Source organism: Cottoperca gobio, chromosome 19 (genome assembly GCF_900634415.1).
Source record: "Cottoperca gobio chromosome 19, fCotGob3.1, whole genome shotgun sequence".
NCBI classification, from domain to species: Eukaryota; Metazoa; Chordata; class Actinopteri; order Perciformes; family Bovichtidae; genus Cottoperca; species Cottoperca gobio.
In genome coordinates, this window is record NC_041373.1 from 17,596,578 (window position 1) to 17,883,522 (window position 286,945).

General features: G+C 42.6%; 17 protein-coding genes, 4 non-coding genes and 1 pseudogene across 28 annotated transcripts in view; 9 read left to right on the forward strand and 13 right to left on the reverse strand.

Annotated features, from left to right (window-relative positions):
• The window catches only part of LOC115024546 (delphilin-like), a 31,254-nt gene extending 12,892 nt beyond the window's left edge, over positions 1-18,362 (reverse strand). Inside the window, 12 exon segments of the mRNA XM_029456239.1 lie at positions 83-168; positions 1,137-1,280; positions 1,678-1,829; positions 2,493-2,648; positions 2,885-3,037; positions 5,167-5,236; positions 6,734-6,819; positions 8,470-8,748; positions 16,400-16,554; positions 16,721-17,050; positions 17,273-17,526; positions 18,239-18,362. Coding sequence (XP_029312099.1) covers positions 83-168; positions 1,137-1,280; positions 1,678-1,829; positions 2,493-2,648; positions 2,885-3,037; positions 5,167-5,236; positions 6,734-6,819; positions 8,470-8,748; positions 16,400-16,554; positions 16,721-17,050; positions 17,273-17,526; positions 18,239-18,314 — 1,941 coding nt within the window. The 5' untranslated portion in view covers positions 18,315-18,362.
• Positions 18,363-20,905: 2,543 nt separating this feature from the next.
• zdhhc4 (zDHHC palmitoyltransferase 4) lies at positions 20,906-24,089 on the forward strand. Its single transcript, XM_029455919.1, has 7 exons — positions 20,906-21,088; positions 21,358-21,492; positions 21,609-21,682; positions 21,873-22,051; positions 22,500-22,625; positions 22,736-22,980; positions 23,078-24,089. The coding sequence occupies exons 2-7, from the start codon at positions 21,370-21,372 to the stop codon at positions 23,375-23,377; spliced, it is 1,047 nt and encodes a 348-aa protein (XP_029311779.1). The 5' UTR covers positions 20,906-21,088; positions 21,358-21,369; the 3' UTR covers positions 23,378-24,089.
• A 503-nt stretch (positions 24,090-24,592) lies between these two features.
• Positions 24,593-26,853, forward strand: pgp (phosphoglycolate phosphatase). Its single transcript, XM_029455920.1, has 2 exons — positions 24,593-25,441; positions 25,983-26,853. Exons 1-2 carry the CDS (start codon positions 24,847-24,849, stop codon positions 26,306-26,308), a joined length of 921 nt encoding a protein of 306 aa, XP_029311780.1. The 5' UTR covers positions 24,593-24,846; the 3' UTR covers positions 26,309-26,853.
• A 148-nt stretch (positions 26,854-27,001) lies between these two features.
• bricd5 (BRICHOS domain containing 5) lies at positions 27,002-32,664 on the forward strand. Of its 3 annotated transcripts, none has more exons than XM_029455925.1 (6): positions 27,002-27,526; positions 28,279-28,413; positions 28,496-28,645; positions 29,246-29,353; positions 30,804-30,957; positions 32,211-32,439. In XM_029455925.1, exons 1-6 carry the CDS (start codon positions 27,473-27,475, stop codon positions 32,303-32,305), a joined length of 696 nt encoding a protein of 231 aa, XP_029311785.1. In that variant the 5' UTR covers positions 27,002-27,472; the 3' UTR covers positions 32,306-32,439. The 3 variants fall into 3 exon arrangements, with proteins under 3 accessions (XP_029311785.1, XP_029311786.1, XP_029311783.1); XM_029455926.1 differs by having other exon boundaries at positions 30,807-30,957; XM_029455923.1 differs by lacking the exon at positions 30,804-30,957 and having other exon boundaries at positions 32,211-32,664.
• A 12-nt stretch (positions 32,665-32,676) lies between these two features.
• mlst8 (MTOR associated protein, LST8 homolog (S. cerevisiae)) lies at positions 32,677-36,852 on the reverse strand. Of its 2 annotated transcripts, none has more exons than XM_029455921.1 (9): positions 36,753-36,852; positions 36,298-36,472; positions 35,336-35,388; positions 35,091-35,253; positions 34,932-35,007; positions 34,705-34,857; positions 33,930-34,054; positions 33,671-33,834; positions 32,677-33,368 (listed from the first exon to the last, which is right to left on the reverse strand). In XM_029455921.1, the coding sequence occupies exons 4-9, from the start codon at positions 35,234-35,236 to the stop codon at positions 33,250-33,252; spliced, it is 783 nt and encodes a 260-aa protein (XP_029311781.1). In that variant the 5' UTR covers positions 35,237-35,253; positions 35,336-35,388; positions 36,298-36,472; positions 36,753-36,852; the 3' UTR covers positions 32,677-33,249. The 2 variants fall into 2 exon arrangements, with proteins under 2 accessions (XP_029311781.1, XP_029311782.1); XM_029455922.1 differs by having other exon boundaries at positions 35,091-35,275; positions 35,332-35,388.
• Positions 36,853-37,330: 478 nt separating this feature from the next.
• On the reverse strand, positions 37,331-42,293 carry meiob (meiosis specific with OB-fold). Of its 3 annotated transcripts, none has more exons than XM_029456512.1 (14): positions 42,183-42,293; positions 41,755-41,857; positions 41,562-41,619; positions 41,261-41,392; positions 40,907-40,958; positions 40,532-40,727; positions 39,758-39,858; positions 39,483-39,535; positions 39,200-39,295; positions 38,976-39,068; positions 38,282-38,426; positions 38,009-38,195; positions 37,788-37,874; positions 37,331-37,702 (listed from the first exon to the last, which is right to left on the reverse strand). In XM_029456512.1, exons 2-14 carry the CDS (start codon positions 41,809-41,811, stop codon positions 37,589-37,591), a joined length of 1,371 nt encoding a protein of 456 aa, XP_029312372.1. In that variant the 5' UTR covers positions 41,812-41,857; positions 42,183-42,293; the 3' UTR covers positions 37,331-37,588. The 3 variants fall into 3 exon arrangements, with proteins under 3 accessions (XP_029312372.1, XP_029312370.1, XP_029312371.1); XM_029456510.1 differs by having other exon boundaries at positions 40,907-40,979; XM_029456511.1 differs by having other exon boundaries at positions 40,907-40,979; positions 42,201-42,280.
• An 18,427-nt stretch (positions 42,294-60,720) lies between these two features.
• LOC115024620 (heparan sulfate glucosamine 3-O-sulfotransferase 6) lies at positions 60,721-78,943 on the reverse strand. The gene is made up of 2 exons (XM_029456381.1): positions 78,071-78,943; positions 60,721-62,314 (listed from the first exon to the last, which is right to left on the reverse strand). The coding sequence occupies exons 1-2, from the start codon at positions 78,583-78,585 to the stop codon at positions 61,696-61,698; spliced, it is 1,134 nt and encodes a 377-aa protein (XP_029312241.1). The 5' UTR covers positions 78,586-78,943; the 3' UTR covers positions 60,721-61,695.
• Positions 78,944-91,396: 12,453 nt separating this feature from the next.
• Positions 91,397-93,136, reverse strand: LOC115024705 (methionine-R-sulfoxide reductase B1-A). Its single transcript, XM_075074158.1, has 4 exons — positions 92,941-93,136; positions 92,356-92,498; positions 92,121-92,238; positions 91,397-92,026 (listed from the first exon to the last, which is right to left on the reverse strand). Exons 1-4 carry the CDS (start codon positions 92,993-92,995, stop codon positions 92,010-92,012), a joined length of 333 nt encoding a protein of 110 aa, XP_074930259.1. The 5' UTR covers positions 92,996-93,136; the 3' UTR covers positions 91,397-92,009.
• A 721-nt stretch (positions 93,137-93,857) lies between these two features.
• On the reverse strand, positions 93,858-95,523 carry neurl2 (neuralized E3 ubiquitin protein ligase 2). Its single transcript, XM_029456634.1, has 2 exons — positions 94,599-95,523; positions 93,858-94,158 (listed from the first exon to the last, which is right to left on the reverse strand). Exons 1-2 carry the CDS (start codon positions 95,371-95,373, stop codon positions 94,043-94,045), a joined length of 891 nt encoding a protein of 296 aa, XP_029312494.1. The 5' UTR covers positions 95,374-95,523; the 3' UTR covers positions 93,858-94,042.
• Positions 95,524-100,578: 5,055 nt separating this feature from the next.
• Positions 100,579-110,717, forward strand: tex2l (testis expressed 2, like). Its single transcript, XM_029456495.1, has 11 exons — positions 100,579-101,964; positions 103,188-103,388; positions 103,926-104,259; positions 105,026-105,282; positions 105,512-105,661; positions 106,103-106,202; positions 106,898-107,030; positions 108,048-108,185; positions 108,549-108,758; positions 109,898-110,018; positions 110,099-110,717. Exons 1-11 carry the CDS (start codon positions 100,579-100,581, stop codon positions 110,264-110,266), a joined length of 3,198 nt encoding a protein of 1,065 aa, XP_029312355.1. The 3' UTR covers positions 110,267-110,717.
• Positions 110,718-117,470: 6,753 nt separating this feature from the next.
• Positions 117,471-117,564, forward strand: trnai-uau (transfer RNA isoleucine (anticodon UAU)). Its single transcript has 2 exons — positions 117,471-117,508; positions 117,529-117,564. It is a non-coding gene; the product is annotated as a tRNA-Ile (tRNA).
• A 1,145-nt stretch (positions 117,565-118,709) lies between these two features.
• On the reverse strand, positions 118,710-121,650 carry LOC115024665 (NADPH oxidase organizer 1-like). Its single transcript, XM_029456447.1, has 8 exons — positions 121,392-121,650; positions 121,220-121,300; positions 121,049-121,121; positions 120,620-120,800; positions 120,329-120,537; positions 120,106-120,213; positions 119,362-119,479; positions 118,710-119,133 (listed from the first exon to the last, which is right to left on the reverse strand). Exons 1-8 carry the CDS (start codon positions 121,464-121,466, stop codon positions 118,734-118,736), a joined length of 1,245 nt encoding a protein of 414 aa, XP_029312307.1. The 5' UTR covers positions 121,467-121,650; the 3' UTR covers positions 118,710-118,733.
• Positions 121,651-127,110: 5,460 nt separating this feature from the next.
• Positions 127,111-127,204, forward strand: trnai-uau (transfer RNA isoleucine (anticodon UAU)). The gene is made up of 2 exons: positions 127,111-127,148; positions 127,169-127,204. It is a non-coding gene; the product is annotated as a tRNA-Ile (tRNA).
• Positions 127,205-127,512: 308 nt separating this feature from the next.
• Positions 127,513-131,284, reverse strand: LOC115024649 (NADPH oxidase organizer 1-like). The gene is made up of 8 exons (XM_029456417.1): positions 131,024-131,284; positions 130,852-130,932; positions 130,681-130,753; positions 130,252-130,432; positions 129,961-130,169; positions 129,738-129,845; positions 128,994-129,111; positions 127,513-128,766 (listed from the first exon to the last, which is right to left on the reverse strand). Exons 1-8 carry the CDS (start codon positions 131,096-131,098, stop codon positions 128,100-128,102), a joined length of 1,512 nt encoding a protein of 503 aa, XP_029312277.1. The 5' UTR covers positions 131,099-131,284; the 3' UTR covers positions 127,513-128,099.
• A 5,528-nt stretch (positions 131,285-136,812) lies between these two features.
• trnai-uau (transfer RNA isoleucine (anticodon UAU)) lies at positions 136,813-136,906 on the forward strand. Its single transcript has 2 exons — positions 136,813-136,850; positions 136,871-136,906. It is a non-coding gene; the product is annotated as a tRNA-Ile (tRNA).
• A 308-nt stretch (positions 136,907-137,214) lies between these two features.
• Positions 137,215-140,992, reverse strand: LOC115024652 (NADPH oxidase organizer 1-like; annotated as a pseudogene).
• Positions 140,993-148,750: 7,758 nt separating this feature from the next.
• On the reverse strand, positions 148,751-153,316 carry LOC115025106 (glucose-induced degradation protein 4 homolog). Its single transcript, XM_029457165.1, has 6 exons — positions 152,885-153,316; positions 152,434-152,493; positions 151,993-152,100; positions 151,608-151,709; positions 151,380-151,510; positions 148,751-150,177 (listed from the first exon to the last, which is right to left on the reverse strand). The coding sequence occupies exons 1-6, from the start codon at positions 153,074-153,076 to the stop codon at positions 150,114-150,116; spliced, it is 657 nt and encodes a 218-aa protein (XP_029313025.1). The 5' UTR covers positions 153,077-153,316; the 3' UTR covers positions 148,751-150,113.
• Positions 153,317-153,436: 120 nt separating this feature from the next.
• Positions 153,437-157,213, forward strand: atpaf2 (ATP synthase mitochondrial F1 complex assembly factor 2). The gene is made up of 8 exons (XM_029457164.1): positions 153,437-153,831; positions 153,941-153,985; positions 154,224-154,372; positions 154,548-154,645; positions 154,820-154,900; positions 155,013-155,125; positions 155,780-155,895; positions 156,312-157,213. The coding sequence occupies exons 1-8, from the start codon at positions 153,717-153,719 to the stop codon at positions 156,447-156,449; spliced, it is 855 nt and encodes a 284-aa protein (XP_029313024.1). The 5' UTR covers positions 153,437-153,716; the 3' UTR covers positions 156,450-157,213.
• A 205-nt stretch (positions 157,214-157,418) lies between these two features.
• Positions 157,419-167,998, forward strand: tom1l2b (target of myb1 like 2 membrane trafficking protein b). 3 transcript variants are annotated; one of them, XM_029457167.1, is made up of 15 exons: positions 157,419-157,523; positions 157,945-158,029; positions 158,764-158,842; positions 159,028-159,177; positions 160,171-160,305; positions 160,391-160,594; positions 160,772-160,888; positions 161,087-161,220; positions 161,327-161,378; positions 163,497-163,665; positions 164,177-164,303; positions 164,415-164,496; positions 165,058-165,117; positions 165,523-165,559; positions 165,642-167,998. In XM_029457167.1, exons 1-15 carry the CDS (start codon positions 157,472-157,474, stop codon positions 166,163-166,165), a joined length of 2,007 nt encoding a protein of 668 aa, XP_029313027.1. In that variant the 5' UTR covers positions 157,419-157,471; the 3' UTR covers positions 166,166-167,998. The 3 variants fall into 3 exon arrangements, with proteins under 3 accessions (XP_029313027.1, XP_029313028.1, XP_029313029.1); XM_029457168.1 differs by lacking the exon at positions 165,058-165,117 and having other exon boundaries at positions 163,494-163,665; XM_029457169.1 differs by lacking the exon at positions 157,419-157,523 and having other exon boundaries at positions 157,931-158,029; positions 163,494-163,665.
• A 6,437-nt stretch (positions 167,999-174,435) lies between these two features.
• Positions 174,436-176,144, reverse strand: foxl3 (forkhead box L3). The gene is made up of 3 exons (XM_029457170.1): positions 176,038-176,144; positions 175,077-175,275; positions 174,436-174,912 (listed from the first exon to the last, which is right to left on the reverse strand). The coding sequence occupies exons 1-3, from the start codon at positions 176,142-176,144 to the stop codon at positions 174,436-174,438; spliced, it is 783 nt and encodes a 260-aa protein (XP_029313030.1).
• A 5,602-nt stretch (positions 176,145-181,746) lies between these two features.
• fam20cb (FAM20C golgi associated secretory pathway kinase b) lies at positions 181,747-228,199 on the reverse strand. Its single transcript, XM_029456677.1, has 11 exons — positions 226,932-228,199; positions 226,299-226,474; positions 223,055-223,133; positions 192,764-192,856; positions 189,087-189,202; positions 187,815-187,995; positions 187,371-187,480; positions 187,028-187,109; positions 186,635-186,694; positions 185,907-186,057; positions 181,747-183,442 (listed from the first exon to the last, which is right to left on the reverse strand). Exons 1-11 carry the CDS (start codon positions 227,441-227,443, stop codon positions 183,326-183,328), a joined length of 1,677 nt encoding a protein of 558 aa, XP_029312537.1. The 5' UTR covers positions 227,444-228,199; the 3' UTR covers positions 181,747-183,325.
• Positions 189,577-189,649, reverse strand: trnar-ccu (transfer RNA arginine (anticodon CCU)). The gene has a single exon. It is a non-coding gene; the product is annotated as a tRNA-Arg (tRNA).
• Positions 228,200-286,945: the final 58,746 nt, after the last annotated feature.

A 286,945-nucleotide genomic window follows, 5' to 3' on the forward strand; every position in this document is an offset into this window, starting at 1 on the left:
CAGAAAGCACAGATAACATAACCAGCATTTATTATGCCAGTCGCTGAGGAGCTCTGCGCTGCAAAGCTGCCGTTATACCTACATGATTGAGGTCAGGGGACTCGGGGAAGGAGGTTCCATCTCCTGACTGCCTCTCCTCCGGGCTCCCAGATTCATCCACATGAATTCCTAAAGCACAATAAGGCATGAACAGTGACACATGGACTTGCATCCGCCCCCCCCCACCCCAGGGGAGAGAGGATGAAGCAGGGAGGAACAGTGTGGTGGAGGAGCGAAAGACAGAAAGCTTGGCTCCTGGAGCGGGACTTAGCGATGGCGATGGGAAACCATGAATGAAATCTGCAGTACGTGCTTCCAAACTGAGAGCTTGAACATTATTAAAAAGCAAAGCTGAGATGTGGAGTTGTTGTAGGTCTCCGTCTTATGTAGCCTTCAAAGACGCTCGGAGGATTTACCGAGCACACAATCTTTTATGTGCAACTACACACGTTCCCAGCTGGGAGCCGACCAGTGCAGCCTTATTACAGAGCAGTTCAACTAGAGCGGCTGGGGGTCAGATGCCTCGCCGGAGGGAATATGAACAGTGCAGTAACCTGCTGAAGCTCCTTTACCGTCTCTACGCAGGTTTGCTTTGTGTGTCCAGGGAGGCCCATCCAAGAAAGATGCAATAACACTGAATTAATGATGAGATTTCATAACAAAACAAAAACACCTCACTCACTGTGCAGTCGTTGGAGTCACAACGCTGACACATCACCTTTTAGTTTAATATCATTTATCATTTTTAAAGCTAGTCAGCGAGTTTTTAAAGGCGTTTTTCATGCACTGGTGCATTTTGAGAGTTTGCTTCCATAACAACTTTCAGACCAGAGGAAAGATTTCTCCTAACGTTTGCATTAGATAATGCCTCATGTGCATATTTAAACTTATTACAGACGCTTCAGGAAGCAGAACAAAGTGTTGTCTTGTAATCAACAGCGGGCTTCATGGTAAATCTATTAGACCCTCTTCACCTGTCGCGTCTCCTCTGAAGAGAAACATAGTTATGATGATGTTCAGTCTTTAACTCCCGGCTGGGTGAAAGCTATTGAATCAAACCCTGTGGAGGTTTCAGACGCCGCAGGGAGTTAGCGTACCCATTCCCAGGTGAGTCCCGATGATGCAGTCGTCAGAGCTCCTCTCTCGGACGTTGCTGCGGAACGACGTCCCCGTCACACGCATGGAGCTGCTCCTTCGGTGGTGCTGCTGCTGCTCCGGGCCTACGTCAGGCTCCGCCGCCGCTGCAGAACACACACACACACACACACACACACAGACACACACACACACACACACACACACACACACACACAGACACACACACACAGACACACACACACACACACACACACACACACACACACACACACACACACACACACAGACACAGACACACACACACACCATCGAGCTTTTGTTATTCACAAGATAATTACGTACGGCCGCTCCTTTGTGCCGGAGTTAATTATAAATAACAACCTCCCAGTACGTCTCACACCAGGTGGTTGAGAGTAAAAGCTTCATTTTTAATTATATTCTTCGCTACATGATAGGAATCAAATCCAACCAGCAGCGCGTTGACTGTCTTGCTGATACTGTACGTGTTAAACAAGCTCCACTTTGTGTTTTCTGGCTCACCGCTGCTCTTGAAACCCAGGAAGCGGGACAGCTTGCCCTGGCAGCGCTCCTGCTCGTCGTACGTCAGGAGCTGGTAGATGAACTGCCAGATCAGCTGTTTGGCCGGAGTGTCCAACACCGGAAACACGTCTACAATCAGAGTGTCCACATTCCTGCAAACACACCCACGCAACGCATCTTTATGTAACCAAACCCCCATGTTTGCAGCTGGGTAAGTGAGTGACACACGATGTAAAGATCTTGCTTTGCATCTGTACCGACACGTACAGCGGAGAAAGGATGTGAACAGATTATGAGAAGGTGGGAGGACAAGAGGGGCGTCAGTGAAGCCTTCGGGGGTTGTACTGTACGCACAGTGTAGAATTCAATTGATGTTTGGCTTATAATCCTGCAGCATCACATGTTTGCATCATCTGCAGAGCTCCATGCCTCTCGTGCGCTCAGACCTTCATCCTTGAGGAAATGAAATCTGTGTCTAATGGGAAGCATAAACTTCCTGCTTAGCTATGTGCTTTATTTTATTTATTAAGAGCTCTCAGCAGCCTGTTATATATCCAATACGGTAAAAAATAAACATAGTTTCCCAGGCAACAGCTTAGTTTCTGTCAAACTGGTTAATAGAGTATAACAGATGCTGAAGAACTTTAAGCAACATTATTTCATGCAGTCTCTTGCTACCATTAGGAGCTGCCGACCTAATGTTCTGATGTTCCCAGTGAAGCTGTGTCTCTAACTGCATCTCCCCTCGCTCCATCCCTCCTCATACATCCTGTGCTCCGTCTACTACTCCTATTTATAGACTCCATCTTACTGACCTGTGCTGGAAGAAGGTCTCCAGGGACTTGCAGACTGTGTACCTCTCCTGGATGGTCAGCAGGTGCTCCAGCTGCTGGCTGAAGGTCCGACCGTGGACTTTGATGCTCGGCGGAAGAATCTCTGCAACCCACTGCAGAGAGCTGAGGGCTGGAGACCTGCAAGGATATCATTCATCTTTAATTAGTACAGGATAACTATTATTATTATATACACCACAGTATATATATATATATATAGTATAATTATCCACCCTATACATTCCACCCCAGAGTGTTTGGAAAGCGCACACGCAGGCACAAAGAGTGGTCTGAGGTTAGCGTGTTCGTCCCTGCAGACCCTGAGCTGCTGGGGAATGCCAAACCAAAATGTCGTTGTTGTTGTGTGTACCGACCTGGAGCGCGGTATTGAGGCGGGGGCCAGGCTCGGAGATTCCTCCGGGTCGGTATGGTCTGAGGAGTACTCAGACGGACCCTCCTCCACCACCAGAGTGGGCATCGCCCCGCTGCCCTGCAGCATGGACACCACCTTCTCATGGGAACAGTTCCTACAGAGAGAGAGAGAGACAGACAGACAGACAGACAGACAGACAGACAGACAGACAGACAGACAGACAGACAGACAGACAGACAGACAGACAGACAGACAGAGAGAGAGAGAGAGAGAGAGAGAGAGAGAGAGAGGTTATTTGTGCAGCTAAATTGTTATTTAATGCAGATAAATAGGTTTAAAAAAAAGAAGAAATTAACATTTCTTAAATCAATTCATATCAAGCCACTAATAAACAAATATATTAAATAGTTTCACTGTGAAATGCATTGATGTTTGGCACTGAATCTGCCCGGCAACGACAGTTACTCCTCTACAAATATCTTTATTAATGCCGTTATCTCAAGATCATAAGTTACTTATTTGGCTCTCTCGACAAAATGACCTTTGTGATCTTGAGATCATAAACTTGTGATCATAAACTTGTGATCTTGAGATAATAAACTTGTGATCTTGAGATAATAAACTTGTGATCTTGAGATCAAAAACTTGAGATCATAAACTTGTGATCTTGAGATCATAAACTTGAGATCATAAACTTGAGATCATAAACTTGAGATCATAAACTTGTGATCATAAACTTGTGATCTTGAGATCAAAAACTTGAGATCATAAACTTGAGATCATAAACTTGAGATCATAAACTTGAGATCATAAACTTGTGATCTTGAGATCATAAACTTGTGATCATAAACTTGTGATCTTGAGATCAAAAACTTGTGATCTTGAGATCATAAACTTGAGATCATAAACTTGAGATCATAAACTTGAGATCATAAACTTGAGATCATAAACTTGAGATCATAAACTTGAGATCATAAACTTGTGATCTTGAGATCATAAACTTGAGATCATAAACTTGAGATCATAAACTTGAGATCATAAACTTGAGATCATAAACTTGTGATCTTGAGATAACGGTGTTAAAGTTTAAACACACTTCAGACGAGGACTGAACAAATACATTTGAAGACTTCGTAGGTAGCGTGCAACATATGCTCACTTTGTAAACACGACACTGGAGAAGCTCCAACATGTCTTGTTCTTTATTTTCTCCCTCTGGTGAACAACTCCCACTGTTTGTGCTGCTCACCTCCTACTGCTGCTGCTGCTGCTGCACCGTGTTATCACAGAGAGCAGCAGAATTATACAGCGCCAATCACATCCGTACATCAGGCAGCCATGGGAACAGCTCTGCTATTCTTCTCACATGGCAGCCATCGGGGGGGCAGAATGAGTAACACTGTTTTGTCGCACATTGGCTGATATATACGGCTCGACGTACAGAATGTGTTGAGGGTACGATTCAACTCCATCCACGCTGGAGTTCTGCTCTGCACTCCCACACTCCCAAAGTCAAGAGGCAGAAGGTGAAGAAGTTGTAAAGTCCACGCGAGAACGAGGACGACTCCCACGAGAGTTTACATAAAGGCTGCGTTCACGTGCGGCGAGGTTAAAAGGGTTTGGGATCTTCTCATCACACTCCTGACAAGAAAGTGAATCGAGGATATTTTGCAAAATGTTGAATTATTGTGTCCAGGTGATCCGTCCGCGTGCTCGCAAAAGTATTATGATGTAAGTGCGTGTTTATAATGCACTATAAACACACTAATAACACGTTATGTTTATTGCACGGCATAATAATGCTTTATAACAATAGTTATAACAATTAAATACACAGCTGCAGGTAAAGTATTATCTATATTTTGATTGTTATAAAGAAATATGAATATGTACGAGTGCTTATAACTACTTTATGCAGATTATAACGTGTTATAAGTGTGTTTATGATGCATTATAGTCGCAGAAAGCGCTTCTTTCTACGATGAAACTTTGATCCCTCGCGATCAAAACATCATTCAGATGTGATACAAGCTACATATTTCCTGAGACAACACGAAGCACACGCTGCTTCTACACTACGTCGAAGAAACGTAGTGAAATGAGGATTAAAAGGAAGCTAAATAAAAGCGTGTGTGCTCTGTGATGGATTCTCTGGCAGCGTGGAAGAGGTTCTTTACACCAGCAGCAGATGGATGGAGACAAATATACCGTCTGAGTTCAAAATACTACAACTGCTAATAATAATAATAATAATAATAATAACGTGATCCAGTAAAGACAAACCTCATGTCCAGTCCATTGAGGAAGAGGATGCGGTCGCCTGTCTTCAGTCCACATTCCTCAGCAGGACTGTCTGAGACGGAGACAAAAGATGGCAGAGAGTCAAACATCAATCAAAACGGGATCCTGGCACAACTTCTGCGGCTAACGAGGTGTCTCAGAACAGACGGGCCGAGCAGGGGAGAGGGTGACTCATGTGCTGCTGTCAATCTGACATCCGACAGCCCGTCAACAAAGCCCGACGATCTTCACGCTAAACTGTCGTTACGTAAAGGAAGCGGCCGTCAGAACAATACAATCTGCTGGGACTGCTCTGTCCCCATCCTCCGCCGCCTCCTCATCCGTCAACTCACCCGCTCCATTATCCTCACATTCAATCATCTTTGTTTTGTTTTTTTAAACCAAAAGTCTGGACGCAACAAACTCTTCATGTGACAATGCTGCGTGTGCACGTTGTGTTCCTGGTTCATGAGTGAAGCGTGTTCAGATCACGATGCGAGACGTGTTGTCCACGCCCACTGACTCCATCCCAGCCTCCATAAGGCCCACTGAGTCAGGCCGCTTCAGCACATGATGGTGGGAGATGATGGTGGGCGGGAACAGTGCAGTCATCATCAAACACACACACACACACACACACCTCCCTCATCACCACCGAGGAACGTGGCTTCACAGCCTCGCTGGTCTGGTGCTTCTGTTTGGGAGATAACACTCAGTTCAATAACCTTTCACTTCTGGAAATGGAAGTAATTAACATGCTAACGAAAAGCTCTTTCCCTCGGTTTCATTCTCGTGCCAATAATCTCAGCCGGTGGTGTTTTATCCCAAAACTCATTTAGCAGATTGTGCAGATCTCCTCCAGGTGCGTCTCCCTCGCTCCTCTCACAAACAATCTCACTCCGGGCTCCCTTACGGTCGAGATGGCGGTGATGTATTCACCTCGCTTCCTGCTTAACTTTAGCGGATCTGCAGATGCTCCGACATGCAGCAGACGAGGCGAGGCTCGTTTCAGCCTCGCTACTGAAGCAGCTGTTGATCTCTTGCAGACTGTACCGGCTGGTTAACAGTCAGCAGTCAATGACGCTATGAAACAGTTTTTTCAAACATTGTGAATCACCGCAGCCAGGAGAGGTCGTTGAGCACGCAGTCACATGTGCACTAAAGATATTAGACTCAAGAGTCGGGGAGTACGAGAGATCGGCTGAGGACACGCACACACGTGATACAAACGTCTGCTGATCTGAGGTCGGGATGTCAATCGAGACAGAAAAGATAACGAAGCTGTTCTGACTCTGTGAAGTTAAGTTATCAAATAATACACGTGTGATGAAAGTGTGTGACTTCTTTAAGTGTGTGTTACTGCACAGAGCAGCTTGTTCCGAGTGTTTTCCTCTTTCATCGGTGAGTCACAATAATCCACACACACAAACATCCTGAGCACCTTTCACCACAACCGGCTCACCCACATAAAACACATCCGCCCCCCCCCCCCCTCCGCCGGCTGACACAGAACAATGTTTGGGTCAAACCACCACACACACACACACACACAGAGAGGAGGCATCCATACCTGGGATGACGGCGTCCAGGCAGACGGGGGCGTGACCTCGCAGCGTGAAGCCGAAGTTCTTCTTCCCCCGGTAGACACGGACGATCCTGGAGAAAGGCAGGACGAGAGATGGACCATTAAACAGATTCATGTATATAATACATTTAAGGGCAACAAAAACATTTTTATTTAGTCTATATATATATATATATATATATATATATATATATATATATATATATATATATATATATATATTACATTCCGTTAGAAAAGAGTGAAAAATGTCTCCAAAACCCTAAATATATAAATTCTCCAACTATAGAAAACTAAGAAAAGTCTCACGCTTCAAGAAGCCCGAGACCGTTTGGTTTTATTGATTAAACGATAAATCAGTCGTATGTAATCGTTTACGAGCCGGAAGACAAAACATTAGTGGGGACGCACTCGACATGGGGGAGCGCTCTGACGACGCTGGTGGAGGTGCGTTGCTGTTATTCAGCCCAGTGGAGGAGACACCAAGTTGCCATGGAGACGACTAAAGGCAACACTGCTTCAATATGTAAACAGGGGGGGGGGGGCAAAAAAAGACAAGCAGGGGGGGAGACAGACAGATCTGTCCTTTGGACGCGGGTACTGGCTGTTATCTGTTATGTAAGATGAGCTAAATGCAGATGGGTGTGTGTGTGTGTGTGTGTGTGTGTGTGTGTCATCAGCATTGAGCACACTTGACAAACGGAGCGTCAGTCAGGCTGCTCAAGGCCTCCTGTCCTGATTCAGTCGACACCAGCTGCGCTTCACATTTCACGCGCAGCACAAACCAATCAATCAGTCGCTAACGGTAACCAGATGACACAGCTGAGACTGACGATCTATATTGATTGATTTTTTATAATCTAGATCATTTCTATCTTGTATTCTTAAAATATAAATGTTTGTATTTGTCAGTTTCACTCCTTCTGTGTGTTACAGACACATAACTCCTGTATGTTCACCTGGAATACAGTACGCTCCAGGTAAAACTCAACAAACAACAAACTCTCCGCAGCACTGCTGATATGAATAACAGGAAGCAACTTATTGTTTAGTCTTGTGGCAAGTGTCTCCATCGTGTTACTGTGGAGAGACAGCAGTGTTGCACAACACTCTTGCGGGGTGTTATTTCAGTTCAGAGAAGGCAGCAGCACGCAGCACAACTTCTCAGTGTGACTGTGACACTTACACACAATCGGCTCCTGCTGTCGTGTGACCTGCCCGTATGAGAACGCTCAGATCTAGTTAGTCTGTGTGGGCGTGCACCGACACCCCGGCTGTAATCCTACACTAAGTCCACTGTGGGGTTATTAATTGCACGTGCGTGTAATGGTTGGTTCGTGGGTGGAGGATAACAGGAGAGGTTGGACGGTCAGGAGCTGCAGGATTAACATGTGGAGGAGATGAAGAGATGCACACGAGTGGATTCAGTTTATTAGGCTGAAGGAACATCACTTATATCACAGGGAGGGAGAGCATCTTATATACACATGATTGTTATCCTTTAATGAGAGGAACGCCTGCTTTAAAGGAAGTGTCCTGTAAGAACGACTCACACAATGTTAACGTATTTATTCATCATGAACGTTAACTTAAATAAGAAAGTCTCCCGTCTTAACAGAATTAAGTGATTCCAATATGTTTTAGTGCCATTTTAAGATCTTTATATTCTGAAGACATCGTCAAACACACACACACACAACGTCTCACACACGTGTGCTAACCTCTGATTGGGTCCGATGGGGGGATGCGGGGGTATCCCGGAGTTGGACTTCCTTAAGCCCCTCTCTCTCTCCGCCTCCCCCCTCCCCCCGGGTTCTCCGTCTCTTGGCACAGAGCTGGCCCGTTTGGACCCGTGGTGGCGGTCGGAGTGATCCTCGCTCCGACTGCGCCGGATCCTGCCGTGCGGCTCGCTGATGCTCTTGCTGCGACAGAGCCGGTTGATCACGTTCTGCGACACGGCCTCGTCGAAGCGCTGCCGGTGCTTCTTGGGAATGAAGATTCTGGCGAACATGGTGGCATGTGAGGGGGGGGGAATAACAGAGGGCGAGTGTTAGTTCTGTTGAGTTGCTTTCAGAAGAGTAGGAAAGAGGATGGATCTACATCACTGATCCACCTCCACCCGCTTTGAAAACACGTCCACACGCGAACAAACTTGGATTTCCAGGGAAATGACAGTCAAAGATCCGACTGGAGCGCCGCTGAGATAACCTCAAGTCTGCACCAATTCAGATCAACAGGCTCCCTTTTGATGGACAGGTGAGGGGTCTGTCCTCCTGGACGTGACCGCCGTCCCCGGAGACGAGAGAAGAGGAGAAGTTGAAGGTGAAGCCGGAGAGAAAAGATCTTTCTCTGAGGAGACGGGGAGGAAATACCTCGCTGCTTGCCGGAGTCTCACTGCAGCAGCGTGCGGCACCAGAGCCAGAATACAGCAAGAGGAAAAAGGTGTGGGAGTGGGCGAGCATGGGATCTCTCTCTCCCTCCCTCTCTCCCTCTCTCCCTCTCTCTCTCTCTCTCTCTCTCCCACACTTCCGTCCACGCTTCACCTCTGTGTCTCTGTCAGTGTGAGCGCAGCGCAGGAAGCCGTCATCATCTCACTGACCTCAGACCTCACCACTTGGACAAAGACACTCGACGTGCAGCGTTATCTCGTTTCCTTTTGCTTCACGAGATAAAAGACGAACACAATGACGCCAATAACAAGCAGCACTCGGTCGGTGGAGATCGCTTAACATGATTACTCATTCTCAGCTGCAGCTGATCAGCTGATCACATGTTCACCACATACTAACAACAACACGGACGTCACAAACACGGGAAGCTCCAATGTTTGATATGTTCTGAAAGGGGAGACGCATCAATCTTAAGACGTCTTTGCCTTTCTTGATTTTCACCCATCAGTCAAGTCTTGAGTTACTCTTTAAAACAGACGCAGCCTCGATATTCTGACTTTCAGTGGGACAGTAAACCCTGGACCCTACACACTAGCTGTTTCTGTCTGTATGCTAAGCTAACTTGCAGCTGCATATTTCCAGGACAGACTCTCCCCCCTTTAACCCTTTACTCAACAATCAGATCATATCTACGGCGATTACGGCTCCTGACAACAAAACTTTAAAGTAATTAAGATTACAGTTGGAGAGTGTGACTATCCTCGCAGGTATAATTATAAAGTGTGTGTGTGTGTGTGTGTGTGTGTGTGTGTGTGTGTGTGGGTGGGTGGTTGCCTTGTCTCTCTGCAGCAGCTCTGATCACTTGAATGAAATGTTTCCCGTTGTCCTAGTGCGAGGGGGACAACTCGTTTTGTTCTGTTGTTTGGTAAACAGCCAGCACTCACTATGAAACAGCTAGTCTGCTCTTCGCCTCTCCCCCCCCCCGTCTCCGCACATTTTTTTCTACTATTATTTTTTGGGCTTTTTGGCCACAAGGCAGATTCACAGGACTCATTAGTACATGGAGCGCTCGCTCGACCAGATGAGCTACTGAGCCCCGAATAATACAACATTTAAACAATAACCTCGTCCTTCTGTGTAAAATAAAATACCAGAACGTGTCTGGAAACATATGCAAACCCATGTTTGTCCAACAGTTCGCTAACACCGACAGATCTTTGTTAAAAAGAATGGTTTGACATTTTGGGAAATATGCTTATTTCCTCTCTTGCTTCGATCTTCTCCTCTAACTCTTGGCAAGAAAGGATATCGATCCATGTCCATGCCAGTGCTTCAGAGCCGACGAACGAGCCCCTGAAAGAAGTGAAAACGGACTAAAACCACCTCATTCTGGAGGATTTACTTCAAACCAGAATGAAATGCAAATGTTGACTCCACTGGTTAATGTGAATCAAAATCCCAAGCGAGTCAGAAGTTAATTATTTGTCACAGTCACATTAAGATCCAGCTGAGAGCGGAGCCCCAACACATATTTTCTGTCTGTTGTGTTACAATCGCTGATTCACTGCTGATCAGATGAATCAGCCGTGAGCAACACGGGTGCAGCGCAGCAACTAGAGTCAAGAGAGAGACAACAGCTACCACTGCATCTGCACGAGGAGACAAAACCACTGTGACAGCATAAATAAAGCAATTAGGACACAGAGAGAGAAAGCTCACTCCACCATTGTTCACTTCATTATCCAGAGTTTTATTATAAAGGTGTTCAGGTAAATAGAAATCCCCTCCAGCCGTGTGGCGTCGTCGTTAGAGCCTGAACAAGTCTGTTATCATTAGGTTTTAAATAACGATGTGCGGGATGAAGTTATGATGAGGATCCTTACAGCGTTTCTACTTTGAATGATAGTGTACTTAGAAACTAATCCCTCCATGAGATGTACGGAGATAGGAAACATCGTATAATAAGGAAAATACATGAAAACATCGTCGCATTATACGACGCTGCTGGCAGGTTAAGTGACCGGATGTAACTTGTATGTATGTGAGAGAGACAGAGGGGGGGGGAGAGAGAGAGAGAGAGAGAGAGAGAGCGAGAGAGAGGGGGAGAGAGAGAGAGCAGGGTCTAGGCGCGATCGAGATAGCTACGGGGGATAAGGATGTATGAGAGCGGAGAGGGAGCGGAGTTGTGTAGCTCCCCCTCTCTCTCTCTCGCTCTCTCTCTACCTCTCTCGCGCTCTCTATCTACTCTCGGAGGGAGAGAGAGAGAGACAGAGAGCGAGCAAGCGGAGAAGAGCGGAGCGGAGAGAGAGAGAGAGAGAGCGAGAGAGTGTGTGTGTGTGTGTGTGTGTGTGTGTGTGTGTGTGTGTGTGTATATAATACACTGCGGCTGTGCTCAAGTCAGCTGTTCTAACACTCTGAATGTGGTCAGACACAGGAGACACAGTAACGTGCAGAATGCTACAAATCTGCTGAGTAAAAACATTCATATCTCAGAGCAGAGGATAAACACAGTCAGCGTCCGGCCCCCCCCCCCCCCCCTGGTGGTTGTGTCACAGAATGCACACTGCTTCTCTTTACAGGCGCTCTCCCTTCAGCACCACAAGACGAAAGAGCAGCATTGCAGCAGCCCATCAGTTTCCTCTCCTGCTGCCTTTTCTAGTGAAGTGCAATATGATTAAATGAGCTGTACAAAAAGGGCCACTTCACCAATTCTACACATTTTCCTAATCTGCAGAAACTTTATGCAATTTAAAATCACTGGATCGCCTCATTAAAGAACTTAACACCAGCTGAAAGTAGTGTTGCATCTCTCATCACAGCCAGCAGTGATGTCATGGAGCACTGCAGTACACCATGACATCACTGAGGGACACTCATCGGACACTCAAACCAAGGTGAAGATTGTAACTTCAGTGTGCGCCGTCACTGATGACGCGGCCAAACAATCTCCCTCACAGGACGTCTTCCATTCTTACACAAACATGTTGCTCTTCCAGTATATTGAGGAACAGAGGCGTCAGAATGCGCTACAGAAGGTCAGAGCTACGTTATCCAACACTCCCACGACACGGACCACGCCGCCAACGCCAACGCCGGTGTGTGTGTGTGTGTGTGTGTGGTTAAAAAATGGTGGCTATTTTACTAATGCTCCCTCACACATAGTACAGCTTCCCTCTTTTTGCAAATTGCATTTCCAAGCGTCTTTTCTTCAACTAATATTCCAAGTTTTGTTGAGGAAAAGACTTTCTTTTACAATCAGAACAATTTCAAAGATGTCAAATGTTCACATAGAGGCTTTAAGTTCTCAGCGATCCCTTTAAAAACATGCAGTATTTATATAAATGTGACGCTAACACTCATTTTACAGTAGCTGAATGTTGGGTTTCACATTTCTTGGAGCAAATCTGTTGAGTTAAAGATATAGGCCACATATTCTTAGCCTGCTGTCATGGTTTCTGCAGATCTTGATCATGTTTTGATTCATTTATCTGACTGCAGCCTGAGACAGTGTTGCCTGAGCGCAGACTGCAGGCTACAATAAGCAGACTCCTGAGATATTAATACATGTTCTGTAGTGATGGAGGTTGTAGCAGCCCACACAGTCCCTCTCTGTTTAGCTTTCCCTGCTATGTGCCATCTACTCGTATCGCAGTACTGCTGTGTCTCTCACACAGATGTGTCACCTGTCAGAGAAAGAGTAGCCGCTGCTATCAGCGTTTATAAATGCAGATATTCATCCGCCATCAGTTGAAACAGCCGCCTCATCACAAAAAAGTTTTCCGCGTCAACTCTGGGAAACTAAATGAGCGCTCTGATTTGACCTCATTTATAAAGAATAGAGATCTATAATTATCTGAAGCAGGGTTGTGGAGGAGGAAGCAAGCGGGGAGGAAGGGACGAATGACGAGCAGAAAAGCACAAAGAGGAGACCTCATTTCATTTCTGGTGTCCAGATGTAAGAACAAGAGACTGATGACATCTTAGAGAGTGTGCTCAGACATGACGGAGAATGTGTTGGATCTACAGCCCAGTGGTGGGTCACGCATTTAAGCATAAAGCCAGTGGAATTAAAAGATATTTATATGATTTCAAATCCGCGATGAGCCTCGCTGGGTGCCTGGTCGGTGTCCAGGGACTTGTCAAAAGTAAGTAGATAAAAGAAAAGGTGAGCCGTATCTGATCCACTAGATAAACATGAACACACTAATGAGGCTTACAATGTATGTGATCAAAGTATGAGTAAAAGATAAATAAGAGAATGATATTTAGCACAAAACACAATTTAAACCAATAAAAACATGCAATCTTTCAAATATCCATCAGGGGGCGACTCCACTGCCTGGTTGTATAGAAGTCTATGAGAAAATGACTCCACTTCTCACTTGATTTATTACCTCATTAAACATTTTCCTGACGAGTTTATGATCTCAATCGCTAGAAACAAGTCTTCTTCAACACAGCATGATGTTCTTTTTGTAACTTATGGTCCCGTTTTGAGTCAAATAGATGATTAAGCAGAGCACGCTTTACCTTGTGATCACTAACAAGCCTGTTTTCCACGAGCCGAAACTCGATCTTGTCGCCCAAATATGGTTTCTTCTGGCTCCAAAGAAAACCAAGATGGCGACACATTCCAGGCTTCAAAACGGTCGTTCTCATAAACAATATTTGGATCAAACAAAGTGAGCAGGATTCATCCTCCGGGACCATGAATATCTGTAAATATAAACGGCGATCCATCCAGTCGCAGGCATCCCGAGAGCCGCTCGCTTGGATCAAAAGCAGTCTGGTTTTTATTCTTCCATCAGCCTGAAGCTGGTCACATAAAGCAGCGAGCGCCTTATTCCATCAACAACTATTAAAAAACAACTTGTTCCACTCTAATGTATGAATGTACTGGCGTTAGTGCCGTTTGTGCTCATAATGGAAAGTGTTTGGGAGGCACTCGTGAGCCTCTAATGTCTCTCATCTTGTGCAGCGCTCCGCTGCCTCCTGCACTTCAGAGTAAACACCATCATTATCAGCACTGTTGATAGAGAAAGCTTTGTGCACTGCAGGGTCAAGACAGAAGAGCTGATAAATGCAGATATGTGGACCCACCATCATCCTCCTCTAAATCACTCGTATTCCTTTATACGGCCAAGATGTCAGTTGATATCTACATAACTAATAAAGTAAACCAAATCCAAACGACAATAAAGACTCAGTAGAATACAGGCAGATGCAGCTTTAAAGGAATATCTTTGTAATCTGTTAAATCAACATTCAGCTCAAAAGCGCACACACACACACACACACACACACACACACACACACACACACACACACACACACACACACACACACACACACACACACACACACACACACACACACACACACACACACACACACACACACACACACACACACACACACACACACACACAGAGATTACATCCTAAAAGCAGAGCATCACTCAACCGAATGACACAACAGGAAGCCTTTGTGGCACTAACTGTGTTACAGGCAGCAGTGTCCATCCTTGTGTTGGTCACAATCACATCACACTACATGAACACACTGTTGACGGTTCGCTTGAATTAATAAATATGGATTTAAAAGCTTGAAATTGCCTTAAAGAAAGCTACTAGGGAATAGAGGATATCAAACATCAGCAGCAGCCTGATGCATCACAATGCATTAAATGTTCACTCACTTCACACTTCACATATATAATTACACTGATCGCAGAAACAGTGCAGGTGCAGACCCCGAAGAAGCTGATAAAAACGCACAAATTCTCCCAAAAATCAACATAAAACCATAGAAATAAAAGGAATATACTCACCCCAGACAATTCATGGTTTCAGCTTTCACCCATCGCAGAAAAACAAACTAATCACTAAGTTGCACCATGTAGCAGTGAGCGGACACGCCTACCGCTTCAGTGCTGCCTCTCTGAGGGGGACACAATATACAGCAGGACCTTGGTGCATGCAGGCTGTCGTTAGAGAGTGTCAGGGGAGACGGCCACCACAGAGAGAGAGCAGGTAGCAGCCCGAGCTCTGAGCAGAATAATGAGAATAAAACCCATCAGAGAGAAAAGAACCTCCGAAAGAGGGCGAGGGAGAGGAGCTAAGAGAGTTGTGAGATAGGGTGGGGGATGGAAAAGAGATGGCATTAATATTAGTATTGGCGCTCGTGCAAATAGGAGTGTCCTTCGTTATAAAAACACCAATGAGGAGTTCTCATTGTTTGTAATATTCTAATTTAAAGCTAAACACAAATCCTGGCGCCGAACGTCATTTCAGGTGACGAGACTACTCACTGACCTCGTCCTGCTGGAATCCCTTTACACAGTATATTAATACCACTAGCAATAGTTCAGAGTGCTGTAGTGGTGGACGGGAGCCAGTGTAGTAAGAGAACAAAAAGGTTTGATTGGCTTTACTTGTGGAAGAAGTGCAATCTGTGGACGAACTGTCGGGGGACTTTGAGAGGAGGTCTGGTGATTTGGGCACAGAACTGTGGCTCCCTGAGTGCTTTTTTTTTTTACGTTTAGTTATTTGGCTGAAGCTCCAGGTTTTATTTTAAGGGACTGCAGATACAGAGCTCCATGGCCACCGGTATTAAATGATGTTTCCACGAAGCGAGTACTAAATCTGCCCGTGGCTCTTCATCACAGACACCTCCATGCTGGGAATTCAGCTCACTTTGCCAATCCTCATTTACCTACTAGAAACTCTTCGCTCGCCTCCGCGTCAGTGTAGTCTCTCAGTTTCACTAACACTAATGACACTTTAAGCGACTTTGAGGGGGCGGGGGGTCACTGTGGATTTACCCCGTGTGGCAGATGGGCCCCACCTAAACCTAAAGCGTAGCTCTGACATGACTGGCAGCGGTCGAGACCCCCTCTAATCCATCCTGCAGAGTGAGCAAGCCTGTTTACGCGCTCATTACGAGTTAAATCCCTGCAGATTATTCGACTTTCCACTGGGATTTGACAAGTGAGGATGTGTTTGGGAAACAATACCAAGAATTGGAGTAACACTTGAACAACACTGGGAGCTTTGCAGAAGCACAAACTGTCCTTGGCAGCGGAGAATGACAGAAACCATGGGGAGATACAAAAGAGGGATAACGAAGCACGAGCAATATTCAGACAGGGGAGGTCTTGTGTCTCTTTTTAAAAGGTCTGTTTGGCCACATGGTTTCAGAGATCTTCCAGATATTCTACCAGCAGTTTATTCTTTCACAATCCAGGAGCTGAGCACCTCACCTGATGCTGGAGATGAGCTGTCGATGCTCATCAGTGGTGAGTATGTCGGGCAGGACCGAGGCCAACCACTCCACTCTCTTCTCGGCTGCGTACTGCTTCAGCACCGTGAACAGTTTCTCCTTCACTTCGGGTTCCTCGCCTAAAATCTGGTCAACCTGGTGGAGAAGGGACAATGATGTTAGAGGCCGTCACCTCCAGGTTGTTAACATCTGCTGTTGTATTTGTACATTTTACATTTGCTCACAGTGAGATTGATCGAGAACACAAACTGGAGCAGAAATACGAGTGAGCCTGGACTGAGCTGTGTGTATTCAAACGCACCCTCCTGTTGAACTCCAGAGCTTTATGTTTGCGGTCCAGTCTCGCTCCCTCTCCTCCCAGCTGACTGTCCTCTATGCTGATGCTGTGTTTCTGCCTCGGCCCGAGACACAGCACCCCCAGGCGGAGCGTCCTCCCCTGGGAGGCCTTGATCAGCGCCGCGGCCGTCTCGTGCTGCCTGACGGGGATGCCGTTGACCTCCATGACGTAATCCCCGGCCCTCAGGCCTGCGCGGCCGGCTGGAGAGCACGGCGAGCAGTCCTCCACCAGCAGGGGGCAGTCTCCCACGATGGTGAACCCAAAACGACCGTCCGGACCTGGTATGATGTCCATCTGTAGAGTAGGAGGAAATAGGAATTGTATTGAATTGAATTTAAAGGAATACTTCACCCCATAAACGACCGTTTGTATATCAATTACTCCCTCAGTGTTACGTAGAAAACATTTCCTGCATGCACGAGGTGAGTGATCTACTAAAGGTCATTATGTGGGGGGAGTTTTCCTTTAAGAACTTACCCCTGATCAGTCTGGATGTACAGTGGCTGCACTACATACCTGCTGTATGCGGGACACCACTCCGATACTGGGAGGGATGTTCTTCTGAGTCTGTGCGATGGCGACGAGAGCTTGGGGACCCAGAGTTGACACATTGTGGCCCTCGATCTCCAGGACCTGGTCCCCCGCCTGCAACCCGGCCAGGTGGGCGCTGCTGCCCTCCTCCACAGAGAGGATGTAGCTGGGTCCATTGCCGCCCAGCTGGAAGCCGAACTCCTCAGGCCAGCCCTGGTTGGACGACGGCATGCTGAGGACTGAAGGGACGAGAGGACGGGATTAAATAAGTGAAGTGGGAGAAAGAAAAGAGTCTCATCAAAGTTGCTGCAGACAAAATGCTACAAAAAGGGAAACACTTACCAACTGTGGCCAATATATTCAAGTCTATCGACATTGCAGAAACCTCTTTGGATCAAATATTCCTTTGAATGTATTAAAAGAGCTCCAATTCTAAGCCTCCGTGCCCCGTCTCCTCTCCCTGCTGCTGTCTTCCGAGTCTCAAGTCGTACTATTGAGTCTCTGTAACCCTCTACCCTGAACCGTGACACACTCAGCGGTCCCTGACCTGGTTCACAAACTCCAAAGCAGCCAATCAAATTAAGGCATCGCAGAGATTGTGACCTTAATTAGCTTCAGAGACAAAAGTTCCTCCAGCAAATCTTTTTTTTTTTTTTTTTACTCAGTGCACATGCGAGAGTGTCCTGTTGAATGGTAATTATGCAATCGAGCACACAGCTGACTGCATGGACTTCTAAGCAGGTGAGGGATACAAAGCGGCATCAAATAAACATATAGAGACACTTAATATGAAGAAGTAACAGATCCACATGGACAGTTCTCTAAAACATTTCCAATATGACAAATACAGAGAAATGGACATAATCAGCTTTAAACCTTGTGGCTCAGCTGGAAGCTAATAACGTGCAGCAGCAGGATGCACTCAGTGGACGACGCCGATAAAAGACTTACAGAAATCTTTAGATGGATACCGAGAGCCCCGTCGGAAAGAGTATCTGCCTTTTTTGTTTTGCAAAAACTTCTTCATCTTGAATGTTTAAATAGCAGGCGGCCTTGCTGGCAGCCTGATATCCAACCGGTCCTCTCAAATGTAATGTTTGAGAAAAGCCCAAGGACCAACCCAAAGTCAAACAGAAAGGGTGACAAACTCAAAACATTGCCCCATTCCTCCGCCCTGAAACCACAGCAGTGTCCTCATGAGCAAAGGGTGAGCGTGCACGAGGAGCAAGTGCAGTCTCCCTGCGAGTGTGTCAAGGAGTTAGTCCCGCGTCTCATCCCCGATTCATCCTCGGGCCGGCCTGCTCGCACAGTGTTAATCAGAAAACTGGGACGCATGCACCCAAGCACCTTGGTTCCTTAATAATTCTCTCTCCAAAAAGGGTATTGTGTGAGGCCTCATTTTTCTATAAATACACCAATGTGACTTTTTTCCTCCTCCTTCTCTCTTGGCTAGGTGGCTCTCCGAGGGACCGCTCCTGACCCAGAATCACTCTGAGTCGACGCAAGAAAGCCCGATGAGGACTAATTGGAGCGTCTGCGTGCCTGGGATTCTGTGCGTGCGTGTGTGTGTGAGCACACTGAAAAGTTGGGTCCATTGAGAAGGAGCAGGGGCAATTTAAGACTAGCCTGTGGGATTAGTTGGATTATGAGCTGAATCTTCAGCCCTCCTCCACCCACTGTCATTAATACTGGAGGAGCACATGCTCCGCTCTCTTAATGAATCACACACTGTAGTGGAAGCACATGTGTGCACAGCGTGTGACATGGATCACCGAGCGACAGAACACACACAGAGAGGAGATCTCAGTGCAAGATGGAGACAAAACATTCAGAATAAATAAATAATATATATAAAGACTGAGGATCAGAGGGTTAAAGACACAGTGTGTTACGTTGTTAGGTGATAATAGCATGTTTGAAATCCTTTGAAGGGATAGTTTGGATGGTTTGTAGTGGGGTTGTATGAGGTACTGATGTTCTGCAGTGGACATCAGCAAAATGTCATTTAACACGACTAAATTACACTTAAATTGCAAAAATGTGTGCAGATTTAATAGTTTAATAGCTGCTCACTTACAATGACAGGATGTAAATGTAATTAGTTATTATATGAGAGATTATGTAGCAGGAAGAAATCAAAAACAGATTATTGTATTATTTTATATTATAAAACAAACTGTCATTAGTGGCAAAGCAGGCAATGAGGAACAGACCGGTACCAGCTGAATAATTCAACACAAATGATCCAATCGAACTCTCCTCTTACACGACAGCCAAGACTTCACTCGTGTGGGACGAGACAGAACATATTCTTAAGAATATAAAGTTCTTTGCTCTTTGAAAGGGCGCACATGCAAATAATATCGTATAGAAAAGTTATTTCTGGGACAATATGTCGTTCAACAAAAAGGAGTTACTTGATGTAACCCATCGTTAGAGACACATTTCTCAACCTCAAACTGTAACTGCAAAAACACTCAATGCATTGGGACCGACCACGTAGAACATAAGGAAAAACCTAAAATGGTCGACAGCACATCCACACATCCCGTACCTTTTCAAACAGCATCCACAGATGTCCATGCAGAGCTGGAGAGTGACGCTCCCCTCTCCGGCACTGCGAGCTGTAATATGAGTGTTCGGCCATGACGGCAACCAGAGCCAACAGGTGTCTTGTGATGCCTTGTTGCATTGTGTGGAGCACTGGAAGGCAGTGACAGAGAGAAAACAATCATAAGTAACTGTGAGTTATTAATGTAGGCACTGAAAGGTTAGCCCTTAACTTGTGCCTCACTCGGGATATTTTTTGCCTTTTTAATTGTGCATACGGCCTAACATTTTTCAAATTTCAGAATTTCCTATAATAAGTCTATTATAATTTGTGTGCCCAAAATACAGACATTCAGGCCCTTAAGGAGACACATGTGCCCATCCAAACCACATATTGATATTGACACCATGACCATTACAGTATAAAATCTTGCATTCCTTGCACTGGCTTCAAAATTGTAGCTTTTTCTATTTTCCACCAGATTTAACTCTTTTTTCTCATGTTTTTTCTCTATGCATGCAGTTTCCTGCACAAAAGTAAAAATGCATAAAAATTAAAGTTGTTGCTCATCATTGACTTAACCCAGACTGTGAACAAAATGCCCCCCTAGCGTTTAGTATACAGAAAATAATTTGCATTATGTAAACAAACTAGAATTTAAAGGATTAAAATTCTGAAAATGTATTAATACTTGGTGATTATGATCAGGACTGAGGTTGGTTAAAAGACGCAACTCAGTGAAAGCGAAAGAAATATTAATATATAATATTTTTATGGAAGTATTTTGACATTTTTGTCACATCACGACTTCAAAAAACAAGATGCATTTCTAATAAACACATAGGAGAATGAAATGTGGCTGTTATGGTGAATATGTGATGAAGAATAAAGTGGTCTTCTGGAAAAAGGCATTCAAAACACTCTAAAATGGGTGAAAACATTACAGTCTAATCATAATAAAACCGTATTAGGATTATGTATAAAGAAAACTTTATTATCTCTAATAGTTGGACAAACTCCACATGTATATCGGCATGCAGCTCGATCCTTGCACCCTCCCCCCTGCAGGCTGCACCACCGTCAGCACAGCCCCTCAGCTGTTAGCTTGGACTTTAGCTACATCGATGCTAAGGAAGTAGCATTGTTTACAGCCCCACAAGTGATGGTGGTGGCCATAGCGCTAACAATACCAGCTATGTTGACGTGAGATAAAACACTTAAAGGCGACTATGTGTGACCTCGACTAGAAGGTAGGGGGGGGGGGGATTTCAGTAAATGGCTTAAAGAAGTAAAGAAAGCGGGAATAGATATGCTAGTTAGCTAACGTTGGCTACTAACTTAGGTTAGCATGCTAACGTAAAGTTGTTCATCTGAGTCGTTTTAGAAGACACACCCTACATTATCTCGTTTAAAAGTCTTCGTTGTGTTAAAACAAATAGAAAATAATGACACAGCTATAGCTTTTTGGTGAGTTTGCTACCTGTTCGTGGTAAACACCTGTTGTTTGGTCTCTCTGAAGCCGCCAGGTGAGATGGATTTCCTCACCCTGTTCGCTGTCTACGTCGTTGTGGTGCTGACATGCATAGTGCTCGTCTGCAAATACTCAGGCCAGCAGCAAACCCCCTTTAGTATCCTCTTCAACTCTGTAGGAAAGGTAAGAAAACTACACTTTGACTGCACTCCCACACACCGACACTGTGTGGCGCTGTTAGATGAATGTATTACAACATCATATCGACTGCAATGAAAGCTGCCAGCTTGTTTTCACAGGTAGTTGCACCATTTACGCCAAAATGGCTCCAAAAGTTGTCACAGTGGACTATGCACAGGCTGTTTCATCAAAGGTTTGTAGTTGGTGTTCCCAGAAATAAAGAATATTTCATTTAATATATATGTCCCCGGTGTGTGGGATCAATAAAGTTAAAAAAAAATCTTAAATCTGTATTTTTCTATAGTCTAATATTGTGTTTTTCATTCTACTACAATCCTGTATATTATTTGCCTTCAGTCTTTGTCATTTGCTTCTAATTTCAGGAACAACATGTTCATCTATCTGCACATCCTGCTAGAGGGAGCTGTGTATGTCGAGTTCACCTACGAGGTGTTTGGCTTCTGCAGGGAGATGGACACCACTCTGACCAGCCTGTCTGTGCCTTATATCCTGCTCACCATCAAGACCTTCTTCTTCTACCTCTGCATCAAGAGAGATCCAGGTTAATATTATATTAGCGGAAGTATATTATGCAAACTGATTTGTTGTTGGCTGCAATGTTAGGACATATTGTGTGAGGCAGGCAGGGGAAGTGAGGCGTGTTGAGGTGTGAGATATAATTAGATATAACTACATCGTACAGTAAAACAGGCGTCACGTGAGTCCATGTCTTGGGAATGCCCGATGCTAGCGACTGTGCTGATTGTTTGTTTTGTTCATGGCACCAAACTCAATCTTCTGATATTAGAAATGTTCTGTTGTTTGCATACATACTCCTGTTAAATATGCTTCTAATGTCCCTTCAAGGATCATTTAATTTAGTCTTGAAGTGTGTCTGGTCTACCTTAATACTGATCTCAAGGCCCTTGTAGGTTGTGGGCGTGCGTATTTCCGCAGAGTGTTTGGTGTTATAACACTGCAGTCATGTTTTCTCTCCTCTCGACTGGCAGGCACAGTGATGAAGAAGAAAATCGCTGGCCAGCTGCACATCTATCCGTATGACAGGAGGCTGTTTCACCCGGGAGTCTCCTGTGAAACCTGCAAGCTCGTCAAACCGGCTCGCTCCAAACACTGCAGTGAGTAAAGAAATGTTTTAATAGTAACAAATAGGCACCGTAGTAAATATCGTTATGTATTATTTGTGTAACAGAATCCTACTCGCTGTTAAACACTGTCTGTGTTGCAGGTGTCTGCAACAGATGTGTCCAACGTTTTGACCACCACTGTGTCTGGGTGAACAACTGCATTGGTGCTAAGAACACGCGTTACTTCTTGCTTTACCTCTTCAGCGTGTGCGCCATGGCGGGTGCCATTGCTGTACTAACAGGAGACATGCTGTTTCATGCTGTACTGCGGTCAGGGCTTCTTAGAGCCAGTTATTTAGACGAGTCTGGCCAGCAGCAGTCAGCAGGGCCTCTGTTTGTTGCACAGGTGAGACTCCATACTGCTCACATGCTGCATGTTGTATACATATCCTGCAGCCGCAGTAATACCTACAATTGTTTTATTTTTCTCTCCGTCGCTCCAGCATCTGTTCCTGACCTTCCCACGAATCGTCTTCATGCTGGGATTTCTGATCTTCGTCTTCTTCCTCCTGGCGGGTTATGCCCTTTTCCATTCCTTCCTGGCTCTCGTCAACCAGACTTCCAATGAGTGGTACAAAAGTCGAGGTTACGTGTGTCAGCACTGCCACCCAGCCGCAACAGCAGACCGCCTCTGCAGCCCAGCGCCAGACCACTCTAAAAGATACTACTACAGCAGAGGGCTACTCCGAAACCTGGGAGAGATTTTCTTCCCGCCACTACCTGTTCACAAAAAAGACAAATGAAAGAAAGTTCCTGCCGTCTGTGGTGCTATGCTGCATTTACGGTTCATCCCAAGAACTACTGCTCACTGAAGAAATTAAGTTTACATTAGCAATTTCTTTATGAGCTCTGGTGTCGACCTCCCACAAGGTGTCACATATTGGAAAGTAATCCTTGTTGGATTGTTAATTAAATGTTCTAATTGCAAGCATAGGACATATTTATAACCATTTTATATCCTTTGCCTGCCATAAACTAAAGCGTGAACGCTTCAGTTTGTTGGAGCATCCTACCATTGTCATTTTTATAATACATGATCATGGCGTTAGGTCTCAGGTTTCACATATGTTGTACTTTATGTATTTTTATCAGCCATGGGTCAGGTACTGTGGGGATTTAAAATAAAGAAATAATTGAATGAAGTGGAAGCGGTACACTGACATTCATTACAGTAGTGTTATCAAACACACCTATGCTAGTTGGACAGCACAGAAGCAAAAGTAAAATGTGCATTCACATGTTATGGCGTCGGTAGGATGGCCCTGAGATGCAAAACACAACATTAAACAAAACACATTAACAAAGGGAAACAGTATTTTACAAAGCACAGCAGCGTCGAAGAAAACACATCGACATGTTGAGGTGTTGTCTGATTTTTAATTTTATATTGAACACACATTAAAAACATACGAGAGAAAAGTGTTGTCTTATTGCTAATAATGTGTTTTCTATATTTATTCTGCATCAAACATAGCTCCCATTAGGTTTTGAATACTTTCCCTCAACACTCATCAATAAATCAATCAAACTTTATTTATATAGCACTTTTCGAACAAATCAAATGGATTTCAAAATGTCTTAAAAGCTATTGACAAAAATTATGAGTTAAAAGTAGTCAAATGTGAAAACAAATACTAAACAAAATACAGTGACATAAATAATAAAGATTATTGTAAAATAAGTATGAATAATAAAACCATAGAATTATAAAACTACAAAAAAGCCAGCATAAAACTACAACTCATGGGAGTTGTAGTTTTATGCTGAGAAGATATAGGATGTTTGACTTGTAGTAGCTGTGTAGTTCAGAATACGCCGCTATTATGTCTCAGATATATATATATAATATATATTTTGGAAAAGCCAAATACATGAGCAGGACAGACGATTGACCGGAAGTGGACTGGACTTCTTCGTGTGTTCCTGTCCCTTTAAGCCGGTGCGGAAGTAACCACGGATTTGCTGCAACACTCAAGCAAGTAAAAGGTCAGGTTATTTTATCTCCGGTGAATTTTTTAGCTTTACACTTATTAAACCAAATAACTGGCACACACACACACACACACACACACACACACACAGCTGGGTGTGTCTACATACAGTAGTACTGAAGTTTACGACAGCGCGAGCGTTTGTGCGGTTGGGAACTGTAACGGTTACTTAACGTTGACGTCAGGACAGTTGGTGTTTGAGTGACAGCGTCTCTTCCCTGATGTCGGGGTCAAAGTGTACACGCCTCAACGGGGCGCTGGTGAAACAAGTGCTGGACTCGGTGGACAGCGTCCTGTTTGACTGCGACGGGGTCATCTGGCGGGGGGACCAGGCCATCCCGGGCGCCTCTCAAGTCATAAACCTGCTCAAGCAAAAGGGCAAGAAGGTGTTTTTCGTCACCAACAACAGCACCAAGACGAGGAAGATGTACGTCGACAAAATGTCTACGTTGGGGTTCAACGCGAAAGAGGACGAGGTGTTCGGGACGGCGTACTGCTCCGCCGTGTACCTGAAGACTGTCTGCAAGCTGGAGGGCAAAGTGTACCTGGTAGGAAGCAATGCGATGCGAGAGGAGCTGGAGGCGGTGGGGATCCAGCAGACCGGGGTGGGACCCGACCACATCTCCGGGAAGCAGACCGACTGGGCCAACGTGCCCCTGGAGTCCGAGGTGAAGGCGGTGGTGGTCGGCTTCGATGAGCATTTCAGTTACATGAAGTTAAACAGAGCCTTGCAGTACCTGACCCAGCCGGGCTGTCTGTTTGTGGGAACCAACAGGGACACCAGGCTGCCCCTGGAGGGGGGCAAGGCCGTCCCAGGTAGGGATACTCACTGGATACACACTCACACTCACACACACGTCAGATGCAGGAATGATTAAGTCTACTTCCTGGAAAGCCTTTCTCCAACACACACAGGCATATACTTTTAAAAGTGTGTCGACATTTTGGCACCTATCAGAAATCCTCTATTTGAAAAGAGAGTAAAGTGTCTGGTACACAGTTAAATAGAATAAAATACAGTAACCGTAATATAAGTACAGTCATTGGAAAGAAGTGTGTAGGAGTGAATACTGCACACAGTGTTGGAATAGACTTTTCTCGGTGTGGTGGTCTACCAGGGGCCGTGGTGACGTCTGAACACACAAGCTCCACCCGTCCCAAATGCTCAAAGTTACTTCATTATAATTGTAATATTTGAGGGTCTATGGGTATTTTTTATTTTACGCTTGGAGCTTTTATAGTTGAGGTGAATGAAATAATGTTTGCACCACAAGCTGAATTAGCTTTTATCAGAAAGTTGAATTTAAATGTAATTCTGCATTAAGAAAGACTTAAATCCTCCTCCTCCCCCCCCCAGGTACAGGCTGCCTGCTGCAGGCCGTGGAGACCGCCGCCCAGCGCCAAGCCCAGACGGTGGGCAAACCCAACCACTTCATGTTCGACTGCGTGGCCTCCCAGTTCGGCGTGGACCCCAGCCGCTGCCTGATGGTGGGCGACCGCCTCGACACAGACATCATGCTGGGATCCAACTGCGGCCTGAAGACCCTCCTCACCCTCACAGGGGTCAGCACCGTGGCGGACGCCGAGGCCCATCAGAAGAGCGGCTGTGCGGAGAGGCAGGGGATGGTGCCCGATTATTACGTGGAGAGCATCGCCGACCTTCTGCCGGCTCTGCAGGGATGAAGTGTAGCTCCGTGAGAGCGAGAGGACTCCAGACTCCATTGCTTACTAAAAGGGAATATTTTTCATTAAGATTTATATGATTAAAATCACATCTATTACAAAGTCACGACCGAGCAGCGAGCAGATGTGCGACAGAGGAGACAAAGACTTCATTATTTAAATAAAAAGATTTAGTTTTTGAAAGTTAAAAACCTGCTAATTTAAAACGATTGTTTCATAACATAAGAACAATGACTTACAGTATTGTGTCAATGTGTTGTATCTTGCTGTTTGGAGAAAGGAGAAGGGAGAGTGTTCTTCAGTGATGCAATACAAGTCACACTCGAGGGGAATGAGCACATGATGTGTTAACAGCTTGCTAATATGTGTGTGTTCAGGTTAACAGCTGTTTTAACGTCTATAAATCACACAGTGGAGCTGAACGCCACTGACCTGGCCTCGCTTAACCCTTTATTCCCCACTGTTCTGCTGAACTGTGGAAATAATTAATTACATTAATTGGAGTCGGTTCATGAGTGAAACATTAAAAGATAGCGTATACGTTTGAAAGGTAATCCAGTCTTCCTTCTCACCTCGTGTGTTCCCTGACTTGTCCTTGACTCCCCGAATACCTGAAAGCAAATCGGTAATAAAACTCAGACTTTACTAAATCCACGTCTGCTCTCTGTGGCGAACACAGAAAACGTCCCTCGGAGTCCTGTGCTTAAAGTCACCTTGGGCTGTCATCGGCTGGATGCTGCGCGTATCTCCTCTCGCCCGATGAGAGAGGCTTTCCAAGCTGCACCTGCCTCACCCCTTTGTCCATTGTCTGGGCCGGGGAGGGCGGCCAACTCCTCTCGTGTAAGTGTGTGTCTGAGTGAGGGGGGACGGGATGGATGATGTTAGAGAGGCATATTAAGTCATATTAGATATTTAAAAAAAAAAGGAAATTGCAGGAAGACTCAAAATTGAATTTGTGTAATTCAGAGTTGTGTGTGTGTGAAGTGGGTGACTGTTTTTCGGAGGGAGACAGTGAAGGAGGAGGAGGAGGAGGAAGAAGGGGGGAGGTCTGCAGGGACAAAGAGAAGCTGGCCAGGTGTCTTGAGTCCCAGTCATGACCACAGCTCCATGCCGGTAGCTACGAGAAGGGAGCAGACGGAGTGAGGAGCCGTCAAGGGACACAGGATGGTGAGGTGTTGGAAACATTCAGAAGACTGTTTGGAGGAAGCACAGTGCACGGTAAGCAGAGGGCTTTTAAGTTAAAGGGCAACTACTGACTGGACTTCCAGATATTTCTTTTAAAGGGGCAGTTACCCCTAAAGTCAAAAATACTAAATCCCTCTTACCTGTCGTGTTGATTATGAGTCGAGATTGTTTTGGTGAGATATCGGCCGTAGAGACGTTTACCTTCTCTAGAATATAATGGCACTAGATAATCAGGGTGGGTGTAGTTCGGTAGAAAGAAAGTAGTCCCTACATGAAACTGCTCACAACAAGGTCTGTGGATTCTCTTCATTAACTGGGTCATGGTTTCTGGAGAGAGACGTTGCTGTTGGGTTTTTCAAATGTATTTCTTTGGCGATTTGAGCAACAAAAGCCGAGCGCCATCTAGTTCCTTTATATTAGAGAAAAGGCCGATGCCTCCAAAACGAAGGAAATCACACCAAGACCATCTACATTGATTAATATCCTTACAGGGAAGAGATGAGCAGTTTTGATTTTTGGGCGATTTCTAAGCAGAAATCTCAGCAGCAGTGTCAAATCAATCAAACTGTATTTTTATTTCCAATATCACTAAATACAAATGTATGTCAGGAGGCTTTACAATGTGTGCGTAGATGTCGTGTGTACAGAATAAACAACATAATAAACGACCACATAGACGATCCGTAAGATGATAATATATGAAAAAGATAAATCCAAGAGGAAGTAAATAAGCTGAGACGTCAAGTTGTGTGTGAAGATCTTTCTCTTTGTGTACACGTGTGCAGGATGGCTCTGCTGCGTCCTCCCAGTCCCACTTCCCACACAAGGCCTTCTGGGTCAGCCTCTCGGCCGGCCTGCTCCTGGTCATCGTTGCCCTCGGCTTGACGGGGCACCTGGGGCTGTCGCAGCCTCGCTCTGAGGTAGTCTGTCACCACACCCTCCAGCGCCCACATCATTTCTTTATCTTCATTGCTCACATTAATCAGAATCTGCTCCTGTAAGTCGATACAGATCGTCCGAATCACGGTTCCCGATCAAACCGGAGTTCTGATCGACCAGTCGGCCGTCGTGGACCAGCAGAATGACCTGGTGACCTTCTCTGTGACCTCACCCGCCAATCAGACGTCCACTGTGCTCTTTGACATCAAACATGTACGTCCAGGTGATATGCACAAGATGTTATTTGATGTTATGATACAGTGTGACTCTTCTGTGTGTGTGTGTGTTGTTGTGTTGCAGGGTTTGATATGTTATGATACAGTGTGACTCTTCTGACTGTGTGTGTGTTGTGTTGCAGGGTTTGATATGTTATGATACAGTGTGACTCTTCTGACTGTGTGTGTGTGTTGTTGTGTTGCAGGGTTTGATATGTTATGATACAGTGTGACTCTTCTGACTGTGTGTGTGTGTTGTTGTGTTGCAGGGTTTGATAAGTTATGATACAGTGTGACTCTTCTGACTGTGTGTGTGTGTGTGTGTGTGTTGTTGTGTTGCAGGGTTTGATATGTTATGATACAGTGTGACTCTTCTGACTGTGTGTGTGTGTGTTGTTGTGTTGCAGGGTTTGATATGTTATGATACAGTGTGACTCTTCTGACTGTGTGTGTGTGTTGTTGTGTTGCAGGGTTTGATATGTTATGATACAGTGTGACTCTTCTGACTGTGTGTGTGTGTGTTGTTGTGTTGCAGGGTTTGATAAGTTATGATACAGTGTGACTCTTCTGACTGTGTGTGTGTGTTGTTGTGTTGCAGGGTTTGATATGCTACAAACCTGTTGACCAGGAGAGCTGCTTCCTGCGAAAGATGGAGAAGTCCGACTATGACAACGTGCACTCCCTCCTGCACGAGTCCTCACAGAAGGTAGCGACATTTCAGCACATGAGAACTGAGCGCTCGTGTCATATAATAGCGTTTCTCCCTCCGTTGCCTTCAGGATATGTGAGACCACGAAGCTTAAGATGAGAAATGCACCTCGGCACACGAAGAAAAAAGAAGTTTTGCCCTTTCGGCTCTGCCAGGTGTTTGTAAAGTCACCGCCTCACTAATGTGTGAACTGGCATTTCTGACCGTGACTCATAGTTGTATCCCACTAAGCCAGGACCTGCTGGGTTTCGTAGTTCCTCGCCGCTGCGTACAAAGAGAGGGGTGAAGCACACAGTCTCCCTCTCTCACCTCCACGGCTGAATTCCTCAGCACATCTGATCCCTCCAGGCCCCCTCGGCGTGCCCAGGATCTTCTTACAGGCTACGGCAGCGAGCCGGAGCCCAGGAAAGGGCACAATGGCCGCTCTGTGTGAGGGCCTTTTAGCTTTTAGGACTCCTCTTGGATTAAAGTACAGATGTATGGTTAGTGAGGGAAGGGCCAGTGTGGCAAAGACCTGGATCTCTAATATTGATCGGGGGGGACACATTACGAGGGTACACATGTGAACTAATAGATATCTTCCTGAAACTTCTCAAGTTAATTACTTACATTAAGATAATTATTGTGTTGCATGTTTTCTGAAATGTTATGTTTAAATATGCAAATGAGGCGTTATGTAATGCTAACTTTTGGTGAAATTAGGAGGAATCTACAGACACAAATTGACAAAGTAGTAAAAAAACAAACACCTAAATGTGTGTTTTGGTTGTTTGCTTTCTAGTCTGAAAGAAAACATGTTATGGAAGTAAAATAGCCCAAAATCTCAAAATGCACCTGTGCATGAAAGACTTCTTTCACCTGGGTTTTCCCACCTTAAGCCTCTCAGATATGATTTGTGTGCGACTATTGGATTCTTTATTGTGGTTTGACCTTGCAGGTAATCTGAGATGAGACTTCTGTGTCTCCATCTTATCATCTTTTCTGCTGAATAGCACCATTTCCACCTTTTTAGTTGAGTCTTTTTTGTGCTCCCGTCTCGTGGTGTCACATATCTCATCCAGCTCCTCAGTGTTGATTGTGGTCATTTAATCTAGGACGGGAGGGAAAGGGCCCACTATGGATCAAGAGTGAATGTGTTCTGTTCCTCTTTTCTGCAGCACAATGGTCTTCTTGGTCTTTTTCAGCAGAGGAAAACTGGTTGTTACGTGACCCACTCGAGCGTAACATCACTTTAAGTGGTTCACTATCGGAGCCAATCACAAGTGTAAGTGTTGCAGTTACACACAGCCTTTGTGACGGATGAGAGCTTCGACCTCATCAGCGAAGATATCGAGCTAATAGCAGCTCCAGTTTCAATCTTGGGTTTTGTTCTTCATATCTCCCTCGATTTGACTCCCAATTTATTCATCTGACTTTGTCACTGTCTCTGTTGTGACACTGTCCTCAGCAGAATCACTTCCAGCTGTCGGGGAATGAGACACAGAGGCAGAGGGAGTTCCTGGGGGTGCTGGGGGCCAGTCAGGTGGACGTGTCCACGCTGGAGGAGCCTCTGCAGAATCTGTGTCAGGACAGCTCCATCCACTGGACCAAGAGGGTCGAGGGTGAGAACAGCTGTAAACAACACGTAAACACCGCGTATGTGTATTAATCCGCCACTGAAAATAGTCCCCAGTAATAGCAGCCCTATTTCCTCCTGTTGAACTGAGGTTTACTCTTGATGTCTTTAGAAACAAACAGGCTTCATGCTGACTGATGGAGACATGGTGGAGAAGGCAGAAAATATTTAGAGTAGGTTAAAAAAAAGTTAGAAATGTTGGTTTTCATGGCATTAGCTGACAATAAGAACAATATACTTTATACAATATACAAAACTTTACATTTTTCAATTCTTTAGGCTGTGTTAATGCACATGACTTCTGCTCCTATAATAAACTGTGTAGCCAAAATACAGACACTCTGCCACAACAGTGGCATTATGTACATAAACTGGCATTGAAAGGGTTAAACTTCCTAACATTATTGAATATTAGTCCGTGACGATCAGGACTGAAGCTGGTTTAAAGATTTAACTCAAAGAAAGTGAAAAATTATTCTAATATTTAATATTTTATGGCAGTTTTTTGCTAAATATTAGTAAAGTACGTAAAGTCATATCACACAGCAGAAGTTCTGGATTCATGTGTCAGTACCACAGACGCTGCATGAAGGGAGCTTTTAAAATGAGCCAGCTGGCAACTCCATAACGAAGTGAAACCAAAGACTAATCTACGACGGCCGGTGACCTTTCCACTGTGGCAGCGAGTGAAAGGCTGAAAGAGAAGATAAAACTTACTCACTCAACAGATTCTCCACAAACATTCATATCATTAATATCCTGCTTTATTCAGGCGCATTTTAAAACGTAAATTGTGAATATAAAATTGTAATTGTTGTTGATTAATGTGAGGATTAATTTATATAAGCTTTACTGCCAACTATTTTTAACTTTTATTTCTTATTAGGGTCATATTTATATTTTATTATATTATTTGTAAATATTAATAAAGCTACATTTAATTCCACCCAATCTTTTGAGCTTCTTAAATTTGAAAGAGAAAGAAAAAGAAAAGTAATCTATTTTTCAATATTATTGTTAGAAACGTATGTAGCCATTTCTTTTCTTAAAATTAAAAAAAATAAGCTTTATTGACACAGACACTTGTTTTTGAATAATTATTCATTTGTCACGAGGGTACGCTCGTGTTTTCACCAGTTACACAGTAAAAGGTGTAAAGTTTGCAGAATTAGAGGATAATATTCTGAAGTCAGCGAGGCGGGCTGTTCTCCTCACTGATGATCTGCGTCTTGTTTTCAGGCCCGGGGAAACAGAGGCTCGTCTACTTCTGCATCGACATCTGCTTCCCCAGCAACATCTGCGTGTCCGTGTGCTTCTACTACCTGCCGGAGTGACCGTGTATCCTCTTCCTCTCCTCCCAGCGACAGATCAGGGAAACAAAGTTGTCTTTTTAGTTCCCTCTGCAAGAAACCCCCCCCCCCACCTCCACCCCCACCCCCGAGAACAAAAGCCAGCTTTGACTGTTTCCTTTGTGCCACACAGACACCAGTGAAGCAGTGACGCAGCTCAATGGAGCGTTTCCATCCTTCCGAGAGAGAAGAGATGGAGACAGGCTGTCATGGTTATCTCCAAAGCCCCGTCGTCACTCTCTTCATGTGTAATACTCTCTGGTGGGACACTTCCTGTAACCCACTGCTGCAGTATAATCATGTGGAAGCGTTCCAGTCTCAATGTTGTGATCTGTCCAATAAAAGACTGCTGTGTATTTGTGGCCACTTTTTCTTTATTAGACTGAAAAAATAAAATAATAAGACTTGTAAGGACTTCTCTGAACGACGAGTCATTTCCTGTACATCATCTTCTCTCGACACTTAACTTTGAAGAGGATCAAATGAATTAAACATATCACACATGAGGAATAAATCAATTACAAGTTGACGTGAGGCGTGTGGTCCTTTTTAAAACAATAAATATGGTGCACCATGAAAAGAGGAAGAAGGATTTCCTCTTGTGCAGAGTGATGAAGTTAAAAGCAAAGAGTCGCTGATTAGCGCTAACACACTGAGTATGTGGATCAGACTCACACTAATATCTACACTGTTGGTACAGAAGAGGTACGACATGTTGAACGTGGTGCAAAATGGCCTCGATGCTGAATCCAGAGAGAAAGCACCGCAGATAACTTGGAACACAGCTGAGATTCATCGTAAAGTTCAAACACAAGCCTCCACTTTCTCAAGATGATCATTTCTTCCCAAATGAGGCACATCTTCTCAAGAGTTCATTGCTTTTCTGTCCTTGTTCCACCGACTGTCTGCCCTCTCCCTTCTCCTCTTCCTCAGCCCATCACACTGTCGTTAAAGGCCAGACACACCACGGCCTTCTGGTGGCCGCTGTATTCCCTCTTGATCTCCCCGGTCTCCACGCACCACAGACGAGCCAGGTTGTCTGAGGAGGCTGTGGATGGAAACAAGAGTCAGAACATAACAAATACTTGCACTGAAGTTGTCGCACGTTTACCTTCTTCTCTATAAAAGTCACTTAGTCGGTCCCTAAATATACAGCAGACATTTCACGAGGCTCATGTTCTTTCTAAAGTGGCTCGATTTACGAGGTGCGTCAACCGTTACACAACCAAACCAGGAAGAGGAGAGCGCTTATGTCTTCCCTTCGCTTAATCAGCTTGATAATGTCGGCTACGCTCCAGCACTACAGTTTAGACTTCCCTCCCCCGGCTGACCAGGGGCTCATGTACTGACCAGTGACAATATATTGGGAGTCTCCAGAGAACGCACAGTCCCACATCCAGCCTCTGGACGTCTCCCCGGGATTGTTGCTCTTGATGCTCAGCTCCGTCATCAGTGAGAAATTGGACGTCCTCCAGATCTTACAGGTCTGGTCTGCTGAGCAGGTGGCCAACAGACTGGAAGTGATGAAGAACACAAACTAAATTCAGTTCGCCCAGCAGCAACTATCAGAGGAAGAGTTATAGAGTAGGAGGAGGAGGAGAGCACTCACGTGGAATCAGGGCTGAACTTGCATCGGAGGGAGTAGCGCTTGTGTGCAGGGATCTTGGTCTTGGGGATGAGCTGAGTCACCTCATCGCCGATGCCTCCAGCGAGGTTCCACACGTAGCAGTTTCCCTGATAACACCCAAAAGAGGAAGTTTTAATAATTTAGTAAAACTTAAATGTTGAAGGTTCATAGTCAGTAGATGGCGGATGGCCAGACTCCTTTGACAAAAACAGTCATTTTACTTTGCAGAACACGGGAGTTGCTGCATCGATGTGTCAGTTAGTTTGTGTTATTCTGTGACTTTGTGTTTTAAAGAGTTAGTTCTGAATCACCAAAGTCACACAATAACACAAACGAACTGACAGATCGATGCAGTCGTAGAGCAGCAACTCCTGTGTTCTGCAAAGTAAAATGACTGTTTTTGTCGATGGAGTCTGGTGGCTTTGAAGACGGCGTAGATAACGGCTTTAGTCCCAGTTTGAAAGGGTGGTGAAAATATTCTAAATATATCGTACAAGTAAACCGATACTGATTTGTTTAGCTGGTCCCTTTTTGGCTAAAATATGTTTTGCTGCGGCCCGCCGTCCACAGCAGTACAGTGCTCAGTCTGCCAAACTGTCCAAACTGTGTGCGTGCAGACCGTCATCTACTGCAGGTAGTAACACGGACCGTGGATAAGTACCTCATACAACCCCACTTCAAAAACAACCCGGACTATCCCTTTAACCCACCAAAGCATCAACACACAGCATTCTTTCCAGACTCTTTGCGAACTGACCGAGCTGTTGACCGCCGCCATGTAACTGGCGTCTGGGTCGATGTGAACGGAGTTGATCGAGACCTCCGGCTCAGGAATCAGCTGCTCGTTGTGGTCCGTCTTCAAATCCCAGATATGAATCACTCCACTCTGGTCTCCGACGATCAGCTCTGCCTGAATCACACATTTTTGGGCTGTGAGCACAAACTCTGACGGAGTAACTGAAACGTGTTTGTTATATTTCTCACCTGGTTGGGATGCAGGCAGACACAGTTGATTGGAGCGTTGACCTGGAATATCCTCTGACACTGTAGATTCCTTGACCTGGGGAGGAGCAGTCGGGATCAAAGTTAAGTTTGTTGAACAGACTGAACGTGTTTTAGCACATTGACCTCCCTTTGCAGTACCTAAGGTCCCATATCCGAGCCATGCAGTCCTCTCCTCCCGTGTACATCCAGCGTCCGTCTTCGTGGAAGCCCACAGATGTGATGTTCTTGCTGACACCGTCGTAGTTGATCACCGGGTTGGGGTTGTTAGAGTTCAGGTCGTACATGCGGATGTGCTGATAACCTATCAAAGCGGAGTGGAATGACTGTGAAATATAGCATTTAAGAAATGAATTATACAATCCAGAATAGAAAGCTTAACCGACCTGCAGCATGCAATCATACTCCTGTCAGGTGTGACCTCAAGGGAATTTACTTGCTGGGAGCAAATGTTAAGGAAGTGGATTGTTTTGGTTATTTCTAGAAGACACTGTAGTGATGACGCAATCTACAAACAAACAACAGCTCCTTTGACAAGAACCTCCCAGTTCATGTCATGGAATTTCTTTCAAAAATAATAATAAGAAAACTTCTATTAAATTCATGGGACCATGCACAACACTATAGCTCTACTCCTAATACTGTTTTTAGAAGTTTGTTTATTCTAAGCTTCACCAATTACTTATTGTTTTACTGGTTTCCATTGGACTTTGTACTAAACATCAAAGAAACCCCACAGATCTTTGGCAAAATGCATTCATGTAAATACTTGTTGCTGAATATTATACAGTAATCAAATTAATATATTTTTACCCAAACAAAGAATCTTTTAATATAGTATGTTATATCTCTACTAGTTTTTACATTTTTATTCTGTGTAGTATTTATATCGTTCTATCACACCTATTTGTTTCTGCTTTAAACAAAGACAGTTAGACTCTATATCTTTCCAAGGATTATTTTCTCTTCCTTGCAACCTTTTTAAAATGAGAAAGTATTAATATTTATTGCAAAAATATTAAAAAAAGATGTTTTATTTCTTCATCCACTGGATAATTGGTTTATTGGGTGTCCAGTAAACCAAATCCAGTGAAAAATAAGGCTTAGAATACACAAACTTCCAACTACAAAGTATTTGGAGTAGAGCTTTATGATTTTGCAAGGTCATATGAATTAAATATACTTTTCATATAATTTCCTTCCAAGAAAATTCATGACATGAACTTGCAGATCAGGAATGACCCACATGCGTTTGTAGAAAATGCATACTGTCAACAATCCTTTAGATATTGCAGTATACACTCATTGCATTAGTCAGAACACACTGTTAGAGTTAGAGCAAGGATACAGAGTCCTGGTGCTGGACTGTCCTGGTGCAGATCCCGCTGTGGGCCTGCCAGAACCGGACAGTGTGGTCGTATCCAGCCGTGGCCAGAATGACCGGGTCGCTGCCCACCGTCCCCTGGTTCACATTCATGCTCGACTGCTGCTGGCTGTCGCTGCTCAGAGAGGCATGGAGGACACTGCGGGGACACATAGCAGTCAGCTGCTGCACTTTCCCGCCCAATAAATGTACATTTTAACCAGGAAAGAGGTTTAACTTAGTATCAGACTGTGGAAATTAAAGATTAAACTTATAACGTGCAGGCTAACGTTAGCTTTAGGGCCATGCAATTCAGGCAGTTAGCTAACGTTTATATTTAAACATCTAACACATCCTGACTTTAACGATATTTCACTGCAGGACATTATTTATGACAATTTCCACTGCAAAAAATAATAAATCTGACAAGTTTGGGTTACCTTCAGTTGTTGGTGGTGTTGACGACTAAACGGTACGTCTCCGTAATGTGTCCCGCAGCAACATGCGAGGTTTCTATCGTTCCGTTTGATAAACGCCGCTTTGCCGCCATCTGCTGATTTATTGTGTTATTGATACCTGTCGCGTTTAAATGACCCAATATAATACTATTCAGAATAATTAGGTAGTTGTGCTTTTGTAAATGACATTGTTAGATTCTCCTATTGATAAAATAAATACCAGTAAAAAAGAACTTAACTGGCTTAATTTAGAATGGGTGAATTTACTGGTTAACAATATTAATTCAACAAATGTTGGAAAGTATGCAAGTAAAAGCTTTTGATTTAAATGCAGTTTATCAATACTGACATAGCACCGACAAAGTGTGTGCTCTAATATGGATATTATTTCGAATTTTCAAAAAGAAACATGGTTGAAGTAATGATTGACTCAAAATATAGATGAGTAAATGTAACATTAACTAGTTAGATGTGTTATTGTCATATCATGTGTGTGTGTTATTGTCATGTCATGTGTGTGTTGTGTGGCTTCACGGAACAATACAGCTTGATACATTTGACACATCACATATTCTTTTAATAAATGTATACGTTTGTTTATTTAAAAGTTTTAAGCAGTCAAGACAACAGTATATTCTTTAATATATATTTAAATAAATAAGTTAAATAAGTTAAATAAATAATGCAGAGAATCTATTCACAAAATCTTATATGTAAAAATCCATTTTGGCCTCGTAAACAGCAGAACAGTGCCACATGGCAGGTAAAGCAGCCAACTTCAACATGTGTGCTTTCCTGTTCGTCAGTGTGTGTTCTGCTCACGGCCGCTGCAGCAGAGCAGACATGTGCTGCTTCACCTCTCCTGGGTCAGCCACGGAGCAGTCCAGGACCACCCCCTTGATCCCAGTCCTCGCTTTAATGCAAGGGAGTATCTAAACCATATTATAGGAATGTTTAAACATATGATTTCCCTCTTATAGCTAACACACAAGGCATAGAATAAAACAGCTACAGTACCTTCACATATATTTTGCATCTCTCCAAAAGAAATTTCCACTTCATCGCAGTCCGCTCGTCATCAGTCAAACCGGTGAACTCCTCTGTCTGCAACAGATGACATGACAACGCCGTTTATTCCACCTGAAGCATAGATACTAGATACTTTCCTGCTTTATTGTGAACATAAACATAATACAGCAGTGTAGTGTTTGTTGGGTACTAGGTGTAGTGGTACTGACCGTGCAGCCAAGTGCCTTTTCTGCCACTGGGCTCCTGAGGGTGGCGGCATGCAGGGTGCCGGTGTGGTCTGTGAAGTCCACCAGCAGGTCGAAGCCTGTGGTGCTTGAAAAGAACTGATCCCTCCCTGGACACAACAGGTTGGTGCAGCTCTGTCCGTCCTCAGATACCAGAAACTTACACCTGGAGCTGAGGCAGGAGAGAAAGCAGACTGATCAACAGCATGTTCATTTATACAGCAACTTCTTAATAATGCATGCACTTTATGACCTTACCACCGCGTCCTGATGACTTTTGAAACGGAAGAGTCGAGGTCGAGCTTGGAGATGAAGCTGTATGTGAGGCCAAAGAAGGCTTCAGGATTCTCCTGGGCCTTCTGCTTCAGCTGGCTCACTGTGTACACGTCAGTGATGGAGTCCACTGCAGAGACAAAAGCAGCACCACATATACATGTCCGCAGTCTTTTTCTTTGGAAAACAGGCAATGACCCAGGCTGCACTTGTGACTTTGACATATGATCATTCATTGTGTTATATGAGGAAAGAATTGAGTGACAGGTTGGTGACAAATCCTTTGAATGGGTCAAAACAAATATGTAGTTTAATTTTAAGGTAGTTTTTTTAGTTTTAAAAGGGTTATTAATATCCTAAGACTGATGGGCACTTGTAAGTAGGATTGATTCGTTGTTTGTTTTGGTCTTTTTATGGGGATTTGATGACAGTAACAAAGATGTATAATATCAAAAAATCTACTTTTTAAAGCACACAAATATGATTTTAGTTATCATGGAGTGCATTTACAGTACATAGTGCACCGTATATGAACATCATGACGTATGAGGACATTTAAAATAGAGAAAGAAAAGTCAAACATAAGAGAAATGAAATACAAAGAACGTTTTACATCAAGATACAGCTCATACTAACACCAACAATATCAGAATGAGGAGAATTCTTCACTACAACCCACCAGGCACATCCTCTGGCTTCTCGTCTTGATCCAAAGCTCCAGACTCAGATGCTTCTTTAGCGTAGCTGAACAGCAGACTGGCCTCTCTGGTGTCTGAGAGCAGATTACAGTTGATTTAAACACCCGGAAGATGAAAATGGCTGAAAACCTTGTTTTTGATGAATTGCACAATATAAAGTTATATCAGATGTCATAGTTATGTAAATGTCGCTGTGATATCTTACCAGGATTGACAGTGATAATAGTTTTCGAGTTAACCGTTGCTGTCATGCCGTTGCGAAAGCTGTCAAAGCTAATCTTCGCATCAGCTATGAAGAGCACTTTGAATGAAGAACAAAAGTTAAAACAACAGTAAGCTCTCTTTAACATAAACACGCAGTTACTTCTCAGATATCCGCTTCCATGTTTCTCTTCAGTACAGTATGTTGATGGGACGTGACAGGCGGGAATAACAGTTCAATAAAGATTCATTTTGTGGCTGAGAATGAGCAGCAGCTGTTAACCTACCCGTCTCCTTGGGTATCAAAGTTTGCACGAGCTGAATGGCTTCTCTGTCCCAGCTGTGAGCGAAACAGAGGTCAGGGAGTTACTCAATGAAAATCAAACACACATGGAGTTCAGCAGGTTAATCTAAAGCTTCATCTCACCAAAGTAAATGTGTGGTAACCCTAAAGATACACAGCAGTGATCCAAGGGGCCAATAAGATGGAATATGGCAGAAAAGCAACAAAAGTCATTCATCTTTATTCATTTTTCCAAATGAATGAAGGGGCATGACGCACCAGACGAGAGGGAAGGAAGAGACGGAGTCATCAAAGAGCTTCACTTCCAGCCTCTGCCCTTTGCGTCTGTCTGAAGTGGTGAACTGCTTCAGTTCTCCAATCTGAAAATGTAAACAGAATCATCTGACGTTCCCATCACAATATCTTCCCTTACAGTATAAAAGAATGCAGTGCCTCTCTCTGAACTCTGAGGCAAGTCTTTAGGGCCATTGAGTTCCAGGAAAACATACCACAATGTAACCACACAGACAAAAGAGACACGATGTAGTCTATTAGGCAATTATAAGATATGAATTCAGTAAATTTAGAAAACCAAATAAATATTTGCTTAACATCCATTGTCAAAAACATCCCACGACTCCAAGGTTATCAGTCTTCCCATTCAGGCCTCAGAGACAGGTTCCATGACTTTTCAATGACTTTCATAATGAACCACTTTTAACAACCATTATTAATGTTGTGTTAAGCTCAGTAAACTTTTACAGCTTATTTTGCATCATATCTGAGCTTATTGTGGAGAAAAAGACTCAAAAACCTCAATCTAATCTAACCAGTGTTTAAAAATACATTTTGGTTTCTCAATTATCTTTTTATTTCCTGTATGAAAAACACCAAAAAATTAAATGATATCTCACCATGACTGATTCAACAAGCAACACTTCTTTGACTGCAAATCATGACACAGAGGAAAGCATTCTGGGAAATGTAGATGCAGCAGATTGATCTTTGGTCTTCTTTAAAATAATTTAATACTGTGACATAAAGCTGCCCTACCGATTTCACTGCAGCCAGTATATTTATCACTGTGCCGTCCAACTTCTGCCCGTTGGCCACAATGTCTCCGAGAGAGTAGAAATCTCCTGAGTCCTTCACTGGCAGGTGGATCAGTGGCAGCAGCCTGTCGATGGCGCCCGTGTCAGCACACAGACACACCTGGGAATGAGCCTCCGTCACCAGCAGCCTGTAGAGGCTGAAACAGCAGACCCAGGCCTTTGAACCAGCAAGTCCTTTGACACCGTAATCACACATACATCATATTTTACACAGCATTACACTCGGTTAACCTCACTACCCTTCAGCGTTTTTAAAGCACCAGAGGGAACGCATGATTAATTCTTCTACAATAACTGTATTAAAAAGTATTATTACCTTGGGGTTGTGGGACAGAATTTGTCACCTTTCTCTGGGTCTTTTCTGGAAACTAAAGGGTTTTCAACGATGACTGGAAAAAATGACAAGATATATTTTTGTGCATACACTTTTTGTTTTAGATTTAAAGTCTTCAATTCTTTTTACATTATACTACATTGTTTTTTTCTATTAATATGTTGTGTGTAGCTTGATTTTCATTCTACTATTAAAGAAATATATCACAAGCTGGCATGATAAAAAAAAAAATGTAAACGCTTCTGTGGCATTCCATAAAATAAATAATAATATAAATATCTCTTGACCAAAAATCCACTAATTAGACTTGTGGGCCTTTGAGAGTGAGTTCCTCACCACAGTCTCCAGTGCTGAAGCAGTTGGAGAGCTCGTTGACATACACATCGTTTCCCCAGGCTGTCACATTAATGAAGAAGTCAGGCGAGTCCTTAATGGTGAAGCCAAATGTGAATCTGTCTACACCAATATCTGAAATTCAGATGTATAGGTTCGGTTAGTTTTGCAGTTCAACGGAAAAATAAAGAGGAGAAAATAATAATGGATATAAATGTATTTATTCTCCAGAAGAGGGGGCTGGTGCACAAGACACTGAGGTAGAAGAATGTGTCAAGGTGCACTCATATGAAAAGATAATTACGTTTTCTGTCAGGAAAGCTTTTGACATCAGTTTTCCCAATGATGATGCCTGCCACTTTCTGAAAAACATTACAAAGGCAATGTAATACAGTTCACAAAATAACCTCGAAATAATTCCTAGCTATTACACACTCATTTTGTTTTAAGAGCTACTGTAGGAACACAATTAAATTAAATTGCAGTAATTTACTCACCGGATGAGAGAAGTTGGGATGCAGCTCAGAAATGGCAATAAAGGTCTGAGCAGCCATTTTGTTAATTCATAACTTATATTATTATCCAGTCTTTACATTTACTCTGTAATATGAGGCAAAACAAGTAAAAACAATTAACAGTTGTTGTTTAATTCCATCTGGACAATAGGTATTAAAGCATTTCCCATTTTCTAACTAATACTCAAGAGTTACTTGTTAGCTAATGTTAAGTAGCGATAGTTAGCTAGCTAAACGAGGCTAATGTTAACTTTAGCTAGCTGACTTGTTCAGTTATCACATTTAAATTAGCTAACAACCGGAAGTATGTGGAGGGATTTAATTTATAAATTTAGAATTAATTTAAAAATCTTAATTTCAGCTTTATCCAAGACGTTTTAATGTTTTTTTGTTGTAGTTTTTTAATTTACCTGCTCTGCTTCCCTCACCGTTTACTCGAGTCAATCGCGGCAAAACTGCTGCACGCGACCACAGTCTGTGCACGAGACAGAATCTGTGGAGGTCAGATGCTGCCTTCAAATGCAGTCGGAAAAGAATCATGCTAATCTGATAAGAAAAAGGTCAAAGAGATTAGAAAAAATACAAATGTCTGACAATATAGAGACTGATTGATATGTTTTATATTATGCTGTATAAATCAAAATGTGGTATCCTAATTGTCCTATCCTTAACAAATAAATAAGCTTAAATTCATTTAAAAGCATGATGCATTGTTATCATCATTCAGCATTCAGCTATAACCTACCATTTCTTCATTTATAAAATCAAACAGATATGGCAAATATGGATAGCTATATAATATTTTAGTCTTTTTTTAGGAAAACATGGATGAACACCATATGAAGTAATTTCCATCTCAACTTTCTTTGTACAAGTAAAATAAAACAACACCCACCAATTACCATTGTTTGCTGCTTATTTACTAACTGCACACCACCCATTTTAATATTAATTTGCCCATGCTAATTTAGACATTAGAATGTGACCCTACTATAATTAAACATCCACTTCATCGATTTTTTATTTAGTATTTAGATGAGTTACCGCCTCCAAATATGAACTCTATAAAATCTCCTTTGTGCTGAAAAGAGACCTGCATTCATCCAATATTTTGATAGACCTTTTGTGATGTTGCCCAGGACAAAATCTACAATTTCAACACACATTCAGAACAATAAACATATGTACAGCTGCGCAAACATGCAGGAAATGGGACTGAACAATAAAACTGCTATCACTGATGGACCCATTGACTGTTAGCTGTCAGTTAAACACACATTCACCTCACACAGACACACACTACATGTGAGTCATCTTTTTAAAAGTCCCTTCTGTGAAAAGTATCCATGCACCTCAGATGTTGATATCACCTGGATAATCCACCTCAGTCATCATCCACAGCATGGGATTTGTTGTCTGACGGCTTTGCTGGGATGAATGTGACAGTTTCCTGGTTTGTTTTGATGGCACAAAGCTCTATTTGATGTGTGATACTGTCTCATACACCTAAGCAGGAATCAAAAGGTGTAACAGTAAACCTTTATTCAGCTTCACACAGCCTTGTTCCTCTTCCACGGTGACTAATCCTCACGGTCGGGTGTTTGGATCGGATCCCTGTGACTAATGTTGATGTTCAGGCAGTAATACGTCTGTTGATGTGATTCTACGGTCAACGTGTTCGTAATCGCTGAGAGGAAAAAGTGCAGTAGCAGCCGTGAAGGCATTTTCAACACAACAACACAACAGATGATTCCTCAGCAGACAGCGTGTGTAATGTTCCATCAATGTATTGGTGGACTTTGTATAATGTTGTATAATGTGAACTGATTAAATCCATTGTAGCCACGCAGAGGAATCGATGTGCTATTTGCACCGGTGCAACATTCAAATGAAACCAAATTTCAAATTCTAATTTCATTAGGTTTTTCTGACTACAGTTTGTGAGTCCATTAATCACAGCAGCACTGTAAAGCATTATCAGATAAATCAAGTGAAAGTTACTTTTGCTTTAGCGATTCCTCCATAATGAATTCATGGCCTCAGTTAATCTGTCATCAATCATACTTTCTTCCGATATTCGGTTGGCTCTTTTGAAGTGATTTGAATAAACTATTTGAATTTCCTCGTGATAACCGGCCACATAAGGTCTTGCTTGTCGCCTCTGATGACTTTATTCAGAGCCGATGCAGGAAGTACCTGCAAGGGCTGCAAACACACTCACTGCAGGAATGTGTTGTGATTGGGTGGCCTCTCTCTGCCGCAGGTCGGCTCCCTGGAGGGCCTGCAGCCGTCTGACCACTGCTCAGCTATTAATCCATCATCTCACGGTGTGTGTGTGTGTGTGTGTGTGTGTGTGTGTGTGTGTGTGTGTGTGTGTGTGTGTGTTCTTTCCGTATGCTAGTCAGTGCATGCAGTAGATGTGTGCAGACCTACCATGCTCATCGTCACACAGGGCTGATGTTAGTCTCCATAGTAAATGAGAATAACTGTAAACGGTAAAACACTAGGCCTGAAAGTGTACATGCAGCTTGTCCGTCTACACTAAACTAAGCACATTTCTGTGCCTTTCTTCATTTCTTCTGCCCTTGATACATCAATCAACGTCTTGTAACACATTTGAAAACTGCAAGTTGGCACTACACACTTGGAATAAGAAGACAAACTTCTTCTGGAAACACGGGCGTCGTACCAAACATTCAAACCCCAGATTCTAAATATATTGTATTAAGAATGTGACTGCTTTAAGATCTCTGTTTTACACTTGCTCTATGTGACTGTGTTTCTTTTGACAGCAGCTTTGTACAACATGAGCATAAAGAATATGATATATATTAAACAACCGTATAGTTTATGTACAGTTTAATTAGATCTTCCTAGCTGCTTAAATGATCACGCATCAGTAGTAAAAACACCATCCAATAATCCAAGAATATAAATATTACATTATACAGGAGCCATCCTAAGTTTTAATGGAAGAATTTGACTTGTAATGGAGTATTTTTAGCATTGCTAGTAAAAGCTCTGAATACTTCTTCCACCACTGTTCATATTTAGCAACTGTCTACTGGACCTCCGCGACGGCACCAGACAGGAGATTTGTGGTTCAGCTGCACTTCCCTGTGTAAAACCCGAGAAGAGAGGAGGCTGCGCGCTCACAGACAACACACACACAAGTCCTTTTACAGCTGAAATGACAGGAAGTGACACCTACATATTCCCTCTACTTACTTAGTGTTCTGTGTCTATTCTTCGTCTGACAACAGACTCGTGGTTTGATCTAAATGACCATTTGTAATCCGGAAGACTAAGAACTGGTGTTTACACTCTCTCCACATGTGATGTGGAACCCTCCACAGGAAGTGGGCAGACAAGTTGTAGGTTGGCTGTTGGTGAACCAAAGAGCTTTAGTTTGCAACCACACATAGACAATAGAGCTGTTGTTTGTCTTCTGTAAAGATCTAAAGGAACTAATAATCATTATTTGATTGAGTCCAATCATTAAAACATATCGTTGTGAAAGGTGAGCAATATCTTGGCATGGCCCGCACGTCTACATCCAAGTAAAGCTTTGGCAGCAGGCGGTGCAGTCTTTATTGGCTTCCACAAGTGGAACACGTCCAAGTATGTAGTACGTAATTTCGCTGCCACCTGTGTGACTAACTGTGTAACTGCTGCGTCTGCTCACAGCCATTGAATCCAGCTGGGCTCTGGTCGAACAATGCAGTCTCCTCATCCCCGTGTCCAGTGAGAGGAGGGGGGGGGGGGGGGGGGGGGGGGCGTACGACTGCGGAGAAAACCTTAAATGATGTTAATAACATGCTGTTGAAAAGCAGCACGGAGACAGAAATCAGTGGCATGCATGATGTCAGCTCCCATTAATACTGGACGCCACCATATCGAGGTAATGGGAACGCTGTGGCGTTGGACGTGTTATTGCTCTGAGCCTTGTGAGACGTAAGTGAGACAGGAAACATCACATTACATGAAAACTAAATGAGAGCGACATTCACGACAGTGACTGAAGTGAAACAACTCGCTTGTGGTGTGTGTGTGTGTGTGTGTGCGTGTGCGTGTGTGTGTGTGCGTGTGTGTGCGTGTGTGTGTGTGTGCTTTATTACCACCGTCTACACAAAACAGGTACCACCACCTCCACGCCCGACTCAGGCATGCTTCATATCTTCCTGTTGTCTGGCTTGCACAGTTATACAAATGTGCGGCGGGGGGGGGGGGGAACTCAGTCTGTGGCATTGCTTCATGGCGAGTGCCATCATGGAATTAGCTGCGCGGAGATAATGGAACAAAAACAGTCATTAAAAATGACTATTGAACATGAAATGTTTACATTTAATTAACTTTAAGACATTAACGTTTGAGCATGTAGTGTGGTAGCTTCTCAGGTGTCGATGGATACTAGTATCCCACAATGCAATGCACGGAGGAAATGGAGCACATGCTCACAGCCGGGATGAATACATTTTGTAGGTGCAGGAGAAAAAGTTAAGGACTCACCAAATTCATCCCATTGGGGAACATGAATGTGATGAGGATCCTGAAGCACACACGTCACCTCATCGTGGCGCTGTAGAGGGAAAGTCAGGAGGTCACTAAAGTCATTAGGATTCATATTCCGGGGCTACATCTTTCAGACAGCAGCGGGGTGTTTGTTTCATTCATCCTGACTCAGAGGTTCAGCGTGTAAGTGTGTCCACATTATGTGTTTGAATGTGCACAACTCAATTCAAACTTTCTTTCCACTCCACTCCTGATATACTGCCACTGTCGATGTAATGTTACCCAGAGAGGCTTCCAGCCGTTCGCCACCGCTTCATCACAAACATCCTCCCAACATCCACTGTTTCGCTTCTTCCCCTCTGACAGAAATTAATTTTTCAAAACATAAATAAACACATCTTTGAAGTGTTTTTCTCAAATAAGGGGAGAAACACATTTCTTCAATTATTACCGAGTGATATATGAAACAGAAGCTTTAATTTCTTCGTGTTGCTCTGAACAATGAAATCATTATATTCTGGAGCATCGGCTGAAATGTGGTGCAAAGCAGGAAACAGTTTCACGCTGTCATGACATTTATGAGCTGATTGTTGCTTTGTGTAGGAGCTGATTTTATGGTATGTGGGACGGCGTTTCTATTATTTATAAAGGAGGAGTATTGTGTTTGGAGAGTTTCATTGCAGTGTTTGTAATAACTGTGACTTCTCTCTACTATAAAACGTATTATGATGTTTTATTTACAAAGAGTGTCTGAAAGAAAGCGATTACTTGTATTTCCCAAAATGTTGAACTATTCCTTTAATATCTATTTAAATTGGAGATTTCCACCACAAAGAATAACAGAGGAACATTTTTTTTTATATTCCCAAGAGACTAATTGTTGTAACAACCTCTGTAGAAGTGAGTTTTCTGAGAGACGCTGCTGCTCTGTGTTACCTTTGCTAATATAGAAGTGCACATTGCATATGATTATAGGACAGATGCAGGAGAAATGCAGACTTCTACGATGCCACTGCACGGCCATGATGAGTCATGCATCGCTGTGCTGCAGGGAGCCTGTAAGACGGAGCCCTGCTGCTCTGAACCCATATCCTGCTGGATGCGACTGAGGCCTTCTTCAAACCGCACTCTGCCATTACAGGGAAAAGACTCCGTCTCATCTGTCTCTCCTCAGCATGGTAGCCTACTAACATCACATATGGAAGACATCATGCTGTTACAGCTCTCCTCACCAAGCACTAATAACAGTGTGGCTATGGGTTTAATAAAAAGGAATGGAACGAATTATGGCCTCATCCCAGCCATCATGTACTGCAGCGCATTAGCGTGGCCTCAGCAGCCAGTCCAGACCAGCGGAGACTGGGAGGGATGACAGAGAGAGAGGGGGGGTGGGGGGAGAATGGGACTGGGAAGGGCCAAGCATCCCAGCAATAACCAGTCAGGCTCTCGGGTTTGATGCTGTGGTGAAGCGGGGGAACACACAGAGAGATATATAGAGAGAGTAAGCCTGTGGGCAGCACGGAGACAGGCTCTGCCAGGGGTAATGGGACGTCAACAGCAGTTTGACAAAGGACCTTAAGCCGAGTCTTGATTAAAATGGAAGTAGGAGTATGTCATGCTCAGCTAAATAAGTGAATAAATGGGAACGCAGGGAGTCTCCGGGGATTCACCAGTGAAGAGGAAGATGTAGAGCAGCAGGAATGTAAAACTGGAGACATGAGAAATTAAACTGAGTGATTGATCAAGTTACTGACTGAGAATAATAGTCAAGAAGAAGAAGAAGAGGCTCTACGTGTTGCTTTATGTTGCCTAAAGAAGTCCTTTTGAGCAGTGGTTCCCAAGTTGAGGGTTGGGACCCCCAAGGAGGACGCAAAATACATAAAAAGGGGTCCCAAGATGAGGATGGGAAAGAAGCAAAAACATGTTTTGCTATTTGTTCAAACAAAATTTTGCCGTTTTACAATTTGAAAAGGGAAAATCACTTGTTTATGTTCACATTCAGAGTTACTCACCTTCATACGTTTTGTGTGTTGAGTTCATTTCCCTTCGTATAAAACATTTGTACATTTTAAAATACCTTCAATCCTGCTTTGTTTACGTCCATATTGGATTTTATTGCATTTCTTTTTGACTAAATCAAAAGCAGCAGTCCACTTACACACACTAATGGATCAGGAACACACACATTCACATGTTCACAGTAATATTAAATAATACAATTTAAAAGGACAAACACTCACAAACTTTCTTCTAGAAGTGATACTTTTATTAAATCACTCGCAGTCGCACTCGCAGTGTGTGTTTCTGATTTATTAAAAAAGAAGGTTTGTGCTTATTTGTACATTATTAATAATATTTAATGACATCTGAATATCATTTCTGTAATTTTGTATTTTATTTGAGTGTCTTTGCCACTTTGACATTTAACCTCTCGTGCTCTCAGGCACCAGTGAAAGTGGGTGCCGGTGCTTCCTGGGTGGGCAGGCCTGGCCTTAACCCTCAGTCTGCAGTGACACGTCCGTGCTTAGATCAGCTGCCAGCGCCAGAGATGACAGGTTAGTTCAGACCTACAGCAATGCAGTTAATCCTAATGGCTCCATCAGGACAAGTGCAATGTCTGTTACGCTGTATTTCCTCTGCATTTCGAGCCGTATGTCACGATTCAACCTCTGCTTGAGATTAAGTCTGTGAAGGCAGCAGGCTTATATTTGGCCGCTCACTGTCTGGACTATTCTGGAGCTTAAATTCAACATTTTTGCTACCGCCTCCTTCATCCTTTTTACTGTGTTTGGTCACTTGATACGGACCTCCATGCCAGCTCACCGTCTCTTTCTGTCTTTAAAACGGGTCTGTTTCATTGAACCTACACAGACGTCTGTTATATTTGGATTAGAAGACATCAGCTCGCCTGATTCGCTCTCCCACTCTCTTTTTGGGACATTTACTTTGACCTCTAAGTCGTTTTCCCCTTCACTGTCAGTGACGTTATACCCGGGACCACCAGAGTTGGACTTCTGGTATTTCACTCTGGCTTTGGGACCACATACCTACAGTGTACTGTATGTAGGAATAATTACAACTTGAACGCTTCAAAGCTGCTCAGTCCAGTGACTGCACACTGTCACTCCCCTTCACACGCTGACGCTGTACGTGGCCGTAATTATTAAGGAGGAAGTCAGGTGACTCAGAATTAAGTGACAAAGTTCAAACCTTACCAAGTTGTTTCCTGCGAACTCAAGGTTTATTTTGAAAATACAGTGCAGGCCTGTGCATGTAGCAAGCGGACAAGTGACACGTGGAAAAGTGACGCTATAGGGCTGCATGCACAGAGCCACTGACCAAGCTGCCACATGTGACGACATGTTGAAATGCAGACATGCAGAAAATGTACGGGAATAGTCGCATGAAACTGAATATTAGTGACTAATTCATTCTTAAAAGATAATTTGGGAGAATCTCCCTGCTTGTTAATATCAATAACAACTTATATTTGTGTAAATGGGGACTCGTTGTTGAGTAAGTGCCAATGCGGTTCTGATATTAACAACATGGTCGCTGTGTAATTGATCTCCTTTAGGCCACGACTCCTCCAGTGTCAGCCTGATCAACCCCAGCGAGCTGCAGCCTGCAGACCGGCTGTTCTGAATGTTCAAATCAGCCAAAGATACATTTGTGTAGTAAAAAGACGTGTATTAACTCAGACACACATGCATGCGTCGACGGCTGCAGAGATGCCACATACACACGGGCATAAAATCACATACATCTGCTCACCGGCCTTGTAATTGCGCCTCCATCAATATTATATTACCTGTTCCTTTAGCTGCTTATTGATCACGCCTGCAGCGTGCGCTGGTTACGATGTGCTCTATTACCTGTTTGTTAGTGTCAGCCTCTCAGATCGGGGTGCTGGGATTGACTATGCATCATGGGAGGGCTCGGGGGGGGGGGTAGGGGGATTATGGTTTGTCTAGGCTGCACATTCATCTCAAGTCTTTGGTGCAGATGGACGACATATGGAGCATGTTATGGTGGCCTGCATAGGATGTATGGATTAGCTTTTGACTGGTATGGATTTCTAAAGGTTCATAGTAAAAGTGATGGTTTTGCGTTGAATGCGTCTTCAATTCTAATAATTCTAACATTTTAAATTGACCATTACGATACCGAAAACAATGCAGATGACAGCAGCGTCCACAAACTCACTATTCAAACCATCGTAAACTCTCAATACAGTTTAAGATATAGCAGTAAAATAAGGGTTTAGACACATCATTGTACAAGTGCTATGCTCTAACATGAATTCATGTGTTTATATTTACGTTCATGGTATGAACAATGAAGGGATAACCAAATATTGCAACTCATCCAGAGATGAACGTCAATCTGTCCAACAGTTGGGACTGTTTACTCCCTCAGGGTGGTGCTAAAGGAAAAGTCAGAGTCGTTAGGATTCATCCTCTTGGGACCCTGAATGTCTGCACGAAACGGACTGACGTTACCGTTCCTCGAGCTGAGCTGCGAGTGTGACACATTTCACTATATATATATATGAACCTTAATATTCCAACACTTAAATAAGTACTAGAGAGCGAGCGAGTGACGTGTGAAACCAAACTCTTCCTGACTTAATAAAATCACGATCGTTATCACATCAGCGAGGAAAGACAGTGATTTGCCGATATCAGGTTTGTATTAAAAGGTCTAAATATTATCCTTGTAAAGCCTATTTGTGTCTGTTTCCAGGCCAGACTTTAGATTTAGATTTATAGGTTTTATTATTATTATTATTATTATTATTATTATTATTATTATACAGTTGTAGTGCTTAGTGACCAACATCAGAGCAGTCATCTCATGTAATTAAACAATAATGATGAAAAGATGTTTGTCTTTCCGATCTCGTCGTCTGCTCTTTACTTAAAGTCATTGGGATTAATGGCAGAAATTATGGCTGTGTAATTTCTCTCTTTGTTAATTGATGGTTTGTTTTATCCCTAAAACCAAAAGACGTCTGAGCATCTGCCTCAGAGTGACACGAGTAACTGCAGTCCACGACCTTTACGGCTGCAAAGTCTTTTAATCTCTGGAGTAAATGAAGAGTAATTATGACTCCATTCATTTTATATCTTTGTATTAATTCAAATGGTGAATGATAACCACATCTGTTTGTAGTTATTGGTGATCTTCTCAGTGTGTGTGCGGAAAAGAAAGATGGAAAGTGTGCGTGGCCAACGATTTCTATTTTCCTTGGAACCTCTCGTCTCATTTCTCCCCCCGGTGATGAAGGTCTGACCTGGACACTGGACTCATTCCCTCTTTCTCCGTTCGAGTCTAATCGCCCACTCTTTTTGCTCTCCCTCTCTTCCTCAGTCACCCTCCACCGGTACAAACCTCTTCCTCTCTTTCTCTAAATCGTAGGCTGGTGTTTGCTCGTGTGTGTGTGTGACTTCTTATTGAACACTGACCATAAATCTCTGACCTCCTTGCAGCCTCTGAGTAAAGCGCTCTGATATTAAATAATGAGACTCAGGGAGGTGATCTGGTCCCCTGTCAGCGCCCCGAGGGATGAGCTGTGATATTGTTCCCATCTCTGGCTCCAAAATTGGAATTAACTGAAGCCGGGATCCCAGCAGTCCACGGGAAGAGGACACTGCTTCTGTGTGCTCGGGGAATCACTGCAGATAATAAAGCTTGATGATGTTCTCTCACACCGACTGGTAATATGTGCTCAGTCTGAGCTACTGACATTCAGCACACAGTGACTCAGCACAAGTAGGCACTACACTTTCACCAATATGGGATATATATATCGAAAAGCTAATTAAATACAAAGACAATCAAAGACAATACAATATAAATATAAATAATGAATAAATGAAAAGATGCTAATAAAAGTAATAAAGGTTTTCCTACTTATTATTACTATTATTACTATTATTATTATTACTATTATTATTACTATTATTACTATTATTATTATTATTATTACTATTATCATTATTATTACTGTTATTATTATGATTATTACTATTATTATTACTATTATTACTGTTACTGTTACTATTATTATTATTATTACTATTATTATTACTATTATTATTACTGTTACTGTTACTGTTACTATTATTATTATTATTATTATTATTATTATTACTATTATTATTATTACTATTATTATTATTATTATTATTATTATTATTATTGTTGTTATTATTACTGTTACTGTTACTGTTACTATTATTATTATTATTATTATTACTATTATTATTACTATTATTACTATTATTATTTATGTTGCTGTTACTGTTACTGCTACTATTATTATTATTATTATTATTATTACTATTATTATTATTATTATTATTATTGTTGTTATTATTACTGTTACTGTTACTGTTACTATTATTATTATTATTATTATTATTATTATTATTATTACTATTATTATTACTATTATTACTATTATTATTTATGTTGCTGTTACTGTTACTGCTACTATTATTATTATTATTATTATTATTACTATTATTATTATTATTATTATTATTATTGTTGTTATTATTACTGTTACTGTTACTGTTACTATTATTATTATTATTATTATTATTACTATTATTATTATTATTATTATTATTATTGTTGTTATTATTACTGTTACTGTTACTATTATTATTATTATTACTATTATTATTATTATTACTATTATTATTATTATTATTATTATTGTTGTTATTATTACTGTTACTGTTACTGTTACTGTTACTATTATTATTATTATTATTATTATTATTACTATTATTATTACTATTATTACTATTATTATTTCTGTTGCTGTTACTGTTACTGCTACTATTATTATTATTATTATTATTATTATTATTACTATTATTATTATTATTATTATTATTATTATATATATATGTTTTTTTATTATCAGCATACTAACATACAGAAGGGCATACACGTTGATGGATTACTCAGCTTCAAAACATGCAGAAAAAGTTACAAATCATGAATCACTCATCTAATAAACTGAAAAGAAATTAACAGTAATAACAGCAGCAGCACATTTTCCATACGAGCAGAAGCTTTTACTTCCCCTCTCTGAAGTGTCCCCCAAGCTGCTGAAAGACGAGCGGGTCCTTCAGGACGTTCTCCCTATCCTCAGCGGGAGCGAAGGGGAACTCCATCTGAACTGAGAGAGCCTTCAGAGAGCGGCTCCGGCGTACGAGAGGAGACCTGACTCCCCAGACATCTGTTGTGTAATTTACCTTTTGGTGCAGAGAGGAAAACAAAGGACAGGAGGGAGGTGGAAGAATAGGGCTGGGGATGGGAAATCGTGGTGTGTGTGTGTGTGTGTGTGTGTGTGTGTGTGTGTGTGTGTGTGTGTGTGTGTGTGTGTGTGTTAGAGTCCATCTTTGCTACTGTTATGCCTGTGACATTTTCCATATAAACGTATGCTCCATTTAACCTGAGCAAACCAAGGCAAGTGTATTTATACAGTACATTTCAACAACAAGGCAATTCAAAGTGTTTTACAAAAACATTAAAATCATTAAGACATTATAAAAATGACATTTAAATACATTAAAAACGGTCATTAAAAAGTATAGATATAAAAACAATCTAAAATAGAATAAGACAGGTATACAACACAAGAGCATAAGTTACAGTGCTGTGAAAGATAATAATAATAATAATAATAATAATAATAATAATAATAATAATAATAATAATAATAATAATAATAATAATAATAATAATAAAAGGCAAAGAGAAAAGGGTTCAGCCTTGATTTAAAAGAAGCCAGAGTTGTAACCTACAGAGGAAATAATTAAATGTATAATACCTGTTTGACCAGAATTAGTATATATATATATGTATATATATATATATATATATATATATATATATATATATATATGTATATATATATATATATATATATATATATATATATATATAACTTCACAGAAATAATAAAAACTTTGGCAACAGACCGTCCAATGCAGAGCACATCAGCCCTCACGCTGTCCAGACACACAACGCCAACAAACACTTGGCATCAAGGATAAAAGCAGTGTGTGTGTGTGCGTGTGTGTGCGTGTGTGTGTGTGTGTGTGTGTGTGTGTGTGTGTGCGCGCAGGCTGCAGAAACAGCTGTGTAACAGCACTCACATGGAGTTTCACAATCGACACAGCAGGCTAGTGAACACGGAGCTAACTGAAGGGAAGAGGAGAGAAGAGGCCGGGCGAGGTGGGGGGTCCTTCAGGGTCCTTCAGGGTCCTTCAGGGTCCTTCTGCAAAAGTCTCACATTGCAAAAAAATAAATCATCTGTTAAGAGCATTTTGATGACATGTTTCAAATTCGATTAAATGATTTGGTCTTAGATGTCTTAATGCTTTTAATGTTCTTGTAAAACACTTTGAATTACCTCGTGAAATACATCTTTCTCAATTAATTATAACAATTAAGTCAATTAATGATCAATTATGTCATGAACAAAGCGTTTATAAAGCTTTAGTATGTCTAATACATCTTTATTTTGAGCTGCTTTTTTCAAATGTCTAGCTTCCCTCCTTGGCTGAACATGAAGAAGCTTTTATTTTTTAACGTCAGAGAGAATAACCTCGTCATGTTTTCCAATGCTCCACTTAAATTCTGGCTTTGGCCGAAGAACAGGATATTTTAAATCGTGTTCAACTATGCATTTCCACACAATGATCAATGAGTCATTAATAATGAATAGCAGTAGTTCATTATCAAAATATAGCCTGCACATTCCCAGCAGGACAACTAGCCTTTCTTTATAAATGTGACTGTTGTTAAGGGTCAAAGGTCATCCATAGATACCCACTGTGGGGTCAGCTTCATTAGGTGTTAATGACCCTCCCTGAGGGCAAGTTGTCAGCTGTGCTTTCATACCTTTATCTTATTACCTCAGCTTCTCTTTTATAATTAAAGACAACCTGTTCCCTGAGATCGGTTCATCGGGCTGTTCGTCCACTTTCTCCGTCTCCTTAGTTTCCCCGAGACGTTAAATGACCGAACCGCCAAACGTCTCGGATCCAAGACAACACGAAACCTCATTGAACTGGCTCTGCTGAGCATATGGTGGAATCAATGAGAGACGGCTCATTCATCAGGCAAACTGTCACCAGCAGGACGATCAAATGGAAAGTAGCATATAGGAGCATGTAACACAGGAACTTGGATGTATTCCCGGTGATTTGTAATTAATGTATGTTTCATGTCTTTGTTCCTCCCTCGATCTGCTAATTAGAGAGGAAACACGGGTGCAAATCCTCTCCGCTCCGCTGGAGGAATGCGTCTCTTGCAGCCAGAACCAAGTGTTTTCTCCTAATTTGAAGGTTGCTTGTCAAAGTAGAGAAGGCCTCATATTAAACCAATCACAGGCTGTATGATTTGGCGTCCTTTCAGGAAGTTATGATAAACAGACAACAGCAGGACGGAGGGTTTGAAGGACACCTTTTTGATGTTCAAGGCTTTGATTCTAGTTCCCTTTTGAGCTGAACTAAGTTCTTGTTAGCGAGATTCAACAGACCTCCTTCTCAGAAGAACTGGCCTCTGGTTCAAACGCTGCCAGTGCCGTCCCTGTTGGGAAGGTTTTCAAATGTTTTGAGTAAATGTTAAGATTCAAGTGAAAATCTCAAGTTTCTTTATTCAGTGAAATAAAGGAATGCCAACATAGACATGGACACTTTATGAGACAATGGGCTCCAGTTTATCGATACATGGTACCACCGACATAGGAGCGAGACGTCCAGACCAGAAGAGACACAAAATGATCATTTTGTGTCTCATTGTAGTCGTTTTCCGACTCTTTGTAGCATTTGTAGTTGCTTTGTGTGTCTTTGCAGTCAAGTTGCAGTATGTGGTTGTGTCTCTTTGTTGCCATTTTCTGTCTCTGTGGTCGTTTGACGTCTCATTGGAGTCATTTTGTGCCTCTTTGTGGTTGTTTGATTGACTTTTAACTGGAAATGTAGCTACACTTGACTTCATACAGAGGTTCTGGTCCAGGCCCATTTACTGTAAAGTAATCCATCCATTATACTAACAAGCCAACTGCCTATCACCTCCTGACTTTCTACAACGGAGATGCATATTTAGATGTTAGCCAAGAGTCCCTCTTGAGACAGAGACGTAATAATTATCTGAGAATTGTTTCAGGCTGTGGCCAGTCAGAACATTCAGTGTCCGGTGGTAAATCCTGAGAAACATCCTTTGGTTTCTGGCAACTACACTAAATAGAGGAACTGCATATTTGGCGTTTTAGATAAAAGTGTCAGATAAAATGTGGTACATGTTAATAAAGGATCTTTGTGTTGATAGCATTAGACTGTCAGTCTCAGGTATGTCTGGCTGACGGCAGACTTTCCCTCTTCCTCACACTTCTATACTTTGAGGTCAAAGGGCAACAGATCGAATGACCACCAGGACAAACCCCACCCACCAAGACGTCCCTCTGGTAGGCAGCTGTTTCATTAAAAATATGCTTATTTTATGTTATGTTACATTAAGGGATCTATATTTCAGATTGATTGTTTTTATTGTAGCCGATTGAAATCCCACCACAGTCACACTCAGCCGCAATCTGGTGAAACATAAGGGATCATACATATTAATGTCAAAGAAATGGTTTCTCCCTCAGCAATTTCCTCAATAATGACCAATTTAGCTCTATTATTCACAGTAATTGAGTCCATTACAGTAACAGATTGTAATCACTTTCCCCTCATCTGTCTGAGAATAACCCTCTGCATATGAGGGTCAAATGACCATAGATGACCCTGGTGGTGGAATGCACTTTGAACTCTGACCTCTGGGCAGGTCAGAGGGCTGATCCTGACCTCCACAGAGAAAAGCAAGGCGTGCAGCAGAGCGGTGACCAGTTGCTCAAGTCACTTCAGGAGTGAGAAGAGATGTTGTTTGGGTCATTAGAGTGCAGTGTGGACAGAAGATGGACTGTGTGGAGAATGTGGGAACAAAACAGGCGAGTTTTCTGTTTGGTTACTTAAAACAGTAGGATGATTGCGGTTGCGGTTGTCAGAGGACAGCAGTGGCAGGATTTGGTGAATTAAAGAGTTTAAACTCTGACCCCTTTTCCACCAGATTATCTCTGGTTCTTGAACCTGGTTACTTTAAGGATTCTTGGGACCATGGTGCTATCTAGAACTGGCCTGCGGATCCACCGGTTTTGAGCAGAGCCATTGTAATCGGATGTTTCATCAATGGAGGGCGTTGCACTATGCACAAGGGAGGAGCAAGAGGGCATTGATTACCTGCGAGCTATTGTTCTGTTTTTACAGATATTTGTTTTTATCCCAAAAACCAACACGGACCAACTATTAATGAGGCCACGGCACACTCTGTTTCATTTGACTTCTCCATCGTTGCCGTCTCCATCCTCTCTTTCCAACTTGTAGAACAGAGGTCTTCAACAGGAGATCTGCGACTGCTTTTCCTCCAGCTGTTCCACGCCTGGCTGAATCCATGCACTGCCCTGTAAGCAGGCTGGCAAACTGGCGAGAAGTCCAAAAGCAACCGTTCGTCTCCCGCCCGAGTAAGGACACTTGACCTCTTCCACAAGGGTCACCAGCCACTTTCATTAGGGGTGTAAAGATCTGAAGGGGTGACATTCGCCCATCCATCCCAATATCCGGGTTTGGTCTAATCCATGGGTGTTTGGATGCTATGCACCCTCAGTGGAGCCAGACGCCCACATGGACCATTGACAGGGAAACTCATTGTGTGAGCAACAGAGAAATGTATCAGGAATGGAGCCAGGGACTTCTGGATAAAGGCCTGTTCGGCAGACCTGCAGCTGAACCATCCTGTTTGCATATCAATACCTTCAGGCCTGAATAACTTCAGTCAGCTGATGAATGAGAGATTTGCTGCTATCTCAAGTCTCAGGGCTCTTTGGTGCAGGGAGAGACATAAAGGAAACTTTTCACTAACGGGAAACTCAACGACATAGCTGGCTGGTTCCCTTTACGCACTCCTCACCCATGAATGGGGTTGTGTGACTCGAAGATATTCTATAACTGGAGAGTATGCAGGGTGGAGAATGAACACCACCCACCTGTCAAACGTTAACACATTTTAGTAGAAATTCACAGAGACAACTGATCGTCATCTAAAGTATATTCAGAAAAAGTAGTTAGCTGTGTAAGTGGCTGCTGAGTTTTGATATAAAAAAGTAACTTTTATGACCTAAAGCTATTTGATATTGTAGGTTTGGGGCAACAAACAATCATAGATACAGAGCATCGTTAGCTTTCATTAGGAGCCGTGTACCTGGACACCTGGTGCCAATTACTCCAGTTTACTTATTTTAATTCACATCTGTAACTTAAATAACTTAACTTAGCCTATTTTAAGCCAGACCATGATCTTTTTTCTAAACATAACCAAGTAGTTTTGTTTGTACAGTGGGTTCATCCGAGCCTTTTCTATATATTTTTGGTAAAAAGAAAAAAAAACAGCTGCCTGCCGCAGCCAAAAACAGTGAGAGCGATAAATCAAAGTTTTGAACTGGAAAAACTAACAAGCTGAAAGTTGCTATAAAGTTCTGTAGTGCTGAGGCCAACGGCAGAGCTGGTTGATGATTATAATAAATGATGTTAATAATTAGAAAAAAAACTATAACTAATACTACCGCTGATTTGTAATTAAATGAAATAACAACCGCATGAATAAGAAAGTAGAGGTATGGAAGCGAAACCCGTGGAAGATTAAGGTCATGTGTGCTCCCTTGTGTATGTTTTAGGTCCTGCATCGATTACAAATGTATGGAAGATATATCAGGTGTTAAATAATATTTTATAAATGCATGATAGTGTCCCTAGCTCGACCCCTGAGTTAAATCAAAGTGACAGTGGGACATGGTACGTATAAGCACATATCCCCGCCGACTATAAACTAAACAGGCAGTTATTGATCCGGACCATCTCCCTTCAGTGGAGGTCCCAGAGGTTGGGAATGCAATATTAATGGATCGGGGGGAGTTGTTGTACACCCGTGTGTGTTTATTTGTGTGTGAGTGTGTGCATGTGTGTGAGAGCATGCATCCACGCTCATAGCTCATGCAGGGCGACTCCATTAACCAGCACGGTGGTGGCGGACAGCAGTTTATGGCGGCCAGGCTCACAGGTCAAGGGGGAGCAAAGGGGTCAAAGATTGTCCATTCCCAAAAGGTCTCCAATCACCCCAGTGAATTGATTGCTTACACACCAGAAAAGCCACTCTCCTGCGTTAACTTCAAATTTAGCCCCTGCAGCCTTATGACCCCTCCTACCCCCCCACCCAATCACCCACTCCCACCTGTTAGCTTAGCTTAGTTTAGCATAACGACTGGAAACAGGGAAAAGCTAGCTTAACTCAGTTTAGATCAAAATGTAAATTAAACAAAACAAAACCGATTTAACTTGTTAATTAGTGAGTTTTAGAGATGATTTTATTACATTTGGACAAAGCTGAACTAGCTAGCTCACCCTGTTTACATTCTAAGCAAAGCTAACCGGCTGCTAGCTAGTCTTTCATCTAACTCGTAGCAAAAAGGTGAACAAGTGTAGGCCTATATCCAAAGATTTAAGACTATTACTTTGACCATGACTGCATGTTCTGCTGTTATTTTCCAAACATGGCTCTCTGTCAGGCTTTTAAAACAGCTTTGTAAACTGTGGCAGTCCTTCTTGCTGTTTTAATTGTGTTGTACTGCAGAATTAATTTGCTGCTTGGAGCTCATTGTGTAGGATTTCCAGGGGATTTATTGGCCGAAATCTTAATATTTATTATATTATAATATTCATGACTATGTTTTCATTAGTGTATAGTCACCTGAAACTAAGGATTGTTGTGTTAGCTTAGAATGAGCCCTTCATATTTACATAGGATTTAAATATGACTCATTTCATGACATTTAGATGCTGGATGGCATATTTTATTACCCTCGGAAAGAGCCGGACAAACTGTTTCCCCCGTTTCCAGTCTTTATGCTAAGCTAAGCTAGCTGGTTGCTGGCTCTAGCTCCAACTGTTGATGTAAATAATATTCTTACATTTTGAAACGTTGTTTATTCATGCTGTTTGTAAGTATATTAACTTCATAAATAAGCAAAGGCTAAAAATTCAAGTAAGCATCCAGAGCATTTTCATACACTGTAAATAAATGTTAGCTTTCCTACAAGTTATCCCTTAATAAATCACACAACAGTGATTATTTTCATTTTCTTTTCTAATCATCCTCTAGTGTCTGGTAGGTCTCTTCAAGGAAAAGAAAATCATCTGCTAAACAGATGTATTTTAGATTCCCGGCAGCAGCAACATTGGCTTGTTTGGAATAAATACAAAGAGGATGAACTGAGTGCTTCTCAGAAATGCGGTGCAAAAATGAGCCCAAAAACACATGTTTTAGAATAAAGGTTTTAGTCAGAATTTCCAGCAGAATTTCAAATACAAAAGTCTCAGAGAAAACATCTCAACAATAGTTTGTCATCTTATAAATTAAGCTTTTAGAAATATACAGCTGCATGTTTGTGGAGGTGAGTGTTGATTACAAGTAGAAAACAATCACAGATACAGGTGTTTTCTGTCGAGAACATTTTATACAAGCATTGTATTGGCGACATAAATATCAGCAAATTTACAGCAAATAGTGGACTTACATTTTAGACGTGTGGTACCTTTTTCACCATGCTAGATCTTTCATTTGTATTAAAGACAGTCTAGAAATGGAGCTTGCATTGAAGGAACTAAAGAAACAAAGAACTATCTATAACTGCATACACTGTATAAACCTGACAGAGGCAAACTGAACAATGCTGATGGGATTCTGAATGATTAAGTTATTTATTTTGATTCAAAACCCTTTGCTTCTTTCCTCGCAGACTGAGTATGTAATTTGTTTTTTAGCAGAGCTCCCGTGTCCCTCTATGTCGTTTGGTTTATCGTAGCTTTGCCAGACTGTCATGGCTCGTTACTCGTTCATCATTTGGTTTAACTTTAGGCACATCTCTTTGCAGTGTTGGCATCTTTCTGAAGTTATTTTCAATATAGAGGCTGCGCCGTTAAGTGTTTTGGACAGCAATAAGAGTTAAGCATACTACTGCCTCTCGGGGTGCCAAGTGCAAGTATGCTTCAATCTGGCTTCTGCTCGTCACATTGCAGCAGCAACCAGCATGTCTCACAAGCTTTTCTTTAGCATTGCTGTTGTGAATCTGCAGGAAGGAAGAAGTCTTAATAGCTTAAGAAATAAAGGAAAGGCATATTTTGCACGGTAAAACCTTTGGTAACACACAGTCTTCAAGATATCCCTGTCTGGTTTTGGTAGTTGGCTGAACAAGAATGCTACTAACAGTTTGTAAGAGCTTTGGTGAGCAGCTGTTCAGTTCCAACCAAAATTGTGGCCGGTCATTTGGTAAAACTTGAGATTGAAGGGTCTGTAGAAGTCTCTGAGCCTATGCAGGACCTCAGAGGGGATCTGGGGATGGGGCCTGCCCTTCGACTTCCCCAGGCAGCGCGGCCTGCTGCTCCCCTCGGGCTTCTTGAGGCAGGGGAAACCTTTGGTCTGGTTGAAGTAGAAGTGCTTGTCCGTCACCACCCGTTTGAGTCCCAGGAAGTCCTGGACACGGCCCATTTCGCCTGCCGGGTCCGTCACGAGGCGTTCTCCGCTGACAAAGAGGAGGCGTGAGAGCGGGAAGAAGCGCAGCCAGTTCTCTAGGTGCTTGGCGTAGATGCCGATGCGCACGGCACTCCAAGATGTGTCGATTAGGCCCGTGGTGGCATTGCGGAAGGCCAGGTTCTGAAAGGACGGAAGCCCGGGAGATTTGGACAGAGTCTGGGTGTAATCAGAAACAGCCCGGGTCACGGGGTCACGCACCACCACGATGAGCTTGGTGTGGCGGCTCATGGAGAAGACGCGCCGAGGAGCTTCTTTGGTTATAAAGTAACTGGGGGTCTTCTCCATGGTTATCTGACCCTCCAGAGTACGAGGCATCAGGTTCCTGCATGACAGAGAAAAAGAAAGACCGCCATTAATAAAACTGTACTCTATATATTCCCAATCCCAACACACAGTTCTGTAATAAAACATCTTTATATTAAAATACATTCCCTTGAGTTTCTCATAATTCGCATAGCATTCCTTTGATGATGCCTCACTTGCCTTGAAGGCTTTTTGATTTTGCTTTGTTAATAGTGGACTAAATCTGCGATTAGAGGGAGATAAACGTGACATTAGCTGCTGGCTTTGATGGAGTAACCAGTAACCGTACTGGGAGGGAGGCTGTGAGCTGCTACTAGGAAAACCTCAAGGCTATATTAACCTCAGGAAAGTAATTTCCTCTTATCCGCCGCCTCCTCCTAAACAGGCGGGGGTCTCTCTCCGCTCTCGGTTCTTGAGGCTGTGAGACCGTCCCGCAGGACTGAAATAATGGCCACATTACCGTTAAACCACTGGTACAGCAAAAGGAATTAAACTTAGCGACATTATTTGTTACGTCTCAGGTGCCAAAATATTAAACGACTCCAAATCCACACTCAACACATATTCTGTTTTTAATCGGTGAAGAAACAGCAAAGCATTTTGGTTTAGACGTATTTAATGAACATCAACAGATAGCTTAACGTTAGCACCAACGACCGCAGCTAAGCTCCGAGGTACACGTCCGACTTTGAACAAAAACAGATGATTTGTGAACGGAGGCTTAACATTAGCTACAGCAGCGAGTCGGCTAAGAACACACGATGGGAAAATAAGAAACCTTTTGACAGGTGTTACTAACTGTTGTAAGGATGTATGTGAGGGTTTCTCTGTTCTATTCAAGTGAAATACCAGGACTCGAAAACCAAAATCATTATTATTTACATCTTGGAAGTGAAACGTCAATCAATCAGACATGGTTCAAACAAATCTGAGCCAAGAAAAACACTTTTCCTTCTGAATAAAGTCATCATTTGTCTAATTTACAACCTGTCTGATAATCTGACCGACTCGTTTTGACCCGTCGTATTTTGTTACAGCAATATTTCCATGCTCCCAGATCGCATTAATAATTTGCTGTGTACAATGTTATCATTACCGATAGAAATGAGGATCAAAGTTATGAAAATAAGTTGTAATAGACTGGAATTATCCTTTATATTTATTGAATATTTTGGCTGCAGAAGAAAAAGGGCGAAAGTCCAAATGTATCCTGTAACAAACAGGTTAGTGAAGTATTGTCTTATGGTAGCCATGTGTTTGCATTTAATCCTGGTTATTGCCTTTGGCCCTCAGATTGTTATTATCATCAGTGGTAGAGGTATTCTGAGCACACTTTGGCTCCTAGAGGACTGTGCTTCCCTTCTTCTTCTTGATCTTTACTCCTCCTGAGATGACTCAGAGACTGAGAAGACGTAGTAGTTCCTCAAAAAATCCAACCAACCCTGACCAAAGCCTGCGTTTGACTGAGAGTCCGTTTAACGTGCCAGAGCAGATTGTATATAGAACGAAGGAAATGGGAGGGAAAGGAAAACCTATTCGTCTCGTGTCCTTTATTTAATCCAAATGCTACCGTAACGCTAAAATGGAGTTTAATAACCTCCGTGGTGAAAAAACTGCCAATTTTCCAACAAAAAAAGACCTTTTGTTGAGTTTAAAGAGGAGATTCAAATCACTTTGTGTTATAGAAATCTAAGCAATGAGGAATTCTAGTGTAGCAACTGTGAAAGATCCCTCAGCTAATTTCCATGCTTCCCCCCTCCGTCCTCAGCAGGCATGTGGTGACGGTTGGGTCGTAGTCTTCGTGGTTGGTCTGTAAGTGAAGGGCTTACGGGGCTCTGCGCTCCATTCCTCTCTCTCTCTCTGTGATCCAACACACACAGTCAGATCCAAGTCCGGCGTGTCCCCTGGCATGAAGCTACGAGGGTAACACCAAGTACACAACTTATGGTATTCATAAGAAGCCCCTGAGATGTATTACAGGGCCGGGGCTAAACAAGAATAGAGAGAAATACAACAAACACCAAAGGGAGAAAAGTTTGGAAAAAACAATACTGTTTCTATGGCTCTTCTCAACTTTGGCATTTCAGGCCAAAGCGCATAAGCTGCAACCTCTCGCTCTGAAGCCAAGGTTTCTGAGGCTGGTCACCACATGACGTGACTGGCAATATAGTTTTTATGAATCTAAAGCTACATTTCTCATTTGGATCCAAGAGCAGTTAAACAACTCTGGCTTTGAGAGGAAATTTGGATACCGTCACATGTCATCTGCGAGGGTATTTTGTGGTGAAAACCGGATTAATTCATCTACTTAACCTTCCTCGTTTACCTGCGCTCCCTCCATGTCACAAACTCCCAACAACCCCCGAGAGAACATGCCTGAGCAATTAAGTTTTTTCCAGGACAGAAGAAGGGAGCACTGCATCCTTTAATCAACATATTTTTGGCTACATGCACTCCCTCAATATAACTGTCAGTGGAGGCTTCTTTTATGATGAATTTCTCCCAGTATAGCTCGTGAGCATTAGTGCAAAACAGTGGCTGCAGAAACAACCGCTCAGCTCTTAAGGGACTGGAACTAAAACTTAACGGTTAATGTTTCAGAGAGTGGAACAATTGCCTCCTATATCGAACAGAGTTTTTATCCACAGTCGGCCCAAATAAGCAAGATGCAACATATGTTCAGTGTTTTTTCTTTTTCTGTGGTTGCAGGCAGTGACATCCAAAGCCCACAACCAGATCTGAGGTGCCGGTTTGTTGGCGATGTTTGGTGTTTCACGAGCGTGTCTATGGCACTGAATGGATGTTTGATTTCATCCAATCAGTCTAATGGAAGCCATGGTGTTCAATTCGAGGCGGAGTGGGGCTCCTATTGACATCATGTTTACATTTTGAACCACTAGGCTGTAATCACAGAACCTACAACAGAAAACCCAGGAGGCCACACAGCGGTGGAGTTCAGGGAGGAGGATGGGGGGGGGGGGGGCGTCTAATCTCTTCTTCTCTCATGAAGATGAAAACATAGTGTTTGTTCTTTTTTATTTTTTGTTATCTTATACCAGCCTCTGTATTTATGGAAAGCTAGGACCCTGATGTTTGTTGTCATCACACCTTTACTGTTAGCATCTGGAGCAAGAATGCTGTCGGCTTTGAACGTGTGCAGATGTGCGTTTATCTGCGCACACAAGTGTATCCAGACCCTCCGACTCTGTGTGGGTGGGCTGAGCTTTATTAGGGCCTGTTTAAAACACTGCAGGCTAATAGGCTACTGTTTATGACAAGAATATGAGAAGTGAGCTGTGTATACTGACTCTCAACACAAGCAACAGGAGACGAGCAGGGGCTGGTTCATGTGTGGATTGTTTGAATAGCATTTTCCATTTCTGAGTGTTGAGATAACTGCAGATTGGGTCAAAAATGAGTCAATACCAGAATCTATTGACATTTTTACTACATAAAGAAAGTTAATGTGTCAAAGAAATGTAAAGTTTCCATGAAAACACTGCAGAATTTGCAGTTAAATACATGCCAGACCACACTGTGCACTCTGGCTTGGTGAACTGCACTCTCTGCTGTATCAAGTTAAAGCTATAGCGAGTGGAGAGATGGCCGCAGCGAGCCGCAGCTAACGGTATATTTAGTTTCTTTGCTATCTGTAAATATCAACTTAAATGAACTGACACGTAAATGATGCAGTCAATAAATCCAATCATGGGTGAGAGCAAAACAGCTTAAAGGCACATGGAGGAGGATTTACCTAACAAAACAATGTATAGACTATATAATCCCTCTCGAGCATCACTTGTGACCCAGAAGTGCTGGTAACACACATGCAGAGACTCTGTTTTTATGTCTTTTATGCCAAATATTTGAGGTTAAATGATCTAAAAGGCCATAAAACAAAAGCATTACAACCTATCTATGTGTTTTGCAGCCTGAAACCCCCATTTTTCTATCAACTTCACTGTTTCTCTTTGACTTGGTACGGCATGAAAGGGTTCACCCACTAAAGTGCTTTTTTAAATGTGTGTGTGTTTATTTCAAAGTAAAAAGGGCACCTGCAGGTACTGTAAACACGGTGGCTATTATTGCTTTTCTAGTGGGAAGCAAACAGTCCGGCCGTTTCTGTTTGTACACCACACACACATCTCTCTCTCTGTTTTTGCGCTTTCTACTATAACACACACAACACACACACACACACACACACACATACATACATACTCAGCAATCATCTGAACATGCCTTCCACAGGATGGATCCACATCTGGGAGTAATAAGGCCCTCCGTGTGTATGTGTGTGTGTATGGCGGAGATGAGGGAAGTGTTTCTTGGTTTCGAAGTTTCCCTCTGGAGCCGGGGTTCGGAGCTCGCAAAGCTGTGATCAATACCGGCTCTTCTGGGCCCGAGGCCAGACCCCGGGACCCCCGGACCCCCTTAATCCCTGCCAGCCTGCACTGCGTGGAAATGGACTCTTTCACCCTGAAGGTCAGAGGCAGATGGTTGTGAGACCACCGTGGATCACGAGGGATCATGTAATGCAACATGTCATCATGTGCAGATTTCTCCCTCGTACATGCGATGTCACCCCCCCCCCCCCCATCCCAACTTCAAAGCCTCCACTTGGCCTCTACTGTATCCTTCAACGTGAGATTGTTATGAATACATTTGGCACGTGTGAAGGGATTTAAAACACATAGACATCCTCCACCACTACAGAGGGACATTTGAAGACTGATACAGTCTGCCTGTGTGTGTTCAAAGATCTGTGAAAGCTGCTGCGTGGAGGGAGAGGTTTGTCATTACTGACGGCAAATACAGGGCTGAGGAGCTTCTGTGGGCTGATTAGAAGTCAGCGGGGATTGTGAGCAACTCCATAAAACGAGGAAGTAAAGCAGTACTTCTCTTTGTGTCTGTTGGAGTTCAGCCATTACGTTAGTTGGATGATGTTTCAGGACAAACTTGAGCTTTTTGATAAATGTATTCATAGAAAATAGAGGTCTTTCTTGGACATTTTCCTTATTTCTTCAAGTTGTGAAGCTGCCAAAATGAGATTTTAAGGCTAAAGTAATTAATTATAAGTGATTGCATTGAGTTTTTGTGTCTAAATGCCGTTTCAGAGGCTTTTCTTGTAAAGAAGAAAGAGTCAGGTGGAAACGGTCGTTATTTTCAAGCTTACAGGGTTTCTGCAGCGTTAATACGATTCCATTCAGGACTTTTCATCAGAATCAGAATCAGAAATCCTTTATTAGTCCCACGACGGGGAAATGTATCTGGCTAAATATGATTGAGAATGAATTATCGTGATGCTGCAGAGATATCCTGGCGTTCTGCAGACGTGAAAATATGTTTTACTTGTTACAGATCCCCGCACAAAATCACACCATGATCATTTAAATTATTTTTTAATGAAAATGAGAATATCGTGAAACATTGTAATTGTAAATATCAGTCAAATTAATCGCAAATTAGATATTTATTTCCAAATCGTTCAGGACAATACGACAATAAGGCTTACAATAATGTATTAAAGGTATTGACATACATTAAATAAATATATTTTTATATTAATTCTAAAAATTAAATATTATATTTAATACATATATTTTTATATTATTAATTATAAAAATTAAATATTATATTTAATAAATATATTTTTATATTATTATTCATTCTAAAAATTAAATATTATATTTAATAATATTATTTATTAGTACCTCCCAGTTCTAAATAATAATAATTCCTAGTAATATAATTAATCAATTCACATGACCTGGACCCTGTTCTGCACGATATCATCCATCAGCCCCTTCCATGATATCTGTATTACACAACCCCCATGTTGCCCACACGTCATGTTACTGTGTCTCGCCTCAGAGTGTGTGTGGCGGACCATCACACACTCCGAAGGTTACCCTCTGGCTGACGCACCAGGGTGGTGAGAAGTATTTTTATTCAGGAGGTTTGCATCACTGGGGTAGGTCGGTAGGAAAGAGCTGAAAAATGTTTCTATCTGAGGGGAAGAATGGAGGCGTAACAGTTAATAAAGACATCACAGGGCCAGAGAGCGGTGAGTGAGTGAGAAGTGGTCAGTCAGTTTCCTCTGAGGAGCCAGCGCAGCCCTAATAACAGAGGAAGATCTGTGTGTGTGTGTGTGTGTGTGTGTGTGTGTGTGTGTGTGTGTGTGTGTGTGTGTGTGTGTGTGTGTGTGTGTGTGTGTGTGTGTGTGTGAATTTCAGTTACTAAATCTACACCAACTCTTTGAATTATCTCTTAATTGCTGACTAATGTAAAACAATAATGGTTTACACACTCATGAAATATGTATGTAGCTGCGAGCTAGCAGCCGGTTAGCTTAGCGTAGCATAGAGACAGGAAATGGGGAAACAGTAAGCCTGGCTCTGTCCAAAGGTGAAACGTTATATCTCCGGTACATACAAAAAACTGCGTTAAACAAGATATAAAGTGTTACCATAATTAGTGAGCCTTATTATATATTCACTTTAATGTAAGTCACATAGCATCGCGCCGGAAAAAGGGGCAGAAATTAGCGTGTACACCCGGGCGTCATGTTTCCATCACGGAAGATCGGAGCTACTGCAGGGTCATTCGTCCTGGGAATAAATGTTGATTGTAACCTTTCCCACTTAAGACGCCAGATGTTAGTAGGTATTAGGGTTTTTAGGGGCTTAAGAGGAGCTGGTGGGCAGTTTTTTTCACCCAGAGCCAGGCTAGCTGTTTCCAGTCTTTGTGCTAAGCTAAGCTAACAGGCTGTAGCTTCATATTTACCATGCAGACATGACTTTGGTATCAATCTTCTCATCTAACTGAGCTTATTCCTCAACCAAGTATAAAGTATGGTTAAGTGACAACCTATCTCAGGTAAGTAAAGTAATAATAATACAAACAAACATATCTCTAAAGTACTTAATACAGTAAGACAAACGGTGTGGAAAGGAAGAAGTGATCGCGTAACAACCTGTAATGACGGAACATGGAAATAAGCCTGTTATGTGTGTTTAAGTGTTAATGTATGAGTGTACTGTATGAGTCCATATGAGTGTGTGCATGTGTGTGTGTGTGTGTGTGCACTGATTGCTCCCATCCCTCCTGACTTATCAAATGGGAAAATCTGCAGTCGTGTTCCTGCGCGGCCCACAGGGGCCTACTTGTGTGGCTTTATCTCCAAGCTGCCGCGGGCCCTGGGGCTCCACCCTGCCTTCATCCGATCCCCTGAACACAGGATGGACGGGTAGATCGGGTAGATCGGGTAGATCCTGACCCCAGAGATGTCATGACGTCCTGGCCACAGTTAAGTAATGTGGCTGTTAGTAAGAATATGTGTATGTGGCCATTAAGTCTTAGAAAATAAAATAAATATTAAAACTTTACATGAAATCGGCAGATTAAAGGTGAGTCTGTTCTCAACTAGTTGATTGACATATCATTTAGTGGGAACTATTTTGATAATCGACGTGTTTAAGTAATTTTAGGCAAAAAGGCCAAAACTGATTAAAATGTGAATATTTTCTGATTTCTGGGAACATGTTACGGCCATTTTATTCACCAAATAATGAATTAATTATTTGAGTGTAGTTGCAGCCTTAGAGCACATGTTCATATTAACATCTCAAACATATTAGATATCAGCTATTATGTATATTACATATTTGTTTCCTATATTTAGATACATATATAAATAAAAAGAATGATATGCACGTAAATTAAAAGTGGGAGTATTCTGTAATATATTGCATTATTCCATGTTTTCCAAAATATATTGCAAATATATTGTATTGAATTTTATATATATATATATATATATATATATATATATATATATATATATATATATATATACAAACTGACATATAGTCACTTTTCTACATTATATAATTTTACGACAGACAGATATATTGTGTCTGGTCTTCTGGTCAGCCAGTACAGTTAAAGATTAAACATAAGTCAACATGAACATACTTTAATGTTTACCCTCCCCTCTGAGTCTGTGCAGGCGACACAGAACAACCACGTTTTCACTAATTAAATGAGTACACACACACACACACACACACACACACACACACATACACATACACACACACACACACACACACCTCTGACACCCTTTAATCGACTCAGTATGTACTTTTGCTTGTCTGGCAACTCCCCAGGTCCCGACCAATAAGAACACTCGATACTGTCCGATGCTACAAACCCACTTCCGAGCGGTTGCTGCTGCCACTCCTTGTGGTTTCTCAGCTCATTGTTAGCAGTGTCTTTAGCTGAAAAGAGGAAATGGCTGCTGGCAGAAGCTGCGCGTTTACAAGTGGAAACAGTCCATTGAGCGGTCTGATATTAGTGCCATCTATGAGGCTCATCAGAGTGGACTAAGCCGGCCTTGGCTGCGTCCACACACATCAAACATACAGGACGCAGTCGCGTTGGGATGGACATGAAGCGGGAGCTGGTGTTGCTTTCCAGATTTCCTCCCTTCACAGCAGTCTTGTTTGATTTTTAGCTTGTCCTCAAACTCAGCTCCAGCTCTCCGCGCCAGACTTTCAGGGATAATTAATCTCATTTCCTCTGGAAGGCAGCGCAGACATCAGCGACAATTAACCAGTAACTACGGGAGTTTTCTAGGAAGGTTTTATAGCAGACAAAGAAAGGTGTGTTTCTCTGTGGGATTCTCAGGGTGGCTGCAGGTTCTCACGACCCCCCACCCTGCCCAGGCAGTCAGACATTAAACAGAGAGAGAGACACCAGTGAGAGGTGCACGCACACACACACACACACACACACACACACACACACACACACACACACACATTCACACATATCTACCGCGGTTTGGTTTGATGGGCAGAACAGATTCAGACCCAGTTAAGCAGCACAGGTCTGTCTGGAGAGGCAGGTAATTATTGACTCTAACTGTCAGTATGTTTCTCTTTCCAGGACAAAAACAACAAAATAATTGACATGGGGGGGGGGGGGGGGAATGGAGAAAGTGATATAGTATCGACATCCTTACTTGAATGTAAAACCGTGGGACACATGGAGCCAGGAGATGATCATTTCTTTGTATTGTAGATGCTGAAACAATTAATTGATAATTGATAATCGGGACAAATCCCACAGTGTAGCTCATTTTCAATGCACAAATATCGTTTCCACCACCACACGCAGTTTACACAACCCGATGACTAAAACTGTCGCGTCAACAAGTTTCTGTTCCTCTTTAACTTCCTTATTTCTCATGACTACGTACTCTGACTGATGACAAGGAAGTAGGAAGATGATTATTTAGTTGTGCTTCATTAAACACCATCCTGAACTGTTAAACAAGGAACAGGAAGACTTTGGTGTGTGGCTGAAGCAAAGCTCACAGCGTGTGTTGAGCAGTTTACTTACAATGCACACAACTTGTCTTGTTCCTGTGATTGAAGAGTCAGCTCACAGTTTTCTGCATCTGATTCCGTTATTTCTGATTGGATGAAACACGGCATGCTGGGAGTCGAAAGGTCGAAGAATGATGAGCTGTCAAAATATTGATGACTGCGTTGGATCGGACCTTTATTTCTTCTTCCACCGAGTCAAAATCCATACCTGTCCCGCTTCAATTCATCAAGTCCTGTTTGATTACATCCTTATACTTTTTCCAGCTTCATTTACATATTAATTCTGACAAAACTTCCGATACATGTAAGTAGCAGCGTGTGCCATGTTATGTTTATTAGCTCTGACGGACCTGCAGGATCGTGTGTCTCATGCATATATTCCTACACTGATGCGGCTTCAAATACTCGCAGAGCATTCAGCCCTGTCTTCTGCACAAAGCCTTCTTTCTTCCAGCGAGATCTATACATTTCCTATTTTTTCCATATATGTTTCTTGCCTCAAAGCTTCGTCGGTCTGAAAAAGAAATGCAACATACAGCAGAGAGGAATTCAACCGGAGATTGGCAGAAAAGTCTTGACAGGAAATAAAATCTGGACATTCCTGTCGAGCTAACTGGATTATACAACATGCTTCCTCAGAGAGAGGAGACTGCGAGACAAAGAGATGAGTCGATAAGCGCAGAGATTTAGAGACAGAGAGAGAACACATCGATTGTACGGAGCCACTCGAACAGGAGGACTCGTCTTGCTTTACGCAGTTGGAGTGACCTGAACAAGCCAATAAACCCACCGCAGCGACACTCAACACTGTGAGGGTGTAAATGTCACCAGGAGCAGCTCCTTGTCAACAGCATTGCATATTCAGAAGTTAATTCATTTGTGAGATAAAGGCAGAAAGAGAGAGATCAATAGAAAGAACCTATTTTAGGTGATTGATATCGGGAAATGTTTATATCTCCTGGATATTTATAGTGTCGAGAAAAGGCGGGGAGGCACCGAGGAGGACGAAGGGGAGTGGACGCACTTTCAGGTAGAGCCCGGAGCAGCGCGGATGAATCCGAGCTCACACACGCACACATGCTCACACTCACTCACTTTGCACACCATGGCTGCCCAAACCCTCGTCCTCCACCACCAAACCACACAATCGTTTCCAGTAGATGGCAAAGCCAAGGCTTTTCCACATGTGAGCATTTTTTCTAAAACAATTTGCCAAATGCTTCCTTTAAGGATGTCCATGTGTTTTACTTGGTTGCAGGCTGAAGACAGCGGCCAAGGCTCTCTCTCTCTCTCCTCTCGCTCTTCTCTCTCTCTCTCTCTCTCTCTTCTCTCTCTTTCTATCTCTCTCGTCTTCTAAATAGAGTGTCTATCTCTCTCTCTTTCTCCTTCTCTCTGCTTCTCTGTCTCTCTAGTCTCTCGTCTCTGTCTCTCTCTCTCTCTCTCTTTCTGTCTCTCTCTCTCTCTCTCTCTCTCTGTCTCTCTCTCTCTACTGTTCTCTTCCTGTCTGTCTCTCGTCTCTCTCTCTTCTCTCTCTCTCTGTCTTTGTCACTCTCTCTCTCTCTCTCTCTCTCTCTCTCTCTTCTCTCTCTCTCTCTCTCTCTCTCTCTCTGTCTCTCTTCTCTCTCTCTCTCTCTGTCTCTCTGTCTCTCTCTCTCTCTCTCTGTCTCTCTGTCTCTCTCTCTGTCTCTCTCTCTCTCTGTCTCTCTGTCTCTCTCTCTCTCTCTCTCTCTCTCTCTCTCTCTGTCTCTCTCTCTCTGTCTCTCCTCTCTCTCTCTCTCTCTCTCTCTCTCTGTCTCTCTCTTCTCTCTCTCTCTCTCTCTCTCTCTCTCTCTCTCTCTCTCTCTCAGAGACTTTGAAATGAAGAGCTCTGTCAGAGAAGGAGAAGTATAAGTGATACTTTCCAGCCCAGTTTCACATGATATCGTTGGCCGCACATACAACGGTTCTGTTTCGAATTGATATATGTGAATCACGGGAAACTTAACATGTAATTACACTAAATGAGCAATATTTTTATAACTACATATGATATCTGGAAGTATGGCAGAAAGGGAAGGAGGAAAAGACAGCAGGAAGTCTGACTGATTATTCATTATCCATATGGGGTCAGTGTTGACATATGTCAATCAATAAGCAACAGATTGTTACTAATATTTCTAGAAATATGTGTGAAGTGACAAATGAAAGGCCGGAAAAGAACAATTTGTCCATTACCTTTCAGCTAAACGTTTGAACTATATCCATTACTGTTTGTAACTGTCCTGCAGAACGACACGTAAGCTTTTCTGACCCGACGTCTCAGGACATCTTTTGTTCCAAAGAACACTTACTGTTGGAAAACATGTTAAGCTAGCAGGTTTGCGTCACAGCACGAAGGAAAAGCAAGTATATCTCCGGCCTTATGGGAACAACGTGGGGATAGAATGACCTCTTTGTTAAGGTTAATGGTTTCAGCACCGTGTGGTTAAGGTCCTGGTCTTAAGTTAAAAGGATCCAAAGTTTGACTGTTGAAGGAAACGGGAGAACGAACAGAAGTCTGCCATGGTGAGGTTTTTGTGCAGCCATCGACCCGACTTCATCCCTCTGTGGACTTCATCCTGACAGACTAAACGGACGTCCAATATATAAAATCCAATAATAATTTCAGTTTTTGAGCTACTCCACAATCTTTCCATGTACTCCGCAGCTGCAGAAGAACCTCCTGGACTATAGATCAGTTTTACGTGCTTCGAACATTTACATCTGTCTCATACATATAAAATAAAAAAAGGTCCCAGTAAGTCTTATTGCTTGTCTGTAAGCCAGTGAACTACAGAGCCCCTGGGTACAATAAGCTTCCTCTACAGCACCAAAAGGTTGAGGTGTAGGAATACTGAAGCGTTCATCATGGGCCAGTGTTACGAGGTGAGGGGGGTGGCGGGGCGGGGGTGTTGACTAATGCTTTATAAGGCCCTGTTTAACTGCGACTAGGGGCCTAATCCCTCCCAGCCGCTCCGCACGTCCCTGAACTGTCCATGTTAATGCCTGACTTGTCATTACAGCGGTCCAATTCACACAGTGTTGACACGAGCTGTCAGTAGAGGACGGAGCAGACACACGTTTCATTACGCCTTCAGAAGAAAAGGTGAACGTGTCTGTGTCAGGAGAGTACGAGGTGAGCTCAGTTTACCAGCAGCAGATGCAGTAGAAACAGCGAGTAAAGGTCTTCTCACCTTTGACCCTTTCTAGAGTTCTGCGTTACAGCGTGTTGCTGGCTTCAGATGAAAATGTCAGCAAACGATAAATAAGAAGAGAAACCTAAAATAGCATTTTTTATGCCCAAAAGATGAAATGTTCTTCAGTTTGAAGATCGAGTTTGTAACGTGGTCAGCTGCTCTGACGTCCGCCGTGCTCATTCTCTGGCAGGTTAATGTGGCCAAAGTTTAACTTGAATTGATCTTTGACCCACGCTGACCTCAAACGGGATTATGGCACTGATAGGATGCTGAGGTTATGACGGGAATCATTTTACTGAAGACTGTGGACAGTGGACAATCTTACAATCTGAAATATGCGTCACATCCTACTACGTCACCCTGCAGGTGGCTAATGTTGAGTTTTCTTGATATGTGGCGAGAAACAACATAAAACGTGATGTTGAAAGACTCTTGTTGAAAAGTAAGACGATCGAGAAAGAGCTGCGGAAAGCTGAGCAGAGCAAATACACTTTCAAGAAGTCTTTAAACTCAACTACTGCTGCTAGATTTGTGATCATGTCTACAAGCATGAACTACATAAAACCCAGATATCACAGATGACAGCCTGCAGTCCCATCTCACAGCCCTGATGTGGAGAAGCTCTGCACTGATGTTCAGCAACAGAAATCACATTTAACAGGTGAAAAAACTGTCAAATAATATTTATTTTAGACTCTGAGCTGATGTAGTTGTGTTTTATGTTCAGTTGATGTTCAGGACTCGAATAGTTCTGTAAGCCTGCACATGTTTTCCTTAGTTGTAACTATAATAATTACATAAATGTAACAAGCTATAGTTATTGTTTAGATAGTATAACTATATATAAAACTTTAAAAGCTGTGTTAGCAAATATGTTTCGCGGAAAATGGGGTTGCCGACTCAAGATACTGACATTTCCAACTCTTATGTTTCCCCTGAACACACCTTTCCATCTGCTAAGAATGGGACAGTAATGTAAAAAGTATGAATTCTCCTTAAATATTCACGTCCAAGAAGCAGCTCGGTATCGCTTCACATTAACATGAAATGTTGGAACTGGAATCATTTGATACATATTTCCCTAAAGTTTCCAACAGGTTATATAGATTTGCAACGGTTGACCAATATTTGATTAGTTGATGAATCATTTCATTTATTTTCTCAGCAGAAATACCAAATATCCTCAGATATGTGAGGATTTGCAGCTTGTTTGATATAAACCGGATATGTTTCGGCGATGGGCTCATGGAAAATGAATTTGAAGATGTCATCTTGCATTCTGGGAAATGATCACAGGCAGTTTTTAAACAATTTCCTTACATGTTTTTGTTTCTTCAATGCTTCATCCTGTATTTTTTGACCGAAAACGAATCGCAAACAGCTGTTTTACAGATGTCAAAACTACTAGAATTAAACGTACGCGTCTGTCTTGAACTCATTCCAGGAGATTCAGTTTTAGAAATTCATAAACTCAAAAATGAAACCTCATCAAGCCGCTGCGTCGGACATGTTGATGTGGCTTGCGTGAAGAAGGAAAACCCCGGCCTCCTCTTCTCCCTGAAAACCATACTGAGTAATACGAACCAACACTTGTGCACACACACACACACACACACACACACACACACACACACACACACACACACACACACACACTTTGATCTCTGGTGTCACTTAGTGCTGTTCCACCTGAGCCTCACAGTGAACCGATCATTACCCGGCTGTATTGATCTCTCCCTGCGTCTCTCTGTCTTCACTCAGGACACATTTCTCTGCCACACCTCCGTGTTCTCTCTCGTCTACTCGTCTCTTTATCAAACCGTCATTTACTCCCAACATCATTCTTCCTCTGTAATGGTTTCCCCCTGTCCCTCCCTCTCTGTCTCTCTCGTCTCTGTGCTATCAGATATCAGGCATGCCCACCCAAAACTAGGGTTATTGTCTCCCTGCATCCTGCTATCCTGAAAACAATTTCACGTGTCTGTGTTTCGTGGAAGAATTCAAACGGAGGCTATTTTGCACAGAGAAATATCGCTGCCAATCTTCAAAAGCCCATTTCGGATGATCCTCAAGCAAACACCTGACTGAGGGGTCATCCACACTACCACCATCCACAACAACCCCACCCTCCCTGTGTGATCAGGCTGGTAGCGAGGCCCTCGGGGGACCAACACGGACACTTAGGGAAGCGGCGTGTCAGCTCAATAAACAGCAATTTATTGGCAGGGGACTGAATACGCTGCGATCCTTGAAAGCTATCAGCAGAGCCTCTTATTGGTGCCGAGGGATATTAATGAAGAGAGGAGAGGGACTGATCGCAGCATGCACGAGACGATATGTTCGCCTGCACAAGAACATGCCTCACCTGGACTAATAAGGGCAGAGGGGTTTTGAAATAGCTCTGTGTTTGTTACATCATGATCAGCCACTAACACGTCATTATTTTAGAAGAGGAAATACATGAAAATGCCACGTAAAGCACTTTTTCTTCCCACTGTGGTCCAGGAAAATGTCAGATACACATGGCACTTCTCAAGTTGAAATCCTCATACTGTATCATTTATTAACATGCATTTCTAAATATGAATTTTGAATATTAAACAGATTCCAAAGACATCCCATCAGAGGAGTTGGGCTGCATCGTCTCAGTGGATTAAACGGTGGTTATGGTTTTAATCGGTTGTTTCTTTAGTTGATTAGTCATTTTTTTATGCTTTTATCACACTGAATGACTCATAACCAAGAGACTTATGAGGACATCTGTGGTAAACACAAAGATTGCGGTGCTTTCGCATGATTATGTATTATATAATGCACATTTTGAATTTCAGTGCGACATCAAAACTAATCTGGAGAAGAACAGGGGACTTTTTATTGGCACTTCTTTTTACTTTTTGTACCCTTCAAGGAACCATCTTAATAAACAGATAAAAGGCTTCTGCACATGTATACATGTGTTCTTTAGGGAATAAAAAGAAAGTCTCTATTTTAACCTTGTGACAGTAAGAAGATCCAACTTCTAATCAGGCTTCCATGACTTCTGCCCTGAACTTTGACCCTTACAGTGCATTACTGTTCCGGTCATTATGAAAACTGCAGCTCGTGATTTAAAGTTAATATTTAATTGAATGTAGTATCATTAAGTTAAAAAAAAAAACTGCTTACCTGTACCAGTCCAATCCCTTATCGTAGAAGCGGTCAAAGAAGTGCGGCTCGGAGCCGACGGCTCTCACGTCCGGGTGGATGCGCAGGAACTCCAGCAGAGCCCTCGTGCCACCTTTCTTCACCCCGATGATGATGGCCTGAGGGAACTTTTTGCTGCCGAAAGTATTAGCTATAGATATATTGTTAGAGGGAGCATCGCTGTTCAACAAGTCCGACAGCTGTTCCCGGACAACCTGAGACGCGTTCTGCGCGCCGAGCTGCTGCGCTGACGCTCCATCTTTTAGGTTGATTTTGTTTTGAAAATTACTTTGCTGGTCATACACGGGCCTTGGCAAGGAGTCACAGTATCCGTTGAGGCAGTAAAAGAGGTACGTGCAGAGGATGATCATGGTAAAGAAGACGGACAGCTTGGACTGCACCCTCAGGTGTCCGAAGTTGAGCGCGGCTCTCCATTTACTACATCCCATGAGTCGCAATACTGAGCATGAGGACACAATGCAGGAAACATGCCACATCAAAGGAAGTCATACTTTAAAAGTCACTCAAACTGAGAAAGGCTTTTTAAAAAGTCACCGCGCTCGTGCCACAACAGCAAGTGGCGCAAAACGTGCCCCCCGCGCGTCAAAAAGCTCCACATATCCCTCGGCTTATCTCACTCGCCCTTTGACTTTGTCTCGCGCCGGCTCGTCATCGAAGACAACTTGTAAGGTTTTTTTTTTCTAAAGAACTTAAGCAAAGTCCCAGCGACGCTCAGCTGAAAGGTGTCTGTGAATGAATGTCCCGCAGCGCTCCGTGCCTCCTCCTGTGCGCTCCGTGCCTCCTGTGCGCTCCCGTGCCTCCTGTGCGCTCCCGTGCCTCCTGTGCGCTCCAGTGGCTCCTTGGCAGCGGCTCTATAGGAAACCCTCAACACCCCCTTTCTTGTCAGTCTGCCAAATCCACGCCCTGTTTATCAAACGCACGCCCCCTTCATCCTCAACACGGGCGACACTAACATAACAGCGAGAAATAATTAGCACCCTCATCAAGCTGACAGACAGAAACTCGTATATCAAATTATTATTTTTTCACAGAAGTATAGTCTTTAGTTTAATGCTTTGGAAGAGGAGGGACATATCTGGAACATTACATGATGAAGAGGGGATATTAGTTTTTGATTGAGGATGCAATTTCCCCTCATTTCCCCTTTAAATCTCCGCGCAGTGAGACTTCTGCTTTATTGAGCTCGAGGCGGTTTTCTTGCCCAAATTGTTCGCTGTAGATGTAATGTGGCTAGTGGCCACCTGCTGTCTGCTAGCCCTCCTGACCACACACACCCATGGAGTCAGCTATAACACACACATTTAACCTTTACACTGCTGCACAACAGGGACAGACAGGTGTCGTCAGCTTTCTCTAATTCCTGCCTCCCTGTGTGTGTGTGTGTGTGTGTGTGTGCGCGTGTGTGTGTGTGAGACCAATTAACTGTGGGTATAAACATGTAGTAATCCGGACCAGCGTCAGTAAAACAAAAATCCTTTAAAAAAAACATTCATAACAGTTTAGTTAAGAACTATATCACACTGTCATACGAGACATTTGCTGATATACAGGTTTTTCGTAACAAAACCTTTTATTTGTCCTTGAAATCCACCCATTTGTTCCTGAATCTCGCCAGGACAGCCTAAGGACACAGATTATATTTTCAGCAATGCGATGACAGAGGCAGATAAAATGTCCGGATCCTTCCCTCCATATGATCCTGGCGCTGTGGAGGTGCAACCTTAACCTTAAAGCCTTAAACCGGAGATAAACTTAGCATGTGTTTGCGTACGCATTATGGCTGCCTTGTGTATCCTGCATACATGTGAAGCGTCGGTTGTGCACGTCCTCAGAAAAGGACGCTACACATGCGCAAGATGCAGGAACAGCAGGGGGCAGTGAAGAGCCATTTTGGTGATGTGACAGGGTCAGGGGTCAGGAGGCAGCAAAAACAATGGCGGACCGTTTTAGAGACAAGCTAGTCCACTATTAGCCACATCTGTACAATGTGTCATTGCCGCACAAACATGCTTTTCAAAATAAAACTGTTTCCTACTGGACGAGCAGCCAAAGAGGGCAAACGGGGACTGTTGCTCGGGGAACTTCAGCCCGTCCTTGCGTACGTCCATGACGCATATTTAAGTACGGAGACGACATTGCGTTCGATGAACTGTGGAATTTCAGGTAAGATTCATTGTACCGTGGTGGAGTTATCCAATAATGAGCCTTCAGTGTCAGACCGCTCTGAAATGGATGCTTCTGGATACTAAACCCATTTTCCCAAAATAGTTTTTGACAATATGTGTGTTACAGTATAAATCACAATTTATTGGCACTTTCACCCCATATGTTGAAATAAAAGAGAGATGCAACATGGCAGCACATCCATATGGATGATAAATCTGAAGGGGATGACAATATCTATCGACCCAGGCCTCCTCCAACCTGGCAGTATGTCAATTTCCCCAAGTCTCCTAACAGAGAAGGCATCATTTACCCTTCTGTACTCTCTGAGCACTCCTCCGTATTGATCCGCAGTGATGTTGGAAAACAATTGGAGACATGCCACTCTGTAGTCAAAGTGATCAATAATGTGGGCTTGCTTTGTTTTTGTTTATTGTGTGTCACGCAGAGCTGTGTTCTCTTTGCTTTAAATTGCAAGGTTCAAACGATTTGGCTTTCTGAAGGCAGTTTTACAACCAACGTGGCACTTATGTGTTGTTTGTCTGCAAGATTTCTGTTTTTAAGAGCACTCTGAGAGAGGCAATAATTCAAATCTACAATCAAAGTGTCAGCTTTATTCTCCATTTTCATCACTTTTATTTTGATTACTTAATCGCACATTTATTTATTATTTATAACATTTAAATATGAGCTAGTAATAGATGTGACTTGCACCAAATTGCATAAATTACACTTGAGTCAAAAGCTGGATGGCAGGTACTGAGGTTAGCATTAGCATTAGCATTAGCTGGGCATTTCTGTCCATTATAGCTAATGCAACATTTAGTTATGTGAAATAACTAACTGGTTTTACCAAGATATCATTTCATCAAAATGTATATCACCTGTATATGTTTTAATTACAGATTAAAATAGGGAAGAATCAATAAGTAAGTAGTAGCTTTAGCTTTAGCTTTAAGGCTAGAAGTGGCTATCTCCTAAGCTAGCTAACACTTGATATAGCGTAGCGATCTTATTTTAGCCGTCTCTTGTTTGTTTTTAGAAAGTACAGTAAATACGGTTTCTAGTCCATCGATCACAGAGAGCAGTTACTTTGTTCTGGTTTGGTTTTTAGCTTTTAAAAAGCTTTTAATTATAATAATAATAATAATAGTAATAATAATAATAATAATAATAATAATAATAATAATATAATAATAATAATAATAATAATAATACATTAGACTTGTAGGCTATAGCGCTTTTCTAGTAACTCAAAGACGCTTGACAGAGTGAGTGCCACAAAAATAAATATATAAACACATTTTTCACATAATTATACATTTAAATGACATTGAATATTGAAAAATGAATACTGGTCATTTAATTTCACAAATTATTTATGTTTATTTGCTTCTTTTCTTTTGTACAAGGTCAGTTTTAAAACTGTAATAATGCTATAACGAGACACTTGAGTCACAACATAACAAATGCTTTTATATTGATGCTGCGGACAAAAATAAACCATCATAGCTGCAATGTGTGTTCAGCCATCATGTACAGTCTAATCCTGATTACAGTCTAATGTATGGGAACTCTGCTCCCTTTGACAGTTTACCGGGGAACACCTGAAGTACGGCATTCTCACACACACACACACACACACACACACACACACACACACACACACACACACACACACACACACACACACACACACCTCTGTCTGTAAGTGACATCCTTGGTGTTGAATTCCTCCCCACCTGTGTAAGGTCTGAGGCTGTGGGAAGGCAGACAGCTGTACAAAGCTCAGCAGGCTCTGTAATCCTTGGAAAAGTCTGTGTGACTTCAAAGACAGGATGCTTCTCCCAACGCAGAGCAGCCCGAGTTCGGACTTGCTAAGTTCAACTCAGGAGTCCAAGCAAATGAACCTGACTATAGTGTGACCAAATAGTCTCAATGCATTTTAAACAAACGTACACAGATTTTCTGCTTTGTGTCTCTTTTAAAAAGCTTCCTGTGTTTGTGTTTTTCACAATAGCTAATACCCTCACTGTTTCAGGTCAAAGTAAATAAAGCAGACTTCTCAAATTGTCTGTAAGGGCGTTGCAGACTTCGTCTTTGACTCTGCAGAGAGTACACAGCATTGTCCCAGTATTGTGCTGGATCACTGAGGATATAATACATGCGGCAAACTACTGAAGAGCTGCTCTTCAAATGGCCTGTTAACTCACCTGGATGGAATGTGTCTCACACACACACACGTACACACCCACACACACACACACACACACACACACACACAAAGACTTGTCACCAAACTCCCCCAGACATCATCATCATTAAAGGCCAGCCCGGATTAAAGGATGAGTTACATGCAGGGGTTATTCAGTCCAAGTGATTAAATCCAAAATTCAAGAAAAGCTGTTACACTTTCCTGGCTGTAATCCGGATTACAGATTGCAGAAAGTGATTTTACTTCTCCGTTCTCACTTTCAAGGCGTCAAATTCGGCAGCTTGGACCCTACGCTTCAAACTCTAACACAGGACTTTTACCCAGGAGACCGCAGTGAAACCGAAAGTCAACATTGAGTTATTGTTACCTGCGTATGCAAATTAAATGATTAGAAAGGTACTTATTTGAATGCAAACCTCAATCTTTTCCTAAACCAAACCAAGTAGCAGGACAGTCGTTATATATATATATTCTTCAAACATTTGTATTTATTCAAGTTCTCGCGAAAAACTACATTTATGAAGATTACATTTGAACACATCATGATACTCATTTGAACTAAATAGAGCTTGAACGCATCATAATGTAACTCAATGCAACCTTCGTTAGCGTTAGCTAGCGTGTGCTGCTAACAGCTAACGTTTGCTAGCTCTCCTCTTGAGGATTTTCAACAGGGATTTGTTGTTTACAATGTTGCATCATCTCCATAGAGGGTATTGGCCCGGGGTCATGTGTACCCTTTGACCCCCCATTAAATAGAACATCAAATGTTTAAAATGTCATATATATATTTTGTTTCGGGATTCATTAGCAAACAACCTACTCTCATTTAGTTATGAGGACGTGTTGGATAAATGACAATGTTTGTCTTCTGGTTGTATCCAGCTGTCCTAACACATCTGAGATCCCTGTGATGCTACAGTGTGATGCTTGGCCACACCTGGGACATAAACTCACTTTGTTCCTCAACAAAACAAGCTACTACGACACCGACTCTTTGATTGACAGCTCTCATTCAGCACTGAAAACACGCAGGAATTTGTGCTAAACACCAAAGATCTCAACAAGAAAACAAAGCCTCGCAGATTATTATTTCAAAACTTCACACAGAGTCCATACAGTCCGAGCATCTGTGTTGTGTGAAAGCCAGTGGCAAGGCCATACTCTCCTTAACTGCAGGGCAGAGCTCTGCGGCGAGCTGGGTAAGTATAGGGCACGGCAGCACTGTACATTATCACATGGGTGTGGCTACGAGCTCGCTGCTCGAAAAATGTTTTCAATTGAGGAGTAAAGAAGGCACGTGAAGTGCCAGGCATGCCTGCACAGGATCATCACTTCATTATGTGACACGGGGAAAGGTGAGGGTAATAATAAGAAGTGTTTACCAGTTTAAAGCTGAGTCATTCCAGGAGGAAAAGGTGAGACTAGCTGCTTCCATGAAAACCAACCTGATGCCTTCCTGTCTTATCATACTGGGACTTTTACTGCAGGTCATTGTGGTTAAACAGTTGCCATTGCCTCTAATAAAACCTCACATCTGCAGCTTTTTACTCGTGTTGATATCTTGCCTCAAGACTTTTTTTTTATGATTACATAACTGTTTATCTTAGAGAGGAACACAGCAGGCAAACAAATGAACTTCAGATGGTCCCTGCTTCGTGGAAACATTCTGGTTTTGCACTAAAACAATTATAAATGTAATCCCTGAGTAATAGGTTTGGGGGGGGGATCCTTAATGGTCTGTTGATCTGTGTTGACAGCATGCTGATCAATCACATGCTTCCAACTTTTTGGGCCGATTAAAAAAACCTTGCGTAGCAAAAAAGCGCAGCAGGAGATAAGGCCTTAGGTGTGTCATGCAGCGTAGAGATGCAGACAAAACAACATGGAGAGAAAGCAGCTTATCTCCGGACATCTGACATCTCTGTCGCTAACATCGAGAAGAAGTGGCTGAAACTAAATGTTACAGTCGGTGAGATGAGGATTGAGTTTCTCCAGAAACCGTACTGTACAAATGTATTTGGCTGAAACTTCTCAGGAACAGGAAGGGAACAGCTGTCTCCAGGCGTGCATTGTTGAGGCTGTTGGGTTTGAAAAGGTTTCATGAACCCAAAGCTTTTAGGAATGTCCTGTCTCTATAGAAAGCACACAGTCCTTTAACAGAAAACAAACACACACATATCACCAAACGGGAGATGCAAGAACTTTATCAGACTGGAAAACGGGACATTACCAGGAGATGATACCCATCTGTTGGAGCAGGCGTTACATTCTTCAACTAGTGTTTCAAATCTCACTTTCCAGTTAAGCTAAGCGAACTATCTCCTGGCTGTAGCTTCATCTGTACACAGATGTGAGACGGGTATTCCTCCCAGTGTTGACAGATGTGAACTATTTTCACCAGAGGCTTAAAATGATCTTTGAGGAAAATGATCTTTTCAGAGCAAGGGGACATAGCTATGATGCAACGTCATAGCCTACAGCAAGCACGATTGGCTGGAAAGAGGTTACGTGAGAAAAGAAGCGTAAACACAAAAGGTAGGATCCATTTCTTGCTATCTGGAAAAAAAGAAAAATGAGACTGAAACCAACCAATTGTTAGACATAATGGTTAAATCTGTAATCGCACAAAGACGATCATTATCGTGCATCTGGCAGCGCTGATCGATCCTCTCATCTACTCAGCAAGAAACCGAGTAAATGTATTTCAGACATCTAAACACAGTAAGGAGCTACAGCTGAGGTGACGTCAGGCTCTTTTAATGGCAGCAGAGCTATCAGCTGATCTGTGCTGCACGTCACAGCAGTAAGCAATCAGCTTCTTCGATAAGTTATCTGACGACAGGTGTAACTCAAGGTAACAAGGCCACCCTGTAAAATGTGCTGAGTAGCTTTCTACTCACAGGTTATGCGAGTACATGTATATATATGTGTGTGTGTGTGTGTGTGTGTGTGTGTGTGTGTGTGTGTGTGTGTGTGTGTGTGTGTGTGTGTGTGTGTGTCCTCGCGTGCAGCAATCCCCTTGTTGACCTTCCATTTTCCTCCTGCATCACATCCAAACATCAAGCCAAGAGTCTTGGACTGCACGCTACAGCTACCGTGCGATTTACTGCGCCGCGTACAGAGGATTTCCAAAACCATACGGTTCCATGATCTACGGTCATGATGTCACTCGTGCAACAAAAGCTGGCCTATAATCATTCCGCTCACTTCTCTGCTATGAAATTCCACGCAGGAGGATGATATATCAGAAGCTGGACGGGGCTGTAAATATAGAAACACTCCTGCGCTGGTGGACCATCTGAGAGGTGCTCACAGAGCCCAAGGACAAAATAAAAAATGACAAATGGCAGCATCTGCCTCTTCGACATGGTGTTTGTGTGGACGCCCAGCTTTTTAAAGTTATAAGTTCATTGACATGCCAGAGAATCCTCCGTTTGATTCTTTGACAACTTCGAAAACTAGTGAGATCTTCAGCAGTCTCGCCACAGAATTATACCTCTGTGCGCCCGACCCACTGAGAGAGACAGGCAGCCGAAACAAACACGACCCCCTTAACCACCACCACCACCACCACACACACCCCAGCGTCTGCTTCCAGAGCGTATCACAGTTCCAGCTCTGCAGCAGAGGCCAAGAGAAAAGCTCCTGATTAAATAGTTTCGGAGCGTGCAACGCTACGGCTCGGGGAGATCTGCAGCTTTGAAGCCAGTCGCTGCGTCGGCGTTATCTGCTCTCGGGACTGAAGATAACGCAGTGAGACAGCGCGCGGAGACCATGTTTACTAACAAGTCAGCGGTGCTGTCAGGTTGATGCCGATACGTAGCTCAGCAGACGGTGATGATTGGTGTAATCGTCTCATAGATTTTCATTTGACACCTGTTAAAGGGTTCAAGAAACATATTTTCTGACCCTAACGCAGATGCAAGAAACCAACAGACGGCGGAGGATGTGGTGGGGGGGAAAGGAGATCCGGAGATAAGAGCTGGCAGGCGGAGACGAGTCGATGGAACTGGCAGGTTTTCCTGGAGAGTTGAGAGAAGTAGGAAGTAAGCAGACAACACACTGGCAGAAACACCAGGGCGGGGTTTAAGGAGTTGGTTGGTGGCCAGGTGAGTAGTGAGAAGCACAAGTCGCTCATACAGATGTGCAAACACAGCCTCGGTGCAGGAGAATAGAACTCCAACCTTGTGCAAATAACAATAAAACTGTATGTAAGTTACCACGTGAGCTTTTCCACAAGCAGCGTACACTTCTCTAGATTTAGTGTCTTGAACGTATTTTAGTTTTAAAGTGTTGTAAAAGTGACACAGCAGCAGCAGGACGGTGAGGGATCGTTCCTGCAGATATTAATGTACGTGTTAGAAGCTGCAGTTTATTTCCCCTCCCACTCTTCTGTAAAGCACCCCTGACCTCAGGCTCTGCCCTTTAGTTCTCTGCACAGTCCTCAGTAGTCCTTTTGCACAAATACATTACATGTGCACCCAAAACACCAATCACTTGACACATGTATAACATAACCAACCACATCTGGGAAGAAATGCAATAAGTCAGTGAAGCCCCTCGTTGCTTTCTAACTCAAATCCCACGTGAAGCTGAAAGGTGTCGATACGTCGCTGTCTGTGCCGCCTGTTCACTGACTTATTGAGCAGCAGCTCGATGCTGTGGATCTGCGAGTATGATGCATGGCGATATACGTGTGTGGGGTCCGCGGGGACCTGAGAGATGCCGCTGTCACTGGGGATACTCGGTGAGCCGGGCGCTGCTCTCTACAGGCACCACATGTCCGGACATCAAGACGGATGGTGGAGATCCAGAGGATGGAGCATGCATTTAGTTTTGGGGCCTTCACTCATACTTATAGGATATCTGGACCTCTGTTGCATTGAATTTGACCAGTTCTTTCACAATTAAAGGTTTTATTGATGACATTTGTAATGTAGACGAGTAGAAGAAGAAGCTTTTAGAAAGGCGCTTTATCTCTGTGTCAGATATCTGACGTGTGGTCGCCGCCAGCGCCGTTTCTAACCAGGCCTGTGAGCCAGTTGTAGAACAACGTCGCCGTTTAGTTAATGTGTGAAAAGCATCTGAATATCAATAACTATCATCGACACACTCCGCTGTTAACATCTAGTCGGCTGCCAACAGCAGTTAAGCAGAATATAATAGCTTTTGTGCAAAATGACATCACACACCTTTGAGTAAAAGCAAGTTCTGGGGAATGCAGGACATAACAGGTTCAGGGACATAATGGACGGGAAATGTCAATTACAGCATACTTGTGAAATCTAGCAGCAAAAGACTGTCTTCCTCTAATACAAGACATTCAAAGGCACCGAGGGATGGGTGGCCCTTTCACAACAACACTTCCCCTTCAGCCAAATGTTAATAATATTTGTGAAAAGGGAGATTAGACTGTTTCCATGTCGGACAGGATGCCCGTAACGCGCCCTGATGCTGGTGTGTAGCAGCTGCCCGTATGAGGAGAGGCATTAACGTTAGATTTTAATGGTTAAATCTAACTCTTAATCTAGAGAACCACTGTCCCATAACAAAACCATTGTCTGTGTGTGTGTGTGTGTGAGTGTGTGTGTGTGTGTGTGTGTGTGTGTGTGTTTTGGCACGACATCCTGCTCTTAAATGCCTAATTAACTATGATGTCATCCACCTGTTTTTTGGGCTCTGGGGCAGCGATGACTGATGGGACAATTTGGAATAATCATTTTATCTGATCTGGAGATCGTGAGCTGAAGTCGTCTATTCTAAAAAAACAAAAACAAAAATACCCTGAGGGTTTATCCACTTATAATCCACTCCAGCTTCTCTAAAATAATGTTGATCAAGTCTGAAAAAGTGTTTGTTTTGTAGACCAAAGCATTTACTTTCAGAGAATACACTCATTTGCTCGTGTTTGGTCTTTCAATCATTGTGTGTGTTGGGGGATTTCTACCTGACGATTCACCTCTGAAGCCCAGAAAGGAAAAAGGTTCTTGAATGCAGCATTGAGCTTTTTAGAAGATGCAGCAGCTCTTTCGTGTCTACGCAAACAAAGCTCCCAATGAATCCAACATTAACCCCGTGTTTAAAGCGTCTCAGGGCAGCCGGGTTAATGCAGCGGCTGCGTGACCCGACAGCGTCCTGTCTGCCCGCTGACGTTCACCATTAACCTCAAGAAGAAAAAAGGGTTTCCTGAACTCGCACTGCACCGAGAAATGTCTTCTCTTCCATTTCATGCACAGAAAACACAACGTGGAACCCAAAAGTGCTGCATGGGTCTGATGATGTGTGAGTCACACAGTTCGTCAGTAACGTCAGCGATGAGAAGATAAATTATTTCTGATGTGTTTCTCTCGCAGTCGAGAAGAAAATGCCCGGAGGCATCATCAGCCGCATCTCTGTTCAAACCAGTTTGCTAGAACGCAGTTGTTGTCCAGACACATGCAACTTTGTTATTGCCAAAACACTCCTTTTGAATTCTGGATTTGTGGGAACGAGAAAGCTCTGATGGGACGGTTACTATCATTTACTTACATCGACCTGCAAGGACAAACCTTTAAGCTCAGTCTCATGGGGTACTTTCTTTTCCCCGAGGATAACAATACGTCATTATTAAATACAGACGAGTCTGACACACACACACACACACACACACACACACACACACACACACACACACACACACACACACACGTGGTGTTTGCGGCAAATCTGCAAACATTTGTGAAGCGTGCCTGCTCACACTTAGTTCAGCATTACACCTTCTGAGCATGTTGTTATTGTGAACAGCTCTAAACACCACTTCTCAGGGAGCTAAGTTCCCCAGATTCCTGTAGCACATAAAGGGAACCTGACGAAGGACTGTACGTTCCCAGGGTTCCTGTGTTCCCCGGCTGTGTAGCACATAAAGGGAACCTGACAGAGATGTTCCCCGGCGCTGTATTTGCTTAATGCGACATGAACTCACTTTTTTTCTGTACACTTGAGGAACTTGTTAAATGCTTGGAGTCACAGGAACCCTAAAGGTCATAGATTAATGTTTCCTTGAGATGATTTTTTATTGATTTAGATTTTGCTGTTGAAAGTTTCATCAAAGTAAATCATCTGAAACAGAGTCGGCTGAAAGCGGAGCCACAGAGAACATTTGGTTTTTAGTTGTATGACATGCAGCAATAAAACATTCTGGGGAGTTTTAGTGGATCAAACCCAAAACCAGACAACAGTTTGAGTAACATTTTCTCCACAGAACCACCCAGACTTTAATATTCTCTGCCGGGTCAGATTTACCACAGATATAACTGTTTTTTTTAAAGACCTTCAAAATAAAATAATAACCGTTGTTGTGTTTTTATAGCGGTTTTGAAGCCTTATTCCAATAATAATAATAAAACATGAAATATTTTAACTTGAATCAGGTCAAATGTGTGATTTAGGACGTTGGGAACATGGATCCACTCAAGCACAGCCTCACAGAGCTGCTAACAAGTACTTTTTAAACAATCAGGATGCATTTCTGAAGGAAGAAAAAGCACAGTGCAGTAAATACATCGAAAAGCTAAATGACAGCCGGAATGCACCAGACTGATGGAATAACAGCGCAGGACCATCGAAGGCTTGTTGTTTCTTTTGCTGTAATTACAGTTCACCTCCCTTATCTGACGTAGCGATCACATTCTCATCTCCCTGTATTTGCTTTATGCTTATCAGACGCAGCCGCTCCTGCAGAGTACCACGGCACTGCCAAGGCTGTGGGTTTGATTACCAGCCGGGACCACCTCTGCTAAACATGCACAGCAGCCGGAGTAAAAACATCCACCGAACGGACGCTATGTTAAAAGAATACACTTTGCCTGCCAAGACAACACCGGAGGAAATGTACTCGGCCATAACGACCTCAATGCAAGGTCGGGCTTCTCCGCCACGCTGAGGGCTGAAACTCATTTCAAGACCTCTTGGCGGCGTGTAGACGTGCAGTTGGATGCACGTGGAGCGGTGCTCAACAATAATTCAAATTGTTGAATTCAAATCTACGAATGTTATGATGACCTCTCGTAATTGCACACTACAGGAAGTGATGTTTTGAAAGAAAATACACTTCAAACTTGACTTGTCTGTGGCAAGACCGATAGAATGGAGGACTTGTGTGTGTTGTGGCGTGCAACTGCAGTGTGTGAGAGATGTGACGTCCCTAGAGGAGCATGGTAGTGTGTTGATTGGCACACATGTTTTTCTGGGATTGTGTGTGCGTGTGTGTGCTTCCCTTGTAATGATAGCCCTCAGTCCCTCACCAGGCGGCCAGGCTACTCCTCTCAACCTCACGGTCTCTGCCAACCCCCGGAGCCCAGAGAGGATGGCCTGCAGCTGGGCCGCAGAGAGCCGGAGCTGAAACAAGCAATATTCATCATTAATGCATCAAACACGTACAGTTAGTGTTCATATCAAACAAGCTTCTACACGTGCAGCTAGTACACAAAAACCAATAGTATCACATATGGTTTACGTCAGACGAGCTGCAGAGGGACCGAGACCTCGCGGGATGATGGCGCCATCTAGTGGCCAGTGTGGGAAACATCAGTTTTTCTACTTCCTCAGAAAAACCTTTTTATTTTATTTTAAGTTAGTTTACAAAGTATGTTTGCTAAGTTTAGTTAGTTTTTAAATAATAATTTCATTTGTTTTTTAATATGGGAAGTTTCAGTTGAGTTGTTCTGAAAGGATATCATTTATTTAATTTTACTAACATTATCTTTCACTATTCATTTTCATTTCAGTTTTTTATTTGACCCTGATCTGTGTTTCAAACGTAAAATCCTAATTTGTAAAGTTACTTTATTTGTCAGACGTATCATATTACAGTACAGTGCAGTACTTCGGTTCCACCGCTGCAAATAAATCACAAAGGACAAGACAAATCTATCAAACTACAATTTATTTGTTTCTTCATTTGAGAATTACTGTAATATCCTGTAACAATGGAGGACAAAGCAAAGTGTTGGGCATTATTCCCATAAACTCTAAGGAGGGTTTTTCAAAGTAAAATGCAACTGTACAATCTTTTGCATCTTAGTGTCTGTTCAAGTACAGCAGCTTACAGTACATGTTTGAAAAGGTAAAGATAAATACAGTTAGTTTACAGATTCTTTGCTACAAAACAGATATTAAAAGAGCAGACTGACGATATGTGGACTTCTTCAGTGCATAGATAATATGGTTACATTTACTTCCCTACTATATAAAGCAGATGATGTAGCAGGAAAACCTCATTTCAACTGAGAAAATCATATTCATGGAGTTCAAATCCTATTAAGTATGGGTTATTCAGGGAATGTAAAATTGTTTTTGTGAAAGGGATATTTGCAGAGGTGCCAGTCCTGTCACTGTGTCACAGGCTGGTCAAAGATCCTTCAGTGGACAGGACGTCCCTCTCGGGCCTTTCCCCCCGTCCACGTCATCCACTGACCCGACCTGCTCGCTGATCCTGGACGGAGCAGCAGATTCAGCAGCTGGAAACTCAGACCTCGCTCTTTACTGCTTGTCCTTACCTGGGACGGAGACAAAAGAGAAACACGCGTACTTGTTGAATCGCAATACATCTGGCCTGCACACCTGTCTCTGCCTCACTCCTGTTCATCTTACCTTTGTTGGGGACAAACTTCAGCGAGTGACTGAATATTCAAAAGCGTGAGGCTGCTTCCTCCGGGCCGTCATTCACAAACTCATGGCCCAGCCCGTTGCCACACTTACCACACAGAACCTGCGGACATAAAACACAAACACATCAACCCGCTGGGTCACATCCTGAGGGAACATCTGGACATTAAAACACGTGAATGATGCAGGTAAACATGCAGAGGGCGGAGAGGACTCCGACCTTGAAGGCGGTGAGACTCTCCATCATCTTGGTGACGCTGTCCTCTCTGATGGTGTCGGTGAAAGCCGGCCAGGGAGACGAATGGGCGAACTTGGACCGACTGGAGAACAGCGGGTGGTTACACTTGGAGCACACGTACATACCTGCAGGGGACAGTTATTGCATTGTTTTTTACTTCCTATGTGAGAAACATACTTATTTAACCGTTGTGCCTCACTGGAACATTTTTAGCTTTTTAATTTCTTTGATAATTTTGGCAGTGTTCAAACTTGGCTTCTAAAATTTATTAGCAGCTTTATTATTATTATTATTATTATTATTATTATTATTATTATTATTATTATTTATTTTAGATAATACATGGAATAAAAAAATAAAATAATATGCACTAATTGTGTCACATCACGCGCCCTTCCTCTTTACTTATCACTGTGATATTACACAATAATGTAATAATAATCTTCCTTTAAAAACGGTTTATTTGCAGCCAAACATGAACATGCAATGTTAGTTTTATCCTGTATAATCCAGACTAAAGGTTACATCACATCACTGTTTACTGACGAGCAGCCAGCGCGTGCTCACCTGGTTTGAAATGATCCTTGTAGACCTCACTCCCAAAGAACCGACAGAAGGACATGCTGTGGAGTCTGCACGGATCAGCTGGAGGAGAAATCACTTCAGTATTCAGTATTTTCTGCAAACGGGAAGTGACAGGTGACCGGACGCTCTCCTGTTCTTCTCGCGGGAGATTAACCGGAAGCTCCGCCCACTGCTGTTCCCCGCGTCACCACCGGATGTCAGTGTCTACTGGAGCTGCAGGTGCACGTGCGGTGCTCCATGGAGGCATTTTACTGGCTTTAAGTGAAGTCAAACAAAGTTCACCCTGAAACAGGGTTACTATCATCACCACAGTCCGTCACACAGTCTGTTATATTGAAGCTCATCTCTCTAAATTATAGTTTCTACTTAATTGCACAAATTCTTTATACGTTATACAGTAAACTTCTGCATATTCCCTGGAAAACATTTTGCACATTTCTCTTAATCTGTATATTTATATATTTATATTTTAACATTTTTGTGTGTTTTTTTGCCCTTTTTGTTCCCTTTTGTTGGTAAAAGACAAACATGTTTATTTGCATTTAAGTAATCTGTACAACTGAAAACCAATAAACACCATTTTAATCAAACTGTGCAGCTCTTCAGTTTTAAAACAGATTTCTATAATATCTTTTTCATCTTTTTATTGTCAAATTTTCAATTTTATTTATGTTTTTTACTTGTTTTTATCTTTAGTTTTCTATATTGTTATGTATATTAATAAACCTGATTGTGTTTAGGCTGAAAAATGTAAACTATCAAAAGATCTCAAAGAAATAAAAATAAAACAAGCGAAACTCAGGAGTACCTAGTAATACTGATATAGAATAATACACACAGCTCTTATCCCAACACTTGAGGAGAAAGTAGAAGCAGACAGCCTAACAAAAAATGTGAATTTATTTTTAGTTAGCACGTGTCATCTCAGTCATGTCAGCGTCAGCAGTGTCTGGCAGGTATCAACATAACACTTTTAACTTTATTTTTATAGATAAATCCCAGACTTCCATCATACAAATAAATATAATTGTCTTGGATAGAGAGCTCAGAAATTATATTTCTGTCCATTGCAGGTCTGAATCCTTTATTCATACTTGCAGTAGTGCTTCATCGCCTCGGGCAGCTCCAGCCAGTCGATGGCCATCCTGTGGACAATGTGCTTCTGGATGGCCATCCTGCACAACGTCTGCAAGGACGAGACTGAAGCGGAAGAGAAAGAGGACAAAAAACACAAAAAGACTAGATTAGTAGAATAAAAGTGAAGAGAAATGAAGAAGAAATGATGAAGAAATAAAGCATGGATGGATTTCTGAATGGGTCCCTCGGCCAGAGCCTGTATACGTATGTAGTGACAGTTAATATTTCTTCTTGGAAAGTTGATCAAATGACAAGTAAGAGATGCAAAATGACCACAAAGAGACTCAAAACTACCACAAAGCCATGAAAAACAACTACAACAACTGCAAAACTCCTACAAAGAGACAATTAGCGACCACAAAGAGATTCAGAATGACCACAACGACTACAAACAACCCCCTTGAGTTGTTTTTGTCTTTCTGAGAGTTACACAGTGTCTGTGCTCAGGGGCCCTTTGTTTTATAATTGATGTCCATGATTAAAGGTACCACTGTGACACTCACATCCATACTCCACCTGGACAATCCGGACACACTTAGTAGCAGCGAAGACGTCCACCACAGCATGGAGAGGCTGGATGGAGGGGATCCCCTTTGCAGAAGCCCCCATGTCCTCACCATTGATGACAATGTGCATATCAGCCAGGTCTCGCCCTCTGGGCACATACAGTACTCCTATCCGGCTGCGTCTGGCTGTGGGAGGCAGGGAGTTGGTCTTATACAAGTCGTCCAAAATGTGGCTGTAGCGTCCGGGCCTGCTCCGCCCGACCAGCTTGTCTTTGGGGATCCGAAAATTCTCAATGTACAAGTGAGAGTCAGTGAAAAAGGTTTCTGGTTTGATGTTGATATATCCTCCTGCATCTCCAGCTCCATCCTCAGCCTCCCCTCGTCCGAGCCTCCGACCCCCAGCCGGTCCTTCGTCTCCGGCCTCTTGACCCCCTGCTGCAGGGTCCTCTATGACCTTGTTGTGGTTGCGAGTGATGGCAAATACCCAACTGTCCCCTGAGTCTGTCAGGTCTGGAATGGAGTATTCAGGTACCACATCTAAGTTGCCGGGGTCCCTGGCAGTCAGGCCGACCCGGAGGTGGCCGCACCAGCCCAGCTCCTTATCCTCGATCTCTATTAGAAAAATCTCCCCGGGCTTCAGAGGCTGTTTGCTGAAACACACTCCATTTGCAAAGCTCTCCACACGGGTGGCCTGTGTTCCTGAGTCGTCCAGTCTGACGTTGATACCGTGGATCGGGTGGAATTCCATGAACTGGTCGGGAACGGACTCCATTTTCAGTTGGATAAACTTTCAGAAAAGAACCCCAACAAACCCAATCCAACTATCTTGCAGTGGTTTCAGACTAACGCCGGCCAACACGTGGTCATTGTAGACACACAACAACTTGCACACACACCAGACACGATCCCTGCTCTGCTTATCTGTGGGCGCTCAGGGTAGCTTCTGGTCGAGGGCTATTTTTGAACAGCTGCATATGTCAACAGATGGCAAGTTATGTGTGTGTGTGTGTGTGTGTGTGTGTGTGTGTGTGTGTGTGTGTTGAGGGGGGTGGCCAACATGCACATGTCCACAGTCACTCACTCACACCAGTCATGCACAAAGATGGAACTGGGGTTAGTGGGAGCAACAAAGCCCCCCAGGCCCCCGGCCGCTCATTCAATTCTACAAACTACCATGTACTAAAGTAATAGCAGCGCAATTATCATAATACCATATGCCAGGGAGATATGACTGCACTCTAAATATAGTCATGCCACGCAAATACAGTCTGGATTTCATTCTTATGTAAAGCAGCAATTAGATAACGTCCCAGGATAGAGAGGGCTGTGGAGATTTATTATGATAATGGATTTACGGCATAAGAATATGAAGAGGAATTATATTTTAAAAGGAGAACCCTGAGCATTCTTCATATATGACTGAGAGTAAAGGTCATACAGTATGTTAACCTGCTCTACCTTTCATTATTTACATAATAAATCTAATTTGAAGTAATTTGGTGTGTGTATTTTGTTATTAATCCTTTCATATTGTACTTTATATGAACTAAAAACTGCTTCTTTGTTGAGTTTGCAGTTGTAGTTGAATGAACACATTAATGCATCATTAAGTTAAGTACTTTTTATTTTGCAAATTTAGTCAAAAACTACTTTTCCCTGAAGGCTTTTCGAAGTTCTCCCGGTGAACTTGTTTCCCCTTCTTAGACACAAGTGTTCTGCACATGACCTGCATATATTCCTGTGATATTGTCAGTCGTGCATCCAGCCAGGCTCTTCAGGAGCATCCCCTGCAGCCACTGATAGACGGAGGTTATTGTCTCTCACCCTCGCCGCAGCCAGCACTCCACTCAGCCGTTCTTCATATTGTCATTTCTAGGGCTTTCAGTGTTTTATGTAGGCCAAGATGGAGGGAGAAAAGGAGAGCGATGGGGGGCAAATTGATTATTTTATTATCTTCTTTATTTATTTATTGCCATGAAACTACTTCTATTGCCATTTGACACATTCATAAAGGCAGTAGGAACAAGTAGAGTGTTGCATGTGTGCGCACCAGATTAGAAAATAACACTATTTAACCTTCAGGCTGAACTTTAGCTGTCATCGTGTTTTGTACAATTAGACAGCATTTACACTCTGGATGCTGAGTTGTGTGGGTGAGTTCTATGTGAGTGTGTGTGTGTGTGTGTGTGTGTGTGTGTGTGTGTGTGTGTGTGTGTGTGTGTGTGTCTGTTGGGGCTGCATGACTCTTAATCTGGATTATCATACAGCACGGCCATGCTTTTCATAATCAGTTTGGTGAGCTGTGATTCTCGGCAGCGCATGACACATCTGGATGGAGGCAGTGGGTGAAGGGGAGGTGTGTGTCTGTGTGTGTCACAGACAGAGAGAGAGAGAGAGAGAGAGAGAGAGAGAGAGAGAGAGAGAGAGAGAGAGAGAGAGAGAGAGAGAGAGAGAGAGAGAGATCCTCACTCCGCGGTCCTCGCGCACACAAATGGAGGGAACCAGCAGAAGACATCCCTGGCCGGCGAGTTTAGTCACATTTCCATGCACATATTTATTTTTCGTGTAAGTATAATCCTTATCTCCATATATGTTGCCATTCTGCACAGCATTTGCTATTTAACTCTATTAAGTCTCGCACCTGACAGCACGCGCACTGAGTCCCTTTAACTTCTGCTGTCATGTCTGCATGTCACACGTCTCGTGTCCTTGTGAGTGTACAGAAAGAGAAAGAGCGCAGCTGTGGAGGTGAGATTACACTGAATGTTGTGACCTGAATTTAAGTTATTTATACTGTAAATATCTACTGCACAAGTTGCGGGGCCACGTGCAGTTTTGTGTACGTTGTATATTATGACCCTATTTGTAATTTCTACTGCCCTATTTGTGAGAGCAGAAATAGTTTCAGTAGCTAAGGATCTCTAATGGTGTAACTAGGGTTGCAACTAACACTTATTTATTTAATCAGTCGATTATTTTGTCAATTAATCTCATTTATTTGTCTATAAAATATCAGAAAGTAGAGAAACATGCTCATTATAACTTCCCGGAGCCCATGTGTCATTTAAAATGCAATTGGCAACTATATTTTGTAGGTGATTTTCCGATTTAGCAGCTAAATCTAGTGTGTGCTTTGATTTGCATTTAGTGGGGGACATAAGTATAAATGATACTGTAAATGATTTAAAAATGATTCTGTACAAATTAAATATTTAAAGGGTACAGACAGGGGACCAGCAGGCTTATCTTATATGTCCTTTAATATAAGAGTAGTACTTTCACTTACATACAATATGATATATTTACTGTGCACACTATAATACTTGTCGTTGTCCTTTAATAGTAATAAAACAATACAAATGACATATTTAGTTTTATGTTTAATAGCATTTATTATTAAATTACTGAGAAAAAGGGTTGCATCTGCATCTGATCTTAAGTGTATGAATAAGAGCACTGATAGCAAAGGGGCTCTGAAGCTTCGTGACGTTACGAATAACTACAATCAACACGGGGTCGCAGGGATGAGCTTGCTTGGAAACACACACCCCGTGAAATGTGGGGTGGGTTTAGCCCATAATCCGGCTGTGTGATTTGTCAGATTTCACAGTAAAACCCTGCATTAATGTTAATCTGAGATTGTTACTGTCCGTGCCTGATCAGAGGGTGGCACACACACACACACACACACACACACACACACACACACACACACACACACACACACACACAGATACGCTGATGCTTTCACTCATTGAGAATGTGAGGGATTGATCAAACACGCACTCAGAGCAGATGTGCGATGTGTGTCCTGCTACAGTCACATGACTGACGTGTCTTTCACATGCAGCCCATGGAGCATCTAACAGCTCTTGTGTTAGAGTTAATCATTAAGCATCACATGCTTGCTAGGGACCTGAAATCACACCCTGCAAATAGAAACTCATGTGAAACAGGTGACAGGCCCTTGGAGTCGTAAAATCTAACAGGCATTGATTAAAAGAATGTTTGCATGTTGTATATTTTCACCCCGCTCTATTTTCTGTTCCTACCTTTCTTTCTTTGTCCTTGTCTAAGCTTTACTCCGCTTTCTGTGGCCTCTGGGGTTGTCACAGCTGAATACTTTCAACAACTATTAGTGTTCCTGCAATTTTCATCAAGCTGCATCATGTAGTTGAAAGTTTGTCCACTACTTTGGCTTATTAGCTGAAACTAATGACCTTCTGATCAGCCTCAGTTTTTAGTGCTAGCAAATGTTTGCCTGCCAGCTTACTAACTAAGCTGTTGAACATGGCAAACAATATATTTGCTAAACATCAGCATGTTTACATTGTCTTTTTGAGCATGCTAGCATGTTAGCATTTAGCTCAAAGCTAATGCCTCACAGAGATACGAGCATGGCTTAGTTTAAAGCTCTCTCCATGTCCTTATTGTAACACTCAAGACCAAAAGATCTTAACTTGTTGATTTGGCCCTTCCACTGTGAGAAAAGATTCATTTCATATCCAGTTACAATGAGGTTAGGCAAGAAAGATGACTTGTAGCTGCAGTGATTTGATATATGAACATTTAGATTAGTGAAAAGAAATACAGCAGCTTCTGGAGTCCTTGTACAGCAGCTTCCAACCAGCTTGACAATATAGCAACACTGGCCTGTCCTCTTAGTGTTCCACAATTAGCTTGACAAAACATTGTTAGCTTAAAAGTGGTTTAGCCTGCCTGATGCGCGTGTGAGTGCATGTGTGTGTTTTTGGCAAATTGCAGGTCCTGGTCCCTTGTCCCACCCTGTGAAAAACTGTGAGGAAGGTCTAATGCCGCCTGGCTGCATGTGTGTGTCTCTGAGGTTTATCTCTCCCACAGTCCATTTTGGGTGGGAGCAGATTAGTCAGAATCCAACAGCTGCTGTGGAATTGGTTGAAATTGTGCCACACAGCGCTGTAATACAGTTACATAAATGCAACCAGTCAGAGGTAAGGTTTAACTTGCATAAAGAGCAGGGCACTTGACCCAGAGAGACAGCGGATGAAAAGGGTCCCCACTGGGCCTTAGAGCCGATTCCCAGCTTGTGTCCAGTGATGCAGTGCTTCTATTTTCTCCCACAAAATACCAGCTGACGACACATTGCCTCTCGGTTGTGGGTTGGGTTTTGCCAGCATCATTTTTGACAAGTCCGTAGGTGGTGTCTGGATAATGTGTTAAGGCTGCTGACACGTGGGGGAATGACAGAAGGCATATTTTAACTCCCCTCACTATCCATTTTAAGGTTACATAAGTAACTCTTTAAAGAGCTTGAGAAGACACCAGAGGGGGGGTTGTGACGGGGCTGACAGCTCTGTAAGGAGTGAGACTGGAAGACACTGTCTTTGGGGAGATGGCGTGCTGAACTTCAGAGAGTCTTGTAATGCCTTCATGATAACAATTTTGTCAAAGCTAAAAATATACTCTCTTTGTTTGATACTGAAAGGCCGCATCTTTACTCAAACTATGCTTTTTGATTTCATGTTCATTTGCACAGAAAGCACAGAAATTGAATGAATTTTACATCCAATCAGTCCCAAAAGACATTAAATCCAAGCCAGAGCTGCCCTAGTTTGTGCAACATTTGGGGGAGACAGACTGTCTTGTCTATTTTTGCATGCCTCTAAAAGCCATTCAATATGTGGAGCGACAGCTATGGGAGAGGTGCTTACTCCTGATTCACCCACTAGTCTTCAGATTAATGGAGATTTCCACAACTCTTCGGCGCTAAACAACATGACATTCACTCATTAATGCGGAGTTGGTGCTGGTAAGCAGTTTCTGTGAAAATGACGCACACACATAGAGAAGATGCCCTTCCTCTCTCTCCATGGCTCAATCCCTCACTGCTTTTACTTGATCTGCCAAACGAGGCTTAGTAATGTAGCTGAGCGTGTTCTTTATTTATTCCCTTTCACTGACTCTTAGGTGCCTTGGTTGTGCGATGTGAAGGCAAGAAATGGCAGAGAGTGGAATGAATGGGGAGAGAAGAAGCGAGGATAAAGGAGGAGGAGGAGGCGGAGGTGGATCTCCTCAGTCGCCCCACAGCCCGGCTCTTGGACTCTCCCCAGTCGGTGGGACCAAGAGGCATCTCCCTCGAGGGATTGTGATTCAGCTCACTGGGACAGAGGGAGAATGGGACAGTCTAGACGACAGTGAGCTCATCTTCTCCCTTGACCACGATGACGACTACCCCTCTATATCTCTCTCAAAGGAGAGGCAGCTTTCTGTTGAGGATGACAGAAAGTTGCAGTCCCAAGCTTTCCACGTCCCTCTTTCCCCCTCGTCCCCTGGCTCTCTGGGCAACTGCTCGGCCATTGGCCCCGGCTTCCTCTCCCCTGGCCTTTCGTCTCCCACCCACCGACCCTTCGCAAGCCTTGTCAAGTCTCTCTCCACAGAGCTGGAGCTCAAAGAAGGCTCCACCCTCAGACCTAGGCCCCTTCTCAGCCTCGTAAAGTCGATCTCCACGGAGCTCTCCCGCTCAGAGCCAGAGGTATCACAGTCGAAGTCAGACTCCCGCCTCAACATCCATCTGTGGAAGCAGTTCACCCAACCAAAAATGCGCAGCAATGGGGACTCTCGCACCGCACCCCCTTCTCCTTGCTCGCACTCTCCAGTTGGAGAGGGTCTGCGAGGGGGCTTCTTCAAAATGGAGTTAGAGGACACCAAGAGGAAGCTCTCGGAGGCTGTGCACGAGCCTTTGAGCAGCATGTTCAGTAAGATCATGAGAGAGGAGAGCACGGGAGGCCCCAAATACCAGTGTAAGAGCCAGGGGGCTCATCCGGTCAGCTCCAGAGGTTTGGGGCGTGAAGGTAACACGGACACGGTTCTCTCTGAGTCTCCTGTGAGGAACACTAGAAAAACAGATGCTGATGTTTCACCTGTGTTTGACTGGCCTTCTGTTAGACCTCCTGGGAGAAGTCAGCGTAGCCCCTGCCCTGTGCATCACCACAGGCAACATCACCGGGATGAGGAGCTGGAAATATGTACAGACGGAGACATAATGCAAGTATTAGCCATGGAGACTCACGGACAGGCGAGGAGATCTCCTACCCTTGCAGCACCCCTGGTTAGGACTTCTCCCCGTTCTCAGCCACCTCACCCTCTTCCACGCATGACTTTATTCGGTGTGGCATTGCTGTCCTATGGCTATTTCATTCTACCTCTCAGTCCTTACCTCTCTGGCCTGGCTCTGGGATTAGCATTGGGCTTCTTGCTAGGACTGTTGCTCATTAGGATGGGTTCCCCCAGGTCCCGCTGCTCAGCTCCTTCATACAGACCAGTACAGACTCTGTTGGGAGAGGGGATTCTGACAGGTGTCCGTACTGAACCTGACACCCTCAAGGTAACTGTGTAAAAGAGTGTCACATTTCTGTTCTCACCTTTTTTTCCGCCTCTGTCTCAATCTAATACTGACACATTTCTCAACATGTCTTCATTAAATGACATTTTTGAATCTTGTTTACGGCTTAGCATTTATGCGTCCGGCCTTCTTCTTCTTCTTGCATTACCACCACCTGCTGGACGGTCCCTGGTCCCATCTATTCCGTCATTAGGGTTAGGGTTACGGAAATGTTCTTGAACGCAGTGTATGTGTGAACAGTGCCACCAGCAGTGCCTCCACTAATTTACGTGGAACTACGTGTGAAAGAAGCTCTAGTGAAAGGGACTAGAAAATACAGTAACAAGAGTACTTGTAATTTGTTTTCACTTGAGCTAATTTCTTCTAAGAGAACAGAGAACTTCAGATCCTCTGCTGACTGCCAACAATGCACGTATACACTTTAATGATAAAAACCGCCGGAGCCACATTGGTAATTACTGTTTGCCTCCTGGCTGAGCTTGACACGGGGAAACTGAAGAGGACAGTTACCAACCCAGACACTGTCAACTCCAGAGGCAATTAGTGGGAGATTCAGGCAGGAGGAAGCTGTAATTTGTCAGGGCACAAGGTTAGTGGGGGGTGGAAAGTCGTGTTGATGGTTTGAAATGGGGAGTTAACTGTCTCAGTGTTGAGGTAATTCCCTTGTTTGGTCATTAGCAGGTTCAGTCTGCTGGTTGTTGACATGTGAAAGTCAAAGCCGCAAGGTTTGTGAGGTGTCTGGTAATCAGACGACAGCCTGAGAACAGTCAAGGTGTCAAGGACGGAGGCTGACAACGCTATTAATAAAGTACAACATTTGTTAGTATGAGTAATACATTCTTTATTTGGGGACACCAAGCTCTTAAAAAGATGCATCCATCTCAATGAACACTTCTGCATATTTCAGTCTGAGCAAAGTTTTTATCCTAAAGCTTCTTTTTTATTAATGAATCATGTTAAAACTAACAGATTTACAAAGTTGGTTTTAAAGCATCTTAAATTACGTTAGCATTTACGAGATCAATGCATCTCTCGTGTTCGTACACTACTTATGTATCTACAGCCAGAAGATGGTTAGCTTAGCTTAGCATGAGTCTTGTCTTTGCCTTTGTCTTACCATGTTCAATCGTTTAATTGTGCATTTATTACTAATTTTAATGTGCATAGTGTTGATTGAAATTAACTCTTATATTCTGCTATTTCAGGGCTGGATGAATGAGATACATGACTACGACCCAGAAACCTACCATCCAGCTCTGACTCACTCCGTGTTTGCCGCCCTGGAGGGCTCCTGTCTCCGTCTGGACTCCCCGCGTAACAACATCAGCCGCAGGGCCACGTATGATGAGAGAGTCCACGAGGCCGCCTTCGTCAAGTCACGCTCCTTTCAGCTTGCAAAAAGCAAAGTATGATGACTAAGCAACCGTGTTTGTTTGTTTTTTTATGTGAAGGCCTAACATATTTTAATATTCTGGTGATGTTCTGATATCTAGGGCAGAGCTACACTACACTTAGTCTAACTTTATGTAAGATTCACTATCCAATTAATGAATGCATTGGATGTTGGAGTGACATTAAGTTCATTGCATGACATTGCTAGTAATGCCTGAGAGAAAGAAGAAAACAAAGATGGAGGAACCAATCTACCAAGGCCAATAAGTGAAGAATAATGCGTGTATCTTTGTATCCCCTCCAAAATAAAATGGGTTCTTCCATAGCCCATGCTAAACCCTTCCAACAAGTTTCATGACAATCAGACCAGTAGTTTTGTCCATAATCCTGCTGACCAAAACCAAAAACGTAACCTCTTTGGCGGAGGTAATCAACTTCTAAAACTGGTTCAACTCTTAAGAATGTATTAATAATTCATATCTGACTGCATTGCCCATTTAACAGTTGTATTTAGCTTTCACCCAACAAAACTCTGCCACTGATCCCCAAAGGTATCCCTGCTGCCATCTGTGCTGGCTCGAAAGAGGTTGTGGAACCCGAAGTATCCCATCTGCATCCAACTGGCCGGGGGAGCGAACTCTCAAGAGGCTGAGGGAGGAAGGTCGGAGGAGAGTCGGGGGGTGGAGGAGCCGGGAGCTGAACCTGCAAGTCCACAACAAAGCTCCTCCAAACACGTCCACGACCTTCCCATGACTCTTTACCTCTTTGGCCGCACAGGAAGAGAGAAGGAAGAGTGGTTTCGTCACTTCCTGCTCGTATCTACGGACACGGAGAGGGGAAAGGATAGGGAAAGACAGAAGCCTGGCAGATGTGAATCCAGATCGGGTATGAGAAATGTATATAATGCATTAGAGAAGAGAGGACTTCCACATAAGGCATCTATACATATGTGTGGATTATGGATTACACGCTCCAATTCTTTGCATTTCAAAGACAATCCCTTTCGAGGGAACGCAGTTGTTTGGTGACATGACAGGGCGGAGGAATCAGAAAAGAAAAGCTTAATTTTTATTGTATTTTGAAGAATATTACTACGGGAGAATATATAATACCCAGTTGCGTTTTATTTTCTGATGCAAATCTGTCATTTAATCTGTCATCTGTCACATTTCACACGGTCACACTCTTGTTAAATACATTAGTTCGGAGCAGGAACAGATTTTGGTTGTGTGATTTTAAGGAATAGTTTCACGTTCTGGGTAATGCATTCGTTTTTTGAGTCGGATGAGATGATTACTACTTTAATACATTCTCATGTCTGTCATTTATTAAGTATTGAGCAGGAGTTATAAGAGGGTTAAGCTTAGTTTAGCTTAGCATAAAGACTAGAAATAGGGGGAAACAGCTCGCCTGGCTCCGGCAAAAGGTAACAAAAAGCTCACATGGTAAATGTTGTATCATTTCTACAACAACAACAGCTGTCCTGTTCATCACTGCTGCGCTCAGTTTATCAGAAACATTGCTCTTCTCTTCCTGGAGTTTTTCACATTAAAAGCCCACCTATGAAAGGAAAGCTACAGCTTCAAAAGGCAACGCCTGACGTGATGAACCAAAATATATTGATTTCCAAATGCTGCCTGTTTTCTCCCAGGTGACACCGCATTGGCACCGAGCGTTACTGCCCAAGGTAATGTAGGCAGCAGTGACGACGACGCCCCCTTCACACCTCCAGCCTCCTGCATCCCTGCAGCTCCTGTCTGTCAGACCTCCAGTAGCACCTGGGGCCTTTCAATGCTCGACTACCCAGGATACATGGCTCGTCTCCTGGCCACAGACGAGTCAACCCCCCTCTCCAGTCCTGGAGGCAGCGGCAGTGCGGAGACGAGCCCGACCACCATGAAAGGAACTGTAAGTCATGCTTGCTGATACGAATGAACTAAGGCTGTAGGGACAGTTGTATCGCATGTGCAGTAAAGTGACACAGCACAATGGCAATGCCCAGTATCAAATGGCAGTGAAGAATATCCAGCCTTTTACGAAATGATTCTATTTTCTTCTGTTTTTACCTCTAAACTGTATTAAACCTGCACCTTTCTGGTCCTTGCTCAGCTCTCACTCAGGTGTCTTTTTTTTACAGTGCACCTGTGATGTAGCAGAGCATTCTGGGACGAGCCAGACTGCGTGGGCGAACGCTCTAATTGGTCGAATCTTCTGGGACTTCCTGCGAGAGAAGCACTGGGCTGACGTGGTTTCCCGCAAGATCCAGAAGAAGCTGAGCAAGATCAGAGTGAGAGCAGTTTTATTTAAAGTTAATGTGGCAATTTAAAGGCACAGATAGGCTAACTATAGGTGTGGTGCTTTAAAATAAAATAGAAATCACAGTTAGACAGGTAAATCTGTAAATACCTCTATACATAAAGAGATACAGAGATAGTATGAGTAATAATACATATTAAGTAAAACATATATGTATATAATAATAACTAATATAAAGAAAGAGATAAAAACTGAGATTAGAATTAATTCATTAATTCATTAAAAAGAAATAGCAATACATATATTAAAGTATATTACATTAAGTAATTCATTAAGTACAAATTAATTAATACAAAATAGGGGAATAACAAAAAGAATATATACAATTTACTGTATATATTTCTCTAAAAAGAAAGGTATAATTGTTACATATATACCCACAGTGTGATGCATTATGATATATTCTTCACAGCTGCCTTACTTTATGAATGAGCTGACTCTGACGGAGCTGGATATGGGCTGCTCTATGCCACACATCACTACTACCTCCAGACCAGAGGTAAACCACAGAGGTGAGTACAAACTGAAGATCAAACACACACACAAAAAAAGAATATACGCAATGTGCAAACACACAAATGCAAGAGATGAGTGAGAAGATGACCTGTTGCTCGTGTGATTACAGCCGAGCACTGCAGAGCATCAGATCAGACGCTCTTATCCTGTTGTAATCTTACGGAGCAGGAGAGCCATTACGACCTTCAACATTTAGAGAATATTGGCTTTTGGGAGTGTGTGTGTGTGTGTGTGTGTGTGTGTGTGTGTGTGTGTGTGTGTGTGTGTGTGTGTGTGTGTGTGTGTGTGTGTGTGTGTGTGTGTGTGTTTTAAAATCAGGCAATCTGGCAGACAACATGTGTGTCAGCATGCATCTATGTGTGCATCCTCATGATTTTTGTTTCTCCGCTCCAATTCACTGCTACACAACCGCCCGGCAACAAATGATCCTGTTTTCAGCCCTTAAAGGGGATTTTAAATCTGCCGTAATTTGTTATAAATTTAATTTCAAGCCTTGATAATCACTGTAAAAGCTGTTTAATCTGCCCACTAAGCTGTGTGTATGTGTGTGTGTGTGTGTGTGTGTGTGTGTGTGTGTGTGTGTGTGTGTGTGTGTGTGTGTGTGTGTGTGTGTGTGTGTGTGTGTGTGTGTGTGTGTTGTCTTGATTTGTGTGTTCTGGTGATGACCTCTTCCCGCTGTCCCTCCCTGTAGGCCTGTGGGTGGAGCTGCAGCTGGTCTACACTGGTGCCCTGCAGATGACTCTGCAGACCAAGTTCAACCTGTCCAAGCTGGGTAAAGAGGGGGGTCAGGATACAGACTGCACCACGGAGACCGGTAGCCCACGGTCAGCTCTACACACACTCTGCACACACACAGTCTTGTTTCCATCACTTCAGAGGACATTACATTGATTTACATAGAAACTTCCATAACCCTAACCCTGACCTTAACTCAACATCAACCCAAGTCTTCACCCTGATCATACGTTATGGGGACTTGCATTATGCACACACACACACACACACACACACACACACACACACACACACACACACACACACACACACACACACACAGTCATTTTTATATAGATATACTGTGATATTTTACATTTACTGGATATTGAACTGAGAGGTAGTTTATGGACAGAATAACCGCATAATCACAGCTAATCCAGTGAATGTAATACTTTACAAATTAAGAAACCAACAAGTCCTGCAACACATACAACCACATAGGTCATTGGTTCGTACCCTTTAATACGACCCACAGGAGCGTTTCATACATTTGCGCCCCTACAGGTGTCATCAACATGTGTTATGTGCCATAAATTGTGTACGTGACGTAAATGAACATCCACCCTGACCTCCTCCAGTCCTCTGTGGACTCTTTATACATCACCTGACGTAACATGTATTTAAATCAATGCCTCAGTATTTCTAACATCTTAAGGTGTATTGCATCATATTATAGTAGCAGAAGTAATAACCAACACAACAGTAAACCCTGTATTTTCATTCCTATCATACCACACACACACAAATAAATATTTCTATCCCTTTAACCCTCTGATCTACACGTTAGATTGATTAGTGTGGACCTGCCTGTCATAGACCTGCAGGATTACAGTCCAAACGAAGCTTCACATTAGCTGTGTGCTGCATTTGAAGCTTTTCACAGAGATGAAAATCAAAACTTGTGTTTGGTAATCTTTAAACCACCTTTTGATTTGTTCTTATACATGCATCTGTTCAGAAGTCGATCTGCATTGTTGAAGTTACATTGCTGTTCCATGCATAACCGTAATTGTGTCATCCAGCCACCCGTTCCTAACTTATCTCTGCCCCGTGCTTCCTCCCAGCTGCAGGCCCATCTTCAGTGTGTTGGCGGACAGTGATGAAGAGTCCTCCAGCGCTGGTTCATCTGATGAGGAAGAGCTGCTTCTCTCTGAGCCTCAGGGCCCAGTGGGGGAGAAGGGATCCACACCAGTAACTGATGGGTGAATGATACATTTAATGTAGTGTAATGAACGTGTACATGTGTTTCATTAGTACAAAAGTACTAAAAAACATTACAAATGCTATTTTTGTGTGATGCTTAATTAAAAAGACTTTTGCATAAACAGCTAATTAAAAAGGGAGAAAGTGTAACTTTTAGTAAGCAACACCTCCAAGTGTTACTTCTACCCTTCTGTGTTGTGAATGTACATTTTTCCAAAGCAGAAAATAAACCGCGCTGACGTCACATGCCAGATGGTCGCTTTCCTTTTCATTTACATTCCAGACTTTCATTTCTCCTCAACTTTTGACTTTAGCATCTGAACACTAAATCTCCTCTCCTCTCCTCTAATCCTGTTTTTCAGGGCGGCGGGCGGAAAGACTGGAAAGAAGATTTGGAGATTTGTGGACAAAATCACTAAATCCAAGTATTTCCAGAAGGCGACAGAGAACGAGTTCATCAAGAAGAAGTTTGAGGAGATGTCCAACACGCCCCTGCTGCTCACTGTGGAGGTTCAAGAGCTGTCGGGGTCTCTGGTCGTCAACATCCCGCCGCCCCCTACAGACAGAATATGGTAAATACTCATGCATTAGTGCATTACACAGTTTATTATATGGTTGAGGTTACTGGGAGACTATAAAACCCCATTGTCACTGTCTTTGTCTATTGCAATGAACACTTTCTCTTGTTCGGATGCCAGTTTGCATATATCCTCTTGCTTTTTTTGTGTTTCTGAATAATATTGTAAATGACATTTTATGGGAAGTAACAAATGATTTCTCTTTGTAGATTAGCTCCTTGTTTACCCACTTAAAACCCTAAATCAATATTAGAAGTTCAGATTTGTTGCTATTTTAGTTGCTCTGGATTATAACTGACCAATACTGGATTTATGAGACCTATGTCTAAGTCTTTAAAGATATCTGATGAAGATATATCGGCTGAAATTCACAGACTGTGTATTGAAAGTGGACGTAGTCACCGTCACGCCACCGATTGGTTTGTTGTTTACCGTTTTGAAGCCTCGAGTTTGGCATTTTGGCTATCGCCATCTTGGTTTTTTTGGAACCAGAAGTGACACGAGAGGGTGGAGATAAGTAGGCTACAACCGAACGCTGAGCAAAACATTTTTAGGCAACCGATGAACTGAAAGTTCTTAGATGAAAACATTGTTTATTTTACTGTAAATGGGATCATAATTTACTAAATGAACATCATGCTGCACTGAAGAAGACTTAAAACTAGCGATTGAGACCAACTGAAGTAATAAATCAAGTAAGAAGTCGGGTAATTTTCTCATTGACTTCTATGCAATTTCCCTTCTTCTTGCAACCAGAGGAGTCGCCCCCTGCTGGCCATTAGTGAGAATGCAGGTTTAAGGCACTTCCGCATTGGCTTCACTTTTCAGACCCGGAGGTTGACGCTTGATATACCATATTAATATATTAATATATATATTTCTTTTTAACCGATTTCACTCTGTGGTGCCAAAACACAATGCAAGTTCAGAAGCAAGTTGTTAATTCAAGAACGAATCGGTTCATCCTGTTTGTGACTGCATGTGGTGTGACTCATTTTTCGCACCTCATCTCCGACCAAAAGAACATTTATTTATTCTACCAATCCATTTTAGTTAGAGACAACATGAGACTGAAATGTGGCTGAAAACATCAACTCGATGTAGATTTGTTATTGTTACGATCTCCTCCGTAGGTACAGCTTCTGCGTGCCCCCCAAGCTGGATCTGCACGTCCGTCCCAAACTAGGGGAGAGGGAGGTGACTTTTTGTCATGTGACCGAGTGGATTGAAAAGAAACTGCAGGATGAGTTCCAGGTACAAAAATGCATGAATAATAAAAACAATGCTGTCATTTTCTCATCCTTTTCTCACAATTATGTTTTTTCTTTCTCTAGAAAGTGTTTGTACTCCCAAACATGGACGACATATATGTACCCCTGATGCACTCGGGGGTGGACAGCCCTCAAGCCCCCCAGCACCTGTCCTCTCAGTCCCAACGCTCCCAATGGTCCTCCACAGAGTCCATCGAGAGGATCCCACCGGAGATCTCAGAGTCTGACTAGTGCCTCATGTCGATGATCAAAAGGAGAGCTCCAACGGCGTATGAAGGCCATTGTAGGTACAAATAACAAACTCGACCAATCAGAGCCGAGGAGTCTCAAACGCAGACGCTGATCAACCTTACCCTAAGAACGGATTCATGTATTCACAGTGAGAAAAAGCGGAATAAGCAGAAGAATGAGAACATAAAGTTACATTTGTTTTATAGACTTGTGTTAATGTGTGAACGAGGAGTTTCTAAAGGTTTCTAAATGTTTAGCTCTGCTGAGTCCGAAGGTTTGTTTGTCACAGATTCCTGAACAAAGGACTACAAGTGATACCTTTTTACAAATGTTTACATGTGAATGATCCCTATGAGACTATCTATAAATGTAGCTGCTTTGATGTTTACAGCTCAATGTCACTTTGGATATAAGATGATGGACATTATTAATTAAAACATAGAAACACACCTGGCAGTTTTATTCTCCTCAATGACGCAGAGTAAATGTTTGTGAGGCGTTGATCGTGAAAAGTCTATTAAACATAACAATGCACGGCCACTTCATTAATTACTTTAATTTAGCTCTTATTAAACTGTGCTTATGATTTGACGTATCCTACATTGTCCCTCCCTGGTCCTCATATGCCAAAGACAAAAACCTGCTTGTCAAGTTCCAGACATTGTTTCCTTTGTTAGTTATTGTTTCATATGGCAAATCTCCAAAAACGCTAAATATTTTAAATGATCCTTAAAATCAAACGCCCTAAAACCCATTGTTGTGAGCTCTACTCATTTACCTCAAGTGCATCTGAACTGGAGCAAATTGCAGGAGGATGATGTCATCAAATGCTCATTGCATGAAGAGAAAAGTAAATCAATGACACAGAATTCAAGATGGAAAGCAAAGATTCAAATGACGAAAACAGAACATGGTGGAAAAACAGCCTGTACAAAATGCAAAGTCCTGATGCAGAAAATGAAATCACATGGGGAGGAAGTGTGATAATGTGTGGGAGGGTGTGTGTGCACATGTCGCTCTGTGGGACACAGTTATTTGCCGTGTGGTTCATTAGACAGGCCCTAAGTGTTGTGTTTTAAACTCTTAGAGATGCAAACTCATTGGTGAATGAAATTATTCCACAGCGGAAAATATCTACAACTTATTAATTATATATATATATATATATATATATATATATATATATATATATATATATAGTTTGATCTGAAAATATAACTAAACATATAACCAAGTTATTATTGATTATTACGTCTGATTTCATCCAATGTTTAAGAACCCTGGTGAGAAAGGTGCTAAAAACAAAATGAGTACATCTATGATTGAGGGATTCCCTTCTCACGGCAACATGGCGACGGCTTTTAGCTCTCAGCTAACGGTGCTACCAGCTCTGACAAACAGAGCCTGTGTTACCATAAGAGAAACCAGAGAGGGCTATGCTTTGGTCATGAAGCTGTTATGGTCCAACCCCACTGTACACGACCGGTTTGCATGTTGCATCCGCCCTGTTGCTTGTAGGATCCTATTTACTCCTGCTCTGAACTCTGCAACGCTGCTTACTAAGACAGTTGCTGAAATAACTATTTTTCTTTACATGGTTAGATGATCAACTACGATACTATTATCATTGGTTAAGCAGTTCCTGGTTGCACAAACAGCTGTTCAGAAAGTCGGCTGTGCTGCTTGATGTTTGCACCATTTGGATCTTTTAAATTGTCCCGCCCTGCGGCTGCACATTAACCTCAGTGCTGAGCAATAAACTCGCCATTAGGGCAAAGAAACAAGGGGAATGTGACTTCATTTTCGGCCCAGGACAACATTACTCACTCTAAATTACTAAAAGGACCTTTAAAGTCATTTAAATAAAGACAATGTTTATGAAAAGTAGGACATTAACGTGATCATACACCATACAGAGGCTACAAGCTAACACTAGAGGGCAGCACCTGCTCATCATTCAGCAGCACTTCTCTACCTGCATGGCTGGGGAGGCACTGACTCTTTCAGATTTACAAATATATGAACCCAACTGAGAAGCTTATTCACCATTTTCTTGGCAGCATGAACATTGACTACTGGTTATGTTTCATATCTCATATCAGCATTCTTTATACACACACAGGTAAGGTACATATATGGCCAAAAAAGAAGGCTACATTTATAGCAGCTCAGAGAGGTACATGTATTTGTTCTGCACCCTCCATCGCGTTTTTAGTCTGATGCTTTGATTCATTTGAATACAGACTGCACTTGGCTCACGTGCGCCCTCTTCAGTGCGGGCTCACGTGCGCCCTCTTCAGTGCGGGCTCACGTGCGCCCTCTTCAGTGCGGGCTCACGTGCGCCCTCTTCAGTGCGGCAGAGTACTGTCTGCCTCACCTGGTGTCTTCTCACTGTGGTTTTATGTCACATCAGCAAGACTAAATATGTTACACACATACATTACACACATTAACTGGACTATGGAAAGTCAGGACGCATAATAAAAGTGTCTGTAAACATTATATTGGTGACATACAGAGAGATAGCAACAGGCACGCGCCAAATGCGATTGTGCAATCCGAGGTGAGGTGAGGCCCGTCGCTGCCTCAGCTCGCTTCTCTCCTGTATCTGAACAGAGGATACGCACATTCAGCGATTTTGACAATATAAAAAGGATCAAAATGATTGGAATCATACAGAAAATGCAGTTATAGCACAGACCAGTGGACAAATACACATTTATATTTAATTGTTTTTATTTTTTTACTTTTCATGATGACACTCCCCTGACCACACGTCCCTGCATCCTTTGAGTATATGTTCATAGTTTTCTCAAGTCTATCTTCATCCAGCTCTCACATACCTACATGTTTAATAAAAGCGCACAAAGAAATCCCTTCTAAAAGCAGTTTGACGTGAACGAGGAGTTATTGTATATCATGTACTCCAGGAGAGAGAAGGTCTGTAAGTAAGTCTGTTATTCTTGGAAGGGAAATGTTCCTTTTTTACTTCCTCCTATCCTATTTCTGAAAGTGCCTTGGCACCACAGTCTGCTCCTCTGCTTTAAAGATAAATGAAATGAGTAAAATCAACAATAACAACAACAAAAGCCTTTTTCTTTATTAATGCACGTTAGACAGTTAGGACACCCGAGTTTGTCCAAATTAAAAAACATGATTGACCATCTTTAGTAAATGCTAAATAGCTTTGGTGATCAAAGTCCAATACTAGTGAGATAAGTTCAATGCCATCGGCCTTTTTAACTGAAGACATTTTGGTATGAAAAAAGGTGCAAATAATTTAATTAACGTTGAATTCCATTAAGTTGCTTCGGTGTTAGGGTCCGGGTGTTGCGCATGCTGCCTCACGATCATGGTCTACTGGGACACTTGAATAGAACATGGTTAATGGTGTTCCTAACACTTTCTTTTATCTTTTACGTTTTAAGAATAAAAACTGAACTTGCAGAATAATCTCTTTGTCAGATCATCAGCAAATACATGATTAACTGCATGTGTTGCAGACATCTTTGTACAGAGTGAATAATTAATTAGGGAGTAAATAAAACTTGTGTGCAAATATTTTCCTTTCCTTTCCTTTGCTGATGGACATTATGTATTGTTTCGTTGCCCCAAATACAAATAGTGGGAATGTTTGTGATCTAATGCATCGCATTCATACATACAGTACATTCTTCAATACTACAAAGAATACATCTCGTGCCACTTCCTGAAGGTTCTTCGGGAACTGTATGACACACTCTCTCACTCACACACACACACACACACACACACACTCACACTCATCAAACTGGTTTGGGGACTTTTTTTGCGTGCGTTTATGAAGGACCTCACGGGCCGTACACACAAGCACCCCCCAAAGATACGTGAACGCCCCCCTTTCTAAAATATTGCTTCCAGCGCCCCCAACGTTCTCTGAACGCCCCCTGGGGGGTGCTGCCGCCCCCATTGAGAACCCCTGGTCTACTGGGACACTTGAATAGAACATGGTTAATGGTGTTCCTAACACTTTTCCTACATTTTTTTCATAATTTCTTTCTTTTATCTTTTACGTTTTAAGAATAAAAACTGAACTTGCAGAATAATCTCTTTGTCAGATCATCAGCAAATACATGATTGACTGCATGTGTTGCAGACATCTTTGTACAGAGTGAATAATTAATTAGGGAGTAAATAAAACTTGTGTGCAAATATTTTCCTTTCCTTTCCTTTGCTGATGGACATTATGTATTGTTTCGTTGCCCCAAATACAAATAGTGGGAATGTTTGTGATCTAATGCATCGCATTCATACATACAGTACATTCTTCAATACTACAAAGAATACATCTCGTGCCACTTCCTGAAGGTTCTTCGGGAACTGTATGACACACTCTCTCACTCACACACACACACACTCACACACTGCACACACACACACACACACACACACACACACACACACACACACACACACACACACACACACTCACACACACACTCATCAAACTGGTTTGGGGATTGTACACAATGTGCTAACAGTCTACCCAGAGGGCATATTTTCTCATAATACAGTGACTGGGACATCATATTTTCCTTTCTTCCTGACAATTAGTGTCACGCATAAAGCAAACAAAGGAGTTACTGTGACCTCCACGTCTATTTCCTTTAACTGCGTGGCAAATGAATGATGATAAATGTCACATTTATTGCCATATTTTTTTTTTTCTCGCCACATTTACTTGAGCAAACAGAATATAATAAAATGATGTAAATCTTTAACTTACTCTTGATCTCCAGTAATAATGTGGTGAAACATTATAAAAAATCATAAAAACATTCATTGCTAACGCATTAAATTGACACATAAAGCACAATTATTGAAACTGACACAACTATTCGCACATTCTCACACTTTTTCTAAAACACTTTTATACTTTAGTCACAGAAATCTAACATGTTGTGACTTCTTTGCCTTTTCAATGCACATTTACAGTAAAGCGTTCGGTCTCGACCGGCTGTTTATCAAGTGTCTTGAGACGACTTCTGCTATGATTTGCCGCTGCATCAATAAAAACTTGCTTTTTAAATCACTTTCCTGCAGGTTAAAGCAGCAAACACGGCCGTCAGGTGTATTTACAGTAATTGTAAACTCAACAATCATTTTTGCCTCCACAAATGTTTTTGCTGTGTTTATTTACTATATTCTATTTAGAATATGATCTGCTGTGATATTCAGTGCAGAATACAACCTTTGGAAATACTCACTTTAATTGGCTTTTTATACATTATTGTATACAAGTGTTTCATTTTGCTAAATATAAGAGTCTTCTGCTACTTGTGTGTCTGTGTGTGTGGTTGTGTGAATTGTGTGTAGCGTTTTGACTAAATGAACCCTGTGCTTAAGAAATCGTAAAACAAAAATGTAAAAAACGTTTCTGTGACCTGGAACAATCGGCATCATATCTCTTCTCCAGAGACGTTTTGATGGATGTTGTTGCCTTAAGCAGATAAGCACTAAAATAAACTCTTTATTTGGAGACTCAGCTCACTACACTTAGCCTATCACTGATGAACGCAGGGAAAGCACCTGAAGCTGAATCACACGTTTAAATATGATCTTCTCCGTCAACTCCGACTACTGTTGTTTACACGCATTGCTTAATCATAACCCAGGCTCAAAGGAACAAAGGCTAATGCTGTAAAGGCTAATGCTATAATTTCTCTGCCGTGACTCAATGTTCCATCATCGCACACACTGTAATTATTAAAACATGGATACGACTCACCTTACAACTTCATACATTGTGTCACTTTGGAAATCTCAAAAGTTCCTCTGACATCTCTGAATGTTTTGAGAATTCTGTTTTTGTGTGCAAACGTTGTATGACATTAAATCCTGAAACACTTAAAGGTGGAAGAAATTCTGAAATGTTTCAAAAAGTTGATTTTATTTTGATAACGACACAATGAGGTTGCAGTAAGGCACACACAACTTTAGCTCAATGCTAACATCTGTATGCTAACATAATCACAATGCTGACATCTGTATGCTAATATGCTCACGATGCTGACATCTGTATGCTAACATGCTCACAATGCTGACATCTGTATGCTAACATGCTCACGATGCTGACATCTGTATGCTAATATGCTCACAATGCTGACATCTGTATGCTAATATGCTCACAATGCTGACATCTGTATGCTAACATGCTCACAATGCTGACATCTGTATGCTAACATGCTCACGATGCTGACATCTGTATGCTAACATGCTCACAATGCTGACATCTGTATGCTAACATGCTCACAATGGTGATATATGTATGCTAATATGCTCAAAATGCTAAAATCTGTATGCTAACATGCTCACAATGCTGACTTCTGTATGCTAACATGCTCACGATGCTGACATCTGTATGCTAACATGCTCACAATGCTAACATCTGTATGCTAACATGCTCACGATGCTGACATATGTATGCTAACATGCTCACAATGCTAACATCTGTATGCTAACATGCGCACAATGCTAATATGCTGATGTTTGTAAGTGTTCACCATGTTTTTAGTTCAGCATGTGAACATTTGCTAATTAGTGTTAGATATAAAAGGTTGGCTACTGGAAATGTTCTTGGTTATTTATGGTATTTGATCATAAAGCAAAGTATTGGATAAAATAAATGATGATGGCGCTATATGAAAAGTTAATGGATTATTACAACCTGTGGGGTAAATGGCTATGTGCACCAAATTTCAGGCTGTCCATCTTGTGTTTATTTATTTATTTAATGAGCTTTGTGCAGCATTTAGATGTAAATACAGTGATCTGTCAAGTCAACCCCTGCAGACATGCTGCACTATCGTCCCAGTTACACCAAGTTTCACTCACTGCCTCTGGCTGGAAAAATCTTATCCTTTGTCTTCATATGCAACAACATTAGGAAAGAAACACACCCACATACTCACCTGTCAGCACTGATGGATGTGAATGTTTGATGAGGGTCCCTATTCTAATTGCCAAAGACTATTCACATTTTTCATATAATATTCTTAACTTGTAAGATCTCAGATTAGCTCATTTGTATCTGTTTTAAATGTATTTTTAAAGACATTTTTATTCATTTATTTTCTTAAAGCTTATATTAGGTTTTGTATTTTCCCCCCATGTGTTTAGTGTATTTTTAACCCATTTTTTTATTTCTTTTGGTTTGTATTTACAGGCTCCAGTGGCGCAATTGGTCAGCGCGCGGTACTTATAAGACAGTAACCTGCAGAGTGATGCCGAGGCTGTGAGTTCAAGCCTCACCTGGAGCAGAGTAGTTTTAGGGTGAAGATCACTCTGTAGGTGTTCTGGTACCTGTTACCTGATCACATCTATAGTCGCTGCTCCTAATTATGGGATGGTTTAAATTCATTATTGTTACTTGTTGCTATTAATCCCCATTAAATCATGACCAAAACAAAACGTGGCCAGAGATTTAGAAAGCATCTTCCTGCAGCAAAGTGCGTTCAGATATTTGTAAAGAACATATTTAATGTAGAAACACCTGAAAAGTTGTGTTTACCTAAACACATACCGACTCTTCTCTTCTGTATTCATTGAACAGGCACATCTTGTTACTTATTTTTAGATTTTATTAACATGTTTTTGTCAAACGTCACAGTATGAAGCTGTATCGTGAACAAGTTATAATGCAACACATACTGTACTTACAGGGACAATAATAGAAAGAAGATAAATTACTGTTGTGAATGATATAGCAAACATGCATAATAATTTAATGATAACTTTTCTATAATCAAACAATTCAGAGCTGTCAAATAAACGAGGATACATAAAACAGCTTAGTGTAAATAACTTTTCAACTCCAACAAACCACATTAGTGGCTTCAAAGCTAGAGAAAATATGAGTTTACTACTGTATGACAACGTCACATACATTTCTTCTTCTCCTTCGAACGCTTCACTGAAGCTACATAAGTATTATTATTATTATTATTATTACTATTATTATCCTACTGAGTGAAATATTCAATCGTAAGGTGCTATGCTCCATTTGAAAGTGAAATTTCTAGACATCATCATAGTATTCAGCGTACTTTCATCTTTGTACGATGCTGCACAAAACACATTTGACTGACAGAACCTGTGAGGTGGAACAGGTCAAATATGTTACATCAATACTAAATAACTAAGGATTGTGACTCCCTAGCGACGGTAGATGGACTCCGGCTGAATCTGGAGCCGGGTCTTGGTGGCCAGGGCTGCCTTGCGGGTCATGGTGGTGCAGCGGGTCAGGATCTCCTCTGTTTTGGGTCTGGGTGGCACCCGGGGAGCCACGGATGACGTCTCGCTGCCTTTGGAGCTGGCAGATCCAGTGCTCTCGAAGCTAGTGTTGGAGAGGCTGAGAGCGATTTCGCCGAGACTAGGCCGGGGGGGGGAGGCTGCAGGACTTCCTGTGCGGCCCTGATTCTGCGCTTCCTCAATTAAACTCGAGGAGGATTCGCTGCTTGAGGAGAAGTCGGAGAAGCCCGCGTCGCTCGTGTCGCTCGCGTCGGTCGGTGCTCATGCTGCGTGCACGGGCATCATCTGCGGTTGAGGCGTCTCTCTCCATCTGTGTTTGGGACCAGGTCTCAGAGAGGACATCCAGAGATCGGGCCCTGAGGAGACGCCCGCGCTCTCCTCTGGACTGACCTGCAGACTCAGGGTGTGGGCCGTCTTCTTCGTTGATGCTGTATGGACGAAGAGTCTGAGCTTCCCTGGGGGTTGACAGGTTCAGAGTGGAGCTGTGCAGCTTTCTCTGCAGGGTGTAAAGGCCTGCTCGTGGGTTGTTGTAAGGTTGCAGGTTCATGGAGGGGATGTATCCACCTTTGCCATTGAAACTAAAGGGAGAAAGACAATTTATTTAAACTTTGTTCAACAATTGCAAACTATGACAACACCCTGGATTAGTTTAGGAATGTACTTTTCTTTAATGTCTATATGAACAATAGTACGTTTGTGATGTGTTTGCATGGAAAGACAATGAAGGAGCATTCATGAAGGCGTCACCGCAGATGTATATTCCCGTTCTCTATTGTATGCAGTGCAGACAGATATGATTGTAATACCTGATAAGCCACCATCCGTCGTCAGACTTCCTCAGCACCTCCACCACAGAGCCGATGGGCACGGACACTTCGTCATTATTCTTCGCCGTGTAACTCCTCATGGCACAGTACAGGGCACCTAAAGGTCACAAAGAAGACATCGAGCTCAGTAACTGCTGCACAGTTCAGGAATGTCTACATAAAAGTGAGTTTTAGTAGAAGGGCAGAGATGCATGTTAACTTCCAACGGTTAAAGAGCGCTCCCCAGTGGTGTTTCTTTGTAAAAAAGGGATTTGAAATATGTGCACCTGGCATGTATCGATGCCAGATGTCACACCAATGTCAGGCTTAAAGCAATGAGGATAGAAACCCTTCTGGTGATAAATGATATTGACATTATGAATGCTAAATGCAACAATAAGCATGTTGTCTCTGAAAGAAGTAACGTGACTCCTACAGGGAAGCTTTTGGGGACAAGTTTTACAAACATGAATTGTGAAATACCGCCAATTTCATTGGATGTGTGAGTTTAAAGAATATATGAAGACTATTAAACTTTTAAATACTTAAAGAAGTGATAAAACTGTAAGATTGCATGATGAAATCTTTAAAAGAAGAATAATGTAGACTTTTCTTTCTTGTAAGTTTATTTACCCCTAATGTGTTTTTTTATATTAATTCTAGTTATTTATTTAAATGCATTATGTTGAGTTGTTGAGCACATTTCAATGATCTCTCTACGTGCATTCTTAAAGTAACACACACCTGCAAGCTGGAATCCAGCGTCATCCTCGGCCTCGCCGTCCAATAACTCTAAGTAGGGAGCAGGAAACCAAGCCAGAGTCTTATCTTCGTTCTCCACCAGCCACCAACCTGGAGAGGAAGAAAGAAAACACACTTTCAGCTAAACAGAAACGGGTGTGAACGTAGCTCAAGATTTGTTTGGATGATTTCCAGTAAGCAGCTGCATGAAAGCTGAAGCACTGACCTGCAGGATCTTTGATCAGCACGTCCAGCTTCTCGTTCACGGCGACCTTAAACGGACGGTTCTTGGTATCCTTTGTCTCGTATGCAGACACGCAGCAGTAAGTCTGGGTGATAAACGGGTGAGTGACGCTGCCTGCATGCTGGCGAGTCACATTCCCTCCTCCTCCGCCTGAGCCATCAGGCAGATCATCCGACATCAGGATCATGATGCTGTGTGAGAGAGAAGGTGGTTTAATAATCATAACTTCTGTTATCTTATCATCTCAACTAACGCACAGACATGACAACCAACCTGTTCTTGGTGAAGTCCGACTGCAGGTCGTGGTCTTTGGGCATGAAGAACTGTTCCAGCTCTGAGCTCTGAGTTACAGTTTGGTCGCACTTGAGCAGTTTGTCGCAGTAGCTCTCCAGGAACTTCATGCGTTGGACTGATCGCTTGGATCCTTTCTTCTGGCTGCTCTTCCTGGCCTGCCCTGGAGAGAGGAGAGGAAAACGGCTTCAAGATTAATACCAGATTTGCTGAGAAGATCATCATAATTTAGAAATAGCTAAATGTATTTTCCGTGGCTTTCTCTAAATGCTTTACGTTTTTTTCAAGAAAGATAAAAGATAAAAACATGTAAAAAGATGCTCTAATACAACATTGTACCTCAGAGGACAAACAAGCCAACTGTTTGTAAAGATATTAAACTGTAACATGTAACACATGAAATAATCTTACCTCTAAATTTGGGGATCACTCTGTCGTTTTTCCTGAAAGGGTTCATGGTAGGGAATCTCTTTTTCAGCTGCCTCTGTTTGGGGAGAAAATACATTTTTATTCATTATTATTTCTACAATATAAACATCTTATTTTGCACACAAGATGAGATTCTTTTTCTTTGGGACTTACATGAAATTTCTTGAAATCCTGGAAGGACCTGTAAACAATCACTTCAGTCTCGTCAGACCATAACACAGAGATCATGAACATCTGTGGACAGAGAAACACAATAAAGGATGAAGGGACGAGAAATACAAACAAACACAGCAAAGATATTTAACTCTTCAGATAAATCTCTTACCTTCAGTTTGGGTAAGTCTCTGTGGACGGCTCCGATAATGCGGGCACTGATTACAAAGCGTTTATCACCAGCCATTGTGCGCGTGTTAATGTCTCAGCTCTCGCGATGAATAGCTGCTTTATTGCCCTTCAGTCTCCGGTGAACTGACTCTGCTGAGGTGCTGTTTCGGAGAGTTTGCTGCCGTAGATATACTCTCCACTCACCGGAGGCGGAGTCGTAACACACCTGAGGGCTGGAGGAAAGGATGCACACATGCAGAGGTGTGGTCAGGTTGTATCTGTGACGTGTAGCACCTGGATGAGCAACACAGACATCATGCAGGACAATGTAGCTGCGCGTGCATTCTTGCACGTATCCGTGAAAACCCCCGTAGTGATGCTTGCTGGATTCAGTTTGAACATGAACCATTTTATCGACTAGCAATAAATGATTGATAATGCAAGTTTATTTCGTGTTATAATACTTTTATTACTATTGCCCATGAAAACATTTGCAAGAGTTTTGCCCCATAGTCAGTTAATGGTCATAAATACTATATTATTATATTAAAAACATATTTTGTGACAAATTGCTTCAGCAAAGTGCATTTTAAGGACTTGGGAAACGTACAACTTCCCTTTCTTGACAAAAGTTAGCTAACGACAAGCTAACTAGAGGATTGAGATCGCTCTGCTCGTATTAAGCTAACGTGCAGCCATGAGGTTAGCATAAAGACTGGAGAAAGGGAGAAACAGTTAGCCTCTTTCCAAAGGCAACAAAATCAGAAAAATAACTATTCCCAACTTTAAGTTTGGCCTGGCCGCACCTCGCCGCAGAATCAAAATGGCTGCCGCAGCTCTCTATTAGCGTAGCATGGCAGATCGCCGCAAACTGCACTTCGCCGCTCCCCAAAGTGAATTTGGTGTAAAAGTCTTTATACACCAGGGACGAAACACAAAGACGAAACGTAAATACTGAACATTCATTGACAATTTTTCACGTTCAAAGCTTTCAGCCCGTCGCTGCCTCAGCTCGCTTCTCTCCTGTATCTGAACAGAGGATATGCACATTCAGCGATTTTGACAATATAAAAAGGATCAAAATGATTGGAATCGTAGCAGAAAAAGCAGTTATAGCACAGACCAGTGGACAAATACACATTTATATTTAATTGTTTTTATTTTTTTACTTTTCATGATGACACTCCCCTGACCGCACGTCCCTGCATCCTTTGAGTATATGTTCATAGTTTTCTCAAGTCTATCTTCATCCAGCTCTCACATACCTACATGTATAATAAAAGCGCACAAAGAAATCCCTTCTAAAAGCAGTTTGACGTGAACGAGGAGTTATTGTATATCATGTACTCCAGGAGAGAGAAGGTCTGTAAGTAAGTCTGTTATTCTTGGAAGGGAAATGTTCCTTTTTTACTTCCTCCTATCCTATTTCTGAAAGTGCCTTGGCACCACAGTCTGCTCCTCTGCTTTAAAGATAAATGAAATGAGTAAAATCAACAATAACAACAACAAAAGCCTTTTTCTTTATTAATGCACGTTAGACAGTTAGGACACCCGAGTTTGTCCAAATTAAAAAACATGATTGACCATCTTTAGTAAATGCTAAATAGCTTTGGTGATCAAAGTCCAATACTAGTGAGATAAGTTCAATGCCATCGGCCTTTTTAACTGAAGACATTTTGGTATGAAAAAAGGTGCAAATAATTTAATTAACGTTGAATTCCATTAAGCTGCTTCAGCGTCAGGGTCCTGGTGTTGCTCACGATCATGGTCTACTGGGACACTTGAATAGAACATGGTTAATGGTGTTCCTAACACTTTTCCTACATTTTTTTCATAATTTCTTTCTTTTATCTTTTACGTTTTAAGAATAAAAACTGAACTTGCAGAATAATCTCTTTGTCAGATCATCAGCAAATACATGATTGACTGCATGTGTTGCAGACATATTTGTACAGAATGAATAATTAATTAAGGAGTAAATAAAACTTGTGTGCAAATATTTTCCTTTCCTTTCCTTTGCTGATGGACATTATGTATTGTTTCGTTGCCCCAAATACAAATAGTGGGAATGTTTGTGATCTAATGCATCGCATTCATACATACAGTACATTCTTCAATATTACAAAGAATACATCTCGTGCCACTTCCTGAAGGTTCTTCGGGAACTGTATGACACACTCTCTCACTCACACACACACACACACACACACACACACTCACACTCATCAAACTGGTTTGGGGACTTTTTTTGCGTGCGTTTATGAATGACCTCACGGGCCGTACACACAAACACCCCCCAAAGACACGTAAACGCCCCCCTTTCTAAAATATTGATTCCAGCGCCCCAACCTTCTCTGAACGCCCCCTGGGGGGTGCTGCCGCCCCCATTGAGAACTCCTGGTCTACTGGGACACTTGAATAGAACATGGTTAATGGTGTTCCTAACACTTTTCCTACATTTTTTTCATAATTTCTTTCTTTTATCTTTTACGTTTTAAGAATAAAAACTGAACTTGCAGAATAATCTCTTTGTCAGATCATCAGCAAATACATGATTGACTGCATGTGTTGCAGACATCTTTGTACAGAGTGAATAATTAATTAGGGAGTAAATAAAACTTGTGTGCAAATATTTTCCTTTCCTTTCCTTTGCTGATGGACATTATGTATTGTTTCGTTGCCCCAAATACAAATATTGGGAATGTTTGTGATCTAATGCATCGCATTCATACATACAGTACATTCTTCAATACTACAAAGAATACATCTCGTGCCACTTCCTGAAGGTTCTTCGGGAACTGTATGACACACTCTCTCACTCACACACACACACACACACACACACACACACACACACACACACACACACACACACACACACTCACACACACACTCATCAAACTGGTTTGGGGATTGTACACAATGTGTTAACAGTCTACCCAGTGGGCATATTTTCTCATAATACAGTGACTGGGACATCATATTTTCCTTTCTTCCTGACAATTAGTGTCACGCATAAAGCAAACAAAGGAGTTACTGTGACCTCCACGTCTATTTCCTTTAACTGCGTGGCAAATGAATGATGATAAATGTCACATTTATTGCCATATTTGTTTTTTACTCGCCACATTTACTTGAGCAAACAGAATATAATAAAATGATGTAAATCTTTAACTTACTCTTGATCTCCAGTAATAATGTGGTGAAACATTATAAAAAATCATAAAAACATTCATTAAATTGACACATAAAGCACAATTATTGAAACTGACAAAACTATTTGCACATTCTCACACTTTTTCTAAAACACTTTTATACTTTAGTCACAGAAATCTAACATGTTGTGACTTCTTTGCCTTTTCAATGCACATTTACAGTAAAGCGTTCGGTCTCGACCGGCTGTTTATCAAGTGTCTTGAGACGACTTCTGCTATGATTTGCCGCTGCATCAATAAAAACTTGCTTTTTAAATCACTTTCCTGCAGGTTAAAGCAGCAAACACGGCCGTCAGGTGTATTTACAGTAATTGTAAATTCAACAATCATTTTTGCCTCCACAAATGTTTTTGCTGTGTTTATTTACTATATTCTATTTAGAATATGATCTGCTGTGATATTCAGTGCAGAATACAACCTTTGGAAATACTCACTTTAATTGGCTTTTTATACATTATTGTATACAAGTGTTTCATTTTGCTAAATATAAGAGTCTTCTGCTACTTGTGTGTCTGTGTGTGTGGTTGTGTGAATTGTGTGTAGCGTTTTGACTAAATGAGCCCTGTGCTTAAGAAATCGTAAAACAAAAATGTAAAAAAACGTTTCTGTGACCTGGAACAATCGGCATCATATCTCTTCTCCAGAGATGTTTTGATGGATGTTGTTGCCTTAAGCAGATAAGCACTAAAATAAACTCTTTATTTGGAGACTCAGCTCACTACACTTAGCCTATCACTGATGAACGCAGGGAAAGCACCTGAATCACACGTTTAAATATGATCTTCTCCGTCAACTCCGACTACTGTTGTTTACACGCATTGCTTAATCATAACCCAGGCTCAAAGGAACAAAGGCTAATGCTGTAAAGGCTAATGCTATAATTTCTCTGCCGTGACTCAATGTTCCATCATCGCACACACTGTAATTATTAAAACATGGATACGACTCACCTTACAACTTCATACATTGTGTCACTTTGGAAATCTCAAAAGTTCCTCTGACATCTCTGAATGTTTTGAGAATTCTGTTTTTGTGTGCAAACGTTGTATGACATTAAATCCTGAAACACTTAAAGGTGGAAGAAATTCTGAAATGTTTCAAAAAGTTGATTTTATTTTGATAACGACACAATGAGGTTGCAGTAAGGCACACACAACTTTAGCTCAATGCTAACATCTGTATGCTAACATAATCACAATGCTGACATCTGTATCCTAACATACTCACAATGCTAACATCTGTATGCTAACATTGTCACAATGTTAACATCTGTATGCTAACATGCTCAAAATGCTGACATCTGTATGCTAACATGCTCACAATGCTGACATCTGTATGCTAATATGCTCACAATGCTGACATCTGTATGCTAACATGCTCACAATGCTGACATCTGTATGCTAACATGCTCACGATGCTGACATCTGTATGCTAACATGCTCACAATGCTGACATCTGTATGCTAACTTGTTCACGATGCTGATATATGTATGCTAATATGCTCAAAATGCTAAAATCTGTATGCTAACATGCTCACGAGGCTGACATATGTATGCTAATATGCTCACAATGCTGACTTCTGTATGCTAACATGCTCACGAGGCTGACATATGTATGCTAATATGCTCACAATGCTGACTTCTGTATGCTAACATGCTCACAATGCTGACATATGTATGCTAACATGCTCACCATGTTAACATCTGCATGTGAACATTCTCACCATGTTAACATCTGCATGCTAACATGCTCACAATGCTGACATCTGTATGCTGACATGCTCACAATGCTGACATATGTATGCTAACATGCTCACAATGCTAACATCTGTATGCTAAGATGCTCACAATGCTAATATGCTGATGTTTGGAAGTGTTCACCATGTTTTTAGTTCAGCATGCGAACATTTGCTAATTAGTGTTAGATATAAAAGGTTGGCTACTGCAAATGCTCTTGTTTTTTTCTGGTATTTGATCATAAAGCAAAGTATTGGATAAAATAAATGATGATGGCGCTATTTGAAAAGTTAATGGATTATTACAACCTGTGGGGTAAATGGCTATGTGCACCAAATTTCAGGCTGTCCATCTTGTGTTTATTTATTTTTTTAATGAGCTTTGTGCAGCATTTAGATGTAAATACAGTGATCTGTCAAGTCAACCCCTGCAGACATGCTGCCTCTGGCTGGAAAAATCTTATCCTTTGTCTTCATATGCAACAACATTAGGAAAGAAACACACCCACATACTCACCTGTCAGCACTGATGGATGTGAATGTTTGATGAGGGTCCCTATTCTAATTGCCAAAGACTATTCACATTTTTCATATAATATTCTTAACTTGTAAGATCTCAGATTAGCTCATTTGTATCTGTTTTAAATGTATTTTTAAAGACATTTTTATTCATTTATTTTCTTAAAGCTTTTATTAGGTTTTGTTTTTCCCCCCATGTGTTTAGTGTATTTTTAACCAATCTTTTGACTTCTTATGGTTTATATTTACAGGCTCCAGTGGCGCAATCGGTCAGCGCGCGGTACTTATAAGACAGTAACCTGCAGAGTGATGCCGAGGCTGTGAGTTCAAGCCTCACCTGGAGCAGAGTAGTTTTAGGGTGAAGATCACTCTGTAGGTGTTCTGGTACCTGTTACCTGATCACATCTATAGTCGCTGCTCCTAATTATGGGATGGTTTAAATTCATTATTGTTACTTGTTGCTATTAATCCCCATTAAATCATGACCAAAACAAAACGTGGCCAGAGATTTAGAAAGCATCTCCTGCAGCAAAGTGCGTTCAGATATTTGTAAAGAACATATTTAATGTAGAAACACCTGAAAAGTTGTGTTTACCTAAACACATACCGACTCTTCTCTTCTGTATTCATTGAACAGGCACATCTTGTGACTTATTTTTAGATTTTATTAACATGTTTTTGTCAAACGTCACAGTATGAAGCTGTATCGTGAACAAGTTATAATGCAACACATACTGTACTTACAGGGACAATAATAGAAAGAAGATAAATTACTGTTGTGAATGATATAGCAAACATGCATAATAATTTAATGATAACTTTTCTATAATCAAACAATTCAGAGCTGTCAAAATAAACGAGGATACATAAAACAGTTTAGTGTAAATAACTTTTCAACTCCAACAAACCACATTAGTGGCTTCAAAGCTAGAGAAAATATGAGTTTACTACTGTATGACAACGTCACATACATTTCTTCTTCTCCTTCGAACGCTTCACTGAAGCTACATAAGTATTATTATTATTATTATTATTACTATTATTATCCTACTGAGTGAAATATTCAATCGTAAGGTGCTATGCTCCATTTGAAAGTGAAATTTCTAGACATCATCATAGTATTCAGCGTACTTTCATCTTTGTACGATGCTGCACAAAACACATTTGACTGACAGAACCTGTGAGGTGGAACAGGTCAAATATGTTACATCAATACTAAATAACTAAGGATTGTGACTCCCTAGCGACGGTAGATGGACTCCGGCTGAATCTGGAGCCGGGTCTTGGTGGCCAGGGCTGCCTTGCGGGTCATGGTGGTGCAGCGGGTCAGGATCTCCTCTGTTTTGGGTCTGGGTGGCACCCGGGGAGCCACGGATGACGTCTCGCTGCCTTTGGAGCTGGCAGATCCAGTGCTCTCGAAGCTAGTGTTGGAGAGGCTGAGAGCGATTTCGCCGAGACTAGGCCGGGGGGGGGAGGCTGCAGGACTTCCTGTGCGGCCCTGATTCTGCGCTTCCTCAATTAAACTCGAGGAGGATTCGCTGCTTGAGGAGAAGTCGGAGAAGCCCGCGTCGCTCGTGTCGCTCGCGTCGGTCATGCTGCGTGCACGGGCATCATCTGCGGTTGAGGCGTCTCTCTCCATCTGTGTTTGCGACCAGGTCTCAGAGAGGACATCCAGAGATCGGGCCCTGAGGAGACGCCCGCGCTCTCCTCTGGACTGACCTGCAGACTCAGGGTGTGGGCCGTCTTCTTCGTTGATGCTGTATGGACGAAGAGTCTGAGCTTCCCTGGGGGTTGACAGGTTCAGAGTGGAGCTGTGCAGCTTTCTCTGCAGGGTGTAAAGGCCTGCTCGTGGGTTGTTGTAAGGTTGCAGGTTCATGGAGGGGATGTATCCACCTTTGCCATTGAAACTAAAGGGAGAAAGACATTTATTTAAACTTTGTTCAACAATTGCAAACTATGACAACACCCTGGATTAGTTTAGGAATGTACTTTTCTTTAATGTCTATATGAACAATAGTACGTTTGTGATGTGTTTGCATGGAAAGACAATGAAGGAGCATTCATGAAGGCGTCACCGCAGATGTATATTCCCGTTCTCTATTGTATGCAGTGCAGACAGATATGATTGTAATACCTGATAAGCCACCATCCGTTGTCAGACTTCCTCAGCACCTCCACCACAGAGCCGATGGGCACGGACACTTCGTCATTATTCTTCGCCGTGTAACTCCTCATGGCACAGTACAGGGCACCTAAAGGTCACAAAGAAGACATCGAGCTCAGTAACTGCTGCACAGTTCAGGAATGTCTACATAAAAGTGAGTTTTAGTAGAAGGGCAGAGATGCATGTTAACTTCCAACGGTTAAAGAGCGCTCCCCAGTGGTGTTTCTTTGTAAAAAAGGGATTTGAAATATGTGCACCTGGCATGTATCGATGCCAGATGTCACACCAATGTCAGGCTTAAAGCAATGAGGATAGAAACCCTTCTGGTGATAAATGATATTGACATTATGAATGCTAAATGCAACAATAAGCATGTTGTCTCTGAAAGAAGTAACGTGACTCCTACAGGGAAGCTTTTGGGGACAAGTTTTACAAACATGAATTGTGAAATACCGCCAATTTCATTGGATGTGTGAGTTTAAAGAATATATGAAGACTATTAAACTTTTAAATACTTAAAGAAGTGATAAAACTGTAAGATTGCATGATGAAATCTTTAAAAGAAGAATAATGTAGACTTTTCTTTCTTGTAAGTTTATTTACCCCTAATGTGTTTTTTTATATTAATTCTAGTTATTTATTTAAATGCATTATGTTGAGTTGTTGAGCACATTTCAATGATCTCTCTACGTGCATTCTTAAAGTAACACACACCTGCAAGCTGGAATCCAGCGTCATCCTCGGCCTCGCCGTCCAATAACTCTAAGTAGGGAGCAGGAAACCAAGCCAGAGTCTTATCTTCGTTCTCCACCAGCCACCAACCTGGAGAGGAAGAAAGAAAACACACTTTCAGCTAAACAGAAACGGGTGTGAACGTAGCTCAAGATTTGTTTGGATGATTTCCAGTAAGCAGCTGCATGAAAGCTGAAGCACTGACCTGCAGGATCTTTGATCAGCACGTCCAGCTTCTCGTTCACGGCGACCTTAAACGGACGGTTCTTGGTATCCTTTGTCTCGTATGCAGACACGCAGCAGTAAGTCTGGGTGATAAACGGGTGAGTGACGCTGCCTGCATGCTGGCGAGTCACATTCCCTCCTCCTCCGCCTGAGCCATCAGGCAGATCATCCGACATCAGGATCATGATGCTGTGTGAGAGAGAAGGTGGTTTAATAATCATAACTTCTGTTATCTTATCATCTCAACTAACGCACAGACATGACAACCAACCTGTTCTTGGTGAAGTCCGACTGCAGGTCGTGGTCTTTGGGCATGAAGAACTGTTCCAGCTCTGAGCTCTGAGTTACAGTTTGGTCGCACTTGAGCAGTTTGTCGCAGTAGCTCTCCAGGAACTTCATGCGTTGGACTGATCGCTTGGATCCTTTCTTCTGGCTGCTCTTCCTGGCCTGCCCTGGAGAGAGGAGAGGAAAACGGCTTCAAGATTAATACCAGATTTGCTGAGAAGATCATCATAATTTAGAAATAGCTAAATGTATTTTCCGTGGCTTTCTCTAAATGCTTTACGTTTTTTTCAAGAAAGATAAAAGATAAAAACATGTAAAAAGATGCTCTAATACAACATTGTACCTCAGAGGACAAACAAGCCAACTGTTTGTAAAGATATTAAACTGTAACATGTAACACATGAAATAATCTTACCTCTAAATTTGGGGATCACTCTGTCGTTTTTCCTGAAAGGGTTCATGGTAGGGAATCTCTTTTTCAGCTGCCTCTGTTTGGGGAGAAAATACATTTTTATTCATTATTATTTCTACAATATAAACATCTTATTTTGCACACAAGATGAGATTCTTTTTCTTTGGGACTTACATGAAATTTCTTGAAATCCTGGAAGGACCTGTAAACAATCACTTCAGTCTCGTCAGACCATAACACAGAGATCATGAACATCTGTGGACAGAGAAACAAAATAAAGGATGAAGGGACGAGAAATACAAACAAACACAGCAAAGATATTTAACTCTTCAGATAAATCTCTTACCTTCAGTTTGGGTAAGTCTCTGTGGACGGCTCCGATAATGCGGGCACTGATTACAAAGCGTTTATCACCAGCCATTGTGCGCGTGTTAATGTCTCAGCTCTCGCGATGAATAGCTGCTTTATTGCCCTTCAGTCTCCGGTGAACTGACTCTGCTGAGGTGCTGTTTCGGAGAGTTTGCTGCCGTAGATATACTCTCCACTCACCGGAGGCGGAGTCGTAACACACCTGAGGGCTGGAGGAAAGGATGCACACATGCAGAGGTGTGGTCAGGTTGTATCTGTGACGTGTAGCACCTGGATGAGCAACACAGACATCATGCAGGACAATGTAGCTGCGCGTGCATTCTTGCACGTATCCGTGAAAACCCCCGTAGTGATGCTTGCTGGATTCAGTTTGAACATGAACCATTTTATCGACTAGCAATAAATGATTGATAATGCAAGTTTATTTCGTGTTATAATACTTTTATTATTATTGCCCATGAAAACATTTGCAAGAGTTTTGCCCCATAGTCAGTTAATGGTCATAAATACTATATTATTATATTAAAAACATATTTTGTGACAAATTGCTTCAGCAAAGTGCATTTTAAGGACTTGTAGACATTTTGGGAAACGTACAACTTCCCTTTCTTGACAAAAGTTAGCTAACGACAAGCTAACTAGAGGATTGAGATCGCTCTGCTCGTATTAAGCTAACGTGCAGCCATGAGGTTAGCATAAAGACTGGAGAAAGTGAGAAACAGTTAGCCTCTTTCCAAAGGCAACAAAATCAGAAAAATAACTATTCCCAACTTTAAGTTTGGCCTGGCCGCACCTCGCCGCAGAATCAAAATGGCTGCCGCAGCTCTCTATTAGCGTAGCATGGCAGATCGCCGCAAACTGCACTTCGCCGCTCCCCAAAGTGAATTTGGTGTAAAAGTCTTTATACACCAGGGACGAAACACAAAGACGAAACGTAAATACTGAACATTCATTGACAATTTTTCACGTTCAAAGCTTTCAGCCCGTCGCTGCCTCAGCTCGCTTCTCTCCTGTATCTGAACAGAGGATATGCACATTCAGCGATTTTGACAATATAAAAAGGATCAAAATGATTGGAATCGTAGCAGAAAAAGCAGTTATAGCACAGACCAGTGGACAAATACACATTTATATTTAATTGTTTTTATTTTTTTACTTTTCATGATGACACTCCCCTGACCGCACGTCCCTGCATCCTTTGAGTATATGTTCATAGTTTTCTCAAGTCTATCTTCATCCAGCTCTCACATACCTACATGTATAATAAAAGCGCACAAAGAAATCCCTTCTAAAAGCAGTTTGACGTGAACGAGGAGTTATTGTATATCATGTACTCCAGGAGAGAGAAGGTCTGTAAGTAAGTCTGTTATTCTTGGAAGGGAAATGTTCCTTTTTTACTTCCTCCTATCCTATTTCTGAAAGTGCCTTGGCACCACAGTCTGCTCCTCTGCTTTAAAGATAAATGAAATGAGTAAAATCAACAATAACAACAACAAAAGCCTTTTTCTTTATTAATGCACGTTAGACAGTTAGGACACCCGAGTTTGTCCAAATTAAAAAACATGATTGACCATCTTTAGTAAATGCTAAATAGCTTTGGTGATCAAAGTCCAATACTAGTGAGATAAGTTCAATGCCATCGGCCTTTTTAACTGAAGACATTTTGGTATGAAAAAAGGTGCAAATAATTTAATTAACGTTGAATTCCATTAAGCTGCTTCAGCGTCAGGGTCCTGGTGTTGCTCACGATCATGGTCTACTGGGACACTTGAATAGAACATGGTTAATGGTGTTCCTAACACTTTTCCTACATTTTTTTCATAATTTCTTTCTTTTATCTTTTACGTTTTAAGAATAAAAACTGAACTTGCAGAATAATCTCTTTGTCAGATCATCAGCAAATACATGATTGACTGCATGTGTTGCAGACATATTTGTACAGAATGAATAATTAATTAAGGAGTAAATAAAACTTGTGTGCAAATATTTTCCTTTCCTTTCCTTTGCTGATAGACATTATGTATTGTTTCGTTGCCCCAAATAGAAATGGTGGGAATGTTTGTGATCTAATGCATCGCATTCATACATACAGTACATTCTTCAATACTACAAAGAATACATCTCGTGCCACTTCCTGAAGGTTCTTCGGGAACTGTATGACACACTCTCTCACTCACACACACACACACACACACACACTCACACTCATCAAACTGGTTTGGGGACTTTTTTTGCGTGCGTTTATGAATGACCTCACGGGCCGTACACACAAACACCCCCCAAAGACACGTAAACGCCCCCCTTTCTAAAATATTGATTCCAGCGCCCCAACCTTCTCTGAACGCCCCCTGGGGGGTGCTGCCGCCCCCATTGAGAACCCCTGGTCTACTGGGACACTTGAATAGAACATGGTTAATGGTGTTCCTAACACTTTTCCTACATTTTTTTCATAATTTCTTTCTTTTATCTTTTACGTTTTAAGAATAAAAACTGAACTTGCAGAATAATCTCTTTGTCAGATCATCAGCAAATACATGATTGACTGCATGTGTTGCAGACATCTTTGTACAGAGTGAATAATTAATTAGGGAGTAAATAAAACTTGTGTGCAAATATTTTCCTTTCCTTTCCTTTGCTGATGGACATTATGTATTGTTTCGTTACTCCAAATACAAATATTGGGAATGTTTGTGATCTAATGCATCGCATTCATACATACAGTACATTCTTCAATACTACAAAGAATACATCTCGTGCCACTTCCTGAAGGTTCTTCGGGAACTGTATGACACACTCTCTCACTCACACACACACACACACACACACACACACACACACACACACACACACACACACTCACACACACACTCATCAAACTGGTTTGGGGATTGTACACAATGTGTTAACAGTCTACCCAGAGGGCATATTTTCTCATAATACAGTGACTGGGACATCATATTTTCCTTTCTTCCTGACAATTAGTGTCACGCATAAAGCAAACAAAGGAGTTACTGTGACCTCCACGTCTATTTCCTTTAACTGCGTGGCAAATGAATGATGATAAATGTCACATTTATTGCCATATTTGTTTTTTACTCGCCACATTTACTTGAGCAAACAGAATATAATAAAATGATGTAAATCTTTAACTTACTCTTGATCTCCAGTAATAATGTGGTGAAACATTATAAAAAATCATAAAAACATTCATTAAATTGACACATAAAGCACAATTATTGAAACTGACAAAACTATTTGCACATTCTCACACTTTTTCTAAAACACTTTTATACTTTAGTCACAGAAATCTAACATGTTGTGACTTCTTTGCCTTTTCAATGCACATTTACAGTAAAGCGTTCGGTCTCGACCGGCTGTTTATCAAGTGTCTTGAGACGACTTCTGCTATGATTTGCCGCTGCATCAATAAAAACTTGCTTTTTAAATCACTTTCCTGCAGGTTAAAGCAGCAAACACGGCCGTCAGGTGTATTTACAGTAATTGTAAATTCAACAATCATTTTTGCCTCCACAAATGTTTTTGCTGTGTTTATTTACTATATTCTATTTAGAATATGATCTGCTGTGATATTCAGTGCAGAATACAACCTTTGGAAATACTCACTTTAATTGGCTTTTTATACATTATTGTATACAAGTGTTTCATTTTGCTAAATATACGAGGTCTTCTGCTACTTGTGTGTGTGTGTGTGTGTGTGTGTGGTTGTGTGAATTGTGTGTAGCGTTTTGACTAAATGAGCCCTGTGCTTAAGAAATCGTAAAACAAAAATGTAAAAAAACGTTTCTGTGACCTGGAACAATCGGCATCATATCTCTTCTCCAGAGATGTTTTGATGGATGTTGTTGCCTTAAGCAGATAAGCACTAAAATAAACTCTTTATTTGGAGACTCAGCTCACTACACTTAGCCTATCACTGATGAACGCAGGGAAAGCACCTGAATCACACGTTTAAATATGATCTTCTCCGTCAACTCCGACTACTGTTGTTTACACGCATTGCTTAATCATAACCCAGGCTCAAAGGAACAAAGGCTAATGCTGTAAAGGCTAATGCTATAATTTCTCTGCCGTGACTCAATGTTCCATCATCGCACACACTGTAATTATTAAAACATGGATACGACTCACCTTACAACTTCATACATTGTGTCACTTTGGAAATCTCAAAAGTTCCTCTGACATCTCTGAATGTTTTGAGAATTCTGTTTTTGTGTGCAAACGTTGTATGACATTAAATCCTGAAACACTTAAAGGTGGAAGAAATTCTGAAATGTTTCAAAAAGTTGATTTTATTTTGATAACGACACAATGAGGTTGCAGTAAGGCACACACAACTTTAGCTCAATGCTAACATCTGTATGCTAACATAATCACAATGCTGACATCTGTATCCTAACATACTCACAATGCTAACATCTGTATGCTAACATTGTCACAATGTTAACATCTGTATGCTAACATGCTCAAAATGCTGACATCTGTATGCTAACATGCTCACAATGCTGACATCTGTATGCTAATATGCTCACAATGCTGACATCTGTATGCTAACATGCTCACAATGCTGACATCTGTATGCTAACATGCTCACAATGCTGACATCTGTATGCTAACATGCTCACGATGCTGACATCTGTATGCTAACATGCTCACAATGCTGACATCTGTATGCTAACTTGTTCACGATGCTGATATATGTATGCTAATATGCTCAAAATGCTAAAATCTGTATGCTAACATGTTCAGGATGCTGACATCTGTATGCTAACATGCTCACGAGGCTGACATATGTATGCTAATATGCTCACAATGCTGACTTCTGTATGCTAACATGCTCACGAGGCTGACATATGTATGCTAATATGCTCACAATGCTGACTTCTGTATGCTAACATGCTCACAATGCTGACATATGTATGCTAACATGCTCACCATGTTAACATCTGCATGTGAACATTCTCACCATGTTAACATCTGCATGCTAACATGCTCACAATGCTGACATCTGTATGCTGACATGCTCACAATGCTGACATATGTATGCTAACATGCTCACAATGCTAACATCTGTATGCTAAGATGCTCACAATGCTAATATGCTGATGTTTGGAAGTGTTCACCATGTTTTTAGTTCAGCATGCGAACATTTGCTAATTAGTGTTAGATATAAAAGGTTGGCTACTGCAAATGCTCTTGTTTTTTTCTGGTATTTGATCATAAAGCAAAGTATTGGATAAAATAAATGATGATGGCGCTATTTGAAAAGTTAATGGATTATTACAACCTGTGGGGTAAATGGCTATGTGCACCAAATTTCAGGCTGTCCATCTTGTGTTTATTTATTTTTTTAATGAGCTTTGTGCAGCATTTAGATGTGAATACAGTGATCTGTCAAGTCAACCCCTGCAGACATGCTGCCTCTGGCTGGAAAAATCTTATCCTTTGTCTTCATATGCAACAACATTAGGAAAGAAACACACCCACATACTCACCTGTCAGCACTGATGGATGTGAATGTTTGATGAGGGTCCCTATTCTAATTGCCAAAGACTATTCACATTTTTCATATAATATTCTTAACTTGTAAGATCTCAGATTAGCTCATTTGTATCTGTTTTAAATGTATTTTTAAAGACATTTTTATTCATTTATTTTCTTAAAGCTTTTATTAGGTTTTGTTTTTCCCCCCATGTGTTTAGTGTATTTTTAACCAATCTTTTGACTTCTTATGGTTTATATTTACAGGCTCCAGTGGCGCAATCGGTCAGCGCGCGGTACTTATAAGACAGTAATCTGCAGAGTGATGCCGAGGCTGTGAGTTCAAGCCTCACCTGGAGCAGAGTAGTTTTAGGGTGAAGATCACTCTGTAGGTGTTCTGGTACCTGTTACCTGATCACATCTATAGTCGCTGCTCCTAATTATGGGATGGTTTAAATTCATTATTGTTACTTGTTGCTATTAATCCCCATTAAATCATGACCAAAACAAAACGTGGCCAGAGATTTAGAAAGCATCTCCTGCAGCAAAGTGCGTTCAGATATTTGTAAAGAACATATTTAATGTAGAAACACCTGAAAAGTTGTGTTTACCTAAACACATACCGACTCTTCTCTTCTGTATTCATTGAACAGGCACATCTTGTGACTTATTTTTAGATTTTATTAACATGTTTTTGTCAAACGTCACAGTATGAAGCTGTATCGTGAACAAGTTATAATGCAACACATACTGTACTTACAGGGACAATAATAGAAAGAAGATAAATTACTGTTGTGAATGATATAGCAAACATGCATAATAATTTAATGATAACTTTTCTATAATCAAACAATCAAGCTAATAAACGAGGATACATAAAACAGTTTAGTGTAAATAACTTTTCAACTCCAACAAACCACATTAGTGGCTTCAAAGCTAGAGAAAATATGAGTTTACTACTGTATGACAACGTCACATACATTTCTTCTTCTCCTTCGAACGCTTCACTGAAGCTACATAAGTATTATTATTATTATTATTATTATTATTACTATTATTATCCTACTGAGTGAAATATTCAATCGTAAGGTGCTATGCTCCATTTGAAAGTGAAATTTCTAGACATCATCATAGTATTCAGCGTACTTTCATCTTTGTACGATGCTGCACAAAACACATTTGACTGACAGAACCTGTGAGGTGGAACAGGTCAAATATGTTACATCAATACTAAATAACTAAGGATTGTGACTCCCTAGCGACGGTAGATGGACTCCGGCTGAATCTGGAGCCGGGTCTTGGTGGCCAGGGCTGCCTTGCGGGTCATGGTGGTGCAGCGGGTCAGGATCTCCTCTGTTTTGGGTCTGGGTGGCACCCGGGGAGCCACGGATGACGTCTCGCTGCCTTTGGAGCTGGCAGATCCAGTGCTCTCGAAGCTAGTGTTGGAGAGGCTGAGAGCGATTTCGCCGAGACTAGGCCGGGGGGGGGAGGCTGCAGGACTTCCTGTGCGGCCCTGATTCTGCGCTTCCTCAATTAAACTCGAGGAGGATTCGCTGCTTGAGGAGAAGTCGGAGAAGCCCGCGTCGCTCGTGTCGCTCGCGTCGGTCATGCTGCGTGCACGGGCATCATCTGCGGTTGAGGCGTCTCTCTCCATCTGTGTTTGCGACCAGGTCTCAGAGAGGACATCCAGAGATCGGGCCCTGAGGAGACGCCCGCGCTCTCCTCTGGACTGACCTGCAGACTCAGGGTGTGGGCCGTCTTCTTCGTTGATGCTGTATGGACGAAGAGTCTGAGCTTCCCTGGGGGTTGACAGGTTCAGAGTGGAGCTGTGCAGCTTTCTCTGCAGGGTGTAAAGGCCTGCTCGTGGGTTGTTGTAAGGTTGCAGGTTCATGGAGGGGATGTATCCACCTTTGCCATTGAAACTAAAGGGAGAAAGACATTTATTTAAACTTTGTTCAACAATTGCAAACTATGACAACACCCTGGATTAGTTTAGGAATGTACTTTTCTTTAATGTCTATATGAACAATAGTACGTTTGTGATGTGTTTGCATGGAAAGACAATGAAGGAGCATTCATGAAGGCGTCACCGCAGATGTATATTCCCGTTCTCTATTGTATGCAGTGCAGACAGATATGATTGTAATACCTGATAAGCCACCATCCGTTGTCAGACTTCCTCAGCACCTCCACCACAGAGCCGATGGGCACGGACACTTCGTCATTATTCTTCGCCGTGTAACTCCTCATGGCACAGTACAGGGCACCTAAAGGTCACAAAGAAGACATCGAGCTCAGTAACTGCTGCACAGTTCAGGAATGTCTACATAAAAGTGAGTTTTAGTAGAAGGGCAGAGATGCATGTTAACTTCCAACGGTTAAAGAGCGCTCCCCAGTGGTGTTTCTTTGTAAAAAAGGGATTTGAAATATGTGCACCTGGCATGTATCGATGCCAGATGTCACACCAATGTCAGGCTTAAAGCAATGAGGATAGAAACCCTTCTGGTGATAAATGATATTGACATTATGAATGCTAAATGCAACAATAAGCATGTTGTCTCTGAAAGAAGTAACGTGACTCCTACAGGGAAGCTTTTGGGGACAAGTTTTACAAACATGAATTGTGAAATACCGCCAATTTCATTGGATGTGTGAGTTTAAAGAATATATGAAGACTATTAAACTTTTAAATACTTAAAGAAGTGATAAAACTGTAAGATTGCATGATGAAATCTTTAAAAGAAGAATAATGTAGACTTTTCTTTCTTGTAAGTTTATTTACCCCTAATGTGTTTTTTTATATTAATTCTAGTTATTTATTTAAATGCATTATGTTGAGTTGTTGAGCACATTTCAATGATCTCTCTACGTGCATTCTTAAAGTAACACACACCTGCAAGCTGGAATCCAGCGTCATCCTCGGCCTCGCCGTCCAATAACTCTAAGTAGGGAGCAGGAAACCAAGCCAGAGTCTTATCTTCGTTCTCCTACCAGCCACCAACCTGGAGAGGAAGAAAGAAAACACACTTTCAGCTAAACAGAAACGGGTGTGAACGTAGCTCAAGATTTGTTTGGATGATTTCCAGTAAGCAGCTGCATGAAAGCTGAAGCACTGACCTGCAGGATCTTTGATCAGCACGTCCAGCTTCTCGTTCACGGCGACCTTAAACGGACGGTTCTTGGTATCCTTTGTCTCGTATGCAGACACGCAGCAGTAAGTCTGGGTGATAAACGGGTGAGTGACGCTGCCTGCATGCTGGCGAGTCACATTCCCTCCTCCTCCGCCTGAGCCATCAGGCAGATCATCCGACATCAGGATCATGATGCTGTGTGAGAGAGAAGGTGGTTTAATAATCATAACTTCTGTTATCTTATCATCTCAACTAACGCACAGACATGACAACCAACCTGTTCTTGGTGAAGTCCGACTGCAGGTCGTGGTCTTTGGGCATGAAGAACTGTTCCAGCTCTGAGCTCTGAGTTACAGTTTGGTCGCACTTGAGCAGTTTGTCGCAGTAGCTCTCCAGGAACTTCATGCGTTGGACTGATCGCTTGGATCCTTTCTTCTGGCTGCTCTTCCTGGCCTGCCCTGGAGAGAGGAGAGGAAAACGGCTTCAAGATTAATACCAGATTTGCTGAGAAGATCATCATAATTTAGAAATAGCTAAATGTATTTTCCGTGGCTTTCTCTAAATGCTTTACGTTTTTTTCAAGAAAGATAAAAGATAAAAACATGTAAAAAGATGCTCTAATACAACATTGTACCTCAGAGGACAAACAAGCCAACTGTTTGTAAAGATATTAAACTGTAACATGTAACACATGAAATAATCTTACCTCTAAATTTGGGGATCACTCTGTCGTTTTTCCTGAAAGGGTTCATGGTAGGGAATCTCTTTTTCAGCTGCCTCTGTTTGGGGAGAAAATACATTTTTATTCATTATTATTTCTACAATATAAACATCTTATTTTGCACACAAGATGAGATTCTTTTTCTTTGGGACTTACATGAAATTTCTTGAAATCCTGGAAGGACCTGTAAACAATCACTTCAGTCTCGTCAGACCATAACACAGAGATCATGAACATCTGTGGACAGAGAAACACAATAAAGGATGAAGGGACGAGAAATACAAACAAACACAGCAAAGATATTTAACTCTTCAGATAAATCTCTTACCTTCAGTTTGGGTAAGTCTCTGTGGACGGCTCCGATAATGCGGGCACTGATTACAAAGCGTTTATCACCAGCCATTGTGCGCGTGTTAATGTCTCAGCTCTCGCGATGAATAGCTGCTTTATTGCCCTTCAGTCTCCGGTGAACTGACTCTGCTGAGGTGCTGTTTCGGAGAGTTTGCTGCCGTAGATATACTCTCCACTCACCGGAGGCGGAGTCGTAACACACCTGAGGGCTGGAGGAAAGGATGCACACATGCAGAGGTGTGGTCAGGTTGTATCTGTGACGTGTAGCACCTGGATGAGCAACACAGACATCATGCAGGACAATGTAGCTGCGCGTGCATTCTTGCACGTATCCGTGAAAACCCCCGTAGTGATGCTTGCTGGATTCAGTTTGAACATGAACCATTTTATCGACTAGCAATAAATGATTGATAATGCAAGTTTATTTCGTGTTATAATACTTTTATTATTATTGCCCATGAAAACATTTGCAAGAGTTTTGCCCCATAGTCAGTTAATGGTCATAAATACTATATTATCATATTAAAAACATATTTTGTGACAAATTGCTTCAGCAAAGTGCATTTTAAGGACTAAGTAGACATTTTGGGAAACGTACAACTTCCCTTTCTTGACAAAAGTTAGCTAACGACAAGCTAACTAGAGGATTGAGATCGCTCTGCTCGTATTAAGCTAACGTGCAGCCATGAGGTTAGCATAAAGACTGGAGAAAGGGAGAAACAGTTAGCCTCTTTCCAAAGGCAACAAAATCAGAAAAATAACTATTCCCAACTTTAAGTTTGGCCCGGCCGCACCTCGCCGCAGAATCAAAATGGCTGCCGCAGCTCTCTATTGCCATAGCATGGCAGATCGCCGCAAACTGCACTTCTCTGCTCCCCAAAGTGAATTTGGTGTAAAAGTCTTTATACACCAGGGACGAAACACAAAAACGAAACGTAAATACTGAACATTCATTGACAATTTTTCACGTTCAAAGCTTTCACACCAAGGTCGACATGGATTTACTGTGTGTATGTTCAACAGAAATAATAGATATAACAATATCACTTCCATACTTTATGTATATTGTCTTTGTAATCTTCATCTTGTTTTTCAAAGAGGACACTATTTTGTGAGACCAAATGGATCAGTGGATCAATATCTGTGATATCTGTAGGCCTATGGCGTGTATAGGCACAGAGATAGATGGGTTAGAATTTTTAATTGACGTGCAATTGCCTTGCCAGTCTAGCTGTTTAACTGTTTCCAGTCTTAACGCTAAGCTAAGTGTCGTGGTAATTAAAAAATAAATCACCTTCTGGCAAGAAATGAACAAATATAGAAGTTATAGGTGAGTCAGAAGTGTTTAACAGAACTCATTCCTTTTCAGCTGAAAGGACAGATAACCTGTCTGTGGTATTTACCTGACCATGCATAACAAGAAATACAAGTCTTTTATACAGCAGATATGCATAGGGAGGATCACAGGTAATACACATTTCTATCTACCAAATGGGAACAAAAGGAACAGAGAGACCACACATGTTAATTACAACTGTTAACATCAGCCCAAGAAGAGTGGTAGATATTGTAACACTGTAGGGGCAGGAGGCATTCCCATGTTGGATTATAGATATAGATAGAAAGATAGATACTTTATTCATCCCCAGGGAAATTTAGGACATTAACCTCACAATGAACAAACAACAGACCTAGTTACAGTCATGACAGACAATTTCACCACGACTAAAAGTGCGGTCAACATTGACGACTTGTCTGAGGTCCCTCACTATTTGAGGTTTTCTCATAAATATGACGTTGGCCTCATGAGGAATGCGGAGCATCTGACAATCCACCCAAAGTCTGATATCATATAAAACAAGAAATACAAGTCACTCAATACACATTTCTGTCTTCTAGGTGGGAACAAAAAGCACAGGGAGATCACACGTGTTAATTACAACTGTTAACATCTGTCTTCTAATCGCCTGACTGGTCAATGTGGCACCTTAATCTCTGTCAAATGCTACCAGACACAGGGCTAGTGACTCAGGCCCAACAACTTTATAAAGATAAAATATAAGAAGACTATATGATGCATCTCCACGACACTAAGCTAACAGTCTCCTGGCTGTAGCTTCCTAACAGACAGACGTGAGAGTGGTATACTCATGTAACGCTCTGCATTTCCTTCTTCCTTCAGCTGTTCTATAGGAAGAGCCTTTTTCTTATAACACAGGTACATCTTTCAACTTTTATTTTTGACGCACCAGTTAAAAACAAAGCTATTTATGTGAAGCAAGCAAACATGTTATTACTTTCTCAAGAATGTATTACGTAAGCTGCTGCCTTCTTCAATCGCTTCCTGGCATCTCCTGCATCCTCAACTCCCATAATGAAAACTTGTTTTGCACGTGCAAAAATCATCTGACAGCAATATCCCTTATCAGGAGCAAGTGTGGAGAGCTGTGTGTGTACGTGTTGAGACTGACTAAATAAGGGCGTGTGTGTGTGTGTGGGGGTTTGGGAGGGGATGGGGGTTGGGGAGAACAGGTGTTTCTTCAAAGTGAGGATTGCAGGAGAGGTCCAGAGTCGAAGGGGGTTATCCCGACCACTCATCAGATGGACGTGGGTGTGGAGTCCTTGTCTGAAGAGATGCCAGGATTTTATCGCACACGCTCACATAAACACACGTACACACACACGTACACACACACACACACACACACACACACACGTACACACACACACACACACACACACACACACACACACACACACAGCGTTATGGTGTAAAAGGTCAGGACTGTTCAGGTTTGTGTACGACCTGAGGAGATGTCAACACCTGTGTGTAAAGCCACATGAGGTTTCCCACAGTGAACAATTGAGTACCTGTGGATTCTTTTGAGCATCTGTTAATGACACAATACATAGCGTGTGTGTGTGTGTGGGAACACCCTAAAACAGACATGGGAACGCAGTCATTGAATACCAAAACAGTCGGCTAAGGATACAATCACACAATGCTCACAAATCGTATCGTGACAGCACATCATAAAATAGATTCATAAAAATGAATTCATTATAATTAAAAACTGTGTGGAGATGTATGGGCTTAATTCATGGCATGCAACATGGCATGTTGCATCGTTGAAGGCAAGTCACTGTGATAAACCTTGAGGGCATCCTTTCAATGCACATTCAAATATGTTTATGAAAACATATGTCCTCAACGTTTCTCACAGTGACTTGCCTTCAACGATGCACCAGCTGGTGCTGGAAAGGATTTGGTCTCAGAGTTTGTCTCTGCATTTTGTGAAATAACTGCTGCACAATGATTGTTGTTTCAAACCATCATGAAAACTGTGCATACAAAGAATTACTTCCTTCATAAATCAGTCATGATTACTGAAATCTCATGACTTGGTTGTGCACGTGCCTCAACACCATGGAGATTATTTATATCATAGATGATAACAAATGTCAGAACTCTATCAGCTATGCAGTGGGTCTGTGTGCCAATCATTTTTTATAGCTATGACTAATGGCTCCATCTGTCAAATAAAAATGCCGTTGAAAAACAAACCTTTTCTACCAGGACATTTCACATGGCACCACGGACCATCTGTCTTGTTTGATTTGGACTCGCTTCACAATCACGTCTTTGTTTGGGTTTCCATGAAACTGACACAAGTGATCCAGGTGCACTGCACATAGCTTTCGTTTTCCTCTAACTCTCCTGGATCTTTACAGAAATATGAGTTTTTACATCGTGCAAAATTCACTGGATGAAAACAAAAACTTGGGCAAATTAACCTGATGTCAAATATTACAGATGAACCCTTAGGAGTCGACCGTCCCGCATAAAAACAACAGTCCGGCCAACATTGCCGGCTGCTTCTGTTTAAAGTAGTGGCTTCAACCTCCAAGCCGGTCTTTGTTTCATGCTGAAAAACAAGACATTCACATGCTAAACATTAATGGGGTTTAGTTAGGCAGAATCCAAAGAATGCAAAAACGGCCAAATTAGCCTCCAAAGGGTTTTTATTTAAAAGTGACTGATTACAAGGAGGGAGAAAAGAGAAAATAATGTCTTCCTTGTCAAGCCTTTTGTACTACCTTCCAGTAACTTGTGGTCTCTTGTGTCTATTTGTCTGGGGACACGATAGCGACGTGACGTTAGGCACACAAACGTTGCAAGAGACGGAGGAAGTTTGATAAAGGATCTTTGGGAAATACCGGAGACTGTAACTTCATATTTGCTTTTGATTCAGACATGCGGCATAATGCTTTTATGTTGATGGTTATTTTCGTACTGGAGACGACATATTCTTCAGGAATTCATATCATTATTCAATCTGTGATAAAATACAGATACTGTATATCTCTAAATGCAAAAACAGAACAGAGACTGTTTGTTGCGCAGATTGGCCACTAGCCAAAGAAATACTGATAAGTTAAAAACAATACTAGTAAGCCATAAAAGCCCTTGTGTAAAACCTCTATTACAAGCTGCAGACGTGAACCTTTATCTTTTATCTTTATTCATTGATGCAATTATATTATTTGTTTGTTTGAAGGGTGTCCAGTTATCTGCACATGCAGCTTCTGAGAAGGGTTATCACAAGTAGAGGGAAGTAGTCGTGCAGTAATAAAGATCCCTGTGACCATATCTTTACAGCCACCGTCGGGAAATCACACCTTCTGCACAACGACAACAAAGTTAAACGTGTTTCTGCGTTCATTGTCCCTGTTACACCCTCTGGGGAAACGTGAGTCACCCGACAACAGAATAGGCAATGACCTAACTCACAGTTACTGTAAATGTTTTAGCAATATTTAGTTTAATCTTTATCTGTTATGTTTTTGGTACTTTTTTTGTCCTCGGTTATAAGAGGTGTAATTCGGCAGTCTTCTGTCAAGACATTTGTTTGTGTTGTGCAATCTCTGACACCGCAAACAATTACAATTATAAATAATAGATAATGACGACATCCAACTTATCCCTCAAAATATCCACAGACTAAACCAGACGTGTCGCGACCGGTTTGCCTGTTTTCCGATGTGTCATCTTGTCTTTATATATATATTTGTAGCTTTTCTTTAACTTTTAAGGGATTTAGTTTAATAATGCTGATGCTCTTATTTCTAATGGATCAACTGCTGGTATTACACAACCTAACATGTATTAACATGAATAAGCAAACCTGTTCTTCTGGAAGTTTATGTTAGAAGTCCAACACAATTTGATTGTATTAGAGTTTGTGAAAAGTGATGTTCAGCATGCTGCAAAGAGTGTGGAGCGTTGACGCACGTGCCCCATATGGCTGCAACTGGTTGGTTCCAACCGGGGACCTTTGTTGCATGTCACACTCCTGCGCCTGTTTGTCGTTGAAGAAAAATGCTAACGTCAGCACGGCAATAGTTTTACAATGTCAATGCTAACATGCTGAGGATGTTAAGGCCCTGTCACACATATCCGTATGGCAGAAACGTGTGCTGGCGTATATGAACATTTGTCCAAATACGTCCAACTTTTCATCGGATTGGAAAAGATATAAAACATATACAGATACGCATGTCTAACCTGTTGATATCGCATCACTTACTTATACAAAATGTATCAGACGAATACCCAACGAATGCATAACGTGTACAAAAATATGGCGTATACAAAATATCGGCTACACGCTGGTTTACGTTGATATATATATATAATAATATATATTATAATATATACATAATATCTACGTAAATACAGTACGTGAATACTTACCTACGTAAATACAGTACGTGAATACTTACCTACGTAAATACAGTACTACAGTAATACCGTACGTAATACTTACCTACGTGAATACAGTACGTGAATACTTACCTACGTAAATACAGTACGTGAATACTTACCTACGTGAATACAGTATGTGAATACTTACCTACGTAAATACAGTACGTGAATACTTACCTACGTGAATACAGTACGTGAATACTTACCTACGTAAATACAGTACGTGAATACTTACCTACGTGAATACAGTACGTGAATACTTACCTACGTAAATACAGTATGTGAATACTTACCTACGTAAATACAGTACGTGAATACTTACCTACGTAAATATAGTACGTGAATACTTAGTTTTGCAAATCGAGGATTACCTTCTAGACACAACTAAAGTTAAAGGATCACACATTTCATTCACCCTGAAGGGAACAGGATGCCTGTTCTAAATTTAACCCCCGTACTTTTACCTTTCCTTGATGAATACTTGTGCAGGTTTTGTCTCGTGCCCCTCCTGTTATTTATCACATTATTTTACTGCTTTAAGATGAGAATCTTATCTGGAGTAACTTAAAACGAGTGCAATGTTCAAGGTGATGTCGAGAAAGCAAAGTAAAGCAGCCTGTTCCAAAAACCACATCCTTTTGTTTCTGGCATAACTCTGGTTTCTGGCATGATACTCTACCAAAATAGTTGGTTTTGTATTATTGGGCTGCTGCCAAGTCATTTTTTATCTGCAATCGCAGCTGCACCTGCTTTCTTCTAAGCCTTTAAAAGTGAAACGAGTAAACAGTACACAGTGTAGAGTTCGTGCAGGAAGAGATGTCTTTGTGTTGATCCACATTCCAATCTGAGACATAAGTGCACATAAAGTACACACAAGTTAAATATAATTCATGTGCATTAGCATAATCATAATCTTCATATGAGCAACAGATAGCTTTATAGACATGACATGCAGCACACTAAAACAATTACCGGTAGCTTTTTATTTCTTTATTTATTTCCTTTTGGCGACCGGGTCTAAAGGTTTATTCTGCAAAAAATACATTTTAATATTAAAAATGTTTTTTTTCTTTGGTTCTTTCTGTAGTAAAGCCTATTTCCGCGTAAAAAAAAAAATCATAATTCATAATTGATTTTTTTATCTCATAATTTACATTTTTTAATCTCGGAATTATGACTTTTTATCTCACACTTGAGACTTTCCATGGGGATATATATATATATATATATATATATATATTTTTACGTGCAAATAGGCTTCCATAGGCACAAGACCAAAGATAGTAACAAGCTAAGCATCCTGGTGGAAACTTTGGCGTCCAGCACTTTGATTGTGAACCTTTAAAAAGCGTGAATAAAGGAAATGGCCATGTGGGGAAATTTCAAAAGCAAAGAGTCATCTTGAAGCTGTCGGGTGGTGGTGGTGGTGGCCTAGAGGTCTTGTGGTGTGGCTTCCAAATACAACACCAGATGGTTATCAGTTAAATACCAGAGCTGCCAACATTGTGCCCCTGAGCAAGGTGCTTAACCCCGAGTTGCTCCAGGGGTCATTGTAAGTCCCTCTGGATAACAGCGCCTGCTAAATGACCTGTGATGTCATGTTTTCAGCCACGGCTAAACGGATGGCATCTTGCTGCAAAACGATGACTTTGGTCCAGACTGAAATATGTCTACAACTACTACATGGAATTGACATTATAATTAGCCCAGAGATCCACGGTGCCCAGAGGATGAATCCTAGCAACTTTGGTGGTCGCCATATTCTTCCCTCTAGCGCCACCAAGCGGCCGAACCTTCCACTTGTTTAATATCTCAACAGCAACTTCTGGATGGATTGGAACAAAGGAGACATTGCTGATCCTCTGGCGTCACCGTGTGGTTTCAGAGTGAAATGTCTCAATAACAGTGAGATGGATGAAATCTGCTACACACCTTTACAAACTGAAGCCGGACTTTTCATCAGGTTAAAGGTTTAATATAACATGAATGACATTCCCATCAGCTGTTTAGTGCTAATTAAGAACGTCAACATGTCGGCATCGTCAACTCTTCAGTGCTGACGCAACAGAAGACTGTGAAATGTTTAAACCACAGACTGGATGTGTTGACACATCCTTCATAGTTTGTTTTACTCTTTAAAATGAGTAAATAACTTGATATTTAACGTGTGTGTGGTGTGAAAATATCAAAACATGATGTAGTAAATTGGTCAAACAAGCAAGACACAGTGAAATATGTTTTGATATGATTTTTTTAAATCAACAGTCCATTCTTTTACAGTCACACAGTCAATCAAATCCAGGCTTATTCTCAAACACACACACCGTTATAATACAACTCTGATAAGCTTTAGAAAGATGGCACCGTCACATGGGAAGGGGAAATGATTCAGGGGGTGTTTTCATAGGTCATTTAACAAAAATATTTCCTTTAATGAAGATAGATTCTTTCTTTTCTTTTCTTTTTTTTTTTACATATACTATAATGATAGAATAAAATTTTGTCTCTGAAAACTGCAGGTTTCATGTTTGGAGAGTGCCATGTTGAAAGTGTTGCATAGTCGAGGGGACAGAAACAAAAGGGATAGAGGGGATCTTAATTTAAAATGACACACGAGGGGGTAAAAAGCTTGTTGTTTAATGTGTGCAGGGTAAAAATCCTCTTTTTTTTAATACTTTTATGTGATTGTTTTGGCTCTGAACAGTCAAACGCTTAAAAAAAAAAAAAAGAGATGAGTCAACAAGCTCGACCTGCCACCTTGTGTACTCGGGCACGCGAGTGTAAAGTCCTGACTGCAAGCGTTAGTAACATATAGTCCATCTTTGTGCAAATGCAACACAATAGAACAAGACCCACAGCAATCACATGTGATAATAATCTCCCAAGCAGTTGAATGAACACGGAGGGGAAAAGCTCGTTTTGTGTGTTTAAAAGTGCCACTCTGCGTCGTTTAGAGTAAAATAACTAAATATCCTCTCTTGGCAGGCGAACAAAGAACCAGCTTAGCTTTAAAAAGAAAAGAAAAAATACTGTCGTTCTAGCTCATGGGCTGATTAAAGCTCCAATTCATCAAGAACCCACACTTCTCTCTTGCTTTTTCTTCCTTGGCGGTTTTCTTCTTTTAGAGATTGCGTCTATGAGAGCAGACTCCTCCGAGGAATCCTCGTCCAGCGGCGGTTTAAATGTGTTTCTGTCGCTCACTTGGCATCGGCGAGGGACGTTTCTAGTCGCAAAACAAGAAGGGGAATTCCCAACTCAGCTTATAAAGTGTCTCGAGATGCAGCGCCAAGCGTTTTAAAAACCAGACGTTGAAACGAATAAAGAAAGGGGGCACACTATACGAGCCGCACCCAGTCTCCGCTGCCGCTTCCAGCCAGGGAGCACAACTGCACTTCCTTCCTTTCCTTCTCCTCATCTCATCCATACATTCATTTGTCCGATATCCCGTCCACTGGTCCATCCGCTGTCCGTCCACTTATTGGGAACGTGTAAGAGTTTGCACTTCTCGTTCTCCTCTTCCTCGTCAGTAGCAGCTGCAGACCTCTGCTTTGCCTCAAGTCTCTGTCCATCAAAAAAAGATCCACGATGCCGGCCGGGGTCACCGGAACTCATAGATGGCTGCACTGTGCTCGGGGACGTGGGTGAGGTTTAGAGACTGGTACCTGCAGCGTAACAACACAGTACGTGTTAGAGGTACATATGTTAGAAATGAAGACAAAGTAAAAAAGGTGTACAGGTCAACCTGTGCATCACACATCATCAAAGGCTCCCTCTCTCATGAAGCATCAATCTGAGATTAGCATGCACACGATGTGGCGGCATGTTTTCGGGGCTTTTACGCTGCACGTCTGTGAAAACAGTCAACTACGTTCAGCAATTACCTCCTTATATATTAGTTATCATTATTCCCCCACTGGAGTCAAACTGCCTTCACATGCAGGACATGCATGTGAAGGCAGAATCATGTCATCTTTTTGAACTCAAACATCGTTCCCTGTTTCTGTAACCTGATCAGACCCGGTGAGAACAATATCAGGAACCTATTTGTTGTTTTAAAAAGTGCCTAAATAAATTCCCTCGACTCTTCTGAGACACAACTGCAGTCAGTAACCGCAGAATGAGAGGGTTTTACTCTTTTTGTGTTATTATTATTATGCTTGAGGAACAAAAAGGTCAGTCTGGACTCATATCCAGCCTTTTCTTCACGTGTGGTTTGCAGGGTTTCACACTAGAGGTGGTAAAAAGGCAGCAAAGAGCACCGAGGCGATCCTATAAACAAGCTATTTATAAGTCCATAACAACATTCACATTGGAGTTAATACTGTTTGCAGTCCGCGCAATAATGCCGACGTCGCAAGTATGACATAAGCGCTGGCTGTTAGTCATTTTCCACATTTGAAAAACAACATAAAAGAAAAAAAGAGGAACTCTACGATCAGAGAGGGAAAAGAAAACGGCTTCCAAGTATTTGGTCCGAGAAGGGAATAAAAAACCGGATTGGAAAGAAATCAGACGGCTTTTGTAACAATGCCCACAACATTATGTGAAACGGGAGTCGAAAGTAAGGCCAAAGAATGTCAAATGAAAACGAGAGTACAAGCAGGCCTCAGTTTGTTTATAGGCCGGCAGTACGGCCGTATGAATCCAATGCAACCAACAGAGTAAGATTGTTCTGCTTCATCCATATAAAGGTTACACACAGTCTAACAGAATCATCTGCACAAGGGGGAATTCAGAATTAAGGGCATCTCGACAGAAGCTGCTGAAAGCTGGACATTCTGCACGTTAAGGACTTTCCCCACACAGGTTTCCCAAAACCATAAAATGACTCCACTTCACAGTAACTAGTGTTTTGTTGCGTTACCATTCGGAGCTCCTGTGGTAGTAGTAGCCCTCGATAGTTGCTGTGGATTTCTGGAAGCATATGTAGTAGAATCCAGCAAAAGAAGCTCCACTGATGTCTTTTATTGTGTGGTCAGGGACCAGGAACTGCTCCTGTGGGGTCGAGGACAGGGTGAGAAATAGCAGCAGCTGCGGTTCAGATGTTACTTACTTCAACACATGGTCAGGCTCAATTTAGGCTGGACCTTACCTTCCACCTCATGAAAATAAAGTCAGAGTTCTTCAGATCCTCATAGTCAAAATCATCCGAGTTGAATGTCTTTGCATACTGGTAGAAGGCCTGGAACTTGCCCTTGACACAAAAAGTAAAAAAAAGAGGGTCATGTATATACATCATCAGCCTTAAGATACGCTCTTATTTTGAAAATCTTTAATAAATATTTGCTCTTAAACACGAGACATTTGACCCTTTAAAGCGCCGAACAGGGGGTCTATTTTTATGGTTTAATTAAAAAGGATAGATTGTTTATTATTTAAATGTCTGGAAGTCAATTAAATGTGTCCAGAGAATATAGTATTGTGATGAAACTGGTGATTTACACCCTTATTTATGAATGAACAAGCTTTCACCTTACCCAGTGCTTACGATCCACATCCTCATCCGCATCCCATTTCCGGGTGAGAAACGGCCGCTTCCTGCTGATGATCTCTCCGGCGAAGAACGTGGTCAGAGTTGGGTATTCCTGTGAGAGTGAAAGAATGTCACACTCATTGCTAAAAAAAGGAAAGTCTGTCAGTTCAATGTTTTCATCCCAAAACAAAATCACAGGGTAGAAAGTGACTTCTAAATGACATATATTCATATTCACTGTTCATCAATGTGGGATTTATAGGATACTGTAAACTATGAAATACCTTCATGCACAGTGGAATCTGTAGTAACCTAACATGACACCCTCTAAAACACAAACAAGAAAGCAAGAGCTAGACTGTACCAGGCTCTTGAACAGGACACACACAATGATGGTGGCCAGAACCAGTTTAAATCATTTATGTTTGGGAATTACTCCTCTCACCTCAGTCAGTCCTTTTATCTTTAGGTAGCCACACAAGTAGGAATCCTCCATGGTGACATGCTTAAAAGGAAAACACAATAAACAACTGAGAATATGGACATTTAACTTCATATATTGCATCGTGTAGTTTCTTCTATATTAAAGTGGCAATGCTGTGATATGATTTTAGGACATTACCAACATCCTCTCACACAAAACAGCCATTAACGAGCAGATTTGTAAGGTGTTTTTGCTGATAACATTAAATAAAATGTGTCATCATGGTTGAAAATGGTTGCTAGTAAACAGTCGCAGGCATTGCTACATGCACAGCTAGCTAAGCGAGTTACTCAACCACAGGCCAGGGCTCATTGATTTTCCAGCTGTCAATCATCACACCGCCCGTTTGACAGATCACCAAATGCCCCTGACAGCTGGCCTAAATAGTAAAATCTCCTCGTCAAAGCCTCACCTGCAAAACAACTTCCACGTCGTAAGAGTTCCCTTTGCTCTTCTGGTGGCCCCTGAACTTGGAGCCGCTGTACAGCAGCGAGGTGACAACACCGGGCTGCTGGGTGTTTATCGGTGGCGGTGGGATAAGCGAGGCCGAGGATGCGAAGGCCGCGGCGGGGGAGTCGCTGAGGTATCCAGCGGGGACAGGCATGGCTCCCGCTTCGCTGGCTGGGCACCGACCGCGGTCAATTGCCGTCTTAGCGATGGACTCCGTCGGTGTCTACGAAGAGGTGGGAGAGGACTGAAGATGTCCACCAACATTCAAATCCCCTCCGATTCCTCCACAGTTTCGTTTACCAGGCGCCAAGCTTCCAGAAAAGTAAGTGGACTTCGACGCGGCGCCGTAGGCATCAGAATCCGCCCTTCTCATTGGCCAAATGAGTTCACCTTGCTAACATCCTCGACGCTCATTGGTTCGCCTTGCGGAAGGCTTTATGGGAATATGTGAGTGTAGTTTGTTCGTGAACTGTTACGAGGCATAGAAGCACTTATAAAACTACATTTCCCAACTATAAAGCCTTTTTTCGATATTTCAAGCACAGAAGGTCACACGCTTGCTTTTGAACGAAGTAGCTGCTATGTGAAAGCGGAGGAAGAAATAGTAAATAGAGACAAACCTTTTATACAGTAAGGCAGTACAGTATGAACAAGAATTGAGGCTAATACAAAACACATTTACTTTTTTTTTTAAATGTGGCAATTTAATTAACGAACTGAGGTCGGAATCGGGTAGTAGCCTAGCCTGTCAGCTAGCTTGTCTTAAAACATTACATCTTAACATAACTGCTGCTATGTTTAGGAGCCTTGTTAAACTTCGTTGTCCGTTTGGAAATATCCTCTCTCCCAATAAAGTGTGCACAAGTCAGCACCTTCGGTTTGCTGTGAAATACTCCTCAGCCACAGAAGGTAAGATACACTCATCAATGTGGGTAAAAGCACTGCTGCATTAATACATTTTATAACTTAACCTAGTCGTGCAAGTGTTGACTGATGTGATGATTTCTGCTGTTTACAGAAAGAAAAAGATTTTATCAAGATGTCAGTATATCCCAAGGTGAAGGTAAGTGTCAAACACCCCCAGTAATGGGTCGAGTGGTAGTTCTGTGATTGAGGATACTAAATCCTAAATTGTTGAACAAAGTGCTCTCCACTGTGCAATGTGTCTCTCCTAGCTTTCTTTGTTAGTAATACAACCACATTAAAAGTGTTTCATATGAAGATAAAAGGTGATGTAGTTGCTCTTCTCCATATCTGTGTCATTCTCCTGCTTAATTATTTTTTTTCTAATTTTCATTTAGGTGGTTTATATGAGATAAACTTAGACAGAAAGAAACTGAAAACTCCTGGAGGGAAGCTGTTCACGGCGCCAAATGAAGCCCTGGCCATCGGCGTGGCAACCGAGTGGGATGCTCAAAAGGACACACTCAAGTACTACTCGATGCACCTGGTAAGACCTTTGACCGGGAACTAGAGGGGGTTTAAAGTGTCTTATCCTTGGGGTCAGGCCCAATTAGTTGTTTTTACCCATGAAGCTCCTGCTATGATTTCCTGCCACTAGTAACATATGTTCAATTAAAAAAGTAACAGACTGAAAGAGTAATGTTTGCACACTCTTCCTGCAGACGACACTGTGCAACACAGCTCTGGACAATCCCACCGGACGTAACGAGAAGCAAATGATCAGTGCTGCTCTGAAGTTCCTGGATACTGATACTATCTGGTATGAAATTAGTTGTCATTTTATCCTGAACTTGATTGCTGCAGATGACATGATGTCCTGCATTGGGACAAGCTTGTTGACGTTGGTTATTTGCAGAGATGATTTGGTGTTTTTTGTTGTTAAAAGTGAGTTAGTTGTGGCTTTAAATGTTTATGGTGTTGATGTTCTGTGCAGTTACAGAGTAGATGAGCCCCACAGTTTGGTCGAGCTACAGAAGAATGAGTGGGACCCTGTGCTGCACTGGATTGAAGACAGGTAACGGAAGCATCATGTCTGCTGACATTAAAGCTGCCCCCCTCCATATAGTTAATTATGCTATTATAATGAACTCTGTTCTAATTGTCTTTTATCTCCCTCTCAATTGCAGATATAATGTCACTATTGGCTCCTCGTCCAGTATTTTGGGCCCTGAGATCCCAAAGGCAACTAAAGACACATTTCGGCAACACCTGAATTCTTACAACTTCTGGTCCCTGACAGGTAAAACATCTCCGGACTGATCCAAGATCATTTTTTCAAGATTGCATATTTTTGTAGGCCAATCTAGAAGATAGCGTCGCCCTCTGCAAAAAGCCAGTGGGATTTTCTTTTCCATTGGATTATTGCAGAAAGTAAACTCTGAGGCAAACCGCAGTTTATGATACTTAAGTGTTTTGGCAAGATGATCTTCACAAATGAATACCACTTGATTTTTTTAAGCGTAAATGCAATCGGCACAAATAGGAAAGCATCTCCTGACCTCAACGTCACCGCCACTAAGCTTCCAACTTGTCATTTGATTTCACGACGATCAAACAAAACTACACTTGGAAAATACTACAAATTGATTAATCTACAAGTCGGAACGTGTGAGTTAAAGTAGTTTGCATGAGTATAAACACAACAAGTCTGACAACCATTGACCATTTGAGTTGAGGGAACATGTTCACTCATTTTCAGGTTTTAGGACTCATTCCTGCAGCACTCTTATTATCTGCTCTTTTGAAACGGGGCCTTAGTTTCGATAATTTACCTGAAGTTCTAAATATTATCATATAAATGTTTTTGTTTCTGTTGTGAGGTAATTGTAAATAAGAGGTAATGAGCTTCAACAGTAGAATAGAGCTATACAATAATATGGTTTCTCCTGTGCAGGTCTTGAGTTTGTCATCACCCAGCTGAAGTCTGTTGTTCTGGCGATTGGGATGATTGACAGACATCTCAGTGTGGAACAGGCTGTGCTGCTCTCCAGACTGGAGGAGGAATACCAGGTAGGAGGGTAGCAGAGTACTTCTTTTAGTTGGCATCATTCAGCATATTTCTTTCCTATGATGACCATAAACAAATGAGACCTTCAAGTTGCTTGGTGGCCTCTATCCTGTTATGGTTAGTTTTTATCATTACCACATTTGCCCAATGTCCTGGCACTTCTCTCTGTCCAATGTTTGCCTTGGCTTTATTGAAAAGCAAAAAAAAACATGTTGGAAGTTATTGCAAGAAACTCAAACGGTTTGCTTTATTACTCTGTAAAAACAGCGCCCTCTTCTGTTTTCTTCATGTTCCCCTTGAGCCCGAAGCTGGTAGCAGTTTTTTCACAAACAAACACACATGTTGACCTGCTGCTCTTCTGCAGACAGTCTCATTATTTTCTGTTTATTCCTCTGACATGCTTTTCTCTCCTGCACAGATTCAGCACTGGGGAAACGTGGAGTGGGTCCACGACTACGACATGTACGAGCTGAGGGCACGAACTGCTGCTGGAGCTCTTTTTGTTCACCTCTCATCTGAGAGTTCAACTGTCAAACGCAAACTTATGCAGGACTGAGAAGGACGAGCTCAAACCTAAAACTCTGAGCACACATCGACTGTGCCCTCAAACTGTGAACGCCTCAGTTTATCCATGCTTCTATATCCATTCAGACAAACACACACATCCCGTTTGTTCTGTTTAGCCGTGGCAGCTGCTATGTCTGTGATCTGTTAGTCATCCCTCTCCAGCGAAAAACATTGGCTCTCTTTTTGCAGTGTTTATATGTAGGCAGCTGCCAAGTGTGCCACCCCTCACCGAGTTCCAGCCGGTTTTCAGTCATCCGTGACATTTTGGACGGTGCTCATGGTTTGAACAGTTTAGTGACTAATGTTGTTGTCTGTTTTGTGGTGGAATGTTAACTCCATGTCTGCTTTCTCTGTGTGCCACATTTGAATACTGCAAAGTGCATATGCTATGGTACTGTTACACTTCAGGAGGTGCTATAGGTGAAACGTACTGCATTCAAATGGTCTGTAATTAAGATTGTCATCATTCATGTTATATGTATTTTGGCAATTTTAGTGTTTTTACTAATGAGGTGAAAGAGTGAATGCTGTGCACAGAAAGCTTATTCATCAGTATCATCTTCACTGAACAAACTGTTTGTGCATTTTAGTGGAAAGGTACACTGTCTGCATCCTCATCCAGTAGTCATGTACAAAGAATTATTTTGTTTCTTTTACAGTTTAAATTATAATAACGACTCAAGTTTGTTCCCACCTATTGTAAGCAAAATGTCAGTAAACTGTATTGTGAATTAAAACCCAAACTGCGCTAAAGACATGTGCATCATTTGTCGGAATCATCTCGTATCAGGAGTGCTACAGTCATAAAATATCGATTTGATTGTTGCTGCAACCTTTTAGTGCCTTTTTATTTACAATCGCCCAACTGGCATGATGGGTGTTCGAGCCGTCCAATCACACTAAAGGTCAGGATTTCTTGGCCAATGGCGTTGCTCTGTGGGCGGGACTTCATGGACGTTTCCTCATGTATCATCATCATCCCATGGACTGACTTGTTTGTTGTCGAGCAAGATGGAGTTCCTTCTGGGAAATCCTTACAGTACCCCAGTGGGGCATTGCATTGGTATGTAAGCAGATGTTTAGGAAGCGACAGCGCCTTAAGATGGATGTATATGTCCTGGTAATGTATTTATGTTGTGAGGTAGTCATTTAGCGTTACGGCTGGCTACATTTCGCATGCTAACGTCCCTGAATGAGTTCTGTACAGCTGGACCGTTAGCCGCCTTGCTAACGACCGTTAGTAGTCACGGTAACGTCATTGTACTAGTGATACTGTTAACAGAATAAATGTCAGTTTTGTGTCATTGTCTTAGGTTAGTGCTAAAAACATTAACGAATACAATCACTTGTGTCTTAAAGGAGGACTGCTAGCTAAGTTAGCTTACAGTTAGCTAGCCGACAGTCATCGTCTTATAATTGGTGTACTGTGTTTTGCTAGGATTTCTTCAGGTTATTTTCTTAACGGACTACTTGTGTCTTTCCAGAGAGAGCCACTGATGGCTCTCTGCAAAACGAAGACTGGACCCTTAACATGGAAATATGTGATATCATTAATGAAACAGAGGATGGGTGAGTAACCAAGGAAAACACAATGAATATCCACATCTGTTGTTGATTAACTCGCTTATATGCATTAGTTTAATGCCATGTTCCTGTGCTGTTCACATCATGCTTTGTTGCAGAAGGATGTACTGTGTTCCTCCTCTCTGTATCTGTGTCACACCAAGAGAAGAAGCCTAGCTCTGCTTGTGTAAAGTGGATTTATGCAAAGGCCTCATTGCTTATCTCTCTCCTCCATTAACTTTGTACTTTGTGTGTGAGCTGGTGTGTGTCGTCCAGGTCTTGTTTGATTAGTTGTAAACTGGTTTAGGTGGTTCTAGCCCAGTGTACTGCACAGTGTATCAGTGGTCTATACAAAGATGTCTGGCTCTATCTTTTTTTGTTCTCTCTGGGGAATGTAAGGTGTGTCATATCCAAAGTCGACTAGTCGGTAGTAGTTAAAGCATTCAAAAGTTAATTATTACTACCCTAAAGTTAAACAGATATGTTTTCAATGTTGCAGAGATTGTGGAAAAGTCACACAATCATTGACATGTGCCGGCGCCTGGTGTTCAGCTTTTAGCAGTTGTGGCCATCATCCTGTCAGTGCCTTTCAAAAATGGCCCGTAGAGCCGTCGGCCATTAAGTTTTTGGTAATTGTGTTTGCTCGGCTTGGAATGACTTTGCAATTAATTTACAAGTGTGTGTGTGTGTGTGTGTGTGTGTGTGTGTGTGTGTGTGTGTGTGTGTGTGTGTGTGCGCAGGCCAAAGGATGCCATTAGAGCAGTGAAGAAGAGGCTGAATGGCAACAGGAACTACAGGGAAGTCATGTTGGCTTTAACGGTGAGTTTAAAGTGGGGAGGGCAGCTAACACTGTATTTACATGTCGCAGTAATAAAAGCTTTATTCAAGTTCTCCTGATGTCAAAGTTCACAACATCATTTGCAATCCTAAATATCGTGTCCATTCTATAAGAGGAATTCAATCAAAGTATATTCTGACAGCTATTTATTTTCTGCATCCTTCAGGTCCTGGAGACGGGTGTGAAGAACTGCGGCCATCGTTTTCATGCGTTGGTCACTAGCAGGGACTTCATTGATGGTGTGCTCGTTAAAATAATCTCCCCTAAAAACAATCCACCGACAATCGTTCAAGATAAAGTGCTCGCCCTGATTCAGGTAAGACGACGGTGAACCAGCTTGAACCTGAAGGTTTGTTGTGTTCATGTTAGCGTTGCATGTCGTAAAGCTTGTTGACTGTAACAGATATTTATATCAACATTTCCTTGAACGTAAGAGAAAACTGGTGTTTGTGATTGAGTCAGTTGGTGAAGAGGTGAAGCGGGGATTGCAGCGTATGTGTTGAGTTAAGTGTGTGTGGGTGTGTAGCAGTCCAAAAGGTGTCCTGCCATCCCCGGGCAGAGCCTCCGGTAAAGTACTGTGTCTCCAGGGCTGCAGCCGGGAGCAGCTCTAGTTACCTGTCGCAGCTCAGGTGACGCTGCCAGGCTCATGTGAGCTGCTCTTATTTCCATCAGGGAAATCATGTGAGCAGCTTAGCATGGATCCAGGAGCCATTACAAGTAGCTGAAGTTGTACAAAACAATATATGCTGCCTGTTACATAAATATAATTGGGAAGTTTAAGCTAGCTGCCTTTTTATTTCTGAGAACCTTCGTGCGTTGTGCAGCTCCCTAACCCGTTGTCTCATCTCGCAGGTGTTGACCTTGGAAGTGAGCATGTGTGCACAGTTAATAGTCCTTACCACATTGAAATTTAAAGTTTATATATTCCAGACAAACTCTCACAGTGTCGGTTTTATGTTGTTTTCAGACACCATTGAACCAAAGTAAGAAGCTGTTGGGGAAATTAGAATCTTAGATCAAAGTGTCTTGCAGTTGGAAAAGTATTTCAGATAAAGAACGCCCTCAATGTCCTTGTGCACTTGTTTTCTTTTAAAGTGCGTCATGTCTTTGAGCTGTTGTAATGGCCCAGTTTAGCTTTAACCTGCTCACTGGTGAGAGAGAGAACCAAGAGCTTTGTGGTTTACCGACTGAACGCACACAAACAAATGATCAGAGAACTCTTTTATTATTAAATTCACTCGCTTTGTTTGCTGAGTCAGCTCTTTCACCTGTTGCTTTTTAAACTCTTTTCTTACTCTGCCTTCTCCAGGCATGGGCTGATGCGTTCAGGAGCAGTCCGGACCTTACAGGCGTGGTCCAAATCTATGAGGAGCTAAAGAGGAAAGGCATCGAGTTCCCCATGTCAGAACTGGAGACCCTGTCACCTATACGCACACCTCAGCGGGTAGGAGGCATCACCCCGAGCAGATACTCAGTCCAGAGTGTGATTATCTTGTTTCACATAATATCTCTTGCTCTGTTGCTTCTAGTTGGCATCAGCTCCAGAGGGCGACTCCACCTTACAAAAGTTCAGCACCCCTCCCCAGCCCCCACCACAGGCTGCTTTCCCACCACAAGCTGCTTTCCCACCACAGGCTGCTTTCCCACCACAGGCTGCTTTCCCACCAGCCTACACCACCCCTCAGGTCCCCGACATTCATGCCTCTGGATCCATCAACCCTACACCTGATCAGGTACCGTGTTTCTCCCATAAACACACTTAAACTGGTTCAGATATGTGCTCGCCTTGTAGCGACAGGTTTGGAATCACTGTCCTAAGCGACACTGTTGGCTGCAAATGTGATCATTTTACACACCCGTGTGCGTAATGATGGACTAACCGGAGATGAACTGAACTCTGTGACGCCCAGATTTGCCGGCTGCGCAGCGAGCTGGACGTTGTGCGTGGCAACACGAAGGTGATGTCAGAGATGTTGACTGAGATGGTCCCGGGACAGGAGGATGCTTCAGACTATGAGTTGTTACAGGCAAGGAACCAATTCTGTGTGTGTGTATGTATTATAATGTAATGTAACATATTCTTTAGTTTAAAAAGACTAAGGTGTGTGTGTGTGTGTGTGTGTGTGTGTGTGTGTGTGTGTGTGTGTGTGTGTGTGTGTGTGTGTGTGTGTGTGTGTGTGTGTGTGTGTGTGTGTGTGTGTGTGTGTGTGTGTGTGTGTGTGTAGGAGCTGAACAGGACTTGTAGATCCATGCAGCAGAGGATAATGGAGCTCATCTCCTGTGTTTCCAGTGAGGCAGTGACTGAGGAGCTGCTGCATGTCAACGATGACCTCAATAACATTTTCCTTCGCTACGAAAGGTCAGAACACACACATCCCAACTCGTCTTAACCCCCGACGTCGTGTTTGGTTAGGTACACTTTGAGAGAGTTCTTTGTCATTCCTTTCATATCTCCTTTGCCTCAGGTACGAGAGGTTTAGGTCTGGAAGGTCCTCGGCTCAGAGTGTCAACAATGGGGTGAGTCAGCCGTTTGTAACTCCAGGTGGTTAAACACACGATGTTTGCATCACTTTAAATCCTCGGATAACGTCTGAATCTTCAGGCGCTTCTTCCATGCCAGTGTCACCCTTTTACTGTTGGCACCTGTCTGTCTGCGAGTTACATCATCTGTCTGTCTGCGAGTTATAGCACCTGTCTGTCTGCGAGTTATAGCACCTGTCTATCTGCGTGTTACATCACCTGTCTGTCTGTGAGTTACAGCACCTGTCTGTCTGAGTGTTACATCACCTGTCTGTCTGCGAGATATAGCACCTGTCTGTCTGCGAGATACAGCACCTGTCTCTCTGCGTGTTACAGCACCTGTCTGTCTGCGTGTTACAGCACCTGTCTGTCTGCATGTTATAGCACCTGTCTGTCTGCGTGTTATAGCACCTGTCTATCTGCGTGTTACATCACCTGTCTGTCTGTGAGTTACAGCACCTGTCTGTCTGAGTGTTACATCACCTGTCTGTCTGCGAGTTATAGCACCTGTCTGTCTGCGTGTTACAGCACCTGTCTGTCTGCGTGTTACAGCACCTGTCTGTCTGCGAGATATAGCACCTGTCTGTCTGCGTGTTACAGCACCTGTCTGTCTGCGTGTTATAGCACCTGTCTGTCTGCGTGTTATAGCACCTGTCTGTCTGCGTGTTACATCACCTGTCTGTCTGCATGTTACAGCACCTGTCTGTCTGCGGCGTCTGTCTACAGCTGTTACCTGTCACCCCGTCACTGATTCACCAGAGGCACATGCCGGATTAAATGGAACCCAAACAAAGACATGAAGACATTTAGCTTCGTTATAAAATCAAAGCACATCATTTATTTACATTTGTGTTGTGTTTAGAAGATTCTTTGTCAGGCCCGTTGTCTTTAAGTCCTGTCCAGGAGGGGGGAACATTGACTGTCAATGCAAAGCAAAGTTCTTGCATTTTGGAACGTGCTGGAGCCGAGTGTGTTTAGAGCCACGTGTGTTGTTCAGGGCAGAACCGACAGTCCAGTCGCAGCTTTGGAGCGCCGCTGATTCATCGGCCAGAAGAGCGGCCGGCTGTGTCTCATTTCACCGCTACAGTTCTTACTTTCATCAGCTTCATCAGCTTCATCAGCTTCATCATCCACACGTCTATTCATTGTGTTTATAGCAGCAATCTTACATTTTTAGGGGGATGATGTCATACAACCTGACGACAGATATTCAAAGCGTCACTTAAAATCGCTCACGAGCTGCCAAAGTAAATAAAATAAAGACATTCGGTACAGCCTTCAGCGTCCATGTGTGTAGACGGCCTGAAGCAACACATTAGGTTCCTGCAGCTCCTCCAGGTCCATGTGCTACGTGGACCATCGTTGGGTCTCCAGTTAACGCAGGCGTGCTGTATCTCCCATAGTTGTCATGCCACTACGTTGTGCCCCCCGCTCAGGCATGTTAATGGTATTCACTGTCTCTCCCTTTGTCTTTTCTGTTCTTCTGTTTCTGTGGCTAGCTGAGACAGGCAAGTATGAAAATATTGTCAACCTCCCTAACTGACCAGCGTCGCCACACAGCGATCTGTTGAAAACATGGCTTAAATCATATGGGCCCTGCCTCCACCCGTACCCGTCACCCCCATATGGCATGTTTTGACTATGCAGCCCCCAACAGCCCGGAGGTAGACGGACAGTGAGAACCGCTTTAAGACGGCACCACGGTGAACGTGTCCCTAGAAACACGGCCATGTTGTTTTTTCAGTATCTCAAAGAGTCAGAGCAACATGTTGTTATCCTCCCCCGCCCCCTCCCTGCTGTACGTCGACCTTCTTAAGGGGATTGTTTTGTCTTCGTGGATAACATCACTTTTATAGTTAACGACAACACGATCACAAACTGGTGAAATCTTTTCAAACATGCACCCCCCCCCTTAAGAAACCGTACTTCAGAAGAGTACTTACTCCCCCGCTCTCCTCAGTTAGACATTTTCATGCTCTCCTGACGCTAACCAACATGTCTTCTCATCGTGTTGAACTACTTCCTGTACATCTCCAGAAACCTTTTAATCCTTTTTGTTTTGTTTCTACATTTGAACGAGAGCGAGAGTGCGTCTCATCATTTGTCTCTCAGCAGGTCCTGAGCGAGGCTACGGAGGACAACCTCATAGACCTCGGCCCGGGATCCCCAGCGGTGGTCAGCAACATACCCAACGCAGCCCCAACCGGCTTGCCCCCCTCCATCACAGCCCCCGCGGGAAGGCCCTCCTCCCCGGCCACCTTGGCCTCCCGCCTGGCCGTCCTCGGTGCGTACACCTTCTCCTGCTACAACATGTTGCAACTGTCCACACTTGTGATTGGCTCAAATGAGAGGTTTGTTTATAAAGCCATGTCTGCAGCGACGCACGGAGACATTCACACATCTCTGGATTAAAGTTCAACATTACATAACTCTAGAGCTGGGGAGTCGATTAGCTTATTTTTATGGTTTAATTCACTCAATTAATCTGCAGATTATAGTTTGGTCTATAAATTGTGAAGAATATTAGTTCAATCTGACGTTCGACAGAGAAAAGCAGGAAAATCTCCACATTTGAGGCTGAAAACAGCATTTTCTGCCATTTCTGCATGAAATATTACTTTAAATGAAATAGTTTGCTATTATTTCTCTACTAACCGCTGCTGCTCGCAGAGTAATAGTTATGCACAGACATCAGAGTTTGTTCTTCCAATCCAACATTACGTGCTATTAGCGGCGTAGTGAGAAATGAGAATGGTGTTTCCCTGCAGACGATCACGTTGTGTGTTTCCCTGCAGACGTGGGCGCTGACAGTGTGAGCAGCACCCTGAGCTCCCTGTCGAGCTGTAAGCCTCCGCCGGGTCAGGATGACTTTGATGTGTTTGCTCAGACGAGGACCGGCGCTCTGCCTGAACCGCGCAACACGTGAGGAAATCCACCGTTGATGCAACTTGTTTTTGTTTTCGGACTGGATCGTTTCAGCTGCAGTCGAGTTTCTCAGTCACGGTTTCTAAAAGCCCGTTTCTCCCTCTTCAGTCTCAGCTCTGCGGCGGAGGACGGGAACGCCTCCGACGACCTTCCTCCAACTCTGGATGTCCAACAGCCGACGGCAGGAGCGGTGAGTCTCCGTGTCCAGCTGGGCTTTCATCTTCACAAGCTCTCAAAGAACGTTTGTGTTTCTAACAAACGATCCTTTAACAGCTCCGTGCGTCTCCACACGTTTCATTTTCTTAAGTGCCGCTCGTTCTCCGCTGCTCCGTTACTAACGAGAGTGACTCCGATTTTTGTCTCGTCAGTTGCAGCGCGTGCGGCTTCACTTCACCCGGCGTGCACACTTGACGCTGCTGAACTGTTTGCGGGTTATTGACTGTGAAATGATAAACTTGTTGTTTGCTCGCTGAAGCCGTCAGATGTGCCGCTGCTCGCTACAGTCGTTTTGTTTCTACATGTGAAAGCTGCTGCACATCGACGCGTCTCCTTGTCGTCAGCATCTCTGTGATGTTCCATCCACCATCTTTGAGCTCCATTTCTTCCTTTATTTCCTCACAAAATACTATTTTAAGTTGCATTTGAGTTAATTTAAGTCATATTTTCTGTTGTTTTTGGGGATTTTCTTTTCTGTTGTGGCATTGCTGCCCGTCCCCCCCCACCACCATCACCTCTCCATGCTGCCCCGTAGGGAGTCGGAGGTCAGTCCTCTGTCATGGATGACATAGAGGAGTGGCTGTGTACTGATGTGGTGAGCACGTCATGATTATTATTTCTGCCTGCAGTGTTCTCTCTCGTTTCTAACTCCTTGTTTTCATCTCATCTCTCAAAGTCTTTGTAAATCCAGAACGTAACTCGTGTGTGTGTGTGTGTGTGTGTGTGTGTGTGTGTGAGAAACACACACACTATCAGTTTCTATAGTCTGGTTGTGGTGTTCGCTCTGAAACACTGAATCAGCTCTGACGACCAGGGAGGAAGTTTCTCCTGATTACGTGTAACTTAGCGTTTGTCGTCCTCACACACACACACACACACACACACACACACACACACACACACACACACACACACACACACACACACACACACACACACACACACACACACACACTCTCTGGTGGATTAGCTTTGGCTAACTGTTTCTTTTGATCACCAGAAAGGGGATGAAGGTGAAGAAGGCGTGACCAGTGAAGGTAGGACATCATGAATCTTTAATCTTCCCTTGAGCCACGTCTCCTTTCTTAAATCCTCATCGTCTTTCTCCTTTGCTCCCAGAGTTCGACAAGTTCCTCGAGGAGAGAGCCAAAGCTGCGGAGATGGTCCCCGGCCTGCCGTCGCCCCCTAGTGGCGAGCCGGGCCGCAGTGCATGGAACGCCCAGCCGCAAGAAGCCAGAGAGGCCGGAGGACGCTTTGTTCGCCATGTAGACCGTCCATCGTTTAGACCTGATCTCCAGCCGAGCAGCATCGCCCGAGGACAGCCTGACCCGACACTAAAACACACCCGCCTCCGTTCTGATTCAACACTACGCCGTTACACAGCAGAGATTTCTACGTGCTCTCCTTCTAAAAAAAAAAAAAAAAAAAAAAAAAAAGGGAATCGTTCATGTGCTCCGTTAAATCCTCACAAGAAAGAGAAAAGCAAACACATGGCCTGTTCTGATGCGACGATGGATCTCACCCACACGATGTCAGAGACTACGAGGCAGCCCGCTTCCTCCTCCTCCTCCTCACGTGTGACGAATCTCCCGCCGCCTGCTGTGGACCGCAGAGCTTCATGCTGCAGCTCATCCTACAAATAGTTTTATAAAAGAGTTCTGCCGTCGACGCATGCATTACCACCACCGAACGTGATCATTTAAGTTGTTACCATTATAGAACCCCCCCCACCCCCCAGCAGTGACGTTATGCTGAGCATACCTCCCAGGAGATTGTTTTGCTGTTTGTATCTTCGCAAGTCAGTCCGAGTTGTAAATCTGTAAATGACAAATGTCAAGTTTATTAGTCGTGTGTATATTGAAGCTACAGATGTTATGAGATTTAATGTAGAGAAGGGTTTATCTTCCAGCTGCTCTGATAGGGGGGGTCAGCTCACGGGGGTCAGCTCTCTCACACGATGAGGGAATAGTATACATTTGATAATATACCAAACTAATTTAAAAGGAAGGAGAAGGGAATGTAGTGTTTTCTGATGGGCATAATGGCGCACCACACCGACAGATGTGTCCTTCCCCCTCCTCTCAAGTCACATGTTGTTGTTCCTGTTCGACGAACCTCAGTTGTTGTTATTGAGATTATTTTGCAGAGATTTTATTCACCTGAAGCTGCTGTTTGAATATCTTGCAGGTAGATAATTCCATCTGCCGGGAAAAAGAAAAAAAATGGCGTCTAATTATCCTCGTTTTATGAAATCATCTTTTTTGCTGATACTGTCGCACGACGCCACTGACTGACGACACGCTGTCAGCTGTGACTTTAAGTATTTAAAGGATCAACATTGTGCTTTTTCTTCTTCTTGGATAATTATCTTTACACATAATCTACTCTTTGAGTCAGAAGTTTAATCTCCAGGGTCGTAATGAGAATTCAATATCGCACCACGGGAGCCGTTTGCACATCATCGTTGTGCGTCGCCTCCTTTATTTCTCCACGCCGACATCCTTAAAAAGGCCTGACCTTTCACCGTGACATTTGTTTTCAGAAAACGAGCCGGCTGCAGACGTCGTGCTTCAAATGAGACATTTTGCTCTCTCGACACTATTAAACGCAACATGTTACACAATCACGACAAGCGTAGGAACAAGCGTGCACTTTGGCAGGCGCATTACCTTTTCAACCTGTGCGTCAGATAACCACGTTATTATAATTAATGAGTTGTTCCGAAGTGTAGAAATAATTTATTCAGCACTGTTTTTTCTTTGTTTTCAGTATTTTAAATCATTTTAATTGTGCAAAAGAAAAATGGGGAGAAATTGTCATAATGGCGTTTTTGGGTGTTTCTGTTGCTTGAGTTCAGATTTGTTTGTTTTTGTACGTTGCTGCTGGCTAATGTTTCATGCTTATGTTTATTATGTGGATGTTCTGTTTGTCCATATGGTCAAAATATGGACGTATATAAAAAAAAAAAAAGGCACTCCATGGGGAATCACATTTATCTTCATGAAGGATATTTTTAATAGCTTCACTCAATCCTGTCAGTCGAAGCGTCAACATTGCACATTTTGAAAGGGAATCCTTCTTCCTCCGTGTGTGTGTGTGTGTGTGTGTGTGTGTGTGTGTGTGAGCTGTTCTGAAACGCAGAAACATTTTATCTCAGTTGATTTGAAGAAAGAAAAAAAAGCAGCCTCCACATGTGTGTTTTAAAGAATACATGTGGTTTGATAGCGCCCAGGTTCAGCCTGCTTTATATCGGTGTGAGCTCGTCGGTGATTTGTAACTGAATCTCAAACCCAAGACTTTGCCAGAGTCGTCTGAGACCAGGGGAACACAACGTTTCTTTGTGTGTCACTGGACGATGTGAAAGAGATGCTGAGGGGAGGCCGTGCTGTGCGACTGCTACTTTCCTGAGTTGCCTCATCGCTGGTTTCTTTGTGTTGTTTGACTCCTGCATGAACTCTAATAAAACATTAGCAGTGCGTTCGCATCTTTGGGTTTTTCTTTTTGTCTTCGTGTTGTTATATTTCCTGCAGTGTGTTGCTGCCACCACTCCAGTCCTCTCCTTGGCATACCATGCTTCAGCCGGCTCCCTCTTCAGATGGTAATAGCTGAAGCTGACCTGCAGTAAACCCTCTTCTGGAGGCCCATGGGGCCCCCGCACCGGGGGCTTTCCCCATTGGTTGTCAGGAATCGCCTCATCCCACAACATGGCCCCACACATTCAGCCTCGGTCACTGGAGCGTTGCTTTCCCGGTGGAAACAGAAAGAGGGGTGTGTCTGTGGGACAGTAGGAACACACCAGTGCTCAGGATCCGTTTCACTCGACATGTGCTGCTTTTAAATGAGACCTCACAATCTCTTTAAAGTCAAACTGCACAAAGAGCCGCTGGATTTCTCTTTAAGAGGTAAATGTAAATATTTTCTAATTATTCAGTTAAAGAAACTTCAACAAAAAAATGTTTTAGGAAAAAAAAAAAAATCTTAGTGTTTGATTCTGATTCAAAGCAGATGAATTATTTAAAGGGTTAAATCATAGATGTATTTATTCTCACGATTCTCCTCGTCAGTGTTTTTACTTTAGTTTGTAAAAAGAAAATTAGAAGTTTAATGAAACTTGTACTACCTTTTAATAAGTGCAATATCATTTCAAGCTTTCATTGCAGAAAGAAATGTGACGATGCATTTTCAGATTGCTCGAGGACAAATATGTTCAAATGTGGAGATTAATACTAAAAACAATGATGTTTCAGGAGAGGGGGAAGCGCCATGAGCTGCTTGTTGGTGTGAGGTCGTGTGATGCTGCTGCTGCTAACAGTTCTGTGTGTTGATGCTGAAACCTCTAAACGTCTCACTGCTCAGCTGTGCAGAATTTACACACATTGCTTAAAACTATCGCATCATGCCGTCTGTTGCAGAGGCCCGTGGAGCTGTTGGACCTGCAAGAACCGGTTCACTGGTTCACCCCCCCGCCCCCGCCCCTGGTGTTTGTGACTCCCTCCGTCAGAAGCAGTTAGTTAGCACACTCTGGTGGTTCACCTACAGAGCCGGGTCACGTGTCAGAGGTCAAAGGATCAATAAAACTTAAAGCAGCGTCAAAATACTGTAAAAAAAACAAAACGGGAATAATGTTTTTGGTTTCAACATATTGCAAAGTTAATTATGAATCGTTAACCTTGTGATTTGTGCTGCATGATAACTGATATATTATCGTTATTTACAGTTTAAATGTGTATATAGATTATTAGATGAGCCGCTTCACCTGCACATTTAAATATTAACATTTTACTTCCCTTTGTTCTCTGTCTGACCTTTTTCTTTCTTTTTTAAATGTGCAACTGAAACATAATCTGCACAACAACGCCCGGATTAAACCCCCCCCGACGCATGCTGGCCAGCGCTGTGGTGCATTGTAGTTGCATTGCATGTTTTGCTCACTCAGTGCAATGAATCTGCTTTGCAACACAGAACTCGGTCGTAAAGCGACGACTCAACAAGTGTCATCGAAGACTAATCCGTTATTGTGCTGACATTTGAAATGCGAAGGAACACACACAACTTTTAAATGACGACATATCTTCATTTACTGCGTGAAGTGTTGGTGTAATAAAGGAGGTCGTTATGTTACACGGGCGTGTTCTTGCTTTTATTGGATATTTAAAGTGTAAAGATGAGGACTTCTGTATATCTAGTATCATTTCTCAGTAAGTACATTTACTCTACTGCTGTACTTAAGTATAGTTTTTAAGTACTTTTAGCTATTTTATATATTATATATATACTTTTACTCCACTACATTAACACGGGGTCAACAGTGCAATGAAATGTGTGTGAGAGAGACAGCTCAGCAAAATCAGCCAAATTAAATTATGTTTTTATTATTAATAATAAAATAATAAATATTATATTATTATGAAATATTTTAAAATAAGTATTATATACAATTGAGTTAAACAATAACAACAAAAAAACGTATTAACATATATGAAGAAAAAAAGGGTTGTACAGTACAATAAATAATTATTTATTTATAATATTTACTTATATTTATTTAGTGCATATAGAAATATTATGATTTATAATCAGCTACATTTAGTTGCCATTGATTTAGCAGATTCAGATTATTTATACAAGATATAATTATGATTTATTATTATTATGTAATTTCTGATGGTAAATTCACAAACTACCCAACAATAAAAATAAATAAAAGTATTTCAGAGCTCACCTTCACCTGTAACATTAAAGTCACTATTTATAATGCAATAATAAAATATACATTACTGTGAAACACTATTCTGCGTAATGACTACTTTCACTTTTGTTATATTTAAGTTGTATTTTAATGATTATATATTTATATATATATATATATATATATTTATGTATGGAAATGTATTGCGTTTATGTCTCGTGTTTGATATCAAACAGAAGGCCCTGAAACTTCACCACAGGTGAATTGTTTATGGAATGAGAACTGACAAGTTTAAACAGATTTCTGAGTTATACTTTCATTTAAATGTCAAACCCTTTCTCTGGGAAGAAAACCCCCTTCTGGTATTCCTAGCAGGGACGTCCCTCTAACAGGCCGGACGTAAACACGTCTCCCAACTGCCATTACTGACACACACACACACACACACACACACACACACACACACACACACACACACACACACAGCCATTAAAAAAAAAAAATAATAATGATAGCATATTCCAGCCTTAAAGTGGATCCTGTGTGTGTGTGTGTGTGTGTGCGTGTGTGCGTGTGTGCGTAGTCCTCCAACACTAAGGAGACAACACGCTGCCTGTGTTTCACCAGGTGAGATGATGTAACAAACTGTGATTTCATTAAACTGTTGGTGTGTTCATTTGTAACTGACTGTCTGTTTCTTTATTATTTTAATTTAATTAAAAATGTTTTGAATGTATATGTGTCTGTGTGTGTTTATATGTTTTTGATATATATATTTATTAAAGAAATACCCTCTGATGTAGTCAAGACAAACATTTTTTTATATATATATATAATTCCTAAATTATATATGTATTTATATATAAATGAGGAATTATGTATAAATAATTATTTTTATTTTGTCTTTGTCTTGATATTATATATTTATTTATATATTTATATACATATATTTATGTATTTTATATTTATTTCTATACTTATATATATGTATTTATTATTATTAGTAGTAGTAGTAGTAGTATTTTATTTTAATTATCAATCATCAATCATAATAATTGTTTTGTCTTTGTCTTGATATTATATATTTATTTATATATATATTTATGTATTTCTATATATATATGTATTTATTATTATTACTAGTAGTATTTTATTATAATTATAATATTTTTTTTGTCTTGATATTATATATTTATTTATGTATATATTTATGTTTTTTTATATTTATATTTATTTATATACTTATATATATATATTAATTATTATTAGTAGTAGTAGTATTTTATTATAATTATAATAATTGTTTTGTCTTTGTCTTGATATATATTTATTCATATATTTATATATATATTTATGTATTTTATATTTATTTATATATATATGTATTTATTATTATTAGTTAGTAGTATTTTATTATAATTATAATAATTGTTTTGTCTTTGTCTTGATATTATATATTTATTTATATATTTATTTATATATATTTATATATTTATTTATATATATATGTATTTATTATTATTATTAGTAGTAGTATTCTATTATAATTATCATAATTGTTTTGTTTTTGTGAGGTCATATGTGAGGGAATGTTCTGCTTTATTAAAAATGGAAACACAAAAACAAAAAGAAGAAAGAAAACAACACACTGATATTTATCTTCATCCGCACAACGCTCACCACAGCCTCAGTGAAATCCCATCGCTTAAACAAGCACTCAAGATATTTGTGTTTATGATTTACTTTACATTAACGTCGCAGATCATTGCTTTCTCAATTTCCTCTACCTGCAACTCTGCTGTTTGTCGCCCTGAGCTGCTCATTTAATGAAGAAACAAAAGGACTCTCCACACTCCCACTGTGTAAATGAGATATATCACTGTGTACCTTTGCACACCGCAGCTTTAACTAGGAATGGAAGCAGACGGATGAATGTAGAAGAGTTATTTAATAGAGGCCATTAATTGGGACACTGTGCCAGTAGCTACACTTTCGTACATTCACCGACAACATCATATGTGCATTGACTTTTCGGGCCTGACTGGTGCCTTGCTTTCTCTTTAGCTGCCTCAAAAGACCCCCGTAGCCTCGGAGCACTTTATGCTAAGTTAATTTACCCAAATATATATCCGCGGCAGCCCCCGCTATTCAACATCAACAACTTTGTTAATGGAAACTTGCTGATCCATAAACGTGCGCTGGGGGGCAGTTCACATATGAATGTTAAAACCCCACAGATCGATGAGGGGCATTTGCAAAGGAGGCACAAGGTGTGTTTAATTATAATTGCGTCGGGAAGGCTTGTGTGTGTTTGTTGGAGGGGGGGGGGAGAGGTGTCGCCGTTCAAGGTTTAGGCATTCGGGGGCCTCCGTATTTAAATAGGGTCACATCTCGGCCTCACCTTGCAAGTGTTACGCTATATTAAATGCCACTCATGTTAAGTGCGTCGAAACCCTCCTCTGATGTAGTCAAGACATAATATAAAGGTTAAATTGAAAAATGTCCCTTCAACGCCATGATTGATCTCCCTTGTACAGGCAAGGGAGTGTTACAGACCTGTGTTTCGTTAGGCCTTTTTTTAACTGTGTGAATACAACGCGTTATAATAAGGATTAGAATTTAAGTGTCAGTCAATCAGGATTTCTAAAGGTCAATAAAAAAATGTGCAAAAGTGTTTGCGGTGGATTGAAACGCTCAGTCAGACATGTCACAGTCGTGTTGTTGATACACTTTTTACTTTCGACTAAGAATCCTCCTTCGCAAGAAACACAAAATGTGCATTTAATATGTGAAAAAAGAGACTTAATGATCATGATGTTGTTTATACTGTTAATTACTTCTGTTGCTCTGCATATTATTCCTCTATTTTGCGTGTTAGCAGCCTTTTGACCACACCCTCACACCAACTTTAGATTTCTTCAAAGTGATTTGTATGTATGTGTGTGAAACAAACAAACAAACAAATAAATATTGACATTAACATGTTCTATTCACATGTCCCAGGAAGCCTTGACAGTAATTCTGTACGTAGTGCGTTCACATTGGAAAAGTCTCCCACAATGCAGTGCACAAAGGAAATGGAGAAATGACTCAGCTGGAACAAAATAATAATAATAATTTTGAGTAATGGTGGCAACATGTATACAGTATTTACTTTATACTAATTATTCTAATATACAATTGTTTTTGCAGTTAGTGAACTACGAAGGTGCCAAACTGCAACTTTGTCATTTAAACTTCACAAAGAGGAAGCAAAAAGTTTCTGTTTAAATGTTTTGTTCCTGCAATGATATCACCACAATCCACAATGTGTTGTGCATTGCATTGTGGGAGATGGAGTACATCAACAGCACTGCTTTGATTATTTCTCAACATTTGGGTTTGTGGCGCATTTACTACCTTATTGAATCTTATTTGCAAACTTATTTAAATGAGTGTGTCGTGCATACAGTACTGTGCAGAATGTGGGACATGCTGACGGGGAGCCGGCAGACACAGGACCGTGAAAAGCCTCTAAATTGAGTTCAGCCATCATTGACTTCATCACTTAAGCTGTGCTTCTCCTACTGTGACATGTTACCAAGTGTGTTGCAGAAAAAGAAAAGAGAGGAGGCGTCGTGAACACATTTAGATGATTGTTGCATGCAAAAGAAATCTGTTACAATTAGCACTTTGAAAACTTATCAATTAGAAAATAGAAGCTGAAACTAATCTGCTTTTGTTCTGGTATTTGTACAATCATAGATTTGTGATAAAACAACAACAACAGATGATAAAAAGAGTATTTCTATACGTCTGAAATGTTGTCTTTTAACAAAATGACGTATTTATGTCCAACAAGCTTTAAAGAATGACATACGAGAGAAAACATCTGAATCTAAATAATCCAAGAAACTTTACCTTGTTTTTATTTGACGTAATCTGTTTCTTAAGCATTTTAAACACGTCGTACTGCTCCCAGCGCCCGTGTATACACACGTACAGAACACTGTACACCTGGTCTATGTCAGCACTAGACGCTTACAGCATCCTGACAACATGAAGGCGTCACTCTATTCTTCACATTTGATCTTCTGGATGAAATCTCTAAGTTGCTTTCCCCCCTTCCACACACTGTACCTCTTCACACGCGTTTCAAGTCAGTAAAATTCCTCTTGTGTGTTTTTCTCCTCTGTCTTTGGACGTCCTTACTGTACTCCCCAGTTTTCAGTCTCTGCTCTCCTCTCACAGAGTCCAGAAGTGCAGGTTCAGATGTTGGGGCTCCAGGACGTGTATGGGCGGCCCGGTGGGCCCTATGTCCACGGGGCCGTGGGAGGATCTGAACCCGTGCAGCGGCGGATCGGGAGTGGAGAGGATGTAGTCAATGCTGAACTTGATCTCGGACTCTGGTTTCCCCTGCTGGCTGGGGTTCGGGATGAGGTGGCTCTGCTGCTGGGGGCCCGGCCTCGGTCTCTCAGGGTTCAAAGGGCAGAGGGGGGAATCGGGTTCCGGGCGCCGAGCTGCGGGTACGTGCTGATTGCTGTGGCTCTCCAAAGGGTGGAAAGGGGTTTCTCCTGAATCTCGGAAGCCGATTTTCATGTTCCTCCTGCGCCGGCGACGCCGAAAGTTGCCGTTTTCAAACAGGTCGAGCATGGATTCACAGCCGGTGGCAAACGTCCAATAGTTTCCCTTTCCTTTCTCGTTGCCCTCTGTCCGGGGAACCTGCGGGAAACATAGGAAAACTAAAAACTACAACCATCTGTCAAGATATAAAACACTTTAATATCTTAAAGACCTTCCTAGTGTGTGTGTGTGTGTGTGTGTGTGTGTGTGTGTGTGTGTGTGTGTGTGTGTGTGTGTGTGTGTGTGTGTGTGTGTGTGTGTACCTTGATGAAGCAGCTGTTGAGGGACAGGTTGTGTCTGATGGAGTTCTGCCAGGCTCTCTGGTTGGAGCGGTAGTAAGGGAATCTCTTCATGATGAACTCGTAGATGCCCGACAGAGTGACCCGCTGCTCGGGGCTCTGCTGGATGGCCATGGCTATCAGAGCGATGTAGCTGTCACACACACACACACACACACACACACTCTTTAATCAGGCAACACCGTATGACAAGGTGAAAACACACAACGCACGAGGACGGCTCTTGACCTTTGTGTTTTGTTGACATTCATGTGTAAAAATAGTTAACTACCAAATCTACCAATCACTCTGCTCGGGTATATTTGACTTTTCTGACCTTATTAAAGACAAAGAGACGAAAGGAGACGAAGTGGAGACGCTTCCATCGGAAATCTTATTATAGCAAATACAATCTACAGTTTGAACTTATTGTTGTGTCATTTAAAAGCACTTATTTGGTATTTTGTAGTCGTCGTGCTGAGCAAACACTAATCACAGATATATAATTCATTTAATTTATTATGATTAAGTTTTACAGCCGGGGTCTTCTTTTAAACATTTTATCACTTTATTATATTTTATGTTTAACGTGGTGAGGATGGAATAGAAAGTTGATGCTGAATAACAACATATTTACATTTATATAATTTTATAAATTTGACAAAAGTCTATGAAATAATTATAAAGTTTTAAAAACAATGTAATATAAAAGAATCAACCGGTTATTAACAGAAGATAATCTGAAGGGAAAGTGATTTAAAATGATGATTTATATGTTTTAAAAGCTACTGTGTTATATTATAAATGTTACGCACACTCGTAATACTCAACTAAAAATATAAGTTTCACTTTATATCAACTTTTAAAACCTGCTAAGTGTAAAAGACACAAAGTGCAGTTTTGTCAAAGTTACTTAAAATAAAGAATGAATAGAATTGGTCCACACCTGTACGCAGGTCTGCACATCTTCTTCTCTTCGTCCGTGCTGGAGGAAGGGTATCCGTCGCCATCGTAGTTGAAACAGTTGAAGGGATAGTTTGAGTTGTTGAACATGTTGAAGCTTTCAGGACGTTTGATCCAAACTGTGTAACAGCAGCAGCAGCAACACCCGTCCTGCTGCTCTGCTCCGCCACCATGCTCTGCTCCGCCAGCTGACTCTCACTGAGAGCTGCTGCCCCCCCTCCCCTCCCCCCTCTCTCCCCTCTCCCCTCTCTCCCCTCTCCCCCCTCCCCTCTCTCCTCTCCCCTCTCTCCTCCCCTCTCCCCTCTCTCCTCTTTCCCCCCTCCCCTCCTCTCTCCTCTCCCCTCTACCCTCTCTCCTCTCCCCTCTCTCCCCCTTTCCCCTCTCCCCCTCCCCTCCCCTCCTCTCTCCTCTCCCCTCTCCCCTCTCTCCTCTCCCCTCTCTCCTCCCCTCTCCCCTCTCTCCCCTTTACCCTCTCTCCCCTCTCTCCTCTTTCCCCCCTCCCCTCCTCTCTCCCTCTCCTCCTCTCCCCTCTACCCTCTCTCCTCTCCCTCTCTCCCCTTTCCCCTCTCCCCCCTCCCCTCCTCTCTCCTCTCCCCTCTCCCCTCTCTCCTCTCCCCTCTCTCCTCCCCTCTCCCCTCTCTCCCCTTTACCCTCTCTCCCCTCTCTCCTCTCTCCTCTCCTCTCCTCTCTCCCCTCTCTCTCCCCTCTCTCCCCTCTCTCCCCTCTCCCTCTCCTCTCCCCTCTCTCCTCTTTCCCCCCTCCCCTCCTCTCTCCTCTCCCCTCTACCCTCTCTCCCTCTCCCCTCTCTTCCCCTTTCCCCTCTCCCCCCTCCCTCCTCTCCCTCTCTCCTCTCCCTCCCCATCTCTCCCCTTTCCCCTCTTCCCCCCTCCCCTCCTATCTCCTCTCCCCTCTCCCCTCTCTCCTCTCTCTCCCCTTTCCCCTCTCCCCCCTCCCCTCCTCTCTCCTCTCCTCTCCTCTCCTCTCCTCTCCTCTCCCTCTCTCCTCTCCCCTCTCTCCTCTCCCCTCTCTCTCCCCTCTCCTCTCCCCTCTCCTCTCCCCTCTCTCCCCTCTCCTCTCCCCTCTCTCCCCTCTCCCCCTCTCCTCTCCCCCTCTCTCCCCTCCCCTCTCTCCTCTCTGAAGAAAGCTTACAGCATCTCATCTTTCAAATAAAACTATTGAAGAACTAATTTAAAACTTTTAATATGAATTTAAATGTGTGTGTGTGAAGTAAAATATATTCTACATTTAAGACATTACATACATTTGATTTGAAGAAGTGTGTCCTCTGTGAGTTTTAAGCATATTTAGATGATTATTGGGAACATATTGTGAATACCAGGATGTCCAGGGTATGATGATCGAACAGTGCCTGGTAGTTTCTGACGATGCTTCATTGTCTTATCTTAATTATTATTATTTTATAAAGTTACTCCCACGCCTACAGCTGTTAGATACATTTAGCAGAATTAAAAGGTTTCCTCGGACGTGAAGAGTAAAAATGTAAAGTTCAGCGAGAAGGAAATGCTTAAATGCAGAGCCAGCGGGCTTCAGTGCCCTCGGCCGTGTACATCGCTGTGAGGCTGAGCAGGATACTTTGTTCCCTTTCAGCAGCACAACGACCCGAGGCTTTGGGGTCTGTTGGTTCTTCTCGAGCATTGAATGGATGCAATTTATGTATTAATGAAGATATTTGTGTTTCTTATGCACCGAAACACCAAAGCAAAGTTCTTGTATTGGGAAACCTACTTGGCAATAATTTGGATATTTAGTCATATCCTGTAATCCTGTCGCCTACATTACCCAGAGTGCATCTCGACCAAACACAGTCCTGTTGGAGATTCAGGTATGCTAGTAGCGGCCAACGTAGCCTTCAGCCGCTAGCATCACGCTGCAGAGGTCTGTCAGCTCACTTCTGTCTCACACCTGCAGATTTATTTCAACTGATGCTGACTCAAATGACATCACTTGAGGCAGATTTCAGGCCTCTGAAGCCACAAAAACGTTTAGTTCCCAACACCTGTAAACACACTTTGACATGTTAATGTTAGTGACGTGTCCTATGTCCCGGGCTCAACCAGGCCGGTCCAGTCCAGGAAGTCTCCCAGCAGCAGCCTGGTCAGCAGTGTGAGGGACAGACGCCCCCCCCCCCCCCCCCCCCCCACCTCCAGCAGGATTCTGGGTGGTCCGACGTGCTCGTATGCTGCCTTTTATTTTGCCTCTTTTATAGCCTAATCTCTCTAACTGTACTTAAAACAGCTCTCCCCAAACCAACAAACAAGATCCTTTGCATCTTTGTTTTCTTTTTCTCTCCGTCAACTCTTTGGGGTGTGTGTGTGTGTGTGTGTGTGTGTGTGTGTGTGTGTGTGTGTATGTGTCTGGCAGACGTTTAGTCAACAACGGGAAGTTTTGTAGATGCTATCTATAATGCTCTTTAATGGCCATAAATTGTTTCCGTGTCTGTAAAACAGGGGGATGTGTATTTTGAAGCGATCTAAACGGGGCAATTGGAGGTCTCCCGTGAGGCGACAGAGGCCGGGGAAACAGCCTGAGGTCCACCAGGCCTCTGTGTGTGGCCCCGCTGCTGCAGGAGGAGCCTATAGGCGCTGTATCGGTCCACCCAGAGACATTAAAGCAAGTCTCTCTGTATTCCTGACAGGCTAATGAAGCAGCTGAAAGGTCAACGCTGTACTCAATTTTAGGTGCAGGCGCAGATTTTTTAAGTGGCTTCATGAAAAGCTGTAGAGCATCTTGAAGCATGAAAAGGAACCTGGATTAGATATCGGTGGTCTCTGTGTCTTTCTCGTGTCGGTTATAATTATTTATTTGTTCTTTGTCTTTACTCAGGAAATTGTGGTTTTGACGTTTAAAGTAAATCCCAGAGGGCGGGTGTAGCCAAGCGGGGCCATACGTACCATTGAGGACTTTTAAGCCTATGAATAAATACATAAATATATGATATTCCTGTTGGGGAATAAACTTTACAGGCATAATAACTGACCAGTTAAAGGGGCATTCCACTAATAAAAAGTCATAGTATGTTATACCTTAAAAAAGTAATACAAAAGTCATTAAAAAAGTCATAAAAAAATAAAAAAGGTCATTAATAAATCATAACAAATCATAAATAACTCATATTATGATATGTCATAAAAAAGCCATAAAAAGTTATAGTATGCCATAAAAAAATTATACAAACATTACGCCTACAAAATGTCATAATATAGTACGAAGTATGAAAAAGTCTTATAAAAAGGCATAGTATAGTATGCCTAAATGTTTTTATAGTATGTCATAAAAAAATGTTATATCATATCAAATGTCTTTAAAAATGTCATGTTATAGCAAAGCCATAAAAAAGTCATAAAAATGTAGTAGTTTAGTATGCCATAAAGAATGATAGGATAGTATGTCATAGAAAAAGTCATAAAAAGTCATAGTATAGTATGCCTAAATGTTTTTTATAGTAAGTCATAAAATAAATTATATCATAGTATAGTATGCTATTAAAATGTCTTTAAAAATGTCATGTTATAGCAAAGCCATAAAAAAGTAATAGTATTATAAGCCTAAAGAAAAGTCATAAAAAACATTTTTTGCTTCATTAACTTAACAACGAAACAACCAAACTGACTTCATTGAACAAGTAGCTGCTGAAGCTGCTACAGGAGCTGCTCTTCACTCCAGGCAAGAAGAACTGATTGATTCATATATAAAATAGAGCAACAGAGAGAAGCAGAGAGGAGGAGAAGCAGAGAGGAGGAGAAGCAGAGTGGAGGAGAAGCAGAGAGGAGGAGAAGCAGAGTGGAGGAGAAGCAGAGAGTGGAGAAGCAGAGCGGAGGAGAAGCAGAGAGGAGGAGAAGCAGAGAGTGGAGGAGAAGCAGAGAGGAGGAGAAGCAGAGAGGAGGAGAAGCAGAGTGGAGGAGAAGCAGAGAGTGGAGGAGAAGCAGAGAGTGGAGAAGCAGAGAGGAGGAGAAGCAGAGAGGAGGAGAAGCAGAGCGGAGGAGAAGCAGAGAGTGGAGAAGCAGAGAGGAGGAGAAGCAGAGCGGAGGAGAAGCAGAGAGGAGGAGAAGCAGAGCGGAGGAGAAGCAGAGAGGAGGAGAAGCAGAGCGGAGGAGAAGCAGAGAGGAGGAGAAGCAGAGAGTGGAGAAGCAGAGCGGAGGAGAAGCAGAGCGGAGGAGAAGCAGAGAGGAGGAGAAGCAGAGAGTGGAGAAGCAGAGAGTGGAGAAGCAGAGAGGAGGAGAAGCAGAGCGGAGGAGAAGCAGAGAGGAGGAGAAGCAGAGAGTGGAGAAGCAGAGCGGAGAAGCAGAGAGTGGAGAAGCAGTGTGCAGGAGAAGAAGCAGAGCGGAGAAGCAGAGAGGAGGAGAAGCAGAGCAGAGAAGAAGTAGAGCGGAGGAGAAGCAAGAGCGGAGGAGAAGCAGAGCGGAGGAGAAGCAGAGAGTGGAGAAGCAGAGAGGAGAAGCAGAGAGGAGGAGAAGCAGAGAGTGGAGAAGTAGAGAGTGGGGAAGCAGTGTGCAGGAGAAGAAGCAGAGCGGAGGAGAAGCAGAGAGGAGGAGAAGCAGAGCGGAGAAGCAGAGCGGAGGAGAATCAGAGAGGAGGAGAATCAGAGAGGCGGAGAAGCAGAGTGGAGGAGAAGCAGAGAGTGGAGAAGCAGAGCGGAGAAGCAGAGCAGAGGAGAAGCAGAGCGGAGAAGAAGCAGAGAGTGGAGAAGCAGAGAGGAGGAGAAGCAGAGTGGAGGAGAAGCAGAGGAGAAGCAGAGGAGAAGCAGAGAGGAGGAGAAGCAGAGTGGAGGAGAAGCAGAGAGTGGAGAAGCAGAAGAAGTTACGTTGCACTGGGATCAGATAAGCACCTCATGGCTCACTCCCATGACGAAGCTTCCTCTGGCGTCCTGTCTGCGGCCGGCCGCCGTGATTACAGCCCTTAGTTCTCCTCTGGTCACTCTCTGTCCCTCTGATGGTTGTCTCAGACTTCCTCCATTCATAGCGCTGTCTGCCTGTGTGTGTGTGTGTGTGTGTGTGTGTGCATGCATGCATTTATGTAAACCAACCAAGGAGCTTTTCCGGGGGCTGTTCTGTGAAGAAAGGTTATCACAACACAACAGTGCACTGGGAACTGTAAACATGCTTGTGCACAGAGCTGGAGCTGAGGGCCATTTTCCTTTGCACTGTACTGTGCAGCCATCCTCACTGCCACCATTCACTGTCTGATTACACTGTTATAGATAAGAGCTGCAGAACTATGGAGAAGTTGTGCAGCAGAAAGACTTTTGCTAATTAAATTGTTGATTTCTCATCGTTGTTGGATGATATGACGTCCGATGAGCGAAAAGTTTCTCTGTGCTCACTTTCTAACTGAGATCTTTTTTGAGATTTTTGCAGTCCAATGTGCAGCAAAACTATACGAAAACATTCGTCACACAACTCCTGCAGTATAATCCCATTTATCCAGTCATATGCTCACTACTACCACTTGAATTTTCACTAAAACCTTACTATTTAAAACACTTCTCACGCTTCAATTCTTCAATTCTTCGTTCACCTTTGAGGAATGCGAGAAAAACACATTTTTCTTTAAGAATTTGAGGTTTATGAGTTATTGGTATTTACATAAACCCTGATCATCAATGGCTCTGTGGATGATTATCTGATGAAACATTTAACCTTAAAGATGCATATTAAACAAAAACAAGCTCACATACTTCTGCTTTTGTTTTTATTGCACTTAAACCATGATGCAAAGAAATGAAAAAAAATAAAAAGAATCCACAAAAAGTTGAATAAAAAAAGAAGCATTTTCCCTTTAAGAACACATCATCGTAGGTTCTCCATGGATCCACCCACACATCCACACACACTGTACTGACCTGACACAGGACGATGGAAACGTTATAATAAAACCCTCATGGAAAAGATGGAGTCAGCACACACACATATATATGTCGACCTCCGTATCGTACCAAAAGCTCGAGGAGTTCGAGCTTTTCCGCTATGAAACCAGACATTCAAGTATTTCTATCATTGCACAGGCACTAGATGTTCCTACTGTATATATTAACTTTCAGCCAGCGACTGAATCGTTGACATCGACAGTTAAAAGCTATCAGCTGTTGGTAATGAATGAAATATACACCCTGAAAAATAATCTCTCCACAACATCTGGACATCAAATATATTACAAAGAAACAATAATATAAAACTATTAGTGTCACATTTGGCTTTTGGTAACATAACCCCAACCTCATATCTGTTGCACTGAAAGAATAACAGGATTAAACGCATTTCAATCACATACTTGTGGCGTCTTTAAACCAATTATGAAGGAGGAAATATGGAGAGCGTTCACTTCGACCTGCCAGATGCTTTTGCACGTGCTCAGTTTGCCCTCTTGTGGCCACATGAGGAAGTACACCACTGTGATGTAAATCAGTTCATTTTTCTTCTTTTTTTAAACAGAAACCGATTAGTATTCATTTCAAATAATAAATATGAATTTTAATAAATACTCTCTCAAGTACAAGTAACATTTATGGGCAAAATTAGCGCACAAATCCAGGAGTAAACCTGCACTCCAATCAAATATTTCCATCTCGATAGAAGCTGAATGAGCTCGGCAGAAATTAAAAATACACTATGCAATAAAACAATTGTTTTTCAGCAAATCATCATTTTGATAATTAAGACAACAGGAACCTCCAAGTCCTCCTCCGTCGTGACTGTTCAACCGAAACACTTGCAATACCAACGATACGTAGAAACACATAATTCAGCTTGTGAAGAGACGGGAGGGTGTCGGTCCCGCAGAATTCACTGAATTCAAAAAAAGGGTCCTGAACAAGACAAAGAGAAGGCGTCTCTTGCAAGACTTTCATGGTTTAGTAGTGCTGCGGTGGGTCGGTGCGGTGACGCTATCCTACACTACAGTCAGGGTTGGATGTTTTTTAAGGAGTCTAGGTGATGAGGGGGGGGGGTTCAGTTTAGTTTGTGACCTCCCCCCGTACCCCAGATCCATCCAGAAGAATTTGACGTCACCTGCGAGCATCAGCTCAAGTCATTGCACTTTGTAAGTCCTATCCAGCAGGCTTCCACTCACACACAGCTCATGTTCCCCTCAGGCGGGCGGGCGTCCCTGTAGGTTCAGCTAAACAAATCAAGCCCATCTGAGAAATCCAGTACAAATGGAGCTCATCTGAGTTACAGGACGCCAGGTGAGTTTTTAGAGAATGGATCTCCTATTTCCAGGTCAGTCCTATCCGGCTGCAAGCGCTCCCGGGACAGCTACCTCTGTCGTGGGCCGGTGTGGGCGTGGTCTTTCCCTTGGAGCCCCTCGAGGTCGTCCTCTACAACGTAACTGTAGCCTTCCTTTTCGATGCATTCTGACAACACGTTCAGCACCTAGTGACAATGTAAATACCACAAGAGGAAAGGTTTCAACATAACAAAAGGCAACAATAAAAGAAGAGCAAACAGTTTTTAGACCGGCAGTGAACATGTTGTTTTTGAATGGATATACGCAAACAAACATCTTTTATTTTATAAATGTTGACTTTCGGACGACAACACTCTGGAATCTTTGGAAATGTTTCGATCACACGAGTCGGAAAGGATTCGAAAGTAGATTGAGAATTTGAATTTTAACGTAGTGAATGAAGCTTCGAACTATTCGGTACAGCCCTAAAATACATAGGCATAGTATGTATGTCATAAAAAAGAATTTAAAAAGTCATATTATAGCATTATAATTATAGCATTATAGCATATCATTGCACAGGCACTAGATGTTCCTACTGTATATATTAACTTTCAGCCAGCGACTGAATCGTTGACATCGACAGTTAAAAGCTATCAGCTGTTGGTAATGAATGAAATATACACCCTGAAAAATAATCTCTCCACAACATCTGGACATCAAATATATTACAAAGAAACAATAATATAAAACTATTAGTGTCACATTTGGCTTTTGGTACCATAACCCCAACCTCATATCTGTTGCACTGAAAGATACTTGTGGCGTCTTTAAACCAATTATAAAGAAGGAAATATGGAGAGCGTTTAAAAAAGTCTTAAAGAAGGCATAAAAGTCATAAAATGTCATAGTATAGTATGTAATTAAAAAGCATTTAAAAAGTCATAAAAGTAATAAAATGTCATAGTATAGTATGTCATAAAAAGGTCTTAAAGAAGTCAGAGTATGTCATAAAGTCATAAAAAGTCATACAAATTTATTTAAAAGTCATAAAAAAGTCATAGTATAGTATGTCATAAAAATTATTTTAAAAGTCACAAAAAGTCATAGTGTAGTATGTCATAAAAAAGTAATAAAAGTCATACAAATTTAATTAAAAGTCATAAAAAAAGTCATAGTATAGTATGTCATAAATATTATTTTAAAAGTCACAAAAGGTCATAGTATAGTATGTCATAAGTCTTAAAGAAGTCAGAGTATGTCATAAAGTCATAAAAAGTCATACAAATTTAATTAAAAGTCATAGTATAGTATGTCATAAAAAAGTAATAAAAGTCATACAAATTTAATAAAAATTAATAAAAAAGTCATAGTATAGTATGTCATAAAAAGCATTTAAAAAGTCATAAAAGTAATAAAATGTCATAGTATAGTATGTCATAAAAAAAGTCTTAAAGAAGTCAGAGTATGTCATAAAGTCATAAAAAGTCATACAAATTTAATTAAAAGTCATAAAAAAGTCATAGTATAGTATGTCATAACAATTATTTTAAAAGTCACAAAAAGTCATAGTGTAGTATGTCATAAAAAAGTCTTAAAGAAGTCAGAATATGTCATAAAAAAGTCTTAAAGAAGTCAGAGTATAAAAGCATAAAAAGTCCTACAAATTGAATTAAAAGTCATAAAAAGTCATAGTATAGTATGTCATAAAAAAAGTCTTAAAGAAGTCAGAGTATGTCATAAAGTCATAAAAAGGTCATACAAATTTAATTAAAAGTCATAAAAAGTCATAGTATGTCATAAAAAAGCATTTAAAAAGTCAGAAGTCACAAAAAGTCATAGTATATCATAAAAAAGTCTTAAAGAAGTCAGAGTATGTCATAAAGTTATAAAAAGTCATACAAATTTAATTAAAAGTCATATAAAAAGCATTTAAAAAGTCATAAGTCACAAAAAGTCATAGTATATCATAAAAAAGTCTTAAAGAAGTCAGAGTATGTCATAAAAAAGTAATAAAAGTCATAAAAATGTAATTAAAAGTCATAAAAAAGTCATAGTATAGTATGTCATAAAAAAGTAATAAAAGTCATACAAATTTAATTAAAAGTCATAAAAAAGTCATAGTATAGTATGTCATAAAAATTATTTTAAAAGTCACAAAAAGTCATAGCTGTAGTATGTCATAAAAAAGTCTTAAAGAAGTCAGAATATGTCATAAAAAAGTCTTAAAGAAGTCAGAGTATGTCATAAAGTCATAAAAAGTCATACAAATTTAATTAAAAGTCATAAAAAGTCACAGTATAGTATGTCATAAAAAAGCATTTAAAAAGTCATAAAAGTCATAGTATAGTATGTCATTAAAAAGTCTTAAAGAAGTCAGAGTATAGTACAATTTAATAAAAGTATTCCTAAAGGTTCCAATAAAAAGACAAAATTCAACCAGGCACATGAATGAGGGTGAGCCTCAGAGGCAGCATCCAGTCGATCCAACTCTTTTAAAAACGGATCATTGTGCTTCCAATGGGAGGAAAACCGTTAAAGTCTGCCCTGATGGAGAAACATGTTTCTCTCCCATTCAGCCAACATACATAATCACTTGTGAAGTTACACCGATGTACCAAAGATGTGGAAAGAGAATATTTAAAGGAAAATGTGGGGTGGAGCTCTGACCTGGCGTAGTCGTCGGTCCATGGCGTCCAGGTGTGGCTGGATGAGGATGGGACTGAGCCGGTCCCTCACCAGGGATTCTGCCATGAGCATGGACAGCTTGAATTCTTCCTTAGCCAGCAGCTGCAGACGCAAGTGGGTCGACTTCCTTACCCTGCAGAAAGAGAGCAGCGGGGGGGTCAGTATGCTCGGCTGCTGTTGACAATGTGGGAGCACTTTGTTCTACGAAGCCTCTGTGTTATTATTTATATAACTTCATAAGGCATTCTGGAGTAACTAAAGGAGAAACAGAAAGGAGAGCCACGGCTTTGATGATGTATTTTCCGGGGACGCATCAGGATGCATGAGCGTTAACACTACAGCAGGTACAACAGGTATGTGGTGAAATGCCTCGGCGAGTGGGTTCCACGTGATTGGATCACAACACGTCTTTGTGATCGTTTACTCTTTTATTTAGAACTGTCCACTTGTGATCTCATCGCGCAGGAGGCGTGTTAATGCCAGGTGTAAACAGGGTCCAAGTGTTTGTTGTTGTAATACTCATTTCGGCCACAAGAGGCTGAAGTGCAAACACAACCACATATACTGCAGGTGTAAATCTGTTCTTAAGTCACAAACACAGAAGAGAAAATCATTTAGATGTTATTCAGACTTTTCCTCACTTGCCTCTCGGGGCTTCGGTACCCTTCTTACCACACAACATAAAAAAACACCAGCGAAGAAGAGCTTACCTGCAGCACTGGGTCAACGGCACCAGAATGGATATCTCGTCATGGGAGTGTTTTCCAAAACTAAAGGGGGAAAAGAAAGAAGCATTGGACCATTTCTTTGCTTTTTATGCTCACCTGTAACACTGAAACAGTTTATGGTACTTATATCATTCATACATTTATACATACGTATGAAGTTTCCTGCGTTTTTATAAAAACAAATGCATACATATGAACATCCATTGAATTCTGTATGTCTTCTAGAACCTTCTAAACCTTCTAGAAACCTGCACATTGTGTATTTGTTTCTGTAATTCTCTCATTCATTATTATTTAAAGCACTAATACAGTGAAGAATAATGAAAGCAGTTGTGAAAGACAATCAGAGTGGCGGCGGCGGCGGCGGCGGCTCACCCTCTGCCGTTGTCCAAGTGGATGATAAATGTCTCATTTCCAAACTTTTCAAACGTCTCATAATGGTGACGATCCATGTTTCCTGTGTTGGAATACAAGTAAACAATTCAGCCAAGAGTGGAATGGACAGAGCATACATGTGTGTCGTACACCTACTGCGAGTTATATTCTTACAGCGTCTATGTAGGCTTTTAAAACACGCTTATAAGAGGCGATAAACTGCTTTCTCATTGCCAGTATACCAACATGTGTTTCTGGGTTTCTTTCTGGTGTCCCGTCAAACGAATTGCATGTTTTGCATGTTGATAAATTATAATAATTGTCCAAATCCAGTGAAACTCACCCATGAGGAAGTCAAAGACGGTCATGTCCATGATGTCCAGCAGTCGCGTCCCGCTGTCATACGGAGGAGTCTGTTTGACTTCCTCACAGTAGTCCTGGTCCACCTCCCATCTGACGAGTTTAAAATATCACGTTACTGCTTTGCAAACACCAAAACAATATAGTTTCGCCTTTTAACATGTTTATTCTAGAGGTCATTTGGGGAATCTAAGATTCTCATCATGACGTGTACAGTTTGTTTTCTTCCCTTTAGATGTCAGTCAGATTTACAGATCTCTTACACACCACAGATCTCTCGCTCATGAGTTACCCGCCCGGTAACTGACAGTGAGTGCAATAAATCTGCTGTGATATCTGCACCTACAGGACTCCACAGCGAGTCGCTGAGTGTCTGCTTCATTCAGCGAACGCAGCAGCGTCTCAGCGTTCAGGATCGAGCTCTTACTCTGCCTTCTTGCGTTTGTGGTAGGAGCGTCTCCACGGGTTCCTCCACGTCTTGCGTTTGGCGAGCGCCAGGTCTGGGAGGAAGGCAGCCAGGGATCCTTCTATCTGGTCTGGTTTACCACACAGAGCGTGCTCAGTGGAGCAGTAGTACGAACACTCTCCGTAGAAACACACGTTGTTTGCTGAGATTTGGGGAAAAGGAAGACACATCGTTGTGGTTAGCGGTCCCTTTTTGCACTACGGACCACTTTCATGTAATTTTTCTACGGACCTGAGGGGGGGGGGGGGGGGGGCATGCATAACAAAACACACAATAAAGTGCAAAAAATATAATTTAAATGTAATTATTCAATTTTATATTATGTGCTTTATTTCATTTTTCAAAATAAAATACCCTGCAGACGATAAACACAAAATAAAAACGTTTAATTCTTCCTGTGAGGATCCACGGCCCGGTGTTTGGGGACCCTGTATTATACAACTTTAAACTTGCTCACACCCTCTAACAACACTTTTGAAATGCGTAGCACATTGTCCACTTTCCCCACGATTAAAATGACCTGCAGACGTTCAGTATTAATTGCTGTGATCGTCAGTAATTTGAATCCTGTGAAAGTTTTCCGTGTGTATAATATTTAATGTAAAAGTTGCATTGCTAATTAACGCTTGTGCTTTGGCCTAAACTAGAGTCCCCTGATGATACTAATCCCATGCAAATTAATACCCCAGTAATTCAGGGAACAGAACCAGCTTTGCTCGACATTATGAAGAAGGATCATTTTTGCTTGGCTTTAACTTTTGCATGATGAAAAACCAGTGGTGGGCCGTCAGGGCCAGCAAGGCCTTCTCTGCTGGCCTAAACATCATCAGAATATACATGTTAAGGTGATGCAACGCCCGGTTATACTGCGTTTCTGTCTAAATGTATAGTTTCTAGAGCCATGGCGTCATAATGATGGTATTAAGAGGTGGAATAATTCAGGTAGGACTGTGTAGGACATCACTGACGGCCTAGGTGTGAAATGCACGGCCCGCCACTGTGAAAAACTGCAAAGATGTCTTTTAATCTGAGACCAACAATTAATATTGATTGAAGCGTCTAACACAGCATGTGTCCAGCTGTTTTGGGGTATATATATATATATATATATATATATAAGAGGAACTAAAAAGAACTTTGTGCAGCATTTCAAAATATATTTTTAGTTTTGTTGAGTTTTTTCCTTCTAGACGTGTCTCTGAAAAACCAATTACTGTCCTTTTGAGCTTGTACCTGGTGAAATGAAGAAGGTCCTCCAGAGCTTTTTGTCTCGTGTGACATCTCGGATCTCCTTCGTCATGTTGACGAGCCTGCCGGCCACAGGGGGGACACGTCGAAAGTCCAGGATCCTGCGGGACAGAGACACAGACTGAGGGGTTACATTCAGCCCTCACAATACAGCAGAAGTTTTCAAACAGGGGTCGCCACACAGCTCATGGATGGGACAGGATACACACATATCTGTATCTCAGATCTCCATCAAGTAAATATCTTAAAAATCTGCTTAGAAATCACAGAAAAATACGCTTCTTATAACTTCAGAACTTAAGAATCGGGACATTTTTAAGTTTTCTTCAGTATCAGTGAGATAGTTGTCTGTACATCTATATGTGCATAACAAACAAGAAGAGATAACAGCTTATCACTCTGAACTTTACATATTTAAAGAACGATTTAGAGCTTTAAATTATCATCAGTGTAAAATCAGGCAGAAAACATTCATCACCCCAGGTGGGACTCGAACCCACAATCCCTGGCTTAGGAGGCCAGTGCCTTATCCATTGGGCCACCGGGGCAGACAGACACAGAGGCTCAGCTCCCCTCTTGTAGTTTATTGTTACCGCCAACAGGGGGCGCTGTGACACAAGTCCTGACAGTCCCACCGCATGGTGGTAAACCTCTCTGTGGTTTTTATGTGACTATCATTCTACATCAAACACATTTTTAACTTCCACACAGCTTTGTGGTGTAATATATTTTGAGATATAGGTTTTACTGCAAGATGGCGTGACCGTCTTCCTGTGTGCGTGCCACATGCTTATTTTATTCATGCATGGCCAATGTCGTCAATACTCCCCCCCCCCCCCCCCCCCCCCCCCCTTGCTACAACATCAGCACGGCCTCTTTAAAAATTGATACCCCCTGACAACACCTAATGGCCGAGGCCTGCGGGCGGAGACACAGAAAGAGAGACTGAGATTAAAGATGGAGCCGGGGGAATAGGAGGAGGGAGATAGAGAGAAATGGGAGAACCTGCTGCAGAAAGAGAGCTGTTAACCAAGAGCTGGGCGTATAAATGATGCTGTCAAGTAGCACGGTGGCGGGTGGAGTGAGACAGCACACAGTCATGTCTCTTTCCTTGGACACAGTCTGGCCTGCTGGGCCCGGGCCGGCTGCCAGGCTGAAGGAAGCAGATCGGACCGGCTTCATTTCCGCTCATCACTCTTCTTTCCTCCATCCTTGTCCCTTTGATAAACCTTATCCCTACGGAGGCCATTTTAAACTGCTTTTCAATAGAAACGCCAACTTTTGACATTTCAATTTTCTTTAAATGGGTAATTTAAATTCATATCTTTCTGACATGATTAATATGATTATTCTTATGAGTATTTATCAGGTTCACTGCAGCAAACAGTAAGCCCTCCATCATTTGATGTATCATGTATTGAACTTCTTCTTCTTCTCATCACTTGAAAGGTTTTACTTTAGTAAATCAGCAATAAAGATTTACTTTGTTTGTTGTTGTTTTGAAGCCTTTGTGTTTTTTTTTCTCTTGTTTCTTATATGCAAAGTGATATAAGTGTTTATTTCTATGTATATATATTCATTCTTTTCTTTATCTAATGATATTTAATAACATTTATATTGTATTGTATTATACAGTATGTATGTATTCTCTATAAGTGTTTGTATTTTCTTTCATTTGTGCTCAATAAAAATATTCAGGGTGGGACAGAGTGGAACCATCATTTCATATCCTCCCGGCTAAAAAATATAAAATATGCAAGCGGGTGCCATGAATTTGGAACTATATATGGTTTAATATTTTAAGGTCACTTCAGTCCTTGTATGTCTTTATATGTGCTCGCTCTCTTTCCCCCACCTAATGCAGCAAGTGCACATCCCATTTAAATCCAATCACATAATTAATGATGCTTTCAGCAGTGTAGCCCATATAAGAAAAGACAAGTGGCTCTGTGTGTGTGTGTGTGTGTGTGTGTGTGTGTGTGTGTGTGTGTGTGTGTGTGTGTGGGTGGGTGTGGGTGTGTGTGTGTGTGTGTGCACACGCTGGTGCGAATCAGCTTTTAAAAGAGCCTGTGTGTGTCTGCAGACCCCCTGGGAGGCAGTGTAGCCTGAGCCTCTGCAGCAGCAGCAGCAGCAGCAGCAGCAGCAGCAGCAGCAGCAGCAGCAGCAGCAGCAGCAGCAGCAGCAGCAGCAGCAGCAGCAGCAGCAGCAGCTCTGTAGCCAGGCTCTAATTTAGAACAGACAAAATAAGGAAAAAAAAATAAAGCGCTGCTTTTGGCAAACCCTGCCTGGCTTATATTTAGAATGGGCACAGGGCCTTTCATGCCTTTGGGTTCCTCCTCTTCCCCTTAACCCACACATATGCCGGGAGTGTGTGAGCGTATTCTTCATGCGTGTGTGTGTGTGTGTGTGTGTGTGTGTGTAGAGGAGGACCAGATGTGTAGCAGACTGGTGAAGAAAGCTGCTGCCAATACAATCGCTGCTGAACTGTGTCATTGTGCCTGAAGGAAAAGCAGATTCAACATCACTACCCGCTGAGGCCCGATGTGACTGGACATGTGTGTGTGACCTCAGAATCATCTGGTCTCACTAGTGTTCACACACCTCCAACACGAGCCCTGTGATCATAACTACATACGGCCACAAGTGACGTCGGAACGACTTCAGGAGCAACGCCGGCGCTAAAACTCATCTCTTTCTCTGGACGATCAGAGAGCCTCGTGACGTTTCCTCTTTTCTTTAAAGTCTGGAGGGCAGGCAGACGGGCAGGCCGGCCATAAAAGTGTTAGCCTTGTAAAGGCGGTGAAGTCAGAGAGCGTGGTGGTTAGCTAAGCAAGGAGGCTGCAGTCATTGTTCAGTCAGATGCTAGCTGCGGGAGGGCGGCATTCATTCTCCATGACTCATGGCCTCTCGCAGCCCTGGTACGGGCCCCGGCTCACACCAAAGAAGACTTTCTAAGGGACAGAAATTGTGCAAAAGGAGAAGCAAGTGTACAAATAAGCACGGAGAAGATTGTGCATTCATGCACGGAAGAGAAAGAGGTACGCCTGCAGTCCTGCCTGCATTCACACATATGGATCTGTATCTTGCAAACACATATCTGAAAGCTTCTCTGTGAAGCAAAGGGTACCCAGTTCCGGCTCGGTGTTCTGCAGGTTTTTTGTTCCTCCCGGGTGGTTAATGAGCTGACACGAGGAGAAGCAAATTAGCAATCAGGGAGGAACTCAAACCTGCAGGACGCTGGCCCTCCGGGATAGAAAGAAGCACTTGTGCTTGAAGGAGTTAGAGCAGATTCAAGAACATCGGATTCTTTCCTTATTCAGTTGGAAATGTTTTGTGGCATCGGGGCCGTTTCTGCATCCACTGCTGCCCCTGAGCTTAATGTAGCCACCAGGCTTTGACAAGGAAGAAGAATGTGTGCAGTGTAAAAGATCATATCTGGTTCTACTGTATCGATTCTGATCCTTTTTTTTAGCCCAGCACTGAAACGAAATATATATATATATATATATATATATATATATATATATATATATATATGAGGGCAATGCTTAAATACTAAAGTTTTTGAAACCCAGAGTAGCTTAGCCCCCCCATGAACATGTGACAACGTGACGTGCCAGACATGTACCACACACCCCTGACTGAGCCTCATGGCGACTTACTTGTCCAGATGAAAGGCAGCGATCTCTGCGTTGTGTCTTTCAAAGTCGGAGAAATAGAAGAAGTCTGGTGGGGTCTCCTGCTCCCGGGTCTGCCTGCAGAGGCACAAAAAAGCATGGAGGTCAGGTATAACAGTCAGCAGTATCAGAGTTAACCTGACAATGCAACATAAGAAACTCGAGCTGCAACTAACGATCATTTTCTCGGTCGTGCGTGGAATGCCAGAGGCAAGAAATGCTCATCACAAGATCCCTGAGGTCCCACAAGGATGTCTGCAAAAATATTTGTTTTTCTGGCCAACAGTTTAAAAGCCGGAGACTGTTTACTCTTCAGGAGCTGGGGGCTGTTGTTGCTTGACAAATGGCTTAAATGATGAATTATCCCTAACTGTCGTAAACTGATGCAACATAATATAACTGGGTCTGAATTTCGCAGAGCATGTAGCACACATGCAACATACATATTGGTGCATTGGATTCAAATCGATCCATGTCTTCAACACAACTTCACATCTCCAACACTTCAGCTTCACACCTGCGAACAACGTTTGTGAGACACAATAAAGTTGAGTCCTCGCCTCACAGAAAGGCCTTTGTCGGTGCTACTGTGGATGTTTTGTGGGGCAACAAGAAGCAGAGACAATCGAAGGTCACTTCCTCCTGAAGCGCCCACTCCTGTTCTCCATCGGTACCTATTTCTATCCCGCTCTGATCCTTCCCCCAAAAAACTGCTTTCCACACACATTCTGCCTTAAAGCTCTTACTGGAGGGAAAAGAGGCTCTTAAAGGCTTAAATCCCAGAGCCGATGGAGGACGGCCAGGATAGGGCAGGATGCGGCAGGACAGCCCGGACGGACGGGGTGAAAAGGCGTAGTCAAAAGAGCTGGAGGTCAGAAGGTGCGAGGTGTAGAGAATATGTTAATGTCTTTGAGAAGTACGAGGACGGCAGCGCCGCCCGTCATTAATTTGCTATCTTTCCACAGAGAAGCTGCATATTTGAGTCCTTTTACACACACTGCCTTCTTTCTGCTTCTTTTTATTGACAACAGTAAATACTTTCCAGGAAGGCAGCTGAGTGCAATGATTTGGACTGCAGCCTCTGCCATTTCTGCTTCAGCTCGTTGAGGGAGGATGAGAAGAATGGAAACTATCTTGGCAACTTCTCTTTCTCTCTCTATTCCCTCCGGATGCTTCTCTCTCTCTGTTTATTTCTCTCAAAATCCTCTATCTCGCCTCCTCTGCTTCTCCTCTCTCCTTCACGCAGAACTGTTTTCTTTGCTTTCTTCTTAATACTTCATATCTGTGTGTGCGCCTCTCCCTTTCTCTCTCTCTCTCTGTTCCATCCGTCGCTTCCTTCCTCAGCTGCCTGGCTGATTGTAACTCCACAGCTGCGTGGCTGACATATGCACCAGTCATTAACTAAACCCAACATGGAGCCCAGAAACACTCACACACTAAAAATGTCCTCCTCTCTTTATCTGTCTTCCTCTCATATTTCTCCATCCTTCTATCTCCGTGCAAGCGTTTGACAGACAGCCACATGCAGATTGGTGGAAGTTTGACCACAGTAAACCTAATGTGGTGCATTTGTGTTTGAGCTTATCAGAAAGGTATGCAGCTCCCATTCTCACAGTCCACTGCTATGCTCAGCATCGCAATTTAACCTATTTTTCTTTCCTTTTAACATTTCTCAATATCAGTTTCCTCTCTCTCTCTCTCTCTCTCCTCTCTCTCTCCCGCTCATCCGTCACTTCCAAACAGCCGTTCCCGGTAAAGGCCGAGCGGCGCCTGCTGATTGTATCGCTCTCTTCTCCTGGATAGCCTTGCTTCAGGGACGCAGCTCTCGCTCCACATCAAGGAAAAATGATACTGACTTTGAAAGTGTCTATTTACACCAGTGCAGCTCAGGACAGAATCATTCAGTGCAGCATGTGAAGCGACGGCAACTGTTTTATGGATGGTGACAGTTGGTAAGTTATTTCCCGCCAGATGATGCTTTTTTTGGAGGTTATAATATAAAAAAAAGGTTAATAAAAGTGAAGTGTGTGTGAGGTTGAAGCATTCAGTCATTGAAAGGTGTGTGTACACACTGTGTGTAAGAAGCTCTTCACTCTCCAGTGAGAAATGTTGATGTGTTCTTTGAGTTAGAGGAGAAGAGCACTGCCATCACAGCCAGCAGCTGGTTAGCTTAGCTTAGCATAAAGACTGGAAACAGAGGGAAACTGCTAGCCTTGGCTCTGAACAAAGGTACAAACAAATGGGACTTAATGCTGTCTCCAGTGGAGACTCCAGGAAGTCATGTTAAGTGTTAATCAGTGAGCTTTAGAGGTGCCGGTAGACGGATTTTGCCACCTTTGGGCAGAGCCAGGCTAGCTGTTTCCCCCTGTTTCCACTCTTTATGCTAAGCTAAGCTAACTGCTAGCAGCAGCTTCTTATTTAACAGGACAGAGATGACAGTAGTTTTGATCTTTGAAAGTGCCAAACTATTCAGTGCTCTACTTCATGATTGCATATAAATCTTGAAGGACAAAATCAATGTAAACCCCAGAGATATGTTACAATGCGACAGAGAACAGTAGAAACACTATCTTATGTAAACCGTCCTCTGGCATCTGAGCAGGAATGTTGCACAGACAAAATGTCCAACAGTGGAGCTGTAACGTGCCGGTGCTGACCGTACATGAGCGTCTTCTGGGGGCTAAGCATGAGCAAACATTCTGGAGCAATGATTCATGGTTATTCAGCCTTAAAGAAGTCCACCAGCATACTTCACATAGTCCTTCTACATTGCTGTGTCTATAGGGGAGGACGCCACAATAAGCTGCTTTATTCATGCTTCTATTCTAAAGCTCCAATACGCACTGAAACACAACTCAATGAGGCGCGTACATGCTATGCATCATTGTTTCTCTGCGAGTCAGTGAATGCTAATATGAGTGAAGATGTGAATACGAGCATATGTTTGCATTTCAGACACATTTCTCTGCCTGTGGCCCCGGCTGCACCGACGCTCTCCTCTGACACTGAATGCCAGCCAGGAAGCAGGAAGGCTGGATAATTACCGTGATCCACATCCAATTCAAATGTCAATAAAGTTATTTGGAGCATGGCATGACACCCCCCACTGACCGGGTAAGTAAAAAGAGAGGCAGAAGAAAGGAGATGAGATTAAGTGAGACAAACGGCACTGGTGATGAGCAGGGAAGAGGACGACTACAGGAGAGATATTCAGCTGTTACGTAACATCACGTCACAGCAGCACCTGTGTTCAGCCGAATCTGAGCATGTTCTGATCAAGCAAAGCATTGAGGGCATGTTGTTTCGAGGAAGCTGTGCCGCCCACGTACAGGCAGGGGAAACATACATAAATGCATGACCACATTATAAAGTCTATAAATGTTTGAGTACACAGTGTGCACTGAGAGACAAACAGAGACGAGGGCAGAGATGTTCGTCCCGTTCACTTTGGACTGCCTGGTTAAGCTTAACCTTTTCAAATATTTTCAGATCCACAATGGATTTATGCTGAATGATAAGTAGATATCTTGCACCGGGGCTGCCAGAAGAAGCACACATTGCTTTCCCTCCTCAGCGAGGCATAGTGCCAAACGGACAGAAGAAATAGTGTCTTTTCTAAGTAGGGTTTGGTGGCGCCTCTATCCGGCTGTCTACGCCGACTTCAGATCCTTTATCATCGGCAGCAGGTGAGACGTACAGAGCCTAGCACGCCCAGTGTGACCCTGGCCTCGCTGTAAACACATAGTTTACACTGGGAGGCCAGACAGTTTCTTGGCTCGGCTCCCCGCTCCGAGGGGCCCCAGCAGCCAGTGGGGCAGCGGAGGTCTCGGAGCGAAACACACAGCAGTGTGAGAATATAAAAGGTGAACGAGAGCGCTGCATCTGGAAAATCTACCTGTGAATAAAGTGCATAGCTGACCTCTGCGACACCAGAGGGGAAATAAAGAAGAGGCGTTTTCTTTTGCTCTGTTATTGACATCAAATCTGCCTCAAGCTGCAAATACACTCAGATTCAATGCGTCCTAATAAATCCTCCAGGATTACGTTTGTTTTGGATGTATCGCAAATACGTTTCAAGTCATAGTTCACGGGGAGAAGGTCGGGGTGGGTGCAAAAGAATAAGATAAAAAAGAACGATCTAAATTGAAGCATAAGAGGATCAAATATCCAGACGTCTGTCTTTCTGTCAGCGTTGCGTCCCAGTGGCTGCAAGTTATCCACAGAATAATTGAAAAGTTGTGACAGCTCAGCATTACGCATGAGGCCTGCAAGTAAACTCCTGCACACTCCTCAAAATACAGTACAGTGAGTTTTATTTCTATTTTCATGGTGTTTTGATCAATCGTTGCTCGTTCATCCGAGCTGAATTATGTAAACAAAGTCAAAACGTTGTGTCTCCTTTGACTTTACAATAGGAGTGAATATCTTTCCCAAGGTGACGTATAACACCCAAAGTCTCAGCGTGTCGACGGTGCATTTGGGCGTCGCACACAGAGAGTTTTATCTGGTTTCAAAGTCAAACTGCCGATCGATCACCATAAGCCTGTAGCTATGGTTGTAGACCACGGCGTACACAGTGGAGGAGCAAAGAATATGCTGTAAAATATAAAAAGACAAGGGCATCTTCCAGCCCCAGAGGGTTCCCACCAAAGGGCTGACTCCACACGCTTGTCACACACCATCCGTCAAACCCACGGGCATGGCAAAGTGAGTGCACGCACACACAGAACTCACTATATACCCATACACAAATATAGGATCATACTGTACTATGCACGCACGCACGCATGCACGCACGCACGCACGCACGCACGCACACACGCACAGGCAGCTTGAAAGAGTTTTTTTAAACCTCAAGAGGGGGTGGTTGAGCTGCGAGACGGCAGGTAAGCTTTAAATGCAGGCGGGTAAGAGAGCAAATCTCATCTACGGGTCAACAAAAATAAGAATAAGCGCTGCAGGGAAGAGAGGACGAGAGGAGGCGGTGCATTGCTTTATCTCAAGCATAACACATGGGAAGGTTGACCTTTTGAGCAATGACATTTGATAAATTGAGGGGAAAAAAAGCCGTTAACCAGCGCATGACAGGCGCACCTGCACGTCTGCATCTGACGACACGTGCTATCGTTTACTGGTGTTGCTGTGTTGCGCGCCGCTGTAATCTCAGGTCGGCAATAAGGTTTTGGTGCATAAATAAGTAAGTGATCTGTAGGTGGCACACAGACACGACATGTTGGGGTTTGACTGTGAAAGGAAGGAAAGAAAGGAAAGATATAAAGAGGAAAGGAAAGAAGGAAGGAAGGAAAGATGAAATGAAAGAAGGAATAAAAGAGGGAAAGACAGAAATAAGAAAGGGAAGAAGGAAGGAAAGGAAAGAAGGAAAGAAGGAAGGAAGAAACAAAGAAAGGAAAGATATAAAGAGGAAAGGAAAGAAGGAAGGAAGGAAAGATGAAATGAAAGAAGGATAAAAGGAAAGACAGAAATAAGAAAGGGAAAAGGACGAATCAGGAATGGAAGGAAGAAAGGAGGATGAGTGATGACAGAATCAGAAATAAGAAGGGAAGAGGAAAGAAGGAATGCCATGACCCAGTGGAACCCTGCAGGCCAAACCGTCCCTCCCTTCCTCGGCCCTCCCCCCCCCCCTTTCCTCCTTCCTTCCCTTCCCTCCCTCCTTCTTCCCGTCCCTCCGTTCCTTCCTTCCCTCCTTCCTTCCTCCTTCCCTCCTTCCTTCCTTCCCTCCTTCCCTTCCCCCTTCCCCCCCCTCCCTCCCCGGCCGCCTTCCTCCTTCCGGCCTTCCCTCCTTCCTCTTCCCTTCCTTCCTTCCCCCCCCTTCCCTCCTTCCCTCCCCCCCCCCCGCCCTTCCTCCGGCCTTCCCGTCCCTCCCTCCCTCTCCCTTCCCTCCTTCCCTCCTTCCCTCCTCCCTTTCCTCCTTCCCTCCTCCTCCCTCCCCCTCCCCCCCCTCCCTTCCCCCCTTCCGCCTTCCAAGGAAAGGAAAGACAGAAAGGGAAGGAAAGAAGGAAGGAAATAAAAGAAAGAAAGGAAAGAAGGAAAGAGGAAAGTAAAGAAGGAAGGAAATAAAAGAAAGAAAGGAAAGAAGGAAGGAAAGAGGAAAGGAAAGAACGAGGAAAGGAAAGAAGGAAAGAAAGAAAGAGGAAATACTGAAATAATAAAGGAGAGAAGAAGAGAAATAAATGTTTTGTTACATAACGAGTGTTTGTTGTTGGTTATCAGCCGGTTGTGTTATCTGTGACGTCTCCTCCCTGACGTTAACCTCGCTCATATAACTTATAGTTCTTTACATTCTTCATGAAAAGGCCTACAGTAATATATATATATATATATATATATATATATATATATATATATATATATATATATATGTGACCTGATGTTTAAATGGCTTTTCCACATTGACGATTAGAATTTGAAATAAATAAAAACCCTAAATATAAAGTCTCCAGCTGATTCCAATCTAAAAAAAAATCAGCGCTGCCTTCAAACCCCCGTGTGTGCAGCCATGATGAAAAAAGCATTTTTTTAACAAGCTCACCACAAAACACCCAAGGGTGCTCTAAACAACCTTCACACTGTGATCCAGGTGTGTGTGTGTGTGTGTGTGTGTGTGTGTGTGTGTGCGTGTGTGTGTGTGTGTGTGTGTGTGTGTGTGTTTAGAGTCTTGTGGTGTGTGGTTTGGGATAGCGTGTGTCGCAGTTTCTAAGTGTGATGGCTGTCATAGCTCCCCGGGCACTGCAGTGCTCTTCATCCTCCTCCTCCTCCTCCTCCTCCTCCTCCTTTACTTTCTTACCCCTCCAGATCCCAGGCCTGACATACAGAGACAGCTGTTTCCTTCCAGCAAAGCTCTCTCTCACACTCTCTCTCTCTGACACATTGACACACACACACACATATATAGGTAGGCGCACACACACACACACACACACACACACACACACACACACACACACACACACACACACACACATTGGGGAGGGACAGATTAGGATAGACACAGGAGAGAGACAGAAACAGGCATATATAGGCTACACAGCGTTACGTTGCCTATCTGTGTTATGTACTCATGTTGAAATCAGCTTCCTTCAATGGAGATGATTTCTTTTAAAGAAACTACATCCTGTTTTCGAGTTTAGCCTCCGAGTCCTTGGGGGCAGCGGCATGTAAATGAAGCCATCTTGAATAAATAGCCAACGCCTTCACAACAAGTCTGGTGACAATTCAAAGAGGCGTGTGCTTCAGTGAAGAAGAGTCCTAAACGAAAATCACACAGCTGTTGGAGGTTTCGAGCGTAGCAAGACACCGTGAAGAGCGTCGGAGGAGGGAGACGCCGGAAGCAGGAAGTGCAACTAGATTGTTATTAAGAGGCTTGTTAGAGGACGGCAAGAGACAAGGGACAGAAAGGTGATGGTGTGCAGGGGTGGAGGACGTAAAAGTACTAATACCACACTGTAAAAATACTAGTATGTATAAAAAGGTACTTAAAGTGAAAATGATTACATATTATATCATTAAATTGATGCATTAATCTAAAAGCAGCATCATCTGTGGCAATACAGAACAGTACTACAGTAATGCTCCGTCCTGCCCCGTGTCTCTCCTGCTGCCTGAGCTGTTGTCGTGTCGTCCTCCTGTAAATATCTGCGGCAGATAAACAGGCCGTAAAGATGAAGCCATCATCTCAATATAATCTGAGACACATATACGGCCGCCTCTGACAGCAGGATGTCTCGTCCCCAACAGTACATGTCCTACCTCTCATCTCTGCGCCTCTATCTGCCTTACGATCTCTGTAAGTCTTTCTTTATTAGAGAAAGAACCCAAACACATCCCCCCTACTCCCTCTCGCTGTCAGTTTCTGTCTCTATCTGGATCTCCTGCTCACAGAAAGCAGCCCGGACGCTTTGACATGTTTTTTATTGGAATGAGAACAGCAGCTCTTCTACAGCGAGGCACTTCCAGGAATCTTCCTCCCAGTGATGGAATATTTCTAGGAAATGTCCAATCTTCCACTTAAAAAATCATTTCAAATGCAACAAGACAGCAGGAAACCAGGAAGTTAATTAAATTGTCTTGGATTAAAAATTGAGCTTGAGAACGAAATTACAGAAAGCATTGCAAAACGCCTGATGCCATTCCTGCCACCGAGAGAGAGAGAGAGAGAGAGAGAGAGAGAGAGAGAGAGAGAGAGAGAGAGAGAGAGAGAGAGAGAGAGAGAGCGAGATAGAATATAGAGATCGAGAGATAGCTAATAGATATCTAGCTCTATCTCTATCTTTTTCTCTCTCTTGATCTCTAGATTTCTCTCTCTCTCTCTCTCTTATTTCTCTTCCGTCTCTCCTCTCCTATCTCTCGCGCTTGTTTTCTTCTCTCTCTCTCTCTCTCTCTCTTTCTCTGTCTCTCTTTCTCTCTCCCTCTATCTTTTTTGTCTTCCTTTTTTCTTTGCTTTTTTTTTTCTCTCTATCCTCTCTATCTCCTTTTTCTATCTAATATAGAATCTATGATATATAGAGAGAAGCGATATATATAAGAATCAGTTATAGTTTTTTGATAGATAGTATATCTATACATAGATATATACCACATATAGAGATATAGATAATATAGACAGAGAGTAGAGAAAACCAAGTGGCTGTACCGGAAAGAGAGAGAGCAGAGGAGAAGAGAGAGAAGGATAGGAGAGAGAGAGAGATAGAGAACCATGCTGGACATAAATATAGAGAGAGAGAGAGAGAGAGGAGAGCGACGTAGAGAGATAACCATGCTGGCAGATAGAGGAATAGTAGAGATAGATAGAAAGAGAGAGTAGAGTGTGTGTTTTATAGAGAAGAGATAGAGAGAGAGAGGTAGCGTAGATAGAGATGTAGCTATGAATTGATATCGATATTATTATAGAACTTAATATTTTTTTTTATATAGATATATCGTTCGTATATATAAATAATATATAACCACTTCTTTTACATACATCTCCTCGGCTCTTCCTCTCTCTCTCTCTCTCTCTCTCTCTCCTCGTCTCTCTCTCTCTCCTTCTCTCTGCCCTCCTTCTCTCCTCCCCCTCCGCTCTGCCCATTCTTTCCCTTCTCTCTCTCTACTATAGATATATAGAGATAGATAGTATTGTGTGGAGATAGAGCGAGAGAGAGAGAAGAGAGAGAACCATAGCTGTACATAAAGATATAGAGAGAGATAGTAGAGAGAGAGAGAGTGAGAGTGTGTGTTGTTTGTGTGAGAGAGAGAGAGAGAGAGGAGAGAGAGAGAGAGGAGAGAGAGAGAGAGAGAGCGGAGATGAGAGTGTGTTGTGCGAGAGAGAGAGAGAGAGAGAGAGAAAGAGGTAACTGAGGATGAAGGATCAGAGGACACATGGAAGGAGGCCATGATAGATGTGTATCCTCTGCCTCTAGACAGACAGACAGACAGACAGACAGACAGACAGACAGACAGACAGACAGACAGACAGATAAATAAAAAGATAAATAAATCACTAAACTATGAGATGAAACATGAACGCACAATAAAACAGCAGATTTAAACTGAATCTCTCAACAGAAATGTAAACATGCATCATATACAAGCCATATAAGAGGACAACTGTCTTCTAATCTCCATTTCTAAAGCGGAGGTGGATTACACATGCGTGTGTCTCGCTGAGTGGGAAGGGGAGATGATGAATTTCCCCGTATGGCATAATAGATGATCCTTAATCTGCGCCATTCATTCAGCTTTCAAGCGAACGGCATCAATGAAGCGGCGCCACCGTCGGAGCTGCTCAGGAGTGCAGCGGCATGCGGGGCTGCACGTCGACCAAATAATCACATTATGCTGCACAATGGCACGGACTGTGGTTGTACACGTGAAGCGCTGAATTGTGCCTTTTGAAGAAGCCCGTGTATTGTGATACATGGGGACAACCTTCGAGAGGAGACACTTAGATAATCACGTGGCTGCACAGCTGGAATAAATAAGTGATTTTTCTTTACTGTCGTTGGATTTTTGTAGTTGAAAGGGTTTTAAAGTGCAGGGAACATATGTTTAACCCCCGATTCCTTCGAAGGAAACAGTTAGCCTACTTCTGTAGTAAGCTGTGGTGTTAGCCATAGTAGATCTAAAGTACATTTAAAGAAGCTAGCAGCGTGCGGCTGTCGTGCTACATGCTAACATCAGCTAACGTGTTCCTAACACTGGATGCAGAAGCTGTGAGTTCCACCTCAGTGGTGGAGAGAAAGCAGCCGCAGTGTTCTTATAAAGCCGCTCTCTCTTGATGAATCAGGGTTATTTATTTGCCATTCAAACTTGCCAGCTAGCAATCTGTAGTTTTGGCTGCGCTGCTCATTCAGGTTTAACTCGAGCACGGAGATTACATCTGCTGCCCTGAGTATTGTGAGATTAACTTTAAAGTCTGACCTGCTGACTTTCATGCTTTCAAAACAAAAGCGTATCAAGCAGCAGTCGGGGTTTGATACGGACGGCGAATGCGTCATCACATTCAATTATCCACGTCTGTAATTGCTGCATATTTGACTTCCTTGGAGGAGCTTCAAGAGCCTAAAAATAGGCTCCATTCAGAGTGAGGATCTCTGGTGGATGATTAGGGGACAGGTTGGGCTGGGACTGATTGCTGTGGCCTTTCCAGAGCTATTCTGGCTCTGCTGAGTGTGTGCCTTCCACTCAACATTGATCTATCGACCCACAGTCCAGTAAAACCTCGCTCAGACCAAAAGGTGAATCTCATTTCTAAACACACACTCACTCACACACACACACACACACACACAAAAAACACAGACTAACTAGCATGTTGATTTTTGATGACAAGATTGATGTAGCCTCTCAGAATTCTCCTTGCGTCAACAATAGCCGGGCACTCTTGCTCTCCCTGTGTGTGTGTGTGTGTGTGTGTGTGTGTGTGTGTGTGTGTGTGTGTGTGTGTGTGTGTGGTTGTGCACCATTGAGCAGGCTGTGTAGGCTTTGTGACGACTTTGCAATCACTGCAGCGTAATTGGAATTCAGCAGCTCATCCGTGTAAGGCTCGACCAGGTAGGGTACGGAGAACTATTTGCTGTCGTCTGCAGGTTGGCGCCTCGGGGTTAAAGGTCAGATATGGATAACGTCAACATGTTCATGGGGAAAGGTCTGGATGCACAGAAGCTTTTTGCTATCTGGTGCGTGATATATTCCGTCAGGAAGTATTTCTAAAATACAGTTATTATGACATTTTAAGACGGATAAGTGAAGAGGGATTCTCATTAAGAAGTGTAATCCTGAGAAGAGAGGAATCAGAAGTTTCTCCGTCTTCTGTGACTCGCCTACACTGAGCTTTTCCTCTCCAGCGTACAGCAACAAAAGCGTATAGCTTCTATGTAACTACATACAAGGCTGCCTCTTCACAGCTCTGTCACGGCCGCTCTTTCTCTCCCTTTAAGTCTGCATCTCACCTCCTCTGTGTCTCATTCTCTCTCTCGCTTCCCCCTGCAGGGCAGTCAACAGTGCAGGAGGAGAGCTCTGCATTTACAGTGCGCATATGTATTTACAGCATGTCAGGGCCACAAGTCTTTACATGTGTTTTCAAAGGATGCTTTCTTTGTGTCCGTGTAACCTGAAAATGCAAATCTTCAAGTGAAGAAGATCAGAATCCTCAGTTTGCTAGTTGTTGTGCAAAACAAGGCAAAGTTCATTGCAGGCAGTTTGGTTATCAGGTTGCACTTTGGACCTTTTCCATAACAGACAATCTTGCTGCCTCCAACTGTCTGAAACAAGGTGATCTCTTAGACGCAGCTTCACTTTATAAACTCGTGTTATAAAACGTGACACGTATTGTTCACAAAGTGACACGTTCAAGTCGTGGACGCAGTAGGGTTAAATGTATTTACTCCAGATCTAATAATGCGAGTGAGGAAGGTGTAGGTGGCAGTTTTATATATTTAACTTTGTTCTCACACACAGTTTCTGTGGTGCTTTTGCACATGGAAAATAAATCAGTGCGAGCAAACACAGCACAGAAAACAGAGAAGCGCCTGAGATGAAACCAAAACCAATTGCCTTTTTCCTCCCCCCCCTCCCTGAACAACAATTACTGCTAATTATCAGCTGCTCTGCCCTCCTCAGCTGCAGCCCTTAGCACTCAAAGCACGTAGCCCACATCCATCCGCTCACTTCTCAGGCCATTCTTCTCCCGCTTCTATCTCCCTCTCCGTCTGCACGCGCAGCCTTCATCTGCCGGTAACCAAAACAGCACAGGAGGATGCCCGGGTGTCGCTGGGGCCTGATGGGACAGCGTGAGTTCTGGCGATTTTCATTATTCATGCCCGCCCTCCTCCTCCTCCTCGCCGCAGTTTCTCTTCCTCCTTCCCTCAATCTCCTCATCCGCCCTTTTGCTCTCGCAGCGTGCAATGGATTTATTAGGAGGTATTACCAAGAAGGCCTGCTGTCGCCGCGCTCACATCCTGACGGACACGACGCAGGAAGGAGAGCAGGAAGACACATAAGTGGCAACACAACGGCAACACTCATGAAAGCAGAGAGGAAGTGCAGAATATGTTCTTTAGATTAAAGAAGATGAGCCTCCGCCAGGCGTAAAGCCGTTGGGAGATCATGCGTTCGAAGTGCATGTGTCTACGGCTAATCTCGCACACTACTCGATCCGTCAGTGTCAAACATGTCTGAGTACTGTACCGCTCGTGGGTACGGAGATTCACAGTTTTATGGACTGTTTTATGCCGTCGTTGACTGCTGTCTGCTCGTAACCTGCTGCAAGTGATGCACAAGTGCTGCAGCAGCAAAAGGCATTTTTGGCTATCGGCGAGGCTAAACACAATCCTGACTTCGTCTGTTGCACTTTTTAACCCCAACACATGCGAATATATCAGTTTCTGTTATGTCCATCTTGACTGTAAGGGAGCCTGGAGGGACAAATGAGAGAGAGGGAGACACACCTGTGGAGCTCTGCACTCACACTTTTCTATTTTATAATCTGTGCCTGCGACAAGAAACGCAATTATGTTTTAATAAAGCTGTGTTTTCATGACTTTTCTCTTTCCACTGACTTTCAATCCGTCAAACCTCCAATCCATGTTTCTGTCTCTTACTGTTCACATGAAGCATCGCAACAACCGCTGAAGCCTCGGGGGAGCCGCTCCTTAACGGGCTGCGTCCATCATCACATTGCATCATACACACACACACACACACACACACACACACACTTCCCTGACATACATGTTGGTGAGCTGACTTCTAAATCTAAGCAGCATTAGCGATGACCAAGTCAGAAAATCCACGCCAGAGACCGTTCATTCCAGATTATAGCTCTCCGTCTGACACACACTGCAGACGGGCAGTATTAATCTTCCTGCGCGAGTCGCACACATTAAAGCACACGTACTTCCACTCGCACATATTCCCTGAAGCTGCAGAGACACTGTGATTAAGTGTGTCACAGAGCGCACAGATGTATAGATGTGCTATTGCATCGACATACATGTCTCTAGGTTTGCTCGTTTATGTGTACGCGAGTGCATTTTAGTGACACAAGATGTAATATCGTGCCATTTGTAGCAAAGACACGGGCCTTTGCTAAGCTCATCAAGCGTCTCTCTGAGCTGATACACTGCAGCTTACTGCACCAGCAGCAGTGTCTGTGCTGAGAACAAAGCCACGGCTCTCTGAAATATCATACAGGCCAGCGCCGTCCAAACCCCAGAAGAAACTCTCCATCTCGCCGCTTCATTGTGCCGCCGACTTATCAGACCATATCCTGAATAGGACGCACTAATAGAATTATGAGGAGAGAATGGCAGCGATGTTTCTGTTGAGAGCAGATTCATCTCCGGGGGAGAGCGGCGGGCTCGCGGACATATGTTGCAGTCATTGTGCAGCGTGCAGTCAATAAGGCCGTCGCTGACACTAAATGAACTCCCAGGCACAGAGTAAGAGCCCCCAGGTGAGTCGCATTCCACATCTGTGACCCGGGGAGCAGGCAAGAGAAGAAGAAGAGAGCGGGACATGCAAACTGCAGGAAATGCTATTTCCGGTGAGATTTGATGCTGAGTTGAGCAGGTGGAACATTTAAAATGGGACACAGACTCGCACACATGCTACCAGCTGTCTTACACACACACACACACACACACATCTTAATGCTGTTGTGCAGAGCGTCTGTGTGTTTCCCCAGGAGAGAGGCCGAGCTGCCTGGAAACAGCTGGACTCGGCCGATCAACTTCACACGGGGGTCAACCGGCTCTGCGGCGTGACACAGAGGGGTTTAATAGTTTATAGTGCACCAGCGTCCTGTCTGGATTCAAGGCCAAAAGCGTGTTCAGTGAGGTCACAGTGACCTTGACCTCACTGAACACGTTCATCCTCGAACCCAAGTGGACGCTCGTGCCTCCTTGACAGACGTACAACATGAAGCCACGCGGCTGTCGGTTTTAAACATCCCACAGTAAAGATTCTGTTCACAGCGGGTTCGGACATCTTGCTGATTCCACAAACAGCTCGCTGCTCCGGAGCTTCCCTCCATCCCGCGTGCGGAGAAGATTACCTGCCAGCATCAATAATCTGGGCAAATAAGGCAAATTACAGCGTCTCAATTAGAGAGGACAGCGTGTTCTGGCACAATTTGCAAACCCAAAAGATGGGCATATTTCTACAGAAATATGAAGTCCAGCCCAATTTCAAGAAATTCTATTACGCATTTCCCCCCAACATGAATTGGGTGAAGCCATTTGAATTTAAATGTAGTAATTTCCTTTTAACACGACAGTTTTAAGCACCTCAGCAGTTTATATGCACCTCTATCTTTTCATGTGCAGGGGTAGCACCGGCTGCTCTTATATCACTCGGGTTGACACACACGGGCTCAGACTTCCATTGTGAGCCGGGCGGATAACGACATGTCTGCACTTGGAGCACATGATCAGGTTTTATATGGCACACCAATGCCCTTGGGGACATGCATATGGTGAATTGGAAATCTGGTTATCCAAACATGTGAAGGAGCCAGAGCTTCTCTTGGAGGCAGAGATAATCTCATTGGCTGAGATGAACCTCTGTGAGCAGAGCCAACAGCACCAGAGGTCCAGTTGATCAACTCAATTACACAAATTGAAGCAAAGAAGAAACACTAATCCGAAAAATGCTTTTTCTCTTTACCTAAAATGACTGTTATTAAGATATTTTAGACGACTAATCAAGTAATTGTGCAGCTTTACATGACAATAGAGGTCCAGGTGACTGCCATAGGATAAACTAAGGTTTATAATTAGCTAGTCTTAAAGAACCAAGAGTGTCTTCACTGCATTATTGGTGCCCATCAGCCAAGTGAGCAACAATACTCATATTTCATACAGATCCCATTGCAAAGCACCAACTTCTCTCCTACAAAAACAGACAAATCTTCTCTTTTCCATATGAACACAGCTGCAGAGTGGACGATCTCTCTCAAAATGAAACATACCCAGACTCTTAACACAGGTTGCATGACATAGCTGCCACACCCAGTGTGTCTACAGCCACGTGCAGCTTCAGGCCAGCACGGTAAACCCTTCTGACTTCAGAGGGTGGAGGAAGAGATGAGAGCGAAAGATCCTGTAACCTCCCTAGTAACTAACCATTACCCAGATATACGGATGTGTGTGTGTGTGTGTGTGTGTGTGTGTGTGTGTGTGTGTGTGTGTGTGTGTGTGTGTGTGTGTGTGTCGGCTACATGAAGATGCCGTCAGATTGCCTGTGATTGGGTCTGAAGTCATCCCTCTCCTCTTCTCGTCTTTCATGTCGGCCGCATTAGTGACAGGAGAGTAATCAAAGCTGCCATTAATGCCTGGCCATTTCCTCTGCCCTTGTCGTGCGGGCCCACAGGGCAGGACGCCGCTTCCACTCCACTGAAGTACAGTGTTGGGGGGGGGCACGACGGCTTAAACCACCCAGCTAATGGATTTTCCTCATTTTCTGTAGCTTTGGACTTGAAAAGACAGAGAAGAAACAAAGATGTTGGGGTTGGTAAGAGCAGTGATTTGTTAAGAGGCAGTAATGTTTCATTCAGAAGCCCCTTTGAGAGCCTGGCTGACACACAAGATACAGAAAGGTCTGCACTGTAAGGCTGCAGCATGAATACACTTTCTGTTGACGCGTGTCACTCAGATGGAGTGAACTTCATTCATCTTTTTCTGTTCTGGAGTATTAAGAAAGTCTTGGACGAGAAGATTGATACCAAACGTTCATGTCCGCAGACGCCGATCCCTCTGAAACGTTTGGTTAACACCAGCTGCATCTTTACATCATATGCAAAGTACCTCTGCATTGTGCAACTCTTGTTTTGTTATCGAAGCGAAGCGAAACATCCACAAGAACGTGACTATGTTTAACCCGTCTGTAACTGTCGTATTCACCTGCAGTGCCTCGCCTCATTCAGAACGTCTGACAATGAGGACAGAGTGGCGCTGAATTAGACACGAGAAGATAAACCATCCGTTAGTAACGTCCCATTAAATCCAGTTGAAGTGGCTCACTGTGGCAGGCAGCGCTTCATCCTGTCTGCCTCCCACGTTGTCTCTCTCTCTACATCTCTAAATAACACCACCAAGGTGCTTTTTGTCGTTTTAATCATATGGCTGGCTGCTGTACACAATTTCATTTAACTGTGTCTCAACCCGTGAGTTTTACTTTAATCAACCCTGGGTTAAAATTACCCATCATCCACCACTGCGCCAGTCTCTGGCATGAAACACATGTCTTTGAACACGGGCTGCAAACTATGTGAGTAATTAGTAATGTAACCCTTTCAATTCCTTTCATGTCTGGATTGAAATTTATTGCTGAGACAATTAGTCTTAATTATACAGTTTGGCGAAGAAGGCGGTGACGTGCCACAGCAACGGGATCTAACTCGAGGGCTTCTGTGTGTCTCCACTTTTCACTCACAAAAGCAGAAACACACAGATTGTGTAGAAATGTGCACTGATGTGATCTGGCAACGTGCTCCGGTAGGCGACCGGCATGTCTGATTTATGACACACAAATCTCCGCGGATCACAGTTCACGCCTCGTAGCTAAAGTAATACACACTTGACAAGAAGAGAGGAGCTTTTTCTGGAGAAGCACTGAGGGGCAGCGAGGGCTTCAGAGCCTCAGCGCCCAGAGAGAAACACCAACACGTGGGTTAGCGGAGAGAGAGAGAGATGGTAAAAAGGCCGAAATAATAAAAACCATGATTCAGTGGGACATAAATCGAGGGATTTGGGTTTGCTTTAGTAAAAAGGCAGCGAATAGGAGAGGCGGAGCAGCGGCACGGAGGACTGGTGAGCTGTGAGTGACTGCAGTAAGGGTCTGTGGTGTCCTGGAATCCAAGTCTGGTAAATTGGTGGGTGGGGTACATGGTGGCTGTTGATAAACAGATAGAAAACAGAGCTCAGCGCCTATAAATACACTATAAATACACATAGGGAAACTACAGGAGTATGGCGAGGGTGTGGAGGGAGGGAGGGAGGGAGGGAGGGAGGGAGGGGAGGCTCCCAACTGGAGAAAAACAGAGAGATGGAGATGGATAGAGATGGAAATAAACCATAAGAGGGGGAGAGGGAGAAAGCAAAACACTGAGAGTACAAATCAGACGGAACGAGGAAGGTATCCAGGAGATTAAACCACAAAGTATACAAGCAACAAACTCGATCAGATCTCAGTATGAGTCACTTCTGTTTCATAAGAGCCATAAACGAAGGGAAAGGCCACATCTTACTGCTCCAACCTCAGAGGGACCTCTTCTTTTACTGCAGCAGCGTTACAACCTCACAAACAAGAAGAGGAAGCCCAACGGATGGACGCTGCTGGAAAACACAATACAAAACTGACCTTGTTAAGCATTTATAAGGACTGTCTGGGAGGCTTTATGAGCAGGGGAAACACGCTCTGCAAGGGGAGGAACGCTAAACGTCAGATTCAGATTTTCCAGGGAGGGAGAGTATAGAAAAGGCAAGAAACTCACAGGAGAGGACTGAAGGGACGGCGTGAAGTGAGCCTGTGTCTCCCAGCTGAATCACTCATATCATATCAGGAGAGAATGAGAGGGCGAAGCAGAGCTCTCCTCTCGCTTTCTATTCTCCCAAGACCAGAGATTAAGAGGTGTGGCAGGAGGAACAAGGAGTGATGGTGTAAAGGATTGACGGGGACAGAGACAGGACATGGCCTTGGGAGGGTTAGAGAGGTGGATGAGGAAATAAAACGGCGAAAAGTAGGACTTTCCAGGACCCAAATCCTTCAAATTCAAGGAGCCAAGACGCCGTAGATGGAGCCACAGATCACGTAGTGTTACGATAGCAGAAGCTCACAGACAACAATTAAAAAGATGGATGTGTGAACAAGTGTGTGCTGTGTGATGGAACACTCTCTCGCTTCAGCTGCCTTCACATGATGGGAAATGGTCTCGGCGCTCACCGTGAGGGCGGTAGGCAGCTAGTTAGTTTTGTCTCTATGGTTACCCCTGCAGCTGTTCTCTCATTGGTCGCGCTCTGAAAGGTCAGCGGACATCGAGGTCAAAGTTGAAATAATTTGAACTCGGTGGCAAAAAGGGGTTTCACAGCTGATCATGTGAAAGCAGCTTCACTCGAACACGGCGAGACAAAAACATATCTACTATATAAATTCAAGCACTTTCAAGGACCCATGTCTATTTATGTCTATTTTAGAAGAACTTCCAAGGCCTTCTTCCTTCAAATTCACAAACTTTCAAGGATTTCAAGGACCGGCGGGAGCCACGTAGAAGGTGCTGATTAAAGGAGCCGGTGGCATAGTGTGATCATGCTGACATCTTTACCACGCCGTAGATATTAAAGAGTTACTTCACGTTTCACGTCTGCTTTTGAAGGAATACTTCACCCCATAAATGATCATTTGTATATCTCTATATTTCTCGCCCCATGTAGCGAGAACAGAAAGTTCCTGTGACCTACGTTGAAGACACAGAAGAGGGAGAACAATGCAGCCAACCAGCCGTAGAGACACAAACTGCTTCGTCCTTTAGTCGCAGCTAGAAACAGCCACCAATGGCGTGCGCACACCGTGACAGGTGCATGCACATTTAATTTGGGTAATAAAAAAAACATGGCCAAAAAAGCAGTTTGATGTCAATTTGCATAATTAATATTTCTTAAGTCTGATGCACTTAACTTGCAGCTCTTCCATTACTGCACGGTAAAATAAAGGAGTGACTGAGAGCTCAAACAAACTGCTTTTAATGTCTCTTACACGCCGTGACGGGTGCGAAAGCCCCTTCAGACCGACTAATAAATGATGAGTTGTACTCTTATATAGAGGGGAGGGGGGGGGGAGTGTTTGGGATAGTGCACGCTGCAGGTCTAAGTGGTCTGCCTGCTTGAGTTGTTCGTGAACAATGAATTAGGGGAGGACATGTGGAATTAAAGGTGAAAGCCCGGCTCTGCTCCAGACGCTGTGGTTGTGGTTTTCTTCAGATCATTACTTTGAATGATGAGACGGCCACGCCCCCCTCTGAAGTTAGCATGTGCTTGAACAAGAACGGAGACTCCAAAGCTCATATTTGAATAAGCGCTGGACAAACACCATGGATGTGCCCCCCCCCCCCCCACACACACATACACACTGCATTGAGTTAACTGAACACACAGCAAAGCATCACAGTTGGTAGGAAAGCTCTCGCAGCACACTAATCCGTGCCATTTTGCCAAGCTGCTTTCTCCTCGCTGTGCCTAACAATGCTGAAGTCACTTTTCCTCCCTCTCGCTCTCTTTTTTTTTTTGCGAACAACAACAAATCATAATCCTTTGGTGAGGCGGACCATATGGTCTTTTCTTTATCCTTTCTTTATCCACACCCCACTGACATTAATAATCTTTTTGGATGGGGAGATGGTGTAGGGCAAAAAACATTCCCAACATTCAAATAATCCCACTGTCGCTTTCTTTTTAGCTGAAACTGACATTCTCATCGAAATGGGTTTAAGAAAAAAAACTTTAATATGCCAATATCACAATAATGCTGCACAAGCTTTTATTTTTCCTGAACAGTAGTTTAACAGTGTGTAAGGAGTGGCTGGGAGTGACAGTCCCACAGAGAACTATCACCTGAAAATGCAGTTTTAGCGTCTTTCAGTGAAGAAATGTCTGTTTTCAGTTGATAACGAGACTTTTCCCCTCAGGAGTTGGTAGGAACTAAAACACGTTGCTCCATATCTTCTAAATGTGTAATTTGGCAGCTGTTTGACATGTTTGACACACACAAATACAGTTATTGTAGGTTTAAGGCCGTTCCTGTTAGCTTCAGGTGCTGCTCATGCTGATGGCTGTCATAGGCTAGCTAGTTATCCTCGCTTTAACGTTTCCAAAGTGCTATTTTAGGCACAAAGGTTATCGCAATTTGCATGTAAGAATGCTAATGTTGCTCCTTGTGTGCTGGATGTGTGAGTGTGCTAACATGCTAGCCTCGTCAGATGTTGACAGTAAGGTGATGTTGAACAGAGACATCCATTAAAACTGCTTTTAAACGCTTTAATGGTGATATGTTGCACAATCCTTAATGCTGCTAACTCTATGCCACTATGCCACTGCTTTGTTCTGTGATGTTCGCAGGTGTTTCGTCCGAAACATTATAACTCACACTCATGTACATCAACACTGTGAATACTGTAAATGCTCTTATTCTGCCTAATTGTGTACAAATGTTTATGTTTTTGCTGTGAAGCTGCAATTCTTGTATGAAAGGTGCTATACAAATAAAGTTTTATTATTATTATCATTTAGTCTGATTTAGATTTGCACTCGTGCCAATTAAGCGCCTAAAGACTGTAATAGAACGGACTTGTTATATACGATTAAAAGAACCAAAAGAAGCAGTGTGAGTATATGATTGTGTCACATCCCAAGTGAAACAAATCCCACGCTGTCAGCACTTTTAAATGATGCTTATCTCGACGACCACCAGACACTGGTGCGGTACGTGCCACCGTATCCTGCTTCACGCGAGGCAGCAGATTCGTGTTGAGACTTGGACGTTATGGACGACTTGTTAATCTTCCCATCTGAGGTCGGTTGCATCACTTTGTTTTGACTCCACCAACTTCTTTCTGTTTCTCTGAAGAGGACGTCGGCGGTGACGCTCGTGCGGTGATATGCAGATATTGAATTGTAAAAGCTTTCTGCTTTCATCAAGCTCGTACAGTTTGCAGCCGTGTGGAACACATGTTGTTTCATCTGCATATATAGCACGGCCAGAGCGCTTTCCCACCGTAACCTTAGTCGCCGCTCCGCTGTTTGCTAATTACGTATCACAACATGCCCTCTTAATGCCACGTTCCTGTACGCCCCCCATTAGAGGGCAATTCTTCGGAGGTGGGGGGGGGGGAGAAAGCCTAATTAGACCAAGTGTCCATCTTGTGAAGGGGAGACGTGGAGGGTGAGCAGAAGAAATGAGATAAACGCAGTAAAAAAAAACGCCCCGAAGACCTAAAGTGCTATAATTAAACCTGACAATCAGGAATGTTGGAGAGCGACGGGCAAACATGGTCTTTTACCTCCTGCTTCATTACAGTCTAATGATCCCCCGAGGTATTTCCCCTGACACTAACTACAGCTTATGAAAGGGATCAGTTTCTGCCGCCAGGACGGTGCGAAGAGACGAGGCGCTTTAATGGCCAGTGAAGGTGAAGACAGACAGTGAGGAGGAAGATCACATAAGAAGCTCTGCACACCAGACTGAAGCTCCGCCACACGATAAGACGCTGGATACTTCTTTAAAACTAGAGCTGTCTTGCCCCGTGGCAGGATAACACATGCTGTGTGTTTTATATGAACCGCAGAGCTCGGCTGTGTCTTCGGGCCTTCGCTGCTCTCAGATCAGGGAAAGTGAAGGTATGTTTTCCCCATTCTCTCTTTAAATCAAAGCACATTCTTCCTCCATAATTAATGAAGGGCACTTTCACCCCGAACACATTTAGAGCAGTTTCATCCAACTCTGGCAGCGTTTACGAGTTTATCTGGCCGGAACATTTCAGGCTCAAATAACCAAAGCAAGACAGGTGAAAAGTTCTTCCAAGAGCAGAAGAGAAAGTGTTTGTAGGCCGACGAGGAAACAAACTACACAACAAGGTTTGAATGCTAAGAGGACTGCAGTCAGGACGGGTTGTGCATTCCTTCACATGCTCTCATTAAAGCACAGAAAAGTCAATGAGTTCATGATTCTTGGCTGAAGTTAAAAGGACTCGAGTATGATTTATTTAGATTCACGCTGCTGCCAACATCTCCAACCTCGTGAGATGAGAGCTTTCCAAAACTCTGTCCAGTGAACGAGCGACTTGTGACTGGCTTGATTGTAATCATGCAGACTAGAAACAACAAGATAACACAGATCGACCCCAAAAAAAAGACCATTAAAGGCGTCAAGAACAATAACGAGGTTCATTTTTAGGCTCATGAATATTCAGATTGTAACCTGACCTAAAACAAAAGCCGGTGTTTCCACTTAACTCAAGTATGCGATGCTAAATAAAGGTCACATGACACTTTCCTACTCTGTCTTTGTTCATTGACTTTACATTGAACATAAAAGGCTCATTTTCCAGTCATGAAACACGCTCTGTGCCTCTGCTTTCAGCATCTGGTGCTCAATAAGAACGGCAGCGGCAGATAAATCAGTGTCTGCCGCGATTGTCGCATCAACTGTTGAGGTGCACTGTGTCCAGACAGAAAGTTAAGCCCGCCTTTGAGTGACAGATCCTTCAAAGCAGAAGAGACAAGATGACAGATGGTATCGAGGCCTGCGTTCCCACAGAAACACACAGTCGGATCAGGTTCTCTGAGATGTTTACGGGCGAGTAATTAAGCTTCTTTTTCTGATTATTTCTAAGAAACAATGAGTTTATCAGGGATGAACCGTGATCGCGGGCGAGCCAGGAACAACTTGCCCCTGAGACTGCGGAGAAATGGCAGCACGGCATTTAAAATGTGTGTCTGGCACACATTTTAACACACACACAGACTAACAAACGTGCACGAACGCGCGCGCACACACAGATGGCAGAGGAAGTTAGCCGAGGCTTTGATATGCAGATTGGATGCTGGCTTGTCATTTCTGCTGGCTGCAACTCTGTGTTATCGTTTGCTTCAGCACAGCATTAGAGCCGATAACATTTACCTGAAGGGGGCAGTTGACTGATAATATCATAAAGACATTTCTGCTCCTGGAAGGCCTGAGCGAGAGCTGCGTGGAATTCTCCACAACAGTATCTCTGCCAAGTGGTGCTCATGTGCACATGACCAACACGAGACGAAGAAATATGACTCTGTTTCCTACAACTACAGTATGAAGAGTGAGGCTGAAACACACACACACACACACACACACACACACAGAAGTTGTGAGAAGACGCTGGATGCTGATGTTTGTAAAATATAAATATTAGAAAGGATGTCGAACTTAGCTACACTGATTCAAAGCGGCAGTGTGTGTTAGAGCACATTATTTACTCATATCTACCACATGATTACTGTAGATGGCAGAACGCCAACAGTACATTAACAGATTACCAGTCCCCCCCCCCCCGTCCCTAGCAGACTGTAGATTATTTGCATAAGCTTCTGTTATTGCGTGATCATAACTTGTTTTTCTGTAGTTCGGCAGGAAATAGGTCCGCGCTGATGTTGTCCATTAGCGTGAACCTTCAGCCGCGTGTTAAGAGATTATCATCCGTGGGCCAGTTGGCTTTTAATTACAGGGTGTTTCACAGCTGCTTGGTAAATAGCTCCTCGACCACTTTAACATCAAAACATCAAATTCATTTAACACAGGACGTTGTTTTTGTCCTGTAAAAAACATTCTTTACGAGCGATACAAGGCTTTCCACGGAGGCCGTTATCGGACCAGTGTGCACTGGAACACTGGCTCCGTTTGTTTCCTGTTGAGGATACAGAATAACACAGTTTGCATTAATGTCCTGTTTTTCTCTGACGTGGAAGTTGTTTAAGCATCCTCCGGCTCTGCTCGCGCACCGACTCGGCTCTTTTTAACGACTGTTCAGGGATGAATACAGTTGCATTAGGCCTGTTATCCAGTGTCAGTGAAGCTAATTAGCATTGCATATCTACGGCTCCTGTAGCATCAGGGTAGATTTTTACCATTTTTGTTTTATCCCAGTTCCCTCCATCTCAGGCACTCGGGGGGGGGTGGGGGGGGGGGAAACACAGTGCGCCTGTACTCTACATGATCCTGGTGGCCTGCAGTGTTACAGTCTCTGCAGGGAAGACAGTAAAGGGGGTCAGATAGCTGAGCCTCGGGGCTCCATTTGATCATACTGCACTCCGAAAGCACATGTGATGGCTGGGCTCTGCGTGTGTGTGTGTGTGTGTGTGTGTGTGTGTGTGTGTGTGTGTGTGTGTACTCCATATGCTTGTGCGAGCACTTGAACACATTCTTTTTCCCCTTCAGCACAAATAATACCCCGGTAGAACAATTATAACACGGGAGGAAAGTGTCAAAATATTGAGCAGAGAGCAGTGCAAAGCCTTAAGTGCTGCTAAATAACACATCTCACAGTGGCTGTAATTTCAGATTAATTAGTCAACTGTTTTCTGCGGCAGGAATGAATCGAACAGCGACACTTCCTGAGGTCAGCCGGAGCGATTATAACATTCTGCTATTATTCATGACCCCCAAGTGCTCTGTTTAGGATGTGCAGCACCGTATTGCATTTACAGTCCAGGCAGACTCACATGAGCTGGGAGATACTTTGTTTATATTGTGCATACAGGCATAATGGTGATGTTTGTGTATAAGAGAACAGCTTATATCAGATATAACCTTTACTTGAATTGAAAGCATGTAATTGATGCAAAATGCATTCACAGTGGCTTTGATACACGTGTATGCCACGAGCGTGTACAGTACAGGGTTTTAATTACTACATGTGCCGTATTTATCTAATTATTCTTGTGTTCAAATGCGTCACGTCATTGTTCAGTGCAGCTTTGCAGATATGTGGGCGAGCAGATTGGGGGTTAACGTGGTACTCTCAACCCCCCTTCTCCCCAGCGCCGGCGCCGCCGCCACTGTGCCGCTGTGAATTTCCTCTTTTTTTTTTCCGAACAGAGCTGCACTCATCATCCGTGCTCTGAATGACTTGTCCTGAGGCGGTTCATCCCTTCATTTCCCGACTCAAAGTCAAAGCGTAGGCACAGGAGACCTTGTGAATACAATATCCCGCAGCAAACAAGCAGACGTGCACACACGCCGACAAACAAACACCCAAAATGTATACAAAAAGTGAGGGGCAAAGAAACGGAGGTTGGTCCACAGAGGGGTCAGCTTGTTTGACATCGTTTTGTTTGGCGACACACAGGAACAATCGCTGGATTGTCCTGCGGTTTATCGGTCTCTCAGTCTTTGTCTTGTTCGAGGACAAATCTGGGCGGCTTTAAGCGAGGATAATAAGGGTTTTTGTTGAGGCAGGCCCTCCCCATCTTCAGACAAAGCTCCCTCAATCTTATTCTTTCACCTCCCACGGTTGATGCGGCTTGATGATACAACATCAAGTCTTCTACCCAGCCAACTTCCCACTTATATTTCACATTTTACACAGACATTTCCTCCAGGCTGTTATTTGTGCTGCTGTCAATATGTTATTGACACAAAAGAGGTGACATTATGTGGCTCCCGTCTCTTGTCTCTCCGACACGTCAATCAAAAATTACTCACGGACCCGACTCAGCACAGATATAGATCGCTCAGCGGGGAGGAGCAGCGGATAGAGCAGAAATCTCTTCTAGGAATACTCGGATTGATTTGCATGTGACTGAGCCAACAGTCGGCTGAATGACAAGAGATACAATTAATTGGAAGCGAGAAGGAACGGAAGACCGTCATTATATCAATCATCGGTCTTTCCCCCGCCTTCCTTTGTCGATCATCTGCGCTCATCATCTAATGAGTAACAATTTTCACTGTAAATATCACAATCATGTTTCCCCGGTTCCCAACAGCACAAAGTTATAATGACGGAAAGACAGAAAGAAAGATGGAGAGACACAACAAAGAAGATCAAAATATAAAAGAACTACCCAGATACTCAGGTTCAAAGTACTGTAAAGAACGACGCTACAGCTAGGGCTCAAACACACCGTACGGCACAGGTCTATTTCGGTACGCAGAGGCGCTTGTAACAAAGGCTCCTGATGGCCCTTAAGGTATTACATGCATACCTTTTCATTGCACTAAAAGGTACATGGACACATCTGACAGCAAAAGCCCCATTAGGTGGATTACTAGTATTTGAACTTGAAGGTAAGCCTTTAAGGGTACAAAATGTTTTGTTGCTGGTGCGGTCCTCCCGAAGGACTGTGCCACAGTTTCTTTTCCACAGCACTACAGAATCTCAAGCTGTTGTCATTTTGTTCTCTTAGCTGCTGGTCAGAAAGGTCGTAATTGGTGACACTTTTGGCAACGTAGCATCAAGTAAGCCTCTGGAGCAGCATAGTGCACATAGTGTCTCTTTAGACTCTTTTTTATTTGAATAAGATTAATGACTTCCCACACATCTGCCCAGGTAATATCTATATGTATGCAGATGACACTGTCATTTAAATACATGCGTATTGTAAATAGCAAACGGCATCTTTACTTCCAGTAGCTTTGGAGCTATTGGTTCACTGACTCATTGGATGGGACATTCAACATGTGAAATATGTATTTATGATTATAAGTTCCCTATCATACCGTGTGGTGTTAATAATACAGGACTTAGAACCACATTTATTTGCTTTTGTCAAACTACTTCTGTACACAAGTTCCACAAATTAAGGGTTATTTCAGTCCCGGCCACAGGCATAACAGGATGCAGAGGATGACGAAGACGATAATTGAGCTTAGTCATCAAACACAGCTTCATTCAGGTTACAATGCAGTTGCAGCACAGCCATGATGTTTTCTACTTAAGCACCACAGGGCTGTGCATCAGGTGGGACTTTCAGCACCATCTCTTAAAGCCTCTGGGATTTCACAAGACCTGTGGTCTTAACAAACATTGCAAAACAAACCTTGAGATGGATAGGATGAGCTAAGAGTGTCTGGAACACAGGACCGCAGACGGCAGTTCAGTGCGCTGATTCATCTAAGTTGCATCACAGCGGTGTTTTAATGACTCATCTCTGTCACATAAACTGTGAGATCATGCTAAGGTGTGTTTTGACTTAAACATACAGAGGAACCCTGGCACTACAACACAGCCACTGAACATAGTATATGATCTCTCTCTCTCTCTTTGAGGAAAAAATAAAAAAAGGATCAATATGGCAACCGTGTTAATGGATTTCTTCATCTGTGCTGTTCATTAAAGAACGTTGGAGAGAGAAAAACAAACAAACGGAGTTTCAGAGACAGCGGGGAAGAATCATGGAGAATACTAAGAGTAAGAAAGAAACAGAGGGGGCGAAAAACAGAGAGCAGAGCAGCGAGAGCGCAGGTTTCCACAGATATGGATGGTTTGAGGGTCGATCGTTACCCAGACACCGCATGCGTGCATGCCTGCCTGCTTTCGCTGCCTGATTGCCTGGCACACATTTGCATTAGAGTTGAGAGGTGCCGAGCAGAAGAGCACAGCCGGAGAAGTCTTTGATCTCCCAGCCTCTGCCTCTTTGATGCACCATGTGGAAACACATCAGTAGATTTAGGAACTAGTAGATGATGTTGGGTGTTAAGTGGAATTGTGTGTGTGTGTGATCTCTGCAATCACATATGTAGCAGTAGTGACACTGTGAAACTGTCAAGACCTTGATTGCAGTCCAAATGAGCACAGCCAGCATGGGTTGCCCTATTTTGTTAAAGTCAAGTGCATTCAAGCAGGAGGGAATGAAACACTCTTGCTTGGTTTTTTCAGGATTATGAAACATCAAGGCAGCTCTGACAACCACAACTGTCAAGCAACAGATTTACATCCAACCCCATGCTTACTCGGAAAATGTCATTTCACATTTCCATCTGGGTTCAAATTCGAGGCAGTGCACCGAGATAATCTGCAGATTTTGACTGTGTGCGTGTATTGACAACATTCTCTGTCCTAGTCTCCCTGTCTGTCTCTCTCCCTTACCATCTTCTCTAGCATTCGCAACCTTACCTCTCCTCCCTCCTCTCTCGCGCTCCACACCTCTCCCATCTCTTCCCTCCTCTCAGCTCATTCTCATCTCATCTCTCCTATTTCCGACCTGTCAGGATGATTTCAGGCTTGTTGCGTCTGGCCTGACTTTGTGTGGTAAGATTGAAGGAGTAATTACAACAGTCTCTGAATAGCTTTTCCTCCCACGGAGAAACCTCACTACCTATCATCCACAGGCTTAACCCGGCTCTCCATGCTGACATGCAGGGGCCAAACAACAGTCTTGTGTAGAAAACCATTAACCCACAATTAAATTACAATCACCATAACAAAGGACGGGTGACATTTAAATCCACCAATCGAGGAAGGATTAGGAGCAAAGAGCACTTCCCCTGGGATGTGTTATCATCTAAATATGACAGTGTGGATAAAGGAAATGTGAATTAATCAAATATTACATAGTATCTACCAGTGCGGCCGTTTTACCATTAGGTAGACTTATCTGTTCTACAAGTTAAGCCAAGGTGCATTACAGGGTGTGCCAAAGTAAGCTTCGGTACAAAAGGAAAAGAAAGTGTTGCTTTCGCTCCTCTTCACCTCTTTATGTGAGACATTAATGATAAACTGTAGTTCTCATATCACAACTAGAATAGGCTGAGGCAAGGAACAGAGGTGTTGGATCATGAAGCTCACACCAATTACATCTGGCATCATTGCAGAGAACCAGAAACGGAAAAAATAATGGCAAGATATGGAGCCCCTGGGTTAGCAAGAGTGATACCTGAGAGCCTGCTGCCTGTAGCCACGGCCGGGCACTAAGCCAACAGTACATACCTTAACATATACCTTAAACTCAGGTGTGAAAGGGTCCAACACATCGGGCTGCATTACACAAACTGGTGTTTTCTATATTATTCAGGTATAGGTAGGTATGAGACTTAAGAGTCTGCAGTCATGCTAGCAGCTCTGTGAGGCTGCACTTGAGCTAAATGCTAACATGTTCCCAATGACAATGCTAAGACGATGTTTTCCATGTTCATCATCTTAACTTAGTGTGTTAAAATCTGCTAATTAACACTAATCACAGTTAAGGCTTGAAGATACTTGGTTATGAATTCATTGTGAAGGGGGAAATGAATTTGCGTACCAAATGTCACGGCCATGCAACCTATAGATGTTGAGACATTTAACTCTTCATGCAAGAGCAGGGAATCACAACGACTTTGCAGCTAGAGAAGAAGAGTTTGGTCTACAAGAGAAGTTTGTCCCGTATAACATCATTTTAGAGTTTGTTGCTAGTCAGTGACATGCATACAAAGTGAACCACCAATCACAATCATTCTTGATCAATTCATCAAACGACCAAAGCAAGTTGTCGACCACAACCTGAAAATGAGCGAGGAAGAGCAGAAGAACACTGAGAAGGAAGATTAAGTTGCAAAAGGCAACGCACCGTCAGTTATATGGAAATATTTGGGCTACAGAAAGGATGATGTTGACCAAAAACATCCTGTATTATTTTGTTTCGAAATATATATCCCAAGAAAAAATATATTGCAATGTTTTACAACCTCGTCCAGCCCTTCATTTAATAGTCGGTGGACTGACCGAGCAACCAATATCCACAGAGCCACAACGCTAGCATAGCATATGGCTAAAAGAAACATGCAATGCAATGCAAAGAAGCATGCAAATCATGTGGTGACAATGAGCCGGTGACATTTAGTCATAAAACGACACAACCAGCATTGCAAGAGGGGCTGAGGGCCTCCAACATGGCCACTAAAGGATGTGCCGTGTCACCGGAAAGCCCTGTGAGGTGAAATGCTTCCTCAACTTTTGGCTCTGACGCAGCAGAATGATGTCGGCCTTCAGTCGAATATCAAGGTTGTGCTGAAATTAAAGCAATTTGATATCGCCAGAGAGTAGAATGAGGAAATGAGATTGATGTTGTGAGGAGAATGAGTAGGTGGTGGGATGCGAAGAGGAAGTCATTGGAGGTAAAAAATAAATAAATGCATAGTTGATGTTTTATGCTGAAATGGCACACAAGCTTGAACACGATACGAAAGAGATTACTTTTTCTTAGAGAGACTGGACCCAACATTAGTGGAGAGATAAGAGGGCAGTTTAACCAGAGCAACAACACATACAACACTTACTTCATGGGTTTAAAGAGAGCCTGGCCGTAGTTCTGGAAGGTCATGATGAGCTTCAGCTGAGTGCCTCCAGACTTCATTGCTGTGGAAGTGAAACAGACAACACTGCCATTAACTAAACATTATCCATTAACTATGAATATTTGGTACGTACAGTATGATAAAAAGATGAGCTGTAGTAATGAGATTACAGTTTGTGCTTTGAAACAAATGCACCCACGAGAAATGTTGTTTTAAATACACAAAGAAAGCTAGATGTTAGCTAGTGGTGTTAGCTAGTTAGCCTCGCTAACCTTCAAAAATCAAGCTAGCCAAACTATCGTTTTTAGGTAAGCTAATTAAGTAGGCTGCAGACATCATAATGAATAACTCAATAAAGTAAATCATTGCCTTCAGTCTTCAACTTAGCCTTTATTCATTTATCTATAATGTAGTTATTAACTTTGTTCCCCTCCAGAGCAGAGCTGCACGGAGAAGAAATAAATACAATATCAGAAAATAGTGAAAATTGAGCGGCATAAATTCCCAGAATCTTGTAAGATATTTTGAAATGGTTTGTTTTGTCCAACCAGCAGTCCCAAATAAAAACATGTTTATATAATCATAGTAGTTTATAATAACTTTCTTTGTATTTGACCAGCTGAGACAAGTGAATGTCCTCTGTCATGTTGGTGAAGCACACTGTTGTGTGTGTGTGTGTGTGTGTGTGTGTGTGTGTGTGTGTGTGTGTGTGTGTGTGTGTGTGTGTGTTATGAAAAGACCCAGTGCTGATGTCACAGTGTTTGTTTGATGGGAAGGGAGCGTGAGGGGGTGAAGGACAGCCAGTGCTCGTCCGACGCTCACTGTTCCTCCGCTGTTTACTCTCTCTGTGTATTCTCCGGAGGGTCCATCTCTCTCTCTCTCTGTCTCTTTGTGTTTGTATTCATCCGTCTATCCTTCATGTTGTCTCCCTTTCTGTACAAGATAATGCAGTCTAAAGGCCCTCGTGGGACTGGACTCAGCGCCGGGGCCAGGACTATTGAGGACTGAAAAACTGCAGAGCAGGAGCCGTTTTCTTTTTTAGCTGATCGATCAGAAGCAGTGTTTTTTGGTGGCCTCTTGCCAAAAGAGCAGCCTTTTCAATCAATGCCCTCATTTATTTTTTACATATGGGAATCATTAAGACAAGCAATTTTTTTTACAAGAGAGAGAAATTACAAGAGAAGAGATCAATATCCGCCTCGCCTCACCTGCTTCTGTGTGAGGAACGTTCCCTGTCTAAATAAATAAAGGCAAATCGAACTGTAATAGATCGGAACTGCATACAGGAACCATGAAAATAACATTTCATTTCAACTTCCACCCACAGTAAGCAACCCGTGTTTGTGGAGACTTCATGTTTACCTTTGTCTCATCGAAGTTGCAGACTTACTTTATCATATCTGCTGCTTTTGCACGTCATGTCCTCGTTGATAAACGGCGCTCAAAACAGCTTAGAGCGTATAATACGTCGGAGCACTCCTCTCCTTGAGTTTAGATAATAACCGACTGCTTTTGGCTTCTATTGGTATTCTGCCTCAGGCCTGTGTTAAGGCTCTATAATTACTGAGCCACCATGTATTTAGCTGGCTAGAGACGCTGAGAACTGCTTCCTCTATCCACCCAGCCCAAGAGACAGAAAGCAAGTGAAAATAACAGAAACAGGAAAACAAAAGTTCCTTTAGTGACCTGGCAGGGATGCTACTTTTATAAACAGCTAATCCTACTCCCAGATAAGTGTTTAACATGTTGCTGAACCAGTAAAAGTTTTGTCATTTGGCAGATGAACCTGAAATCTGCAATCACTTCTCACATGGTGGGCGACCTTGAGTCTAGAAGCACTCTTGGAATGTGGGAGCTGGACTGAAGCAAAAAAAAAAAGGGAAAGAATACAACTGCCCCAGTGTGGATCATCGCCTCCGTCAGGTATCTGCTTGCACTTGCAGCGCAGGCTTTGCGGCTTTGTGCAGAAAGCAGGATTCACCGCTCACTTGTCAGTCAAAGGGAAAAAAGCCACAGCGTTTGATTTAAATCAGACCTTGATGCACAGCTGTGTGATTTGCATGGGGACCGGGTGTTCTGATATATTCTGCTGTGACGCGTTGTGGGGATACATGAGAGGAGATTGTGCTGTTTTATTATTCCCTCAACCTTGTAAGGCAGGAGGAGCGAGCAGGCAGATCAGATTCACATTCAGATTATCGTACAATAGCCTGCAGCTGACTTCCATCTTCATGCATACTGTGTGTGTGTGTGTGTGTGTGTGTGTGTCCATGTGTTCAGTGCCTGTAGAGCATGATCTTAACCGTAGACCCCGTTACATTACAGGCACACACTCCCCTTCAATTGGGTGGGAAACATTTGTTTTCCCTTAATGAAAACTAATAGACCAGTCGGCACTTTCTCCTCTCCAGGTAATATGATTATACAATAAGGCGGAACATTTTCTTCCCGATCCAAACTGTTGTTCAGCTACAACTCTGTGATGGAAACCTTGTGAGAACTTATGTCATGTCAGACATAAGTTCTCACCATGCACAAACCCAATAACGTCCATTATCAGTATGTTACATCGTTAGGATGAAATGTTCACTATTGTCTCGCTACAGGTGTTTGGTAGGAGTGCAACTGTCCATCAACTATCCAAGATATTAATGCAAAATGAAAACATCGATACATATTATCATCTTTAAAATAAAAACAGGAGATCTATTTCTTCTTTTTGATAAAAATAATAGATTAATTTATTTATTTAAATGCCCGGAAATACAATTTAAAATCATATTTTAGTTGCTTTTTATTACGTTGATATAAAAATAAGGGATTGTGTTAAATGGGCAGATGATATCGTGTCGATATCATAATGCATCGTGACAACACCTGGGAATTACGCCCTCAGTATTTGTGTGTGTGTTATTTTAGGAAAAACTTGGTCAAGACACTGAACTCGCTCGGAGCTTTTTAGTTATTAAAGGCTATATTATAGGCGTACACTATCTAACCTCCAGCTAGTTTCCTATGAGCACCAATTTGATCCACACGAGCCAAAAATGTATTTCATGAAGACTTGTATCAGCGTAGAAGAAGTGCAAACTCTTCTCTGCAGCCTCAGCTTGGTGTCTTCAGAGCAAAGTGTAATTTTGACCCTCCATCTGTGCACTGAAGCCCTCCTGCTGCTGGCTGCTGTTGCCATCCAGTCATCGCCTCTCCTTGTTTTTTTATGACTCACCGACGCTGGTGATCCTCTGGATGACCAGGTCCTTCAGGAGAGCGTCGATGACCGGGTTGTGCCTGGAGTACAGCTCGTATCGATTAATCCCAATGTGGAAGCGGAGCCAGTTGGGGTAGGAATCAGACGTCAGCTCCCCCGTTGGGCTGAACTCTTCCATGGTGCCTTCAGTATTCCTGGGGGAGGAGAGGAAAGAGGGGGTAAAGGAGAAAGAGGACTGTGAGGTTTTGATGTAAACTCGACTAAAGAAACTCTTAGTCGACTAACACTCTTACGATTATGTCAAATAATTGATTTAATTGGCAGATATGTAAAACTGAGTCATACAAAGGCAGCACTTTAAATATAGTGCTCATAAAGTTTCATGGAAGTAAGTCATAACAAAAGCATAAGAAGAGACTAAAAATACCAAAACGACTAACTGGGGGGGGGGGGGGGGGGGGGGGGGGGGGGGGGGCACTAATGTAAACAGTGACAGGTGTTGTGCAACAGATGCAGAATTACAATAACGTGATCGCACAGAACTAAACATAAGCCTTCACACGTGTGATCAAATTAAAAAGTGTTTATTTAAAGCTTCTTTTTCTTTGCATTAGAGCCGATGGCTTTGTAAACGGACTGTAAACGCTTTACCATGCCTGGTCCTCTGCAGCTTTGGGGTCAAATCTGATGTCCGTGTTGACGTTAAACAGCGTCTCCTCCTCTGTCAGAGGTGGCGGGGATATTTTATATAACGGATGGTCGTACAGAGCCGACAACCTTGACCCCTTCACCGACATGTTTTTGGTCATTCCGGCGTCCTGGATGAACTGTCTCTTCCGGTCAGCACGTTGCCCGAGATGCTCGAGCCTCCTGAGAGCCTGCGTTTTGTCGCCTGTGACCGGGATCCTTTCCAGGGAGTGGGAGGAAACATTGGAGCTGGGCTCGTTGCTGAAGTCCTGGAGGATCCGCAGCGTGTGCTTGTTAGGCCAGCCCTGCTTCCCCCAGCTCTGAGGCTCCTCGCTCGGCGTGTTGGAGCACGAGCAGCCGGTGTTGCCGTGCCTCTCCAGCTTTGGTAACAAGTCTATCATTATGTGCATCGAGCATGCAATCAGGAACACCATGAGGATCAAAACTCGGAATTTGCGCAGGAGGATCATCTTCATGGTCTCCCTTTTGAGCAGATGTGAGTATTTACTGCAAATGATGAGCACGCAGATGAACAAACTGACTACAATCGCTGATGATGTTTATTAGACTGGACGCCAATCTAATGACATATACATTAAACACGTAGGAGACATCTTCACTTGCCGTCTTAAGTAAAGGATTCAGTGTTCAGCCTTTGTATTTTCAACATCAGAGTCCTGCTTTAATGCGCGCAGGAGATTTCAGAAGCGCAAAATCATCCGCAAGCGTCCAGGTAAAACACGTTGAGTCGGTTCAGACCAACGGTCGATGTGCACAAGCCACATCCTCTTCACACCGCCGCTCTCCTGACGACCACCAAATATTTCAGAAGGGATAAAGAGTAACTAACTCCAAAAGCACCAGTGACACGCGGGGGAATGATCCGTGTCCGAGAGGTTCGAGGGCGCGCATCGGTCTCACCATCCAACCTCGATCCTGTGCGGGGAAGAGCAGCCGTGGATCAGTTGAGGGGAAAAATGTACGGGAAGTGCAAGCTCTTCACATTTTTAAATACTCTTCGGGAAACTCCCCGAAAAAGTAGTGTGTGCTCTCATCCACCTCGGCGATCCAGGATGCGTAATTTCTGTCACATCGAGTCCCGACTAATCACCCCGGGGCGAGACAATACGGAGTAAACGGCACAGGTACCAGGATAGAGATTCTCCCGCAGGGCCAGGCAACCTCTAGGAGTTAAAGCGGGATAGGAGAATGCACCTCTTGTAGCATGTGTGAATCTGGGTGGGTGTGTTAAATATGATGATGAAGCCAAGACTAGATCCAGCCTTTTGCACAGCGTCACTGTGCGCAGATTGGCTGAGAGAGAGAGAGAGAGAGAGAGAGAGAGAGAGAGAGAGAGAGAGAGAGAGAGAGAGAGAGAGACGCATGTGAAGCATATAACTGCTTGTCTGTATTCCTCTTGGAATAAATCCTCCCTGCACATCCCGGCTGCGCAAGAAGAGGGCGTCTTTCCACTGGCCAATATTCAGCCAGGCTTATATGCGCAGCGACAAAGTGTTTTTTGCTTTCTGAAATTCATCTCCTGGAATCCCTCTGATATGTCTCCTTCGAGACGGCAGTCAATCCATCGATGATACATTAGACAGGCCTATTAGAGCGCTCATCAGTCTGAGGATCCAGTTCCATCCTGCACTGCTGCCACTCAGCATCAATCGCATCTTCAATAATGTTTAAAGGCCGCATGAAATGAAAACCACAAAGCACCTTTCAGCGCTCTGCTTTCTAAAAAGAGGAGAAATAAACTGACTCCACGCTTTTGTGCCACTCTGACCTCTAACCTACCGACCACATGAAGCACATAACTTGCCACAAAGCAAAATGCAGCTCTCCAATATCCAGTCAGTGCACTTTTTTGTTTGTTTTTTACGGCTAATTGGCACAGCATTATGGCTGCATCCATGCTTCCTGGTGGCTGTAAATAGTGCAGAGAGAGAGAGAACTGCATTTCATAGTATGGCATATATATGCATGAGTAAGTGATCATGCTGTCTGTGATTACCTCCCTAGATTAGTTTATAATTAAAAAGAGCCCAGAAGAGAGAGAGAGAGAGAGAGAGAGAGAGAGAGAGAGAGAGAGAGAGAGAGAGAGAAAAGAGAGGAAAGCGAAGAGAGAGAGAAGAGAGAAGCGAGAAGAGAGAGAGGAGGAGAGGGAGGGAGAGAGAGAGGGGAGAGAGAGACAAGACAGAGAGAGAGAGAGAGCGAGAGCGATAGAGAGATAGAGAGGAGAGAGGAGAGAAGAGAGAGAGAGAGTGAGAATAGAGAGAAGCGAGATATATCTCGATATTCTAGAGAGGGGTGAGAGAGAGTAGAGATGAGATAGAGAGGGGTAAACGAGATAGGAAGGAGAGAGCATCTCTGAGCATCTAGATCCGATATATCTCTCTCCTCTCTCTTCTTCCTTTCTCTCTTTCATCTCTCTACTCACATTATACTCAGATCTCATCTATCTAGTATCTCTCGTTCTCTTTTGTTTCTCTTTCTCGTATATCTCCTCGTGTCTAACCTCTTTCCCTCTCTTTTCTCTAGATATTAATCTATCTTCTCTATCTACTATCTTTATCCCCTATTCTACTCTCTCTCCCCTCTCTCTTCTTCAAATAGCACTCTTTTTTCTCTCTTTCCCTCTCTCTCTCCCTTCCTCCTCTTTCTCTCTCTCCTCCACTCTGCTCTCTCTCCGCTCTCTTCGTCTTTCTCGCTCTCTCTCGATCTCTCTCCCTCTCTCTCTCTATCTACTCTCTCTCCTTCCTTCCCTCTCTCTCGCTCTCTCTCTCCCTCTCTCTCTCTCTTCTCTCTCTCTCCCCTCTCTCCTCTCCTCTCTCCTGCCCCCTTCTCTCTCTCTTCGAAGAGAGAGAGACTCAGAGGGAGAGAGAGCTCTCTCCTCTCTAGAGATCTTTCGTCTCTACTCTCTCTCTACTCGCTCCTTCTATTTCTCTCTTTCCTCTCTTCCTTCGCCTCCGATAGGCCCCAGATGATTGTCAAGTCATTTTCTACTATCCAATAGATAGATTATCTCCCGTCGGCTTATATTTCAGACTAGTCCTTCCTATTATATTATCTCCTTTTCGTGTCTTTCCTTCCACTATTTCTCCTTTTTTGTTTAATCAAAAGTCGGATTCTTTGTAGGCTCTGTGGGGGGTACCCCAGTGGAACAAAACATTAGTTTGTGAATGTTAATGAAGCTGATATAGAGGCAAAATTAAAACAGCAGCATCGAGGTCTTTGCTATAATCTTGAGCTCTAAATGTGTGTGTGTGGGGGGGGGGGGGGGAGGGAGTGAGCGGGAGGTGATCGGTTTACCGCAGGAAAAAGCGTCAGGTGTCACTCGACTTACGACTCCACCACATTGTGTTTAAAACATAGAGAAAACATTGTTGTATTCCTGCTGAGAAGAGGTATTCCCCTAATGTGTTATAGAAGGTTTACTGACCGCTGACATTTCAGGGCCCTTTAACAGTGACGGATTCCCAACAAAGCGAAAGGTCCATCAGATCGCCTCCTCTGGAGTTGGATGTCAGTGATAGTGCGAGCGTGGAAGACAAAGTGATCCTTGTTGCCTGTCCTGATGTCAGAGCCCGAGGTGAAACAAGCACAGATGAATGTGTATTGATGGGGTTTTTTGTTTTACTCTCATTTGATATGCTGTCAAATGGCATTAGCGCTTCAGTTCTGCTAATAGAAGTGGGCTCTTGTGAGATGACAATTTGCAACTCCAAATGAATAATCTCGCTCTATTACTGGGCAGAAATGCCAGCGATCACGACAAGAAAACAACACATCTGCAGACAAAAGGATCTGGGATTTCCGGTTTAATATTTCACCTTTTGTGCGCAACATTTACATTTTCTATGACCAAGCCCTAATCTGTTACATAACAGGCTGATTGAGTAACACCGTGCTTTGATAGTGACGACAGTATTAAAAGCACCTCGATGTCGCAGACAAGATCAAGAAGAGGAGGGCAGGGCATCCAAACAGATAGCTGACTACAGCACAGGTCGTAAATACACAAGATTTATGTCCTCTACACTTCACAGTGTCTCTCCGTGAGATAGCACAGGGGGGGGGGGGGTAAGCCAGACAGCACTATCTGTGTTCCTATCTGCACATATCATGGTGAAGGGTGATCTTTGCTACTGTACAAAGTCTGCCAAATACATTCAGGCAAGAGGTGATTCGAGTCAAAATGAAAAATGACGTTTCCATTTTGTTGGCTGATATTGTTGTATATCATAAGGTACCTTTAGTTAGTGTGAAAAATGAATGGCAAACTGTTTTATAGTATGCACTATACTATAAAAAAGGGTTTTCTTGATAGCAAAACTATATCACAACACCCGTTTCCACTTCCACATGCATTTTAAACCTTACTATTGAATACACTTCCTCTTAAACAGTCCTCATGCTGCTCATACTCATCAATACTGATGTTTGCTTCATTGTCATTTTAAATAGTTTTTTGTGGAGGCATGCGAGAAAAACAAAGTTTCCTTCACGGATTCCAGGTAACACGGGGAGAGTGATTGATATACAAATGATCGTTTCGGAGGCGAAGTATCCCATTAATGGGAAACAACCACAAGAAGATGTGTTTGTTTCATGCAAATGTATTCTAATAACAACCTGCAGCAGTTGTTGCAGCTTTGGGAGGATTGTAAAAAGGCTTCTAAAATGTACATGACGTTAAAATGAAATGTGAAAGTCACCCTGAACCTGCGTGGATAAATAAATGCTGACAGTTGTCTAGTGCTGTAAGAGAAGAACGTGGGCGTACTGAGACATGGACCTCCCCTGTTCCTGCCATTCATACATCCCTCTGTATCGCCAGCGTTCCATATGTATTGTCTGAGTAAATTCATTTGTCTGAATTTGCCCTTGGCGTGACCAGGGCTGAGTGGGGAACAAGACTAATTTCCATCCCCGAGCAGCGCCGCACTCACTGCATCTGATACGGCACATTTGAATGGATATTACAGATAACAATGCCCTCTGTTGGCCCCAATAAGCCTCACGCAGCCCTCGCTGCTCCTCTTCCACCTCCTCGACCCTCCTCCTCCTCTTCCTCTTCCAGCCCCTCCTCACTTCCATTTACAGTTGCTGGGTTCAGAAGCCAGATGTGTAAACACATACACATTTAAACTGGCATGTCAATCACTTCTGTAAAAACATCCACAACCACAGGAGGCCTGGTGACATCTGTATCCTTCTCGATACTCTTTGCATTCTAATGTTATCCCCTTTTATCTATTTCTTTATAATGTTTGACTAAACGATGCGCCTTTTGTTTACACAAATGATCACTTGTGGGTGTCAGCACAAAGCAAAGTTGACATTCTGCTTGATTGCTTATTAGAGACGTGTGAGAGAGAGAGATGCGAGTTCTCTTTGTGATCAGTACTTTGTTCTTACTTACAGAAGGATGGAAGTTGTTGATAAAAATAATTGGCATCTCATTTAGACGGAATGTATTAGTCATAGAAGAATTCATTGTTCCTCAAGATAAAGCCCGAGGGCTTAAAGAAACACATCTTGGCAGCTCTTTACAGATCAGTAGCTCTACACAAGTAATAGTGTAGCTACAACATGTACAGTGTATTCCTTCAAGAATAATTATGACACACAGGAACATTAAAGTGTTTTGTCCTCTTAGTATTATCACAGTCAGGGATCTGAAGCTACCTGTAGCCCAAATTATGTCACACACAATAAGCACCAGAACATTAGAATGATATATAGTGAGATAAACCACAAACTGATGATGTTATTACAAAGTTATTATACTTTATCCTGATTTATTATGACTGCCTTTACTGAATCCAAAAGTTGTAGAGAAGTTTCATGTAGAACCACAACTGTCAACCCTTTATAATGCCACCACAGTCATTGGGTTGTATCCTCTCAGGACATGGATATACTACTAAATGTCATGGAAATCCATCCAAAAAAAAACCCACAAATCTGTACCTCATGGTGACGCTAAAGAAAAAGTCAAGGGATTACCAAATTCAGCAGGATTCATCCTCTGGGAACCATGAACGTCTGTGTTGGGATATTCCCAAGATAAGGGTCCTGCTGGTGGCACGAGAGGGAAAGTCAGATGATCACCAAAGTCAATAAGATTCATACTCTTTTGCAACCTGGACCAAAGTGGTGGACCAGCCAACGACATTGCCATTCCTAGAGCCATAGCATGGCTAACAGCCCAGACAATTGAAGGAACAGTTCCTCCTGTAAGAGCTTGACTTCACAGTTGTGCAGCATGCCACACCTGGAAGTCAGCAGGTATGAAGAAAGCTAGGTGAGGAAACTCCGACTCCTGCTACTCTCTGCTGCGAGTCTGCTGCAGTACGGGGCAGACACTTTCAGTTTATGTCAGACACTTTCTTCCGTCGTCTGACTAGTATTAATAACTTCTTTTCAAATGAGTTTTTTTATTTGATGAACAGGGGCGCTGATAGCCTACGTGAAAATTAACTAAATGTAGAAAAGCATAACAATGACAGTGGAGGAGGAGGGCAAGTAATGTAACCGGTGTATGCCCGAACACCATGTCACATTGTGTAACATCGTGAAACTTCATGTAACATCGCGTAACATCGTGTAACATCGTGTAACATTGTGTAACATCGTAAAACATCATGTAACATCGTAAAACATCATGTAACACCGTGAAACATCGTAAAACATCGTGTAACACCGTGAAACATCGTAAAACATCGTGTAACACCGTGTAACATTGTGAAACATCATAAAACATCATGTAACATCGTAAAACATTGTGTAACATCGTAAAACATCATGTAACATCGTAAAACATTGTGTAACATCGTAAAACATTGTGTAACATCGTAAAACATCGTAAAACATCATGTAACATTGTGAAACTTCATGTAACATCGTGTAACATTGTGTAACATCGCGAAACATTGTGTAACATCGTAAAACATCGTGTAACATCGCGAAACATTGTGTAACATCGTAAAACATCGTAAAACATCATGTAACATTGTGAAACTTCATGTAACATCGCGTAACATGGTAAAACATCATGTAACATTGTGAAACTTCATGTAACATCGCGTAACATCGTGTCACACCGGTAACACCAGCTACCACGGCAAGCCTAGCAGCTACAATCATTTCCTAATCAATACAGCAACTGATTTACAGATCTAACCCCAGAGGGAATGAAGGAACTACAACAGAGGGGATCCTGAGCTGCCTACAGATTACCATATATCTAGAGAGAAGGGGGAAAGAATGCACGTTCCCCCTCGACTCAGGACTCTTAAATGGTGATACAGTCTCCCCAGGGTCATCTCTTAAAACATCTTAAAAGCCCAGACTGTCTGTGGCTATAATAAGGTGTTATTGAGAAGAGTCTCCTGTCTGCCTCCCTCTGCTATCAGGCTGTGGAGCTGACTCTCCTTGCCGCTCCACCTTGGGGTTATTTTTAAGTCTGTTTGGGAGGCAGACGATCAGCACACTATACTTACCCAGGTATACGTCTTGTTAGTGTGTTAGCTCAAACTGAGTGTGTACAGCTCCTGCGGAGAGGGAGAGAAAGACGAGCACTGTGTAAATGAGTGTTTGGGGTTGGTGCAGGAGTGTGTGTGTGGATGTGCCTGTGGGTGGATACCTGGGTCACTAGGTACAGTGATCAGTGTGTTTTGGGGCAGCTTCATCCAACCAGAGGCCCTTGCTGTGTTTGTCCTGCTGGCTACCCTGTAATCCTATAATTAGAGCTTTGGCGGACCACTTTAATGAAGGCTGGCTTGGATGGATGAGTGTTCCTACTTTTGGATCATTTCGTACGAACGTGTGTGTATTTTAGAGTGTGGCTCCGTCGACCGCACGGTCTCCCCACCACGGCGCTCGATGCTCAGGTCCAGATATAGCAGATACCCTCAGCACCATCCCTGATCCTCGACAAATAACATCTGTGGTCAATTTGTTTGTTGACTTTTACTCTGATTGCCTGAGACGCTCCCTGACCTGTAGGTCACTCATCATGAGGAGACTGGTGCATTTAAAAGTTATGATTCAACATTTTGAGAATATTTTGATACCAGGTTTCAAGTTAAACAAACAAGATCTTCAGAGGTGCGAGTATTCAGTAATGTTCTTCTTCTTCTTCTTCTTCTTCTTCTTCTTCTTCTTCTTCTTCTTCTTCTTCTTCTTCTTCTTCTTCTTTCCTCTCATTTATAACAAGCCAGGCAAATGAGCGTATTTTCCAAAAACAAAAGTTTCAGCAACAAAAGTTTCAGCAACAAAAATGTGACTGTATGCAACATAATCGCTGAAACCAAAGCTATTTGAAAATATCCTCTTAGGTTATGGCAATTTTCATCGTTTTGCATACAGATTAATCTGTTATAAAGTTAATGAAAAAAGTCAATATTTGCAGCACTACTATAAGCAGTTAATTTAACTAAGGAAGTGGAACTGAACTGAAATTGCTTTAATCAAAAGTAAATCATATTTTGTGATTCAAATTTCAGTTAGCCTATGTTGAGTTGAGTTTTCTCATGTGGTTTGAGAAAAGTGACATTACATTTTAAATGTGGAATGTCTTACTTTTACCTAAGCAAAGTGTTGAACCAATTCTACTCAGTTCACTTAAAAATGTAATTTAAAGTTTAGCAAATGATCATTATTACTGCATTTCACTTTGAGAATATGGTAATATTTCCAATCCCTTCTAAACTGCTCTTATACCTTTAATTCTGAATGTTATTTCCCCACATGGCTACATATTAAATTCCATGCAAATATTTGAATTAATCACTGTAATCACCATTTGAGTACAAAACATTCTTATCTTGTGACATGCTCCTTTCACTAAACAAAAATGTGCTTCCTCTACGCTTTTACATGACCTCTTTTACAGATACAATCTCACAAAATCAACATTTATATTAGAACATTTTATGGGTTTTAAAGCAGAACACCGCCTTCACAAGTAGAGCTGCGAGAGCAAAGCCTCCTGTTGGGACTTGAAAGGCATATTAACATCCTGATGGCTTGAAAACAGGGAAATCTCACTATTAATCCAGCCGTCTGCTCTGCCGACACATGTTTGGGTTGCTAAATGCAGTGGGAGTTGAGGAGCTGTGGTAAATCCCAACAGTTATGACAGCCCAGCTAAAATAGAGCTAAATGGAGATAGATCCTGAAGTCGTTAAGTCATAATGAGAGAGAAAGGAAGATATCTCAAAGATTTGACTCAGGGCCAACACCATTAGGAGAATGATATATGAACCTGTTCCATCTGGGATCTTTACTCATAGTGGACAATACACACACACACACACACACACACACACGCTGGTCTCATGACTGCTGACTTTGCTACTCGTGCCTCCCTCTTCTTAGTTTGCCTCCACCTCTTCATATTTTTCTTTTTCTCTTTTCAAAACACTCCTAAACTGTAGATCTGTCACAGGGCTGTTCTCATTTCTTCTTCTTCTTCTTCTTCTTCTTCTTCTTCTTCTTCTTCTTCTTCTTCTCCTTCCTCGTATCACCTCGTCCCTGCTTCCCTCTTACTTTCTCTCATCTCCTCACTGCTGCCGCGGCGTGTCAACAAAGTCCCATCACTGTCAGCCAGAAACACACAGAATGTCTGCATAAACATGAGGTTTTTAAGCGGTAGCTGGCTCTACCTGGCAACACTGCCCATGTGCGTGTGCTCTCAGATGTGTACGTGGGAGGATAGTCACGGAGACACAGCGAAAGAGGCACTTGTCTTTGTTTTTCTGCTGGAGGTACAAGTCTGGCTTTAGACTCACACACAGTGCAGAACCACAAAGCTTCCACAAAGCCACAGGAAGGATTTCGATGTATTTTGAGGAAGTTGTTTCAGCGAGTTATGGTACTTCTGGGTCATAACGCCATAAAAAAACACTTAAAAATGTTGTCTTTGTAGCTCATTTTATGATCGGTTTTACGCATCAGTGCAACCAAACGGCCTCTTTATAATCAATGATTGATCAACAATGCACCATACATTCAAGGGTCTGTTTTACTGCCAACTTCTTTATCTGGCTTACAGTTGTATCAAGATAAACGTTGTGTTGGAGTGCCTTTTACAGGAAACTCTAGTATGTGACTAAATGGAGATTTACCTCCTCTCTTAGTAATTCACAAGGCCAGCAAATCTGACCCTGGTCAAACAATCAGGTGTAAAGATGCCGGTAAACTCAGAATGGCTTCAAAACTTGCGAATTCCAAGGTCGTTGTCTGTGTCTCTTGTGTAATCTCGGCCAAATAGGTTATATTTCCACCTGATGGTTATGCCTGACTGTCAACTACAATGTATGTCTCTGATCGCGGCCACTATAAAGAATGTGTGTGATTCCAGCAGACACGGTGCATTGCGTTTCAGAAGCGTTTCTCCGCTCTGCTACGCTAAAGAGCGCTTTTCATGTGAAATATAGATATGAAATAATTATGAGGGTGAATGTATTTTTAACACCTAAAACACAGCCACATATATTTGATCCGTGTCGTTTCAGACAGACTTTTAACGGCGTTAACTTTATCTGTAGGCTACAGCACAACAAAGTTGGAGATAACAACAATAAACACAATTAAAACAGACAAAAAATAAACAATTGAAGTACATAGCCTACTTACTTACTGATGTTGAGAAGCACAAATACCAAGGAAAAGTCAACCAAATGGGGCAAGCAAGAGTCTACATCCATGCTAGCAGCTCTGTTAGCTTAAGCACAGAGCTACTTTGAGTTGAATGCTAACATCGCTATGCTAACATCGTTATGCTAACATCGCTATGCTAACACGCTCAAAATGCCAGCGCTAACATGCTGATGTTTGGCAGGAGATAGCAGGTATAATAGTGACATTAGTTGAACTTGTTAGCTTGCTATAACAGTTGCTAATAAGCACTGAACACAAAATAAAGCACAACATGTTGATAACCAATTACTGCTCACGCTGTGGGGGGACACATTTCATTGCGGTCCGTTCTACAGGTGTCTAGACATTTCATTACAAGAACTACAAATGTCATCCTCATGATGGCGCTGGACTAAATGTCAGGAGATGTCTCATAGGTGTTGACATATTGTGTAAAGCACTTTGCAATCCCATTTTTGAAAGGTGCTATATAAATATGCTTAAATGTTAAAGTTGGGTGTGTTAAAGAGAGACACACACAGAGCAGTGACAGAGCGAAAGGGCACGGTTAATGCGAAAGACACAGGTTGCATTTCTGACATCAACAGAGTGTTAGATGCCCATCTATATTCACGCCGATCAAAAGGTCAAAGCTTTGTTCTGACATTCTCTACTCCTCTGGAGCTCATATCCCCCCCGCCGGGTCGCGGAAATGTTATTTTAAAAGAAACGATAGCTGGACGCAGCCCAGTATGGCATGGGAAGTGTGTGTCCTGAATGGAGTTTCCATGAGATTCGGAGAGGCTTGACCTTTCAGTGATAGCCTGAATCGGACGTACTTCCCCCTCAGGGTAAAAAGGCATGTCGGCTGTCTTCCATCCCCTCATTGGGAGCTTTATTGAACGGTGGAGTGCGAGGAAGCAGGGGGGCTGTTTCTACTCCACTTTCCTTATCGAATGTCGGGCAAAACTTGCGATAAAGTCTAACCCTCATCCATTTCTCAACCTTGGAGAGCAAACGGATTTTTGTTGTCTTTCACAGAAATGTCTCACCATGTAAATGCATTAGAGAATTGAAACCGTTCAGGGTGTGGGCCATGTTCCAATGTGCTCCCTAAAGCGGGGTGAGATGAGCCATGAAACATGCATGCCTTGACTGTATGGATGTGCTTTGTGCATCCATAATTTTATTGTTTTTGTGATTTTATACTGCTGCTTACAGGGTTTTGCTTTATGACGACTGCTGCAATATAGGCAGTGGAGGATATGATCAGCTTGAATAAAATATGACTAACCTTGAAGTATTAATGCTTCATAAACAATATACATCAGGCTTTATTACTGCTTACACTATCAAATGGACAGAGCATGCAAGACCTGTGCCGTATGTGTTGTTGCTATTCAAAGGACATATTGATTTTGCTTAACACAAAACCGTTTCTATTTTATTTCCCTCAAGACTGCAGTGACTAAAGCCCCTTGTGCTCGTGTTGTAGTTATTGAACTGTTACCCTTAATAAATCAACATGCACCTTTGGCTCCCTCCTCTTAAAACTATAACCTCCAGGACAAATCATCTGTCGGGTGAAAACGTCACGTATCAAAACAACGTGTTAATTTCTCAGCGTGATGGCACTTATTTTCTCTTTGAAATGGTTTCTCATGCCCGGGGGCGTTGAATTCTCTAAACCTATAAAGAACCATGTAATCCTTCGATTGAATTTAAAACATGAGAAGGGTTTTCACATGACAACAGCAAAAATAAATAAAGAGCTTTGAAATGAAAAGTCTGGTGAATTAGTTGTACTCATAATGTGTGTTTTACTGAATCAGTCCAAACCCGTTTCCCTCTCACTACCTTCTCATCTCTCATTCCTTCATTTCACTTCTCCATTCCAGTCTTTCTACAAACAGAGCGTCTGTGTCTTTGTGCGTAAAGACAAAAGCTCTATTGTAACAGTGTGTGGTTTGCAGGTGGCCGGCCTTGATTGCATTAGACCTATGACGAGTGTGAAATGCCACAGCAGAAGAAACATGCAGAGGATTCGTGTTTCCAGCTAAACTCATAAAATGCGTGAGATGCAGAATGGTGTGAGGGACGGGATGCTGGGAGAACATGAATGGAAAAAAAAAAAAAGCAACAACTTTTGAATTCGGTATCAGCGTTTCCTGATCCCCTATTCTGACATCAAATGGCAACACATTCCAACGCTAATTTCCAACACGAAACGAACATTAAAGCCTTGGTTTTCTCTGTTTCCCCCAGATTACAGTGTATCTCAATGATCTGATTCCCTGTTGTCTGAGCTCACACCTGCCTGGGCTTTTTACCAGAGCTTTGTTGGGCCCTGAGAGCAGCTTAATACCTGTGGCTGATCTTAAACCAGTAAAAGGCTTTTTCTCAGGCCTCCCGCCGCATCTCATTTTCTTCTGCCAAAAGTTCACCAAGGACAAGACGCAACTGGAACACTAAAAGGCGGAAGATTAATGCAGGGTATTAGAAAAGGCGGGTTATTGTTAGTCACCAAGCTCTTGAAGTCTGCGACGTGCACGGATGGATAGCATCAGGGTCCAAGAAAGCTGCAACTGAGACCAAAGCCCTTCCGACTGTTTGGATGATCGTGCATCCATCTAAATATCACTTAACAACGGCTCCTTGTTCTGCAGCGCAGATGTGCACGGCTCTAGCGATCACCTAGGTAGAAATGGTTCTCGGCAGGGCTCATATTTGCTGCTTGTTTGTTCAACATAATGGAGTCGGGCCCCGTTGCGTTCTATGGCCAAGACTTTCAAAGAGCCTTGAATTCAAAGGAAGTGCCTACAGCGTCCGGCATATCTCAGAGCTGTGCCAAGGTAAATGCGGTGGAAAGCCAGCTGATTTGTAACAGCACTCACCTAAATGGATACCAGTGAAAGAGTCTGTGTACAATGACAAATTCAAACCAACCTGAGGCCACTGATCACAATCAAGGCTAAAGACACTAATACTCTCTGTCTCTATCTGTCATTTAGCCCACTTAAAATTAAAGAAAGTGAGGGGAAACTATTCGGGGCCTCTGAATAGATTGCAGTCAGAAAAAAAGTAAATTGCATTAGTAGTCTTCAATCATTCAATCCCACTATTGATCCCCAGCCGGGGGAAATATCTGGAGGGCTGATGCAGTATCCAAAGTGGGATTGATTGGGAAAATGGGACAGACAGGAGCTGATTTAGTTGATGTATCCAATCACTTGTAAGATCCGCAAACACACACACACACACACACACACACACACACACACACACACACACACACGTTTGACATTCTTGTCTCCATAATTCCAACACAACTAACCTGCATTCTCAATTATGTTTGGGATTAGGTGGTTAGCATCGCAAATTAAAACGCAACTAAAATAATTGGTTAGGTTTTGAAAAAACATCACGGTTTGGATGACAATAAGTATGTTTAATATGTTATTTAACTCCCGGACTTTTAGTTTCACACGGGACACGAGCAGCAGTCCCCCGGGTGTCAGTCGCGTGTTTGGTTCAGCCTCACATCCACCCCGACGTAATATGGGAAAGTCATTTTTAGGAGAACAGGCTGCTTTTGAAACTAGAAACATTTACTTTCTTAAAGAGGAAATGCTTTTTGTTTTCTATTTCTACACCTAGAGAATATGTGATGGGGGTGGAAGAAGTGTTTAAAGGCATCTTTGGTGGAGCGGGTCTGAGTAAATAAAGTTAATATAAAGAGTAATGTTACTAATCAGTTTTTAAGTGATTAAAATTCCTGCTGTTCCCCCACAGCAATAATTCAGCAGACAGTGGTGTTGCCCCCCCACCCCCACCATCAACACCACCGCCACTGGGATGCACACATCACCACTCAGCTGAGCACTTTACCTGCAGTCTGCAGAGATCAATAAAACACTCACACGCTGACAAATATGTTGATTTCTTAGCATCTTGCAGAACCTGTGTCCCGAATATCACCGTTTGATCTACAAACGCAAGTTGAGAAAGATAAAGGAGAGCGATGTGAGCTTGTGAGCCCCCCCCCACACACACACACCCACACAGACACAGACACACACTTAGAAAATTAGAGATATTGAATGAATTAGATGGCTTCACATATCTAAACGCTACAGAAGCTCCTTCAATTCAAGTAAAATGAAAAACACCAAGAGTTCCTGCTTAACCGTCGCAAACTGGTCTGATTGGACTGATTTCAGTGATTGTGTGGTGAGGGGGGGGGGGCAATCAAGACCAATTCTAGGCTTGATGTGTTTGCTGGAGTTTGGTTAAAACTGGTTGTTCAACTTAAAATACAACCAGACAAATGAAACCAATCAAAAACACATCTGATCATTTGTATGCAGCTGATATGGTCGGATCTCCTTCTCTTCTTCAGCCCCCCTACAGAAGTACGACATAAAGGTATCGGCGTGCTCCGTGCACTATGAGCTGCAGATAAAGGGGGCACCGAGTAATCTACTCCTTCCAACAAAATCATCACAATACGGGTCTGACAGCACTGCTCTGTAAAACTCTTATTGACGCCCATCAGGTCGTTGTTTCTTCTGTGGGGGGCAATAAAAGTCTCACATGTTGGTCATTCGAGTTAAATGGCCGTACACCAGAACAGATCTGCCAGATTTCATTATTATATACAGTCTTGTTCATTTTAGTTGAACAGCAGCCAGACAGTACATGTCTAACACACACACACACACACACACACACACACACACACACACACACACACACACACACACACACACACACACACACACACACCCTGGCCTTGAGAAATGAACATGGTGGTGGAATCATTTCTGTATGACTCACAGGGCTGCGTTTTTTACTCACTTCGATCCTACAAACAAAATTCCTTCTTATTTTTCTGTTTCATGATTTATTCTCGACTTGTACTCATTGATTTCTGGGATTCATCAACGTTATCTTATTTTAACATTAACATTTAACATTTGTTAACGAGTGGTCGTCGTTGGAGGATGATATTTCATGTCTTGCATCCTTTTTCTGAAACACCAGCAGCGACGCGTTTACTTACTTATTTAACAGAACCTCGATTTCTCTTCTGCAGAAGTTCTTCTTCTCACAGCCTTTTTTTGGTGGCGCCTCTCCAATTCTTTGGTGCCAGAGTATTTGCACACGGCACGTTACCTATAATAATAATAATAAACAATCGGCTATGCGCCTCCAATGTATGATCACGTGGGATTTATCCTTCAGCACACCTGGGTAAGAACGATTGGTGCACGTGGAGTTTATTTCTCTTTTTCTCTTAACAGAAAATGTAAAGAAAATATAAGAGAGGTTTCAGAGGAAGTTGAAGCCCATTGTCTCTTCCTCTCTCTGCTCCACATCGCGCCCCGTCTCTGTCCTCGCCGATACGAGGGTTTGATCTGGTGTTGAAATGAGACTCAATAACTCACTTGATCCGACTGTCAACACGTTCCCCGCGCTGCTGCAGGGAAGCTGTGCGTGAACACGCCGCTTGGTAAAAGAGTCACGGGATGAAATAGAAGTGGTGTTGTTGAAACGACCATGTGGGACATTTACAGAAGCACATCATTACACAAATCAGGCGCCACATGTGGCTTTGAATGAAACGTAACTTGTTTTTGTCAGGATCTTGTCAAGTGGAGATATTCCAGTAAATATTTAATTAAAAAAAACAACCTCTTTTACTCGCAGGATGTGGGTTACTAAGTCCAGAGAGCTGGCGTGCACTGCTGAATAAATGTATGTCAATTTCCACCTCAACCTCAAAGCAGTGATTGCTCAATTTATCTTCTGAATTTGCAAATAATCTCAAGAACTGCAGCAACTGATGTGTTCATTAAAATGGAAGAGAGGCGCATTAACTATGGCGTCTGTTATTTGAAAGATAGACACATGGAAATTGTGATAACATACATGAAATATCACCGTCATTATTAGCCACGCTGCACATCTGACAGATGGCGCCCATCTCAAAATGGCCGTCGTCGTCTTATCTGGGCAGCGGCAGATTGAAATGGAAATGAGGCCTTTTGATCAACAGCAGCGCTGCCTGACAAGATCGCTTTGTTTGTCCAGAGGATGAAGAATCAAACTCCCCGTTCGATGACCTCTTAGTTAAATTAAGAGATACAAATAGTTTCGTCTGTTGCTGCCAGTGGTTGGTTCCTCGCCTCCTGCGGCGTCCAGGTATTGATTTAGCCATGAAAAGAAAGACAGAAGAAGAAAGTGTCTGATTTGAAGGAGGGATTTTGTACAAGAGACCCCGATGGAGATGAGTTTCAGAGGAAAGAAAACTGGCAACATCAGCAAGCAGAGAGCGACACGCAAAGCGATTTAAAGAGAAGAAAGAGAAGCAGAACAGAGAAGAAGTGCCAAGAGAGAGAAAGGGAATGAATTTATTCATCTGGAGTTGAGAAGGAACAAAGGACAGAACTTTGATGTTTCTCAATCTCCACGGTGACAATGAAGAGTATAACTTCATTATGACTGACAATAGAGACAGGGATGAATGGCTGCAGCACTATCATCCTCACTGAAACCACTGAAAGCAGCCGCTGCACAGTGTTAATGTGAGCGCTGATTGCAAATTGGTCCACAGAGAGTAATTCAGAGAGACGATTCCCCACACATCCAGGTATCCTTTTCATTTAAGCGTATGCACGCCGTAAGTCGCGAGCGCGTACGCTACCATCGTCAATATAAATATGTAAGTCACATTTCCTCGAGCGGTCGGTGTCGGTGTCGTACACACTGGGGTTTCTATGAGCTGCCGTCCTTCACTTAACAGGTTGTGAGAGTCGTAGCCACTCCCAGATTTAAAGACGCATCTGCCTCGTTTGGAAAACAAGCTCTCACCAACGACAAAATATCGTTCTGGCAGGAATCTATGAGGCGGTGATGTGACAGAGGGACAAACACCTGCTGTACTGTCAGTGCTGGGAAAATAAAATGTCTGCTGGGAATCAAGACAAATCCTATCCATGATTTTTGTTATGAATTGGGCACTATAGTGTGTATATAGTGTGTCCACTATATTTAGAAACTGTGTTGGTGTTGGGTGTCGGATGAAAGCATCAGGTGCACGTGTCAGCAGGTTACTGCGTATAATTGATTTAAACTAAAAACAGCACCTGAAGGCTCAGCTATACATCTGCGACCGTCCCGTTCCGCCATTGTTAGACCTGTGTGTGCTCTACCTGACACACACACACACACACACACACACACACACACACACAGTCCATCACACAGTGAGTGTCATGATCACTTTGTCACTGAATGTCTATTCATTTCCTGGGAGAAACGCACAAAAGGTCACCCATTCATTACTATCAGCAGCATCAGTCCAATAGTATAATGGACTTACTCACAGTGATGCACACACTGAGACCTTGAGAGGTTCGTACGGCCGCTTCTCTCTTCAGCTGAACGATGATATGCTGCTTTATGATTTGAGAAATCCTGAGCTTTTACTCGTCATTCATTATTTGTATTATTATTCATTCAAAACCGCACTAAATATCTTAAAATGTCTTTCCTTCAACTCAAGGTGAAAAGGAAAACAAGTTACTGTTTTCACATCCTGAAAAGGAACATTTTCTTTTCACATGACGGTGACTTTATGTCAGACTCCACACACTTCAGAAAGACGTTAGAAGATAAACAGTAGAGCCTCTGAGGAGTTTCTGGGACAAAGACTTAATCAGCGGCCAGACGAATGTATAATATCTTTAATTATTAACAGTCAAGTAACACCTCTTCAACGCTGTTAGGATGAGGGTCCGAGAAACAAACCTGCTTCAACTGTGCCCTCGACTGCACATCGAGCGCCACTCCATCATTGTTCCAACATGAGATCTACAATGTCTCATTTATCTCACTGTGCTCTCCTCATTAACCACGCTACTCTCCGAGACGCTCTCTGGAGGCCTAATAGCTGCAATTAGCAAAAGAGCATGCATGACACCCAGACCCCCCTCCACACACACACACACACACACACACATGTATATATATGTATATATATATATATATATATATATATATACATACTAGGCTAGAAACTAAAAAGCTGTCAGAGGGAATTGTGTCCCTGGTGTGTTGAGTGAGAGTAAGATGGAGGGAGAGGCAGAGCCAGCAGGCGAAGGCAGAGTTTCTTGTGCATTTGCTAATAACGTCGGGCTGAGGGTGCCAGGCTTGATTTCATTGGATGTCAAGATGAGGACCACTGGGCCTGGATTAGCACAGGAGGTAGAGGAAGAAGAAAAGAAACTAAGCTATGAATTAAAGTCTTTTTTCATAAAGTTTGTATTTCACTAAAAGTACCTCCATTAGCTGTGTTTAAACCACATCATCCGTTTAAAGTAATCTCAGCCCTGGTGGATCAACAATCGACTTTGTGACGGCCGCTGGCACAGATTTTCCATCATTTGAGTTTCATTAGTTAATCCTCATTTCACTAAGTGTTTCTAATGTACAGTAAGGGAAAGTGACAGGTCTGGTTGGGATGAGGGATGTGATGTAATCAGATTACCCGTGGCCTGTTCTTTTCAGGGATCAGCACAGTTAATAGCACTTCTTTCAGATGATTGATTTGTTGATCCATCATTTAATCAATTGATTGTCCTGACATTTCTCTTGTGTGTTCAATTGTGCATGTGTCTGCTACGCACATTAGTCAATTCATGCATGTTTATTTATTCAGTTACTGTTTGCTTTACTGATTGATTGACTGAGTTTATCGACTATTTTACTTTGAATGGGAACATCATTTACAAAACTAGTGATTGAGAATATAAACTCATGTTTACTTAGTGAGAAGTCGGGTCATTTTCTCATAGACTTCTATACAATTTGACTTATTTTTGCAACCAGTGGAGTCGCCCCCTGCTGGTCATTAGAAAGAATGCAGGTTGGTGCTTTGGCTTTAATTTTCAGGACATAAAAGCATCAATATTCTCAGAAAACTCTCGACAAGAAAGTTGAATAAGTACATTTCCCAAAATATAATAATAATATTAATACATTTAAACCTGCAATACATGCTTTTTTTGGCCACTTGGGGGCAGTACATGAAAACAAGCTGATATATTTAAGAGCAACGTTGATTGGGAGTCGTGTATCTGTGTGACATTCGAGCGGGTCGCGTAGACACTTTTATGTAACGCTAATTTTGCAATTTCTTAAGCAATTCTCAAAAGCAGAAACAAAGGAAGCACAACAACAGAAATTACACTCAAATAGAGTGAACGTTTTAGTCTTTATCACAAAAATGCATCCCTGGGCTGGACAGAATCCTTATTTGTCTTCGTGTGAGCTGCATCTCTCTCTATGAAGACAGCTGTCAAGGTCTTACATAAAGGAGACAAATAGGGAAGAGAGGAAGGTATGATAAGGAAGGAATGAGAAGGAGGACGTGGCTGATGTCCAATTTCTGTCTTCCTGAAACCTTTGTCATTCTATACACCCTTCAATATTTCAGTACTTGGAAAGGGAAGCAGGAGGAGAAGATCAGGAGCGAGATGGACAGTGAGCAAAAGGTAAAAAATAAATAAATAAAGCGACATGGACTGTGACGGTGAGAAGGAGTCGGTTTAATTGCTTCGACAACCTTACCAGCCAAGTGTAAAACAGGAGCTGGGATGGGGAGGAGAAACTGAGAGGCTCATGGGGACAGAACAAGGCCCAGTAATCTACCAGAGAAGCTCCTATTATCTGCCGAGAGCCCGATCCCTGGGGTCCACACACATGCACACCACAGGTAAACCCACAACTACACACAAGAGAACGACTCAGAGACAGACGGATAATCTGACAATCGGAGAGGCGCACATGCAACCATGCAGACAGACGGGTAGACGCGCAGACAGTCAGTTCCAGGCAGATAGACAGGCAGGAGGGCAGGTCTGCTACGCTCAGGCACCCAATGTCCCCGAGCAGCTAGAGATATTGCTGCTCCACTGAACAGCATAATGACAGTCTCTTCTACTTCACACGGGCCGGCCGATGTGAAAATCTACTCATAGTCGGGGTTTTTTTGCTTCAATTTCATCAGGAGAATAGTGACGAGGCCCTGAGGGGAGCAAATATGAGAGTAAATGACTGCAGGGCTTAAGGAGGGGAAGTTTTTTTTGGCTAAGTAAACTGATTCGCGGGCAGGTTACTTTGGATTGTGTGGACAGGAGGGGAAATGAACAGGAAGGAGCAGTAATGCTGGCTGCAGTGCATGTGAGGGATTGTGCAGATGAGATCCTTACTGCGCTCCAGAGGTCTTCTGGTGAGCGGTAAACGGTAAACGGTAAAACACAAGCAGTCCACAACATGTGTTGCTAGCCGTTAGTATGAATACTTTGCTAAACCAGCTCAAAGGTTTGAATTCTAGCTCTGTATTCCATCGTATACACGCACAGCCACACACATTTAGGAGTCAATCACTCCTCATTTCGTTATCCAGATGATTCCCAAGGAAATTATATCATCTGGCGCAATGATGCAAACTGCAGAGTGTGATGGCGTGTTTTATTTGGTCTGATAGGATGGCAATTAGCCACGTAATGGATGGGCAGCCTATCATATCAGGCTAATTAAACAAGCATTCATGCTACAGTAATTGGGGTTTTTTTTAGTCCAGAGAGCCGTCCGACCAGTTTTGGTTCAAGGTGCAGAAGTTATTGGACTGTACAGGATGTCTTTTTTATTTGTTCTCATGTTTTTACTTGGTATTTATTTTTACCCAGATCCAACAGCAGCTGTGTTTGGTTTGAACCTCGCGGTAATCTCTGTGTTTAGCTGAATGTATATTTGCTTACACGGTGAGTCCTCGGAAAGGGAAGTGTGTACTCGTGAAATAATTGAAGAGCTGTGAAATGAATCAATTAGGTTGTAACAACACATGAATTTGACTTTTTCTTTGCTTTGTTTGAATAAAAATAAATTCTATGCACAATGCCTGAAGGCCTTTATTTTTCATTTTCAAGATTGCATAGTGGCTATTGTGGTTTTTAAATTACGGTAGTTGCAGGATAGTGTGGGTTTTTTTTTTTTTTGTGCAGCACAGACTCCAACTTTTAATGCACTATTCATTAATGTGCTTCTTCAGCAGATAGTGGGGTGAAGATAACCCTCGTCACTCACAGCTATGCCTCCTCTCCTTTTGGGAGGGAACCAAAAAAGACAAGAAAGCAATTATATCTCTACCACCACACTCATTTTCAGGTAGCTCTCTCTCTCTCTCTCTCTCTCTCTCTCTCTCTCTCTCTCTCTCTCTCTCTCTCTCTCTCTCTCTCTCTCTCTGATGACAAATGGAGAAAGAGTAGCAGAGCTGCAGGTGCTGATGGTGTGTGTGATGGTGGTGGTTGGGTGGGTGTGGGGGGGGTCACGCTTCATTTCGGCTCATATTATGGTGGAGGAGCAGCGCTGACCACAAGCCCACTGACCGTTTTGAGGGCTTTTAGCTGCCACTCTTCGCTCCTACAATCAGACTTAATGGTGACATTCTGGAGTGATTCAGTGAGCGGTCACACTGTGCTTCCTGAGATGTTTGTCTGGTTGAGCTGCACACCTTTTCTGCCCCGCAGCTGACCCGGTAACTGAGTGTCTCTGTGCCCACAAATAAGACAGTTAAAGGTTCTGTTAACCCAAAATGTGAAGATATTCTCACTTACCTCTAATGGCTTCTAGTTTGTTCTATTACGTTGGACAAATGCTGAGTGTGCCGGAGCTGCAGATCAGCAGGTGGACAAGTCCATTGGCTTCCAATTTCTGAGTAATCTCTATATACAGATATTTGCGTATGAATGCTGAATCTTTAGTATCGGAAGTGTTCTGGTTTCTGTTCGTCGTCCAAGTAGTTCTGATCAAACAGCTTTGAGCCGGCTTTGGGTTAAATGCAGGTAAACAGTCCGTGTGAAGAGCAAAAGAGAGCGGCTATCATCTGCCTTTTATTAGACTTTTTATTATTATTATTATGTATTAATAGAGACTAGCCGAAATGTTGTCCAGATGTGGAATTTGCTAATCGGACTGTTAACAATGACTTATTGGTGTTGTTGGTTGCACCAGATGCTTAGCTGTCATCAAACCAACAGCTGATGCTAAAAGAATTAACAAAATGTGAAAATGTCTTCAAACAACATTCACAGGCTGCACATTACGCTGATATTTAGTCAGATGTGCAACACAAAAGTTGAAAATGTGTCTCCTGGTCTCAGATATTGTCATTAGAAACACACAGAGGCTTAAAGCTCAGAAGCTCGTCCCACAAATGTTTCTACATTTGAGTGAATTTAACCATTTATCCCAAATACTCCAGTCAGATCTCAGATTTAACGTGGAAAAAAGGGCATGAACAATGTCAAGCTGGCACCTCTATTTGACAGAAGAGTTCAATCACTTCTTGATGTCGAGAATTTAGTTATGTTGTCAATACAAATGGCTATAGTGTTTGAAATAGTGGTGTATGTTGGTAAAACTGTCTTATAACAACGGTTCTAAGTCATAAATATGATCATAATACCTTTTAAGGTCAAGTTATCCAGTTGTTTATTATTCTTTTACCCATTTTGCATGAAAGTCTATAAGGTTTTATGAGCATCAGTGTGCTATAACGGCTGGAGAGGAGCGTGGTTATGGTTCTGACATCTCCATGTACAGCTCATTGTCTGCGTCATGTTTTGGTAAGAACTGAATGTCCATCTCAGACAGAAGCAGGCTGTGACCATCACACTTCAGAGTGGAGATGTGTCAGCACAGAGGACCAGCGTGCACGAGGCTTCAGTGTCTGTGAGCGACAGACACGTGACTTCGTGAAGCATTTCAATCATTCATAGTTCCTTTAAGACACAATAGAGCCGGTTGACAGCAACTCAGCAGGTTTTCAAGCTGCTTCTTCAGACATGTCGACACAACAATTGTTTTTCAGAATGTTGCTCTTCCTTGTTTTTCTACTGGTGTACTTTTTCATTGTGTTTACCTGCCGAGCGAGATTCATTCTTTGTTAAGATAAGCAGCAGAACGATGACACTTGATAAAGCCTTCAGTACGACCAAAGCTCAAGTTTCTGCTCGTCTTCCTCCTTTCAACCAACGTTAGCGTGCTTGTGAACTACGTGTGAACCAATTAGCACAGTGCACCACGACAAGAAGAAACAAGTTTAACATCACTGTATCAAACCATAAAACAGTAAGAGCTCAACAGAATGGGAGAGGGATTCATTCCAATGTATTGTTTCTGTGTTGTTGCAGAGTGTAACAGAGTGTCATCCCTCTGAGATGACCCTGTGAGTTTGTGATATTTAAATAAAATAGACCTGACAGGTGGTAATGGATGCATGAAACACTGTATCTTTAGATTCTTTAGAATACAAATAAAGGCGAGTTTAAGTTGTAAAGACAACAGCTGACACACCTGTCCTGTAGTCTTTTACACTCTCAAAAAAGGCCTTGTATTCCTTCTACACACAGATGTGCCTGAAGTCCTATCATAGCTTAGCTTCCGTCACACAGCAAGCTCCTGCACATGGTGACACGGTGTATAATGGTATATAACACACAAGAGTAAACGTCCGTGTTTGATACGTTAGCTACTAGCTTACGGGCCAGTGTAGAAAGTCACGAGTTATCTAAAGTATGTTAAAGTAATGTGATCCTGTAATTCCACTGAAATTGTACTACTTGTTATTCGTAATAATAATAATGAAAAGATGCTTGTTGAAAACGACCTCATGAAAACAAAGGGAAAGAGAAGGAGAGACACTGCCCGGAGGAAGCCCGGGGCCCCCGTCTGGATCCAGGCCCAGAGGGAGGGCCCGACAGCGAGCGCCTGGTGGCCGGGTTTGCCACGGAGCCCGGTCAGGCACAGCCCTGAAGAAGCTACGTGGTGCCTCCCATCCATCCATCCTGTGGGCCCACCACTCATGGAAAAACTGCTGGGGTCGGGTGCGCTGTCACACGGGTGGCAGTGATGATCAGGGACCTTAATGGACCAGACCCGGGCAGCAGAGGCTGGCTCTGGGGACGTGGAACATCACCTCTCTGTGGGGGAAGGAGCCGGAACTAGTGAGGGAGGTGGAGCGCTACCAGTTGGATCTGGTGGGGCTTACCTCTACGCATAGTCTTGGCTCTGGAACCGTACTCCTGGGATAGGGGTTGGACTCTATTCTTCTCTGGAGTTGCCCAAGGTGTGAGGCGTCGGCGGGTGTGGGGATACTCACAAGCCCCCGGCTGAGCGCCACTACGTTGGAGTTCACCCCAGTGGACGAGAGGGTCGCCTCCCTACGCCTTCGGGTTATGGGGGGGAAAACTCTGACTGTTGTTTGTGCCTATGCCCCAAACCACAGTTCGGAGTATTCAGCCTTCTTGGAGACCCTGAATGGAGCCCTGCAGGGGGCTTCAGTAGGGGACGGATAGCCCAAACGGGTAGTGCGGGTGAACTGGGAACGTCTGGAGGAAGACCCTGTCCGGGATATCTTCAACTCACACCTCCGGCGGTGTGAGGCAAAGCTCTCGATCTTCCGGGCGATCTTCGTTCCTACCCTCACCTAATGGTCATGAAGGCTGTCATGACCGAAAGAACGAGATCACGGGTACAAGCGGCCGAAATGGGTTTTCTCAGACGGGTGGCTGGCGTCTCCCTTAGAGATAGGGTGAGAAGCTCAGCCATCCGTGAGAGACTCGGAGTAGAGCCGCTGCTCCTTTACGTTGAAAGGAGCCAGTTGAGGTGGTTCGGGCATCTAGTAAGGATGCCACCTGGGCGCCTCCCTAGGGAGGTGTTCCAGGCACGTCCAGCTGGGAGGAGACCCCGGGGAAGACCCAGGACTCGGTGTAGAGATTATATCTCCTCACTGGCCTGGGAACGCCTCGGGATCCCCCAGTTGGAGCTGGCGGATGTGGCCCGGAGAAGGGAAGATTAGGGTTCCTTACTGGAGCTGCTGCCCAAGCGATAGACGATGGATGGATGGAGATGCTTGTTGAGCTGCACTGATGGGATAGAATCCAGCCTTTTGGATGCTGAAGACTCAATGCATTTTATTCAAACAGCTGTGCACGGCAACACTGTAGAGTACAAAGCATTTATCCGACAGCAGCTCTATTAGGAACATAAACATACACGATATTGTACACTTCAACATGTAACAGGAGCCAATTGCTTTTCATATTTGCTCTGACAGTGCAGTGATATTCTGCTCCTCTCAGATCAGCGAGAGTCGGCTGGACGACTGCCTTTCTTCTTGAAAGGATTTAGGAAAACTGAAACAATGACTAAATTAAAGCGATATTGTCTTTTTTTTCTCTCTCTCCGGCTCATCCACTCACTGCTTTCTCATCTCTCTCGTTCCCTCTATCATCTTTCAATCTCTGTCTCTCTGTTTTTCTGATTGATACACCCATTTCACAAAGATTTCACACTTGAGAAATCCCAAATGGGTCTCCTCTCATGACAAACAGATCAATTTTTATAGACTTGAAAGTTGCTGGTCTTGAAAATTGTTTGACTATCTTCAAGTTTTGTGGCAGCGCTCTCTCTCTCTCTCTCTCTCTCTCTCTCTCTCCCTCTGAGTCATGCGCTTTATATACGGCTGTTGTGTCCTTGTTATAAACCATTAATGAAGTTGCTAATATCCACCGCCGCCTAGATTTTCACACAATCTTTCACACCCAAATGAATTTGCAAAGGTTAGCTGCAGAATATGTAAAATGCTGCATTTTGAGGAGTCTGAAATATTGTTAAATATGCTGACACAAAGACCTACATGATATGCTTTATGATGTGGAGGCTTGCCATGTAAACAGCAGGTGGCTGAGCCTCTGAGCATGGTGGATGCTTCTAAGAGATCCACCTGCTTCTCTGAGATACCATTGGCAGTCTGGAGTCACACTTTAGCCTGCTAACATATGCGCATACACACTTGCAATGCCCAACCAATATGCACTGAGCACAAAACACTTGCGAGAATGCAAACACACAAAATAGGAACGCAAAAAGAAATGTGCACTAACAAATGCTTGTGTCGGCGAGTGCACACACATACACACACACACACACACACACACACAGAAAGAATGTCATTAAAATACCCGTGTCTACACCTGCAGTGATATTCTTCAGAGCAGATTTTCACAGTCATGTCTCTAAAACAACGCTTTGATCACAGCAGGATCGGGAGGTGGCAAGGTGAGCAGCACATTTACATCTCATTCACAGAGTACACGGCAAGGTGAGCCTGCCTCTCTGCATATGTGTGTGTGTGTGTGTGTGTGTGTGTTTTCAATGTCTCCTCTCTCGTGTTTGTATGCATGTGTGTCTGCACCAAAGCCAACAGGTGCAACAATATGATTTACTACGTGTATGCATCGGGTACACGAGGCAGGCAAACGTTTCCCTCCCGGCAGGCCTTATAGAATAGCATGCCGTTGTTTTTTGCTGCCTCACTATCTTCCTTAAGTTTTATAACCATATCGGTTGGTTATTTTTTGCTAGCAAAGTGTCGAGTCGGCACTTTCTTCTACTGCAAAAGGTGCCAACATTTCCTCCGACTTCAGACTGCAAACTCAGTTGTTTTCGGATTTAAAAAAGAAGTTCCCTGTAGAGAGAAGCCGCGGATTATATAGGCTCAACTGACTTACCTGATGTAAATATGAACAGCTTAATGAATAAAATATGAACAGGGTGTAGTAAAAAAAAAAAAAGAGCTTATTCCTAATATTAACGTGCCGTTTTTTGAAGATCGTTCTCAAGGGCATTTGTGTGCCCTTGTAATAATTAAAACCCTGTTTGAGTCCATTCGCTTCACACAAAAACATCTCCGTCTGACTCCACCTGTGTGTGCCAGACCGAGTCCAAGCGTAAGTGTGTTTGCAGAGTGTGTGTGCGAACCACAACTTTCTGAGCTGTAATTCTCCATCTGTCTGACTAACAGGACTTTTCGACACAAGAGGCCATGAGTGTGTGTGTGTGTGTGTGTGTGTGTGTGTGTGTGTGTGTGTGTGTGTGTACCACGAATTACATCATTTACAAGACTACTAAATCCCAACCAAGCAGGCAGCCACATAAGCAGCCAGAATGTTGGATTGTGCTCTGGAGAGCAATGACTCGTAACAACTGATGGGGGGACAGTAGGTGGAAGGACAAGTTGAGCTTGATTTACTTCTCAGCTAACAGTGGAGCCGCTCTGTCTGCTGAAATGTTAACATCCGTCTCCAGTTCTTGCATCTAAACGTTTATTATTTTGCATTCATCTCAGGAAAATACACAAATATGAAGAACGATGCACGGAAGACAAAATCTGGTCGGATCTAAAATCTTTTCTCTCTTTTGTTTACGACATAAGAACAGGTGGGGAATCTTTTATTTGAAAAGGTTTGTTTAGCTTCTTTTATGTTTGTTGTTGTAATACTCATTTTGGCGACAAGAGGTTGTCGTGTATCACTACCTCATGTTCTAAAAAGGTTTGAGGTAAGAAAACATGAATATTTATAAATCTAAAAACCAGGCAAAACCTCCCCCCCACCTGTTTGACAGATGAAAAACAAACTAGACCAGTTTGTCACCTATTCTACAGTCATAAACACACTCACTTGTCTCTCTGGGCTTCCGTAAAAAGGTGAAATAATTTGGAGTTTATCAGAGGGAAAGAAATATGGACAAAGAGAAAGTTATGATGCCGTTTCACCAGAGGAGGCAGGTGCAGAGCCCCGTGGTGGCTGTCTGCAGACATCCAGGTCTAATCAGAGCAGAAAATGATGCACTGCTCAGTTTGCCCACTCCCAGACGGGTCCGGAAACAGGTGAGTCTGATTAGACAGGAAGCAGCCACACAGCTCTGGTAAACACCAAGCAGACACTATTCATACATCACCGCGTGATTGTTGTCAGCTGGACAGAATGGAGCTTATTCATCCTATCATTTCTGAAATATGTCCCTGTTAGCGTGCAAAGATTAAAATCTCTTCGAAGGGTGTTGTGCTCGTCTTATTTTGTCTTTTGTTTTTGAAGCGTTGCTTTAAAAGCGTAACTTTGGAACATTTCTGATAATATTTTCCTGCCGGGACAAAAATCTCATCAACTGCTTCACGAGCCACAGACATCTGATACTGTCCTTCAAGGCCAAAGGCGTCGGAAAAGTCACACACATCTTATCTTTTCAGTACATTTTCTCCTCATATTGTAATGAGATACATACAGAATCAAGCTCAGGTTATTCTTATATCAACCACGTCTCCGAGGGTGACGGCCTACGTGGTATATTAACAGGGTTTTATTTTATAAGTAGTTCCCGGCTGATCCAGAGCCGAGGCAGCAGTCGATGGTCAAAGCCATATCTCATTACAGCGCTAACGTCGATATGTTTAGGAGACGTGATTGATTTTGTTCTGTATTGGAGAGATGTGCACACAAGCACGGCAGGCGATGGCAGGCAAATTACGGTGATTTGGTCAGAATTGATTGGTGTGACAGAGAAAGGTCTGAAAATAGGGACCAGGTCGAAAAATGACTCTTTCAGAGAGTTTTTATTTTTTATTTTGAACATTACACGCCAGTCAGACAAGCAAACACCAACGATGAGAATAATGGTTGGGAGACATAGAAGCACAAACCAAGTCTGACGTTTCTATCAGGAATAAGATAATTGAGGATCATGTCACACGTCTCATTTCCAGGTGAGGAGCTGTGAGGCTGGAGATGTGCAGAATGCTCCAGTACAGAACTAATGAAAAACTGAAGTCCACAAAAGTAAGTGCCTGAAAAAGAACAATTTGGTTTTCTGTTAGTAAACCTGATGATGTCTTCTTGTGTGTAGGTGGAGGCAGAATATTTAGCCGTATAAATCTTTAGATGCCTGTAACTATTGCACCTGTGGTAATTGACACTGGCCATACCGTACAAGCGTTAACGTTAGCTAGCAAAGTTAGCTATAGCGCTACGAGACAAATCACAGACACCTAACGTTATTCCTCTTTGTTCCCCAATTCCTGATTATGTGGGCATGACACAACCTCATCTGATGATATGAAGTGTCCCCTGCGTGTCATTATTGCGTTTAACCATAGTTTGTCTGTCCTTGTTTGTTCCGCATTGGCTTCACTTTCCGGGCACGGATGTTGCCCCCTTTGGTTTCCACAGACAGCAAAGTATAAGTATGAATATGCAGCAGGCATCTGCGAACCTATTCATCCATGTGTGCTGACGCTGCTGTGGTGACTGGTGGGTCGGCAGGAGGAGAAGGCACCTGAACTTCATCACCTCTCTCCGGATGCAAAGCACATTCATCTGCTTTGTATGTAAGTGCAGAGGCCCGGAAAGAAAAGGAAACTGCAGGTTGTGACATGAAGACGAGTAGACTACGAGTATACTACGAGTAGACTACGCATATACTACGCGTATACTACGCATATACTACGAGTATACTACGAGTATACTGCGAGTATACTACGAGTATACTACGAGTAGACTACGAGTAGACTACGCATATACTACGAGTATACTGCGAGTATACTACGAGTATACTACGAGTATACTACGAGTATACTACGAGTATACTACGCGTATACTACGCGTATACTACGAGTATACTACGAGTATACTACGAGTATACTACACGTATACTACAGGTTACCGTGTGAGCTTGGAGACAATGTACTGAAAATGCACCGGCTTTGGATGAAAGTGTCGAATAGCTTATTGAGATCGACGTCAAGTCAAAATCGCATTAAAGTAAAAGGTTGCCATATAAGCTTTCAATGATTCCTCTCCGCATTGTCCATACATGGATACCATCACCGTGCAGATACGATTGCGCTCCACTTCCCAACGATCTTCTGTCCAAAATGGTGCATAACACGCCTTCCATTATCTCCTGAAACTTAAGATCTCCACCATAAACGACAATTTCGCCGATCAATACGGTAATTTCATACAGGAATATACAAGGACTAACAAATGGGGGGGAGGGGGGGTAAGTGTGTGGGGAGCGATGTCACATTTTATCCCCAGGCCACGGGATAAAAGCAGACATCAGAGGGTCTGTCTGACGGCGGCGAGTATCAGTAGGAAAGTGGACAACTGGACACTTTTATCTGCTGGTTTTGATGTTGGCGAGGAGGCTGACGGAGGTTCAAGGACGATTGCAACGCCACGGGAGAATAGGGACTGAGGAGGGATGGGGCTGATGCATGGGATAGGTGTGTGTGTGTGTGTATGCAAGAGAAAAAGAACAAGGACAGGATGAGACAAAAGAGAAACATAACGAGAGTAAGAAAGGAAGAGACAGGTGCCTCTGCAGCGTCTGCTCTTTAAACATTTACCTGTGCCTGCCTATGCTGAGGAGAGGAATGGCTGTTTGATTCCATTACACTTCTATTACAGCTGTAGTTAATGGCTGTGTCACAGTCTATTAACTGCATTCATCTTTGCCTCTGATGTATAACAGGACATCAGCATTGAACAAAGACAGATGACTGTGGCTCCCTGCTTCGCACGTTACGACTCGTACAGGAGGAGGTGGAGGGCAGGCACACACACACACACACACACACACACACACACACGCACACACACACACACACGCACACACACACACACACACACACACACACGCACACAAATGTAGGACATTCAAATATACTGTACACTGTACCAAACATACACACATTTATCTTTCTGTCCACACTCATGTCGCAGTGACAGCAAGCTCTCTGGTGTGATGAATGGGAACGGAGAGGTTTTTAATCTAAAGGCGTCAGTATCTGTGGGATCAGAACACATGACTGTAAACATATATTCTGCTTTGACAGACATGAACTAAACAACAGGAAAGATATACAGCAGCACCTGACAGATTGTGTGTGTTAGCATACGAACATGTATCTGCGGTTTCGTTCACAGCTCAATTCCAGACGTCTGACTGTCCCGAATGATTGATCTATTCAACAACGTAAGCTGCTTTTTATTACGTTCAAAGGATGTAGTAAAGAGCTGCGCAGCAGATATTACAGGCTTTTACTTAACTCTTGTATTTTCCCTCTTTCTATTCACATGTGCTAAACTACTAAATTAATAACTGTCTGCAGTGAATAAAATTTTATAACAAAGAAATCCAACAATAGTTCAAATAATTAAAATCTCTGCTCAATAAATCTGTAAGATAGGGAGTCTACACACACCAGGGATAGAATCTGTCTGAACAAACCTCACATGATTCTTATTAAGCTGCAAGCTGACGAACATTGCTGGGTACGTTTTTGTGTGTGTATATATTATATATATATATATATGTGTGTGTATATATTTATATATATATATATATATTATATATATATATATATATATATATATATATATATATATATATATATATATATATATATATATATGTAATATATATATATTATATATATATAATATATATATATATTATATATATATAATATATATATGTGTGTATATATTATATATATATATATATTCTGTTCGTCTAATGTCTCTTTGCAGCTTAGGTAAGTGATCTCCAGTTTTCATAATCACACAAAAAGTGACATGGTTTTGTTTATTGCTATGGTAACACTGCCAAATTTCAGTTTGAATGATTAAATACACTTAAAAATCCTAAAGTGGAATGAAAACAGTATTTATCTATATTACTTCCTGCATTGGGCCTCATACAGAAAGAGCATTTCTTATTATATTCTTATTTTATACCCATTGATTTCATGGCTTCACCCCGAGATAAGAACAAAAACATTTCCACAGTCTTCAAACGTTTGTCCAACATAAGGAAACAAAGGAAAACGAATGAATATCACATTTAGTTTATTATGTTTTTGAGTAATTATAATGATTGGATTATCACATCTTTGGTCCATTGAACCCAATAAAAGACTTTAAAAACCCTTTGATGATATTCATATACAGCTTCTTCATGGCTCCTTAGGATCATTACAACCACTGAGTCTTAATGAGGATTGCACTACGAATAAACTACAACAGATTCATGATCGCTGAAGCCTCATGTTTACATAGTAACATACAAACATTCTTCCTTCTTGTGTTGTTTGTATATTTAATGTGCTTAATGTTTCTTGACTGTCACTATAGACACTGTGTCTTTAACTTGTAGTCCACCTAACACAGGACTACAATTCCCATGATGCTTAGCCCCACAAGTCCAACTGATTGACACAAGTGTTCTGCATTAAAGCGAATGTCCTGGTCTCTGAACAAAAGCTTGCTTATTAAAAAGATTTTTGCACAGATTTGAGTGTGCGTGTTTTCCATTGATTTACCTTTATAACTCAATCTCACTGCAGCTCTTCATCTTACAACCTTTCTTCGGTGGCATCTCTCCAAACAGGTCCGCTAACAACGTGTCATATTTAATAGTTGAGTGATGGTGCAAAATGAAGATAATCCATAAATGTCCAAAAATCAAATTACTGTCTATTATATGGGGACTTGTGAAGGAGTGAACAAGGGAGTGACTAACTGTAGGGAACATTTCCAAACCTACAACTCTCCTCCTTTTCCTTTTCAAACTGATAACATCCCAGCAGCAGCAGCAGTGTGCACACTTCTCTATTTGTATGAGACAAAGGCAGACATGGATAAAGAGCTCCTTGCACATTTAGTTAATTTCATAAAGGGATTATGCACGGTCTCAGCAGTGCCTTCAAATGAGCCGCTCTGAGATGAGGCTGCTCCACTCCCTGCTGGCTCTCTCTACCAAGCATTAACCTATTTAGGGCGGCTTTTAGGCCTCTCCGTCGCCCCGATACTCTTTCACAATTTATGAGGCTTAATCAATACGGAGTGGAGCACCCACATGAAAAATGGTTCAGGGGAAACCGCACATCAAAGAGTGCCCCCCCCCTCCTTTCCCTGTGAGAGATACCACTTTTATAAATTAATATAACCTAATACATAATGTGGAGAGTCCAGACCCCACAATAAGAGGACAGGGCCCAGAGGCTAATACCCTGTGAGAGCGGTTTTATTTTACCCTTCCCCTTTCCTGCCTTCGTCTACACCCCGTCATAAAGCTTTATCAAAAGCTAATTATGCTCAAAAACAATGAAATAACTCATCGGACGGCCGCCTTGTATGAGCCTCTTGGCAAGAGTACCACACAAAAATTATATTGTCACTTACCTATTAATGAAGACAAGTCTGCAGGCACTCTTTGGTCCATTGTAATTTATATTAATTCTCTGTCAGCGCTCATTATGGGCATTATTAAACTGCATCCGGAAGCAAAGCAAGGCTTTTGACCCGAGCAGGAGTTGGAATAAATCTCTCTTTATCATTTAGCGGCTGTGAGCAGCAAAAACACCGTAACAAACAACCTGGCAGAGGGAGGTATGTGAGAAGAAATCTAAAAGGAGCTAAAAGAGTGTGCAGAGTTTTGAATACATTGAAAAGTGTATGAGCTAACTATGCAAATTACAAAGTGCAGATCCAAAGAACAGAATAAAGCAGAATACAAAAGACATCTTGTGTTGCATGTTGCAGTGCCAATAGCCTGATAATAGACCTTTACACAGGAGACGTTTTGACATGTAAAACAGGTGTAAATAATACCTTTAATTATGGCTTTGTCACCAATCATGGCTTACTGGGACACCGTTAGCGTTATTAGCAACATCTGTGCTTTTCCTACTTTGACAAGTCAAACTGTCTGCTGTTGCACTTAATTGAAAATCTATTAAATGTATACATCTAAAGCTTCAACTATATGAGCTAGTTTCAAACTAGTGATCACCAAGTCTGGTTGCACCACTAGAACTTAAGCTAGCATAGAGATTTTAGTCAAAATCGCGTCGCGTCTAGATGGTAACCCTCGAAACGGTGCGAAAACTCTTGCAAGACTCGCTGCCCAACGACGCATCCTAACCATATCACATGTCACGAGTTTCATAAATCAAGGGTAACCGTCTAAACACAACTTTCTCTACATGTTCGTGTGGTGCAACACGTTTTAATTTAGGGAGCTTTCCCATTAAACATTAACGTTTTAACGAGACGAAGTTTGAACCGATGAGCAGGTGGTGCAACCAGCTCCAGGCTGTCTTTGGTGGTTAAATGGGAATACCATGGTGTTCGAATATATTCATTCATATTCCACGTGTATCGGTATATGTTTCTGCGTCAGTGTCAAGTCAGCTTTTACAAAGAAGCAATAAACGGCAGTGATATCCATTCCTCCACCCACAGTCGCCTTACTCAACCACAGGTCTTGTTGAATTCTTAATAAATGATACAATAACCTGCTGCTTTGCTCAAACTGTGCTGTCACGATTTCGCTCCACGCCTCCTGCACTGAAGTACCAAAGGTGATCTATAATAAGAACGTCTGATCACTGTTGTTGAAGAGAAGGTCGAGGATAATGTCCACACCAGGAAGTCTGCATCACAACACGGATACTAATAGAATTAATGGGCAGCGATTGGCTAATGAGGCTGAAACTGCAGCATTCCAGTCAATTTAACGGAGCAGTCGGCCCTCAGTTTGCATTGTGCTCACGTACAAGTACGAAACACACCTCATAGCTCTTCATGGACGTTGTCTAAAGCTCAAGGTTTTTACTGTGACGTTCACTGGACAGTAACTGCGATTTCATCATCGTGTGTCCCAACCAAGACAAACCTTTCCATGTTCAATCCTCCAGTGTTCACAGTTGTCTTTCTGGCAGCCATATCGGTCGTTTTACCCCCCCCATACTCACCACCCCTTCACCGCTTCCAGGAAGAGGGACCTATTGTTAAATGATCCATTCATTCTCTGTGGCTCCGTTGGGTCGTCCAGAGCTTCTGGTCAGTGGAGAGTGGCTAATCTGCCATGCTGTCTGTGTTTGTAGGGCTGCAACAGAACTGACTGAATGTTAATTCTATTCCCTACACAGCAGCCTGCCTACCGGTCTCACCGCGTGTCTGTCCGCCTGACTGCTGAGCTGAACGACCACCTGTCAGAACAGCTGATTGAGTCTAACTGCCTCTGCGACTGCATCAAAATTAAATTTAAGAAATATCTGCCTGTGTGTAAAATAAAAGTTGAACTACCTGTCCAGGGGCACCGCCAGAAACTTTGGGCCCCATGAAAAGAAATCACCACTAAGCGCAATCCCTGTAACCACAACCCCAGAACCCAATCGACCCATTCAAAGCGTTAAATAACTCCACCTTTGCAGGCTTGCAACTCTCTTATAGTCCAATACTTAAGCTTGGGTTGTACTCCAAAATGGATGCGTTCTCGGGTAGCTGCGGACAACACAGACGCGCTGTAGTGCTGTTGACACTGTCCACTAGGAGGGTGCGTTCCATACATGCGCAGTAGATCGTCTGCTCGACTCCCTGACTGCCGGATCATTGGACTACTTGACTGTGCACGTTTGTCTCTCTCCCCACATCATCAAGTGACAGGAAACTTGAGATGAAAGGGACATCTATTATCGACAGCGCTTTTATTTTTGGAAAAACATTAACAGAACCTGCAGTCAAACATCAAAATGGTGACAATACAACAGTACATAGAGGATTAAAATGAGTATCTGGCAGAGTGTCTCGTCGTGATTCTCTACAAATCGTTTCTTTCCAACTTTTTCAATGACTTTACTGCAGATATGACCGGACATTCAAGGTGAAAAGCTCAGTGCCGCTGTGATAATCAGAGCAGGGGAAACTGGCCGCAGCTAGCACCGAAAATGGATCTCTCATCGGGGGAAAGAATTGCATGTGGTGCATTATTATTATTTATTTTTTTATTAGGTTAAAAAATGCCTTTATTGCAGTGAGAGGGAATAGCAGATGGATTTCTCACTGCGATAATGTGCAGCAGAGCTTCTTCCTCTGCATGTTGTCTATAAATATTCAGACCCACGGTCCAGGGGTCATGTTGGCCGAAGGGAAAGCAGTGGTTATTCAAACACTGTTTCGCTGGCGTGTTGCAAAAGGTTGATGCAGGTCATGTTGACTGAGTGACCCGACAGCTTGCCTCTCTTCTTCTGTGCATAATACTTCAAAGTATCCTCGATGTTACTCCTCTCTTTCTCTAAACCTTCAATCCCTGTATCTCTCTCAGCCTCATTGTTCCCCATTTACCTGCATCTGTCCTCCTGTCATCCTTCCTTACCTCTAGGGGTGAGGTAAGAAAAAAAGAATAATCGATTCATGTGAGAATTAAGATTCTTATCGATTCACAACATGCAGAAGCTAGATTCTGCTACTGATGGACAGTAATCCTACACACCACGTCAAACTTGTGTCGAGTATTATTGTGTGATTTGCTGAACAATTACAGAAAATACTTAAAAAGGCAGCTAGTACCAATTCTATTCATGCAACAGGTTGATTTGTCTTTTGTTATAAAGCGATCTTGTCACTGAGAATTGAGATATACTAAAAACTATTTAGTAAAAATGTTTTATTCATTCAAGTTTAGCATAAATAAATATTACCCTTTTGTCTTAGGTTTGCCTTTTTACATTATTCCAATCAGTAACTTTTTCAAAAAAATAAAAACTCCCTGATCTTAAACACACTTTACTTTGCTTTCCTGACATCATTTGCTACAACGCCTTAATTAGCTGGAGTAGACACTTTAAGTACCACTATGTACTGAATCCAGAGAATCGTGACCCCAAGAGTCACTGAAAGACTTTCCTCCATCTATTCCTCGTTCCGTATCTCCTTCCTTCTCCCTCTTTATCTCTCTGGGAGACAAGACTCACACAAACCAGAAGCACGTGACTGTAACTTTAAATAATCCCCCGTAAAACTGCGACGGTCAGAGCCGGGCGAAAAGCAAGCGAGAGTCTCCGCTCAGTGGACAGCTGCAGGCAGGAGGAGAGCGGGGGAAGACAGTTGAAGAGCTCTCACATCTAACACACCTGCGCAAATGTATCGGCAATCTCTGGCTGATGGTGGCCGGTTAGGGATTCTAGTTCCATGTTATCTATAACAAGCATCAAGCAAACTTGATGTCAGACAAAGTCATTGATTCCCAACATGATGCAGTTTGGTGCCATATTTAGTTTCTCAGAATCTGCTCCAGGATATATATCCCTCCTTCCATCCCTCCCTACCTCTGTCCTTTGTCTCCTCTATCTCCCTTCTGAAAGCCCCGGCTCAATAAACCATCTGCTAGCCGGCAGCAGCAGCAGCAGCAGCAGCAGCAGCAGCAGCGGTGTGACCGGCCACTTTGATGGCGCGACCCCGGGGATCAGGTCAGGTGAGTGGGCCGCAATCAGCCACTTTGATTACTCCCTTAACCACTGCAGAGCAACACTTTACCACAGGGTTGCCACTGAACCTATTAACCTGTTAGCGTGCTCAGCCACCCGCTAGGAGATTGGATGGTGCTGGAGGAAAGATGTAATGTGGTGTTTTTCTAATGGAAACGTTGTCATGTGTTGCCCTTCAGGTGTAGCAAAATAAGATCTAGAGGTAGCGCGTGTGCTCCAGGATCCAGGGCAGCCTGCGTTACAGTCATTAAAGTAATCAGCAAACATAATCCAACAGATTACTTTCTCTCTCTCTCGCATTCAATTTTCTCTTTCTGTCGCCTGATAGTGGGTCTTCTTTTGTTATCCAAACTCATTAGATCATGGTCTCTTTTCAGCGCAGCATAATGGGAAACACATTAAGTCACATGGAAATATCTCCCACATGCATCAGTGTACGGGAGTTTACCTCCGCGTGATAACGAGGCCAGCGAGAGCAGCCAGCAATTAGCTGTTCGGCCCCGCTGATGATGCTGTTAATTGCTTTTTCCTATACATGTTTTCTCACCATTTGGGGGATTATTTAAATGTTGTCAGCTGATTAATATTAAAGATAAGACCAACAACCCCTCATTGACAATGTAGTTAATATTACGGTCATGAGAGATGAAGTTATATGAGAGTCTTACAGGACAGAAGGCTTACATGGTTATAAAGCGAAATGTTATAGCCAACTGTGTATAAAATATTCCTCCGAGTTAGAAAGAACTCACATTAGGCCGACAGGCCGACTGCAATTTAAATGAACGCAATGATTCAGAAAGAAAAAAGACAAAACAAAAAGCCATTTTCATCTATAATACTGGGATTTATGGTGCTACTGTGAACAATTTCAGCTCTACTTTGGAGTCGATTACACTAGGCTACACTCCAATGGGATAAATGAGCCCACAGAAGAGAAGGACGTCAGTGGAGGGCGGATGAAAGGAGGGTTGGATCTGTTGGTTGCAACACAGACCTTCCTCAGATCAGTGCCGTGTGAGATTTCACTGAATACCAGACTCGCTTTGAATGTTGGTGTTGGTTATATCTCTGCAGGGCTGACGAGGAAAGTGGGAACAGGTAAGCCAGAGGGCGTTGAAGGTCGTGTTGCAGGGTTGGTGAGGAAAGGAACAGGTGGGTGGGGTCGTCAGGTGACGGGGCAAGGAGGGAAAGTCTGAAGGGCCCTTGTAGCGGAGAGACTTAGTTAGTCAAACTAACTCAGTTTACTGCTAAAGGACTTTAGTTTGATAGACGTGTGTGTTCATCAGGCAGATTTGGTCTAATGAAGGTGCATTATGGGAATTATCTCCGCCTCTGCGATTTAGACATTTTTAAAGTCTCACATTTCAGGAGTTTGTACAGTAAATATGAAGCTAGCATAGCTTAGCTTAGTACAAAGACAGGGGGGAAACAGCCTGGCTCTGCCTTAAGGTAACAAAATGAGCCCATCAAACTATTCCACGTCCAGTTTTTACTCTTCGGTTTTGTACTGATTAAACAAACGAGACATAAAGTGTTTTTATTTAAGCTTCAGAGGTGCTGCTAGATGGATTTTCAGTCTTTGTGCTAAGCATACTTAGCGGTATTAATATCTCATCTCGCCAAACTCTCGGCAAGAAAGTGTATTTCCCAGAACGTCAAACTATATATAGTCTTACAAGACATATAACATGAACCTTTAACGAGTGCAGTGCCTCTTTAAGATCTTTAAGAGCTCCAAGGTCACATGCAGGTGAACACCTCTTTGTCATGACTTTGGATTGGATTACTTCCTGTCTTTGTGTGGTTTCCCACCATCGTCAGCGTCTGCCCCGCCCCTGATTGTTTCCACCTGTTCCTACTCACCTCTTGTATAAATTGTCCTGCCTCCTCTTGTCTTGTGCCAGTTCGTCTGGTCATATCCATGTAAGAGCCTAGAGCGATCCAGGAAGTGTGCTTATCTGATAGTTTTGTAAATCCTCCTAGTGAGTAAAGTATTGTTTTTTTACACTTTACCTTTGTGGCGTAACACTCTTGGACACAACGTAAGTCTCCTATACAGAATCTGTGCGTCTGACCTCTAACCTTCCACAGAAACAGATCAAGCTTGTACTTCCTTCACATATCCTTATACATACTCTATCTGGGTGAGTCCCACTTATTCGCTCTGAGTGTCCTGAATTATATATTGGGATATAATTCCGAGCGACTCTATCCACTGTGTGCATGTCATGAATCCATAAGTGTCTGTAATTTTGGATGGAGAAACAGCAAGGTGACCCCGGCGGTGTTCTTAATCATCAGCTGGTCCGGATGAGGTTAAGAATGGAAATTGGTTTGGCTCTGTAGTGAATCTATTATCATATCTCCTCACCCCTCCTTCTTTGTTTCTCATCTCTGTTAGACACCATTTTACATCTCGCTCGCTCTCCTTGTCTATCCGTCTCCTTTTGTCATTCACTCTTTTTTTTTTTTCTCCCTCACGCAACACTTTTTCTCTGTGATGTAAAAACTGCCTCAGCATATTGATAATGGGATTTATTCAAATAGCCCTCCTTAAAGTGAAGGACATTCTCTGTGACATCTGCAGTTATTATATTGAATCATGTAGGTGTCTGCATTATTCCTCTTCTCACTTGGCGATTAAAAAAAATAAGATGCTTTGTCTGTATTTTTACCACTTTTCTATCATTGCTGACAACAAACTTCACTTCTCCGTCCACTCACGTGACTGAGAGACATTTCACTCACAGCAGGAGGTTTGTTTTCAACACAAACACTTGTTGGTTCATTAGGAGCCGTTCGGAGTGACTGACTGACTGTGGCTTGTTGATCTAATTAAACCATCGCGTCTAATTAGGGGCCGTATCAAGGCTCGGCTGCTGTGGCATCCGAAAGATACAGGATAAACAGTCAACGCTCAACCGCTCTGCTCGCTCTGCCACCCGAGCAGAGGCCGTTACCGAGGAAGTAATGTGTGCACACATCCAGCGCAACTAAACCCGTGTGATTGTGCCTGATAATCACCAATAATCCCTGCGGCATACGTATTGACGATAGATAAGGGTTTGAATCATCTGGAGATTATCACACTTATCAATTAATTTCACTTTATGTGTTTAGTAAAGTAGGCAAAGAAAGACGATCAATAAACCGACGCTAATTATAGCATGTGGGGGAAACCAGGGAACTGAATACAACACATTGATTTGAAAAAACATTTCTAACCTGTGTGTGTATGTTGATGTAGAAAGTAATTATGAATGTGATATTTTAAAGTTTGCATGATGTAAAATGTGATTTTCACGTCTGTATTGATTATAAAGGTGTAGGTGCTATTTAAATTCTGTGAAAGCATCAAATCCACAGGGAAATGCAAACAGCTGGTTTTCAGAAACTGCACCTTTTTAAATGAGCAGTCAGGACTTTTGTAAGGCTGTGCAGTGACGGTGCGGAGACGACGCAGATACAGATGATCCGGACGCACCCAACAATCAGAGACTGAGCTTTTTCTGGAGGGGGGGGGGGGGCTCAAAGAGACTAAAGCGGAGGGTGAACACAGGTATATTCAGGCAGAGCGTATGAAGACCATGTGTTTTTCGTAGTAGAAGTATGAACCTGACAGTGAGCTCGATATGTCTTCTTTAACTTGTGGTGTGCACTTTATTATGCAGCGCTGCAACTAACTAATATTTCCATTTTCGAGTCATCTCCTAAAATATCCTTCCCAACTTTCCCAGAGCCTGAGGTGACACCTTCACCCACAACATCAAAAGCGTCTTCTCTCCGAAGTGACTTGGTTAGTTGGCTTGGCGCCCTCGGAGGCGATGTTCACCTGAGAGGTCTTTAAGAGTCCTCGTCTCTCCTGCACCGGCAGGGCAGGGAGTGAAGTAGGAGGGCAGGGAGTGGATGGAGTACAGAGAAATGTTCGGTGTCAAGTGGAAGGACAGAAACAACATTAACCTTTCATTGCCTGAGGAAAGAAGTTCTGCAAGGTCAAAGAGGTTATGTTACAAACTGTAGTCGGCACACAGTCAAAACTGTGGGTGTTGTTTCGCTTGGTATATTAATCATGTTTCGCTTTATTTTTGTGTTTAATTTGGAGTCTTTGGAGCTCGAGGGCAGCGAGTTCATCATACGCATCTTTAACAACCCAGACGATCCAAAAACTGCTTAAATTGTTCATATTTCAGAAGTTTATTCAACATAACTGCTAGAAAAAGAATGCAGTAGTGTGAAAGCCAGTTAATCAATTACATGGCTGAGTGTGAATTGTTACATTAAAGCCATTGATTTGGTGGCAGTAAGTGATGCAGGTGAGAAGCAGCAGAACTCACATCCTGAACAACAACAGACATGTTTACAGAGTTCATGAGCAACGGCCTCAACTTCTCCCTCCGTCATTATGCCTTTTAGCATTTCCTGCATCTTTTAGACGCCGACATGCAGTTGTTATCACGACTTTAACACTAGCGCGTACACGACTTCCCATTTCGTAAGCACTTGCTCACATGTTCCATTTGAAGACATAGGTGAGATGTATCACCTTTTAATTGCGTTGAAAATAACTAATTGTCACTTAATGCATCACTGTGATGCAAATGAACAAATGCAGAAACGCGCAGTGTCCTTTTGTAAATCCGATTGTGTTGACGCACCATGCTTCTCTGTCGTCTAAGGTGGTGCCATATGTTCCCACTGTGAGCAAAGTGATCAACAAGTCCTGAGAGAACCACTCATGGTGCACAGGGTGAGCAGGAACACTCAGCCGGCACGATGACACACAGCAGACGTGTTGGCCAAAAATAGTTTGCACGAGGGGAACAAGCCAATGAAATGATTAAAACAGAGTTGATGAAAGTTCAACATTTTTCTAATTTTCAAAATCTTATAAAAACAGCTTAATTATAAAAAAATAAAAATACATTTTGATGTTTAAAGCTGCACTAATTCAATTAAATGACCATGAATGACATGACAGGTGTAGTGATTATTATCAGCCAATTTTGCAGGGCAACTTTGATCATTTTAGTGTCTTTCAGCAAATTGTTTTGTTTTTGTTAAGGAACTTCCCTATTTTGTATTCCCTCTCGTCGCTGTTCACGACCTGCCCAGCACCAATCATCACACAGACTAAGTAAGCGACTAGCTGCTGAACACAGTGGAGCATTTAGCAGCCAAAACGGAGCTAAAAGGAGAGCAAACTGTCCTTATATGGAATACATGTCCCCCTGAACGCCTGCAACATGAATGAGAGGTTGTTTACAGCCATTTAAAACCTTCCACTTCACTAAAAGTTGAGACAATACCTAAAGAAAAGTCAAACTAAAATGATGCTTATGGAATAGTTGCATCTCTGGGGGTTGATGTGAACACATTAAAATGAAGTTACGAAGGAAAGAAAGTAATAAACGCATGATGTGTTCAAAACCTTGTGGCTTCTGATGGCTTCCAACACCTCCCATTACCATGCATTACTCTGCAGCAACACATTAGAGAAATGTGAATGCACAGTAAGAAATTATCACAATTAACTCATTCATGTCTAAACTACATTATAAATGCCTCATTAGTGTTTGCTTTGCCTTTGAGGGGATAATTTCCTCATTATGCTAGCTTGCTATGATGGCTAACACACCCTGCCAAAATATCCATGGTTGCAAAAGAAAGCGTGAAAACATGTGGCCTGATAATACAAACAGATGCTACAAGAAAGGCCCCCCTGTCCTAAACACCAGTTATACACAAGTCACTTGATTTTCTGCTCCTCCTGCAATCCAATGAGCTTGAGTCAGTGAGAAGATATCAATAGCAGGAAATAACATGATTCACTGCACTGTAATTAGAGATTCAGCGAGATGAAAAGAGAAGATTTGGTCTTTGACACGGGTCACCCGCAGAGAAACACAAATGCTATCTAAATGTCATCAGTACTGTAGCTGCAGAGCCCCGTGTGTGAGTGTGCACAGTGAATTCATTATTTTTCATCTATTTTCTTCTCTGTGCCATTATAACTCTGTCAAAGAAACGTGACTCTGCAGATGAAGAGAAATTGGAAAGCAGAGTAAAAAGTCACAGCCGAGGAACGCATTTGATTTCTTTCCTCAAACAAGAGCTGCTCCCCGGAACAAACGGAGTCCGGTGTTAATTTGTTTGAGCAGATTTCCGCGATGATGAAACGGGACAACCTCTTTATTATATATGACGGAACTGGTAGATTTAAGAAAACTATCCGCTGCTTTATCTCTCCTCCTCGGACATGGTGGCTGAAGCTATCAGAGCACAGATCAGTAATTACTGCACGTTGTCAACAATTTATCACAGAGGAGGTCCCGTGGGCTCCGGCACAGAGGCGGGACAAGATTGCACGCACACGCACACGCAGGAAAGAATGCACACAAATGTACCGGTTGGCACACAAAGTCACACACACACACATGCACGGAGCCTCAAAGACACTCAGGTGTCAATGTGACGGTACATCACCTCTGTGTCCTTCGTGATAACGCGGAGTGCCTTGAGGAGGGTTTTGTATGGCTCTTTTAGACACACACACACACACACACACACACACACACACACACACACACATACACACATACACACACACTTACTGAATTGCTTGTGAAGTGACCAGCAAATTAGTTTCTATAAATATCATGGTTTATTTTATTCTATTAGTTCTCTTTTAGCAGGTAAACAAACCTCTCACTCCTTGGCGCTACGCAACATTAGCATGAAAAACGATTAAACAAATTATGTTTTGGTCATTGATATTATTTTACAGGCGCATTTTTATTGAGTGTGACATCAAAAAGTTTAGGGGTTTTTTTTACATAAGAAAGCAGACGAGATTCAAGCAGGTCATCGAGATAATTCTGTTATGGGTGTTTAACAACAATCCATCAAATAGCTAAGGTCGTGTTGGAAGTCATTTCCTGTGCGGCTTGCACCTCTCGGCGCACACTGACGCGTGCACACAAACAATACTGTTAAATTTGATTTATGAAAAGTGACAACAGCATCAGTGTTTTTAATTATTAATAGGGACGAGTCAATGGGAGTCATCTCTCAATCCTCCCGCAAAGGTATTGGGGTTATTTGTTGTGGCGGAGGCCCTTACGCTTTGATTCATTTGACAACCGTCCCTCGTGTCAAGTGGAACAGCAACGGCAGGTAGATAAGAAGGCTATTTCCAGCGATCCGGTGACATTGACCCGTCTTACTGGAAAGTACATGTTCTCACACACAAACACGAGCCGCACTCACACATTTAAACCCATTTAATCTTCCAGCAAGTCCTCTTATTGAGACACTGACACTATCACAGGAGCTGAAGGTCAAGAGATGACCCCTTTTTAAATTGCACCTTGGTTGGACTGAATAAAAGGTTAAATGGAAAGGTCAAGTGATCCCACTCACACCGTACTATCCTTCCATAAACCCGAATGTCAACACTCTTCATATTTTGTGTTTATTCAGAAATGTAAATGTCACTGCAAATGCATCCTGACATGGTGGCACACTGTGTTTATCATTCAAGGCATCTGTCACGCCGCACAGGTTGTAGCTAAAGCACAGCGCTTCAATCTGTGTTAATTACAAGCCTACTGTGAAGGTACACTTTACTCCGAAACCTCTTCTTGCTCCTCTTGCAGGACTGCAGGAGCCCAGAACAAATTAGCTTAATAGCTGGAAAGCGCCTTCTAAGCAGTGGCAGAGGTCAACAAGCTGGAAACACTCTCAGGTGCGCTGGACAAGGACAAAGCAGAATGTGGCTCATGTCATTGACTATGCTTGTGCCTGAAATGTGTTTCTGAGCAGCGGACAAATGCAGAATCAGAGGCTCATTAGCATAATATCAAAGAGACATAAACTCTACAGCACAGACTTGATTTTGAACTCCAAATGAATTGAAGAAGCCCTGAATTGACTGTTAAGCTACTGTTGCTACACCTGTCAGGTTTTACAGTCTTGCACATAGACCGTTTACACCAGGGGTGTCAAACATGCGGTGACTTTACAAAGTGTAGAAATTAGTTGTTTTGATCATAAAGTAAAATACTGTTCCAGATACCCGTGACAAAATGTGTTGTGCCTTTGTAGACACAATGTGATCTATAAGTTGTAACACACATGTGTAAATGATAAACTGAGGCATAATATTGTTAAAATTGCACCTTCTTTTCTTAAGGAATTTCAGGTTGTTCATAATGTTTTGTATAAAGATTACATTTGAACATTTTCCAAATTAATTTTTACTTTTTTTGCACTAAAACAAAGGGAAACATTTGAAGTTGTCATTATTTACAGGTTATTATGCTGTGATTTTACTGGTCTGGCCCACTTGAGATGAAATGGTGCTGTATGTGGCCCCTAAACTAAAATTAGTTTGACACCCCTGGTTTACACCATCACAATTTTTCAAACAACGAGTCCTTGAGTTCAGACATATGTAGACAAAAGCAGGCTTCTCATTTCGAGTTCACCGCGGTACATTTTGTCGCCTGAAATGACAACGCTCCCTGTCAGATTCGATCAGCTAAGGGTACAGCTAGCTAGTAGCTAAGGGTTGGTTGAACTCCGTCTCTGGCTGACTTTGTTTGGTTTAAAAGTAAGAATCCTGTCAAAAGGGTTCTGAAATATGAAACCTATTGGCTACTTATTTACCTGATATCTCAGTAAAAGACTGAGGCTAAAGCTACATGTCCCAGACAAAAAGTCATCATCCTCGCCAGCTAACGTTAGCTCAACATCCACGACTTGCTTCCACTCCGGAAATGCGACAGAGTGGATGTATTAGTTGTAAATTAAATTTGATGTAGCCTGTAGGACCACAAACTAACGTAGGACTACTGGTTAGTTATTTTGCTCCTTGGCTTTGAGAAGTATCAGCTAATGCTCAGTTAATAATGTCAGTAGTAAGCTAGTTAGCTAGTTAGCCTGACATGCTACAAATGCAGCTTGCGTTAGTTTAATCCACTCTTTTGCGCTTGTGTGTTTGGTTTTGGGAAGGCTAAATTATACAAAATACACCACCCACCAAACTCTTTAAATGTGGAGTATCTTGCACTTCAACAGTTAGCATTGCTAAGCAATCGGACAATCGCAGGTTTAGCTAATGGTCAATCGATAAACCCATTTTCATCTTCTGCAGGAAGCTAAACTTAATACAGAACTCTAACCAATTCACTTATGAATATTCCCTTCATTTGACATTTCAACCATCTTGATATGTACCAGAATATAATTTCAGTTTAAAAAATCTCATTAGCAGTGTGTTACTAGATGCTGCACAAACAAAATCAACCGTAGGAAAAGTAACCAGGAAATCCGTCTCTGCCTGTCTAAGATCACGGCGCTATCTATTTGTTTATCCCTCAGAATCCATCAGCAAACCAAATTAAAACTCATATCTTTGTGCTCCAGGCTTCCCAATATTATTTCCAATCAGGGACAGAATTATTCAGCGTTGTGTGAGTAGCGATCAGTTATAATTGAGAATTTTGAGGGTACATTACCAGCATGCGAGGGTACAGTAAGAAGATTAAATATAGTATAACGTTTTTATCTCACCTGCTGAACTGCACCCACTCTTATTTCTGTTCGGCCAAAAATATATCAGCATTTAAATGATGGAAATTATCATTTTAAAGTTTGTTTATTTAAGTTTTATACTGAAACTAAACATTATAAGCAAACTAAAACCTGTACCGCTGCCAGTGTTTCTATTCAGACAGGATTTGAAAGGAGCAGGTGTCACATGAAACCTCCTGGATATGCATTCAGTGATAGATGAGGGTCAGGTATGTTTGGCACTAAATTGGGTCTTTATTTAGCTGCACTAGGGAGGTTTGTACTTGGTTCATCAGGTCAGCAATCTAATTTCAAGTTGCCCGTATAAATGTTACTTCATTCATCCTCTGAGTCTTCTAGAAATGTTCCTTTTCATTTGTCAAATGACCTGTTCAAATGTGCACATTTTCAGAAGCAGAGAAAAGAGAATTGAGGCCTGCAGCGATCATTGAGGACACTGAGGTCATGTCCTTGGGAATATTTCTAGTAGTTTTGGGGAGTTACATTCTAAATGTACCCACATGTAAGCACTTCCCTCGCACACTATGCAATGATATATGCACAAGTGCTTAACCTGGGTACTTTTCAAGGAGGGTTAGAGAAATGAAAATACCAAAAATCACTCAGTAAAACAGAATATCGTACAGTTCTTTTGTTTTCTATTCCCTTATGCTGTCCTTTAGGTTGGGAAACTCTGTGTCTTTTCCTTGCCCCTTGGACTAACTCAGGTTGAGGAGGAAAAATAAACTAAATAAGTGTGGTGTGATTTCAGCACTTATCTGCACGATGTGATGAAGCGCTGTGGAGTGAATCAGTCCTCTTGACTGCTGAAACGCTCCTCTGCATACCTGCTGTGCATCCTCTGCCCTTCTGTCGGACATCCTCTGCTAGTTTGTTGTCTGTCCAGCAATGATTTGCCCAGTTGGACAGTCTGCATAAGCATGGCAACATTTGATTATTAGATCTGGAACCAATACTCAAAAATCCGAATTTATGAATTTAAAAGTATCTTTAAGATTCAATCCTCTTACAGGATTCCTCCTCTTTGCTAGAGATAATTTCCCAGGACATTTTCAGAGATGATCTGGCTGGTATAGCAGACAGGGATCGCCACATACACATGGCTATAACTTATACATGAAATCATCTTTTACATGCTTAGACATTATGAAAAATTGATGATAGAACCCTAGCGCCTAACCCTGACGCCCCTTTACTAAAACTTCCCGTCGTTGCACTCGAATAATTCGCAATGCCTGAAAATGGGGGGGGCAGGACTTGGTTTCAAGTGTCTACGACCTTTCTTAACTCTAACCCTAACCCTAGACATTAGCCGGACAAATTAGTTTTCAAAAATGTTCACAACAGACATACTTGATTAGGGTTAGGGTTAGGAAACACGCTCCTAACCAAGTAACCTTAGCGCCTAACCCTACCGCCCCTTTATTGTATTGTTTTTGTACATTTACATCACAGCACCCCATATTATTAATGTAATAGCTGAGTATTGTATGCACCCTAAAAAATAGTTTTAAACATGGCACTTTAGGCCATCATTTCATCAATTGTTAGTTTAAAAACATTGATTATAGCAGCTTTAATACATTATCTGCTGACAGTGTGCAGGACTCCTGTTGAAACTGGTGTTTGTAGACGCCACTAAGATGCATTATTTTCTGTTCCCTCTTAAATAAATACATTTGGGAGACTTTCCCCATTACAACTAGGAAAACACAGCCACTAAAATGACCCTTCATCCTCTGTTGGTTACACATTGAACACTCTTGACTTATAAGCCATTTTCAGTCGCTGACAGTTTATTGCACTCATTTGTAGAGAAAGTTGTTGGTCTAATTGAAACACTTAATTTCTTTACATTTCCTCACTCTGCTCCACAGACTGGACATGTTATTTCAAAACAACCTAAAAATGTAACTGCGTTAAGTTTCCCCTTAGTCACCAGCTGATCTTTAGTCAATGCATTTGACAAATTAGATGTTGGTGTCCATGTTTATTTGCCACTTCTAGGAGAAACATAATAAATTCTCTCCTGATGTTCAGACGTAAATAAGAGGTCATGTCTGTAAAAGACACTAAATAATAAAATAACTTTACGTTACCTCCTGGGCCTGTGGTTTTAGTTTTTGCTATCAACAATAACAAGTGTCAGTGTCCCTCATTTCTACTGCAGGTCCATTAATACTGACTTTCTTATTATTTCCTCTTTTTCTTCACACAGTCATCTTTCAGTGCCTTTAAAGTCAGAAGGTCTCTTTTCATCCGCAAATGCTAACGTGAGGCATATTGTCACCTTCTTTCTCTCTTCGCTTCCCCTATCACGTCTCGTTCTTTGTCTCTCCCTGCGCTGCTTCGACAGTCTGCCAAGCCAGAATTATACAGCAGGTCAGGACTAATGAGTGGGTTTGGAAGATTTTTCTCATATTTATCGAGATGAACCTGCTGATCCCCTGCCTCGACAACCTTCTCTCTTATTCCGTTTGTTGTCTCAGGATTTAGAGGGATTCATGGCTGCGCTCGCTCTCCCTCATTCTGACTCTGACTCGAACTGACACTCAGCCTTCACAGACAAACTTTACTTTTGATACCACAGAAAAATGAACATGTTGGAAGGCTATGTGTAGAAATAATGGCCATCCTGGAGACTCAGCTGACCTAAGACACCTGCTACATCCCGGCTATGAGTTCAGCCTTTTGGACATGTATTTGGTCTACATGTCTGCTACAATCAAGTGAAAGAAATAATCAATAAAGCTGCTCAGCCTGCTTTAAGACATTTTCTTTTGCTAAATGTTTCTCTGCCTTACTTGGGAAATACCTACAAAGCCCTTTTTCCCGCCTCAAATGAATCAAACGTCTGTATTTTACCAGCAGTCTTGTAGAAGAAACATTCATTGACTTTCAATTACTAGATATGGGATATAACTGGCCTAATATGGAAATCTTGTAAAACGTTTTGCTGGGGGCATCAAAATGGGATTTGTGCGAGAAGTGAACATTGTTTCTTGCAATTGTGAAGTAATGGAGGATATATCCTTCCACATCACAGGCAGACAAAGGGATTTGCTTTCACTGAAAATCTTTCCGACCTTGTTCCGAACCCATTTGGAGGTGTAAATTCACCACGCTTCACTCTCAGAAGTCAAATTTACCTCAACTCCCTTGATAATTCCTTCCGATCCATTACCCAGCATGCTGATGTGTTGTGCTGTTTGTAGCTACCGTGCAGCTGCGTCTGCTACAAAAACATACAATCAACGGGAGGCAACAGAAGAATTTATTTGGTAAACAGGCTTTTATTTGATTTCCTGTTGCGCTGCGGCACACAGTAGTGGAGAACGATATTGTGTTCATTAGTTTATGTGCATTAGCAAAGGAATCTAATGGTTTATGCATACAAGGCCAACAGCGGAGGGCTTGGATGATTTAGGATAATGTTCATTTTATGGAAATCAAAGCAAGAAATAAGAATAGTTCTCGTAATGTACAGACGCTTCCCCTCCTCCTGCTCTTCTGTCCTGCAATTGTCTCTTTAGACAGTTCTGTGCCTCTTCCTCACACCTTCTCCCTCCCTCGCCCTCCTTCTCATTCGATCTTTCTCTTTCACCGTCCCTCCATCCCCCGCTCTCTTGTTGCTGTCAGAACGCATTAGGACATTGCTAACGAGTGACTTAAATTAGGATCCCCTGCAGTCCTATCCAGGTGTGGGTAATGAGGTGGGAAGACAAGAGATTGGGGCTCCACCTCCATTCTTTCACTCACTAAACACGAGAGCAGGATCATTCTGTCTGTACGAGCAACACGTCATATATCCCCCAGTGTACTTTAAGGTTGTATTCTGCTAAAATTAGCTTAAAGGAGTTAATAAAAAACACATCATCCCATGACTGTGTGTTAAATCCATGACAACTATTATTTGACATGTATTTCTGTGGATTAATGGAAACTAGCACCGAAATGCAGAAAAGCAGACAAGCTTAATAATATGGAAATTGGAGTCGTAAGTTTGTGAAATGCAGTCGTGAGCTCTCTTCTCAAGGCCATCAGTTAGATCTGAGCTCTGGCGGCTGATGGGCTGTGATCTGTTATCGTCCCTGTAGCCTGGCCTCTTGCAGACAGGCTAAATAGGTGGTCTCCCTCCACTGGAGGTGGAAATGAATCTGGCCTCAGATCCCTTCTCCTTTCTGCTCCCTCTAACACCCCGCCTGTCTCCCCATCTACCTATCTAGGCCATCTCACTTTTCCTGCGTGTACATGCGTGCCTCAACTTTCCCAAACTACAGAATGATCAATTGCAGCAGAATTTCATTGAATCCAATTACCTTTGATTCTACCTCGGGCCGGGCCGAGGCTCTGAAGCAGCAGAGTCAGCTAAACACTCAGGGACTCGCATTTTTCCTGCTCTTCATCACTGTCCGTCAAGCCGCCACGACTTATCAGGATCAACAGAGGCCTTGACAGGGTGACATAGTCACAAATGATGGCCATCTTCTGCGTTGCATGAAAGTTTTTGAGAAAACTAATCTGATTACCATCTCTCCTCGCTGCCTCAGCAGGTTTGTGGTCCAGGAGATTTGGCTGTTTGAGTTACAGTGGAGAAGCATGAACCCAGACTCTCCATATATACATGTAATAAGGCTCACGGGTTGTCTTGTCTGTCTGCCGGGTTGTTGAGCTGCCACTCCAGACACATACACAGCTTCTCTTCTCAGCCACAGTTATATTAAATCTTCTTCAGGAGGGTTGCTGTGCGAGGTAAAAGAAATGTTGAGCCAACTATGGTGGGTATTGCTCACGAAAATGCAGACGTGTGGCAGCAGTGAACAAAAAATGTAACTGCCATTCAAACATAAACAGAAAGTAAGTCACATCTTTCCCTCAAACTACTTTTTCATTTGGTGACTTGTTACCATCATACTAACCCTAACCCTTGTTACCATCAGTTAAATGTGCATGTACAAAAAGCTAGTTTCCCTACCTACATACCTGAGCATCAGGAACGCTGCTGCAAAAATATAATAATAATATAATTTTAGTGCAATCAAACTCCAATGCAAACGTGCCGCTTTGATATGTCATCACATAATCTACGTTCAGCTACAGTAGCCGCCGGAGCCAGGAGTCGTTTTAGCTTAGCTTAGTTTAGCATAACAGACTTGGATCAGGGGGAAACAGTTAGCCTCTCTCACCCTGACTTACTACATCTCTCAGGTTTTTTAGCTCAGTTTTGAACTCATATAAATAACGTTAGTGTTATGACGAAAATACTAAATTACTCTTACTTCTTCCCCCATCCACCACTATCACCTCTCGAGGTATAGGCTAAGTGGCTAGCTAGTTAGCATGCTCATTTGAGTAGACATAACGTTCAAACTTTAACTTCCTCACATTCTGTTGCTAATGTTTAAAACCTTTGAGGTGTTGAAAGGCTTATTTTAATTTTATTTGGAGAGCATCAGGCTTACTGTTTACACCTACTTCCACACTTTATGCTAAACTAAACTGATTGCCTCCTGTCTCCAGCTCAATACTTAACAAACAGACATGAGAGTGGTATCTTTACAACTATCTCAACAAGAAAATAAAAATAGTTTCTATGTAACTCAAAATCCCAGCGCAATTATTGTATTATTTGTCCTTAAAATGCTCATAATGTACTTTCCTTATTATTTACAGGGAATGAGGCTACTTAAGATACGTGTTGTGCATTACAGAGAGAGCATTCTGGGAGGATTGGGAGAATGGCTCTCCTGTGCACATATCTGTGATCTCAACAATCAAATGCAGAGTTTGAAGATCTGAGTTAACAAAATAAATGTGACAAATTACAGCGAGAGCCATCACACACCACAGGAAGAGCTGTCTCACCAAAGTCTCCCTGGATGCTGATTGGACAGATTGGTCGAGTTCCAGCACGTTGTTGTGCAGCAGATCGGCCCCCAGTAGCACCTGGTGCTTTGTCTCTACTTTAAAAAGCTTCCGCCTTCATAGCTGGCTCCTTTCCTGACACAAGACTCCCCTGTGGAAAAGAGAGAAGTGAATTGGTGTCTGCCTTCCTCTCAAGTATATCCTTCATACCCCCACCTTCTTCCCCCCCCCCTCCTCCCTCACTCTCCACTGCAATCCGCTGCCCACTCAAGCAGCTGTCAAGGTGAGGCGGTTTTACATGGTGAGGCTCCAATGCCCTTGTCCAATTTCACTTTGGAGTGAAGCTGGGCTGAACATGCCAATCCTGATATTACCAAACAAATTAAATCACGCGGTTGGGCGCAGAGGAGAGTGCTGAGGATGCTGGGATGGATGGGTGGAGGGTAGGGAGGGAAGGGGGGGGAGGAGCGGGAACAGTTGTCAGCCTGCTCTGCTTGGTCTGATCAGGACATCCTAGGAGGAGAATCATTAATTGGCTCAGGATGGAGGGGAGCGCTGGTGGGAGACAGCTCTGTTGCTGGTGGCCATGTCCATGACAATGCCATGATGGCGGGCAATTAAAGGCCTTATTAGAGATGAAGCGACTACAGGAGCCGCAGGCGAAGTAAGAAGCTCAACAGTCACGCAGAAAGAAAAACAACCACCAGGTTTGGGTGATGTAACTCACCAATTCTGGTTGTTTGGTCAATTTAATCTTTCCATTCTCAGGGATTAGGACAAACACAGGTCACGTGACATATAGCCACCAGGTGGTAACCTCTGGGGCTGAAACGTGAAGTCAATGCAGAAATGCCTCAAACCTGCATTCTCTCTAATAGCCAGCAGGGGGCGACTCCACTGGTTGCAAACAGAAGTCAGATTGTATAGAAGTCTATGAGAAAATGAACCGACTTCTCACATGATTTATTACCTCAGTAAACATTTTCCTTATACGTTTATTGACTCAATCGTTAGTTTCAAGTCTTCTTCAGTAGAGCATGATGTTAATTTTGGAAATTATGTTCCATTTAGAGTAAAATAGACGACATATCAGGGTTTGCTTAAGGCCGTGGCAGGCCACTTGCCACGCAGTGTTCTCCGTGTTTTCAGTTCATGAAAGTTAAGTGTTACATTTTGGTCACCTAAGAAGGTATTGTTTAACGTTTAGCTGTACTTTGCTCTATCTTCTCTTCTGGTTCACAAAAACCAAGATGGCGACGGCCAAAAACAAAGATGGCGATTGCCAAAATGCTAAACTCAAAGCTCAGATGAAAAGTGAATGAATCCCTGAAGTGATTTCAAAATCAGGGGACTACCAAAGTAATTATGTTTCATCCCCTGGGGACAATAAACACCTGCATAAAATATCAAGGCAATCCATCCGATAGTAAAGAAAGATTTCAGTCTGGAACAAAATGGTGGACCGACAGATGTTGCCACACCTCGAGCTGCTGGTGTCGCTAAACGATAGAGATTATATTTAATGCATCAATAGGGCAAAGCTACTTTTGGCATCAAAGCCTCATAATCGTGTAATGTTGTTTTCTGCTTGCCAACACTCAACAATCATACAGGGAAATCCATTACCCAAGAAACAGAGCTGCCAAGTTTTCCCACCAACAGTGTCCTCAAATCGACCTGAGCAGAGCTGCCTGACTCCTGTCCTGCTGCTTTTCATTTAAAACGTCTAATAAGGAATGATTTAAAACCAGGGACACCAGGTGAATGTTGGAGGACTGATGTTGGGAAGCAACATAATGCAGCGTTAGACAGTCAGGCTGCATTTTGAATAACAAGTAAGACAACTTTGCTCTTTTGCTCTTACTACCGTCTGCTTCTGGCTCAACGCAACACGTTCAGGTTTGAGAGGTTTGCTGTTGAAAGTGATTATGGGAACAGTGGGAAATCTCTAACTTCAGTCGGAGTAGATAAGTCAGGTGACTGGTGCTCCATGAAGTATATTACAAGACTTCATCAGAGCATCAGGGGGTGGAATATTTCTTACAATTACACTTGCTCGCTGATTTATTGCTGCTGGCATATGTTATATATTCTCTGTATTACCGAACTCGAAAAGCTACGGAAGTGAAGTAATCACCTTGGTCACGAGTCAGATATGAGTTTATATACTGCAGACAGACACATCTGTGGATTTTCATTTTTACAAATTGATTTCTGAACGAGGTTAAACTATAAATTACTCAATGCAGAGACTATTTGACGCTTTTCCATGAAATTTGGCACAGATATCCATCGTCCCCAGAGGATGAATCCCTTTGCCTTTGGTGATCCCCGGACCTTTCCTCTAGCGCCACCATCTACACAGCTTTGAGTGTAGTGCATATACTGTATATAAGAAGTGGACCTAGTCAAGATGATGTCACACATCGGTTTGTGGAGCTTTGAAGCGTTTTGAAGCCCCGAGTTTGGCATTTTGGCCGTCGCCATCTTGTTTGTTTTTGGCACGAGAGGGTGAAGCTACATCTGAACGCTAAATAAGACATTTCTAGGCGACCAAAATGTTACAATTAACTTTCAAGGACTGAAAAACACACAACACAAAACACAGGCAACACCCAAACCAGACAACACTGTGGTATCACAAGGTAGCCCCGCCCTAAAGCGTACCCTGCTTCACCAACTCTTTTCATTCTAAATAGGTCCATCATTTTCAAAATGAACATCATGATGTATTGAAGAAGGCTTGAAACTAGCGATTGAGACCATAAACTCATTAGTCAAATGTTTACTGAGGTAATAAATCAAGTAAGAAATCAGGTCATTTTCTCATTGACTTCTATACAATATGTGCTGGATATTAGAAAGACTGCAGGTTTAAGGCCTTAACAATCTAAGAGGGTTTCAATATTGGCACGTTAGCATTGTTATTGTGACCATGTTAGCATGCAAACTTTAGAATATAAAACTGCAGCAGTAGTTCAGAAAGCAGGTGGGAAGAACATCTACTGTTCCTCTGCAGCATCTGAATTGTGTATGAATACCACAGACTTGTGATTATTTGCACAACACCACCACACACAACTTCCCAAGAGTAATTTCAGGCTGAACCACCATTATATATACACCTGACCTTCTGACAGACCTTGTTCATTTAAATCCAAAATCCATCATTGGGAATTGACTGGCTGCACACCCTCCTTGATCTCCTCATGCAGTAACATTGACAACCAGCCAGCACATTTGCAGATACGTAGCACTGAATCAATGTGTGCTGCAGGAGCCGAAAAGGTTCTCACTGAGCCCTACCGCACAAGAATTGATTTCTGCAGCGCTGTGATGTGCTAAATACGGTTCGACATCAGGAATCATGTGAACACCACTCAGCCAGCCACTCGTGTGATTAGAACATTTGATTTAAGCAGGAAATAGACTTAGAGCCTTGTTAAAAGAAACTAAAGAATGGAAAAGAACAAGTGGACGATGTTATAGTGCGGTAAGTACGAATCAAAGAGAAAAGTACTGAAACAGAATTCAGGTCATTCATATTTCATTTATTTCTGTCCTACGCAGTACTTGAGGCTCACTTTCATGTTCTCTTCCAAAGCTGGATTCTTCTCTCTGTTCACCTTCAACCCACTTACATCGCCTTGAAAATCATTTCGAGTCTTGTACAGTAATATTGAATAAATACAACTTGAATAAATACACACATTTGTCAGTTTTGACGGAAATAACTTGGCAACAAAACGATTCACTTACAGTGACAATCCTATGGTTAAAAATGCCAATTTGAAATACCCTTAACCAAAACTTACACACTAATACCACTTCAGCACGGTATTCAGTGCCAAGAGTACTCCATAATTATCTACACGGCAGTACAGCTGGTTTGTTATGGAGAAAAATAAAGTATGTGTAAGCTGTGTTATCGACTCCATGTTAGACACTTGTCAATCACAAGTTAGTCCCGCCCCTAAAGCATAGCCTGCTTTATCAGTCTATTTTACTCTATAGGACGATAATTTACAAATTGAACATCAAGTTGTGTTGAAGAAGACTTGAAACTAGCGATTGACATCATAAACTTGTTAGGAAAATGTTTACTAAGGTAACAAATCAGGTGAGAAGTCGGATCATTTTCTCATAGACTTCTATGCAATTTGGCTTCTTTTTGCAACTGGTGGAGTCGCCTCCTGCTGGCCATTAGAAAGAATGCAGGTTTAAGGCACTTCCACATTGGCTTCACTTTGCAGACCTGGAGGTTGCCGCTTTGTTTCCAGTCTTTATGCTAAGCTAAGCTAACCATAAATTTACAGATATGAGTGGTATTGATCTTTTCATCCAACTCTCTGCTAAAAAGCAAACGACTGTAGTTCCCAAAATGTTGAACTATTCCTTTAAGGTTTGAATTGTAGCTTTTGTTTTTTTCCAGTAAAAACAAGAAGGGATCCATTATGTTCCAAACTAAATATCAGATCGTCACATAAGCCCTTTTTATGCGGTCTGTGTAGACAAAGCAGGATATCATTATATATTTAAATCAGCATGTGAGCTGTTGATGTGCTGCTGTATCACTGTCAACCAGGAAAAGTGACTTTGATTGCTTCCCATACTTCTGTGTACAGCTTGGGCAATTAAAATCATAATGGCAGATTTTAGACACCAAACTAATGAGCTCAACTCCTCTGAGTGGAAATGCCATTAGAAGTCCTAATGGGACTCCTTCGCTGAGTAACAAAACAAATCCTCAGCTGCTAAAATATGAGATGTGCCGCTTCCAAGACGAGAGATCCACACACAATCGTTATTTGATTAATACGGTTTGTTTACATGAGGATACAAAGAAGCGTCTCCCCTTACTGCGCTACGAGGCCCGATACAATGTGATGTATAATTGGATCCTGGCTGTGGAAACAGAAAAAGGGTTCCTGGTCTTGAATGATGAATTGCTAAAAGAGGAAAGAAGCGGATTAGGGTAGGTAAAGTGCTCTTTCTGTTCTCTTTACAGCGTCGTCCGTGTATCTGTGATTGAGCAAACTCGATGTTACAACCACTGATCTGTGTACTCGCACGTCTACTGTAAGTTTTCATTACACTGTATCGAAAAGCATCTCTTGAGAAATTTGACAGCTTAGTTGCCACATAAACCAAACAGACATTTTCTGAAAAAGTCTTCCTCCGCCTCCTCCTCCTCCTCCTGCCTAAGCCGTCCTCCGCGGGGATGAGGATCATTGGAGGGGGGAGATTTCATCATCTGGTCCTGCCAGGATCTATTCCTGCTTTGGTGTGTCCTCTGAGATCTCTGCTCTGTGCCACGGCTGATGATCCAGGCTCCACACCTCCACTCCCACCGGAGCACATCAATCACCTCCACTCCTCTCACGCTACTGGAGAGGGTGGGGGCGAGGGGTGGCGAAGCCTTCGCCTCCACTTCACTCATATCAAGCAGAGAGAAGAGGAATGAAAAGGAGGCGGTGGAGGTGGGGGTCGCTGCAGCCTCTGCTCCTGTTTTATCTGTCTGCAGTCAGTGGATGCCAAGAAAAGACCCCAGAAGGCAAGCTATGACATTATGGGGCGAGTGTGTGTGAGTGTGTGTGTGTGTGTGTGTTGTGGATTTTATATTTCACCTAATCTCTCTCAAATCAGAACAGACACCCGAGGCGTGAAATGGATGTCTGTCCCAACAGAGGGCACCCAGGACTTCAAACACAATCATTGAAAAAGGACTCTGATCAAAACGCACTGGATGTGTCTCCATTCACCGAGAAACTAAATCCCTGCATCAAGCTCCGCTCTTACACGACTCCTATTTGTTTGTGGAGAGACACTGGTTCCAGGTCACGGGGTCAGCGTGGCTTCTGTTGGTACCAACGAGACTGGTCAATGAGAAAGACAAAGATCTTCACATCGTTAAAGTCCATATTGCACGAAAGAGGGTTTGTTGTGTAGATGTAGAAAAGTAGTTGTGCACAACCAATCCTATACATCCCCATCAGCCTCATATGCACTTTGTGTTAGCTAATGGTAGCATGCTAACAAGCTAAACTAAGATGGTGAGGGTCAACACATTGCCTTTTTCAGTCCAATTATGTTGTGGATACTCTCCTCCACCGCCTCAAGGCACGGTTTGCACTCATGAACACGAAGAAGCATCTTGTAATGATTTCCAGACATGAAGAAGCCTGAGATCTGTCAGATGTTGTGGAGTGACGGGACTCACTTTGTCAGAGTGGAGACAAATGCGAGATGGAAAAAAGCATTTGTACACAAAGCATCACAAGTCCCCCCCCCCCCGCAAGTGCAGTTAAGCATCACGTAAACACAGTGCAGCCTCCTGAACACACTTTCAAATATAAAAGCAGAACGTGTTCTGAAAGTAGGAGGTTAATGTCGGGAACTAGCAGCTGCTACGTCTTGTAGACAAAACAGCGTTTCCTTCTCTTGTGTGGATCAGAGGAAGAGAAATGTTAAGAGTCGCCGTGTAAACATGCTGAGAGGCAGAGGCTGTGTATGTGGAGAGAGAACAGAGATATAACCTTTGTTTACGAGTGCAGGCGGGCTGGCTGACACTGTGTGTAAGTCAAGCGAGGCCGGCCCACTCGGAGATCTACTGGCACGC

Bases quoted from the DNA above. Each gene is read 5' to 3' on its own strand.
- LOC115024649 (XM_029456417.1), bottom strand. From the start codon at position 131,098: ATGGCTGGTGATAAACGCTTTGTAATCAGTGCCCGCATTATCGGAGCC. The intron at 130,433-130,680 runs GTAAGATTATTT...TCCTCTCTCCAG, and splicing joins AGTGATCCCCAAATTTAGAG to GGCAGGCCAGGAAGAGCAGC. The intron at 129,112-129,737 runs GTGTGTGTTACT...TGTGACCTTTAG, and splicing joins CGCTGGATTCCAGCTTGCAG to GTGCCCTGTACTGTGCCATG.
- tom1l2b (XM_029457167.1), top strand. From the start codon at position 157,472: ATGGAGTTCCTTCTGGGAAATCCTTACAGTACCCCAGTGGGGCATTGC. The intron at 161,379-163,496 runs GTGAGTCAGCCG...GTCTCTCAGCAG, and splicing joins CTCAGAGTGTCAACAATGGG to GTCCTGAGCGAGGCTACGGA. The intron at 165,560-165,641 runs GTAGGACATCAT...CTTTGCTCCCAG, and splicing joins AGAAGGCGTGACCAGTGAAG to AGTTCGACAAGTTCCTCGAG.
- pgp (XM_029455920.1), top strand. From the start codon at position 24,847: ATGTCGGGGTCAAAGTGTACACGCCTCAACGGGGCGCTGGTGAAACAA. The intron at 25,442-25,982 runs GTAGGGATACTC...TCCCCCCCCCAG, and splicing joins GGGGGGCAAGGCCGTCCCAG to GTACAGGCTGCCTGCTGCAG.
- mlst8 (XM_029455922.1), bottom strand. From the start codon at position 36,426: ATGAATGTGAACCAGGGGACGGTGGGCAGCGACCCGGTCATTCTGGCC. The intron at 35,389-36,297 runs GTATCCTTGCTC...ATTTGCTCCCAG, and splicing joins CAGTCCAGCACCAGGACTCT to CAAGTAAATTCCCTTGAGGT. The intron at 33,835-33,929 runs GTGAGTGCTCTC...CATCACTTCCAG, and splicing joins AAGTTCAGCCCTGATTCCAC to TCTGTTGGCCACCTGCTCAG.
- neurl2 (XM_029456634.1), bottom strand. From the start codon at position 95,373: ATGGAGTCCGTTCCCGACCAGTTCATGGAATTCCACCCGATCCACGGT. The intron at 94,159-94,598 runs GTGAGTGTCACA...CTTCCGCTTCAG, and splicing joins TGTCCAGGTGGAGTATGGAT to TCTCGTCCTTGCAGACGTTG.
- fam20cb (XM_029456677.1), bottom strand. From the start codon at position 227,443: ATGAAGATGATCCTCCTGCGCAAATTCCGAGTTTTGATCCTCATGGTG. The intron at 187,110-187,370 runs GTGAGTTTCACT...ATTCCAACACAG, and splicing joins CGTCTTTGACTTCCTCATGG to GAAACATGGATCGTCACCAT. The intron at 186,058-186,634 runs GTAAGCTCTTCT...CTCTTTCTGCAG, and splicing joins CCGTTGACCCAGTGCTGCAG to GGTAAGGAAGTCGACCCACT.
- LOC115024665 (XM_029456447.1), bottom strand. From the start codon at position 121,466: ATGGCTGGTGATAAACGCTTTGTAATCAGTGCCCGCATTATCGGAGCC. The intron at 121,301-121,391 runs GTAAGAGATTTA...CTCTGTCCACAG, and splicing joins GAGACTTACCCAAACTGAAG to ATGTTCATGATCTCTGTGTT. The intron at 121,122-121,219 runs GTAAGTCCCAAA...CTCCCCAAACAG, and splicing joins AGGATTTCAAGAAATTTCAT to AGGCAGCTGAAAAAGAGATT.
- meiob (XM_029456510.1), bottom strand. From the start codon at position 41,811: ATGGCTGCTCAGACCTTTATTGCCATTTCTGAGCTGCATCCCAACTTC. The intron at 40,728-40,906 runs GTAATAATACTT...CTGCTGTTTCAG, and splicing joins TTCTGTCCCACAACCCCAAG to CCTCTACAGGCTGCTGGTGA. The intron at 39,296-39,482 runs GTAGGTTAACAG...CTTCATTCAAAG, and splicing joins TTTGATACCCAAGGAGACGG to TGCTCTTCATAGCTGATGCG.
- foxl3 (XM_029457170.1), bottom strand. From the start codon at position 176,144: ATGTTCAACAACTCAAACTATCCCTTCAACTGTTTCAACTACGATGGC. The intron at 175,276-176,037 runs GTGTGGACCAAT...CTGATTAAAGAG, and splicing joins ATGTGCAGACCTGCGTACAG to TGTGTGTGTGTGTGTGTGTG. The intron at 174,913-175,076 runs GTACACACACAC...TGTTTCCCGCAG, and splicing joins TCAACAGCTGCTTCATCAAG to GTTCCCCGGACAGAGGGCAA.
- tex2l (XM_029456495.1), top strand. From the start codon at position 100,579: ATGGCAGAGAGTGGAATGAATGGGGAGAGAAGAAGCGAGGATAAAGGA. The intron at 104,260-105,025 runs GTATGAGAAATG...GTTTTCTCCCAG, and splicing joins CAGATGTGAATCCAGATCGG to GTGACACCGCATTGGCACCG. The intron at 106,203-106,897 runs GTGAGTACAAAC...CCCTCCCTGTAG, and splicing joins ACCAGAGGTAAACCACAGAG to GCCTGTGGGTGGAGCTGCAG.
- LOC115025106 (XM_029457165.1), bottom strand. From the start codon at position 153,076: ATGCCTGTCCCCGCTGGATACCTCAGCGACTCCCCCGCCGCGGCCTTC. The intron at 152,494-152,884 runs GTGAGGCTTTGA...TTTCCTTTTAAG, and splicing joins ACGTGGAAGTTGTTTTGCAG to CATGTCACCATGGAGGATTC. The intron at 151,511-151,607 runs GTAAGGTCCAGC...TCGACCCCACAG, and splicing joins TTATTTTCATGAGGTGGAAG to GAGCAGTTCCTGGTCCCTGA.
- atpaf2 (XM_029457164.1), top strand. From the start codon at position 153,717: ATGTTTAGGAGCCTTGTTAAACTTCGTTGTCCGTTTGGAAATATCCTC. The intron at 153,832-153,940 runs GTAAGATACACT...TGCTGTTTACAG, and splicing joins ATACTCCTCAGCCACAGAAG to AAAGAAAAAGATTTTATCAA. The intron at 154,373-154,547 runs GTAAGACCTTTG...CTCTTCCTGCAG, and splicing joins AGTACTACTCGATGCACCTG to ACGACACTGTGCAACACAGC.
- zdhhc4 (XM_029455919.1), top strand. From the start codon at position 21,370: ATGGATTTCCTCACCCTGTTCGCTGTCTACGTCGTTGTGGTGCTGACA. The intron at 22,052-22,499 runs GTTAATATTATA...CTCGACTGGCAG, and splicing joins CTGCATCAAGAGAGATCCAG to GCACAGTGATGAAGAAGAAA. The intron at 22,981-23,077 runs GTGAGACTCCAT...CCGTCGCTCCAG, and splicing joins GGCCTCTGTTTGTTGCACAG to CATCTGTTCCTGACCTTCCC.
- bricd5 (XM_029455923.1), top strand. From the start codon at position 27,473: ATGGTGAGGTGTTGGAAACATTCAGAAGACTGTTTGGAGGAAGCACAG. The intron at 27,527-28,278 runs GTAAGCAGAGGG...ACACGTGTGCAG, and splicing joins TGGAGGAAGCACAGTGCACG to GATGGCTCTGCTGCGTCCTC. The intron at 28,646-29,245 runs GTACGTCCAGGT...GTTGTGTTGCAG, and splicing joins TGCTCTTTGACATCAAACAT to GGTTTGATATGCTACAAACC.
- LOC115024620 (XM_029456381.1), bottom strand. From the start codon at position 78,585: ATGTGGCATGTTTCCTGCATTGTGTCCTCATGCTCAGTATTGCGACTC. The intron at 62,315-78,070 runs GTAAGCAGTTTT...TCTGTCATGCAG, and splicing joins AAGGGATTGGACTGGTACAG to GAACCTGATGCCTCGTACTC.